This window comes from Mus musculus, chromosome 1 (assembly GCF_000001635.26).
Source record: "Mus musculus strain C57BL/6J chromosome 1, GRCm38.p6 C57BL/6J".
In the NCBI taxonomy this organism is placed as follows: domain Eukaryota; kingdom Metazoa; phylum Chordata; class Mammalia; order Rodentia; family Muridae; genus Mus; species Mus musculus.
In genome coordinates this window covers 52,785,004-53,073,361 of record NC_000067.6, presented here as the reverse complement: position 1 = coordinate 53,073,361, position 288,358 = coordinate 52,785,004, and the positions used below count along the sequence as shown (strand labels likewise).

The 288,358-nt window shown below is 40.8% G+C and overlaps 4 protein-coding genes and 1 pseudogene across 13 annotated transcripts; 3 read left to right on the top strand and 2 right to left on the bottom strand.

Annotated features, from left to right (window-relative positions):
* Positions 1-5,282: 5,282 nt before the first annotated feature.
* Positions 5,283-11,722, bottom strand: Mstn (myostatin). The gene is made up of 3 exons (NM_010834.3): positions 11,221-11,722; positions 9,106-9,479; positions 5,283-7,111 (listed from the first exon to the last, which is right to left on the bottom strand). The coding sequence occupies exons 1-3, from the start codon at positions 11,594-11,596 to the stop codon at positions 6,731-6,733; spliced, it is 1,131 nt and encodes a 376-aa protein (NP_034964.1). The 5' UTR covers positions 11,597-11,722; the 3' UTR covers positions 5,283-6,730.
* Positions 11,723-80,704: 68,982 nt separating this feature from the next.
* 1700019D03Rik (RIKEN cDNA 1700019D03 gene) lies at positions 80,705-151,038 on the top strand. Of its 8 annotated transcripts, NM_001368276.1 has the most exons (4): positions 80,705-80,736; positions 82,019-82,093; positions 83,198-83,256; positions 147,628-151,038. In NM_001368276.1, the coding sequence occupies exon 4, from the start codon at positions 147,795-147,797 to the stop codon at positions 148,113-148,115; it is 321 nt and encodes a 106-aa protein (NP_001355205.1). In that variant the 5' UTR covers positions 80,705-80,736; positions 82,019-82,093; positions 83,198-83,256; positions 147,628-147,794; the 3' UTR covers positions 148,116-151,038. The 8 variants fall into 8 exon arrangements, with proteins under 8 accessions (NP_001355205.1, NP_001355203.1, NP_001355206.1 ...); NM_001368274.1 differs by lacking the exon at positions 83,198-83,256; NM_001368277.1 differs by lacking the exons at positions 80,705-80,736; positions 82,019-82,093; positions 83,198-83,256 and adding an exon at positions 101,316-101,391.
* A 1,337-nt stretch (positions 151,039-152,375) lies between these two features.
* Hibch (3-hydroxyisobutyryl-Coenzyme A hydrolase) lies at positions 152,376-228,324 on the bottom strand. The gene is made up of 14 exons (NM_146108.2): positions 228,218-228,324; positions 219,652-219,694; positions 213,197-213,334; positions 211,010-211,094; positions 207,733-207,813; positions 204,404-204,456; positions 188,181-188,259; positions 172,029-172,174; positions 170,429-170,515; positions 168,662-168,720; positions 167,910-167,991; positions 159,512-159,631; positions 156,692-156,725; positions 152,376-153,099 (listed from the first exon to the last, which is right to left on the bottom strand). The coding sequence occupies exons 1-14, from the start codon at positions 228,250-228,252 to the stop codon at positions 152,984-152,986; spliced, it is 1,158 nt and encodes a 385-aa protein (NP_666220.1). The 5' UTR covers positions 228,253-228,324; the 3' UTR covers positions 152,376-152,983.
* On the top strand, positions 199,197-200,219 carry Gm16107 (predicted gene 16107; annotated as a pseudogene).
* A 27,349-nt stretch (positions 228,325-255,673) lies between the features above and the next one.
* On the top strand, positions 255,674-287,937 carry Inpp1 (inositol polyphosphate-1-phosphatase). Of its 3 annotated transcripts, none has more exons than NM_008384.2 (6): positions 255,674-255,960; positions 273,826-274,077; positions 276,261-276,321; positions 278,692-278,892; positions 281,500-281,674; positions 283,145-283,944. In NM_008384.2, the coding sequence occupies exons 2-6, from the start codon at positions 273,874-273,876 to the stop codon at positions 283,692-283,694; spliced, it is 1,191 nt and encodes a 396-aa protein (NP_032410.2). In that variant the 5' UTR covers positions 255,674-255,960; positions 273,826-273,873; the 3' UTR covers positions 283,695-283,944. The 3 variants fall into 3 exon arrangements, with proteins under 3 accessions (NP_032410.2, XP_011236744.1, XP_011236743.1); XM_011238442.3 differs by lacking the exon at positions 255,674-255,960 and adding an exon at positions 267,277-267,433 and having other exon boundaries at positions 283,145-287,937; XM_011238441.2 differs by lacking the exon at positions 255,674-255,960 and adding an exon at positions 267,448-267,522 and having other exon boundaries at positions 283,145-287,937.
* The last annotated feature ends 421 nt before the right edge of the window (positions 287,938-288,358 follow it).

The following is a 288,358-nucleotide window of genomic DNA, read 5'->3' as shown; positions in this document are numbered from 1 at the left end:
ATAAGATCTGGCTATGCTACTAAGGATGTATATTCCTTAAGAAACGTGAGTCAGCATGCTACAGAGACACCTGCACGCCCATGTTTATTACAGCATTATACCAAGAACAGCAAAGTAATGAGAATTAGCTTGGATATCTAAGATATGAATATATGCGAAATGGACTTTTATTTGCCATATATATAAAATAAAATTATGTCAGTTGTAGGAAAACTGCTGGAAAATTGTTAAGTAAAAATAAAAAGCCAGATTCGATAAATATTGTGGATTTTTCTCTCATGAGAAGAATCTGGATTTGTTTGTTTGTTTGTTTGTTTGTTTACTTTCCCTGAGACGGGGTATCTATGTGTGACAAACCCTGACTGTCATGGGCTGACTTTGTAGACTTGGCCAGCCTCAAACTCATAGAGATCTGCCTGGCTCTGCCTCCTAAGTGCTGGGATTAAGGGCATGTACCACCATACCCAGACCTAGATTTCTTTTTAAAAACATAGAAATAGAAGGGAAACTATTTGGGAGGAGGAAGAAGACAGTGTTGGTTAGTGGGTGGGCAGGAGGGAGAGGTCAGTGTGAGGAAGTGAGAGGCCCCTTACATTAATACTGAAAATATTCACTCATAAGTGGACGTCGTATTAACTGCCACAGTCATCTTGTAGCAACAGCCCAAGGGCCAAGCAAAGCACAATGAGTATGTCAGAAAGAAGAGGGGGAAAGAACCTTGGTCCTCATTCAAATTACTGAGCTAATGGTTACTGCCCAGAGCTATCTTCCTTCTGGACTGACAAGACATAATACATTTCTGCACTGTTGAAGACTGTCTTGAATTGGGAGTTATTGGCAACCAAAACTATTCTAAATAAATACATTATAATATACATACATATGTGCATGTATGCATGTATGTCTACACACATACAATATGTATAAATTTAAATTTGAATATTACTAAAATATTTTATAATATTTTCTCTATATTTGGAATATGTTACCTAGTTCCAATTTTAAAAATAACATGTAGTAGGTAGGTAAATGGCTCAGCAATTAAGAGCATTAGCTGTTCCTGCAGAAGACCCAAGGTTGACTTGAAGCGCTCAAATGGCAGCACATGATCTTCTCTGACTCCAGACCTTGGGATTCCAACTTCCTCTTCTGGCTTCCTTGTGCCAGGCATACACTTGTTGCATAGGTAGACATATGCAGGCAAAGCACTCATACACATAAAACAATGATTAAAATATAAAAATAATGTATAACTATGTTTGCAGATCTAAATGCTTTTATTTGCTTTCTTCATATAACATTGTAGGAGCAAAATCAAGAGGAAGAGCAACCTTGGACAAATTGAACAGACTTTAGCCCATCAGGCAGGCCCCAGCACCAGAAGAGTGTCATGTGGACCTGTGAATGTGGGTAGTGGGGTTTACAATAGGAAAGGGAAGTGACACACAGGGGCTTGATTGATCCCAGTTCTATCTTTACAGTATTTGTGCATGGTCTCATCAGTTAGCACCATTGGCTACAATATATACCTTGATTTAGCCTTATAGTTTCTTAACATACTTAGTTAATGTCCACTTTAATTACATAGACACACCGGAGGCAGCCTCAGACAAAACTTTGCTTAATTTAACATAACAAATTGGAAGCACTTGCCTGGTCAGGGCCCTTTTACAGGCAGTGCATAGAGTTGTCATTTCTAATCATCCTTACATATAGAACTAGATATTAACATTACATTTTAATGCATTTGTTGACAAAAAAAACCATCATTTGCTAAATTATTATTCGAGGAAGTCCTTGTCTAACTAGAATCACAAAGAAGGAAAATGTATCATGTTTATTTAGCTTTTAACTTCGAGCTGAGGCTTAGTTACCAAATCTAAAGGCATGCTAAGCAAACGGAGTCAAAGAGTAGCTAGCTCATGTCCATGTAAAGATCTCATGAGCTGATCAGAGCTGAGAATTTGCTAGAAAGAAAGATGCTTCAGACACTGGTAGGAGTTTGTTTTTTGTTTTTTGTTTTTGTTTTTGTTTTTGTTTTTGTTTGTTTGTTTTAATACTCAACACATAGGCTGAGCTGGATGTAAGAAAAAACAAGCGCACTATACCTCTTCTTTAGATTGGGGTAAAGATTTAGAAAAGAGTTAGTGTTTGACAAATTGTCCTGCTACAGTTGTATTTGCATTTAGCCCATCAAGTATACACATTCTGAGTTGGTCACTGTCTGTTACCTTTGAGCTATGAATCTTTTTGAGCATCAACCTGCTGATTTGGAAAACAGAAATAATACATATTTCTCCTATAAGCTCACATTCCAATGTTTTGCCCAATACACTGTCTATGGGCAGTTTATTTCTGCTAAGTTGAACAAGATACATGAGGTTCAAGCACACTAACAAGATAACATACCAGATAAGGCTGTGTCACTATATATGGCCAAATTCCAGTCTCTGTCACAGATCTTTCCCCTGAAGTGACCCTGGTTTGTTTTGTTTGGGCTAGGTCCAGAAGTTTGGGTCAAACTTCTGCTCAGGCTAGAAAGAGCTGACTGCTCAAGTATACACACCTCTGTAATTGAGGCAACTTTCCTGGCCCTTCAGCAGCAGGCCTCTTCCTCTCATTAGTCTCTAACTAGGTGTAGTTTGCTTTGATGATAGTGAAGCGTCATATTCTATGGGTGAGTGGAAAGGTAGCTGGCTACCTGTGCAACTTATCTTGAATTTTGACCCTGGAACTCAGTGTTTGTTCACTCCAAGTCACAGCTCCTGGTATATTCCAGACTTGGGAACAATTTCACTGGCTGCCAACACAGAACTGCAAGTAGGAGTTTGAGTGCGCCGGGCAGTGGTGGTGCATGCCTTTAATCCCAACATTTGGGAGGCAGAGGCAGGCAAATTTCTGCGTTCAAGGCCAGCCTGGTCTACAGAATGAGTTCCAGGACAGCCAGGGCTACACAGAGAAACCTTGTCTCGACAAAAAAAAAAAAAAAAAAAAAAAAAAAAAAAAAAAAAAAAAAAAAAGCCAGGAGTTTGGGTGCTCCCCTTCTTTGTTAGCATTTCTAGGCTACCACACCTGACCAGGATCAAGGTCCAGATAACCTGGGATTTCCCAGTATTATCTTTTGACTAAGGGGCAGGTAGCCACGTACTCCACTCCATCATTGAGATACTGAAGAAGTATGCAGCTTTTCAAAAAGATATTCTTGGGTCATGGAACTAGACAGTTGCCTCAGTAACCTTCTAAATGTTTCTACTAACAATGCAGATTTTTTTCTCTCAGGCCTTTATAGCCTACTCAGAAAACTACTGTTTTCCATTTGAGTCCCACCTTCTTAACTCAGTGACTGTATTGTCAGGGACTGATGACATCATGTAGCCACATTTTCCTGTGCTCATATGTTGTTTTGGCTAGTTGAAGGTAATGCCCAAATCCAGAGTTTCCTAGGAACAGAGCCAAGAGATATTTAGCTACTTAGCCAGACTTAATGTCCCTGGGAGCAGATCTGGAAAATGCTGTGCAGGATCTGAGGCCAAAACCGCATAAACAAATTGTGTTGTGAATAAGGCCTTTTCACAAGATACTAGGAAAAACAAAACACGCAGGGAAGTTTTGAACAGAGTGATTTGGAGTGGTTAGGAAAACAAAAGGGTAAATTAGTAAATTAACTTTTTAAATTTTTGTTTCAAAGTTACTTTTAAAATTAATCTAGTCAGATAATTGTTTTTCATAGTAGAACTTTCAGTAAATCTCTTTAGGATGCAAATCTGAGGCTACTATACATTCTAACAGGCACTATTATGTTTATGTTGTGGACATAAAATTAATACAAGGAAAGTATACTGAGGTGAGTTTTTAGGGCAAATGTGGATATGATGTGAGTACAATTAAAAACTCACCCTATTACAAATGATATTACACTTTAATTTAATAAGCCACAGAAATCTGAGAACAACAAAGCAAAGAGTGTTTGTCTGTTCCATTGCAAGTATGCATTTCTGTATCGAGAACACTGGGTATGATGTTAAGACTGGTGTGAACTTTGCATATCACTGATACACATACATTTTATGTCTGTCAGAATAAATGGACAGCCTCAAAGGGGAAAAATACTACAATCAAGAACACCCTGCATTTTTCAGAGAGTATCTTACTCACTGAAATATTTTTGATATGTAATGCAGTAGATTGTATTTCAATTTTCTACCCATTTAGATTTTTAAGTGGCAACAAAGATAAATTTGCTGCAAACCATCCATTCTAATGTACTTTTCCCCAAGACTTTACAAACCCTATCTAGACAGAAATCAACTAAATTCAGTACCAATTTCATTGCTTGGACTCCACTCAAGGATGAAGGAAAGGGGTGACATTTCCTGTGATGTTTTGCAGTGTGTGTCTTAGACCTCAATGGCCATGTAAATGATATTTCAACTTTTGTCACATTCCAGGCAAACCAAGACTTGTCTATCACCACTTAAAGTTTAATTTCCTACTTATCAAATTGGTAGTAATCATGTCATATTTTAAAACCGGACTTTTGATTATTTTGATGGATTTTTATCATGTCACAATTTTAATAATTCCTGTTAGGATGAACGATTGAACAAATATAATGTGTTGGGAACTAGATGTTAATTTCTTATGATTAATATACAAATAGAAATTGCTAAAATTCTATTTGGGCTAATTATGAATTATTCACTCAGAAATAGTAGCATAAAAGAATTTTAGTCACCTCCCCTTTAACCTTAAGTCACTGTAGGGCCACATCCCTGACCTGATGAAGGTAGAAGGAAGAAATTGCTCAGACATACTCCTACACAGTGGTACAGAAGGGCTTAGATATACTCCTGCTCAATGGTACACAAGGACTTCTTGGTAATTTAAGTCACTCTGCTATTCTGTTTGAAAACTGGTGGCCCCAGTGCTCAGGAAAGTGTGCCAGTCTCATTAAGTGTTAGAGAAGAACTGTGGTTTCCTGTGTCCCTGTCACTTCGGTGGAGTATGTAGCCCTAGGAGTATATACCACTGCCAATTGAAATGCATTTAAAATCGACCCTATGAAATTAAATAGATTTTAGCTCAAGTTAGAGAAAAATGGAGCAGGAGACACTAGTCTTTGCTTTTGTATATATAAAGCAAATTCATTGGGAATTTCACTCAGAACTAGAGTTCCTAAATCAAACTTCTGTACTAACCTTTTTGGTACAAACTTTTGTACAAACTTATAATAAAATAAAAATTTAAAAACCCACAATTAATCATTATGACATAAAACTGATGCCTTTCAAAAATGTGAAAACACTTTAATTTATAGTTTCTACACATTTTTATGTAAGAAATAATTTCATTTAGCTATGAGTACAATACATTTGATAAACAAAGTTCCAATTTATAAAACTGAAGTAAATAAAAGAAATGTATTCATTGTCAAATTATAAAATAAAAAAGTAGCTGTTATTGAGATACCATATTTGTATTTCTTTAGATACATGTTGGTATGTTTAGTAATGCTTGTAATTTTTAAAATGGTGGGGCATTGAAATTTGACTGGGAGCCACATTCATAGATACAGCCACCATGAAACCATAAGTGAATGTTGATAATGTAAAAAATACATAAATTGATTGTAATATAACCTTCTAATCTTAACATACAGAGTTTTAAGACCACTATTGAATCTGCTAATTCACTCTGAAATAGAAGCAGTCACCTTTTTTGTGATACATGACATGTCTTTGTACTTTAATGATTTGAAATTTCATTAGTGTAAAAATATACCAAAGTAAATATAAAAGGAGACACTTATTTACAAAACAATATTGTATACATATTATATAAATGTAATTGTTTCAGAGTCTTTTATACAATATTGATAGAACCAGTCATTTCCATTATTTTACCACAAAATTGCCATGTGATAAAGGCAGACAGTGATTTTGAAATTTAGATTAAAAAATGAATACTGTTTGGCTGCCTTTTAAGATGCAGCAGTCACTCCCGCTGTGCTAGAGTTGACTGAAAGTTGACCTCTAGAAAAAAAGATTCTTCTTTCCTTAAAGAAAATGCATTGAACACTTAGTGCTGTGTGTGTGGAGATGCACCTGGAAGGGAGAGAGAGACTCGTACTTTGTAGAGTGTTCTATCGAGAGGTCCAGTAGGAGCCATTCAGCACTGCATTAGCACCGTGGTGGATTGTCCAATTATAATAGGAATGGCAATGTGTATGTAAGGCCCCATTCCTACTTTGTGGAATTTTATCTTACCAAGTATACAATACAAATATAAGTGTACATGATGTTTTTAAATGATAACAATCCTACACTTTACAAAGGCTACATATAGATTCTTCCGTAAATATTAAGTGAAACTGTTAGGAAATAAGACTTTACCTTTTAATCATACCCTCCTAACTCAGCAGACCACAAGATGTGCTCTCACTTCCTTGCCTAGATTGTAGTTGTAATATACATATATGGACATAAATGTAATTTGATCTCCATCTATTTCAAAAACTCTGGAAATCATACAACATCCTATAGTATGGTTTATTTTGGTGGTTGAATGCCAACCATTGCATCTATTCTCTCTTTTAGTTCATACACTGTAGCTTGTGCTTACGTTACTAGAGCATACTCAAGGCCTACAGCCTGTGGTGCTTGAATTCACAGTTTCGAAATTGAGGGGAAGACCTTCCATGACTTGGGAAATTTCTAACCTAATGCAAAGCTCATGAGCACCCACAGCGGTCTACTACCATGGCTGGAATTTTCCCATATATTATTTGTTCTTTGCCATTAAAATATAGCATATTAATGGGAGACATTTTTGTCGGAGTGCAGCAAGGGCCTGCTGAGCCTCTGGGGTTTGCTTGGTGCACAAGATGAGTATGCGGATATTTTTGTAAAAACACAAATTCACACTCTCCTGAGCAGTAATTGGCCTTATATCTTTTGGGTGCGATAATCCAGTCCCATCCAAAGGCTTCAAAATCGACCGTGAGGGGGTAGCGGCAGCACCGGGATTCCGTGGAGTGCTCATCGCAGTCAAGCCCAAAGTCTCTCCGGGACCTCTTGGGTGTGTCTGTCACCTTGACTTCTAAAAAGGGATTCTGTGTGAAAAGGAAAGAACAATTATGTAAATAGAGCCTGAAATCCTTCCTACCTTAAAAATCATTATTAGAAAAACAAACAAACAAACAAACAAACCAACCACATAATTTTTACGCTTTTTTTTTAAAAGAACTGCAGAATTAAGGAATTTTTATATACACTAGACTTCATTTTTCCTTTCATGGCCCTAAAGACTCTAACAGCATCAGGCATTCCCTGTGGTCCTTCCTTTTGTGTCCTTTAAAGTTTTGTTTCTTTTCATACTATTATCAGACATAATAGCACGTAATAGCAGAACAGATGCCTGGGAAATATGTATAAGATGAAACAGAGGGAAGGTGGGCGGGTCGGTGAGAGGACTGAGCATCGCTTTTCATCATTGTTGATTGCAGGTGACTAATGGCTCTTGGATGGATAGGTACGCATCTGGTCTCCCCTAGGTCTTTTCTGAAAGAAATGTGCATATTAAAGTCAGAGCAAAGTAGCTCTTTCTGAGCACTATATGGATTACAGTGGGAAGAGAGAAATTAGCATGATGACAGTGGCTGTATGTATAGTGCGTGGAAAGAGAATCCTTAAAGGAGCAAAGAAGAGGTTTATAAGAAGTGATGAACTGGGAGTGAATGGAGCTTGGTGGAACAGGGTTTGCCCGTCATGTGCAAGGTTCTGGGTCAATCCTCAGGACCACAGCAGAAGGAACAGAAGGAAGAGAAGAATTTGCATGCAGCATGACCGCTTCCATCTCCCAGTGCATTTAGGACCATTTCCTTTTAGAGAGAAAACTCTAAGGAATATCACACTAACCACCTTGTAAATAATTAAAACCTGTTAGCAACCTTGGTAATTAAAATACTGTCTATGAGAAAGAATGTTCTTAAATAGTTGATAGCAATTTTATCTTTTACCATGAGACTATATTGTCAAAGAGAACATAATTTGTAGAGTGTAGTGTTTAAGTAGCATATATAAAGAAAATAGATCATTTAGGAAATCGTAGTACTTCAAATGACAGGTTTCACTCACAACAGATCTGATTCCCAGACTGTATATTCCCAAGTTCAATCAAAAGGTTAAAAGGTAACCAGGCTTATTATTTCTAAGTACAATATTTTGGTGTAAACTATGACAGTGGATGGAAATAACCATATGTTCACGTTAAGTTTTTGAAAGCCGATAAATAAATAAATAAAAGTAACAGAGAACAGTAACTCAGGTTTTGGAGGGCTAAATATTTTTTTATTATTTTTATAATATATGAGGTCTTGTCCTATCACTGACTCACTATTTAGTTAATTGGTAATGCCTAAGTTAATTCCTATGCAAGTATGCTAAAGGAGTCCAAAGATAAGCTAGGAGGCAAAGGTTAGCTTGGTTAGAAATTACAGTTTTATTGACAATATTTCACAAAGTAATCTATATACATATCATGGCTTCAACATTCTATAAGTACTGAACATATTTACTAGAAGTGTTGAGTATAATATATTTAATCAAGTATATCTATACATATAAGGGTATTTTAATTAGAATTTTAATATTTTTTTACTTTATGTGGAACCAACATTTTTCAATATAAAACATAGGAAAGAAACATAAAACGGGAAGGAAAGGTTTTAATTTGTTGGGTAGAAACCAGAATCTACAGTTACATAGAGACTTCATAGTTTATACATAATTATGTGACTTACAATGAAAAGGACATTACATCTAATTCCTAGTAAGGACCTCCTTGTGGAATTAGGAACATGATGTAATTGGTTTTTGGTCTTCATGCTAAGTAAGAACACCAAGGGGTTCATGTCCCTCATGGGACATGAGATTGACACACCAAAGGTAGGTGTGTACTGTTTTGGGTACACACCTACCTTTGGAGTAAGATACTTTGTCTGGCTTATGAGCATAGGAAATAGTATTTCTTTTTCACTATTATCATTCATGTCAGGAATAAAAATGTAACACGGTTGCTAGAATGTTATTTTCAGTTATCACTTACCAGCCCATCTTCTCCTGGTCCTGGGAAGGTTACAGCAAGATCATGGCCATTCTCATCCAAAGCTTTGATTTCAATGCCTAAGTTGGATTCAGGCTGTTTGAGCCAATTTTGCAACACTGTCTTCACATCAATACTCTGCCAAATACCAGTGCCTGGGCTCATGTCAAGTTTCAGAGATCGGATTCCAGTATACCTTGTACCGTCTTTCATGGGTTTGATGAGTCTCAGGATTTGCACAAACACTGTTGTAGGAGTCTTGACGGGTCTGAGATATATCCACAGTTGGGCTTTTACTACTTTGTTGTACTGTATTTTAGAGCTAAATTTAAAAAAGCAACATTTGGGCTTGCCATCCGCTTGCATTAGAAAGTCAGCTACAAAGGAATAAGAAGAAAATGACTGACATCAGGCCCCATCAAAACACAAATAAACTCACTCCTTAACATCAGCTGTTGGGGTAGTGTGTACGTATGTGGTCTTTTAAAATAAAATATTATGTGGAACTTCATTCATAGTTCAGAAGAAACATCAGAGAAAATAGTTGCTCTAGCTTTTCAGAATTTTTTTTTTTGACATCTGTATTTTCACCTGTTTATGTAGATTCTACTCCCCTTCCAGAGAACTCTGGGCTAAGGGATATTTTGTAAAAGAATGAACAGCACATGAAATTTTCAAGTGATGATGATTAGAGACTAAGAGACAGCGTGCCGGAACGTCCACTTAGAATTCTTTGGGAATCTGAGCAGTTACACTCACTGAGCAGCTGTACCAGTCAGTCTGGAGGAAGGAACCCTTCCCCCAGGCCTCAATTACCTGGAGACAAGACACAGGGAGCGATTTAACCAACCTCAGAAATGGCAAACAATATAATACATCTGTGACACTTGGGCTCTGGAAGAGCTATTCCAAGGAACAACAAAAACTTAATTAGCAAAAACCTCAGAGGTCATGCTCAAGCTATCTAAAAAATCAGAAAGCAGTGGCCTTGGGGCCAGCCTCTCACTGCAAGTTCAGCACTAACAATTGCTTTTCCAAACCCCATGTAAATAAGGGAGACTTTTTCCTGAACTGTTTGATCCAAGAGTCATAAATGAAAATTATCTGCTGTATCGTAACCTGACCGCTTAGGAAAGGGCTGGTTTGAAACTGTGTCATGTCTGGTTTTAAGTGTTTAAAGCATGGTATTAAAGCAAGATCTCAGACACATGGCACAGAAATCTTTCGTGTTCTGCCTGCTCTCTAAGGCTACCTGACTTGCTTTTCGGAGAACTCAAACAGGAACTGCCTGAAATGTATTATCTCCCAGAAGCAATGTGGCAGTTATAGGTAACGGTCCTCACCCTCCCTCTCATAAAGAATTAAATCTTTTAGAGGGTTACCGATCACTGTTCCTGCCTGGACGCTCACAGCCAGGACGCTCTCAGTGCGGTGCTATGAAGGGGCACAGGAGCATTTCACACCATGACCTCCCAGTTAATGCTCATTTCCTGAGTGTTTTCTGATACTCGGTCCTGAGTATTATTTTGCTATGCCTGCTTCATCGTGGCTCATGATAATGCATTTAATATTTAACTTCTTTAACTTTCCAGTGCAGTAGCTTTCACAATTAATATTCTAGCTTGTCAAGAGCATAGAAGCTCTGAGACTGACAGTTTTAAATAACAGAAAGCACTCTAACTGTGGAACAGTGTTCAAATAAACATCCAGCAGAGATCTCTCTTTAGTGTGAGTCAGGGGGAAACTAGTGCACATTTTAGACAAATGTAATTGTAAATTTCTCATGCTTTAACACTGCCTATAGAATCTCACAGTCCTTACATTATAGTGTGAGACTCTGAACACACAAGCATTCTACATTTTCCGCATAAAATTAAATACTATTAAAGCTGAGCCAGCATATTAACTTTGAGCTATTTGGCACTGCCAGGAAACAAGCAAGACAGATTTCATTGTCGGTATGTTTCTCAGGAAATCTTGGGGAAAAAAAAATCTCCTTTCTCTGCTACTTACATATAAGCCAACAGCTTGTTAAAAGCCTGAAAATAGATCTGTTTCTCATAAACACTAGGACAGCAGTCAGCAGAACTGTTGATATACTTTAACAGATATACTTACACTCTGTAGGCATGGTAATGATTGTTTCCGTGGTAGCGTGATAATCGTCATCTTCCAAAGAGCCATCACTGCTGTCATCCCTCTGGACGTCGTACTGATCGATCAGTTCCCGGAGTGGAGGCGCTCTTGGCAGAAGTTGTCTTATAGCATCTTTGCTGATGTTAGGAGCTGTTTCCAGGCGCAGCTTACTGAGGATTTGAATTTTTATGGCTTCTATTCTGGAGTACCTCGTGTTTTGTCTCCACGCACATGCATTACACAGCCCCTCTTTTTCCACATTTTCTTCTCTCTCACTGCCCTCATTTAGATCCACTGGGCCAGCAGCAATCAGCATGAACAGGTAAATATAAACATACATTTGCAGTTTTTGCATCATTTTAAAAATCAGCACAATCTTTTTTTTTCCCTTGTTCTTATTTCTTCTTTTTGCTTTTGAGTAATGCCAAGTGAAATATTAGTGCATGTACCGTCCGAGAGACAACCTGCCACGCCAGGGAGTCCTGTATACTGTATTCCAAGTGGCTTTTTATATTCCAACTTAGAGGAGACAAGTGTCGTCAGGATCTATGATTGGCTCCTGCTCCACAATGAATCTCGCTGTCAGAGGTTAAAACCCTGTCTGTCACAAGTCACCAAGCAGTATTTTGTTACAGTCGAGGGCAAGCTGATTCATTTGACTACTTCATAAATGAAATAAATCCCCAAATCATGAAAGATATATGTGACATTTGATAAATTGAAGTCTGTGTACTAATATAAACTGTACTTAAAGCTTATTAATCTCTGTAAAACTCTTGCTATCATTTAAGTTAGTAATTTTTAATTTAGATTTTGTGTTTAAAATAGAAAATGTTAATCCTTTAAGACTTGGAGTGCTGTTTTGTTACTAAAACAAATATTTGAGGGAAAAAATATGCGTTAAGTGCTGGGTAATTAGAGAAGTAAAAACTAGGAAGAGCTGACTTAATTTAAAGAAAGCTGAGTTTGTGACCCTGCTAAAAAGTTGCATCAGTAATTTGAGGAGCTTGTTTTCATGGCTTATTTGTCAGGACATATTACAAACCAGTCCTGGGACGTTTCTGTGTACATGGGTTTACTTTTGATAGCTTAATGGCTTTGACTAACATAAAACCTGTGCTTGATTTCAGCTTATAAGTATTGCTATTTTCTATTACAGAGATACAGACTAAAGACTGAGTGTTGCTTTTTTTTTTTTTTTTTTTTTTGATTGCCAACAGAATCCTGTCAGCGAGGAGGCCAGGCTCTGTACTTAGGCCGAGTAGATAATGGATTTTTGTAAGTAGCGCTGGAGCATTATTTCAGTTTGACTCAGACTTCCAGGGCTGACAGTAAAGTGCAATCTGTGTTCTCTGTGAATGATGTCAGGTCCCGTGAGCACACAAAGAGCAAGTCGCATGTAGAGGGGTGTCCTTTGTTGCGTTCCCATACTGTCACAGGCTAGCACCCCTTTGCCAGCGTCTCATTTTGACCAGAGGGCAGACACCTGGCAGGGATCTGGGCTAGAGTCTAGGGCAGAGAATGGTGCTTTTTGTTCTCTGAATTTAAGTGGCCTCTGCAAGGATCAAACTTTCACCCTTGGCTTTAGGAGCCACAAGATCGAATGGGGTGAACTCTTAAAGAGCTGAACAAACACAGCAGCAGGGACAGAGGACGCTTCCAGGCCACAGAGTTCCTCCTCCTGTTTGGGAAGCTGAGGAGTCTTTAGAATTTTAATTCATTACTCCCCTTACACACACCCCAAGAGACTATGGTGGCTTGTATCAAATATTTATTTTTAGGTCACCACCATTCCTGTACAGTATACACCCAATTTACTGCCTCAGTGAACTAAAATGCAGCTCAGTAGCTTGAAAAGTTAATGCATTTTCATCAAATTTTTAAGAGGCATCTATATCTCTTGAGGAAAAAAAAAGTGGGCTTCCATAATGTACTAGATTTGCCCACCATTAAAGATGAAGGAAAACCAGACACAAAGCAGACACCCTGAGGTGATCTGGCCCTCTTTATACAAGACAATATTAGAGCAGGCCTATAAAGTCAGATTTGTCTGGAAAATTCATTTTTCTGCATAGAATTCTTTTCGATGTCATAATTATCATTACACATGCTGCTATATACCTCAGAGGAAATTGATCCTGTGATTTTTTTTTTTTTTAGACTGTACTGCCATTGTGAGCTGAGACTGAAGAGTCAAATAAACCTGAGTTCAAATCTCAATTTTGCCTCTTCTAAGTCGATGACAAAGACGGCACAGTACTTAGCTTCTCTTATCTTTAGTTTCTCAACTAAAGGGGTTTGAGGCATATAATTTAGCAATATAAGTAGCTAAATGTAGTCCCTTTCATAGGTAATTAATACTTGAAGCAGAAGGGCTTGCTCTTTGTTTCAAGCCTTTTACTTCAAATTATCCTCAAGTGCTTCAGATGAAGGCAAGGGATTCGCAGCCTGCAGGACATCTCACTAGGCCTAGGAACTGAGCTCACCTACATGTTTCAGATTGCCAGCAAAATAATAATAACGACGACAGAGGCGTTTGCCAGCTACCCAGATTCCCCACTGAGCCTGGGCAGGGCAGGGCAAAGCCTGAGCCATTCACTCAGCTCTGACTTTATGAACAAATGCCCTTTATTTATTTCCTTGTTTGTTTATTTTCTTTTATTTTGCCTATTTATTACCATGTTATTTACTTTCTTGTGCTTTTAACTGCCCGTGCTGTCTGCTGCTTTCTGATAATAGCACTGAAACTCCAGGGCAGCTTCTTTTAAGCACAGGGGAGAATGGAGAATGGAGCCCGCTGGGGTCAGGGTGTGTGTGTACTTAATGCTTAATAGTTTACAGACTCTCAGTTTGAGAGAGAAAATCATCCAGGTAGACAGGGTAGAGGCTGAGCAACATTTTGAGGACATAGAACTCCGTGTGACTTAGGACTTAAAAAGGTTTAAAGCAGCAACAACTTTTGCGTTATAATTTACAACCATATTTTTAGAATGCTGTGATACGTCTCATGGAAGGAAGGAAACCATTCCTCAGGAGAAAACACACACATTAGACAAGCTCTCCAGGCCTGAGCTTGTAGCTTCTGTCTGGGACACCAATGGTAACGGATGAACACGATCTGTTGACTGTGGCACCTTTCCACAGAAACACACACACACCCAACACAAACACCCAACACACACACACACACACACACACACACACACACACACACACACACACACACACACAAACACACAAACACACACACACACACACACGTAGCTCACCTCACCCTGCATGTTCTCTCCCACCTTGTGTAGCCATCAGCATTCATGAATTCTGTGCTGTCGAGGCCTTTAGACCATTAGTGGCCATCACTGATTGTACCTAATCAAACTTTCTGATACTTCACTCACTCCTTAAGTGTATGGGTTAAGAAGTATTTAGTCAGTTTTAAGAACAACTGTTCCTTCTCTAATGGTGACAATTGCCAGCTTCCCAAGGCCGAGTGACACAGAGGACTCCTTACTGTGCCCTGAGAATGGAGGCAGCTTTCAAAATGGAGTCAGGCTGGGATAACTTTTGGATGAGTGAAGAGAGAATTTCTTCCACTTGCCCAGAAGAACTTGGTCTTCCAGCTTGTTGCCCTTGTGTTGGCCACCATCTTTGAAAAGAGTTTGGGTCAGAAGGTGGGATGCAAGCCATGGCCATCAAGGCTTATATTAGTCTTTGTATTGGTGGACTATTGTGGGCTGGCATTTTTGTACTCATTAGTGAGACAGCAAGCATACTTTCTAATCTCTATTCAAAATCCCATAGATTGATTGTCTCATGACACATTGGAGAGTATAAAAATATATTTATCAAAAGAATTTGTGATTTTATTCTTTCCAGATTCAGGGAACTACTACACTGCAAGAACTTTAATGATGTGGTTCAAAAACAGAGGGAGAGAAGGTTAGGAATTTGCATTAGAGTGCTTTGTGAAGAATTCAACTATTTTGGGGAAACGCCCAGCAGGTTATAGTTTGTCTTGTTGCTCACCCTTTCCTTTAGATACCGTTTAGTATACTCTAGACTGGTTATTCCTACTGCCCAAACAAAACCTGCAGATGCTCAGACTTGCCAGAGAAGAAGAAAGTAGGATCCCAATTCGGTAGGCAGCTGATTATCCATGCTTTTCATAGGCTCCGAGCCAAAAATTAACCAAAAATGTTGAGTTAGGGTATGAAAGGAATAGAAGACAGGAGCTTTGCATTTGTAACTGGTACTTAATGTAATCAAATAAATCAATTAGCAAAGCCTCTACTTATGAATATATCTTTTGATACATAAATTTATCATTTTATGAAATATTTGAATGTCTATGATGTCCGTGGCACTAATGTTTGATTATGAAAATAAAACACTGAACCAAATACAGTCACTTTTCATGAGCCCTGTGGTCTAGTTTTTTCATATAAAATTTGAGGAGGTATGAATGTCATTTCAACTAAGATTTATCCCCTAAGTTATAGATCCTTAAAACTTCTCATTTTCAGTGTATTTACACTCTTGACATTATTACAGTTCCCACAAATCTTTTGTACGAACAGATCATATTGATCACTATTTTTTATTTATTTTTATTTTTTGTGTTGGTGTTTTGCCTGTATGTACACCTGTGTGAGAGTGTCAGATCTCCTGGAACTGGAGTTGCAGACAGTTGTAAGCTGTCATGTATATGCTGAGAACTGAACCAGGTTCTTTGGAACAATGGCTCCTAACTGCTGAGTCATCTCTCCAGCCTCCATCAATATTTAATGTAAGTCAAGACTTGAAAATCTTAGTGTAGAGGCATAGGCACACACACACACATTGCATTTGCTCACAGGTTTTTAATATTTTTCTAATATTCATTTATAATTATTTTGTAGATATGTATTTGTATGTGAGAGAGATAGGGGAGGGGGAGGGAGAGGAGGAGGGAGAGGGAGGGGGAGGGGAGAGGAGAATGTGTTTATATACATTATGTGCAAGCAATACTGAATTCAGAGGGTGTTAGATCCCCTGAAACTGGAATTATGCGTGGTTATGAGCTGCCTGCTGTGGGTGCTGGGAACCGAACCTAGGTCCAGTAAGTGCTCTGAACCAGTGCTCCATCTCTTTAACCCCCTCTATTTTTTCAACTGCTGTGTATTAGTTGTACAAAGTAATAGGTTTCATGACAATTTCCCTTCTTCGGGCACTTTCATCACATATGACCCTCTATAGCCCTTCCCTATCTTATTTCCTGCTCTTCTCCCACCTCTGAAGTCCCCTTTCCACCATAAGAACAACATTATCTTGAGACATGGATCCTCTGGAGAACTCCATTATACAAAGAAGAAATAATAATGGGGAAAGAGAAAACGATGGTAGAGTTTCAGAGAGTGTGGTTTTTAATCACAGGCTCTCTGGGCATGCTTTCAGAACCACCTAAAGTTGCCTAGACTATCCTAGAGCACAGAGCCCTAAAGTTTATGCTAGTGTAATTGAATCCATTCCTATCAGCTATCCCTCCTCCCCAAATCCTTGGCTTTCAATTTCTTATCAAATGTGGCTCTCTTTAGAAGCTATAGCTATTTAATTGTACAGCTGGAACAGAAACACTATGGTGGTACAATTGCCAACAACAAAAGTGTAGGCAACCTAGTGGACACTGGCAGGAAGACTGAATAGTTCTAAAGGATTTCCTGTGGATGGTCTGTTAGTCACTCGAAAGTAAGATATTTATACTGTTGAAAGGGGCACTTGAGAGCTGTCCAGGAGGATTCAGGATTCAAATGAAGGTCAAGAAAGGGTGAGTATGGTGTGTGTGGGGTGGAAGGGTGAAATCATTGTAATAAGACCCATTATTTTGTACAGCCAGCATATACTAGTAAGACAAGGATCTTCCAGTGTAGTGCTTCATAAGAGATGACAAATCCATCCCTTTCACCACTAGAAGAAGAAAAAAGCCTAGGCTCAAAGACAGTGCTGCATTGTGACTGTGTCCCTTCGGGCAAGGTCTCGCGTGTCTGTTTCTTTCCTGACTTGTCTTTGTTTCCCAAGTACATTGGGGCTCAGTAAGAAAAGGGGTCTTGCTCTCTTTTAGTCTAGTACCTGACATATAATTAAATGGTACTGTTGCCTGATTAAGGAACTAGTGGGTGAGCAAATACCTTCTTAAATAGTAGGGGCTACTCCAAGTGATATCAGTTGTTCATGACTTTCCTTAACTGTAGTTCATACATCCAGCAGTTGCCCTGGTGACTGTGGCTGTGAGTTAGATTGTCCGTCCCCTAACCTGCACATATATATTTATTTCAAACTACAAATTGATCACCTGAGGTAGTTGTCTCTTTTCAATAAAGTATTGCATTTTTAAGTGATCTTTTCCTCCCTAATATCTCCTCATACCAGCAGGAAAGAGCACTCACATTCCAAACTTAGGGCTTAAGCCTAGGAGACTTAGGTTTCCAAGCAGAAATGAACCAGCCACCAATTTGTTTTCCCAAATCTGTTCTCCTCTCCCCTCGTATCCTCCAGTAAAGTCCCATAAGTAATTTCACCCAATTTAGATCTCTAAGTAGATTTTTGATTAACTATAAAACCACTCAGTGTCTGGCCCTTCACTGCCTGCTTTCCACTGTGTCTATAAAGTCAAGGCTCACAGTTGAGGTTTGGACTGTCCTCAAGCTGACATCCAGTGCCATCTGATGCCAGAGAAGGTGATTTTTGCACGCTATTCACAACTCCCTCCTCTTTTCACCTTAAAAAGAGCATTTGCGTTACTCAAGCCTAAATTGCTCAAGCAATATCTCTTTTAAAAAAAAAAAAGATAGGGTCTTATTATTCAAATTAAGTTGGGCTACAACTTATATTGCAACCCAGATGAGGCTCTAACTCTTTCTGTCTCCACTGCCCCATTGCTTGGATCACAAGCATGTGACACTTTAACCAGCTTTCAAAGAATGTTTTAATTCTGTCCAAAACCCTCTAACATCTTTGTCCTAAGGTCATGACTTGTGCATGACTAAAAACTATGGCTCATTTATTTAACTTTCTTAATTGGACTTAAAATGTTCGTTTATATTGACTCACAGGGGGTGAGATGGCATGCAAGAATATTTGAGATTGCCTTACGGAAACGAGAGCAGGCTTTATTTGACCTCAAACTTGCATGGCCCCCTTGTGCTGTAGTCTCTATATGACTGTTCCCTACTTCCCTGGGTCAAGAAAGCATGAATTTATACCCGGAGCTGTACATTTTCTGTCTGAAACTGAATAAAGATAAACTTCAAAAGTCTGGAAATGAAAACTGAGTATCTTAAGTTTGTTTTTATTGTATTTGATGACCAGTTTGCTCAGTGGTACCATAATCTGCTTTAGAACAAACACATGGTATAGAGAGCAGCTGACAAAGAGAATTGGTGACTACATCTTGCCCCCTTACTCTTATTAAGGATTAAGTCTTGATAATGCTTCTGACCTTAAAGTTTTATTCTTAGAAATGCTTGATCCCATTGACCTAATAACAGAATATGTTTCTACAAATACGTGTTTTTAAATAATATTTTATGTTTTAAATTAAAACATAATTACATGATTTTCCTCTTTCCCTTTTATTCCCTCCAACTCTTCCCATACACCCCTTCTTGTTCTACCCATTCCCTCAAATTCCTTCCAAGAACTTCTTTCTGTTAAGATTTTTAAATATTCTAGAATTAGTGAATGATGCCAATGCTCAATTTCCCAGGTTAATGACACAGCATGATATGTGTTCCTGGACCCAGATCAAGGCTCTAACTAAGACCCAATGGCTTGCCGAGGCAATTAGGAAAAGAAACATAGTATCTACTGACCAAAGATGCTTTGGAAGCCCACTTGCTCAGACACTGAGGTGAGGGAAAGTCAGCCTTTGTATTATAGAACATCATTATAAGCTCATTTTTCAACATTTAAAATTATAGTTATTATAGTTTTAAAACTTAAGATTAGTGCACCTGTCACTTCAATAATTTTAACCTGAAAGAACTCTCTTTGATTTTTCTCCCCAGCCCAGGGGACAGCCATTGTCTTTTCAAATTACTTTTTTATTTTATTTTTTTTTTTACAGTCCAGACTTCCCAGTTCAGCCTTCGACTGTTCCACATCTCACACCTCCTCCCCTGCCTCATCTCCAAGAGGATGCCCCCTCCCCATCAGGCCTCCCCACTCCCTGGGACCCCAAGTCTCTCGAGGGTTAAGTGCATCTTCTCTGTCTGAGTCCAGACCCGGCAGTCCTCTGCTGTATATGTGTTGGGACCTTCATATCAGCTGGTGTATGCTGTGGGGTTGGTGGCTCAGTGTCTGAGGGACCCGGAGGACCAGGTTAGTTGAGATTGCTGGTCTCCCTATAGGGTTGCTCTCCTCCTCAGCTTCTTCTAGCTTTTCCCTAATTCATCCACAGGAGTCATGAGCTTCTGTCCATTGGTTGGGTGTAAACATCTGCATCTGACTCTTTCAGCTCCTTGTCGGGCAGCCATGACAGGCCCCTGTTTGTAAGCACACCATAGCACTAGTGACAGTGTCAGGCCTTGGGGCCTCCCCCTGAGCTGGATCCCAAGTCGGACTTGTCACTGGACCTTTTCCTCAGGCTCTTATCCATTTTTGTTCCTGCATTTCTTCCAGATAGGAACAATTCTGGGTCAGAGTTTTTAACTATGGGATTGCAACCCCGTCCCTCCACTTGATGCCCTGTCTTTCTATTGGAGGTGGACTCTACAAGTTCCCTCTCCCCACTGTAGGGCGTTTCATCTAGCTTTAACATATGTAAAGAATTCTGAATTAAGGTTACAATTGTTACTAGCATATAGATTTCACATGGACATTCTCCCCTCTGCTGGGAACTTTGAGAACTGCAGCCAACTTAGCTGTGGTTGATAGGATTTGGGGGTGGGCAGTGATGAAAGAGAGATTGGAAACTGGATTATAAAGCCTCCCAATTCGAGCCCCATGGAAAATGACCTTTGTCCAGTCAGCCTCTTAAAATTCTCTGAGTTGGGAAAAAGTTGTTAATCATTAGTTTCACATCTGCAAAATGGAAATATTGACAAGGTTGTGAAGGCTAAATGAGATGATAATTCAGTACCTGGCATAGAGTAGGAGTTTCATAAATATTAAATATCAAAGTGTCACTATATAATAATGCTACCAGTTGTCATTACCACTCTGTTGTTAATATCTGCTTATATTATAAATGTTTGTAACAGTGAAGACTTTATAAGTTAAATTTTGGTAGCATGTGGGACTGGCACATGTGATATACAAAAAAAGGGGGGAATATACAAACAAGACGGTCAGGAAAGCAGAAGGAAAAGTGAAAAGGGCACATCAGGTAAGTTATAGCAGAAAGAAAACTGTGATCCTGGCACTAGTCACAGACGGAATTCAACTTGAGACAAATGATACAAAGAAGACAGAGGAAGACATATTGCTATAAGAGGAAACAATCCGCAGGGGGTATGCTCCTCTCTAATATTGTCAAGCATTTCATGTCAAAATATAAATAAGAAAAACCACAAAACCACAAGTAGAAAATATAATCAACAAAAGGCTAACAACAGAGGAGTTCTCTTCAGGAAAGTTAGCAAGGATGAAGTCTATTTGACCAGTGAAGTCAGAGCCATTGATGAGCAGGATAAACAGTGGCTCTATTCCCTTGTTATGGTAAATAAACCCTGTGAAAGTATTTACTAAAGTTGAATAAATATTGACCTATAAAACCCCTTGGTGGATCCATATGGCTGAGACCATAGTCTCTAAATTCAGCATGGTGAATCAAGGGTGAATGACCAAAATAGAACTAGTATTTCATCTACTGCTTGAAAATATAAGATCTTTGCTACAGAGAAAAAACAAAATGAATACTACAAAATGCTGAAAGAATAATTAAAATGTTACAAACTGAAACCCACAGAATAAAATGCCATTGTGTCAACAGATAGCTTAGCTTCAAATGTGTATCCAGAGAAGATAGTGTGAAAGGGATCTATGAGTTACCTAAAAATGTGGGGTAGATTACATACTAAACTTAGGGGAGATAAGATTATCAAGTAAGTCAGATATAGAGGAGTAATGGGTCTGATAAGGAAAAGCTGTGGTGTTTCACATAGAACTCCGTGCTTAATTAACTACTATAAGGAAGGAAAAAATATTCTAAATTAGGAAAGAAAAATTATATACTGACACTGTGAAAAAGAAAAGATTTAAAAGGCAAAAGTATTATGCAAATAAATTTGAAAGTCTGTTTGAAATTATGTACAGTGTAAACATAAATTTTTTTCCAACCTACTTTAATAAGGATTCAACTTCTCTTCTAGCCCACCACCCACCAGAGGTAGTGGGAAAGAAAAGTTATTAGGACATGGGCAAAGTAGACTTGTTTATACATAGCTCTTTTGGGGCAAGTCCTATCATTCTTGTCAGGATATCAGCAGTACCAAACACCAAATACAAATCAGCAGCAGTAGACCAGTCCTCTTGGCAGACATCACACATGAACCAGCAGGGGCAGTTCAATCCAGAAGAAACTGCAAGGCTTGACAACCAGCCTTAGACTGCTGAAGCAGAAAAAAAAAAAAAAAAAAAGGTGTCACCACAAGCGAAGTTCAGCAACACAAACACAATGTAAGGAGAATCAATACACGCATGCTGTTAATAAAGAATAGCAAGTTGTCCATTTATAATAGCCAGAAGCTGGAAAGAACCCAGATGTCTCTCAACAGAGGAATGGATACAGAAAATGTACATTTACACAATGGAGTACTACGTAGCTACTAAAAACAACGAATTTATGAAATTCTTAGACAAATGGATGGTTCTAGAGGATATCATCCTGAGTGAGGTAACCCAATCACAAAAGAACACACATAGTATGCACTCACTGATAAGTGGATATTAGCCCAGAAACTCAGAATATCTAAGACACAATTTGCAAAACACATGAAACTCAAGAATGAAGACCAAAGTGTGGATAATTCAATCCTTCTTAGAAGGGGGAACAAAATACCCATGGAAGGAGTTACAGAGTCAAAGTGTGGAGCAGAGACTGAAGGAATGACCATCCATAGACTGCCCCACCTAGGGATCTATCCCATATACAAACCACCAAACCCAGACACTATTGTTGATGCCAACAAGAGCTTGCTGACAGGAGCCTGATATAGCTGTCTCCTGAGAGGCTATGCCGGTGCCTAACAAACTCAAAGTGGATGCTCATAGCCATCCATTGGATGGAGCACAGGGTCCCCAATGAAGGACATAGAGAAAGAACCCAAGGAGCTGAAGGGGTTTGTAGCCCCATAGGAGAAACAACAATATGAACCAACCAGTACCCCCAGAGTTCCCTGGTACTAAACCACCAACCAAAGAAAACACATGGTGAGATTCATGGCTCTAGCTGCATATGTAGCAGAGGACGGCCTAGTCGGTCATCAATGGGAAGAGAGGCCCTTGGTCCTGTGAAGGCTCTATGCCTTAGTATAGGGGAATGCTTGGGCCAGGAAGCAGGAGTGGGTAGGTTGGTGAGCAGGGGGAGGGGGGAATTTATAGGGGGTTTTCAGAGGGGAAACTAGAAAAGGGAATAACATTTGAAATGTAAATAAATAAAAAAATTGTTAAAAAATTTTTAACAAAGAGAATAGCAAGGTGGAACAAAGCAAATTAATGCTCAGGCTCCCACTGTCTGTGGGGTTACATTTATAGTCATTCTGAACATCACACGTCGTTTCACAGGTTTGCTATAGCAAAACATCCTTTCACCTTTGTGTACCAGCAAAGCATTGTTTGCCATCACTAACTTTCCAAAGAAACTAGAAGTTTCCACTTCGGTAGAATGTCAAGAAAAGGCAAAGCAGAGGAAGCCGTGGGTTTCTGCAATCTGCATTCTCATACTGATTACTCCCACTCTGTCAAGGACAGACACCTTAGACAGAGTGTCGGGCCAGGTATGATGGTACACACTGTACTCCTAGCACTTAGAAGAAGGAGACAGGAGCATCAGGGGTCCAGGATCCTCCCCAGCTGCACAGAAAGTTGAGGTGAACCTGGGCTACATGAAACCGTCTTGAAATGCTGAGCAGGGTGAACCATGGAGGCACACAGCCAGTCTACGGACAAATACAGTGTGAGATTTCTACTCAGTGCACAGCAGAAGCTGTGCTTCTTCCTGTGGCCACCGTGGAAAGTACCTAGAAGCCAGTGCTTCAGAGTGAAAAGAAATTCAAACACATTCAGTTATCCCACATGGTAGTACAAAGGTCTGAATGTCAGTCCTTATGTGTTTTTAAAAGGGTTCCATTGATGCATGTTGATCTTTTGGGTCACTGCTCTTATTTTTCTTACCATTGGCCTGGCAACTTTTCCTCCCTAACTAAGAAGAGCAGTAACGTCCCCTCATGCGATCTGGCATTGATACTAACATTAATCTTTCAGGCTCCTTGCATTGCTACCTTCAGGCTTCTGTAGAGTTGCTTCTGTTACTGTCTTGGGGTCTGGATTGGGTTCCTTTTCTCTGCCAGCTAAGGAATTAAAAGAGAGGGAGAAATATCTCTAGAACTGCAGTTAATAACTGAGAAATTGTGAACACAGCAAACTAGCAGGCTGAATTGGCATCTGAAGAAAGGTTTTTTATCAGAGGTGAGAAAACACACACAGCAGGCACACAGAGAAAAGATGCTCCACCATGTAGAGGTGGTTTAGGAGAGCCAAAATCCAGCTTCTCCTTGAGGGCTAGGGATTTTTAAGCCTCTGAAGGCTTTTCCTCCCCTAAGTTAGAGTTAGTCAGATCTGAAGAAGACAGGATGGCTAATTGGCCCACAACTATTGTGTAACCCCCTACCTTGAATTTATTGAGCCACAGAGAAAAGCCCAGGAGGTCTTCATTTCAAGTCTCAAGTCAGGAGGGTGAGGAAGAACCCAGCCACCTTGGATGTTCATCATCTTTGTTTACCAGCCCAAGCCCCTCTTCCTATGTCCCTGCCTATCAGGAGTCTGTCAAAAGTCTAGTCCCTGTCTGCTACTACACATTTCAGACTCAGATCCGTTATCGAACTGCTCACTTCCAGTGTTCATGAAATTAGGAACAACTTAATAAGACCCCTAAGAAACTTTCATGTAGTAAAGCTCTGTGAAAATTAGAGAAGCAAAGATTTAAAACAGCATTGTTGTGGTATAAGGGAGGTTGGAAAAATACTGATTATTACTCAGAAGTGAGATTTCCCAAGAGTGAAGGATATTTTCTGCAAAAAGCATCTGCTTCATAAAGATGAAGGCCTCTGGGCATCATCGAAGGGAGGGGCTGATGCAATGCCCTCTGGGGCTGCTTCTGTGCAGCTCTTGACACCTTTGTTTCAGGGTCTTTCACACAGTAACAAAAGCCACTGAGACACTGTGCCAGGCAGGTGCAGGCCTCTTCCTCCTCTCCAACTTTAAGGATTCTCTGGGTCCTCCTGTGAGTTTTAATTATCTCATGAAAACTGTTGACCCTAGTGACTGAAAATCAGAGAAAGATTTCCTTTTATTTATTCATCTATTCACACATTCTCATCTACTTAGTTCATTGAGCTGCACCCTACCTCTCTGAAACATGGGAAGAGCTAGTGATTTATAAATTAAATGAAAGCCAAATTAAAGAATAAACATGAATATAGAAAATTTGTACCAAAGCAAAATGGAATGTTGATTTGGATTTTTAAATTTTGACAACTAGATCTCTGCAACATTTAAAGAACTACATAATTAACAAGATCAGTCACTCAAGTTATAGAAATATGATTAGGGATTCAAACCCTATTAATAGCTTATAACGTTACAAAGCTAAAGGGAAGGAGAAACCTTAATCATCCTAATGAATTTCTGTGGTATATTTGGCATAATTTACATAGGAGTCCTCTAATTATCACTGTTCATTATTTTTAAAAAAGCCTTTCATAAACACGACTAAATATGCTTTCTTGACGTGGCATACCACTCTCGAGCTTAGTGAGGCAGCATAGGCATTCTCATTAAAGTCAAAAGGATGCTAATAAATGTCCTCAGTCAAAAGCAGTGTTTATTTCTATGGAAGCATCAATAAGAGCCATAAATAATGAAGTAAAAGTTGGAAATACAGGAAAGGAAGAGGCAAGATATTTTGTGCAGATGTTGTAACCGTATGCCTGTAAGCATCAGAAGAGTGAGTGGGCACTGCGCACAAGGCAAAGCACAATGGGATGTGACAGATTAACTAGAAAATACAATAAAGAAAAAGATGCCATTTCAAAACATAATCAAAACTAAACAAAACCTAGCTGACCACTCAAGGAGCTCATCTAGGCAGTACTCAGGCTCTCTATGAGAAATTTTGAGACCTGCCTGGGGCTAAGCTCTTAATAAATGTGAAGTGCTTTTGCTCCACCTGAGAACAGCTGCATCCTTAGAGATGGACGGGATGCCTGTACCTTCCTAATCTAGGAGTCATGTGCTCAACCGGGTAAAGGAGTACTCCTCTATGTGAAGACAGGTTTGCTTTGTTTTATTTTTGGCTTTATTGGTTTTGTTTTGTGTTTTTGTTGTTGTTTTTTGAAGAACATAGGCTGGCCTTTAATTTATGATGTTCCTCATTTCTCCTCCTCCTGAACACTAAAATGAAAGGTGTGTATGTGCCTCTATGCCTGCATTTGAAGAAAATATGAAAATTCAAGCTCTGAATGAAAAGCCATACAATTTTCTTGATAAGAAAAGTCAACATTGGAGAAATGCCATTCTATTTGTTCTATAAATGCAAAGTAATCTTCAATTAAAGTATTAATATTTTTAAAAAATTTTTTACTTTTTATCAGTAGATTTCTTAAGATAACAGTTATTTCCATATACGTAAGTAAATACTGGTAAGTAAAATAGACTAGTATTAGTGAATGCAAAAACCTTTTAAGATGTTATGATTTAAAATAGCATAGTACTGACAGAAAAATGAAGAGGTAGAAGAAAATGATAGAGTGTTTCTTAAAGTCAGTTGGTAACAATAAGTGGAACCAGGACAGAGGTATAGCCTGGGGAGTTCTGGCCTAGACTATAAACTTTACATGGTTTCTCAAAAATCTAAGCAGAGCATAGTGCCACATACTTATAATTCATGCAAAAGCGGGGGGGGGGGGGGTAGAAGCAGGAGAATCCAGAGTTTAAGTCCTGTTGAGCTGTGTAGAATGTCAAAGGCCAGCTTAGGATACATAAGACATTTTCTCAAAAAAAAAAAAAAAGCAAAATTTTAATGTCAAAAATGAAACCACAATGGAAGAGAATGTGAATATTTATTGTGTTTAACCTTGTAAAATATTGTGTAAGTTTTGGGGTGTCAGACAGCATGCGCATGTATATATTTATAATTTGAGGTTTTCTTTGCCATGATTTCAATAACTGTGTAGCACGTGGTATAGCTTAACGAATGGCTCATGAGCACTTGAACATCTGTACTATTCTATTGTTGGTTTTACAGTATAGTTCCACAAGTGTCAACTAAGTCCAGTGAGTTAATGGTCTACAAACCATTACTGACTTTCTGTCTACTCAGCCTGCTCATTGTCGATGAGGAATGGTAAAGTTCCCAGTCATAATGAACTTAATTGCTTTCCTTTCGATTCGGACAGATTTAACTTCATTTATATCTATGCTGTGTATTTTGATGCCCCACAACTACAGGCACGCAGATCTTTAATGGTGATGTTTTCATGCCTCTGTGTTACTTTTGTATAACTTTCTCCAAAATATCTGAGTGGACAATTTACTGAGAGGAATTATTTATTGTGCCTTATAGTTTCATTGACATATCCCCCTAGACTCACTTCCTCCACCTAAGCCCATGTCCCGACTTTCACTGCCTTGAAATAATTCCAAAGTGTCATGAATCCATCAAAGCCCTTATGACCTAATCATCTCTGGGATCGCCATTATGGGCTTGAACCGTGAAGCTCATGTCTCAAACTAATCAAGCTGAAAAGAGTAATAATCCTCACAATGTGAATTCAATACACATTTCAGCATTATCAAATAGCCCTCTCTCTATAGCAATATCATATTATTAATATTATTAATTATTTCAGCATGAACAAATCTCTATTAGAAAGTATTCATAGTTAAGAATGTTTATAATTTTCCATGCTCTTTAGTGTACCCCCACCCCCAGTATCTCTCAATCTTGGAACTGAACACTGGAGAGATGGCTCAGTGGCTAAACACACATACTGCTCTTGTATACGATGCAAGGTTTGTTCCCAGCACACACTGGATAGTTCACAACCACTTGCAACTCCAGATCCACAGAATCCAATACTGGCTTCGGGCTCCATGGACACTGTACTCACATGTACAACCCTATGTATGGACACACACATATACAGTGGCTGGCCAAGAAAAACCTACCAAAAATGTTTTCAAAGATGGGAAATTGTTCTCCAGGAAGTAACTGTCCCTAGTTGAGAATCACGTCTCTTAGGCCTGAAAAGTATGCTTTAGCATTTCTTTTACTTTAAGTTTCTTCTTCCTTTTGTGCTAGGGATTGAGCCAAAGGCCTCACATATTAAGCAAGTACTTTTTAATATCCTTCAGAATTTTTGATATGATATAATCTAATGTCCATGTTTTTGTATTAAAGGATTCATTGAGCTTTCTAGATTTAGAGGTGTATAATTTATATCAAATTTGGAAAAAGATGTTATCCCTCCATCCTTTCCAAGGATGGCATCAGACAGTTTAAAAATCTCAAACCACAGGGTTGACCTTGTTACATTTCATCCGTTTCTTCCTGTGTCCTTTGATAGTGTCCAGTGCTATGCCTTTTGGTACACTAAAGTTTCTTTAATATTTCTCACTAATCTCATTATGGTTCAAATGTGAAATATTCTCCATTTCATGTTTGTTTGTATGCTTGCCTTGCACAGACACCACTGTTTGGGAAGCTCTCAAGAATTTTGGAGCAACTGATAGGATTGAAGTTGGGTGACTTGGGCAGGCTGTTGAGAATAATAGTTAAGCCCCAGTCCCAGCCCAGGCTCTCTCCTTACTGGTTTGTTACAGTCACCCTGATATCTGTTACACAAGGACACCAAGCAAAAAAGAGAATTTCAGACCAATCTCACCTATGAATATAGATGCAAAAATATTCAATAAAATTTTTGAAAACTGAATCCAAGAACACATCAAAACCATCATCCCAGGCATGCAAGGTTGGCTTAATTCATGAAAATCCATTAACATAATCCACTATATAAACAAACTCAAAAATCACATGATCATCTCCTTAGATGCAGAAAAAGCATTTGACAAAATGCAACATTCTTTTATCTTAAAAGTATTGGAGAGATCAGGAATTCAAGGCCCAGAGCTAAACATGATAAAAGCAATTTACTGCAAACCAACAGCCAATATCAACTTAAATGGAGACATAATTGAAGCATTCCCACTGAAATCAGAGACAAGACAAGGGTGCCCACTCTTCCCATATCTATTCAATATAGTACTCAAAGTGCTAGCTAGAACAATAAGACAACAAAAAGAGATCAAGGGGATACAAATTTGCAAAGAAGAAATAAAGGTATCACTATTTGCAGATGATATGATAGTATACATAAGCAACTGCAAAAACTCTACCAGAGAACTTCTTCAGCTGATAAGCAACTTCAACAAAGTGGCTGGATATAAAATTAACTCAAATAAATCAGTAGCCTTCCTTTATACAAAGGAAAAACAGGCTGAGAAAGAAATTGGGGAAACAACTCCCTTCATAATAGCCATGAACAATACAAAATATCTTGGGATAACTCTAACCAAACAAGTGAAAGACATGTATGACAATTACTTCAAGTCTCTCAAGAAAGAAATCAAAGATCTCAGAAAACAGAGAGATCTCCCATGCTCATGAATTGGCAGAATTAACATAGTAAGAATGGCCATCCTACCAAACACAATCTATAGATTCAATGCAATCCCCATCAAAATCACAACACAATTCTTCAAAGACATGGGCAGAGCAATTCTCTAATTCATCTGGAAAAGCAAAAAAACCAGAATAGCGAAAACAATTCTTAACAATAAAAGAACAGCTGGAGGAATCACCATCCCTGACCTCAAGTTTACTATAGAGCAATAGTGATAAAAACTACATGGTATTTGGTACAGAAACAGACATGTTGACCAATGGATTAGAACTGAAGACCCAGAAAGAAAACCACACACTTAAGGACACTTGATTTTTGACAAAGAAGCCAAAAATATATAATGGAAAAAGGGAAACATCTTCAATAAATGGTGCTGGTCTAACTAGCTGTCTGTATGTAGAAAAATGAAAATGGACCCATATTTGTCAACTTGCACAAAGCTCAAGTCTAAGTGGATCAAGGACCTCAACATAAAACCAGATAAAATGAATCTAATAGAAGAGAAAGTGGGAAAGAGCCTTGAACTCATTGGCACAGGGGGAAATTTCCTAAACAGAACTCCAGTGGCTCATTCTCTAAGATCAAGAATTGATATATGGGACCTCATGAAACTGGAAAGCTTCTGTAAGGCAAAGGACATAGTTAATGAGACAAATCGGCAACCTAAAAATTGGGGAAAAAAAAAAGACTTCACTAAACCCACATCCTATAGAGGGCTAATATCCAAAATATATAAAGAACTCAAAAAGCTAATCACTAAAAAACCAACCAAATAAAAAAATGGGATACAGAACTAAACTGAGATTTCACAGCTGAGGAATCTTGAATGACTGAGAAGCATCTAAAGACATGTTCAAAGCCCTTAGTGGTAAGAAAAATGCAAATCAAAATGACCCTGAGATTCCACCTTATACCAATCAGAATGGCTAAGATCAAAACCACAGGTTACATCACAGGTTGGAGAGGATGTGGAGAAATAGGAACACTTCTCCATTGCTCGTGGGATTGCAAACTGGTACAACCACTCTGAAAATCAATCTGTAGGTTCCTCAGAAAATTGGAAATAGATCTACCTGAAGACCCAGCTATACCACTCTTGGGAATGTAACCAAAAGATGGCCCACCATGCCACAGTGGCACGTATTCTACTATGTTCATAGTGGCCTTATTTGTTATAGCCAGAAGCTGGAAACAACTCAGATGCCCCATGACAGAAAAGTCGATATAGAAAATATGATTCATTTACACAATGGAATACTACTCAGCTATTAAGAATGAGGACATTCTGAGTTTTGCAGGCAAATGGATGGAACTAGAAAATACCATCCTGAGTGAGGTAACTCAGACCAAAAGTACATGCATGGTATGTACTCACTAATAAGTAGATGCTAGTCAAATAAATCAATAGTAAAGAATAAATAGAACTGAAAAAGATTAACAAGTTGAAGTGCCCAAGTGAGGATGCCTCAGTGGGGAGGGAAGGAGAGACTTGGGAGGGAAAGTGGATGGGGGGTGGGCAGTGAGGAGGAGAGGGGAACTTGATCTGATATTGAGAAAAGAACTGAAGCCCTGAGGGCCAGCAAAAAAAAAAAAAAAAAAAATGGAAACAGGCAACCTTGGGAGATAGGAGGTTGGGGGGACCCTCCAGAAATCACCAGAGACCTGGGAGGTGAGAGACTCTCAGGACTCACAAGGAAGGACCTTAGATGAAATGCCCAACAGTAGGGAGAGGGAATTTATAGAGCCCACCTCCATCAGGAAGACAGGGCATCAAATGAGGTAGAGGGGGGCCATCCCATAGCCACAACTCTGACCCATAATTGTTCCTGTTTGAAAGAATTACAGGGATCGAAGTAGAGAGAAACCTGAGGAAAAGAAGGTCTAGTGATATGCCTAAAGTGGGATCCAGCTCAAGGGGAGGTCCTAAAGCCTGTCACTATTACTGAGGCTAGGGAGTGCTCACAAAAAGGGACCAAGCATGACTGCACTCTGGAAGACACAACAAGCCTCTCCAAGAGTCACATGCAGATATTCACACCCAACCAATGAACAGAAGCAGCTGACCCCTGTTGTTGAATTAGGGAAGGCTGAAAGAAGCTGAGAAGGGCGATTCTGTAGGAGGACCAGCAGTCTCAATTAATTAATCTGGACCCTGATATCTCTCAAACACCAGACCACCAAACAGGCAGCATACACCAGCTGATATGAGGTCCCTAACATATATATAGCAGAGGACTTCCAGGTCTGTGTTCATTCAGAGATGATGCACTTAACCCCCAAGAGACTGCAGGCCCCAGGGAGTTTAGAGGTCAGGTGAGGTGGGGGTGGGGGGCAGGGACATCCACATGGAGACAGGGTGTTGGGGAGGAGATATGGGATGTGGAACAGTCAGAGCGTGGATGGGGGGAGATCAAATATGGAGTGTAAAAAAATTAATTAATTAATTAATTAATAAAAAAACAAAACAAAAAAAAACCTAAAAAGATGTGAACAAGCTTCCCACAAGCTCCTGCCACAGCCAAACTCTCCCAATTACCATCTCTTCTCATTCAATGTGGAATGCTGCCACTCATCCATAAATCCTGTCAGCTCTATTGTCATAGAAATAAGAAAGTAATACAAATCTTTTTATATATTTTTATTAGATATTTTATTCATTTACAATTTAAATGCTATCCCAAAAGTTCCCTACACATCCCCCCTGCCCTGCTCCCCAACCACTCTTGCATCCTGGCCTTGGCATTCCCCTGTACTGGGGCATATGATCTTCACAAGACCAAGGGCCTCTCCTCCCAATGATGGCTGACTAGGCCATCTTCTGCTACATATGCAGCTAGAGACACGAGCTCTGGGGGTACTGGTTAGCTCATATTGTTATTCTTCCTATAGGGTTGCAGACCCCTTCAGGTCCTTGGGTACTTTCTCTAGCTCCTCCATTGGGGTTCCATCCAATAGAAGACCGTGAGTATCCACTTCTGGGCACTGGCATAGCCTCAAAAGTGATAGCTATATCAGGATCCTGTCAGAAAAATCTTTCTGGCATATGCAATAGTGTCTGAGTTTGGTGGTTGTATATGGGATGGATTCATGGGTGGGGCAGTCTCTGGATGGTCCTTCTTTCCGTCTCAGCTCCAAACTTTGTCTCTGTAACTCCCTCCATGGGTATTTTGTTCCCCATTCTAAAGAGGAACGAAGTATCCACACTTTGGTCTTCCTTCTTCTTGAGTTTCATGTGTTTTGAAAATTGTATCTTGGGTAGTCTAAGTTTCTGGGCTAATATCCACTTATCAGTGAGTCCATATCATGTGAGTTCTTTTGTGACTAGGTTACCTCACTCATGATGATATTCTCCAGATCCATCCATTTGCCTAAGCAAATTTTCATAAATTTATTGTTTTTGATAGCTGAGTAGTACTCCATTGTGTAAATGTACCACATTTTCTATATCCATTTCCTCTGTTGAGGGACATCTGTGTTCTAAGAAAGTAATACAAATCTTACCAAGTGAGGTTTCTCATTTCAGCTGCTGTATTTCTATTGCTCTAAAATCCATTTTTTATGTTTTCTTTTTCATGTTCATGCTTTCTGGTAAAACAATAAGCATTTTTATAATTGTGTTGTTTTATTGCTGTGGTCCACATCTGAACATTGTATCACTTATGAATTGTTTTGTCAGTTATTATCAACTATTCTTCCCTGTTATACATCATATCGTCTTGCTTTGTTTGGTCACTCTGCACTTCTGTATAGCTTACTTTGGACACTAGCATACCCCACAGATGCCCAGTCATTGTGGACATAGCTCCCTTTCTCAGACTCTCTCCCCCACAGTGGGAGTTAGTGGATATCTCATTGGTTTTTAGTGCCTTGCTTTAGAAGCTCTATCTTACTAGTCTGCCTGGTTTTTTCCTCTTTGCCTCTGGAACAGCTCTTACACCACAGCCGTGTTTTTGTTAATTTTCTATCTTTCAGGTACCACAGTATGATGCTATAGTGGTTACTTTCTTAAAATGTTATTTCTTGTATATTACATTCTGTTCTAGTGGTTTACAACAACAAGGCTACTACAGTATCAGCTAATCACACACAGCCTCAAACAGAGGATCTGGAACATCCCAACACAGCAAGGGGTGGGGAAGAGAATGGGAGGAAAGGTGTATTTTTGTCTTGCTTTTAAACCAGCACGCTCAAAAATAATAGTCAATCTAGCTGTGAAAACATGTTCAGCCTCACAGTCAAATAAGAAGATGAAATTATCAGGGACACAAGTTTCTTGTTGAAGTGTTAGGGTTAGAGTAGAAACAGAGAGCTATCCCGTCCAGGTAGTGCTGTGGACTGACTTCACGTTTCTACATGGTGCTCTGTGATCTGAACACACTTTTTCACAAGGTGCTATGGCTTGGAGCATGCATTTCCACATGGTACTGTGGTTGAAACACATGTTTCCACATGGTGAGTTGTCTTATCAGGTGCCCAAAGCCGTGGGCCACCTGATCTTGCCTGGAAATGTGCTCTCTAGAAAATGTGGACTAAATATATCTTTTTCCTCATAAGTTAATCACCCCATATATTGATAAGAAAAAGTGAGTAAGATGATGGGAGTGTGCATTTTACAGTTTGTCTCTGTGTGCATGTGTGTACAAGGTATGTGGACATGCAAAGGTCAGAGGTCAACACCTTTGTGGTCAGTTGTTTTCCTTCATTGCTTTACATCTTTGTTTGTTTGTTTGTTTTGTTACTATAGGGTCTTCCTGGATCCTGGGACTTACCCTGTCAGTTAGACTGGCAGGTCACAGCAGCCTTGAAGTCTGTGTCCACTCTCTAGCATTAAGGCTCAGACAGCTTGCTGGCACACTTGGCCTTTACCTGGGTGCTGGGGATCTGAACTCAGACCCTCATGCTTTCAGAGCAAGAACCTAGCTTGCTTAGCCCTCTTTTCAGTTAGTTCTTGATGCTTTAAATTTTAAACTTGCCATGACCTTTAACCCAGAAAGATCTATTTTTCGGAGGGAAAAGGAGTTACCCTTTGATCAGATACTGAAAATCTCTCAACGATCTCCACAAAGCTTGTAATGGAGCATGCTGGAAATGATCTACATATTCCACAGTTAGGCTCGATGAAATAACACAATATCCCCAGGCAAATTTATCGGTACTAATATAAAATGATAAATGCAGTAAATGAAATTTGAAAAATGGAAAGGCAAAATTTAGGACAAAACTGTACAATTCTAAAAAGAAGTTACACCTCATGGTAGCCAAGAGGGTAGGGTAAGGACTGGGAGGGAAAGAGAAGAGAGGGGAACACAAAATGTCTGTAATAGCTGGCGAAGTGAGTTCCTAATGTCCCACCTCCTGATAGGCTGGTAAGCAAACCCTTAGAATATGAAGTTTTGAGTTCACATTTAAGATCAACTCTAGCACAGGCTAGCAATGTGCAGTGTGATGTTCTTGCTGTGCTAGGCAGCAACAGTGGCCACAAGTCACAGGTTAGTCACAGTGCCACAGGGTTTCTGTTGTTAAGGCAGACTGTTCAGTAGGCTGCACTTGTCACATATAATTTTGATGTATGCTACTTTTGATTCATGGTGGATTCCTTAAGATGGCACCTTGTTGTAAGGAGAGCAGCATCTGAATTATCTGAATTTAGTTGGATTTGGGGTGGTAGCACTCCCGTGGAAAGGAGCCCCATGCATGTGCATTACACAAAGCTGTTCATTGTTTGCTTTGTTACAGCCTTGTTGGGCCTGCCAGCACATGGTTGCCTGGTAAATAAGATATCCTGAGAACATGAGTTTGGTTGCACAATAGATACTAGTGTGTGCATCTTAGGCATCTCCTGGAAACTACTCGATGGTGAAGCTGACATGTGAGAATGCAGACAATTCATTCGTTCTCAGTCACATAAAAACCATCCTTCCTTGGTTATAGAAAAATATTACCTCACCTTATGTCTATAAGGATAAAGTTCCCTGAGTAAATGCATTAAATGTGAGTTGTCCTTTCAGCAAAATTACAAGAGTGCTTTAAAAATAGTTTCACTGGTTCCAAGTTAAGTCTCACTAACCAAAAAAAAAAAAAAATTAATAAATACATGATGACCTCACACTGCAGAGTGGGAGACAGACTGGTAAGCAGATACACTCAAGTTGAGTGTGGTAAGGCTTCTTCTGACGGTTGAGCAAAGAGCTGTCAGTGAGGAGACATGGGCACTTTGCTGGAGCCAGTCAAGAAGGTTTAACAGAACAGGTGACATTTGAGCTAGATCTTGAAGGATGAACAGAAGTTTGCCAAGTGGATGAGGTGATCGCTATATACAGGGCCAGGCTCTTGGTGAGACCCAATAAATGTCAACATGCAGTTCCAGTCAAGGAAGTGTTCCTGGAAGAGGACACCAGGCCGTTCAGCTCAAGGAACACTTATTGAGTACCTTGTGTATATCAGGCACAGCTCCAGGCTCTTCAGTCCTATGTGCCAGGCACATCTTGTGAAGACGGATAATTATACAAGGACCTGGTGTGAGCCATGTTCAGAGCTCCTATTTTTAGCATTAGCTCTCCAGATGGAGCAGGGATGCTTGTTTTAACACTGCTGACGCATTCCCTCCTGATTGCAACCCCCCACTACCGCCCTGATCGCCCTGAGAAGCAGGTAGCCAATGGCTCTTCCAGACTTGATGTTAAGAAGTCTAGCATGCCTACTCTCATCCCTGTGCTCCAGGCTACCCTGGTCTACACTTGGAGTCAGGTCCGGGCAGCAGCTCTCCCTCACCCCAGGGGTGGAAGATACCTGATGCTGTACCTACCTTCAGCTAACTGACCTAAGGAATACAACTGCACTCTGAACCTGCTCACCCATAACATTGTGACACTTAAATGTATTTTACTATAATACAGTAGAATATAGGCAAGTATAGACACTACTATAAACTGTATAATTATGAGTAGTATTTACACTACTATAAAATGTATTATTATGAGCACAGAGCCTATACATCCTATACCTACTATAGCATGCTTATACATTCAAGGAATACTCCATAGCTGTTTTCTTAGCATTTTTGCTGACACAAACAATAAAGAAATGAGCCAAGTCCAGTGGGGAAAAAAGTTGTTTTTTGTTTGTTTGTTTAATGCTCATAAGTTAGAGATGAGAATTACTCTAACCATTATACTAAGAAATGAAAGCACAGAACATTTAATTTAGGCTGAAAACATGATTAAGATTGAAAGTCAGATCTCATGAATCCCTAGGCCTCTCTCTACTAATGCAGTCTGTATCAATGCTACCATTATATTTATATCATATGCCAGATATAATAAAAGACATTTCTATATACTGTCTTGCCTGAATTTATTCTTTAATTAACAAGTTAAAATTGTACAAATAATTTATATTTACATATAAGCCCATGTTGTATCTTATAATTAAATTATATATATTTATGTATATTATATATAAATATATTAAAATATAAATGGTAGACAATATAAGGTTTGAAAATATACATTCTATTTTATTTTTTTAATTTTTTATTAGATATTTTCTTCATTTACATTTCAAATGCTATCCCAAAAGTCCCCTATACCCTCCCCCCTGCCCTGCTCCCCTACCCCACTCCCACTTCTTGGCCCTGGTGTTCCCCTGTACTGGGGCATATAAAGTTTGCAAGACCAAGAGGCCTCTCTTCCCAATGATGGCTGACTAGGCCATCTTTTGATAAATATGCAGCTGGAGACAAGAGCTCTGGAGTACTGATTAGTTCATAATGTTGTTCTACCTATAGGGTTGCAGACACCTTCAGCTCCTTGGGTACTTTCTCTAGCTCCTCCATTGGGGACCCCATGTTTCTTCCTATAGCTGACTGTGAGCATCTACTTCTGTATTTGCCAGGCACTGGCATAGCCTCACAAGAGACAGCTATGTCAGGGTCCTGTCAGCAAAATCTTGCTGGCATATGCAATAGAGTCTGTGAGACGGCTCAGTGGTTAAGAGCATTGGCTCCCCTTCCAGAGGGCCTGGGTTCAAGTCTCAGCACCCACTGGTCGTTCCTGACTAACTGAACTCAAGCTCCAGGGGTATCCTACATCCTCACACAGGAAAACAACAATGCACATGAAATAAAAATTAATACATCACTAAGAAGAATAGATTTATTTTGGGCTGGAGAGATGGCTCAGTGGTTAAGAGCACTGACTGCTCTTCTTGGAGGTCCTGAGTTCAAATCCATATGGCATCTGAAGGGTTGGCCATATGGAACAGCTCAATACCATATGTCTTGGAGGACCTGGGTTCAATTCTCAGCACCCATATGGTTACACACAGCCATCAGTAACTCCAGCTCCAGGGATCCAACACCCTCTTCTGACCTCTATAGGCACCAGACACTCAAGTTGTACACAGATAACATGCAGGCAAAACATCCACACATAAAATAATATAATTAATCAATGTAAAAAATTGTAAGTGGTTTTAACTCCTAACTAGGTTGGTAGTGTGCAGCTGTTTTCTAACACTCAGGAGGCAGAGACAGGAGGATTGTCATGAGTTGAAGGCTAATCTGTTATACACAGAGAGTCCTAACTCAGCCTAGGCTACACAGGAAAATCCTGCCTTAAAAAGAAAAGCGATGGTAATCTTCAAATATTGAAGCTGTAAAAAGCACTGAACATTGAGCTCTACCTTTGGCACTTTCTTGTTGAGTGTCCTTGATATTGCATAAAATATTGTGAAAGAAATAATCAGTGTTTCTGAAAAGACATTCGGCTTTTATACATATGGAATGATTGCAACTTGAACTCTTACTGGGGTCACACTATAAATAATGCCTTGAAAGGGCTTCGGGAGAACAATTTCTCATTTTCTTAATCAACTTGATGCAAAGTCCATCTTCTGCCTCTGACTTATGCTGCCAACATTCTCCTAAGTACTGACAGGCATTCTCCCTACAGCTGTCCCTGGCTCATGCTTTAGTTGGGCTGCACTGTGGACGTATCTCAACTCTCAGTCACCTCTACTCTGCTTGGCTGACTCCAATCTTCCAATAACTCTTACAGTCGATATGGGAATGCTGACAGTAGCCAAGGGAACCCCTTGGCTTCTAGACATAGCCTCCTTCTTCCTTCTGCAGGCCAGTACCAACCCTTTTCTTATTTTATAACCAGAATCAGCTAGTGACTGTTGGTTTTAGTTGCATAAAGAGTACATGGTGAAGGGACATCCTAGAATTTTTCTGGTGATTCTTAGAAGAATTATTCTTCACTTAGATATAAGAGCACTGCATCATGGAATTTGAAACATGAGCTTGTGAATAAAAAAATAAAACTAAAATAAAAGAACAACTCCTACCTTTTGGTTCTTAGCTTAGTATTCTGGCTTTGAAAAAAACATGATAAATTAGTGAATGGCATGCTTTTCCAAGACTCATATATGTTCATGAAACAGTTGTACAAGCAAGTCTACTATAATTGTGGGGCAGCTTCATGATCTCATTTGACAACATAAGTAAATGATAGATAATTCATTCCACCACTGTATTATCATTTCGTCTTTCTCTAGTAATGAGATGGGCCCTCTGAATCTTTCTTAAATGATGTCCCTTAGTCAAAAGCATTATTTAGGAGGTCCCACCATCCTTAGCGCTGTCACTGCATAGGTAGCAGGGCAAGAGGAAATTACAGGGAAAGAAGACACGTTCTTTCATCATTTTTCTTACATTGGTGATACAATTCTAATACAGTCTCTGTCACTGAGTACCAAGCAAGGCCTGAGAGTGATGTCACCATAGTGATGTCATACTGGCCTCTGTTGTTACTGAAGATGGGTACTCACCAGCAGTAGCAGCCACATCAGCCTTGGTGATATGCTTTCTAAAGTCATATATAACAAACATGCTTTCCCAAGACCCAAATATCTTCATGAACCAATTGTACAAGCACAGAGTAAGTAGTTAATGAGACTAGCTAACTGGCATCTGAAGGGTTGGCCATATGGAACAGCCTACTTGACTACTGACAGTCTCTTTCTCAGTTGATGCCTAGCAGTATTGTTCATCTGAGACAAAAATCAGCTGACTCTGCCTACTCTTAGATATCTATCTTAAAACTCATCTTCAGACCTCCTTTACTTGGTTTCCAAAAGTGCCTTTAAGTTCTTCACTTTTGCCAGTTAAATCCTTGCCATTGCATTAATGTAGACCTCTTCTTATGAGAATCTATCTGTCTGCCCGGTCAAATGAGCAGTCAGGCAAAGCCATGCACCCTGAGGCTTGCTGCCTTCCTCAGTGGCAGCCTTGGGTGTTGATCTTGACCGTACTGACCTTGATAATGAAAGCAGAGAAACCTCTGTTACCATTTGAGTCTAAACACGACAAACATCTATCATAACCCCTTTACTAAGCCTTTTCTGCTTTCTGAAGGACAAAAACATCACCTTTTCTATAAAACATAAGCAACATTCTTTTTTAAAAAAACAGTTTAACAATTAAAAAATTTTTCTCCGAACACCACACAGACACACACACAAAAAGAAAAAGAAGCTAGGCACATATTGACATACTTAGGGAAAATGGTACGGAAGTCCTCACTGCCATAAAACAAAGCAAAAACAATTGGTCCTGTAATCCCAATTGTAAAGATGTAAAAAGTGCAATGCAGAAGGAGTTTTGTGAAACTTTCACCTTGTGGCACTGCAACAGAATGGAGAAACACACAAACCCCTGCCCACGACATGTGTGAGGAACTCAGGTGTGTGGAGTAGAGCAGGAGAATGTTGCTTATCTGAAGGAAACTGGAGATCCCTCTGGTGGGTTGTGGGTGTGTGACCCCTGAACAATGGCTACAGAGCAGGAACCAGAGGCAAATGGGTTGGAGCCCTTCAAGATAGGGGCCGGCCGGTCATGTCATTTCCTCTTAAGCCTTTTTTTTTTTGTAGTGCATTATCACCAGTAGGGTGTAGGAGTACCTAACTGAGGATGGTGTAACACTGCTTGGGAAATTGAAATGTCATGCTAATAGTGGTCAGCCAGATCAGACGTGTGTTTTAAAACCACTGTATACTCCAGAGATTTTTCTTGGCCTCTACAGTCTTTGTGCTACAGATATTTTGTAGATAAAAAAAAAATTCTTCTTGGATTAAACACCCACAAGGATTGAACAGGAGTTTTTATTGTCCAGCATGTGATCTAAAGCAAGTTGTAGAGCCTGTTTATGAAAGAGTAATAGTAAATGTTGTCTGAACCTAATTCCAACTTCCAAATTCAAATGTTCTCTGAGGGTGTGTCTGGGAGCACTGACTATGATGGAAATGCACAGTATGACATTCTGAAGGAATTAATGAAATGTGAGGTTTTAAAAAGACTCAGTCATAATTTATACTAGCCTACATTTAACTTCTAGAGTTGAAAATAACATGGGTTCCAGCAGGGGTCACTATTCTCACAAATCTGGTGAGCTTCCATGTTTGGACTGTGAACAGATCTGCTCTTTCTTTAGCTTCACTGACTCTAATAACTCCCTGTTCCCATATTTTCTTCAATGGACATGGGAAAACCCATGAAAGCTGTTGTCTTCTCTTGCTCTCTGATTGTGTTTATTTACTCACTCTTTTTAACTTTGGAAAACTATGATGACTATATTTCTTCTACATTTAAGAAATGCCTTTTAAAAACACAAAGCCTAATTCTAACTTGACATTTTTTTCTTCTAAAATGTACCCTCAAATGTGTTCACACCCTCTGAGACACAGAAAACCTACTGTCCCTGAGAAATCTATAATTCTGCAGTCTTGTTGATGCCTTATAACTCCTTATAGAAAAAAGTCTACATATATGAAATGAAACCAGAAACAGAAATGGTCATTATGGTGGCTTGAATATGCTTGTCCCATGGGAAGTAGCACTATTAGAAGGTATGGCCTTGCCCCTTTCATCCATTCTGCCCCTTATGTCCAGCCCTTTCTGCTGGGGCAGACTCTTGGCTGGTCTGCTCCAGTGAAGTCACCATATCCTGATCCATCTTAAAGAACATGCTTCACTCAGAGCAGGTGGTAAGGAACCCCCCCCCCCTAGAGTCCCAGAACTGCTGCTGGGAGCCCAGTAGACTCAGGACCCATCACCCACCAAAACCCCCGCCATCCCAAATACCACTCCCCTTCAGTCTCTTCCACTCCTTCTGCTCCGTCCTTTCTGCTGGGGCAGACTCTTAGCTGATCTGCTTCACTAAAGACACAATATCTTGAGTCATCCTAGAGGACCCAGTGCACTCAGAGCATTTGAGGACCCACTAAACTCAGAGCACTTGAGAACCCACTAAACTCAGAGCAGTTGAGGATCCACTGCATGCAGAGTAATTGAGGATCAGCTGCACTCAGAGCAGTTGGACAACACCTTGACTGCTCCACTGAAGACCCAACAGTCTGAAGGCCTCCCAGGAGATCTACTGCAGCCAGGGCAACAGATCAGCAGCTTCTCTGCCCCTGAAAAGAGCCCCCAGTTCGAAGGCCCCACAGGTAGTCTGCTACAGCCAAGGCTGCAGGTCTACCAGGAGACCTGAAGCAACCCAGGAACAAAAGAGGCAGACTCCAGACAGTCACCCAAACTAACAAATACCAGGGATATCCAGAAGGTAAGGGGCAAGCACAAGATCATAAGCAACAGAAACCAATATATGTGAACATTATCAGAACCCAGTTCTTCCACCATTGCAAGCCCTGAATACAACAACACACCTGAAAATCAGGAAGCTGACATAAAATCCTATCTCATGAAGATAATAGAGTCCTTTAAGGAGGATACCAATAACTCACTGAAAGAAATACAGGAAAACAAAGGTAAACAGGGGAAGGAACTGAATAAAGCGACCCAAGACCTAAAAATGGAAGTAGAAACAAAAATAAAACACACACACACACACACACATACACACACACACACACACACAAATGGAGGCAAACCTGGAAATGGAAAACCTAGGGAGGAGGTCAGGAATTACAGATGTAAGTATCACTAACAGAATACAAGAGAGAAGAGAGAATTTCAAGTGTCGAAGATACAGGAGAAGAGATTGTCTCAACTGTCAAGAACAATTCAAAACATAAAAAAAAAAAAATCCTAGCCCATAGCATCCAGGACATTAAGGACACAATGAAGAGACCAAATCTAAGAATAATCAGAATAGAGGAGAAGCAAGATTCACAGCTCAAAGGACTTGAAAATATCTTCAACAAAATCATAGAAGAAAAATTCCCCAACCTAAAAAAAGAGATGGCCATAAAGGTACAAGAAGCCTATAGAATACCAAATAAATTAGACCAGAAAAGTAAATCATCTTGTCACATAATAATCAAAACACTAAACTCAGAGAACAAAGAAAGAATATTAAAGCTGCAGGGAAAAGGGCCAAGTAACATACAAAGGTAGACCTGTCAGAATTACACCAGACTTCTCAAACAGAGACTATGAAAGCCAGAAAAGCCTGGTCAGAGATCATGCAGACTCTAAGAGGACACAAATGCCAGCCCAGGCTACTGTACCCAACAAAACTCTCAATCAACATAAATGGGGAAACCAAAATATTCTAAGACAAAACCAAATTCAAGCCGTATCTATCTACCAATCCAGCCCTACAGAGGATCATAGAAGGAAAATGCCCACACAAGGAAGATACCTGCAACAAAGGACAACATATTAAGCATCTCACAACACAGCCAAAAGGAGAGAATTGCAAGCACATAAAGCCACCCACAAAAACAAACATATCAGGAACCAAAAGTCATCTGTTTTTAGCATCTCTGAATATTAGGGGACTCAACTCACCTATAAAAAGACATAAGCTAACAGACTGGATATGCAAACAAGATCCAGCATTTTGTTGTATACAAGAAACACACTCAATAATAAAGACAGGCACTATCTTAGAGTAAAAGGATGGAAAAACGTCTTCCAAGCAAATGGTCCTAGGAAACAAACAAACAAACAAACAAACAAGAAAAGAGTTGCCATCCTGATATCCAATAAAATAGACTTTCAACCAAAAGTTAACAAGTTTGATGAAGGGCACTTCATATTCATCAAAGTAAAATTCTATCAATAGAAAGTCTTAATTCTGAACATCTATGCCCCAAATGCAAGGACACCCACATTCATAAAAGAAACTTATTAAAGCTCAAAACACACATTGAACCTCACTCAATAATAGTGGGAGCCTTCAACACCTCAGTCTCACCAATGGACAGGTCATAGAAACAGAAACTAAACAGAGAAACAGTGAAACTAAGAGAGGTTATGAAACAAATGGATTTAACAGATATCTACAAAACATTTCATCCTAAAACAAAAGAATACAGCTTCTTCTCAGCACCTCATGGAACCTTCTCCAAAATCGACCATATAATTGGTCACAAAACAACCCTCAACCAATACAAGAAGATTGAAATAATACCATGCATCCTACCAGATCACCATGGCCTAAGGTCTTCAAGAACATCAAAAACTACAGAAAGCCCATATACATGTGGGAACTGAACAACTCTCTACTCAATAATAACTTGGTCAGGGAAGAAATAAAGAAATTAAGGACATCCTGGGATTTAATGAAAATCTTGACACATCATATCCAAACTTCTGGGAAACAATGAAACCAGTGCTAAGAGGAAAGTTCATAGCACTAAGTGCCGTGGTAAAGAAACTGGAGAGATCTTATACTAACAACTTAACAGAACACCTGAGAGCTCTAGAACAAAAAGAAGCAAACTCACCCAAGAGGAGTAGAAGGTAGGAAATAGTCAAACTCAGGGTCCAAATCAACCAAATATAAACAAAGAAAATAATACAAAGTATCAACAAAACCAGAAGCTGGCTCTTTGAGAGAATCAACACTATAGGTAAACCCCTAGCCAAACTAACTAAAGGGCCCAGAGGCAGTATCCAAATTAACAAAATCAGAAATGAAAAGGCAGTCATAACAACAGAAATGGAGGAAATTTTAAAAATTCATTAGATCCTACTATAAAAGCCTATAATCAACAAAACTGGAAAATCTAGACGAAATGGGTGGTTTTCTAGACAGATACCACATAACAAAGTTAAATCAAGAGCACATAAACTATCTAAACAGGCCCATATCTCACAAGGAAATAGAAAAAGGTCATTAAAAACCTCCCAAACAAAAAAAGCCCAGGGCCAGATGGATTTAGTGTAATGAGACCTTCAAAGAAGACCTGAAACCAATTTTCCTCAAACTATTCCATAAAATAGAAAGAAAAGGAACACTACCTAATTCATTCTATGAAGTCAGAATTACTCTGATACCTGAAACACAAGGACCAAAGCAAAAAAGAGAACTAAAGACCAATCTTGTTTATGAATATAGATGCAAAAATACTCAATAAAATTCTTGCAAATGAATCCAAGAACACGTCAAAACCATCATCCACTATGATCAAGTAGGCTTCATCCCAGGAGTGCAAGGATGGTTTAATTTATGAAAAGCCATTAACATAATCCACTATATAAACAAACTCAAAAAAAATCACATGATCATCTCCTTAGATACATAAAAGGCATTTGACAAAAATGCAACACTCTTTTATCTTAAAAGTATTGGAGAGATCAGGAATTCAAGGCCCAGACCTAAACATGATAAAAACAATTTACTGCAAAGCAACAGTCAATATCAACTGAAATGAAGACTTACTTAAAGCAATCCCACTGAAATTAGGGACAAGACAAGGATGCCCACTCTCTCCATATTTATTCAATATAGTACTCAAAATGCTAGCTAGAACAATAATACAACAAAAAGAGATCAAGGGGATACAAATTGGAAAGAAGAAATAAAGGTATCAATATTTGCAGATGATATGATAGCATACATAAGCAATCACAAAACCTCTACCAGAGAACTTTTCCAGCTGATAAACAACTTCAACAGTGACTGGATATAAAATTAACTCAAATAAATCAGTAGCCTTCCTTTATACAAAGGATAAACAGGCTGAGAAAGAAATTAGGGAAACAACTCCCTTCATAATAGCCACAAACAATGCAAAATACCTTGTGGTAACTCTAACCAAACAAGTGAAAGACCTATATGACAATAACTTCAAGTCTCTCAGGAAAGAAATCAAAGGAGATCTCAGAAAATGAAAAGATCTCCCATGCTCATGGATCGGCAGAATTAACATAGTAAAAAGGGCCATCCTACCAAAAGCAATCTATAGATTCAGTACAATTCCCACCAAAATCCTAACACAACTTTTCAAAGATAAGTAAAAAGCAATTCTCTAATTCATCTGGAAGAGCAAAAAACCCAGAATAGGGCCAGGTGTGGTGGCATACACTTTTAATCCCAGCACTTAGGAGGCAGAGGCAGGCGGATTTCTGAGTTCGAGGCCAGCCTGGTCTACAAAGTAAGTTCCAGGACAGCCAGGGCTATACAGAGAAACCCTGTCTCGAAAAACCAAACCCAAAGCAAAAACAAACAAACAAACAAAATCCAGAATAGCGAAAACAATTCTCAACAATAAAAGAACAGCTAGGGGAATCACCATCCCTGACTTCAACTTTACTACACAGCAATAGTGATTAAAAACTACATGGTATTGATACAGAGACAGACACATTGATCAAGGGAATAGAATTGAAGACCAAGAAACACACACACACACACACACACACACACACACACACACACACATTTATGGACACTTGATCTCTGACAAAGAAGCGGAAAATATACAATGGAAAAAGGAAAACATCTTCAATAAATGGTGCTGGTCTAACTGGTTGTCTGTATGTAGAAAAATGAAAATAGATGCATATTTGTCAACTTGCACAAAGCTCAAGTCCAAGTGAATCAAAGACCTAAACATAAAACCAGATAAAATGAATCTAATAGAAGAGAAAGTGGGAAAGAGCCTTGAACTCATTGGCACAGGGGGAAATTTCCTAAACAGAACTCCAATGGCTTGTGCTCTAAGATCAAGAAATGATAAATGTGACCTCAGGAAACTGGAAAGCTTCTGTAAGGCAAAGGACAAAGTCAATAAGACAAATCAGCAACCTACAGATTGGGAAAAAAACTTCACTAACCCCACATCTGATAGAGGGGATATAACATCCAAAATATATAAAGAATTCAAGAAGTTAATCACTAAAAGCAAACAAAGAAACAAACAAACAAACGAATCCAAAAAGGGGGTATAGAACTAAACCAAGGTTTCACAACTGAGGAATCTTGAATGGCTGAAAATTATCTAAAGAAATGTTCAAAGTCCTTAATGATCAGAGAAATGCAAATCAAAATGACCCTGAAATTCCACCTTACACCAATCAGAATGGCTAAGATCAAAACCACAGGTGACAACACATGTTGGAGAGGATATGGAGAAAGTGGAACACTTCTCCATTGCTGGTAGGATTGCAAACTGGCACATTCTGAGAACCAATCTGTAGGTTCCTCAGAAAATTGGAAATAGATCTACCTGAAGACCCAGCTATACCACTCTTGGGAATATACCCAAAAGATGGCCCACCATGTCACAGGGCATGTGTTCCACTGTGTTCATAGTGGCCTTATTTGTTATAGCCAGAAGCTGGAAACAACCCAGATGTCCCATTACAGAAGAATGGATACAGAAAATGTGGTTCATTTCCACAATGGAATACTACTTAGCTATTAAGAATGAGGACATCCTGAGTTTTGCAGGCAAATGGATGGAACTAGAAAATATCATCCTGAGTGAGGTAACTCAGACCCAAAAGAACATGCATGGTATGTACTCACTAATAAGTGGATGTTAGACACACACACACACACACACACACACACACACACACACACACACACACAAAGTACAGAATACCCAAGATACAGTCCATAGAACTGAAAAAGACCAACAAGCTGAAGTGCCCAAGTCAGGATGCCTCAGTCCCACTTGGGAGGAAGAAGAACGCAATAATAAATGGGGAGGGATGGAGGGACCTGGAGGGAAAATGAACAGGGGGACAACCAGATCTGCTATTCAGTGAGAGAAAAGGACTGAACTCTTGAAGGTCAGCAGAAAAATTGGAAACAGGCAACCTCGGGGGTTAAGAGGGAGCGGGGACCCTCCAGAATGTACCAGAGACCTGGGAGGTGAGATATTCTCAGGACTCAAAGGGAGGAACCTTAGATGAAATGCCAAACAGTAGGAAGAGAGAACTCATTTGATGCCCAGCAGGAACACAGGTCATCAAATGAGGGAGAAAGGGGCCATCCTAGGGTCATATCTCCAACCCATAATTGTTCATGTCTGAAAGAATTACAGGGATAGAAATGGAGAGGAACCTGGGGAAAAGAAGGTCCCCTGATAGGCCAGAAGTGGGATGTAGCTCAAGGAGAGGTCTGAAGGTCTGACACTATTACTGAGGCTATGGAGCACTCACAAAAAGGGACCTAGCATGACCACTCTCTGGAAAATACAACAAGCAGCTGAAAGAGTCAGATGCAGATATTTGCACTCAACCAATGGACAGAAGAAGCTGACCCCCATTGTTGAATTAGGGAAGGCTGAAAGAAGCCGAGGAAATAGGCGATTTTGTAGGAGAATCAGCAGTCTCAATTAATCTGGACCCCCAAGATCTCTCAAACACCAGACCACCAAATAGGCAGCATACACCAGTTGATATGAGGCCCCCAACACACATACAATAGTGGACTGCTGGGTCTGTGTTCATTCAGAGATGATGCACCTAACCCTCAAGAGACTGAAGGACCCAGGGAGTTTAGAGGTCAGGTGGGATAGGAGGTGGGGACATCCACGTGAAGACAGGGGAGTGAGGAGGAGGTATGGGATGTGGAACAGTAGGAGGGTGGGTGGTGGGGGGCCAGGGGATAAAATATGAAGTATATAATTAATTAATTAAAAATTTAAAAGAAGGTATGGCCTTGTTGAAGTAGTTGTGGCCTTGTTGGACAATATATGGTTTTGAGGTCCTATGCTCAAGTTCTGCCCAGTACAGAAAAAACCCTGCTTCTGGCTGCCTGTGGAAGAGATCTGCTACATGCAGATCAAGATGTAGAACTCTTGGTTCCTCCAGTACCAAGTCTGCCTTCACACTGCCATGCTTCCCACCATGATGATAATGGACTGAACCTCTGAAACTGTAAGGCAGCCCCACTTAAATGTTTGCCACTGTAAGAGTTAACTTGGTCATGGTGTCTTTTCCTAGCAATAAAACCCTAAGACAGTCATGTATGCAATAGAAGGATATGGATAATATGGCAGTTCTAATTTAAAACGTTCTGTTTTGGCTCTTTAAATACAGTGACCAAACATACAACATAACTTAGGAATGTCTTTGTCTGTAATGCTGAAAGAAGGGCATCCAGCAAGCTTAACAGTTCTAGGACCTCATAGGCCTCTTAAAATCTTGTATTAAGACAGAGGTTTATTTCCTAAGTCTTGGGGTCTTTAAAATGATGGTTCAGTTTAAGGCTACTCCAGAATGATTCATTTTACCCGCAAATCCTTTCCCAGAACTCCATCCATTCTTAAAATCTCACAATGGTTCTGTTTCATCAGGAGCCAAAGAAATTACTTTCTAAACTATAAAGGGCAGCTTCCAGCTCTTTGGTCTGATGCACATGGCCCCCTTTATGACACTACTTGGACCACAGTCGTTCTTTTTAAAGTATTTTTATTTTTATTATTTTATATGTATAGACATTTTCTATGCATATACGTCTGTGTACCATTTGTGTGCCCATGGCCTGTAAAGGCCAGAAGGGGTCCTTGGATCCCCTGAAATAGGAATTATAGATGGCTGAGAGCTGGGAACAGAAGTTGGGTCACCAAGAAGAGCAGCCAGTGTTTTAACAGCTGATCCATTTCTCTACCTGTCACAGTAGATCTTAGCAGGAGTGCATGCAGTGGTGTTTTTAATCTTGCCCTTCTAGTCTCTTTCTCATAAGCATATCGGCTTATACTTTCCAACTCTCACCAGAAGCATCAGCTGTGGCCGTTGCCATTTCCTATGTGACTATAAGCTAAAGCTTTGGCTCTGGTGGTAAAAGACTTTCTTTCAAGTTATTTAAAACAAAGTAGAAAACCTTCAAGTCAGCAGCCACAACTCATGAGTGCAGAGCAGAGGTCTCCTGTCTGCAGCCAGCACCACCATCATCAGGTCCCTTCATGAGCCACACTGTAACCAGAAGTTGCTGTCATGGGCTGTGTCCCAGGCATTGGTAGAATCCTACAGATCTGCCTTCTTTTCTCCCATTATATAGAGTGACTCAACCCTATCAGTGCTGACTTTACATAAGGACACTTGTTGTGTGTAGTTTTGCACTACCCAAAGTGATTGAGCTACCAGTCCCCACTGGCTTCCTTTGAATTCTCAGATAAAAGATACCACACAGTTGTTCATTTTCAACTTGCCTTCTTGGCACAATTGCTGGGTACAACTATCTCCTGCCTGGAAAACTGTGCCCTTATCAATTTCTTATCTCTGCCTCTCCCACCTGCCCTAAAGTTTAGGGGCTCAGTCCCATCTAGCCCCTGCTAAACACCCCTGACCACCCACCTATAGGAGCAGCTTGTATGGACACGTCATTATGAGATCTCACAAGGCCGGTCAACTTTTCTTCATCAGATGCCTCACCATACTCTGTCTCTCGTCCCTTACATCTCTCTGCTTACCTCCAGGAACGCAGAAGTCCCACCTATCCCTTCCACCCAGCAACTGGCCCTTGGCTTTCTTTACTGACAGATCAAGAACCAATTGGGGAACAGGACCTCAGCATCAAAACTGCTCCTACAGACACTCATTTAATCTGTACAGCTAAATCATGTTTCTCAGACCTCTAACCTGGGCTCAGAGTGGATCCCTTGTCCAGTCGTCTGTGGCTAGGCTTGGAGGTCACAGCACAGACATGGCTGTGATGTGGAGTGGAAGTGTGTGAGCTGAAGAGGTCTTCCATGTGAGTTCTCCAGTGTTCCTCCCTATTCTTCCCTCCCGTTAATGCTTCTCTTCTTGGAGTACTTACCATACTATAATCTAATTGTCTGCACTTTCTCTTTTATAAGCACATTCTATTCTATAAGCTCCTAAAGGGCTAGACTCTGACTCATTATAGATCTAATTCTAGCATCTAGCACAATGCCTGACACATAGGAGGTAGTGGCAACAGCAGCAACAATAAAGAATGATCCTGCATTAAAGTGAAACATTTATGGAAAGACAATGCTATTTTAGCATGGCTAATATAGTCATGAAAGGGACACCTACACAAGTAGTGAACCTCACTGTTAGTCAACATTCTGCTTAATAGTCACAAGCACAGGAAATGCCTATGAAAGGTCAAGAATATATTGACTTCAAACTCTTTCAAAGCCATCTACATGGGACAACATGGTGTCCTCAAAGACAGAAACAGAAATTCATTCCATGTTTATTTTTTAACATGTGAGAAAATCGCTACTACAATTTCAGTTTCACATTTTTTATATGATCGTGATTCAGAGAGTATACCAACTCACAAGAATCCCACCATTGTGATAGTGTGCTGATAATTCTAAGGAATTATCAATTTGTTCAATTTGTATTGAAGTGTATTATGAATGAGTTATTCTCCAAAGTATGAAAGTTTTCCCATTTTCTTTAAGACATCATTTTTTAGCAAAGTAGAATTTTCCTTTTTATTTGGGGAGGGGACAGAGAAAACCATATGTAATGCCCAAATCATTTTGAGAACAAAAGAAGCCATCATTTACATTAGTGTTTACAAAAACTTAATTGATTTTATAAATTACAATTCAAATTTCTAGAGAATCTAGATTTTCACCAAAATATTCCCGTGGTTGCTTTTAGCAATGAAGTCTCATGATTATTTTGTGTGTGTACATGTGTGCCTGTGTGTGAATATGTGTGCATGTATGTGCATATGATTTTATGTACATAGATATGATTAAACTCTGTGCTTCTAACCAGGAAAGGCAAGCCACCCTATAATTCCTATCACTTAAGCCAGTCCTAGGAGGCCTGGGCTGCAGAGTGAGCTCCAGGTTGGCCTGGGAAATAATGATACCCTCTCTCAAAATTCAAGCAACTCCCCAAAAATCTGTTAATAAAATAACTTTTAATATTAATAAATTATGATTACAAATTAATATATATTTTCCAGAAAATTAGTAATTGTAGAAATCCAAAGACAAAATAAAAAATAATGTCTAATACTTTCCTTCAGAAATAATTATTAACATTTAGTTTTATCTACTTGGCAAATAAGCTAAATTAATGAAAACACTTTCCTACCATTAAGTATTATTATTCAATGAGTTGGGAGATGTCTAGAAGAATAGGGTGGACAGGATCAAGACACACTGATTTTTGTATGTTGGAAGTTGTCAAGAATAAATAAAAAATGCTTTAAAGTATTTTATATTATTAATGACTATGTGATTGTGTCATTAATATTTGTAATATGTGTCAATAATATAAGTAATATTCTATTAATACTATAAAACATTTAGGTTTTTTAAAAATTTGTATTCTCTATGGTAAATATCTTTGTGACTATATTTTTTTGAAATACACACACACTTAGTCACTTTTTCAAATTAGCATTTAAAAAACTAATTTACAAGTCAAACAGAAATATTGCGAAGATCATATGTCCCAGTACAGGAGAATGCCAGGGCCAGGAAGCAGGAGTGGGTGGGTTGGTGAGCAGGGTTGGGGGAGGGTGTAGGAGCTTTGGGGATAGCATTTGAAATGTAAATGAAGAAAATATCTAATTAAAAAATGCCTTAATAAAAAAAGCAACAACTCAAAAAAAAAGAAGAAGAAGAAAGAAAATAATTTTATTCCCACCCAAATCCTTTTCAACCCAGAGTAAAAAGCCTTTAAGAAATGATTCTCCAAAGAGAAGAGAGAAAGGAAGAAAGAAAGGAAGAAAGAAAGAAAGAAAGAAAGAGGAAGAAAGAATGAAAGAAAATTGTGCAATCAAATGTGTTGGTACACATTTATAATTCTACCCCTTAGGAGTAGAGGGTAGAGGCAGGAGGATCAAGAGCTCAGGGTCCTCCTGAGTTACGTACAAAATTTGAATCCAGCCTGTGCTACAGAAGATCTCTGTCTGAATAAAACAATACAAAAATTATAATCTATCTATCTGTAACCAGTACCAGCTGTTTTTAAGCACAGACAGAAAACTACCTGCTAAAATCAGAGTTCTGTTGTTCAACTCAAACATCTAGGAACAGAGTTCTACTTGTGTTAGGCCCATTACTAAAAGCAGGATAAAAAGGAAAGTACTAGAAATATTTTGTCATAACTTTGCCATTTTTAGAGATACATAATTTATTAATAAAGGCAAGACTTCATTTCCAAAGAAACTCAATTCTATAAGTAAAATGCATATATGGTAGCATGTAAGGAACAGAGCAGTAGATGAATGTTTATAATAAAAAATTATTAGATATTACCAAAATCGTACCTATGACACAGACCAGAAGATGATCATTTAGATGCCTGAGATTAAAAGCAGGAAGCAAATGGTTCATGATTCCTGACAAAAACTTCATACACTGTAAGTATTTATGCTGTTTGAACTGTTTCCTCACATGGAAAAATATTATACTTCCATACCATCCTTGGATGTTCTTTATGGTCGAGTCTCTGTGACTGCCTCAGTCTTTGGTGGGCAAGAGTCTGGTAGTGTTAAGGTCAAACTTGGCAGGGTGTATGGTTGTTTATTGCTTACATATTCCAAAGCTGGTATACAACTGTTTGATGTTAACAAATTCCAAACACAGCTGCTGTTGTGTTTGCTCCTTGAGAGTTCCCTGGCTTGGCAGCCTGCCTGTGAGTGCCTAAAGCCCAGGTGAAAAACGAATTCAAGGCAGTCAGGGAAAAGCAATCTACTCAACCACTCAACTCGCACTTTGCTGAGTGCCCATGCCAAAGAGAGCCAGCTTTCTTTGCCTCCCTGTCCAGCAACCCCAAGCAATCCCACAATCATGCTCTCTCTTCAAGCAGTTGCTGGAGCAGCATCTTTCTGTCTAGACCCCATGCTGAGACCGTCTGTATTCTCCCCGCGATAAAGCAAACAAGGTATTATGTTTCTTCAGTTTGTCCTCCAAAATAGTTTAGTGTGTGTGAGACATAGGAATCCATAGGGATTTTACAAGTCATTATTACAGTGAGATGTATAAAACTATAAAAGTTATAAAACTATAACTATTATTATAGTTTTAAATGAACTAATGCTTGCTTCACTGCTGTGGTGTCCAAGCCCTGCAGGCGAGCCACTCAGAGGAGGCAGAACACATGGGGTGCCAGTCCATGTTTCTCCCGTGAGAAAACAGTGGAGTCTGACACAGGTCCTGTGGTTCTCAGTCTCCTGTGTACCCAGACTACACTACGTACCGCTGGGAGCTGGGAACAGAGGTCCCAGGTCTATGGTTTACCTCAGTGCATCCAGGAGACAGTGAGAGGATGGCTAAGCCAGAACTGAGGAGATACCTGGTTTGACCCTGAACGCCAAAAGTACAGAGGGGATGGAAGGAAGGCCTTCCCCGTGGCAACCCTTGATGAAGGAGACAGGCCCTTGTTTGTCCAAACTGTTTTTATTTGATGTCAAATGTGAATGAATACACCTTACTCAGGGTGAACCAGGGATTTTGTGGGAAGGAATGCCCAGGAAGGGAAGCTCATTGGCTGAACACTGGGGTCCTACCTAGATACCTCATTAGCATGGAGAACTCCAGGTTTTTATTGCTATGTGGTCGATTCTTATGGTCCTCTCAGTGGGGTATCCTAGTTACATATTCCAGATCACATAGTTTGTCAGGGATCTGGCTCCATGCCTGCCGTTCTCAATTCTGGGATCCCAGGGGATATGGCCTGCTCAACATGACCAGTTAGTCCACTTGCCCCTCAAACAAACAAAGGAGAAGTGTATGTGATTGAGTATCACATGCCTGGAGGAATAGTTTTGTATGCTATTTCTCATCTCTTCAGCAAAATTGTCAGGCTGATTACAACCATTTGAAAGACAAGTTAAATCCTTGGCCCCAGTCACACTAAGACTGTGATTCAAACCCAGGCCTGACCAACAAATCCTTGACTCTTTCCATTGGCTGGAATTCTGTTTAAAAGGTTCAGGGAGAGTGCAAGTCTAGGTTTCTTTCCCTGTGCTTCTGTCTGCATATGAAGCATCATTTTACTCTGAACTGTATTTCTCAGCAATCCAAGGGTTTATTATTGTAGCATGTTTCCTGCCAGTGAAATCTACTGAGCTGAATTACAATCATCGCCTTGCCTTCTGTCACTGCTCATAATTTATTCATGGCTGCCTGATTCCTTGTTAGTATTTTATCTAAGCAATGCATTTGAATTATTTCTTCAAGACCTTGTGAAGATATTGAGGAGAGGTATGTAAAGGCATTTTGTAGATGGCTTTAAGTGGGAAGCAAATGATTACTCTATCAGAAATATGAGTGTAGCTCCTGATGTTTTAAAAAATAGTAGACAAAAGTAAGCTGAGAAAATAGATGGCCAGGTAAATGAACCATGAAAAATATTAAAAATAGTTACTCCAAATCCCAGAAACTGGAAATAATATTGGATTAGTGCAATGAATACATATTTCTATCTCCACCTTCCCAAACACATGCTGAAGTCTTACTTCCCAGCGAGATGGGATGTGAGGTGGAACCATTGGCTTGAACAGCCTTCTTATGAAAGAGATCTGAGAGCTGCATGTCTCTTCCTAACACAGGAGAAACCAATGAAAAAAGGGCAATCTGTGGCCTGGAGGAAGTTACTCATTACAACAAAAACACACTGATACCAGAGTTTTCATTCCAGACCCCATAACTACAGAAATAAATTTCTGTTGTTGATAAGCTACCTGATCCAATATACTTTCCTATAGGAGCCCAGAGGGCTAGCAACTGAGTCATATGATGTAAAGTCAACTAAAAGTCAGCTGGAGAGGGTCAAGGAGTGCTCAGCAGTGTTTGCTCTTACAGAAGACCTGAGTTTAGTTCCCAGTACCAACTCCTGGTAGTTCACAGCCACTTACAACTGGAATTCCTCGGCACCCTGTCACCTCCACTTCTGATCTTGAAGTCCCCCAGCAGACAGTTGTGAGGGAAGCAAGGGAAGAAAGACAAATTAACTCTAAAACCCCATCTTCATCTTCCCCCTCCTTTCTTCCTTTGCTCACATTAGAGTGTCGTCTCCCCTAATCAAGGTTAGTTCTCCACACTCTACCTGGTATTTTCTGGAAATATCACTACTACATGCTACTCTCCATGTATTCCCTATCAATAATCTTTCCTCTCTACCATAATTTTGGGCTTTGTGTTTGGTGTCCTTCCCATCCATTGGCAGTAGACCCTCAGGGAGATCCCCACTTGGCAGGGAGGGGAGGGTCAACTTGATCCACTCCTGTCTCTATCTGTTCTTTCCTTGTAATTCCCTTGGCTCTGTTTTCCTTCTCCCCAGCCATTAATTGACAGAACTCTTCAAAGTGAGCTCCAGCTCTTCTCTTTTCTATTCTGACTTCATGGGAAGACTCTGTTTCCTTGTAGTTTACAGCTCTGATGCTCCAATCCATACAACATCCTGCCTGTCTTGACACGTGAGTGTCTCCCTGGAGCTCAAAGTGTTCCAAACTGAATGCAAGACATTTATTATTACATTTGCTCCCTCTGTCTTATTTTCCCTTGCTGAATTGTCTTAGCAACTGCTCAGACAAGCCTGCCAAATATGAGTACAAACGTTGGCTCATTGCTGTCCATTCCCGGAGTTAATTTGGAGGCAGGGATCATTAAATCTCTCTTAAATCCATTTTTACCCTCTTCCACTGTGTTTTGACCTAGTGGTATACCCTCCTTCACTGCTGCTCACTTCTTCCAGTGTCTACCCAGTGTGCTCTCCAGGATACATCTTAACACCCACAGCTCAGGCTCTAAGATCAACAATTGATAAATGGGACCACATAAAACTGAAAAGCTTCTGTAAAACAAAGGACACTGTCAAGAGGACAAAACAGCAGCTTAAAGATTGGTAAGGGATTTTCACCAATCCTACATCTGACAGAAGGCTAATCTCCAAAATTGATAAAGAACACGAGAGTTAAGCACCAACAACCCAAATAACCCAATTTAAAAATGGGGTACACAGCTAAACAGAATTCTCAAAAGAGGAATCTTGAATGGCAGAGAAGCACTTGAAGAAATGTTTACAGTCCTTAGTCATCAGGGAAATGCAAATCAGTATACAATTTTAAACTGGAATTTATCTTTAAAATGCTTCAATAGCTGTCTATTTCTCTGAAGACAAACCTAGATTCCTAAAACAGCACAACTCCTTGATGTAGCTTTGTCATACACCTTCTCCTCTCCTTTATGACCTCTTTTGGTCTCTCTTAGTGTTTAGAAATCATAAGTATACTATAAGTGATTTTTCATTAGTATTCTTTTAAAAATAAGATGTTCATATTCACCATAATAAATTATGAAATTATATCAACAAGCCCTAAACTATTTTGTTATAAACACAGAATAACATATGATTAAAATTTAAGTATATAGACTGATATGAAATCAAGAAAAAGTCCCTGTAGTGTCAGAATTAAGAAGAGAGATGAATTAAAGCAGAGTTTTTAAAGCCAGCAACCAGCTCATATTCTTGTTGCTTCCAGATTCGGGCCTTAAAACCTGAAGTGTTCTTTAAAATTCTCCCATGGAAGTGGAGGTCAAATCCTGAAAGGAAAAACTGGAGTGAGCTATGTAGGTAAATCTATGAGCAGAAAGGTTGTACTGACTTTGAAATGCAGACTTGGAATTCTGCCCATCAGAGAAACAGCAAGGAATCTAGTATTGTCATACCAGATCCTGAGTGAGAAAATGTGACCCACAGGAAATCAAAAGCCCACATCTGTACCATGCACAGATGACAAGTCTGAACTCACGTTGCCTGTGTGGAGCTGGGAAACCATTCTGGAAAAGGAGCCAATTCTTTTACTCAAGTTGAGGCAAGAGAAAAGCTCTGTGTGCTCCTTCTCCACACAGAACTCTTTTTCTGAGAAGATAATACTCAAAATCGAAACTCATTGCACAAAACAAGCAACCGCCTGTGAGAGTTGACAGATGAAGCCAAAACCTGATGAATAGAACCACAGGAGGCAAATACTTACAAGTTCTATTCAGAGTATTCGAAAGAATGGGGGGGGGGGGGGGAACCACAGGTGACAGATGAGAAAGGAACATGGCGTGGAGATGGGAATCATTTAGAAACCGAAGGCTATTGCAAATGTCTGTTCACCTACACCTTGATACTTCTGCTTACCAGCCTTCCAGTTTCATCCTGATGCCATTTCCTAGGGCATCTCTTGGCCAACCTCCGAGAGGATACCACCTGTTGTGAAAAATATTTAAATCTCGGTCTAGGGTTTCTACCCTGCCTTTGGTAATTGAATTCCTGAGTAAAACACACATTCACAGCCTTTATACTTACCACAAGCCTTAATTGGCACAAGAGCTGGGCTGTTAGAATCTACTTTCCTACCAATAGCCCTGAATTATTACTGTGTTTCATCTGGGCTGCTCTTTGATCCGATTGGGCAGCCCTCAGGACCACAGTCTCTTGACTCTTACAAACCATAGCCAGTTCTCTCTCCACTCCTCCTGCTCGTTCTTCTTTCTTAGCCCACAAAACCTAAACCCCACCTATGTCTCTTCTGCCCAGTTATTGGCTATCACATCTCTATTCATCAATCAAAATTAACTTGGGCTCTTAGACCACGGCAGCTTTTCTCCTTTTCCTTCTCCTCCCTCTTCCTCTTGGCCCCAAGCTGGGGAAATGTTTAAATCTTTCCTTTCACCTATTATCTGGATTCCCAGCCAATTCTGAATCTGGAAACCTGGTGCCTTTATCTCTTTGATGAGGATTAATTGTTGTCTGTGTAAACCTCACTCACAATCCAACTGAGGTATTGGACAGGAACAGTAATCAGGTAGGACCTTCCACAGCGTCAACCAAGTGCTCTAAACAGTTGTGTTATTTGTGTCTGACTCAAACATTTAAAAGGTACAAAAGCCCCAAGACTCATTTTCTCCTTATCATTTCGAGAGAATAGCTATCAGCAAATGAAGAGGTGCAGTTGCCGTGGTAAGTGGCGTCATCGCTGATGAACAGCTTAAATTCACCCAACTGAGGAGATTCTATTCCTAGATCCTTCAGTTATGCCAGCAAGAAACATAAGCTGGAGAGAGGAGTTGAAACTAGAGACTGCCAAGCAATTTTTGGCAACCATGTGGGTTCCATCTAGGTATACCAAAAGAAGAGCCGTATTTATATGCAATAGGGTTCCTCTTACTCAACAGTGTAGGCCACTCTGCTTCAGCCCTTCTCTAGTAAATGTTTATTACTCTAAAGTGTGAGGGTCAGGTGATGTAGTGAAAGACACATTCCGAGTGGCCAGACTTGTAATTGACTTTGACTTTTTACCAGGTGTGTGAACTCTGGCAACTCACCAAATTAATCTGCAGCTGCGTCTTATCTGTGACGTGAGAAGAGTGCATGCTTTGCCGAGTTAGGATAAAGGCTAACACACAGTTAAAGTACCTGACAGAACCTGTGACCCAAAATCAGTGCCACTGAAAATGAGTTTCATAAAAACTGTCATTTGTTATTTGCGTTTTTCCCCCCATTTTGTCTTCCTGTTTCTTCCTGCATACTGGGTGTCAGCACTTCTATATGGAAGGGAAGAAAAACAGATTTTAAATTTTAGTTTAAAACCTATGGAAATGGGCTGGTTTGCCAGTGGAAGTAGGCAATTTCCATGCATCTATTTGATTTGGGGATGATATCCAGCCTCATCCTTCAGCAGCTTGGGTATCACTTGTTCCCAAGGACACTGCTGAAAAGAGGGGACTCAGGTGAAGTCAGTGTGCTGCATCAGGACACCAACAACAGGACATAGTGCCGAACACATGGTCATCTGGTAACATCTATTGCTGACCTGGGCAAAGAAACACAGCTGGATATATGAGGTGTGGAAATCAGCAGATAAATTATAGAGCCTTAACTATGTCAGAAATATGAATGCCTGCACTATCAAGATTGCAGAGCATAGTTAAATAGTAGACGCTCCCACCCCCATGCCTCCATTCACAGATAAAGAAACTGGGCTCCAGGGAGCTGAGGAACTTGCTGAAATTAACACAGTTAGCTCTCTCTATTGATGCCCCTAGTGCATTTTCCCTGAACCGTTTCAGGTATACAAGTTTTGCTTCATGTAGAAATTCTAGGGAGCATCTGGTCAGGGCACACAAAAGCTGTAAGTCTAGGCAATCACTTTCAGTTTTATAAAGAATGTTGAATTTGTTATTATCAATCTTGTCTTATAAAACTATTTGAGAGAAAAACTATTTGAGAAGACCACAAGTGGTGAATAGGAACTACGTTTCTAGTCAAACAACCACCATCGTCAGGAGTTCCTCCTGGGAAAGGATTTTAGCTATGCAGATTATTCTCTGTGGTTTGCACTAGGATGGCAAACCCTTCTTATAGAATATATGCATTCCATGAGTGCATGTTGACCTGAATCTTGGTAGTTCATACATGAGACCTGCTGAGGTCTGTAAGAGTGTTCTACTAGAATCCTGAAAAGAATGAGAAGGTAGAACACAGAGCAGAGAGCAGTGGATATGTTCTCCAACTCCGTATGAAGGCATCTTTGAAGAAATAGGAGAGGCAACGTGTAGCCTTAGCATTTGGGAGGCTGAGGCAGGAGGAGCAAGGCTAGCCTGAGCTATGTAGTAAGAGCCTGCCTCAACAAACTAAACAAAAATAATATAGGACAGGAAAATATTTCCTCCTAAAATTTTAAACATGGTATTAAGGGTTGTAGAGGAGAGCCAGTGACACCTAATAGTTAAGACGAAAATTGTATTTTCTCAAAGTCTTCCTGGAAGTACTCAGCTGTATCTCTCAAAGTTCTTACATGGAATTTCTGATATCTTTACTTACAGGTTATCTCGTAGGTGCCGGTTTGTAATTTTATAGGAAAAATGAAGAAAGAATTTATACTAATAAAAAAATATTATTATATTTTTACCTGTGATATTATATTTTCTATCATTCAAGTTTCATGGATTTTAGATAATTTTTCATAGGGCAAGGTCTTTGTACCGTGAGATACAGGAAAGCTGGGCAATCAAGAGAATTATAGGTCAGTGAACCACAGGGAACACACTTGTGGAAGTAAGGCCCCGTGGCCGGTGCAGAGAAGCTATGTAGATTGTGGGAATAATGTGTATGAGATCATCCTAAGAACTGTCAGACTCCTCTTGCATCAGATCTCTCATGTCTCTGCTGATCATGACCACAAAAGATCCTCTACAGTCGCATGCTGTGCTCCAGCACCCGCCAGCCTCTAGGGAGGGGCCAACTTTACATGGCTTCTTTATCTGGCCTAGGTAGAGATGGGCTTTTCCTGCTATTTGCCAAGTTCTGAGTAGTTCTGAGGGTGGGGGCGGGGGATACTCACTTCCAGCATTTGTTTCAAGGAAATGTCCATTTACCCCTGAAGAACCCTGAAACTTCAAGATGTGAACTTGCTCTCAATTCCCAAAGGGAACAGGCACACAAAACAAAAGAAATCACCCCAGTAGCAGAATGCCTGGTTTACTTAGCCATCCACGATGGCAGCTAGTGAGGATGTGACTGACTTGGGGCAGTGGCTTTCTGGCTCAAGTGTCCATCACAATGACTTGAAATATTAAAAGGGAGCCCACTGGGCCCCAGCTTCAGAGCTTCTCTCACAGTAGCTTTTGGTTACTGGACTAAGAGCACACGTTTTAAACAGCTATCAGCTGATTCTGGTGCTACTGGACCAAGAGCCACATTTTTCATTAATTTACTTATTAATACATTAATTAATTTACATCCCAATACGATCCCCTGTCTCCTCCAAGCCCCCCATCGGTCCTCTCCATATTCCTCCCTCCCATTTTCCTCTGAGAAGGGGGGATCCCCTGGGTATCACCCCATCCTGGCACATCAAGTTACGGCAGAACTAGGAGCATCCTCTCCCATTGAGGTCAGACAAGGGGGCTCAGTTAGGGGACAAATAGGCAACAGATTCAGGGACATCCCCCCACTCTAGTTGTTGGGGGACTCACATGAAGACCAAGCTGTACATCTGCTACATATGTGCAACTTGTACCAGCCATGCTTGCTCTTTGGTTGATAGTTCAGTCTCTGGGAGTCCCCAAGGGTCCAGATTAGTTGATTCTGTTGATCTTCCTGTGGAGTCTCGATCCTCTTCAGGTTTCCCAGTCATTCCCTCAACTCTTCGACAAGGCTCCCCAAGCTCCCTCCAGTGTTTGCCTCTGGTTCTCTGCATCTGTTCTGGTTAGCTGCTGGATGGAGCCTCTCAAAAGACAGACTCCTGTCTACAAGCATAACAGAGTATCACTACTAGTGATAGGGATTGGTGCTTGCCCATGGGATGGGTATCAATTTGGGCCAGTCATTGGTTGGCCATTCTCTCTGTCCCTGCTTCATCCTTGTCCCTGAACATCTAAAGATCTTCACCAAGAACTACATGTTTTAAACCAGTGGATAGGGCTTGATGAGACCTGGAGAAAACATGATAAAAGCCCAAAGCCAGTCTGTCTGGTCCCACAGAGGTCACATAGGAAGGGCATATTAGCCCAGGAAGGTAGTGCTGCACTGGAGGAAATGGAAAATTACTCTTTAAAATCTTGCAGTGTTTCAGATAAAAATCTCACAGTATGAAATGGTGCTCAGAATTGCCAAAAATTTCCATGGCATCAACTGAATTCACATTTTCACAGAAAATAAAGATTATACTTTGCCCGTGTGTCCTGTTTTCATTCTACCTGCCCTGGGGACAACAGAAATGAATTGAGTTTTTTCCTTTGCCACCCTCTTCTGATGACTAGATCTGTATTTAGTTCAGGTTCTGCTAAAATGAAAGTAGGAATCAGAGCTATAGTAAAGATGATAGACAGGGACAGTACAGAAGAAGCTGAATGACCATAGTAGATAAAAGATCAGTAAGGAAAATTAGCAAAACAAAACAGCTGCCTCTCTCTGTAAGGGATTGTGTCATGTAAATTGCATCACTGTCATCAAAAACCTGTTCCCCAAAATTGTGAAGTTGTAAACCATGGTCCCTAGGAAGATGACATTGGGAGCATGAATGCTCCTGCCCATGCCCTTTATGCTACTAGATGTATCGTCCCTGACAGGTAAGTCTACCATAAGAAAGAGAGCACATCTTCCTCCAGAAGGCAAGGGATTGTTAGTGTGTCCCAGACACTAATTCTTAATGATCTTTAAAGTTCAGAGGCAGGTGAAAGCTCAGACAATTTCTTCATGATTGACATGTCTTTATTTTTATAATTTTTTGTCTGTTTACTTATTTACATGTGCATGTTTGTATGCTGGTAGTGTCTGTGTGTGTGTGTGTTTTCCTATAGAATTAGTGTTAACAGACATCAGTATGAAAAACACCACATAAGCCCCTAGAAAAGCAAAGATCTATCTAGGGAACAAAGGAAGATTTGATTCCATATAGGCTCCACAAATGGTTATCAAGGAGTTGATACAGAGACAAATGGTTGCTGAACTATGACCCCCCCCCCCATCTTACTTAAATGCCAACATTCAAAATAAAACTTGCATTTGAGTTTACCTACTGCTTTACTACCATCCACCTCAGAAATGAAGTCGGATTCCTTGTCATGGCTGAGTCCCAACACTCGTAATCAAATTACTGAGTAGTACATCATCTCAAACACAAGCCCGAGCCTTGGCGTGCCCAGTGTCCATTAGCCAGCAAGTGATACTGCATTAATAAACTCAAGTGGAGGTATGAAATTACACTGCAAATGCATCTGGAGGAGCCGTATTATCATCCTAACCTAGACAACTTGCCAACATCATCTCTTTTAACCCTAGGTAAACTAAGATATGTATTTACACATTAAGCCGTTCAAGATCAGCCTAAGTTACCATTTAAGGCACTTGTGAATTTAGTAATAAGCCCCCCTAGGTCTTTAATGTTATATTTTAAAATGAAATAGACAGATAAATAGGTAATAGAGAAGCAGTGTCCATGTATGTACACAAATACACGTATACCCTAAAAGCACTATTATTTTTCTGTTCTTTTTACAAGCTTTACATAAATTTACTTCTGTTTAATAAGTGTGTTTTAAAACTTCTTCCTGTATTTTCATTTATGATAATGTATTTCCTTTCCATTTCTGCATAAAACATGGCATGTCCCTCCAGGCCTTATTTAAAAATTTTAGTAGAATTTTACATTTCTTGTACATACTCATTTATGTAGGAGGTTATTAATATCTGTTACCATATGAGCCCATTTTTCTATTGCCTTTGCCGAGTACCCAGAGCTGAGGATAAAGGAAAGTGGTTTATCTAGTTCACAGTGGCAGGTACATGAGCATGGCACCAACATCTCATCAGCTCCGGTGAAGGCTATTTTGGCTACATCACAGGCAAATGATACCAAAGCATGTGCAAGAAAGAGAGATCACACTGTAAAAAGGAAGCCAGAGAGACTAGGAGGGAGCCAGTTTTGATCTTTAAAACAATCCTCTCTTGAAAACTAACCAAGGTCCCATAAAGCTACATTAATTCTTTTCTAAGCCTACACCCCCAATGATTTAACAGCTTCCCAGTAGACCCCACTCCTGAAAGCTTCCACAGCATCTCTCAGTAACACCATACTGGCCACCAGACTTCCAACACATGAACCCTCAGGGACACAATTATATTCAAGTCATAACCATTAGTAGTGGGAGCATCTTAGCTTCTACTTGTCACAAAGAAGAAACACTGTAGGCTTTTGCATTGCTCTCACAATTGCTTCTCATTGCTTTCTTTATTGAGCTTTGAATTTATCTTATTGGCCAGGACTTAATAGATTAGTATCAACAGTAACTATATCTCATTCTTAAAGACTGTTTTGCTAGAGGGTTGTTGTTGCATATTATGTTGTTGTTTTTCCTGGGCCTTCTCCTGCTAGGCAACAGTTCACCCCTCAGCTATCTTCCTCACCCACATTTATTTTTGAAAATAACCAGTTAAGGTCTCTGTTCAAGTTTCCACTCATTTTTTTTTTAAGATTTATTATATGTAAGTACACTGTAGCTGTCTTCAGACACACCAGAAGAGGGAGTCAGATCTTGTTACGGATGGTTGTGAGCCACCATGTGGTTGCTGGGATTTGAACTCTGGACCTTCGGAAGAGCAGTCGGGTGCCCTTACCCACTGAGCCATCTCACCAGCCCCACTCATTTTTAACAACTTCAGATTTCTATATTTTTCTAAAATGTATCTTGCATAAAGCTGTATAATGTGCTAACTTGTAGCAGTTCATGGTAATACTTCATAATAAAAATTAGTTATTTTCTTTCTGTCTCTATTTCTCTCTGTCTCTGTCTCTGTTTCTCTCTCTCTCTCTCTCTCTCTTTCTTTCTTTCGCTCTATCTTTCTCTCTCTCTAGCTTGGCCAGCTCATTGTGTTCTAAAAGTTTTATTTGCGCTTACCCTGGTGACGTTGTCATTAATTTGTTTGTATTTGTCACTGAGAGATAAACCGATAGATTAGGAAAGTCTTAAACGTCCTAAGTCCCTACACACACAAACACGTGGACACATGGGCATGTGTGCCTTGTGTATGATATGTTGTTTGAGGTTTCTATAATAGAACTCTTTATTTCTTTAACTCATGAGTTGAGCTATTTATGCTGATTATCATTACTGTTATTGCTGCCATCTTTTTGGCCATCTATTTGCTCCTCTCATTGTTTAAGCTACCTATCTACATGGGTGCACAATCTAACAACAGTCCTGATGACACTGTGCATATTTTGCTTTCTGTTGCAAGACCTCTATAACCACTACTTTGGCATACCTGCAAAGCCTCTCACCATAATGACATACCGCAAACAAACCAAGAAGTGATGAGAAATCAGACTCATGGGAAAGCCATTGTCCTATTTAGGGTTGCTATTGCTGTGATGAAACATCATGACCAAAAGTAATGTGGGGAACAAAGGGTTTCTTTGGCTTACATATCCTGAGTTCTAGTCCATTGAGGGAAAGTGGGAACTCAAACAGAACAAGAACCTAGTGGCAGGAGCTATGAGGGAGTAATACTTAGTGGCTTGCTCACCATGGCATGCTCAGTCTGCTTTCTTTTAGAACCCAGGACCACCAGACCAGGAGTAGCACTACCCACAGTTGTCTGGGCCCTCCCACATCAATCACTAGTTAAGAAACTGCCCTTCAGACTTGCCTACAGCCTGATCTTATGGATGCATTTTATTAATTAAGGTGCCTACCTCTCAGAAGACTCTAGCTTGCATCAAATGGATATGAAACTAGCCAGGACAACCATGAAGCACAAGATATGAGGTGATAAATATTCTGTCTCCTATCCATGAGGAGGCAGGTATGAAGTATATTCTACATGATTCCTCAATGGCCCATGGTGGACCAGGTCTCAGTTGTTCCCAGCAGTGACCATGCATCTTAAGCAGCTTTCCTTCCTTCCTTCACAGTCTCTTCCTCCTGATCCTTGGAACTTTTTTTTCCCCGATACCAACTGCCTGCTTGAAGGATCTTGTTCCAGGCTTTGGTCTTTGAAGGGAACAGCATAAGAAATGTCACCTTCCTCAGCTTGCTTGCTTTCTGTCCTTCTCAACCACCTCGGGTGAACGGTAAACATTAACCACCACAAATCCACACCTTGGCACCTAAGCACTTAAATCCATCACTTTTAAATGATAACCTTTTACCTTTGGTCCTCAAAGGCTCGTGGCTACTCCAAAATGCAAAGTGCATTTACTTTAACAGTAGAGTTCCATAAGCTTCTAAAAATCTAACATTGTTCAAAAGCCCAAGATCCAAGTTGATTCAACGGCTTCAGATAACCTCTTATAAGCCTCTGTAAAATGTTTTTAAATGACATACTTCCTATATTTATTAAAGGAATTAACAGAATAAAATATCCCCATCTCAAAAACAAAAACAAAAATGAGAATTGGAAGCATAGCAATAAAATGTATCAAAGCAAGATACAAACGCAGCAGGGCAAACACCCAGTCCTGTGCTTCCAGGACTGATGCCTAGGACTTTTCATAGCACAATTGTCTCTGAGGGCTTGGGAAGCCCTGCCCCTCCAATTCTGCCACCTGCCACATAGGTATCCTCTCTCTAGCTCCATGCTAGGCCTGAAGCATCCCTCAATGGATGGTCCACAGACTTGGCATCTCCAACATCCTGGTGTCACCATCACCACTCAACCTTCACCTCACAGCTCCACGCAGTGGCTTTTCATGGGAACCTACCTTTGACACACATTTAAAGCTCACTGGCCTCTCTGATCCCATACATCTTGCATCTCACACACCATGTAAGCAATGCTGCCACGTCCTGTCAGGGGCTTGAGGGTTACTTTGACTTCCACCTGCTGCACCAGATCTGGTGGTCCCTGTGCCCCTTGGTAGCCAAGTCTGGCAAGCTGCTTCTCTGGATCACTATTTTCAAGTAGGGAAGAGCTCTCAGTCAAACTCTTGCCTTTCAAATTAATTTGCCAGTTGGAGCCCTCAAAGAGTGGGGTGTTGTCCTCAGAGCTCCTTTGCTGTAACCCCATTAAAAGCTCTGGCTGGGGTTCCTTTCTCACACTCAAGTTTCTTTACCATTACAGCTTTCCTCAGACTCACCTTGTCTGCAATTTTTGACTTTCCCTCTTTCCTTTCCTTGACAAACTGTTCCGTTTGCATGTTTCTCTGCATTCTCCAACTGTAAGCCTAAGAAGGGCAAGCAGCAACTGCCACAATAGGATGCCATGCTGCCTTAAAATTTCCTCTGCCAGCACCTTAAAGCATTGCTTTTTAATTCTGCCTCTGCCCAATTTTCAGGACACATGGAGAACACTGCAAGACTCATTGCGAAAATGTAACACAACTGGCCTCTGCCCCCACTCCTGACCCCATTCCCTCTGTTTCAGTCTCACTGTCTACCTTGCTGTCTGCTGTGTGGTCTTCCATACTTCCACAAGAATGGCCAATTGGTCTCTAATGCTTACAGCATTCTAGAGTTTCTCTAACCCATGAATCCAAACATGTCCACATCCCCTTTTCAAGCCATTTCAACGGCTTACAAACCACGTGGCCAGTTTAATTGCAGCAGCGCCTTCCTCATACTAAATTTCTCTGGTACTCACTTTTCTCCCTCATTCAACAAAACTCTTGAAAAGGAGTCGCATATGAAAAGAAAGACTTGTTTGGAGCCATGGGTTGAGAGGACAGTTTCCACTCAATGGGGAAGGAACGCCAGAGGTCATGGTGGCAGGCTCAGCGGGCTCAAGTGGTTGGGAGCCTCACACCTTATGGATCAGGAAGCAAGCAGAAATAGAGTAACAGTGACATTGTTCTTACGTTCTCCTTTCACCTTTTCATTCAGTCCAGGACCCCAGCTTATAGGCAAGTGCCTCTCACACTCGGGGCCAGTCTTCTTCCTCTTAAAATTTCCCCAAAGACATAACCAGACAACAGATAATCAAACAAAAATCTTGCCTAAAGACTTCTCTTCAGGATGCAAGCTACTTTTCTCAAATTGACAGTGAAGATGAACGATGTACTATCTTGTTTTATGGATGGATACGAATAGGCTACCAACCCAAAGTAAATGTCTTATGTTTATCAGTACTGCAGCAATTTCCCAAAATAAACGAGTAAACCTGATGAGCTGCCACACCTTGAACATTTGGCACCTTCCTTCCAGGTTCCTGAGGGAGGATTGAGGTTACTTGCACCAAATTCTCATTTAGATACTAAGGAAATCCTCAACTCTTTACTCATTTATCTTAGCTCACTTCGTGCTTCCAAAGGCAGCTCGCTTTTGCCAAAAGCATATCTAATTTTCATGGTACATAAATAGTTTCAAAAAATACATGAGAAAATTTCTGAAATAGATTTCTCCTCACTTTTAAAAATCAATTTAGCTATAAAAATATCCTGAATATAAATGCATTTTCTTCCTAACTTTCAAAATCTGACTCCATTGTTTAACCCTAATTAGTATTTCTATTGAAAACTCTAATGTCTGATTTTTATTTTTACAGTATGTATTAATTTTTAAAAATATTTTACATCTATTCATCCATCTATCCATCTATCCATCCATCCATCCATCCATCCATTTTACCACATCAACCACCACTATCACTACCATCACCGTCACCACCATCTCTATCACCAGTGACACCACCATGGTGTGTGTGTGTGTGTGTGTGTGTGTGTGTGTGTGTGTGTGTACAGATGTATTCCCTCCTGCAGGTTTAAGTGGAAAGCATAAGATGATACTGTATGTCTTTTATCTGACTGAACCTGAAATTCACCATGTTAGCTAGTTAGACTGACATCAGCCAGAAAACCCCCAGGGTCCATTTGGATCCCCACCCCAGCACTGGGGTTTCAACTTGTACAGCTGTTCATGGCTTTCACATGGGTTCTGGGGATCTGAACTCAGGACCTAATGCTTGCATAGCAAGCACTTTACCTGCTAAGCCATCTCCTAAGACTAAAAATCATTAAAATAATTCTCTGTGCTGTTTTATATCCCAGTAGAGTAACTAATTTTATACGTGTTAAAATTCCTCTATTTGTCGTCAGAAAGAATTTAAGTTTTAACAAAACTTGTTTGCTTGTTTGTTTTCATCATGAACAATTGTCATTTCCCATTGTGTTTCCAAAGTTGTTACTGGTTGTTGCAAGTTGTTCTGCTGGTTGCAAGTTGTTCTGTTTGCATGACAGCGAATTTAGTGAGACTTCTAGGTACTGAAACAAGGAAAGTGACATCATTTGAGAAGCTATTGACAGGAAATGTGACAGACTATCATCTAAGATCTAGGGCTCTGTGAGTGGTTTTTAATGGAAAGGCTGTTCAAGAAAATAGGAATAAAACAATGCAAATAGAACCAGAAGATTATATTTTAATTTTATGCCTCAGGCACCATGAGGTCTGGCTATCTATCTTCAATCAATACTGTCTAGACTGTCTGGGTTACTGCATCTAGTTTCTGGTTACAATAGATGTGCATCCTGAACTATACAGTAGCAGAGCACCTATTTCCTTCCTACAAAAACTCATCTTGTTAAAAAAAATTGAGTTATAAAACTGTGTTCCCTGATATCCTTGGTGAGGTATGAAATCTCAGCAAACCTCTAGGGCTAAGGTTCCTTTGGAACATGGAGTCACTACTTCAAGAGCCCTTTGCTCTGGTTTATCTTACACAGTAGGCTTCAAAAACCACTATGCAAAAGACTGTCTAGGAAAGGAATAAACCTTTCGAGAACAGTTTGTTTCCTTCCTTCCTTCCTTCCTTCCTTCCTTCCTTCCTTCCTTCCTTCCTTCCTTTCTTCCTTCCTTCTTCCCTCCCTCCCTCCCTCCCCCTCCCCCTCCCCCTCCCCGATTCCGCCTCCTCCTCCTCCTCCTCCTCCTCCTCCTCCTCCTCCTCCTCCTCCTCCTCCTCCTCCTCCTCCTTCTTCTTCTTCTTCTTCTTCTTCTTCTTCTTCCTCTCTCTCCCTCTCTCTCTCTCTCTCTCTCTCTCTCTCATTCTCTCTCTCACTAGATATTTTCTTTATTTACATTTCAAATGTTATCCCATTTCCTGGTTTCCCCTCCAAAAACTCCCTATTCCCTCTCCCATACCCCTGATCCCCACATTCCCCTACCCTGGGGCATTGAGCCTTCACAGGATCAAGGGCCGCTCTTCCCTCTGATGACTGACAAGGCCATCTCTCTGCTACATATGCTGCTGGCACCAAGAGTCCTACTCTTTGGTTGGTGGTTTAGTCCCTGGGAACTCAGGGAGTACTGGCTAGTTCATATTGTTATTCCTCCTATGGGGCTGCAAACACCTTCAGCTCCTTGGGTTCTTTCTATCTCCTTGATTAGGGGCCCTGTTCTCAGTCCAATGGTTGGCTGAAAGGATAAACCTCTGTATTTGTAAGGCTTTGGCAGAGCCTGTCAGGAGACAGCTATATAAGTCTCCTGTCAGCAAGTACTTGTTGGCAACCAAAATAGTGTCTAGGTTTGATGACTTGTATATGGGATGGATCCCCAGGTGGGGCAGTCTCTGGCTGGCCTTTTCTTCAGTCTCTGCTCCACACTTGGCCTCTGTATTTACTCCTGTGGGTATTTTGTTCCCCCTTCTAAGAAGGACAGAAGTTGGTACAACTTTGATCTTCCTTCTTCTTGAGCTTCATGTGGTCAGTGAATTGTATATTGAGTATTCCAAGCTTTCAGGCTAATATCCACTTACCAGTGAGTGCATACCATATGTGTTCTTTTATGATTGTAGACCCATCTATTAGCCTAAAAATTTCATGAAGTCATTGTTTTTAATAGTTGAGTAGTGCTCCATCATGTAAATTTACCACATTTTCTGTATCCATTCCTCTGTTGAAGGATATCTGGGTTATATCCAGGTTCTGGCTATGATAAATATACCTGTTATAAACATAGTGGAACATGTGTCCTTATTACATGTTGGAGCATCTTCTGGGTATATGCTGGGTCTTGAGGTAGTACTATGTCCAGAGTTTTGAAGAACTGCCAGACTGATTTCCAGAGTGGTTGTACCAGCTTGCAATCTCACCAACAATGGAGGAGTGTTCACCTTTCTCCACATCCTCACCAGCATCTCCTGTCACCTGAGTTTTTCATTTTAGCCATTCTGACTGGTGTAAGGTGGAATCTCAGGATTGTTTTGATTTGCATTTCCCTGATGACAAAGGATATTGAACATTTCTTTCGGTGCTTCTCAGTCCTTCGAGCTTCCTCAGTTGAGAATTCTCTGTTTAGCAATGTTCCCCATTTTTAGTAGGGTTATTTGGTTCCCTGGAGTCGAACTTCTTGAGTTCTTTGTATATATTGGATCCTGCCATTGAATGTGAGACTCGTAAAGATCTTTTCTCAATTTGTTGGTTGCTGTTTTGTTCTATTGTCAGTGTCCTTTGCCTTACAAGAAGCTTTGCAATTTTATGAGGTCCCATTTGTAGATTGTTGATCTTAGAGTATAAGCCATTGGAGGTTCCAAAGTTTAGAAACTTTTCCCCTGTGCCCATGTGTTTGAGACTTTTCCCCACTTTCTCTTCTATTAGATTCAGTGTATCTGGTTTTTATGTGGAGGTCCTTTATCCACTTGGATTTGAGCTTTGTACAGAGAGATAAGAGTGGATCAATTTGCATTCTTCTATATGTTGACCTCCACTTGAGCCAGCACCATTTGTTGAAAATGCTTCTCTCTCTCTCTCTCTCTCTCTCTCTCTCTCTCTCTCTCTCTCTCTCTCTCTCTCTCTCTCCTTTGTCAAAGATCAAGTGACCAGAGGTATGTGGGTTCATTTCTGGGTCTTCAATTAAATTATGTTGATCTACCTGTTCTGTCATTGTACCAATACCATGCAGTTTTTATCACTATTGCTCTATAGTACAGCTTGAGGTCAAGGATGGTGATTCTCCCAGAAGTTCTTTTATTGTTGAGAATAGTTTTCACTATCCTGAGTTTTGTTATTCCAGATGAATTTGAGAATTGCTCTTTCTAACTCTATGAAGAATTGAGTTGGAATTTTGAAGGAGATTGCATTGAATCTGTAGATTGCTTTTTGGCAAGATAGCCAGTTTTACTATATTAATCCTGCCAATCCACAAGCATGGGAGATCTTTCCGTCTTCTGAGGTCTTCTTTGATTTCTTTCTTCAGAGACTTGAAGTTCTTATCATGCAGATCTTTCACTTCCACAGTTAGAGTCACACCAAGGTATTTTATATTGTTTGTGACTATTGTGAAGAGTGTTGTTTCTCTAATTTCTTTCTCAGCCTCTTCATCCTTTGAGTATAGAAAGGCTACTGATTTGTTTGAATTAATTTTGTATCCAGCCACTTTGCTGAAGTTGTTTAGGAGTTCCCTCATGGAGTTTATCATATCATCTGCAAATAGTGATATTTTGACTTCTTTCTTTCCAATTTATATTACTTTGACCTCCTATTGTTGTCTAATTGCTCTGGCTAGGACTTTTTATTTAATAGGTAGGGAGAGAGTGGGCAGCCTTGTCTAGTCCCTGATTTTAGTGGGATTGCTCAAGTTTCTCTTCATTTAGTTTGATGTTGGCTACTGGTTTGCTGTATATTGCTTTTACTATGTTTAGGTATGTGCCTTGAATTCCTGATCTTTCCAAGACTTTTATCGTGAAGGGTTGTTGGATTTTGTCACATGCTTTCTCAGCATCTAATGAAAGGATCCTTTGGTTTTTTTCTTTGAGTTTGTTTATGTAGTGGATGACGTTGATGGATTTCTGTATATTGACCCATCCCTGGGATGAAGCCTACTTGATTATAATGAGTGTTTGTTTTGATGTGTTCTTAGATTTGGGTTGCGAGAATTTTATTTAGTATTTTTTGCATTGATATTCAAAAGGGAAATTGGTCTGAAGTTCTCTTTCTTTGTTGGGTCTTTGTGTGGTTTAGGTGGCATCATAGAATGAATTGGGTAGTATTCCTTCTGTGTGGAATAGTTTGAAGAATATTGGTATTAGGTCTTCTTTGAAGGTCTGAATTCTGTACTAAACCCATCTGGTCCTGGTTTTTTTGTTTGTTTGTTTGTTTGTTTGTTGTTGTTTTTTTTTTTTTTTTGGTTGGGAGACTATTAATGACTGTTCCTATTTCTTTATGGGTTATGGGACTGCTAAGATGGTTTATCTGATCCTGATTTAACTTTGGTAACTGGTATCTGTCTAGAAAATTGTCCATTTCATCCAGATTTTCCAGTTATGTTGAGTATAGGCTTTTGTAGTAGGATGTGATGATTTTTTTGGATTTCCTTGATTTTGGTTGTTATGTCACCCTTTTAATTCCTGATTTTCTTAATATGGATACTGTCTCTGTGCCCTCTGATTAGTGTGGCTAAGGGTTTATCTATCTTGTTGAATTTCTCAAAGAACCAGCTCCTGATTTTGTTGATTCTTTGTATAGTTCTTCCCCCCCCCCCCCCACTTGGTTGATTTCAGCCCTGAGTTTGATTATCCTGCAGTCTACTCCTCTTGTGTGTATTTGCTTCTTTTTGATGTAGAGGTTTCAGGTGTGCTGTCAAGCTGCTAGTGTATGCTCTCTCTACTTTCTTTTTGGAGGCACTCAGAGCTATGAGTTTTCCTCCTAGCACTGCTTACATTGTGTCCCATAAGTTTGGGTATCTTGTGGCTTCATTTTCATTAAACTCTAAAAAGTCTTTAATTACTTTATTTCTTCCTTGACCAAGTTATCATTGAGTAGAGTATTGTTCAGCCTCCATGTGTATGTGGGCTTTCTATTGTTTATGCTGTTATGAAAGACCAGCCTTAATCCATGGTGATCTGATAGGATGCATGGAATTATTACCATCTTCTTGTATCTGTTGAGGCCTGTTTTGTGACCAATTATATGGTCAGTTTTGGAGAAGGTACTGTGAGGTACTGAGAAGAAGGTATATTCTTTTAGGATAAAATGTTCTGTAGATATCTGTTAAGTCCATTTGGTTCATAACTTCTGTTAGTTTCAAACTGTGTCTGTTTAGTTTCTATTTCCATGATCTGTCCATTGATGAGAGTGGGTGTTGAAGTCTTCCACTATTATTGTATGACGTACAATGTGTATTTTGAGCTTTAGTAAAGTTTCTTTTATGAATGTGGGTGCCCTTGCATTTGGAGCATAGGTCTTCAGAATTGAGAGTTGTTCTTGATAGATTTTTCCTTTGACGAGGATGAAGTGTCCTTCCTTATATTTTTTGATAACTTTAGGTTGACATTTTATTTTATTTGATATTAGAATAGCTACTCCTGCATGTTTCTTGGGACCATTTGCTTGGAGAATTGTTTTCCAGTCTTTTACTCTGAGGTAGTGTCTGTCTTTGTCACTGAGGTAGGTTTCCTATATGCAGCAATAGTCTGGGTCCTTTTTATAAATCCAGTGTGTTAGTCTATGTCTTTTTGTTAGGGAATTGAGTCCATTGATTTTAAGAGATATTAAGGATAGTGATTGTTGCTTCTTGTTATTTTTCTTGTTAGAGGTGAAATTATATTTATATGGCGATCTTATTTTTAGTTTGTTAAAAGAAGATTATTTTCTTGCTTTTTCTAGGGTATAGTTTCCTCCTTGTGTTGGAGTTCTCCATTTGTTATTCTTTGAAGGGCTGGATTTGTGGAAAGATATTGTGTAAATTTGGTTTTGTCATGGAATATCTCCATCTATGGTAATGAAGTGTTTTGTTGGGTATAGTAGTCTGGGCTGGCATTTGTGTTTTCTTAGGGTCTGTATAACATCTGCCCAGCATCTTCTGGCTTTCATAGTCTCTGGTGAGAAGTCTGGTGTAATTCTGATAGGTCTGCCTTTATATGTTACTTGACCTTTTTCCCTTACTGCTTTTAACATTCTTTCTTTGTTTTGTGCATTTGGTGTTTTGACTATTATGTAACAGGAGGAATTTCTTTTGTTGTCCAAGTTAATTGGAGTTCTATAGGCTTCTTGTATGTTCATGGGCATCTCTTTCTTTAGGTTAGGGAAGTTTTCTTCTATAATTTTGTTCATGATATATACTGACCCTTTAATTTGGGAATCTTTGCTCTCTTCTATACCTATTGCATTTAGGTTTTGTCTTCTCATTGTAGTCTGGATTTCCTGGATGTTTTGGGTTAGGAGCTTTTTGCTTTTTGCATTTCCTTTGACTGTTGTGTCAATCTAAGGTATTTTTGCACTTGAGAATATCTCTTTTATCTCTCGTATTCTGTTGGTGATGTTGGTGTCTATGACTCCTGATCTCTTTCCTAGGTTTTCTATTTCCAGAGTTGTCTCCCTTTGTCATTTCTTTATTGTTGCTACTTCCAATTTTAGATCCTGGATGGTTTTGTTCAATTCCTTCACCTTTTTGTATTTTCCTGTAATTCTTTAAAGGATTTTTGTATTTCCTCTTAAAGGTTTATCTTTGTTCTCCTGTATTTCTTTTTTTTTTTAATTAGGTATTTTCCTCGTTTACATTTTCAATGCTATCCCAAAGGTCCCCCATATCCACCCCCCCCAATCCCCTACCCACCCACTCCCCCTTTTTGGCCCTGGCGTTCCCCTGTACTGGGGCATATAAAGTTTGCAAGTCCAATGGGCCTCTCTTTGCAGTGATGGCCGACTAGGCCATCTTTTGATACATATGCAGCTAAAGACAAGAGCTCCTGGGTACTGGTTAGTTCATATTGTTGTTCCACCTATAGGGTTGCAGTTTCCTTTAGCTCCTTGGATAATTCCTCTAGCTCCTCCATTGGGGGCCGTGTGACCCATCCAATAGCTGACTGTGATCATCCACTTCTGTGTTTGCTAGGCCCCGACATAGTCTCACAAGAGAGAGCTATATCTGGGTCCTTTCAGCGAAATCTTGCTAGTGTATGCAATGGTATCAGCATTTGGAAGCTGATTATGGGATGGATCCCTGCATATGGCAATCACTAGATGGTCCATCCTTTCGTCACAGCTCCAAATTTTGTCTCTGTAACTCCTTCCATGGGTGTTTTGTTCCCATTTCTAAGAAAGGGTAAAGTGTCCACACTTTGGACTTCGTTCTTCTTGAATTTCATGCGTTTGGCAAGTTGTATTTTATATCTTGGGTATCCTAAGTTTCTGGGCTAATATCCACTTATCAGTGAGTACATATTGTGCGAGTTCTTTTGTTACTTCACTCAGGATGATACCCTCCAGGTCCATCCATTTGCCTAGGAATTCATAAATTCATTCTTTTTAATAACTGAGAAGTATTCCATTGTGTAAATGTACCACATTTTCTGTATCCATTCCTCTGTTGAGGGGCATCTGGATTCTTTCAAGCTTCTGGCTATTATAAATAAGGCTGCTATGAACATAGTGGAGCATGTGTTCTTCTTACCGGTTGGGACATCTTCTGGATATATGCCCAGGAGAGGTATTGCGGGATCCTCCGGTAGTACTATGTCCAATTTTCTGAGAAACCGCCAGACTGATTTCCAGAGTGGTTGTACAAGCTTGCAATCCCACCAACAATGGAGGAGTATTCCCCTTTCTCCACATCCTCGCCAGCATCTGCTGTCACCTGAGTTTTTGATCTTAGCCATTCTGACTGGAGTGAAGTGGAATCTCAGGGTTGTTTTGATTTGCATTTCCCTGATGATTAAGGATGTTGAACATTTTTTTCAGGTGCTTCTCTGCCATTCGGTATTCCTCAGGTGAGAATTCTTTGTTCAGCTCTGAGCCCCATTTTTTAATGGGGTTATTTGATTTTCTGGAGTCCACCTTCTTGAGTTCTTTATATATATTGGATATTAGTCCCCTATCCGATTTGGGATAGGTAAAGATCCTTTCCCAATCTGTTGGTGGCCTTTTTGTCTTATTGACGGTGTCTTTTGCTTTGCAGAAGCTTTGCAATTTTATGAGGTCCCATTTATCGATTCTTGATTTTACAGCACAAGCCATTGCTGTTCTATTCAGGAATTTTTCCCCTGTACCCATATCTTCGAGGCTTTTCCCTACTTTCTCCTCTATAAGTTTCAGTGTCTCTGGTTTTATGTGGAGTTCCTTAATTCACTTAGATTTGACCTTAGTACAAGGAGATAGTACTGGATCAATTCGCATTCTTCTACATGATAACCGCCAGTTGTGCCAGCACCATTTGTTGAAAATGCTGTCTTTTTTCCACTGGATAGTTTTAGCTCCCTTGTCAAAGATCAAGTGACCATAGGTGTGCGGATTCATCTCTGGGTCTTCAATTCTGTTCCATTGGTCTACTTGTCTGTCACTATACCAGTACCATGCAGTTTTGATCACAATTGCTCTGTAGTACAGTTTCAGGCCAGGCATGGTGATTTCACCAGAGGTTCTTTTATCCTTGAGAAGAATTTTTGCTATCCTCGGTTTTTTGTTATTCCAGATGAATCTGCCGATTGCCCTTTCTAATTCGTTGAAGAATTGAGTTGGAATTTTGATGGGGATTGCATTGAATCTGTAGATTGCTTTTGGCAAGATAGCCATTTTTACAATGTTGATCCTGCCAATCCATGAGGATGGGAGATTTTTCCATCTTCTGAGATCTTCTTTAATTTCTTTCTTTAGAAACTTGAAGTTCTTATCATACAGATCTTTCACTTCCTTAGTTAGAGTCACGCCAAGGTATTTTATATTATTTGTGACTATTGAGAAGGGTGTTGTTTCCCTAATTTCTTTCTCAGCCTGTTTATCCTTTGTGTACAGAAAGGCCATTGACTTGTGTGAGTTAATTTTATATCCAGCTACTTCATTGAAGCTGTTTATCAGGCTTAGGAGTTCTCTGGGGGAATTTTTAGGGTCACTTATATATACTATCATATCATCTGCAAAAAGTGATATTTTGACTTCTTCCTTTCCAATTTGTATCCCCTTGATCTCCTTTTGTTGTCTAATTGCTCTGGCTAGGATTTCAAGTACAATGTTGAATAGGTAGGGCGAGAGTGGACAGCCTTGTCTAGTCCCTGATTTTAATGGGATTGCTTCCAGCTTCTCACCATTTACTTTGATGTTGGCTATTGGTTTGCTGTAGATTGCTTTTATCATGTTTAGGTATGGGCCTTGAATTCCTGATCTTTCCAAGACTTTTATCATGAATGGATGTTGGATTTTGTCAAATGCTTTCTCAGCATCTAACGAGATGATCATGTGGTTTTTGTCTTTGAGTTTGTTTATATACTGGATTACATTGATGGATTTCCGTATATTGAACCATCCCTGCATCCCTGGGATGAAACCTACTTGGTCAGGATGGATGATTGTTTTGATGTGTTCTTGGATTCGGTTAGCAAGAACTTTATTGAGGATTTTTGCATCGATATTCATAAGGGAAATTGGTCTGAAGTTCTCTATCTTTGTTGGGTCTTTTTGTGGTTTAGGTATCAGAGTAATTGTGGCTTCATAGAATGAGTTGGGTAGAGTACCTTGCGTTTCTATTTTGTGGAATAGTTTGTGAAGAACTGGAATAAGGTCTTCTTTGAAGGTCTGATAGAACTCTGCACTAAACCCGTCTGGTCCTGAGCTTTTTTTGCCTAGGGGACTATTAATGACTGCTTCTATTTCTTTAGGGGATATAGGACTGTTGAGATCATTAACCTGATCTTGATTTAGCTTTGGTACCTGGTATCTGTCTAGAAACTTGTCCATTTCATCCAGGTTTTCCAGTTTTGTTGAGTATAGCCTTTTGTAGAAGGATCTGATGGTGTTTTGGATTTCTTCAGGATCTATTGTTATGTCTCCCTTTTCATTTCTGATTTTGTTAATTAGGATGCTTTCCCTGTGCCCTCTAGTGAGTCTGGCTAAGGGTTTATCTATCTTGTTGATTTTCTCAAAGAACCAGCTCCTTGATTGGTTGATTCTTTGAATAGTTCTTCTTGTTTCTACTTGGTTGATTTCACCCCTGAGTTTGATTATTTCCTGCCTTCTACTCCTCTTGGGTGAATTTGCTTCCTTTTGTTCTAGAGCTTTTAGGTGTGTTGTCAAGCTGCTAATGTGTGCTCTCTCTAGTTTCTTTTTGGAGGCACTCAGAGCTATGAGTTTTCCTCTTAGGAATGCTTTCATTGTGTCCCATAAGTTTGGGTATGTTGTGGCTTCATTTTCATTAAACTCCAAAAAGTCCTTAATTTCTTTCTTTATTCCTTCCTTGACCAAGGTATCATTGAGAAGAGTGTTGTTCAGTTTCCACGTGAATGTTGGCTTTCTATTATTTATTTTGTTATTGAAGATCAGCCTTAGTCCATGGTGATCTGATAGGATGCATGGGACAATTTCAATATTTTTATATATGTTGAGGCTTGTTTTGTGACCAATTATGTGGTCAATTTTAGAGAAGGTACCATGAGGTGCTGAGAAGAAGGTATATCCTTTTGTTTTAGGATAAAATGTTCTGTACATATCTGTTAAGTCCATTTGTTTCATCAGTTCTGTTAGTTTCACTGTGTCCCTGTTTAGTTTCTGTTTCCATGATCTGTCCATTGGTGAAAGTGGTGTGTTGAAGTCTCCCACTATTATTGTGTGAGGTGCAATGTGTGCTTTGAGCTTTACTAAAGTTTCTTTAATGAATGTGGCTGCCCTTGTATTTGGAGCATAGATATTCAGAATTGAGAGTTCCTCTTGGAGGATTTTACCTTTGATGAGTATGAAGTGCCCCTCCTTGTCTTTTTTGATGTCTTTGGGTTGGAAGTCGATTTTGTTAGATATTAGAATGGCTACTCCAGCTTGTTTTTTCATACCATTTGCTTGGAAAATTGTTTTCCAGCCTTTCATTCTGAGGTAGTGTCTATCTTTTTCTCTGAGATGAGTTTCCTGTAAGCAGCAAAATGTTGGGTCTTGTTTTTGTAGCCAGTTTGTTAGTCTATGCCTTTTTATTGGGGAGTTGAGTCCATTGATATTAAGAGATATTAAGGAAAAGTAATTGTTGCTTCCTGTTATTTTTGTTGTTAAAGTTGGCATTCTGTTCTTGTGGCTGTCTTCTTTTATTTTTGTTGAGGGATTATCTTCTTGTTTTTTCTAGGGCTTGGTTCCCGTCCTTGTATTGGTTTTTTTCTGTTATTATCCTTTGAAGGGCTGGATTGGTGGAGAGATAATGGGTAAATTTAGTTTTGTCGTGGAATACTTTGGTTTCTCCATCTATGGTAATTGAGAGTTTGGCTGGGTATAGTAGTCTGGGCTGGAATTTGTGTTCTCTCTCTTTTTTTTTTTTTTTTTTTTTTTTTTGGTTTTTCGAGACAGGGTTTCTCTTTGTAGCCCTGGCTGTCCTGGCACTTACTCTGTAGATCAGGCCGGCCTCGAACTCAGAAATCTGCCTGCCTCTGCCTCCCGAGTGCTGGGATTAAAGGCATGTGCCACCACTCCCGGCTTAATTTGTGTTCTCTTAGTGTCTGTATAACATCTGTCCAGGCTCTTCTGACTTTCATAGTCTCTGGTGAAAAATCTGGTGTAATTCTGATAGGCTTGCCTTTATATGTTACTTGACCATTTTCCCTTGCTGCTTTTAGTATTCTATCTTTATTTAGTGCATTTGATGTTCTGATTATTATGTGTCGGGAGGAATTTCTTTTCTGGTCCAGTCTATTTGGAGTTCTGTAGGCTTCTTGTATGTTCATGAGCATCTCTTTCTTTAGATTTGGGAAGTTTTCTTCAATAATTTTGTTGAAGATGTTTGCTGGTCCTTTGAGTTGAAAATCTTCATTCTCATCCACTCCTATTATCCGTAGGTTTGGTCTTCTCATTGTGTCCTGGATTTCCTGGATGTTTTGAGTTAGGATCTTTTTGCATTTTCCATTTTCTTTGATTGTTGTGCCGATGTTCTCTATGGAATCTTCTGCACCTGAGATTCTCTCTTCCATCTCTTGTATTCTGTTGCTGATGCCCTGGACTGGGCGAAGTGGGAGTGCTGGGTTCTGATGATGGTGAGTGGTCCTGGTTTCTGTTAGTAGGATTCTTACTTTTACCTTTTGCCATCTGGCAATCTCTGGAGTTAGTTGTTATAGTTGTCTTTGTTTAGAGATTGTTCCTCTGGTGATTTTGTTACCCTCTATCAGCAGACGTGGGAGACTAGCTCTCTCCTCTGAGTTTCAGTGGTCAGAGCAGTCTCTGCAGGCAAGCTCTCCTCTTTCAGGGAAGGTGCACAGTTATCTGGTGTTTGGACCTCCTCCTGGGTGAAGATGAAGGCCCAAAACAGGATCTTTCCCAGAAGCTGTGTTGCTTTGGCCAGGAAGGTGGCCGGTTGTCTGGAGCCGAAGATGGTGCCGCTTCAGAAACTCTGTGGCTCTCGCCTGTCCCAGAAACTGCTGACCTCTGTATTCCACACCCTCACCCGTGCAGCCTACCCTCCGCGGAGTCCCGGAACCAAGGTGGCTCCCGCTGGAGCCTGAGGCAGAAACCTCTCGGGCCGGGCAGACCCCTGTGCTCTCACCAGGAAGGTGACCGGTTGTCTGGAGCTGAAGATGGCACCGCCTCCTCCTGTATTTCTTTAAGGGAGTTATTTATGTCCTTCTTAAAGTCCTCTATAAGCATTACAAGATTTGATTTTAAATCCAAATCTTGCTTTTCCAGTGTGTTGAGATATCCAGGTCTTACTGTGGTAGGAGAACTGAGTTCTGATGATGCCAAGTAGCCTTTATTTCTCTTGGTAAGGTTCTTATGCTCGCCTTTCTCCATCTAGTGATCTCTTTGTTAGTTGGTCTTGCTGTTTCTGGCTGGAGCTTGTCCCTCTTGTGGGCCTGTAAGCCTGTTCCAGCACTCCTGAGAGACCAATTCTCACCTGGAGGGACCTGTGTACAGCAGGCTGTGGAACAGTCTTTGCTCTGGGTGCAGATGGTGACTGGAAGGATCCTGTCCCAGCTGCTCTACTGTTTGTGTGCCCTGTGCGCTTCTGACCAGGAGGGCTTTGGACAGTTATTGGGGAGAAAGTGGCTATCTCACCTCTGAGCTCAGGGTAAGAGCACTCCTGGGAGACCAGCTCACTCCTGGCAGGACCTGTGTACATATGGCTGTGGAACAGCTTTAATTCCCAAGTGCAGATGGTGACCTGAAGGATTCGAGAACAGTTTTCAAGAGGATATAAATGTTGTGCTTATTCTATGTGGTGTGAACCAGGAATACAGCCATTCCAGAGACTGCAGAGATAACTTTACAGTAGGAAATATCTGAAGAGTTTTTCTCTTTCCCTATCATTCCATGATGAACCAGTTGTTGAGAAACCAGTGAAACAAAGAAGATGCCTGGTGTAACATGGATGGACTATGGAAAATCCCTCCCCAACAGGTACATGTGTCAAAACCTAGGTCCCCAGATGGAAGTTCTATTTTCAGAGGTTCTGGAAAGTTTTAAGAAATGGGGCCTAATGGAAGAAGTGGATCACAAGGGCAGGTTTCGGGGTATAATGTCTAGGATAACTTCTTTTCTCTCTGTGCTTCTGGTGCACAACGCATAGAGGACCTTCTTCTACACATGCTCTTGATGCCATGATATTCTATATGAGACCATATTACCATAGACGAAACACACTGAGACTGTGAGGCAAAATAAACAATTCTTACTCTAACTTGTCTCAGAAAAGCTTCATGAAGGGAATTAATATAAGTAGTTTTTATTATAATCAAAGTTAATGGGAAATTCTCTTTTATATGTCCATTGGTGTAATGCTGTAAAAACTTAAATATATTTCTTCTGTCATACTCACATTCCTAATTAGATTTTGAAAGAGACAAGCTAATGAAATTACATAAGTCTCAGAGTTATAAAATTTCAACAGACAACCTACATAAAAATACATGATAATTTTGATTACCCAAAATCTTTTTAGAAAAGTAATGCCCTTAATAATTATATTAATTAATTACTCTACACATGATAAGGGTTTAATGGAATGTGTTGCATATATTTAAATTTTTTATTCACAGAAAAATTTTAAGTATAAAATAAAATCCAAGAACATGTTTTTAAATGACCTTTCAAAGAACAAGATTAATGTCTTAGTAATTCTGTAATTCTTACATGTAAGAAAATCCAGAGGATTTATTTCACAGCTCTCAAACAGTATTTTACTTAGTACTGCAAACACATGTGTTAAATGAGAGTGAGGAATACTACTTTGTATCCTCTGACAATGGACACTTCAGTTGGTAAAGTCACTATAGTCAATGCTCCTGCATATGTAAGTCTTTATAAATACATTGGTTTGAGTTAAAGAACCATAATGGAAAACAAAGGATATAAACTTGGGCCCAGTAACAGACTGAGGGAGACAAAGGTGATGGGAAAAGTTTGGTTTCAGTGCAGATAGTTTTAGTTGCTGACAGGTGAATAGAACACATCAAAGGAATTGCCACACTCTTTATTATAATAATAATAATTATTATTTTATAGGTTTAAATAAGTTACTGATGGTTGGAAAGGACACACACAGAGGAGGCAGGGAGAGAAAGGTACGCACATCTTCCTTTAACTAGAAATACACAGGTTAGTGGGAGCCAGTGGACCACATTTCAGGCAGCAATTTCTGTGGCAATCAGAGCCCTGAAGCAGGACTGTGCAGCTGCTCAGAGTAACTGCACTAAGTCTTTCCAAACTGGAAAAGCTTAATTTGTACTTTTTCAGATTGGAAATATATATGATTGTTCGCAACCAGTGCCCTTAGTGGTGTGGGGATTAAGCCATCTGAGACTCCATGGTTCTCAGGTCAAGCTTGGTCGCAAGTGACTTCACTGGTTTATGCAGAATGCCTATGTGTCCAGTCGTCCATGACAGAGGCCCCGAGTTCCAGGGAAATTTGTTGTTCTTAACCTCAGAACGCCTTCCTCTAGCTTCATCCTGTTTCACCCTTCAGCCCCATGTCCCCAGATTACTACCCAGAGCCTCAAGCCAGAGCGAAGAGCAGTGTGTTTGTGCCAATGAGTCTTGGACAAGATGAGTATTTGTACATACTGCAGAGATGTCAAACACCCTAGCACTATGCAGACTGCGCTCTCACACTAAAGTACATATGAAATGATACCAGGTCACTTCAGCCACTGGAGATCTGTAAGAAGAGATTACGTTCAAGTAGTAGAACATCTGTGTAAACCTAATCTGAATCCATTCCAGAGAAGTTGCTTGTAAATCCACTTGTATTTTTCTAAGATTGTACCGGAAATACTTTTGTTAACCTTTTTTTTTTTTTTTTTCTGAGATGGGGTTTCTCTGTGGAGCCCTGGCTGTCCTAGAACTAGTTCCTTAGTCCAGGAAGGCCTTGAACTCACAGAAATCAGTCTACCTTTGCTTCTTGAGTGCTGTGATTAAAGCCTCTACCACCCAGCCTTGTTTTAACTTTCCCTTCTCTGGACTCTCCCCCACAGGCCTGGGAGGCCACAGGTCTACACACTGCTGAGAGCAAGGGAGATTGTTGCATGTGATACATGAAGGCTTCATTTAACAGCCAATTACTTTATGAGAAATTTTTTAAAAGCAAATACCTAAGATATAGAGTTTGTGCACATATATTTATGTAAAACAGCAAGAAAACTTATCAAAACTTCGGAGAACAGTTCAAGTAACATTCACAGTGGAAAAATGAGGAGGCAGTGGTCAGTCTGAAGTGCAGAATACAGTTTTCTCTTTCGAAGAAGGAAGTTCTGCTTCTCAGTGTGGGTAAGCAGCTTCATCGTGCTCAGTTTAGATCTAAACTATGTATTAAGGACTTGGTTTCTAGGGAGGAGCTTTAACAGACCCAGCCCAGTGAGGTGTCGTTAGGTCACTGGGAGCATGCCCTGTGAGGAGGGTGGTGAGACCCTGGCATTTTCCCTGGCTTGTATTTTTTCCAAGCTTTACTTGAAAAGGAGTGCAGACATCCCGAATAATGTTCTCTAAGACTCCCATGCAATTGGGATTCTATTTCTCTTCTGAAGAAGACATACCCCCACTGGAACTTCAGTCACTGTAACAAATACCCTGGAATCATCAACTTATAATGAAAGAGAATTTACTAGACATACAGCGCTGGAGGTTTTAGACCATGATTGACTGGCCTCGGCAGGAGTGTGATCCACCCAGATGCCAAAAAATGAACCAAATCCACTGAGATGCCAAAAAGTACCAAATCTTCTGAGATCGCTCCCCACCCACAAATAGCCGATTGGTCTAAAAAACATAAAGTGCTTAAAATGTACAGAAAATATTTTACGTGAAATTAAGCCTGGTAATAGTCAAAGTGGTTATTTAGTTACAGATGAATTGATCATATATATATATATATATATATATATATATATATATATATATATATGATGTATATAAGTATATTCTGAAACTATAGAATCTGTGTGTAATCTGTTGTCCTTATCCAAGAAAGGAACTAAGGAGTTAAAATGTGGAGGGTGTCATGAGATGGCTCTGGAGTTCCCCCATGCTGCCTCTGCTGGGATTGGCCATGTGACCTAGAAACCTGTGGGAGTTAGGATATTTCAACTGTACAAATAATGCATAGTTATGATTCTCACATGGCTTTAGAGAGTGCCTCAGTTGTACTACAGTCACTAATACACACATTACCTGTCACAGATACCTAGTTTTTTTATATATTGCTAAATATATAAATATATTTACAGGATACATATATGCACTCACATACTCCATGCACACAGGTTTTGTGATACATGTGCTGCAAAACAAGCCAAATAAGCTAAGACCTCAGTATAAACTCACACAGCAAAGCAAGTGTTCTAATAACATAAGCACTGAAGCTTGGCAAGCCCATCCTAAGACTAGCTGTAGCTTTTCAATATTTCCATCCACATCTTGTGGGCATGCCACTCGGTGGATGCTGGTGTTTATGCATGACATCTCCTAGAGTTGTGCCGAAAAGAGCTGGCATATATGCAGTTCTGTTTCTGAACATGGGCATTCATCTTTTAACCTAAGGACACAAGGATATCTGCATCAGTCATCACAGTGGCAGTCCGGTTTCTCATAATGTTCTGCAGTTGGTATGTGCTACTTATGGAATCAATCTGCATCTATCTTAACTGGCATGGGTTTTGCTTTGGTATAAATCAGTATGTGCATTTGTCTTGTTCTGTAAGAGCTGTAGAGCACTGTTTTACATATCTTGTAATTTAATTAGTCTATTAATTTCAGAGTAACAGTTAACTCTTTGCTCGAGTGTGAGGCTGTATAGTGAAAAGCTATAGTTTCCCTTCTTTTATGCTGAAATTTTTCCATTGGAAATTGAATCCATAAATTATTTTTTATAATTAAAAAATATATAGACAAAATAAAAATGAATTTTAAATATCTTTATACACTGATATAGAAAATGGAAATTATTTTGAGTATCTTTATGACCTGTTTGACTGACACACTCATGTCCAGCCATCAACACGTTTTTAAAAGCCAGTAAATACTTGCTATATGCCAGCAACTAAATTGTCCTCTTTAAATATAAAAGCCCATTTCAGGTTTTTTAGACTTTTTTCTTTAAAACAATCCGTTTTCAATATGAACAACAAAAGGCTGTTCTAAGGTCATGAGAGGAGAGGTGATTCATATATATATATATAGGATATTCTAATTTTAGTACTCGGTAGGGTGCAGCATCTGTCAGAAAAGAGAACAGAGCCATCCTGTGAGCAAGAAACAGAAGCTGACAAGCAAATGAGGAGGCAGGGAGCTGTGTGCTGTGTAATCACCGATATTCTAAAGAGCCTGTGGGCTAACTAGGTCCGGAGAGCATCTCCATAAATAGTCTAGTAGACCAGACTCGCCCCTAGAGGAGACCTTGGAGCTGGAAACACTTGCTCTCTGGGCTTCCTCCTCCTCAGTGCCCTGCCTGCAGACAGTATGGCTTCCCATCTAGCTTGAGAGATGTTCTCTCTGACTGCTAATGTCCTTCCCAGGGCCCTGTTCTACATCCTCGTCCATGTTTGTCTTTTTAGAACCAGCTGGGTTTGGGGGCCTTGGGATATTGGGGGCGAAGCATGAGGCAGTTCCTTGGACCAAATTTTAGACCATCTAAAACCAAGCGAAGTTAAGTGACTTACCCCAAGACACAAAGATTTTACAAACCATTGTGCAGCTTGTAAGATCTTATTTTGTTTCTCACCGTTCCCCTTAACTGTTTTTTTGATTCGATGTTTTCTTTATTTAAATTTCAAATGCTTTCCACTTTTCAGGCAAGTCTTCCCTTTGGAACTCCCCCTTCCCACCCCTTTTCCCCTGCTTCTACAAGAGTGTTCACCCCCACACCCACCCACTCCAGTCCTCCTGCCCTGGCATTCCCCTACACTGGGGCATCGAACACTCTCAAGGCCCAAGGGCCTCTCCTCCCACTGATATCCAACAAGGCCATCCTCTGCCACATATGTGTCCAGTGCCATGGGTTGCTCCACGTGTATTCTTTGGTTGGTGGTCCAGTCTCCGGGAGCTCTAGGGGGTCTGCCCTATTGACACTGTTGCTCCCTCCATGGGGCTGCAAATCCCTGCAGCTCCGTCAGTCCCTTTTCCAACACCTCCATCAGGGACCCCAGAGCTCACTCCAATAGTTGGCTTCAAGCATCCACGTCTGTATTTGTCAGGCTCTGTCAGAACCTCTCAGGGGACAGAAATATCAGACTTCCATCAGCAAGCACTTCCTGGCATTCATAGTAGCGTCCCAGTTTGGTGGATTTATATGGGATGGATTCCCAGGTGGGGCAGTCTCTGGATGGCCTTTCCTTCAGTCTCCACACTTTGTTTCCATATTTCCTCCTGTGAGTATTTTGTTCACCCTTCTAAAAGGCAATGAAGCATCCACATTTTGGTCTTTGTTCTTCTTAGAATCTTTGGTATTCCCAGCTTTTGGGTTAATATCCACTAATCAGTGGATATTACATACCACATGTGTTCTTTTGTGACAGAGTTACTTCACTCAGGTTGATATTTTCAAGTTCTATCCATTTGCTTAAAATTTTTCATGAAGTCATTGTTTTTAATAGCTGAGTAGTAGTACTCCATTGTATAAATGTATCACATTTTCTGTGTCCATTGCTCTGTTGAAGGACATCTGGGTTCTTAACAGCTTCTGGGTATTATAAATATAGCTGTTATAAACATAGTAGAGCATGTGTCCTTATTACATGTTGGAGCATCTTCTGGGTATATGCCCAGGAGTGGTATAGCTAGATCCTCAGAAAATATTATGTCAAGTTTTCTGAGGAACTGCCAGACTGATTTCCAGAGTGGTTGTACCAGTTTGCAATCCCACCAGCACCACCTCTTTCTCCACATCCTTGCCAGTACCTGCTGTCACCTGAGTTTTTCATCTTAGCCATTCTGACTGGTGTGAGGTGGCATCTCAGGATTGTTTTGGTTTGCATTTCCCTGATGACAAAGGATGTTGAACATTTCTTTAGGTGCTTCTCAGTCCTTTGAGTTTCCTCAGTTGAGAATTCTCTGTTTAGCTCTGTTCCCCATTTTTAATAGGGTTATTTGGTTCCCTGGAGTCGAACTTCTTGAGTTCTTTGTATATATTGGATATTAGCCCCTCCATCGGATATGACACTGGTAAAGATCTTTTCCCAAACTGTTGGTTGCTGTTTTGTCCTATTGACAGTGTCCTTTGCCTTACAGAAGATTTGCAATTTTATGTGGTCCCATTTGTAGATTGTTGATGTCAATAAGAGCATAAGCCGTTGGAGATTCCAAAGTTCAGGAATGTTTTTTCCCCTGTGCCCATGTGTTTGAGACTTTTCCCCACTTTCTCTTCTATTAGATTCAGTGTATCTGGTTTTATGTGGAGGGCCTTCATCCACTTGGTTATGAGCTTTGTACAGAAAGATAAGAATGGATCAATTTGTATTCTTCTACATGTTGACTATCAGTTGAACCAGCACCATTTGTTGAAAATGCTGTCTTTTTTTCCACTTTTTTTTTTTTAGCTCCTTTGTCAAAGATCAATTGACCAGAGGTGTATGGGTTCATTTCTGGGACTTCTATTCAATTCAATCTACCTGACTGCCACTGTACTAATACCATGTAGTTTTTATCACTATTGCTCTGTAGTACAGCTTGAGGTCAGGGACGGTGAGTCCCTCAGAAGTTCTTTTATTGTTGAGAATAGTTTTTGCTATCCTAGGTTTTTTGTTATTCCAGATGAATTTGAGAATTGCTCTTTCTAACTCTATGAAGAATTGAGTTGGAATTTTGAAGGGGATTGCATTGAATCTGTAGATTGCTTTCTGTAAGATTGCCATTTTCACCATATTAATCCTGCCAATCCATGAGCATGGGAGATCTTTCCATCTTCTGAGATCTTCTTTGATTTCTTTCTTCAGAGACTTGAAGTTCTTGTCATACAGAATTTTTACTTGTTTGGTTAGAATCACACTAAGATACTTTATATTGTTTGTGACTATTGTGAAGAGTGTTGTTTCCCTAATTTCTTTCTCAGCCTATTTATCCTTTGATTATAGGAAGGCTACTGATTTGTTTGAGTTTATTTTATATCCGGCCACTTTGCTGAAGTTGTTTATCATCTAGTGAAGTTTTTAGGGTCACTTAAGTATACTATGATATCATCTGCAAATAGTGATCTTTTGACTTCTTCCTTTCCAATTTGTATCCCTTTGACCTCCTTTTGTTGTCTAAGTGCCTTAGCTAGAACTTTAAGTACTATATTGAATAGATAGGGAAAGAGAGAGCAGCCAGAGGGCACAGAGACAGTATCCAAATTAACAAAATCAGAAATTAAAAGGGAGATATAAAAACAGAAACAGAGGAAATTCAAAAAAATTCATCAGATCCTACTACAAAACCCTATACTCAACACAACTGGAAAATCTGGATGAAATGGACAATTTTCTAGACAAATATCAGTTACCAAAGTTAAATCAGGATCAGATAAACCATCTAAACAGTCCCATAACCCATAAAGAAATAGAAGCAATCATTAAAAGTCTCCCAACCAAAAAAAGCCCAGGACTGGATAGGTTTAGTGAAGAATTCTATCAGACCTTCAAAGAAGACCTAATACCAATACTCATCAAACTATTCCACAAAATAGAAACAGAAGGAATACTAATTCATTCTATGAAGCCAACACTAAGCTGATATCAAAACCTCACAAAGACCCAACAAAGAAATAAAATTTCAAATCAATTTCCCTTTTGAATATCAATGCAATAATACTCAATAAAATTCTCGTAAACCCAATCCAAGAACACATCAAAATGATCATTCGTCACAGTCAAGTATGGTTCATCCCAGGGATGCAGGGATGGTTCACTATACGGAAATCCATCAATGTAATACACTACATAAACAAACTCAAAGAAAAAAAAACAAAAGATTATTTCATTAGATGCTGAAAAATCTTTTGACGAAGTTCAACATCCCTTCATGTTAAAAGTCTTGAAAAGTTTAGGAATTCAAGGCCCATACCTAAATAGTAAAAGCAAACCAGTAGTCAACATTAAACCAAATGAAGAGAAACTTTAAGCAATCCCTTAATTGCTTCTTAATAATTTCCCAAACACACAGCAGTAACCTCTGGGGTTACTTACTGACTGATTCTCAGGCTGGTATCAGAATTCTGTGTATCAATCTTGGTTCCGGGACTCCACGGGACCTAGAAAATCAGTCTGAACAGGTTAGAGGGTGCGCCAGAGAACCGGACAGCTTCTGGGAAAGGCGGAAGCACAGAGCCTCTGAGGCAGCACCCTTGGCGGGCCGCAGACAGCCGGCCACCATCCGGACCAGAGGACAGGTGTCCGCCTGGCTCGGGAGGCAGCCTCAGCCTCAGGAGCAGCGGTCGCCATCTTGGTTCCAGGACTCCCTGGAGCTTAGGAATTTAGCCTGCACAGGTGAGAGTCTGCACCACAGAAGCTGACAGCTTCTGGGGACTGCCAAAACAACACAGCTTCTGAGAAAGGCCCTGTTTTGGGCCTTCTTCTTCGACCAGGAGGAGGTCCAAAAACAAGATATCTGCGCACCTTCCCTGTAAGAGAGCTTGCCAGCAGAGAGTGCTCTGAGCACTGAAACTCAGAGGAGAGAATCTGTCTCCCAGGTCTGCTGAGAGACGGTAACAGAATCACCAGAAGAACAATCTCTAAACAGAGTCAACTATAACTACTAACTCCAGAGATTACCAGATGGCGAAAGGTAAACGTAGGAATCCTACTAACAGGAACCAAGACCACTCACCATCATCAGAACCCAGCACTCCCACTTCGCCCAGTCCAGGGCACCACAACACACCCGAAAACCTAGACCTAGATTTAAAAGCATATCTCATGATGATGGTAGAGGACATCAAGAAGGACTTTAATAAATCACTTAAAGAAATACAGGAGAACACTGCTAAAGAGTTACAAGTCCTTAAAGAAAAACAGGAAAACACAATCAAACAGGTAGAAGTCCTTACAGAAAAAGAGGAAAAAACATACAAACAGGTGATGGAAATGAACAAAACCATACTAGACCTAAAAAGGGAAGTAGACACAATAAAGAAAACTCAAAGTGAGGCAACGCTGGAGATAGAAACCCTAGGAAAGAAATCTGGAACCATAGATTTGAGCATCAGCAACAGAATACAAGAGATGGAAGAGAGAATCTCAGGTGCAGAAGATTCCATAGAGAACATCGGCACAACAATCAAAGAAAATGGAAAATGCAAAAAGATCCTAACTCAAAACATCCAGGAAATCCAGGACACAATGAGAAGACCAAACCTACGGATAATAGGAGTGGATGAGAATGAAGATTTTCAACTCAAAGGACCAGCAAACATCTTCAACAAAATTATTGAAGAAAACTTCCCAAATCTAAAGAAAGAGATGCTCATGAACATACAAGAAGCCTACAGAACTCCAAATAGACTGGACCAGAAAAGAAATTCCTCCCGACACATAATAATCAGAACATCAAATGCACTAAATAAAGATAGAATACTAAAAGCAGCAAGGGAAAATGGTCAAGTAACATATAAAGGCAAGCCTATCAGAATTACACCAGATTTTTCACCAGAGACTATGAAAGTCAGAAGAGCCTGGACAGATGTTATACAGACACTAAGAGAACACAAATTAAGCCGGGAGTGGTGGCGCATGCCTTTAATCCCAGCACTCGGGAGGCAGAGGCAGGCGGATTTCTGAGTTCGAGGCCGGCCTGATCTACAGAGTGAGTGCCAGGACAGCCAGGGCTACAAAGAGAAACCCTGTCTCGAAAAACCAAAAAAAAAAAAAAAAAAAAAAAAAGAGAGAGAGAACACAAATTCCAGCCCAGACTACTATACCCAGCCAAACTCTCAATTACCATAGATGGAGAAACCAAAGTATTCCACGACAAAACCAAATTCACACATTATCTCTCCACGAATCCAGCCCTTCAAAGAATAATAACAGAAAAAAACCAATACAAGAACGGGAACAATGCCCTAGAAAAAACAAGAAGATAATCCCTCAACAAACCTAAAAGAAGACAGCCACAAGAACAGAATGCCAACTTTAACAACAAAAATAACAGGAAGCAACAATTACTTTTCCTTAATATCTCTTAACATCAATGGTCTCAACTCCCCAATAAAAAGACATAGACTAACAAACTGGCTACACAAACAAGACCCAACATTTTGCGGTTTACAGGAGACACATATCAGAGAAAAAGATAGACACTACCTCAGAATAAAAGGCTGGAAAACAATTTTCCAAGCAAATGGTATGAAGAAACAAGCTGGAGTAGCCATCCTAATATCTGATAAGATTGACTTCCAACCCAAAGTCATCAAAAAAGACAAGGAGGGGCACTTCGTTCTCATCAAAGGTAAAATCCTCCAAGAGGAACTCTCAATTCTGAATATCTATGCTCCAAATACAAGGGCAGCCACATTCATTAAAGAAACTTTAGTAAAGCTCAAAGCACACATTGCACCTCACACAATAATAGTGGGAGACTTCAACACACCACTTTCACCAATGGACAGATCATGGAAACAGAAACTAAACAGGGACACAGTGAAACTAACAGAACTGATGAAACAAATGGATCTGACAGATATCTACAGAACATTTTATCCTAAAACAAAAGGATATACCTTCTTCTCAGCACCTCATGGTACCTTCTCCAAAATTGACCACATAATAGGTCACAAAACAGGCCTCAACAGATTTAAAAATATTGAAATTGTCCCATGTATCCTATCAGATCACCATGCAATAAGGCTGATCTTCAATAACAAAAAAAATAACAGAAAGCCAACATTCACGTGGCAACTGAATAACACTCTTCTCAATGATACCTTGGTCAAGGAAGGAATAAAGAAAGAAATTAAAGACTTTTTAGAGTTTAATGAAAATGAAGCCACAACGTACCCAAACCTTTGGAACACAATGAAAGCATTTCTAAGAGGGAAACTCATAGCTCTGAGTGCCTCCAAGAAGAAACGGGAGAGAGCACATACTAGCAGCTTGACAACATTTCTAAAAGCTCTAGAAAAAAAGGAAGCAAATTCACCCAAGAGGAGTAGACGGCAGGAAATAATCAAACTCAGGGGTGAAATCAACCAAGTGGAAACAAGAAGAACTATTCAAAGAATTAACCAAACGAGGAGTTGGTTCTTTGAGAAAATCAACAAGATAGATAAACCCTTAGCCAGACTCACTAGAGGGCACAGGGAAAGCATCCTAATTAACAAAATCAGAAATGAAAAGGGAGACATAACAACAGATCCTGAAGAAATCCAAAACACCATCAGATCCTTCTACAAAAAGCTATACTCAACAAAACTGGAAAACCTGGACGAAATGGACAAGTTTCTAGACAGATACCAGGTACCAAAGTTGAATCAGGATCAAGTTGACCTTCTAAACAGTCCCATATCCCCTAAAGAAATAGAAGCAGTTATAAATAGTCTCCCAGCCAAAAAAAGCCCAGGACCAGACGGGTTTAGTGCAGAGTTCTATCAGACCTTCAAAGAAGATCTAATTCCAGTTCTGCACAAACTTTTTCACAAGATAGAAGTAGAAGGTACTCTACCCAACTCATTTTATGAAGCCACTATTACTCTGATACCTAAACCACAGAAAGATCCAACAAAGATAGAGAACTTCAGACCAATTTCTCTTATGAATATCGATGCACAAATCCTCAATAAAATTCTCGCTAACCGAATCCAAGAACACATTAAAGTAATCATCCATCCTGACCAAGTAGGTTTTATTCCAGGGATGCAGGGATGGTTTAATATACGAAAATCCATCAATGTAATCCATTATATAAACAAACTCAAAGACAAAAACCACATGATCATCTCGTTAGATGCAGAAAAAGCATTTGACAAGATCCAACACCCATTCATGATAAAAGTTCTGGAAAGATCAGGAATTCAAGGCCCATACCTAAACATGATAAAAGCAATCTACAGCACACCAGTAGCAAACATCAAAGTAAATGGAGAGAAGCTGGAAGCAATTCCACTAAAATCAGGGACTAGACAAGGCTGCCCACTTTCTCCCTACCTTTTCAACATAGTACTTGAAGTATTAGCCAGAGCAATTCAACAACAAAAGGAGATCAAGGGGATACAAATTGGAAAGGAGGAAGTCAAAATATCACTTTTTGCAGATGATATGATAGTATATATAAGTGACCCTAAAAATTCCACCAGAGAACTCCTAAACCTGATAAACAGCTTTGGTGAAGTAGCTGGATATAAAATAAACTCAAACAAGTCAATGGCCTTTCTCTACACAAAGAATAAACAGGCTGAGAAAGAAATTAGGGAAACAACACCCTTCTCAATAATCACAAATAATATAAAATATCTCGGCGTGACTCTAACTAAGGAAGTGAAAGATCTGTATGATAAAAACTTCAAGTCTCTGAAGAAAGAAATTAAAGAAGATCTCAGAAGATGGAAAGATCTCCCATGCTCATGGATTGGCAGGATCAACATTGTAAAAATGGCTATCTTGCCAAAAGCAATCTACAGATTCAATGCAATCCCCATCAAAATTCCAACTCAATTCTTCAACGAATTAGAAGGAGCAATTTGCAAATTCATCTGGAATAACAAAAAACCTAGGATAGCAAAAACTCTTCTCAAGGATAAAAGAACCTCTGGTGGAATCACCATGCCTGACCTAAAGCTTTACTACAGAGCAATTGTGGTAAAAACTGCATGGTACTGGTATAGAGACAGACAAGTAGACCAATGGAACAGAATTGAAGACCCAGAAATGAACCCACACACCTATGGTCACTTGATCTTCGACAAGGGAGCTAAAACCATCCAGTGGAAGAAAGACAGCATTTTCAACAATTGGTGCTGGCACAACTGGTTGTTATCATGTAGAAGAATGCGAATCGATCCATACTTATCTCCTTGTACTAAGGTCAAATCTAAATGGATCAAAGAACTTCACATAAAACCAGAGACACTCAAACTTATAGAGGAGAAAGTGGGGAAAAGCCTTGAAGATATGGGCACAGGGGAAAAATTCCTGAACAGAACAGCAATGGCTTGTGCTGTAAGATCGAGAATTGACAAATGGGACCTAATGAAACTCCAAAGTTTCTGTAAGGCAAAAGACACCGTCAGTAAGACAAAAAGACCACCAACAGATTGGGAAAGGATCTTTACCTATCCTAAATCAGATAGGGGACTAATATCCAACATATATAAAGAACTCAAGAAGGTGGACTTCAGAAAAGCAAATAACCCCATTAAAAAATGGGGCTCAGAACTGAACAAAGAATTCTCACCTGAGGAATACCGAATGGCAGAGAAGCACCTGAAAAAATGTTCAACATCCTTAATCATCAGGGAAATGCAAATCAAAACAACCCTGAGATTCCACCTCACACCAGTCAGAATGGCTAAGATCATAAATTCAGGTGACAGCAGATGCTGGCAAGGATGTGGAGAAAGAGGAACACTCCTCCATTGTTGGTGGGATTGCAGGCTTGTACAACCACTCTGGAAATCCGTCTGGCGGTTCCTCAGAAAATTGGACATAGTACTACCGGAGGATCCAGCAATACCTCTCCTGGGCATATATCCAGAAGATGCCCCAACTGGTAAGAAGGACACATGCTCCACTATGTTCATAGCAGCCTTATTTATAATAGCCAGAAACTGGAAAGAACCCAGATACCCCTCAACAGAGGAATGGATACAGAAAATGTGGTACATCTACACAATGGAGTACTACTCAGCTATTAAAAAGAATGAATTTATGAAATTCCTAGCCAAATGGATGGACCTGGAGGGCATCATCCTGAGTGAGGTAACACATTCACAAAGGAACTCACACAATATGTACTCACTGATAAGTGGATATTAGCCCAAAACCTAGGATACCCAAGATATAAGATACAATTTCCTAAACACATGAAACTCAAGAAAAATTAAGACTGAAGTGTGGACACTATGCCCCTCCTTAGAAGTGGGAACAAAACACCCTTGGAAGGAGTTACAGAGACAAAGTTTGGAGCTGAGATGAAAGGATGGACCATGTAGAGACTGCCATATCCAGGGATCCACCCCATAATCAGCATCCAAACGCTGACACCATTGCATACACTAGCAAGATTTTATCGAAAGGACCCAGATGTAGCTGTCTCATGCGAGACTATGCCGGGGCCTAGCAAACACAGAAGTGGATGCTCACAGTCAGCTAATGGATGGATCACAGGGCTCCCAATGGAGGAGCTAGAGAAAGTACCCAAGGAGCTAAAGGGATCTGCAACCCTATAGGTGGATCAACATTATGAACTAACCAGTACCCCGGAGCTCTTGACTCTAGCTGCATATGTATCAAAAGATGGCCTAGTCGGCCATCACTGGAAAGAGAGGCCCATTGGACACGCAAACTTTATATGCCCCAGAACAGGGGAACGACAGGGCCAAAAAGGGGGAGTGGGCGGGTAGGGGAGTGGGGGTGGGTGGGTATGGGGGACTTTTGGTATAGCATTGGAAATGTAAATGAGCTAAATACCTAATTAAAAAAAAAAGAATTCTGTGTATCTCCAATCATCCATTGGATGGAGCACAAGGTCCCCAATGAAGGAGCTAGAGAAAGTACCCAAGGAGCTGAAGGGGTTTAAAGCCCCATAGGAGGAACATCAAAATGAACTAACCAGTACCCCCACAGCTCCTTGGAACTAAACCACCAATCAAAAAAAAAAAAAAAAAAAAACACATGGTGGAACTTGTGGCTCTAGCTGTATATGTAGCAGAGAATGGCCTAGTCAGTCATAATTGGGAGAAGAGGCCCTATGTCCTGTGAAGGTTCTATGCTCCAGTATAGGGGAATGCCAGGATCAGGAATGGGAGTGGGTGGATTAGGGGAGCAGGGGGAGGGGATAGAGAATTTTTGGGAGGAAACTAGGAAAGGGAATAATATTTAAAATGTAAATAAAGAAAATATTTTAAAAATCAAGAAAAAATGAATTCTGTGTATCTCATTAGAAGCTCCAATTTCAAGTGCAGAAAAGACTTTGCTTGAATTTTTACAGTACTGAAATAATTTAGATGCTGGAGACAAGTGTATTGGGAATGAAGACCCCTTGATCCTTGGGTTTTGTTTTTACAGTCAGCCATTCTCAAATAATCTTAGTTGTGTCAAAGATTCTAATTTGTTCCTAGTATTTTACCTTATGATTGTTGGGGCCATGATGAAGAGATGAGAGACAGGTGTGTGGGTGGGGGGGGGGGGTTCCTTCCCCTCATACACCTTGGTTGAATATCTTTGAATCATGCCGACACTCAGTATGTGGTAGCCCATGTAGACTTTGAATTGACCTCTAACAGCAAGCCACTGGGTGTAATATTTGGCATTGTGGCTTAATCAGAGTATGTAAAGGGTGGGTGTGAAAAAGTGTTCATTAATTTTGATTTATCTGATATATCATATCACAGCCTCCTAGAAACCCTAGGATGGGAGCCCACTGGACAATTTATTCAAATTTGATTCAAGAGCTTATAGAGATAAGACCCAGATATGTAGCAGCACCGCACTAAAGAGAAGAATCTACCTTTTTGGAGAAAGCCAAGAGTGACCTGGGTCTGAGATCTACTTGTCTTTGTGCCCAATGTCTGCTAGATAACAAAGGCTGTGTTTGTTATTGAGCAGCGTTAAAGCATGATGGTACAGAAAAGGAATGAGGGGTCTTTTCCTACGAAAATATTCAGCAGAATTTACAAGGGAAGAAGTTACTTTATTGAACCCTACCTACCTAGAATTGCACTTAAAACTGCAAATGGATGTTATTAACCTATAGCTACACATTGCTTCCAACATTTATAGTGGATATTTATTTCAAGGTTGCTTTCAACTCACTGGCTGCTTTCAGTGAAATATGTTAGACTGAGTTATCACCCACCTCCCATACCCTGTTACATTATTCTAGGTCAGAGACATGGACAAGGAACATAATTTGATATTACAACTGTGCACTCATCTTAGCTTATAAAAGCTGATTCTGTGGAGAGTCCAAAGCGTTGTGACGTTGGTTATAGTTTTCTTAAAAAAACAGCTTAAATTTAAACATGTTGAATACACAATAGGGAAACAGACTAAGTCCAGAGTTTTAAATGGTTGCAAGGCATATGATTAACTTGTTGCAAGGTTGGGCAAAAGTTCACTTTCTGATGGTAAAAGTTTTTCCAGAGAAAGTTATTACCATAGGAATGCCTAATGCAGTCCCAGTATTTTCCCTGAAGGTTTTGGTGCCTTTAAATAGACTAATTCTACTTGCTATCTGACCTCCAAAACATTCTTCAAACCATTGCTTGTATTGAAGAGATAACATCAGTAAAAACATAGGACTGGTATATGTTATGCTACTACAGCACAGATTCTGTTTTACTTTGTTGGTTTAGTTGGGGTCTAATTGTGCCCCCCAGAAAGGTACACGTATTTAAAGCTTAATCCTTGAGGTGGTACTATTAGCAGGTAGTGGACCATAAAGATGTGGAGCATGGTAGCAGGTCTTTAGTTAGATCAGATAGCACCTACCCTTAAAGGTATTGTGAGAGCCCGGTCTTTTCTCTGTTCTATGTGATCACATGTGTGTCCACATTGCCACCCAATATTTGCTCAAGGTATGTGGGTAAATGCAAGGGAGTTGGACAGAAATCATGAGGTAACAACTCCAGATCCTAGTTGGTAAGAAGGAAAGCAAGAATGTGGTTTTGTTTATGTAAAGACATAGCTGAAGAAAGACAAGGGAGAGCTTATTCAATGATGAGCTATTTTCAAGCTTGAGGGAACTTTGAGGCTTCCAGTATCTAGAGTTTCCCCTGGGTGTTAAAAATTATCATTGTTCATATTATTTTAACCATACATATAACTAAACCGTGTACATGCATGCTTTTAAAAATGTTGTGATTCAGTAAAATTAAGAGAAGAAATTTTTATCTCAGTTCTCCAAAGCTTTAAGTTTTTAAAATGAATTATTCATCTGATATTTTTCTTAGGCATAGTTTTCTCTTAGTGATTTGTATCAAGTTATTTTAATTGAAAAGCTATAAATGAGGAAAAACAAAAACCATTGCTCTTTTTATCCTATTTTCATAAAAGTATTTTCTTACTCAGACAACAATGTAGCCTTACCGCAGAGGAAAAGAAGTTTGGAATTTGGTATACAGTTATTTCTAAATATAAAAGTGTGGACTTTAATTAAAGACAAATGTCCTTGGTAGAATAGTCTAGACTTCCCTCCAGGATAGCCATCTTCCAGATCCTGTCTTTCAAATTGCTGAAGTTGCCCGGGGCAATCAGTAATGTTCATATTTTTGTTGTTCTTCAAGCATTTCTACTAAATAGACCTTTAAAATTCTATATCAATATTTTACACTATCAGCTTCTATATATTTCCTCCTTGCTTTTGAGTTTTAACAGAATTCCTGAGCTAAAGGTTCACTTCTGTTCTTTTACAATATCTTAGGTCTTCTGCCTGCATATTGAGTTTCTTTTCTTTTCACCCCAGTTAATTTTAGACCTTAAATTCACGGGTTATTTCGGTTTTTATATAAATTTAGTATCCTCTCTTAGTGCTCTAGAATAATACTCTAAAATGAGGTCTTTTTTTGCCAGTGTCAAAGTGTATTTTCTTCTGCCTCTGTGATGCTCATTGCCTGGCAGTGATTTCTCTGTAATCATTCCTAAGATGACCTCATCTTGGTAACTGTCGGTTCTCGATACATTCACCACTGCCTGTGTGTCCACACCCATGGGTGGGAGAGAGGTCTAAGTTTTCATGTGACAGAGGAGATAAAATATGCCTCTCAAGCTTACATTACAATTTGGCTACCTTCTGTTCATCCAGAATATGGCCAGGTAACTATCTCATCTCTTCCAGTGCGGCTCACATCTGGAGGTGAACACTGTTATTACAGGCAGTTGATCATAAAGCATCCTTGATTTTATTGCTGCTATTGTCTTTTTGCTGGAAATTTCCTAAAGGCTTTTGCTTTGCCCAAGACAGCACTTGTTTTCACCCTTTACCCGAGGCCAGTTTCAGTCACTAATGATTCTCACCAAGGTGTCCTTCTTGGCTACAGAGTATATGTAATTTGCCTTGTTGTTGGGAATGCTTAATCCATCACAAACTTCATTTTAAAAGTTAAGTAGGGTATGAAACATTCCCTCAGCTATACCATATGTTACAGCACAAATTCTCTAAACAAATTAAAGGTTGAAAATACATCAACTATTTTTCCTAATCACAGAACTATGAGATTAGAAATCAGTTGTAGGGCACTGAAAATATATGTCAAGAGTAAGGCACTTGCCTATCATAAGGAATACCTGATGTTCAATCCCTAACAGGGAGAAAGAGAGATGAGGAACCCAAGAAAGGGGGCAGGGAGGGAGAAGGAACACAGGACATGTAAATAAGCATGTTTTGGGAAGTTAGTCATTCCTGAGCTACCAGTGAGACAGAGACTTAAAAGAGAAATGAAAAGGTATCTTGGGATAAATGACAATTGAAATAGAGCATGTCAAACCTGTGGTTGTTCCAAGAAGAGATAGGATGACCATAAACACTTCCATCAAAAGGAAACTCTCTTTCCCTTATATATTGCAAAAGTCAGACGGACTACTAGTGTTGCTCAAAGTTCATGTAAATGAAATGAAGGTTGTTTTCTTCTGTGAATCAAAAGACATCTTAAAAGAAAATTTGTCTCCATTCCATTATTCCATTCTAGTCCCTGGGCAACATTTATATTCATCCTGAGAACAGGGTAACGTAGAGCTTTCAGATTTTCATAAAGTACTCCAGGACCTAGATGGCAAAGATTTTCATCTTTTTGTCTAGGAGACAGCCTAACACAATCCAGCTTCCATGGCACTGTCATTCTTGTCAAGTTTTACCAGTGCCTTTTAATAAAATGGGAGCAGAAATAATAATTGGGAAATGGCCTGTGTGCTATCATGATACTGCTCACTGGGTGAAAAGTGCATTTGTGAGCAAATCTGAAACTGCCTAGCAACTGTCTCCAGGCAAAGGGGGCTGGGACCCAGCTGCCACTGCCTTTCAGGAGCCAGCAGCCTGTTTTCATACACTGACAGAATATCTGTTTGGATAGCTGTGATTCCAGTGTTAAGGTACAGTTCTCAGCAACAATTAATTCTAAATATTTTGTTTTTTATTGACACCTTTAACCTGTATGACTAAATTCTATCTATCTCTGTATAAATATACAGATTTTGAAATATAATGAATTATATTTCATTATAAGGTGAGGTTGTAATATTTTTAAAAACCCTGGTAATTCCTTTTTAACTTAAACTCTCACTTTCTAAGTGGTCCAGAACTCTACCCCCATTCCCACATACTTCTATGAGCATAGGGTGTGATATTAAACATGCCTCAGGAACTTTTTAGACACCTCCCAAAGAACCTGATTCCTCTCCTGGTGGTGGCCTGTACTTACTCTTCATCCTTGCTTCAGAACAGAGCTAAGTTGACAGCAGTGATACAGAAATTTCTAGAGAAAGAGAGGATCATGTAAGGAGCACGTTAATTTTTCTTTGGGGAGTAGAATACTTTAAACATATAGAGGGATGTAGTCAATACCTCAGCTTCCAACTGGTTGAGTTCTTGGTGATCTTGAGCAGTCAGCCTCTCTAGTACTTTAAAAATATGTTTTATTCTTTGAGAATTTCATACATCTCTTCAATGTGTTTTTATCATAGCAACACCTTGTCCCCTTTCAACTCTTCTGAGAATCTCCCCCACCATATCTTCTTCCAAACCTTTATCATTTCTCTCTCTCTCTCTCTCTCTCTCTCTCTCTCTCTCTCTCTCTCTCCAACCCAGTTGGAATAGTTCCAGCGTGTCTGGATGCACATGGGTATGGGGGCATGTAATAGAACACGGACTACCTACCAGGGGCCACATACCTGAATAGAATCCTGCATCCGCAGCTGTTATTAATCACCAAGAGCTACTCAGCTAGTGGTAAAGCATGGTGACCTCCACTCATTCTGGAGTTTTGACTGGTTCCATTTTGTGCAGTTCTTGAGCCACACTCATTTACTTAGTAAGTTAAGCTATAATCCATGTGATCTTGCTCTCCTACATTTGAGTATATGACACATAAGTCTTCTACTCCAAACTCTTGCTATAACCCTTCAATTATGTCTCCCACCACTCCTATTTCAGACTTCTGTTGTGATATCCATAACTCCAGAGTCCACTCTTTATAGCTCCTCCTGACTGGCTCCTAGATTTTCTCTCCGTTCATACTTTTTAAAATCTTTACTAAACTATATTATCTTAGCTTGTACACAGCAAACAATTAGGTTTGTTTTATGATGGGAGCATAAATTGTGTCATGTGCATAATTCTGAAAACCACATCTTCCTGTGCTCTACTGGATAAAACTGAGTTATATGGCTGAGTCCAGATACAAAGAGATGAGATGCATATTTCTTAGGGAGAAATTGCAAACTATTCTGTCCATTGGGTAGGACTTAGAATCTACTCTAGACATGAGGTTCCTTGCCTGTGTAAGTGCTAAAGCAACATGTCTGCAGGTAGATCCTCCACCTGCAGAGAAACGTATAAAAGGGAGACTTTCTTGCCATTTCCAAGGCTCACTTAAGATCCACGAATGAGGTGAAAGAGAAATTTTTCTTAAGATATATACTTCTTAGAACATGTATAGCCTCTCAGTTTTAACTCTAACAAAGTTAGCCAACAGAAAGGGATATAGCCTTCCCTAGTAAAGGAAGCAGGCATTTTTCTATCCCAATTTCTTGTAATTTGTTTCCAATAGAGAAGAACTAGAGAGAGATGCAGGAAATTTCTAGAAAGCACCCTTGCAGTTCTTTCTCACTCTACGCTATGGAGTTAGTCTTAAGAAAGAAAGGGAGAAGAACTAAGGGAAGATAGACTTCTGGTAGTTGAAATTACTGGATGGCTTTTAATTCTTTACAACACAAAGATTTAACAAAGCAGGGTGAAAGAAAAGAAATGTAGGTTGGAAGAACAAGAGGGAAGGGGACAAGGAATATCAACAGACTGGAATAAAACGTGACATTCTGAGATATCATTGAAAGGGCTGGGGAGGTCTGTAGAACCTGGATGCCATAGGGAAGGTTATTTAGAACAAGTGTGGAAAAGATGAAGTATAGACCAGAGCCTAGAAAGCTGATTTGGGGTGTGAAGGTAATTACTTTTCTGGTGCTGGGACAAGATATATGACAAACACAACTTACGGAAGGGTTTAACTTGGTTTACAGTTTGAATGTCCAGTCCATTGTGGCAGGAAGGGCACAGTGCTGGAGCACAAGGCAGCTGCCCACATTGCATCTGCACTCAAGAAGGAGAGAGCTATGAACTATGAACTATGAACTCTGGTAAACTGTCTAGTCAGTCCAGGACCCTGGTCACCAGGATAGTGGTGTCCATATTTCAGGTGAATCTTCCTGCTTGTATTAACTCAGTCTAGAAATTTCCTCATAGATAAGTCTAGAGCAGTGGATCTCAACCTGTGGGTCATGACCCCTTTTAGAAAACTCTAACTCCAAAATATTTACATTATGATTCATAACCATAGCAAAATTATAGTTATAACATGGCAACAAAAATAATTTGATGGTTGGGGGTCACTAAAGCATGAATCACTGTATTAAAAGTTGAGAACTATTGACCTAAAAGTTTGTCTTATAGAATATATAAGACTTCTACAAGAATCTACAATGTAGTTGATGTTTAGATCTTATCAAAATTGACAATATTAGTCATCACAAGTCCACCCCTTGTAAACCTAGATTCCACCTTGTGTTTCATAGACTCATGATGCAAAATCCATCTGATTCAACTTCAAAACTCTTCACTGTATTCAATACTTACAGTGTTTAAGAGCCCCAAATCTCTTCTGAGAGTCAAAAGGCCACTATGCATGCCTGTATGAGCATTAAAACTAAGTAAACACAAGTTACATAGATCCAACCTAAAATGACACAGAAAACGAACGCATCCACATTCCAAAAGGGAAGAATAGAGCTCAGCAGGGAAAGATTGGACCAAAGTAAGATCAGAACCCAACGGAGCAGATAGCACGTCCCATGCTTTCACATCTAGCACTTGGGCTTATTATGAGGATCATCATGGCTTCAACAGACTTGGGTTGTCCTACCCAAAGGTAAATAGAGGAAAACAAATTTTTTTCTGTACAATAATAGGAAATAAGGATCATCAGAAAAAAAATACTAAAATGTTACAAAAGGAAATCAAGCAGTAGGTTCTCAGATAAATGAAATAAAATATGAATTATTTCTAAAGTAAGTAAATATAAAATGATTGTAATTTTAATTTGAAGGCAGTTTGAGAGGGATTGGATACAGTTTTTTTGTTGTTGTTGTTGTTGTTTAAGTTTATGCAGAATAGTTCACTTGAGAGGAGACAGAATCCACGGCACTTCATCACACTGAAGCATGCCATGACCTCCTTATTGGCTTTGATTTGGGCTTAGAAAAAAAAAATCAAAGAAAAGAATGAAGAACTCAGAAATAGATTCCAGTACATGTGGGTATTTGATATATAACAAAAGTGGTATTTTAGTAAAAAGGACATTGTAGGGTATTTTTAAAATGTTACTGATCTAGTAGTTTAATAATTTGGAGAGAATATATATTACAATTATTCCAGGCTGATTAAAGAAAAGGAAAAAAGTCTGTCTGAGTATACACAAAGATTCTTCAACTTGAATAAGCAAGATAGCACATGGAAGCTATTAAGGGGAAGGAATACAGAAATAATTTTAAACTCTCTATTGCCAAGGGTGAAGTGTGAAATCAAAAGAAAAATGAATGTGTTAAAAAGAAAAAGCCTTGACTTTAAAGGGGAAATTACAGACAAGGAAACTGTCTGGAACACAGGATAGTCTACAAAGGTCTTACAGTGAATGAACCAGACATAACCAAACACAAAGAAAGGGCAGGTAGGGTTTGAAGAAAAAGCATATAACTGTGAGTGTGCATGCAACTTTGCTAGAAAGGAAGAACAGGCGAGAATCCAACAGCAGTCTTTCCATTCCACTCCCTTTCCATTAGGAAGAGAGAAAAGGGAAGTGCTGTGCTGAAGAGACTTGGGGAGAAGGGTCCTTTCAAGCATGCAGAAATGTTTCAGCCTTTTAAACCTGTAATCGAGGCTGAAGTAACAGATTGTTGATTAGGCCGAGACTGGTGAGAGTCTCAGGGGGCCAGTGCCGCTCGGTGTGTGAGGGCACACATCTATCATGCATCAGACAGCCACTAAAAGGATCTTGCAACGATCTCCACTGCGTTTATGACCAGGGAGGAAAAGCAACCAGGCTTTAGAATTTCTGCTTTACCCATGAGTGAAACTGGGCTGATGCTATTCTCATCTTTCCTTAACCAGAGCAGTATCCTGCTTCCCACTTAGGAGCTGTACGTTAAGTTACACTAGGTTAAAGATCATCGGTACTGAACACAGGTCAAACTGAGTCCTCACGGGCATCTCAGAAGAGCTTTTTGGAGGTTTTCTTGGTTAAGTTGCTGGACACATGGAAACTATTTTTCTAGAGACATTTTAACAAAAGTGTTTCTTCGGAAAAGGAAGTCCATTTACAACAATAAATATATATTTGTCAGATAGTTAGACTTTATTTTTTTATATCCCACTTACCCTGAAAATTAAGAAAGAAAGAAAGAAAGAGAGAAAGAACAAAAGAAAGAGAAATTGAAGTCACTTATGTTCTCATGCTTTCACCCAATTTGTACCCCTAGGTGATGTGTTTATAAAAAGATATGGAGAAGAAGGGGATATGATCTATGGGGGTATGTGGTGAGGTATCAGGGAAGGGGATGTCTCAGTAGGCCTGTGCCGAGGCATCCCTTCCCCTGAGAGACCACACAATGGTATAGTATAGAATAAAGTTTATTCAGGACATGGGGAGAGGAGTTAAGAGGGTAGTAGAGGCAGAAAAAGGCAGGGGGTGGGGGGAGAGAGAAGTAGAGGTCAGCTATGCACACCTGAAAGGGGGGGGGGGGACTAGGAAGTTAAGAGGAAAGGGAAGAGCAAGGGAGCAAGAAAGGAACAAGAGAGAGAGGAGGGGGTATGAGCCCCTTTTATAGTGGGTCAGGCCTACCTGGCTATTGCCAGGTAACTGTGGGGTGGAGCATACCTGGCTGCTGCCAGATAACTGTGGGGTGGAGTTTAGAGAGAACGCTAACATTGCCCCATTTTGGTTTAATTAAAAAAGAAAAAAACTTAGAAAAGGTGATGGTAGAACAGGAATAGAGTTGTCGTGATATCTGACTGCTTCATGCTGACATTGGGGCGACTTGTCTCTAGGGAACCTAGAAGAATGGGTATGGGAGGTGTTTGTCCAGGCTTAGAAGAGTTGGCTGTTTCCTTTCTGTCTAGAGTCTATGGGGCCATCTGAGGATAGGTCGGAAGTCACAGGTCCATTAGAAGCATCTGTGTCTGAGAGAAGATTGGAGCATCTGAAGTTTGTTTTTCTGGAGCTGTCCTAGATATAGTACGCACCTGAACTTGACAAGATGTTATCTGGGTGGAGTCTGTTGGGTCCATGAGAGGCAGATCTGAGTGGGTTTCCTGGAACTTGTAAGTTTACAAAAGCAATAGCAACATGCGTTAACAACATGAACCGTCTTTAAGATGAGCCTTTTGTGGAGCAGAAGGAACAAGAACTTCTGATTAAAAAGTTGGATTGTATAGTGGAATGTCTTATTAGAATTAAGCAAATTTATAAGAACTCAAATAATGCTAGGACAGTGGCATAGCAAGAAGAGGAAATATGAAGCATTTAATTAAAGGAAACCAAGTTTAGGTAAGGATTTTATCTGTGAAAGCTTTTTCTAGCTGTCAAGCTACAGTACCTTAGCTGTCAATGTAGTCAGAAGTCTGAGAAGAATAAACAATAATCTACCAGTTATATACCAGTTATATATTATTTAAAAAATGACAGAGTCCACTAGCCAATAGATCCCTGTGATCTCCATGGGAACTTGGGCAGAGTCAGTCTGGCCTTCAAGCACAGAAGACACGGGGCTTTTTCTCTGTGGAATGGATACACGTGACATGAGAAATGGCTTTCCTTGATTTAGCTAAGTCATTTGACTCAAGGTATCTGGTTTTGTCCACTGCATATTTCAGTGATTATCATATCACAATCCAGGCAGTATCTTGTAGCTGTGGCCACATCTTCTGAGACTTCATGGGGTCTGTAAAAGGCTTTGGGAATTCTGACTGTCAAAAACTTAATATTTAGCAGACTTCTGACCGGACTGAGAGCCATATCGATTGGTTATAACTGAATAGAATTTAATGGCAGTCGTAAAAATCATCATCAATCAAGACAGGATAGGAATGAAAATTGTAAGTAACTCTGACGTGCTGTGTAGGTAGAGAAAAGCACATTTTTGCATTAGCAAAGAAACATTTGGCTAGGACTAGAATAAGAAAGCTGGCAGCAGTGGCATAAGATCATGGTGACAGAAAATGAGTTTGTCCAGGCAGGTTCAGGCCTGTGACACAAACTAAGCATGCAGGCTGTGAGAATAGGCCAAGGGTGTGGGACCATGAACAGGTAAATGGTTGGGCATAGGGAATCTCTTTCCATTTACCAGACCACTGGCAGTACATAGGAAGATCTCTTAAAATAATTGGATCTAGTGTGCCATTAAGTAGCCATTTAGAGCCATTGTCTAACGGACACTGAGTCCAGACCTTATTGCAGAAGTGTACTAGTTTTGATGCCCTCCAGTCTGGTGTTACTTCAGAGATTTGAGATTTCCCAGGAGACATCCCAGTGGGTGCCTGGGGATAAGTTCGAAGACAGTTTGGTACCCATTGGGTGATAGGGATATTACTGAACTATTCGTACCAGCATCCCGAGAAGAGTTTAGTAACAGGCTATGAGTGTACGGCGAAGCTAAATGTTCAGGTTATCATGTGAAAATCTAGACGCTATGGTGATGTCTCAGAACCGCCCAAAAGCAGTCTAACCTAGATCTAGGAATTCTGGAACGACTGCAAGAGCAAGAGGGATTATGAAACACTTTCGAGAAAGGAAGTCACCCAGGGGTCTGGACGGGGCATTGAAATGTGTTTGTTTGAGGTTGTTTTGTTTTGTTTTGTTTGCGGTCTACGTGAAACGTGGAACTGAGTGGTTGGTGTGGACTTGACTTTGTAACCCACATGGTAGAGGCTAGCTCAATGTGGTCCACGCTGGAGGCAGCAGCTCCCATGGTAGAGGTCTATCAGTTCCACCAGGCCAGTAGGTGGCAGTGGTTCTGCACAGTGGGGCCTCGGTGTGGGCAGCGCCATGCTGCAGGCCCTGAGGCAGAGGTCCCGCAGGTCAGGCACTCAAGGGTTGAGTCCTCACTAGTGTGGGGAAGTGACTGCCACAATGGTGTGTTTCCTTTGATTGGGCAAGGAGTGGGACCTCCTACTAGCATCCGGAACTGGAGGCCCAGTCTGTTGGAGTCCACAGTGGGCCCAGAATAGGCAGCACCCAAAGTAGCGCCTTGTACCTCAGCAATTTGAACGTTATTCACTGCTAGCGCTCGCTTCATATGTGAGAGAAACGATTTGACTATCTTAATAGATTGGGGAAATCATTTTAAAGATGAGTTACTCATGTATAGGTATAAACACACACACACATATATATGTGTGTGTGATATATATATACACATATATGTGTGTGTGTGTGTGTGTGTGTGTGTGTGTGTGTATTCCTTGAAATGACAAATAAGAAGCTTCCTTAATTTAATTTAAAAATGAAACAAACAAACCAGGCTGGAGAGATGGTTCAGTAAGTAGGAGTGCAATTGTGAGGACCTGGGTTCAAATCTTGAGATGGCTCAGCATGGTTGCATGAATGCCTGAAATCCCAGTGCTGTGGAGAGCAGAGACAGGAGGGCTGCTGTAGCTCACTGACCTCCAACCTAGCTTCAGGTTTCCTGATTGACCTTGTTTCAAGGGACTAAGGAAGAGTGTGATAGAACACCTGATGTCCTTCTGTCCTGTACACACACCTGTACACTTACAACACACACATGTGCACACACACACACACACAAACGCACACACACACGCACACAAAGAGTCTGGGGGATGGCTCAGCTGGTGCTTACTGAGCATGCACAAGGCCCTGGGCTCCAGTTCCCTGATGTGCATAGTGTCCAAAGTAGTGACCGTCTGTTATCCAAGCACTTTGGAGGTAGAGGAAAGAGGATCCAAAGTTCAAGGCCAGCCTCAGTTGTGTAACTGAGAGTCTGAGTCCAGCCTGGGATATGTGAGACTCTGCTTAAAAAAAAAAAAAAAAGATTATACTAAAACAGAAACAATCTCTTTAGACTCAGGAAGAAGAATGTCCCTATTGCTACTTTTGTTCAGTTTCAGCCAACAAGAAGACAACAGATGCCATGTCAGATCAACTGTACAATATCTTAAGGCCTTACAGAGTAGCTGAGGTGGACTGTATGCGGAGGACTGTCTCTCTAAGAACCAGAAACTTTCTAGTCATGGAGCTGAAGATCAGAACCTGACTGGCTCACTCTCAGTGAGGACAGAGCAGCTAATAAATGCTTGCCATGATCTATATAGCTCAGGGGAAAGTATGGGGTTTGAACATTGGGGGACAGAAAGCTAGCTTCTGAGAAGTTAGTAGAAAAGCTAAGTTGGATATTTTCCTTTCTGTCCTTCCCCTTTGAGAGTGTGTAGGCATATGGAATGTGGTTGGCTACTTCCTCTGTGAGGTAATACCCATTGCCTCTAGGGGCCACAGTTAACATGACTCCACCTAGCAACACTAGTGAGACCCAGCTTGTCCGAGCCAAGATACAACATACTTGCTGGATGCCCTAAGAAGAGGACAATTTTCTTCTTCTGTTGCAGGGCTGTTATCACACAAGGCTCTGAGGAAAAATATTAATAATGTTAAATTTTTGCAGTCCATTTTGAAACGAACAAGGCTTTCATGATACATCTTGTCTTTGAAGATGAGAATACAAGAAGACAGGTAATCACAAAAGCAAGTCTTTGTTTTAGTTAAGGTTACTATAATAACAAAACAAGGTAGCACAGACTAATGTTATAATAAAAAGATTTCTCTCTGCTCTGGAGGAGTCGGATACAGGTGGTAGCATGATCAGGCTCTAGTGGGAACACTTTTTGATCCATAGATTGCTATTTTCTTGGTGTTTCCTGCAAAAGTGGGTAAAGAAAGGGGTGAACAAACTTCCTAGTGTCTTTTATAAGGATACTGTCTTAGCTCTGTTCCCTATGCTATGATAAAATAACCATGACAAAACTCAATGGTGGAAGGGTTTATTTAGCTCACAGATATAGGTCCATGCTATGATAAAATAACCATGACAAAACTCAATGGTGGAAGGGTTTATTTAGCTCACAGATACAGGTTACAGCCCATCATGGTGTGGAAACATGCCACGGTAGTAGAGATTGTAGCAGCTGGCCACATTCCATTTACAGTTGGAAGAGAGTGATGAATGCATACATATATACTTAGCTTGTGTCGTCCTCCCCGCCCCCAATAATATAGTCCAGGATCTCTAAAGAACGACCCTGCCCACAGTGGACAGGTCTTCCCACCTCAATTAATGTAGTTAAGACAGCCCCTAACAGATATTCTCAGAGGCTAATTTTAATCTAAATAATCCCTCTCAGGTCCTGCCTCTTAGATCTAGTTAACAATACCCACCATCACAATCTAGCCCTATCACTTCAAACACAGCACTTTTTTTTTTTTTCCAAGACAGGGCTTCTCTGTGTAGTACTGGCTGTACTGGAACAGGCTCTGTAGACCAGGCTGACCTTGACCCAGAGATCCATATGCCTCTGTCTCCTAAGTGCTGAGATTAAAGGCATATGACACCATTACCCAGCTAAACACATCACTTTTTTTTTATTGGATATTTTCTTCATTTACATTTCAAATGCTATTCCCTTTCCAGGTCTCCCCTCTGGAAATCCCATATCTAATCCCCCCTCCCCCTGCCTCTCCACCACCCACCCACTCCCTGCCCTGGCCTTCCCCTACATCAGGACATTGAACCACCTCAGGACCAAGGCCTCCACTCCCATTGATGCTAGATAAGGCCATCCTTTGCTACACATGAGGCTGGTCCCTCCATATGTACTCTTTGGTTGGTGGTTTAGTCCCTGGGAACACTGGGGTGTCTGGTTGGTTGATATTGTTCCTTCTATGGGGTTGCAGACCCCTTCAGCTCCTTAAGTCCATTCTCTAACTCATCCATTGGGGACCCTGTGCTCAATCCAGTGGTTACCTGTGAGCATCCGCCTCTATATTTGTCAGGCTCTGGCAAAGCCTCTCAGGAGACAGTCATATCAGGCTCCTGTCAGCAAGCACTTCCTGGCATCCACAATAGCGTCTGGATTTGGCAACTGTATATGGGATGGATCCCCAGGTGGGGCAGTCTCTGGATGGACTTTCCTTCAGTCTCTGCTCCACACTTTGTCATCATATTTCCTCCTGTGAGTATTTTGTTCCCCATTCTAAGAAGCACTTGATGCATTCACACTTTGATATTCCTTCTTCTTGAGCTTCATATGGTCTATGAATTGTATCTTGGGTATTCCAAACTTTTGACTAATATCCACTTATCAGTGAGTAAACACATCACTTTTAACCCACAACCTTCTACCTCTTGTCCCCATGGGCTTATGACCATTTTATACTATAAAAATATACTCATTACAACTTAAAAGTTCCCATATCCCAGTGTGGTGGTTTGAATAACTTCATGTATTTTAATCCTTGGCCATATGGAGTGGCACTATTAGGAGGTGTGGCTATGTTGGAGTACTTCAATATGTAGATGGGGTTTTAGGTCTTCTATGCTCAAGTTCTGTCCAGTGTGGAATGAGAGTCTCCTCCTGGATGCCTTCAGATCAAGATATAGAACTCTCAGCTCCTTCTCCAGCACTAGGTCTGCCTGCATGACGGTAATGGGCTAAACCTCTGAAGCTATAAGCCAGCCCCAATTAAATGTTTTCCTTTGTAAAAGTTGCTTGGTTGTGGTGTCCCTTCACAGCAATAAAGCTCAAACTAAGATACCCAACTTTATTCTCATAGTCATTAAGAATTCCAAAACTTTAAAAATCCAAAGTTTCTTAACTGTAAACTCCTATAAACAACTAAAACAAAAACAAGTTACAAGCTTCCAACATATAATGGCATAGAATAAACATTCTTATTCCAAAAGGGAAGACTCAGAGCATAAGAAGAATAAAAATACCAAAGCAGAACTGAATTCCAACAGGGCAAGCATAAAAGCCTAGAGCTCTTTCTTTATACAGCATATTATAGCTCTGGAGCTTGTGATGGTATCAGTGTGATTCCAAAAGGATTTGGAAGCCCTATTCCTCCTCCCTTGCTACTTACAGCACACACAGCTTTTCTCTTAGGTCCACTCTACTCCACACTTGCAGCTCTCCTTGGCAGACCTTCCATGGACCTGGCATCTCTGACACTTAGGTGTCCTCATCAATAGCATATCAGGGCCTCTCTTCACGGTTTGCAACTCTGTCACACGGTGCCTGGCCTTAGTGGATCCCCAGGATCTCCTCAATCTTGCATCTTCCATGCCTTCAAAACCAGCATCATGTGACAACCTTGCCAATTCCTGCTGCCAGCTTCAAGTCAGCCCAGCTCCTTAGTCGGCAGCTGTATATACGCTTCTGTGTTCTCACCAAGAACACACTTCCTGTTGGCCCAGTGTCAAGCACTGGGTTTCTCTAAAATCTCCTTAGCAGTTATAGACGTTTGCAGATTTTTCTGTTTCTGCACCTTCCCTCTCGGAAATTTTACTTTTCCCATACACCTTTCCTCCACCAAACAAATTAGCTCATCATCTTTAAATTTCACTTCACTTAAGTTCTTAGGACATGAACAGAATAAAGACAGGTTCCTTAACAAAATGTCACACGGACGGCCCCAGCCAAGTTCATGACATGACAGTCCTTGGTTCTCTCTTTGAAACCTTATGAGCCAGACCTTCACTGTCCTTCACTTCATTCCTCTATACACTGTTGTCTTCCAGGATGCCACTAGAACATCCTATTAAGCCCTGTTTACAGTACTCAGTGGTTTGGTTTTTTATCCCAAAGTTCAAAATTCTTATACATTACACTCACAAAACAGTTGCAAAGGCCTAAAACTCACAGGGTCAGTTTTATCGCAACAGCAAACCCACTTCTCACTACCGACTTCCTTCTGTCTCAGCTTTTTTTCCTGTTTCTTGGATAAAAGACCCAATCGAAACCAACTCATGGGAGAAAGGGTTTATTTAGCGCATGATTGGAGGTTATATTTCACCATAGCATGTAAGTCATGTATGGTAGGAGCTCTAAGTACCTAGTCACATTACATATGCAGCCAGGAAAGAGTAATGAATGCACATATGCATGCTCAGCTTACTTTCTCTATTCATACAATCCAGAATGCCATGCCTAGGGAATGGTCCCGTCCGTGGTAGATAGGTCTTCCCACCTCAAGATAATACAGACAGTCTTTTGCAGACATTCTCAGAGATTAACCTTAATCTAGACAATCCTTCATAGATATTCCCATAGCTCTGTTAACAATACTAACCATCATAACTGTTAATTCTGTTATGGAGGGTTTTTTGTGACCTAATTTACCCTACAGATTCCTCATCTCCAAGTGTCCTACAGTGTAGGCTAATTTCAATGTATGAGCTTTAGGGTGGATACAACTGTGTTATATTCAGTCCTACAAAGCTGAATCCTAGCAAATTTGATTACTTTTTCTCCACCAATTATGCACTGCCAAGAGCTTTGGAGCTGGATTGTTTTCCACAGTTTGGTTGGTTGGTTTGATTGATTGATTGATTGATTGATTGATTGATACCTAGTGCTGTTTCCACTAGTTTCTGCTCCTTTGCTCTCCCTTCCCTGTCTGCTATCAGCTAGAATGTATAAATGTGAAGACTGTTTCACTTAATTTTTCTCTTAAAGAGAAAGCATAATTAGTATTGACTATAGAACAGATGCATGTGTATTTTATGAAAGAGAAAACTGGTTACTCTGACCTATGTGGCTGTAGGGTGATACAATTGGGATGGAGATGATGGAGATGTCTAGTGAACCTTATCATTAGAGTCAGGGCTTTCTGATTGCTTTACTTAAATTAGACTTCTTGTAGCCAATCTCAATTCAGAGATCAGGCTGGTTGGGAATCTAATAGGTTGATAAGAAACTAAATTGAATTTCTTGTTCATAAAAACTGGGTGGCCCCACATCAGATGGAGGTGAAATTTGGCCGTAACTAGATTCTCTTTAGAATTGAGTCAGCGAATCCCTAGAGAAAGGATTTTAATCAAAATATCCATCCTTATCAATAACTGTCCTTAATTTGGAGGCTAGTCCCTAGATTGAGGAGGTGATTTATTTCAAGCCTGAAAAGGTTTTAGGGGGTTCTTAGAACTTTAAGGAGCTTTCAGGGAACAAGCCAAGAGGAGGGGCGAAGCACTGTGTTCTCTTGTTTAGCACACAAATCACACATGTGTCACCTAATACAGCTACTGTTCCAATGAGAATGCTGCAAAACTTCAAATAAAATGCAAAAGGATAAAACAGTGAGGGATTTATACTGCCTAAGAGATTTTACAGAATGTCGGGAAACCCAGATAATGAGACCACAAGGTAAGTGCAGCAGCAGTGGGTAGCTACCTACCTCTTAAGAAGGACCATTGGGTCCCTTCTTAACATGACCCTGGGCTCTCAGAGAACTTCAAAACTTGCTTATTTAGTTGCTTTGCAAAGGAAAATATCTTTATTTTATTCTGATTAAATATAATTAATGTTTATTGTAACAAGCTTTTAAAATTTTTGATTAGTGTGTGGTATATGTATATGTGTTCACTATGCACATGGGAGGCTAGAGTTCACAACTGGGTGTCTTTCTTTGGCATTCTCTACCTTACTTTTTGAGACAGAGTCTTTCACTTGAATTTGGATCTTATATTCTTGCAAGACTAGCTGGCCAGGAAGCCCCCAGAGATCCTGGGGGTCTGGGTCTGGGATTACAGGTACGAATGACCACCTTAGGCTTTTTAAATGGGTACTTAGGATCAAAACTCAGATCCTCACATCCATACAGTGAGTCCTTCCCTGACTGAGTCCCTGACCCCAGCCCTAGTGTAAAAAAGTGTTTACAGTTCTGAAAATGTACAGCTTTCTATTAAATTTTCACTTCCTTTTGCCTTGGTTACCTTGGTTTACTCAAGGAACAGGCATAGAGGATTCCTTCATCTTTTGTGTGTGCGTGTGCCTGCTTCTTTTTTCTTGAAGTATGGGAACTCAAACCCAACAAGAAGTAGTCCTATTAAGCATAGGAATCTTAGAAGACTGAGGCAAAACTAGCCTCAGACTGGTGAGTTATGAAGGGAATTAACTTGTGATGGCAAGCATAGCATGCCCATATACTTTCTGCCAGGCCAATGCGCTTCAGTTAGGATTTCTGCAGCGTGACTGGTTTGTGCCACTAACTCCACACTCATGCATAGCACTGTCCTAACAATTGCAAATCCATCCATCCAAGAACGCTTTATCACATTGTTTTGTAATTTAAGATCTTTCTTGGAGTCTGTTATCAGTCATAACAAATCACCTAGCCTGGTGCTTATGGGCCCCGTGCTTTGTAACTTAGACTCATTTTCTTCCCACTTAAATGTTCATGCTCCTGGCCATTCCCTGCTTTTAGCATAGGCTTTATACACTTAATCCCTTTTTCAACAACTGAGGCATCTGTTTCTTGGTCTGATGAGAGCTTGTCCACTTCTCAGCGGAAACACTTATGATTGTGTCTTCTCCCTTAGGCATTTGATGAGTTTCCTTATAGCTATTTGCTACTCACCTCATAAGAGGCTGCACATCAGTGCTGCTGATGGAATTCACATAGAAGGCCATGAGCTAGAGCCTTGCTCAGAAATACAGACGCAAGAGAAGAAAAAAACGACTGAGTACTTTCTGTTCTGTTCTGCTTTGTTTTGTTGAGACAGGGCTTCAATATGTAGCCAAGATTGGACTCACTCCTAATCCTCCTCCCTCCTCCTCCCAAGTCCTGGGTTTGTAGGACTGTGCCACTGCACCAGGCTTAGAAGGCTTTATTGAATTGTTCAAACCGCGTGGTCTGCCACTAGGGATTCAAAAGCTCTGATAGCAGCCCATCTTCTTTTCAAGTCCTGGTAAACCAACTCAGCAGCAGGGGACATTGCCCACATGGGCTGAAGGACTAGGAGCTAGATGGGAAAGATTGTTACTTAGAACCAAGGCCAGATTTAGCAGGCCAGTGAGCCTTTGGAAAGCAATGTGAACTGCATTGGCTTTGGAGTCAGGCCTGGATTCAAATATAAGTCCAAGCGTACATCAGTAGTTGCCTTGTATTTCCCATTGCCTTCTATTTAAAACAGGAACCATCGCCGCATGGACTATTTATTGTAGAAGGCTTTGTGGGTCTCAACTCACAGCTGCTCAATGACTAGTTACAGCAGCTTGTTTTCCATCAGAGGTTAACAGCTAAATGATAAATCCTAAGCCATAAAATGTTTCTAGGTAGGCAGTTTCTTATGCTGAATTTCCTGAAATTCTTCAAGTACCAACTTATCAGATCTTTGAGAGTTGATTTGATTTCTGAGGAGAATCTTTAATAAAATTAAACTGTTTTCTTAACTGATGGCCACAGAGAGAGTCACCGATCCTTGCATGGTACACAGAATCCCAAGGAAAGACTCAAGTATTTTGATAACATCACACAAACTGATTTAAACACTGTAGGCAGTGAGGTAATGGAAATTGAATCACACTTAAAAGCACATATAACCTCAAGAAAAATATAAAACGTGTAATACAGTGTGACATATAAATAATAAATGTGGCAACAATGATCACTTCAAGATTTACCATTGTCTCATATCCACATTTCACGAATACACAGGGGTGTGTGTGTGAGAGTGCACACACACGTGCAAACACACATACGCACACACACACCTGGGCCCTTGTGAGGTGTTGTTTTGGCCTTTGATTTGGTGAACTATTAGAAAAGAACTTTCTCACAGCAGTATGATTGAGGTTGGCACTGAGCTTCAAAGCCTTCTTAGGCACAGGGTCAGCTGGGAGGAGTGGGAAGGCTGTGTAAGTTTGCAGGAAGAAAGTTGGATGCTATTTTCATACTCAAAGAGCTCTTCACAAAGAAGCATTCTTAGGTGTCTTGCTTGCTTGGACTACAGAACATGTTCAAGAATCAACATGTGTGGCTGGTGAGAAGTCTCAGCAGTTAAGAGCACAGACTGTTCTCGCAGAGACTCCAGTTCTACGGCAGCTCACAACTGTCTGTAACTCTAATCTCAGGGGATCTGACTCTCTTCTAGGTACCAGACTTATGTCTAGATGCACAGAAATACATACAGGCAAAACATCTATACACATAAAACAAGTATTTTTAAAGGATCAACATGTATTACAATTTCCTGTATTGTAAATCTTTCCATTTCAAAACCCAGGTCTGGGTCTGAAAAACGTGTGTCTTTCACCTACTCACAGACAGGTATCTGGAGCTCTCTGTCAAATCTGAATAAAATCCTGGCACATGTAAGAAAAGTCCATGACTGCAGAGACCATTTTAGCCTGAATATCCTCAAGCCCCATCGGCAGAGGGCGCCAGATTCTCTGCAGTAGCCTTCTATCCAACTCCTTTCCATTCATATCGATCAAAACCAACCTCCAATCTCCAGAGAAAAGTCACCACTGGCTTGGAATCCGGCTTCTGGATGTGAGGAGGGAGGGGAGAGGGGTATACCAAGAAGACTGGCTGTGTGCAATGCTGGGGAACCTGAGGATTGTCTCCCATCCTCAGCCCATTGTGCATCCATCAGGGTAGCCCGACACTGGTGCAGTCTCTAAGACAAACTCTTGACCATCCATGGAGAGGAGAGGAGGGTCAGGCCTGGATCTGACAATCACAGTATGGTGCCAGACCTTTCTCCTCTGGTGTCAGCTTCTTTCTTAGACCAAAGGTTAAGAGTAGATGACTCCTCATAAAGATGATCCAGTGTGACCTCGAATAGAGCAGAATTAGCTTACACTTGGGGCTAGGGAGATAGTCCAGTGGCTAAAGTGCTTGCTGTGCAAATAGGACACTAGAATTGAGATCCTGAGCACCCATGTAAAACCCCAGGTGTCACAGTGTGCCTGTACCTCAGTGCTGGGAAGAGGAAGTCAGAAGCCCAGGGGCTTGCTGGCAAGTCAGTCTAGCCACATTCACCAGCCCCAGGTTCAGTGAAAGACCCTTTGTCACAATAGGAGGAGAGTAATAGAATAAAACATCTGACATGGACTTTTGGCCTCCACCTGCAGTCACGGGCACACACCCACACACACAGGCATGTACACACACATACTCTCCAACACACACTCACATAAAGAAAGTAATATGCTTGTGTCTGGAGTTCCATTATGACGGAAGCCAGAGACTAACATTTTCTTCTCTGCCCTGCTAACTAGGATGGATAGCTACAAATTTCTTCTCTCCCAGAGCCCATCAAGGCCTAACACTTGTCACTCAGGATTGGGCTAGAGATCACTTAAAATAATAGCAACATCGGTTGACTGAACTGAGAAAGATAAAAGCAAGCAAATAACATTGCATTTAATCATAATTATTTAGCACAGTGTGCTTGAAATGTATGTGAATGCATGCTCCATTTAGATATAATCAACTTTGTACACTGCAATAGTTGCTTATCAAACAAATCAATTTAATATTCATATTCTGTTTGTCTGGTGCCATTAATCACACTAAATGAAAAAATTGATATGTTTGAGGCACAATATTTTCAGGTCAAAGTTACCTTAGCTGATTTGCACAGAACTAAACTAAAATGCTGGATTCACTTAAAGCTGAGCTAGGTCTGGAGGGACTTCTTAGATCCTTTGCTCTCTGAGTTAATTTTTTACTGAAATGGACCTCCAAAAGGCCCTGTTTATGTTAGCCTATAGGCTTCAGGCTTTTCTTTAGGAGTGGGGAGAGAGGAAAGTGCTGAAGTGTGTGTGTGTGTGTGTGTGTGTGTGTGTGTGCCCTTGGGTAGCATCTTCAACTGCTCTGGACCTAATTTACTTGAGTCAGGGTCCTTCATGAAACCTGAAGGTTGCCCCTTTGGCTGTGGGTTCTCAGGAATCCACTCATCTCTGCATCCCCGCCCCCCCCTCCCCCCAATCCTAAGGCTGGGCTCAGCCTAAGCATCTGCATCTGTAAAGCAAGGAACTGAGAGAGTTCTGCTGAGGTCCCTTGGGGCATGAATTTTGCATTGACAATCCATTGTAGGACAGGATGGAATAATGGTTCTTTTGTCATTCTCTTGGGGCGGTTACTGACGATGGGAATCACACAGACAGATGCAGGCATCTCATGGAATGAGGTCTAACTGAATAATGGCTATGTTTTGAGGCGCTTGTTTCCTTAAAGGGTAAGAATATGATCTTTCTTGATGTTTTGTTTTGAGAAACAAGCGTTTCGATATTTGGGTACTCGGGGATAGAAAAGTGCAATACTGGACGCATTTTTAAATTTAGAAGTGCTTGGTGCACTTCCGAGTGCACTGGGGCAAAGTACTTAGGTCTGGTGGTGTCTTAGGGTAGAGCTGCGAGGCGTGGCGTTGGGATCAAAACAGGTTTGACTGCTAAACTGGCACTGGAGCAGCGCAGCCTTCAGGGGAGGGCCCCGGGGCAGGTGACAGGAGATCACCTGCGGGGCTGGCGCCACGCTGCAGCACCGGACGAGCCGCGCCTGCTCCCACGTGGACAGAGATCAGGTGATGTCTCAGTCCAGGTGGCTCTGGGGATGTGGGGCAGGAGAGGGAGATACAAGCTCACTTAGCTTTCATACTTGGTGGTCTGGATCTTGCTGGGGAGGTGGAGCCGTGTGTGAATAGGTTGCCGGGTGGGAGTGCGAGCTGTGGCCCAGCACTTCGGATCCCTTTGGTTGTGCTTGGAACCCAATGCTGTTGGGCAGGGGTAGCCCCTGGCGGTGCCAACACTGAGGGTTGTGCTCCGTAGCCGCGGGTCCCTTGGCTCCACTTTCAGGGAGCGAGCCGCGAACTCGTGAGCAGTTCTGGGAGGAGGGGGGTGGATTAGGAGGGGTGCAGGGGGAGGAGCCGGGACCACTGCCGAAGGACGTCCGCCCTACTCCAGGGGAGACGTTGTCTCTGCTGCCCGGCCATGCCGCACCTTTTCAGGCTTCGGCTCCCTTCCTGAGGCCCCGCCCTGGGGGGCAGCACCCACCCTGGGAGCCCGGGCTGCGGCCAGGGGCATGAGAACAGCCAAGCGCCCGCGCCTCCTCGGCCGAGGCCGCGCAGACTTGCGATGGCGGTGCAGCTGGCCCGCTGCAGTGTAGGGTAAGTGAACATCTGGAAGGTGGGTGTCCTGCTCCGATGCTGTGACCTTTTGACTTTCCAACCCAGGAAAGCCGGAGTTGCAGTAGTTAATTTTATCTAACATTTCACAGCCAGCTGTCCTGGACACAACCTCACATCCTAGGTTCCTTAATTGAGCCTTTAGCTCCATCTTCTGATCTTGTTCCGAGCCCACAAACTAAAGTATTTCATTGCTCATTGCAAGATGCAGGTTCATCCTCCTCCCCACCTGAAGAATGAATGGAGGTTTTCCGGTAAGGACACTACATGCACAAGTCAAGCTGTCAGGCTTGTGCTGAGTGGCACATGATTAGCAGAGTGTCTGTACTCTTGGAAGCTGTGGGAGGCTGAATCCTGAGGGGAAATGATGCAAATGAAAGAGAAATGAAAGAATAGACAGTGGGAGCCCAGCTACCAGAGAAAGCTCCAGACGCAGTCCAGTCGTTTCTCTTCTATTGCTGTTTTGACCCCTCCCCCATCTTTTACTGAAGGTAACAAAACAACATAAACTAGTGGGTAAACTGTCCACCTCTTTTTAAAGATCCGTCACTGCCCGTATATATGAGATGGAGATTTTTGGCAAAATTTCAGGGGGATAATATAGCTAAGCACGAGTCAAGAAAATCCGTTTTTCCTTTGAAAGGGGTTTTATTTCCTGACACAGCTATCTTGTATGTATGGATGGGAAATGGTATTAAGTATAGCAGAAAGGTTCTGGGAAAAATAGTAACTTCATATTTACTCTTTTCTTTCTTTTTTTCTTTTTGCTGTGTAAGAAAAATAACTGTAGGTACATTATGAGATAATAAGGGTACTTTAAACTGTGGTCTGCCCTCAGGCAATTTCAGTATGCTGTCCACACAGCACTGCTGCCAGAAGCCAGGTTCTGATTGGCCACTTCAGTGTGAGGAACTCAGTGTTTGGAGTTATATCCTGCTCCTGTCAGAAAAGCCGTGTTTACACTGAGCTGACTTCTGCTTGTGTCTCCTCAGTCCTGCCCCAGCCAACAACCTTTCAACTTCCAAGATTACATTCAGGATGTCTACTTCTCTTTGAAAAGAAAGTCTAAAACTTTAAATTTGGAGCTCACTCCCTAAAAAAAAGTAAAGAAAAGAAAAAGAAAGAAAGCAGAGAAGACAGTAGAGAAAGGAAAGATGTGTGGTGATAGAGTTTCTGTCTGCTTTAGCTGGCTGCTGTAAGGATGAAACTGTTAACCCACACAGTGCATACAGGTGCTCGGGAGACAGAATGTTTTACTTTTCTTTAATGAGTAACCAAACTCGAGTTAAACACATCAGCTTATCCTGAAACCATCAAGCAAATACTCTGAGCTTGACTAAAAACTCATACGTCCCTGTTGTTGTCAAGCTGACTTTCTTCCTCTTTAATCTGTGCAGCTTGGTGGTTTTGAGGGGGAACGCTTTCTCTCTTGGTTTATATTACTTTAAACCTCTAACTTCCACTTTAATGCATCCATCCCAGCTTTGATTCTGACATTCATTGTGTCAATTCTACACATCTGAGGAATTTGCTTGAAGTTCAAGTCAATGCAATGCACAGGGCAGGCTTTTATGTTGAAGGTTGCACAGTTAGAAGCCGGTGGCACAGCAGAGATGGTTCCAGGATTTTGAAGTCTGGTACTTATTATTCCTTTTCCAAAAATGAGGTTAATGCCATCCACTTTCAGGGTGAGTGCTGAAATTCAAAGTACTGAAAAAGCCAATCACAAGAGTGGCCGGAGATCTAGTTGGTCTCTAGCAGATATTGCTCGAATTAGTGAGCCGGATAAATTCTACACTTACACTGTTCTAGTTCATAGACTGGACTTTTTGAAAAGGTTTCATGAAAGGGAAGTTTAATCAAGTGCCTTGCTAAAAACAAACAGACTCTTAAGTTTTACCTGTGATTGACCAGAGTAACCAATCACTTCCAATTCTAGAAATACAGACCACTACCCCTGCCCAAGTGTTGCCTGCTCAAGTCTTTAATTTTACCAGAGATTGATATCAAACTGGTCTATAAAGCTTAGGAATTCTAATTCACTTTCTCCTGTTGGTTTTTTTTTTGGGGGGGGGGGTTGGGGTTGGGGTTTTTTTTTTTTTTTTTTTTGATTTTTCGAGACAGGGTTTCTCTGTGTAGCCCTGGCTGTCCTGGAACTCACTTTGTAGACCAGGCTGGCCTCGAACTCAGAAATCCGCCTGCCTCTGCCTCCCAAGTGCTGGGATTAAAGGCATGCGCCACCACGGCTTCCTCCAGGATTTTGTATTAGAGACTAACATTGGGCAAAGTTATGTGAGCAACTGCAGCTTCTTGAAACCTTCTTCTCATAGGATTTCGGGAGATTCTCTGGATATTCTTGTGCACACAACCCCAGGTTTTCTTGGAATGCTGGAGTCTGAGTGACTGGAATGGGGAGGCACAAGCAGTCTGTCTTCAGCTGGTTCCTCAGTTCTCTCTCCTCTTCCATCCTTTCCAGCTGAAGCTTACAAGGCTGGCACACAGCTGCTTGCTTTCTCTAACACTAAAAGACGCGGGTGGACATGGATGCTGGAACAGGCCAGCTCCAAGGAGGAGTGGGGAAGCCAGTGCTTTTAAACATGTTTCAGGGAACCTTCCCTCCCCTGAAATACTGAACCATTAGCCACAGGCAGCAACAGATATGCTAACTTCTTAAAAGAAATATCAAGTATTTCTAGTCAAGGTTTAAGATTTTTTTCTGAGTTCTTGGTCTCTGACCTGGAGTCCAAGTACATTTGAATCCTGAGTTCTCTTGTGTCTCCAAAGAAGAATAATGTTCGCTTTTCAGTGTTCAGAATTAGGAAGACTGCTGCCTGGAAGTTAATCTAATGCTCAGCACTTAATTCCCTCTAATTATTTGTACCTCCTACTTGTTCTAAAGTATCTGAATTGGTTTCACTTTGTAACATAATGTCTAAAATTGAATTTAGAGAGGGAGAAAAAAGAGTTCTTTGCTGTCTTGTGAGTGAGTGGTGCTTGAGAAACCCGTGGCTAAAAGGCATTGTGACATAAAACGATCTTATCACATGTGTATGCAACATATGCGACACGAGGGGCCTTCATTGGGTCTGAGATTCTAGATTGTTCTTTCTTAATCAGTGCAAAGCTGCATCTCACTTTGTTCCAGGGCTGTCGTAGTTAGGGTTTCCTTTGCTGCAATTAAACACCATGGCCAAAAAGCAAGTTGGGGGCAAAGGGTTTATTCAGCTTATACTTTACACTGCTGTTCATCACCAAAATAAAGTCAGGTCAGGGACTCAAGCAGGGAAGAAACCTGGAGGCAGGAGTTGATGCAGAGGACATGAAGGAGTGCTTGCTTCCCATGACTTGCTCAGCCTGTTTTCTTGTAGAACCAACCATAAGGCCTGGGCCCACCAATCACTAATTGAGAAAAATGCCTTACAGCTGGGTCTCATGGAGGCATTTCCTCAACAGATGTTCCTTCCTCTCTGATGACTAGCTTGTGTCAAGTTGACACAAAACCAGGCAGTCCAAGGACATATTTTATTCCCATCACAGACTCAGGGTGAGTGATAAGGTAAAGTCCCATGTCACCCAGAGTAAAGCCTGCAGCTAAGGGTGACAGGGCCTGCTTAAATGACATGACAAGTAAGAGAGGTTTTGAGCTGATAAAGGACACATCACAATTCTAACTTCCAGTTCCAGAACTGCTACTGACAATCCTGGATTACATGTCTTTTCATAATTATAATCTTAAGATATCCATCACTTAAAATAATGAGTAATTTGATGTTCCCAGGTTTAGGAGAAACTCCAGAGGAGAAGGGGAGGAGAGTGACTGGGAACAGCTGTGTTCCAAAGCAGGTCTAGATCCTTGGCACAGAGAGCCTCTCCTGATGTTCATTGTGTCAGAGGTTCAGACTCGTTTGTTTAACAGTGCCATTTTCTCTACCTTACACTGAGAAACTGAGTGCATGGGAGCTGCGTCACTGAGAGTGCTCTGGTGGTGAGCAGCCATAGGCTGTTTATGAGGAAACTCCACCGTGTTCTATGGGTTACTTTCAGATAGATCAAGACTCTATTTACGTACTTCCCAGCTTTTAATGTTTGGTGGAGTCTGTTGGTTTGTCATTTACTCCTGTTGTAAATTTGTAGTCCAAGTAAGTGATTCTCAATATTCCCAGAACGAAGACCCCCATTTAATACTGAAATTACATGGATCATACAAAAAAAGAAAAGAAACGTTTTGCATATAGTATTGGAGGACAAATAATGACAAACATGTTACAAACTCAGTGACATAGTTTTTAAACAGAATTTAGGTATTTTGTGTGTGTTTCTCTTTGTGTGTGTGTGTTTGTGTTTGTGTGTGTGTGTGTACATGTCTCAGAGGTAGACACTGGGTCTCTTCTTCAGTCACTTCCTACCTTATTTTCTGAGACAGTTTCTCGCTGAGCCTGGAGCTCACAGGTTTAACTAGACTGGCTGGCCTGCAAGCCCCAGGACTCCGGTCTCTGCCTCCCCAGTGCCAGGAGACCAGGTGCATCTTTGTTCCGCCCTCCTTTGTTACATATGAGGTACTGGCATTGAACCTGGATCCTCACAGTTGGGTGGCAAGAACTTTTACCCCCTGAGCCCTCTCCATCGGTCCTTCAAGTATGTTTTTTTTTAAATGAATTAGCACTTAATTAACTATATTTACATCGAAACTGATACTGTAGACATCTATATGTACAGGGTGTGTGTGTGTGTGTGTGTGTGTGTGTGTGTGTGTAGATTTGCATTAGTTCAAGGCAGAGCCCATTTTAAAGCTATAACTTGAAGTAGATGGTCTGTGAAAGGTTTAGAGAATGATATAAAATGGGACATCAATAAGCCAATGTTGGGCCTTTGGAGCCCTTCTGCCTGTTCACCTACCTGACAGATTTTAGCTGTGTTTTCTTAATTATTATTTTTTAGATAATGTTTCCTTGTGTGTAGTTCATGATAGTTTCAAACTCTGGATCCCATTGCTTTGTCTCCTGAGCTGTCTCAGGCACCTGTCACCATGACCACTTTTACTAGGTCATTTTGAGCAACCAGTACTAGTAGCCTTGGTTTACTGACCTCTGCCCTTTTCTGTATCATTTATGACCTTCTTACTTGGGATTTACTTTTTCTGTTTTAGCTTAGGGTGAAAGTTATGGAACTAATTTAAACTTTGTTTTTTACAAGGATTCAAATATATATAATGTAGTTTACATTTAAAGGCTCATTTCAGAATTTTAATATATTGTAACTTTTATTACATGGAAAAATATATGTAACTTCTTTTACAATCTCATCTTCACCTCATGGGCAACTTAAAAATGATTAGTTCCCAAATATCTGGGACTTTTCTGGATACTTTATTATTTTTAAAATTTTAATACTAGGGCAAGTGGGAACTGTATGCTGTAGAATTTCAAGCCTTGGAATCTGTTAGAGTCTCCCATATTCCATCCACCCTGATGAATGACCCTTAAGCACATGGCAGGGATGCCTTAGTTGTGTTCATTCTGCTCCATCAGTGGCAGTTGACCCAGGCTGGACATGATGTTTAAAGTGCACATTCTTTATTTTGTCCCTGGATATTCTGCTCATTTCTGCTTATGCAATATAAATCTCCAAACTCTGCTTGTGGCTTATTTTTCCTTTTAGTACTACCAAGTCGTGCTTCTTCATGTATTTCCAAGGTATCAGTCACACACATATTCATGCACCACTTATAAACAGAAAAGACATTTCAAGATGAGTTTTATGTTTACAGAATAATCCAGGAGGAGGTAAGGAGTCGTCACACATCCCTGACTATATCCATTTACCCAGTTTCTCAGACTGTCAGCATCCATGCAGTAACCCATGTTACAGGATGGAACTTTGTTGCTACATCATGACCACCCAAAGTTCACACTTTATATCAGGGTTTGCTCTTGATTTTATATAATTCATAGTTTTGACACATGTATAATCCTGTATACCTGTCACTATAGCAACATCCAGAATGTGTGCACTGTCTCCATTATTATCTGTGTTCAACCTATCCATCCTACCTGCCTCCATAATGCCTATATCTCTGTCTTCTTACTAGCTATATAACTCTGCCTTTTTTTTTTTTTTTTTTTTTTTCTAAAAATTCCATACAGTTGGAGTGATATAATACCCTCTCAGGGTAGCTTGATAACACATTTTTTTTTTTTTGATATATTTTTTTTTCCATTTTTTATTAGGTATTTAGCTCATTTACATTTCCAATGCTATACCAAAAGTCCCCCTTACCCACCCACCCCCACTCCCCTACCCACCCACTCCCCCCCTTTGGCCCTGGCGTTCCCCTGTACCGGGGCACACAAAGTCTGCGTGTCCAATGGGCCTCTCTTTCCAGTGATGGCCGACTAGGCCATCTTTTGATACATATGCAGCTAGAGTCAAGAGCTCAGGGGTACTGGTTAGTTCATAATGTTGTTCCACCTATAGGGTTGAAGATCCCTTTAGCTCCTTGGGTACTTTCTCTAGCTCCTCCATTGGGAGCCCTGTGATCCATCCATTAGCTGACTGTGAGCATCCACTTCTGTGTTTGCTAGGCCCCGGCATAGTCTCACAAGAGACAGCTACATCTGGGTCCTTTCGATAAAATCTTGCTAGTATATGCAATGGTGTCAGCGTTTGGATGCTGATTATGGGGTGGATCCCTGGATATGGCAGTCTCTACATGGTCCATCCTTTCATCTCAGCTCCAAACTTTGTTTCTGTAACTCCTTCCATGGGTGTTTTGTTCCCACTTCTAAGGAGGGGCATAGTGTCCACACTTCAGTCTTCATTTTTCTTGAGTTTCATGTGTTTAGGAAATTGTATCTTATATCGTGGGTATCCTAGGTTTTGGGCTAGTATCCACTTATCAGTGAGTACATATTGTGTGAGTTCCTTTGTGATTGTGTTACCTCACTCAGGATGATGCTCTCCAGGTCCATCCATTTGGCTAGGAATTTCATAAATTCATTCTTTTTAATAGCTGAGTAGTACTCCATTGTGTAGATGTACCACATTTTCTGTATCCATTCCTCTGTTGAGGGGCATCTGGGTTCTTTCCAGTTTCTGGCTATTATAAATAAGGCTGCTATGAACATAGTGGAGCATGTGTCCTTCTTACCAGTTGGGGCTTCTTCTGGATATATGCCCAGGAGAGGTATTGCTGGATCCTCCGGTAGTACTATGTCCAATTTTCTGAGGAACCGCCAGACTGATTTCCAGAGTGGTTGTACAAGCCTGCAATCCCACCAACAATGGAGGAGTGTTCCTCTTTCTCCACATCCTCGCCAGCATCTGCTGTCACCTGAATTTTTGATCTTAGCCATTCTCACTGGTGTGAGGTGGAATCTCAGGGTTGTTTTGATTTGCATTTCCCTGATGATTAAGGATGTTGAACATTTTTTCAGGTGCTTCTCTGCCATTCGGTATTCCTCAGGTGAGAATTCTTTGTTCAGTTCTGAGCCCCATTTTTTAAGGGGGTTATTTGATTTTCTGAGGTCCACCTTCTTGAGTTCTTTATATATGTTGGATATTAGTCCCCTATCTGATTTAGGATAGGTAAAGATCCTTTCCCAGTCTGTTGGTGGTCTTTTTGTCTTATAGACAGTGTCTTTTGCCTTGCAGAAACTTTGGAGTTTCATTAGGTCCCATTTGTCAATTCTCGATCTTACAGCACAAGCCATTGCTGTTCTGTTCAGGAATTTTTCCCCTGTGCCCATATCTTCAAGGCTTTTCCCCACTTTCTCCTCTATAAGTTTCAGTGTCTCTGGTTTTATGTGAAGTTCCTTGATCCACTTAGATTTGACCTTAGTACAAGGAGATAAGTATGGATCGATTCGCATTCTTCTACATGATAACAACCAGTTGTGCCAGCACCAATTGTTGAAAATGCTGTCTTTCTTCCACTGGATGGTTTTGGCTCCCTTGTCGAAGATCAAGTGACCATAGGTGTGTGGGTTCATTTCTGGGTCTTCAATTCTATTCCATTGGTCCACTTGTCTGTCTCTATACCAGTACCATGCAGTTTTTATCACAATTGCTCTGTAGTAAAGCTTTAGGTCAGGCATGGTGATTCCACCAGAGGTTCTTTTATCCTTGAGAAGAGTTTTAGCTATCCTCGGTTTTTTGTTATTCCAGATGAATTTGCAAATTGCTCCTTCTAATTCGTTGAAGAATTGAGTTGGAATTTTAATGGGGATTGCATTGAATCTGTAGATTGCTTTTGGCAAGATAGCCATTTTTACAATGTTGGTCCTGCCAATCCATGAGCATGGGAGATGTTTCCATCTTCTGAGATCTTCTTTAATTTCTTTCTTCAGGGACTTGAAGTTTTTATCATACAGATCTTTCACTTCCTTCGTTAGAGTCACGCCGAGATATTTTATATTATTTGTGGCTATTGAGAAGGGTGTTGTTTCCCTAATTTCTTTCTCAGCCTGTTTATTCTTTGTGTAGAGAAAGGCCATTGACTTGTTTGAGTTAATTTTATATCCAGCTACTTCACCGAAGCTGTTTATCAGGTTTAGGAGTTCTCTGTTGGAATTTTTAGGGTCACTTATATATACTATCATATCATCTGCAAAAAGTGATATTTTGACTTCCTCTTTTCCAATTTGTATCCCCTTGATCTCCTTTTGTTGTCGAATTGCTCTGGCTAATACTTCAAGTACTATGTTGAAAAGGTAGGGAGAAAGTGGGCAGCCTTGTCTAGTCCCTGATTTTAGTGGGATTGCTTCCAGCTTCTCTCCATTTACTTTGATGTTGGCTACTGGTTTGCTGTAGATTGCTTTTATCATGTTTAGGTATTGGCCTTGAATTCCTGATCTTTCCAGAACTTTTATCATGAATGGGTGTTGGATCTTGTCAAATGCTTTTTCTGCATCTAACGAGATGATCATGTGGTTTTTGTCTTTGAGTTTGTTTATATAATGGATTACATTGATGGATTTTCGTATATTAAACCATCCCTGCATCCCTGGAATAAAACCTACTTGGTCAGGATGGATGATTGCTTTAATGTGTTCTTGGATTCGGTTAGCGAGAATTTTATTAAGGATTTTTGCATCGATGTTCATAAGAGAAATTGGTCTGAAGTTCTCTATCTTTGTTGGATCTTTCTGTGGTTTAGGTATCAGAGTAATAGTGGCTTCATAAAATGAGTTGGGTAGAATACCTTCTACTTCTATCTTGTGAAAAAGTTTGTGCAGAACTGGAGTTAGATCTTCTTTGAAGGTCTGATAGAACTCTGCACTAAACCCGTCTGGTCCTGGGCTTTTTTTGGCTGGGAGACTATTAATAACTGCTTCTATTTCGTTAGGGGATATGGGACTGTTTAGAAGGTCAACTTGATCCTGATTCAACTTTGGTACCTGGTATCTGTCCAGAAATTTGTCCATTTCGTCCAGGTTTTCCAGTTTTGTTGAGTATAGCCTTTTGTAGAAGGATCTGATGGTGTTTTGGATTTCTTCAGGATCTGTTGTTATGTCTCCCTTTTCAGTTCTGATTTTGTTAATTAGGATTTTGTCTCTGTGCCCTCTAGTGAGTCTAGCTAAGGGTTTATCTATCTTGTTGATTTTCTCAAAGAACCAACTCCTCGTTTGGTTAATTCTTTGAATAGTTCTTCTTGTTTCCACTTGGTTGATTTCACCCCTGAGTTTGATTATTTCCTGCCGTCTACTCCTCTTGGGTGAATTTGCTTCCTTTTTTTCTAGAGCTTTTAGATGTGTTGTCAAGCTGCTAGTATGTGCTCTCTCCCGTTTTTTCTTGAAGGCACTCATAGCTATGAGTTTCCCTCTTAGAAATGCTTTCATTGTGTCCCAAAGGTTTGGGTACGTTGTGGCTTCATTTTCATTAAACTCTAAAAAGTCTTTAATTTCTTTCTTTATTCCTTCCTTGACCAAGGTATCATTGAGAAGAGTGTTGTTCAGTTTCCATGTGAATGTTGGCTTTCTGTTATTTATTTTGTTATTGAAGATCAGCCTTAGTGCATGGTGATCTGATAGGATACATGGGACAATTTCAATATTTTTGAATCTGTTGAGGCCTGATTTGTGACCTATTATGTGGTCAATTTTGGAGAAGGTACCATGAGGTGCTGAGAAGAAGGTATATCCTTTTGTTTTAGGGTAAAATGTTCTGTAGATATCTGTCAGATCCATTTGTTTCATCACTTCTGTTAGTTTCAGTGTGTCCCTGTTTAGTTTCTGTTTCCATGATCTGTCCATTGGTGAAAGTGGTGTGTTGAAGTCTCCCACTATTATTGTGTGAGGCGCAATGTGTGCTTTGAGCTTTACTAAAGTTTCTTTAGTAAATGTGGCTGCTCTTGTATTTGGAGCATAGATATTCAGAATTGAGAGTTCCTCTTGGAGGATTTTACCTTTGATGAGAATGAAGTGTCCCTCCTTGTCTTTTTTGATGACTTTGGGTTGGAAGTCAATCTTATCAGATATTAGGATGGCTACTCCTGCTTGTTTCTTCATACCATTTGCTTGGAAAATTGTTTTCCAGCCTTTCATTCTGAGGTAGTGTCTATCTTTTTCTCTGAGATGAGTTTCCTGTAAGCAGCAAAATGTTGGGTCTTGTTTGTGTAGCCAGTTTGTTAGTCTATGTCTTTTTATTGGCGAGTTGAGACCATTGATGTTAAGAGATATTAAGGAAAAGTAATTGTTGCTTCCTGTTATTTTAGTTGTTAAAGGTGGCATTCTGTTCTTGTGGCTGTCTTCTTTTAGGTTTGTTGAGGGATTACCTTCTTGTTTTTTCTAGGGCGTTGTTCCCGTTCTTGTATTGGTTTTTTTCTGTTATTATCCTTTGAAGGGCTGGATTCGTGGAGAGATAATGCGTGAATTTGGTTTTGTCGTGGAATACTTTGGTTTCTCCCTCTATGATAATTGAGAGTTTGGCTGGGTATAGTAGCCTGGGCTGCAGTTTGTGTTCTCTTAGTGTCTGTATAACATCTGTCCAGGCTCTTCTGGCTTTCATAGTCTCTGGTGAAAAATCTGGTGTAATTCTGATAGGCTTGCCTTTATATGTTACTTGACCTTTTTCCCTTACTGCTTTTAGTATTCTATCTTTATTTAGTGCATTTGATGTTCTGATTATTATGTGTCGGGAGGAATTTCTTTTCTGGTCCAGTCTATTTGGAGTTCTGTAGGCTTCTTGTATGTTCATATGCATCTCATTCTTTAGATTTGGGAAGTTTTCTTCAATAATTTTGTTGAAGATGTTTGCTGGACCTTTGAGTTGAAAATCTTCATTCTCATCCACTCCTATTATCCGTACGTTTGGTCTTCTTATTGTGTCCTGGATTTCCTGGATATTTTGAGTTAGGATCTTTTTGCATTTTCCATTTTCTTTGATTGTTGTGCCGATGTTCTCTATGGAATCTTCTGCACCTGAGATTCTCTCTTCCATCTCTTGTATTCTGTTGCTGATGCTCAAATCTATGGTTCCAGATTTCTTTCCTAGGGTTTCTATCTCTAGTGTTGCCTCGCTTTGAGTTTTCTTTATTGTGTCTACTTCTCTTTTTAGGTCTAGTATGGTTTTGTTCATTTCCATCACCTGTTTGTATGTTTTTTCCTCTTTTTCTGTAAGGACTTCTACCTGTTTGATTGTGTTTTCCTGTTTTTCTTTAAGGACTTGTAACTCTTTAGCAGTGTTCTCCTGTATTTCTTTAAGTGATTTATTAAAGTCCTTCTTGATGTCCTCTACCATCATCATGAGATATGCTTTTAAATCTAGGTCTAGGTTCTCAGGTGTGTTGGGGTTCCCTGGACTGGGCGAAGTGGGTGTGCTGGGTTCTGGTGATGGTGAGTGGTCTTGGTTCCTGTTAGTAAGATTCCTCCGTTTACCTTTCGCCATCTGGTAATCTCTGGAGTTAGTAGTTATAGTTGACTCTGTTTAGAGATTGTTCTTCTGGTGATTCTGTTACCGTCTATCAGCAGACCTGGGAGACAGATTCTCTCCTCTGAGTTTCAGTGCTCAGAGCACTCTCTGCTGGCAAGCTCTCTTACAGGGAAGGTGCGCAGATATCTTGTATTTGGACCTCCTCCTGGCCGAAGAAGAAGGCCCAAAACAGGACCTTTCTCAGACACTGTGTTGCTTTGGCAGTTCCCAGGTGGTACAGACTCTCACCTAAGCAGACTAAATTCCTAAGTTCCTTGGAGTCCCGGGACCAAGATGGCGACCGCTGCTGCTGTGGCTTAGGCCGCCTCCCCTGCCGGGTGGGCACCTGTCCTCCGGTCCGGAAGGTGGCCGGCTGTCCCCGGCCCACACAGGGTGCTGCCTCAGCGCCTCTGTGCTTCTGCCTGTTCCAGAAGCTGTCAGGTTCTCTGGCGCACCCTCTCACCTGTTCAGACTAATTTCCTAAGTTCGGCGGGTCTCGGACCAAGATGGCGACCGCTGCTGCTGTGGCTTAGGCCGCCTCCCCAGCCGGACGGGCACCTGTCCTCTGGTCCGGACGGTGGCTGGCTGTCCCCGGCCCACAAAGGGTGCTGCCTCAGCGCCTCTGTGCTTCCGCCTGTTCCAGAAGCTGTCAGGTTCTCTGGCGCACCCTCTCACCTGTTCAGACTAATTCCCTAAGTTCGGCGGTCCCGGACCAAGATGGCGACCACTGCTGCTGTGGCTTAGGTCGCCTCCCCAGCCGGGCGGGCACCTGTCCTCTGGTCCGGAAGGTGGCCGGCTGTCCCCGGCCCACACAGGGTGCTGCCTCAGCGCCTCTGTGCTTCTGCCTGTTCCAGAAGCTGTCAGGTTCTCTGGCGCACCCTCTCACCTGTTCAGACTAATTTCCTAAGTTCGGCGGGTCCCGGACCAAGATGGCGACCGCTGCTGCTGTGGCTTAGGCCGCCTCCCCAGCCGGGTGGGCACCTGTCCTCTGGTCCGGAAGGTGGCCGGCTGTCCCCGGCCCACACAGGGTGCTGCCTCAGCGCCTCTGTGCTTCCGCCTGTTCCAGAAGCTGTCAGGTTCTCTGGCGCACCCTCTCACCTGTTCAGACTAATTTCCTAAGTTCGGCGGGTCCCGGACCAAGATGGCGACCGCTGCTGCTGTGGCTTAGGTCGCCTCCCCACATTTTTTTTTTTTTAATTGCTGAATACTATACTGTAGTTGTCCAGTGGCCATGGAGAACTGGGTATACCTGGAAGAAGAGCTGGGGATGGAATAGAATGGGTGGACAGGAGAAATAACAAGCTAAGACAAAGTTTCTCTGATCATGGCTCAATGTTTAATTTTTTAACCCTGAATTTATAGGGGGAAAACCCAAAAGCCCATCCTTTGTTCTGGCTGGATTCTGTTGCTTTGTCTCAGCTGGATTCTGTTGCAAAACTAGTTCTTTAGCAGTTCTTCAGATGGGCGGTTCCTTAGGTCTCAGGCAGGAAGATGTAAATGTAGGTAGGCTGGCTCCAGCATTGGAGACTTGTTTAGCCAACTCAAGACTGGGGGAAGGGCACAGTTCCCTTTTTTTTTATTTTTTAAACTGGACAGGAAGCACAAGATTTACTTATGCTCTGATCCTGTCTGGGAAATATGGTGGCTGGCAACTGGAGCCTGGCTTAGGTCTGAATCTATATCACTCCTTTTTACCCATCTTTAAGAACATGCACAGCTTGTTTGTGTTTATTTAAACAAACACAGCCTTTTGGCGCCAACTCTGTCCTAAGTTGATAGGAGCTCAAGAACCACAGTTGCTAGTAGTCTCTGGCTACTAGCCTTCATTAGCACACCTTCTTCCCATTCAGCCCAAAGCCCCAAAGGACATATGAATATGCATCCAATGTATTTCTTCATAGTGATGAATAACTGCCATGGTGGATAACTACATTTTTAGTTGCTTCTCTACTTGCAAAAATTGATTAAGTATAAGCCCTAAGAAATTAACACCATTCATGGTACAGGTAGAAACTGAGGACACTGAGAACAAGTCTTTACAATTTGATATGCACATTCTCTAAAAATATCAGATTATTGTCTCAAGCCATTACTATTTTGATGATGTAAAGAATTAGATTATATGGCCAATTGTTCTTGTGTAAGGCCTTCAATCTGCCTTGGGTACTGTTACGCTCTCTGGTCGAGTCAGCTGGACAAGCCGAAAGGCTTAAAAGTCACTCATGAGGCAAAAGAGTTTCAAGGAAACTCTCCTCCTGGAGTCTAGCATTCCCTACCCATACATTAATTTTCCATTCCCGCGTTAGTCTAGTGTATGGATCCACGTGCTCTCTTTGAGTATTTTCCTATTATAAGTGCTTTTTAAAATTGAATTCTGACATGGCTAAAGCCTTCCGCCAGTGTTCCAACAGTCCTAGAAATGTCCTTGAGCAAGATCATGGTCTTGGAATTCAGTAAGATTGTAAAAGCTAAGTCACTCCTTACACAGGAATTTACCATCACTAAGGAAGAAGGAAGTTTCAGACCAAAGGAGAAACCAAAATAGATGCTTAGAACTGTAGCAGAGTTACACCCATACACTCGTATTTACAATGGCCTAAGGGGAAGGTGGACTATACAAGAGACTAAAATAGAAACTATGGCAAGGGCGCGAAGCCCTTGACCCTGGCTTCTAAGATTAGTGAATCTTAGGTGGAACCCTTGTTGATCCCAGCTGTTATCAATGAATTCTATCCCAGGTGGTTCCTGTTAGACCTTTTGTGTTTGCATTCCTCTGTTTTATGTAAGATTCCGGTTACCTCAATTGTACCTTGCGAATATGTCACCCAACTTCCTTATTGTCCTCTGCATAAAAAGTCTGATGCTCGAGTTGTAAAATTACACTCAGATTCTACACGAACTCTCCTGTGTGTGTCTGTTTGTCGCTCATCCACGCTTTGCCCACCCGCGTGGAGAGACCCTGTTCCACGCAGACACAGGGACCCAGAGGGTCTGCGGCAGGGTACAAATCTGCTGTGGCATTGCCACAAGGGATCTGGTCCAGGCAGTTCAGGATGAACTCTTAAATGTCCAAAGACAGTCCTTTAAAGGAACAGTACTTTCTCTTAACTTGAGTTGTTTATGCATAAACAATTGTAAAATTTGAGAATTAGCAGTGTCTAAAAAAGGAATAATTTTAAGCAATTGTAAGCAATATATATATTGGCTATCAATATACAAATTAAAGCTTGATTTTTCAACACTTTAAAAACAGTGGTTACAGCATGTAGCTTGATTATTTGTGCTATAGTAGACGGAAACTCGTGAGAATAAACATGTGATCCAATCACATATACTTCTCTCCCATAGAAGGGCTGTTTATAAATACAGTAGATGCATTCTTTATGGGATGCATGCATAAATTTACAGGAAATACAAAAGCATACTTAGAATGTTTAGTCAGGTTCTTAAGACATTCTTTCCAAAATACTTTCATGATTCTATCCTATAATTCTTTATTCATCCCACAACAGCTTCATAATAAGATGTTAAAGCTTTATTTGGAAATGAAGAAAGAATAATCTACATTAATGCTCTTTTTTTGCCAAAGAATTGCTGTGGGCACATTGAGTAACAATAACATAAATAGCCAACAATTGATTATAGCAGCTTCTTCTACATTCTTTAAAGCTATTCATCCCTCACCAGTTAATTCACATCCCCCTTGATAACATCCAACAAATGCTGAAGTCCTCCTGTGGGGAGCTAAAGGTGAGCTCTTAGCCAATTAACATCTCCTGGAAGCTTTTGAAAACAATTTGAAGTAAGCAAATCATCTTTTCTTTCTTGAATTTTCTGTGCCATGATTTTTCTAGGATATAACTAAGGCCCCAAATATTGAAAAGGATATTGCTCTGAATCTTTTCTGGAGCAACAACTACTCCAAAAATTTTAAAGCTCATTGTATAAGAACAAATGTTTGTAGTAAGATTCCCCTTCAGAGGGATTAGCTAATAAAATATCCATATAATGAATATTATACTCTGAAGGATTCAAACTTATTGTATTGAAGCAGAAACAATCTTTTTTTTTTTAACATAATGTAAGGCTATTGGCTATTCCCAGAGGCAAAACTTTCCAATGATTATAAGCTCACTAGAAGCAAACCCTTTACAACTATCAGGATAGGCCAATACTCTATGACCAGGACATGCAGAACATATTTATACCTTTAAGACCAGTCAGAAACAAAATGAAGGGGCTATATGTTTAGACCAAACAAAATTTTTACGTTTTCTAGATATAATTTCAAGAGAAAAAGCACTTTGTCATTTGCTGAACCCAATAATCACAATTGCAGAGATTTTTCTAGGAAAAAAAACAAAAAACAAACCTATCAGCTTATTTGCCTTAGAACTTGAGGCCCTCTTTAAAAGCAGCTTTTCATCAGAGCTTCTGCCATGCTTCCTCCTGGCTAAGAGTGGAGGGCAACTTAAATCAGCCTCTGCTGTGCAGACTGAGACTGAATCAAGAGATGGAAAGCCAGCTGATAAAGTTTTAACCATTTTTTCTTTTCAACATGAAACTTACAACAACAGTCATTCAGACAATACAACAAAAACAGATACAAACTGACACATGGACAGATTGGTGTACCAAAGACAGATAATACAAAGAGGGAAGAGAACTTGATGTAAACAGAACTAAGGATGTCTCCTGTAGGGGCCAGAGAAGAAGCAGGGCATCTCCCAATTTCCTCCTGTCCCTAGGAGAGTTCTGAAATTCCTTTTCCTTCTCTCTTACATCAGCCAACCTAACCCAGGCTGGTCTTTTTTTAAATTCATTTTTATTTATTTATTTTTTTAGAATTATTTATTTCATGTATGTGGGTACACTGTTGCTGTCTCCAGACACACCAGAAGAGGGCATCAGATCCCCATTACAGATGGTTGTGAGCTACCATGTGATTGCCGGGAATTGAACTCAGGACCTTTGGAAGAGCAGTCAGTGCTCTTAATCACTGACCATTTCTCCAGCCTCTCTCTCTCTCTCTCTCTCTCTCTCTCTCTCTCTCTCTCTCTCATGTCATTTGTATATCTAGCATCTCCTTTTTTGTTGTTGTTTTTTACTTATTTTATTTTATTTTATGCCCTACTCCTCTCACCTGATGCAGTTCTTGACTGCAGACAATTGCCTGTATAGAACCCCTCATACCAATGTGCTGTCACTGCTAGCTGATATCAGTGTTGGGCCGACTCTGACTCAGACTAGCCTGTATCCTTTTTGCACCCTTGCAATAAACAGCCTTCAAAAAATTAAATTTATAGTGCTAACATTAATGCTGTATGTTGCTTACCACCGTGCGGGATACAGAACTTCTACTGTTTTCTGTGGAACTCCACTGAAGACAGCGTCCCTCAGTTGGTCTCTCTGTGTCCAACCCCATGTTGGGCACCAACTGTAGCCATCCAGTGACCATGGAGAACCAGATATACATGGAAAAAGAGCTGGGAATGGAGTAGAATGGGCGGACAAGAAAAATAACCAGCCAAAACAAAGTTTCTGATCAGGACTCAAATATTAATTTTTCAACTCTGCTTTTATATAGGCAAACCCCAAAAGCCCATCTTTATTTTGGCTGGATTCTGTTGCAAAACAGGCTCTTCAGCAGTAGCTCATCAGGTGGACAGTCCCTTAGGTCTCAGGCAGGAAGACGTAAATTTAGGGAAGCTGGCTCCAGCATTGGAGACTTGTTTAGCCAACTCAAGGCTGGGGGAAGGGCACACTACCGTGACCTAGATGGACCACAGTGTATCCATTCATCAACTGAAGGGCGTCCTAATTGTTTCTAATCAGTTATGAAAAAAACATTGGAGAATTTTATTCTCCGAAGAATTTTATGTGGACCTACAGTTTCAGCTTCTTTGGATGAATGCCAAGGAGTGAAATTATTGGGTCCTGTAGTAGGAGTGTGTTTACTATGTGAGAAAGTGCTAAACTGTCATGTAAAGTGATGACATCGTTTTATAGTTGCACCTGCACTGCACAGGATTCTGTTGCATATCTCTGCTCCCATCTGGTGCTGTTTGGACTGATCACTCTTCTACTGCATCTCAGTGCTCTTCTGACTTGCAGTTCCCTAGTGATGACATCCTTACATGTTGACCTGCCTTCTGTACGTCTTACTCTGCGTCTAACTTGGAATGGTGATATTTTGCACATTTTGATCAGACTGTTCAGTTTTTTTTTTTAAATTGAGTTTTAAAAGTTCTTTGCATATTTGGATTGCAGTTCTTAATCAAAGCCTTTACACTGTTTTCTCCAAGTCTATAGCTAGTCTTCTAATTTTATTAAAGTGTCTTTAAAGAGCAGAGCTTTTGATTCCAATGAGGTCAAAGATATTTAATGGGTCATGCCTTTCATGTTAGACCTTAGAAACCTAAAGCTATATATAGGTTTGTTTGCTTGTTTGTTTGTTTGTTTGTTTTTATGCTGTGATAGGCATGTTACGTTTTAAGTCAGCAAAAATTTTTATTTTTATTTTATTTTTTGTATGTGTATATTTGTTTCTTAGATCATTTGTTTCAGACTGCTTTCTCCATTTTTCTGCCTTGGCCCCAAATTAGTTAGCTATATTTGCTCAATTTGTATTTTATTTATCTACTTATTTTTATTTATCTATCTGGAGAAAACTATTTTTTCATCTCTGAGTGGTTATCAGTGGAGATAGCTTCTCTGCTAGCATGGGGTCTTGTATCTACTTCTCTCAGCATTGACACCCTGTCTGGCACAGACCTGTTGCAGGCCAGGTGCATGTTTTCATAGTCTCTGTGAGTTCATATGTACACCAGTCAGTCATGCTGTGTTTAGAAGGCCTTGTTTCTTGGGATTTCAGTTTTTGACTAATGATAATTTGTTTGAAACTAGGAATTTTAGTCTGTTTCTTCTGAGTGATTTTTTTATGTGGAAGGTGTCCAGCTATCTTTGCTTTAGGTGTCCTTTTGAATTTATGGTGCTGGAGGTTGAACTGAATAGTGGAGACTCTAACATGAAGCTGTTCCTCTGGCTCTTTCTTTATATACAACCTTTATAAGACATGGTGTAAGTTTCCTAAGGAGGCTGCAAACTCAGCATCTTTTCATCTGCCTCCTGAGTAACAGAGTACAAGAATCGCCAGGCTCATTTTTGGTAATCTCTCTCTCTCTCCTCTCTCTCCTCTCTCTCCTCTCTCTTCTCTCCTCTCTCTCTCTCTCTCTCTCTCTCTCTCTCTCTCTCTCTCTCTCTCTCTTCTTTCCATGCTCCCATTTCCCATCTTCACAGCTTGGATACTGGATGATATTATGTTCTTAGTGGTTCCCTCTCATTTCTCAGATTTTAGTAAGTCCCTGGATTACTCACTTCAGATGCTGTACCTCTTTGTTCCTGCGTTTCTCTTTTGCTTTAATTGTACAGTGTTAATTTTGCTGGTGAGATTCTGTTTAATCTTTGTGATCACTTTTTCCTTTATGTCCTTGACTATATTTAATTAGCTATTTGAAAGTTTGGATAAACTGTTTTAAATTCCGTTAATTACTAAATGCTGTGGCATTTTGGGATCTAGCATTGTGCTGGGTAGTTTTATGTCACCCTTACACAAACTAAGGTCATCTGAGAGGCATGGTCCTCAATTAGGAAAATGACTCCTTAAGTTTGGGCTGTAAGCAAGCCTGTAGTAATTTTTTTTAATTAGTAATTGATGGGGTAGGTCCATCCCATTGTGGGTGGTGCCATTTTGGGCTGGTGGCCCTTGGTTTTATAAGAACAAGGATTGAACAAGCCATGAGGAGCAAACCAGTAAGCAGCACCCCTCTGCAGCAGCTTCTGCCTTCAGATTTCCTTCCTTTTTCAGTTACTATCCTAACTTCAGTGAACGACTACAGTGTGGAAGTATCAGCCAAATAATCATGTTCCTCCCCAACTTGCTTTGGATCATAAGGTTTCATCATCATCATAACTTTAACAAGGACAAACAGCTACGTTTTTCTTGACCATAGGCCGCTTTCTCACATCTCTGCATGACTTGTAATCTTTTGTTCCTGGATGTTGCTTATTGTGAATATGTTGAATCGCCATTCAACATATTATGTCATCATTGTTTAAATGGTAATTTTATTCTTAATGTGAGCCTGCTTCTGTTTTCCCACACACAGATGCCTGGCTGCCTCTTTTTATAACTGAAATGTTACCGGAATGTGACTTTCTCACTTATTTATGTGTTGTCTGTGGATTCTTCTGTAGTATAATCATAGACATGAGTACTTGACACATATGCTATATATGTGCCTCGGTCTGTTCAGACTGCTTCAACCAAATACCATAGACTGGTTACAAACAACAGGAACACAATTCTCACGATGTCTGCTGGAAAGACCATTTCAGCCCAGGCACCAGCAGATCAGAGTCTACAATCACAGGGCTCTGATTCACAGATGGCACCTCTATGCTTCATTCTCTCATGGCAGTGAAGGGCCAGGAATTTGAGGTTTCTTTATGAGGACAGTATTACCCCAGTACTATTTCCCAGAATCTCCATTTTAAATACTCTAATGTGAGGGATTACATGTCAATATGACATGTGGGGAAAGGGACATAAGCACTGCCTAAAGTCATGGCTCAGAAATCTAAGCCATGTATAGTCCAGTTCTTTAAGACCCTTGCCAAACCTTGTTCTTGGTATTTATTCTCTTGAGAATTGTCTTTTCAAGTCCCAGACCCATTTTTGAATGGGTCATTTTTCTTTGATTGTTTGGTATTTTTGCCTTTTTTTATGTTATGCTTATTAACCTCTGTCTGATGTATATCTGGAAGACCTCCCCACTCCATGGGCTTCTTCTTCACTCAACTGTTTCTTTAGCTGTGCAGACATCCTTTAGTTTTATGAGGTCCCACTTGTCAATTGTTAGCTTTAATTCGTGGGTAAACGAAGCCCTACTCAGAAAGTCCCTTCCTACCCTTATACCTTGTGTGGTAATGTCTATGTTTTCTTCTAACAGTTTTAGAATTCAATTTTTAAATTCAGGTCTTTGATTCAATTGAAGCCAACTTTTATGTAGCATGATAGATACTAGTCTGATTTCATTCTTCTATATGTGAATATCAGTTTTCTCAGCATAACTTATTGATGCTGCTGCCTTTTCTTCAGTGTTTGTTTTTGGCCTCTCTGTCTTTGTCAACTATTAGATGACTAATGTATGATAAAGAGGCCAAAAAGACCATGTTTGGATCTTTTGTTTTGTCTATATTTGTCTATATGTATGGTTTTGTGCTGGTACCAGAGTGCTTTATTACTATTGCTATTTATTACGATTCAAAATATTTATAATATTCTGAAATGTAGAAGGATAAATCCTCCTGATAATTTTGGTTAGGATTGCTTTGGCTATCTGGAGTCTTCTCTGGTTATGTATGAAGTTTTGAATGCCCTTTTTCCCCTCTTGAATACTGTTTTATGTGTTTTGATTGGGGTTACATTGAATCCACAGATGGCTTTGGGTAATTTGGACATTTTTATTGTGTTGAGGTATATTTCCTTCAGTCCAAGTCTCTTTAGGATTTATCACGAAAGTATGTTGGATTTTCTCAATTTTTTCCCAGTATCTTCTGAGATTATATGATTTTAAACCAACACACACACACACACACACACACACACATATATAATGTTGTGTATATATATATATATCAGTAAATATATATATATGTTATATATATCTATCAGTAAATATATATATATATATATATTTATTAAGTATATATATTTACTGACTTATGTATGTTGAGTCATTCCAGCATTTCTAGGATAAAGTCAACTTGATCCTTCTTGGTTGATGATCTTTTTGATATGTGTCTGTATTCTAGTCACAATTATTTTATTGTGTTTCTCAAAGAAATTGATCTGTAACCACAACAGATTTTGGTTTGTTTGTGGTTTTGTTTCATGTGTGTGTGTGTGTGCGTGTGCGCGTGCGCGTGCGCGTGCGTGTGTGTGTGTGTGTGTGTGTGTGTGTTTTCATCATGAGATGTGATTTTAAATCAGAGTCTTGCTTTTCTGGTGTGTTGAGGTATCCAGGGCTTGCTGTGGTGGGAGAATTGGGTTCTGATGATGCCAAATGGCCTTATTTTCTGTTGTTCTTGTATTTGCCTTTCACCATCTGGTTATTTGTGGTATTAGCTGGTCTAGCTTTCTCTCCTGGAAAACCAGTTCTTTCCAAGTGGAATTTGGGTATGGAAAGCTGTGTGACACAGGATCAGATCCTGGGCGCAGATGGAAACTGGAACGATCCTGTCCTGGCTATTATTCCTTGATTCCTGTGTCCTGATGGCTCTGGACGGGTCCCTCTTGGGCCAGGAATTTGAGCGTAAGTGGTGGTCTTACCTGTGCTCACAGGTGTGTCAGCACTCCTGGAAGACCAGCTCTCTCCTGGTGGGATTTGAGTATGGAGAGCTGTGGCACAGAGTCAGCTCAGGGGCACAAATGGAAACCAGAAGCTTGTGGGTCTTTCTTTCTTTCTTTCTTTCTTTCTTTCTTTCTTTCTTTCTTTCTTTCTTTCTTTCTTTCTTTCTTTCTTTCTTTCTTTCATGTAGGCACATAATTAAAATGTTCCTTGAAGAGTTGTTTTTAATGTATCCCAAAGATTTTGTTGTGTTTTTATTTTCATTTAATTCCATAAATTTAAAGAAATTGTCTTGATTTCTCTTTTGGCCTGTTCATCATCCACTGGATTATTTAAATTCCATGAGTTTTGCATTTACTAGAAATTTGTTTGCTCTCAGTTTTAAGTTTTATTGTATAGTGGTCAATAGGACACATGGAAATTATTTAATTTTTTTCTGAATTTAAGATTTGCTTTTGCATCCTACGACATAGTGTATTTTAGAGAAGCTTCCATGGGCTGCTGAATAGAATACATATTCTTTAGTGTTTACGTGGAATAGCCTATACGCATGTTAGGTCCATTTGATATAAAAAAAAAAGTCTGAAATTTCTCTATTTTTTTTGTTCAGATCACATAACTATTTTAGAAAATGAGTTATTGAAATTACCTATTTCTATTGGGTTGGTATTAATCTGTATTTAATTTCAGTATGCTTTTTGTGAAATTTGGTGCATCAGAGTTTGGAGCATGCATGTTTAGTATTGTAGTGTTTTCTTGGTTAATTGTTGCCTGGATTAGGAATGAAATACCCTTCTTTGTCTCTTCTAATTAGCTTTAGTTTGAAGTCTAATTTTGTCAGATATTTAAATAGCAACTCCTGTTTCCTTTTGGTCTCAGTGCTTGGATTACTTTTTCCATCCTTTCAACTCAAAGTGGTTCCTAAAACTGAGTTTCCTATAACAGAACCATGGATTTTGTTTCTTAAACTACTCTGTTAGCCTATATATTTTGATTGTACAACTGAGTCCATTGTTTTTTTCAAGCTATTATTCAAATGTGTGTATACAGCAGTAATTTTGTTGGCTTTTTCTGTTTCTTAGTCATGTTTTGTATTTCATTAATTATACCTTCATTTGTTTTCTTTTTAGTCTTTTTGTCATGTGTAACCCTCTCTTAAGTCTTAAGTACTGCTTCTAGTATTTTTTTAGGATTGTTTTGGTAGACATGAAGTGTTTAGGCTGTTTGTATCATAAAAAGCATTTTCTCCCTCATGTAACCATCACGTTACACAGTTTTACTCGGTGCAGTAGATGAGGCTAGCCCTCGTGGTCTTTTAGATTTTTGCTATGCATTCCTTCAGGTTCTCCAGGCTTACAAAGCTTCCATAAAAAAATAAGCTGTTATTCTGGTGGGTTTTTATTTCTATATGACTTTTTTCCCTCTTGTACATTCGTTTGTATATTTAGTGTTTTAAATGTGATATCCCATGAGTAGTTTCTTTTCTGGTCTTCTCTCTTTGGTGTTCTGTATGCTTCTTATAGCTGTAAAGATGTGTCCTTCCTTAAAGTTTACTTTTATATTCTTAAGATCTGGTCTATGCCATTGACCTAAGATTATTCTTTTTCATCTATCTCTTTAATTAAATGTGGTCTTATCATAATATCCTACAGTCCCTGAATGTTCTTTTTATGTTTAATCTTCTTCATGATCTTTGCTTGTGTAGTCAGTTCTTCAAGAACTGATATTTTATCTTCTACTAAAACCATTCTATTTGTAAGTCTTGCCTCTGAGTTTTCTAATTGGGATACTGAGTTTTCCAATTCTGTCTTCAATGCTTCTGTCTCTTTACTAAATTTTGTTTCCAAACCCTAGATTGCTGTCATCATCTCATTCAGCCTTATTTTTGTTTTCTTGAGCAATACTCACAATTCTTTTGTTTATGCTCATTCTAAGTTCATTGTGCTGTTTTTGTCTTTTTTAAACTCCTCGGATTCTTCAACAAAGTCTATGGTTGTTCTGTGAAGATCTGTTTCCTGGGGTTCTTCTTAGAGAAAATTTCTAAATGACTGGTAGATTTTGGAGGGTACAAACTGTTTTGTCCTTTCATATCTTGTTTTTCCAATGATTCTTGTGTATGTGGACTTCATTCTTGTTGGTTTTATGTTTGTTATGGACACAGCAGACTGGGATGCACACAGGATGTGTGTTCTATCCCAGGCCTGGAAGTTGGAAGGCTGTGAGAAGGGTTCCCAGGATTGAGCTGGAGCACTGCATGTGGGACTGGGCTCCATCTGAGGACTGACGTGAATTCAGGTGGTTTGTGAACTCACCCAGGCTAGACCTTGAAGGTAGCTTTAGAGTGGGCTGTATGGGATAAAGTCGTAAGGTAGAGGTTACTGGGCAGGTGTACCTGATGTGCATCCTGGCCCAAACCTGTAGCTTGGGAAAGTATGGACAGGACTCCTTAGAAAGGGCCAAAGCGCTGTATATGGGACCAGGGCTCCATCTGAGGATTGGTGTTGAGTATGGAGGCCTGGGGGTAAGAGAGAAGACTCATCAGGTAAGGTTAGGGCACAGAGTGTTTTGGCACAGTTGGAAATGAAAGGTGGCTAGAGTGTGGGACCACTGGATAAATCTACTTCCCCTTTTTATGACAGAGTTCTCTATACATTTCATGTTAATTATGGCCAATGCCCCTATCACTTCTCAGTCCAAAATAGAGTCTATGATAAGTAATTACATGCTCTGTGTTAGAGATGTATAACTAAGGTAGACCCGTTTTTCAAGGAGCTCAGTAGACCAAAACAGACACTCAACACATTTTATATTCCCTTTGAAATATGTCTCTGGAATCTGGAACATGAAGCAGAGCATACAAAACTTAAGATAAAAAACATAAAGACAGAAGCCTGGAGTTCCTCCCCTCCCCCCCCCCCCCCTTATCATCCTTACTTGGTGGCAGGAATTGGGAATAGAATTAAGAGAAAAACTGAAAACTTTGTATTTATAGAAAATAAATGTATTACAGTTAAGTCCAGGAAAGGTTAACTTTTTCCTAGACTTCTTTGATTACAAACTATTAAAAGTGTCTACATAGTAGTTTTTACTTTCTAGGTATCAGTGGTACCAGAAACAATAACCTTCATTTTAAGACTTTTAGGGTTCCTTCTGAGGTGTGTGTATAGGAACAGTTGACTTCATTCAGGGACTTTACTTGTAAGAGTGCATATGGCTCCTTAAAGTAGTCACTTATATAAACCCTAAAGTCCCCTCTTAAGAACATTCAATAACAAAACCAACTTAGGATGTAAACAAGGCAACACAAGAGTACAGCCTGTTTTCTGTTTAAACACCAAATAAGATTAGGATGAAGATTATATGGTAAAATAAACCTTAATAGTAAGGATCAAGAATTGGCCAACACTTCCTGCCAAGTAAGCATTTTAGACTTTGCAGGTACAAAGTATCCTAACTATACAGGCTCACCACTGTTAGCAAAACTCAGCCACACACAACTCAGGAGTTATGTTCTGATCAACTTTCTTTATAGAAACATGGTTTTTGTTTGTTTGCTTGTTTGTTTGTTTTAACCTTCCTGAGGCAGTAGTGGCTGCCACAGCCTGCACAGTGTTGGGCATTTGGCAGTAGGGAATGAAGAAATGACAGACACACATACAGAAAAGCTGGGGTCAGGTGAGATTCCTTCTACACATACGGCCAACATCCCTGTTCCAAGTCAGGGACGGCCTTGCCATTTCCATGCGTCTGAAGCACTGGATTCTTTGACAGCAATGCTCCCAACATGTTTGCTCATTGAGACTGGGGTGCCTTGTCCACAGATGGCATCAGTAAAGAAAATGGGGAATAAAAAGGCCCAATTTTCAAATGGTTCTTTTAAGCACTGGTTGTCAACCTGGAGGTTGCAACCCTTTGGGGGATTGTATAACTACCTTTCACAGAGGTTGCATATCAGATATTTACATTATGACTAATAATACTAGCAAAATTATAGCTATGAAGTAGCAGCAAAAATAATTTTGTCACCACAACATGAGGAATTGTATTAAATTATGAAAGCTGAGAAGCACTATTTTAAAGAATTGAGTTTAAAATAGCTTAATTAAATGCAGTGACATTCCTATCCACACAAGAGGGAGCAGCAGAGAGGGGAGGGGAACAAGAAAAATAGCAACAGAAAACCTGATAAGCAGGAACTTCTCGGGAGGGATTTGGTGGTTTGATGGGATAAAGGAGTAAGAGGAATAGAAGAATATAAACAAAGTATGTTATATATGTATAAACTGTAAAAGAATTTAAAAAAAAAAGCAGTTATGGGAATTCAGCCCAAGAATGACCCCTTGCTAATGTAAAATTTTATTCCATTTGGTTTTATAAAATTTTCAAGAGCTTGCACAAAATGTTTGAATGCCCTGACCTTCCTGAGTGATTTCTCCAGCTTTGGCTGGTAAGGTTGTTTGTTGAGAACTCCACTTTCTTTCAAGGGATTAAGAGCTTCTACATGGCACAGAACCTTACAGTGAAAACTCCCTTTTCTTAACAGGTAAACACAAGACGTGAAGAGTAGTGAAAGGGACTAGTGCTTGCCAAAGGGGCCTGAGAGGGAAGCCTGGTCAGCACCGTGTGGACAGCCCTGCACTGTTTTCCAAAGATGCTCTTGAAGTAGTCCTCATTAACACAGCTTGCCTTCACCTGCCAAAGCTCTTCATCATGGGCTGCATGAAGTCAAAGGAAACGTTCCCATTTCCTACCACATTGGACATTGACAAGCTGCATGAGAGTGAGGAGGCCTTTATTCCAGATGACAGCAGTCAATATAGGACACCTTCTCCAGGTGAACAACAGCAAGTCCAGGAAGTAAAGAAACTCCCAGAGCCCGGTGCTGTGATCGGTGCCCTGATCCTTGAATTCGCAGACCGTCTGGCCAGTGAAATTGTGGAGGATGCCTTGCAGCAGTGGGCATGTGAAAACATCCAGTACTACAACATCCCATACATCGAGAGTGAGGGCTCAGACACCACCATTAATTGATGATACTCAACTGTGCTCTGGATGTAGTCGGTGCTAGTTAAATACATAAGTTTTCAAATTCCCATGTCTATGATATTAATGTAAGGATGCTTATGAGGAAATATAATTTTAAGCAATTCTACTATTTTATCACCAATGTATATCTGCTTGACTCAAGTTTTGGTCACAGAAGGTCTGGAAAGAGGTCTTGTGCCACCCAGCCATTAGCTGTCTGTCATACCATGCTCTTCCTGGGGCAGGAATGACATCGCCAAAGAAAATATTAAATAAAAAGTGCCCAAGTTCCAAATGGTTATTTTAAAGGGTTGACTTTAAAATGACTATTTTGTTGATTTATGCCAAAAAAAAAAAAAAAAAAACAACATAAAACAAAACAAAAGGCCCAGAACATGAAAGGGAATTTCCTTAGAATGTAAAAAAATTGAGGAGTAGAACTCCAGCCATAGTGATCCATAGCATGTCTGTTGTCAAAACCTACTGTGTCAGGGATTGCCCACTTCCTGACACCTATAACCTACCATTGGAGAGGTAAACCACCAGTGGAGAGGGCTGCCTTGAATGTCGTTCTCAGTAGGAAGTCTATTTTTGTAGATGTAAAGGGTAGCAACCACCCTCAGCCTCAGGGTCATGCCACAGCTGTTTCTGGATGATTTAAACTTTGCATGTTACAGCCATCTTTACAGAATCTTTATAGAAGTCATGATAGTTTATCACATTGAAATAAGAATCTCTTTGGTACCTTTTATTCAGTAAATCTTAACAATGACAGAAATTTAGTCTGCAAGGTGAAACTTTGAGCCTGGTTTTCATGGCTAACAATGTATAAGGCCTCACTGCAGTGCTGGTACAGGGGTAGATGTGTACATGGTATGAGGACTTGCAATTCTCCTCCCAAAGGGACCACCTGTGTGCGAATTAGCAGTCACTCATGCCCCCAGAACACTCTTAGCCACATACTCTACTCCTGAATGGAGAACTTGTGTGGGTTTTAGCAGTCATGAATGCCCACAGAATACTTTTAGTCATATTGTAGAAGTGTTATAAATTAGGCATTTAAAAAACTATCATATGCTTTATTTTTTTTTTTTTTAAATCTTAACTGTTTAAAACTCAACAGTAACAGAAGACCTTGAACAAAGTCAATAGAAGAGGACTGACTGAGTGTCAAGAATTATCGCCAAGCTGTGCTAAACACCGAGTAAGAGGAAATGGGGCCCATCTATACCAGTCCTTCAAGGACACGATTTATCAGCATTCTTGAAATCCAAAGCCATTAAAGAAAGGCTTTTGATATCATTGTGATCTAAATAGGTACTTGACTTTTACTCAAGAAATGCTGAATAGAGAAATGCTGCCTCTAGTTTTATAGTAATACATTGAAACATAAGTCAAACTGTGTGAATTCTCCAAGTTTTAGGAGCAGAGAGGTTGTTAATATTAGTGACAGCCATCATTCAGATACCCATTCATTCTGTTAGTTTCACACACAGTGCTCCATTACACTGGTGATTGGACAGCTCACAGAACTGCAAGCAACCACTCCTGCTCCTATGCCTTCCATTTAGTTCATGGAGCAGTGTAGTTTCCAATGTCTATACTGATGATTCAGGCAAAAGCCCCTAGGTCATGATGTTTCTCATTCAATTGGTTTCTCATATGAAGATGCCTGTTGCAAAGTTTCTTGTTATTTGACAAATATAATTAAGTATATAAAATAATATATATGTTGGTCAGAACATAAAGACAAAATCTACACAGAGATATTGGCAAGTGGGTACGGGTTGAGCATTTCAACTTCAGGTTTCTTCTTTGTCTGAGGGTTGAGCCTGCCCAGTCCACATCTACCCAGATGTCTGCTCTCTGTTGCCCCTATGTTTCACAACTATAGTTTAAGCAACTATGATCAACAGTTTCATCTCATATATATATATATTAAAAATGTTATCATACTCTAAGAGACCTACTTTAAAATGTATAAGAACTGTACACACACAGTAAGTAGTGGATAAACTGTGTGATAAAATAATTGAACAAACTTTATACCACATTGGACAGTATCAGGATATAGTATAGTTTGGCCTTGATGAGAATTAGGAACCTTTCATGAGGAATCAGCCCTTTTTAATGGCTTTATCTTCAAACAACTGAGTCTCGTTTGCGGTCTTTCATTAAGGAGTAGAGGAGTGAGGAGGGTCCCATAAAACAGATCACTGAACAACTCGTTACCTGCTGGACAGAGACACGTGGAACATGTCTAAGGGCACGAGACCTCCCAGTGGCAACTGCAGAAGTAGAAGTAGAACATGTCCTGTTCCTTACTTAGACTCTCAAAATGCCAGTGTGTTTCACCGCCCTTCCCTGCTGTCTCTTTGGTGTTGTTGCCTTTTGATTACAAGCCTTGGATGCTGGTGGAATCTTAGTTGCCTTATCAGTTCTTTACAATCTACCTATGGTTATTATCACTTAAAGCACAATTTTGAAGGAGACAAATATGATTATCTTAAGCCCAAAGGAATTTGTATCAAGCTGTCTCAAACATTAAAAGTAAATGTACAAAAATCCCATGATATGCAGATCCTAGTTAATCATCAGCATTGGCATTTGGGACCGAGTACACTTCTGAATTACATTATTTTGGAAACCAGGGGTTAGATATGATAAATAATGTAAAAAAAAAAAAAGTAATGTACCATAGAGCGTCTATGGTACATTAAACGACCCAGGTATTTCTTCCTTGGAGCCATAAACACTAGCTCTAAAGAATTAGCTACCACTTTAGTCCCCAAACTCAAGTTTTGTTGGCAAACTTCCTTCACTGTAGGAGTTAACATTGAAGAGGTATTTTTTTCCCAGATATTTTTGTGAAAATGGTTTTGTTGTTTGTTTTGGGTTTTTTGTAACTATAATAAAAGTCTAATTGCAATTTTCTCTCAGTCCTCATTTAATTGAAACAAATAACTTTTGGTGTGGTCCACTGATGTTTCACATAAAGATTCTATTCTGTATTGCTAAAATGTACTAAATGAATGAGTGTGTATCTGTACAGATAAACTCTTGGGTTATTTTTTCATCATTTTTATTAGATATTTCCTTTATTTATATTTCAAATATCCTCATTTCCCTCCAACCCCCCCACCACCATCCCAACCCCCCTACCTCTGCTCACTAACCTACCCACTCCTGCTTCCCTGTCCTGGCATTCCCCTACACTGGAGCATTGAGCCTTCACAATGCCAAGGCCCCTTTCCTCTCACTGATGACCGACTAGGCCATCCTCTGCTACATATGCGACTGAAGCCTTGAGTCCCTCCTTGTGTACTCTTTGGTTGATGGTTTAGTCTCTGGGAGCTCTGGGGTTGCTGGTTGGTTCATATTGTTGTTCCTCCTATGGGGCTACAAACCCCTTTAGCTCCTTGGGTCCTTTCTCTAGCTCTTCCACTGGGGACTCTGGGTCTAATCTAGGAATGTTAGAACTAAATGTAAAACATGGTCAATACCATGATATTATTTCAGACATGTTCTTAATGTTTGAAGGAAACATCCTTTATGACAAGTACATTAGGAGCTGAGAACATGTAAAAGCAATACCCTCTGGGATGGAGCCGCCTCTGGGAGTACAAGATTAGGGGTGCAGGCACAAGCCCTGCTCCTATCTGTTCTGTTCTTACCTCTCTTAGTTTCTAGGAGCCTGGGATAAAAAAGAAATTATAACAAGTTAAATTATTCTGACTTAGAAATATAAGGTCTTCGGTCTGGAATTCTCTGATGTTTCTTGCATACCTTAAAAAATGTTCTGTCAGGGGCTGGAGAGATGGCTCAGTAGTTTAGAGCTCTGGCTACTCTTCCAGAGGACCTGAGTTCAGTTCCCTGCATAAACAAGGCAACTCATAATCATCTTTAACTCCAACTTCAGGGTATCCAGTGTTCTCTTATGACTCTGCAGGCAGATGGTGCAAATGTACACATATAGGCAAAATATGCATGTACATAAAAATACTTGGGAAATTCTGTCAAATTCCAATTACTAAAGATATTTATATTTTAAACTGCTTTACTTATCATAAATGTTTGATAAAATTTATAAAAAAGCAGAATATGTCTGTCTTAGTGACTGGGGTTTCTTAATTCCTCATTTTTTCCCACTTTAGCAAATATTGCAAATAACAAGAATAGTATTTTCATTTCTCCCAGGGAGCAAGTTCTGGTAACTTGGGAAAGGCTGAGCATCAGTTACTTAGCATTCTGGAGACAGAACTTTTACAACCTTTTTCCTTTTTACATGAGATTTTTCATGTTTACAAAGTAGTTCTTCTGCTACAGTATTGTTTTAAAATACATTCATATGTTTAAAAAAGGAACATTTATAAGGCATCAACACACCCCCTCCAAATTTCAGGGTCTTTATTTTTGCTAACTTGTACATAATTTGGTTAATTAGTATATAAACAAAGTCAAAGTTACCATTTTAATGAGAAATAAACTTGAGATTCTCTGGAGCTCTTGAGAATTTCTTATAAACCAGGAACCAACAAACCATTTCTGATGAAGACTGGAGTAGAAACTTAGACCCTTGAGGTGCTGTGGGTCAAAGTCTGTGCCATGGCCACTCCAAGCAGCCATAGAGAAGCTCTGCTACGCTGCAGGAAGGTTCCATAAAACATTGGTGTATGGATCTCAGCTGTCATATCATGAAAAGTTACAAACATTGGTGCTTAAACTTTGGGCAACCACTGTATCATGAAATATTAGTCTTTTCATTTCCTTCCCAATCATTTAAAAATGAGAAAACCATTTCCAGCTTGTAGGCTGCATGAAAATGGGCCTAGCCTCTGTGCTATGATGTGTTGACCTTTGCTCCAAAATAAACTTTAGAATTTCAAATCACTGCTTCCCAGAGATTTAAAGTAACTATTCAAGTCTTCATCCGTAACATCTTTTAGATTGGCTGGTTTCCATTTTGGAGTCTGGTCTTTGTCAATGAGAACTGTCAAAAGAAGGTAGAGACATTAGCACACCTTTTTCTGCTATTACCAGATTTAATTACTGAACTAACAACTGTGTGTTACTAGACATATTTTCCTATAGTACATTTTTTTCCTGCAAAGTTTATGCTTTTAATAAAACCGAATGAATTAATCTGGCAGCTCAAGCATTCCTCTTCTATCTTCAGACAAAACTATAAATAAAATCTCCATGTTACAGACAACTAAACACAGTATTGGTGCAGGTGAGAAGGGAGGCAAAGGCCAGGCTTTTAACCAGGTTTTGAGAGAAAAATTAATTACTTGAGACAGAAGAAAGTAGATTTTATACATAATTCAATGTAGACTTGCCCTTCTACCAAATACTATACTCTAGAGAGTATAGATAGCTCTGAATTAAAACAACAACTACCAGTAGACCACATCAGGTAATCACCAAATCTTCTACTCAGTATAGACATCACTCAGGATAGCCACAATCTATCCCCCAAAGGATTCTAAGTGTGAGTCAATCTATAAGCACTGAAAAAAATAAAGAGAATGCCTATTTTCTGGTGTTAGTGCACTACAGTTACACACATGCTATTCCAGAGCCTGGATAAAGGGTATGCAGGAGTTCCATACTGTCCCTCACAAGTACATGGGATCTATAAGTACATGGGAAGCTACACTTCAAAACAGTTAGAAAAGCATTGTTATGGCCGCACATCTCAGCCGTGCCTAGCATATGTAACTTTAATGATGTGTGTGTGTGTGTGTGAGAGAGAGAGAGAGAGAGAGAGAGACAGAGAGAGAGAGAGGGAGAGAGAGAGAGAGAGAGAGAGAGAGAGAGAGAGAGAGAGAGAGAGAGAGAGAGACTGAGTTTGCTCTGTTGTTTGGTGGTGTGGCAATATAGGAATTAAATCTTGGGCCTCATGTACCCTGGACAAGCATTCTGTCACTAAGCTGGATTCCTGTCCTTAAATATACACATTCTATAGACACTTAGAAAAACCCAAATTCAGTCTGGAGCATTAAGCATTTGGAGCAGTGATCTGGGAACCAAGGAGAAAGATGTCTTGTTGGTGAGAGAAGGCTTTATGCACAGTTAAATGTGGCTATTGGAGAAGTGTTTTGTTTACTTTTGTTTTGAGGCTGCTGGGGACTTACAGATATGCAGCCAGCTTTCTATGGGAGGCTGTGATGGTTTGCATATTCTTGGGCCAAGGAATGGCACCATTTGGAGGTGTGGCCTTGTTGGAATAGGTGTGACCTGGTTGGAGTAGGTGTGTCACTGTGGGTGTGGGCTTAAGATCCTCACCCTAGTTGCCTGGAAGTCAGTCTTCCACTAGCAGCCTTTGGATGAAGACATAGAACTCTCAGCTCTGCCTGTGCCATGCCTGCCTGGATACTGCCATGCTCCCACCTTGATGATAATGGACTGAACCTCTGAGCCTGTAAGCTAGCCCCAGTTAAATATTGTTTTTTATAAGACTTGCCTTGGTCATGGTGTCTGTTCACAGCAGTAAGACCCTAACTAAGACAGAGGCTGTACGTTTGTCTGCTGTACATTTGTCTGCTGTGGGATTCTGAAGCACATCAGGAAATGGCAGATTTCCAACCTAAAGCTTGTATTTCTTAGCCAGTGTCAACAAAGGACAAGTCCTGGGACATCTTTCCACGGAATCTCTTTCCCTTCGAGTGTCTGGCTGGTACTGTCTACCTCCTTGAGATTCCATCGAAGGACACAGGAGAGAGCCCCAAGCAAATCTGCGTTGCGATCCTGCGAGACGGGAAGTGCTGCCCATGCAGGAAGCTCACTGCAGTAGGGCCAGAGCTTCAAACCCTTGGCTCTGCTGACATAGTTCATTTTTATCTTCTGTAGCCAGAGAGGACTTCATCTTAGATGTTAAAAGTAAGAATGTTTAACAACCATCTCCCTAATTTGCTAAATTATTTTACCTAATTTGCTGACATATTTTTTTATAGTTATCAAATTGCAGCAAGAATACTAAACAGTTTTACCCAGAACAGATGTTGCTTTCTGAATAAGTCTATGCTGAAACAAGAAGCAACATTTTTGTCTCACGAAAAAAAAAAAAAGTAGTTTGAGCCAGGTCTGGTGGGGCATGGCAGTATCCCCAGCACTCAGAAAGCTGACCAGCCTGGCCTATGCAGTAAAACCTTGTCTTATGATAAAAGTTGTTTTTTAATTTTAGAAACAAAAGTAGCTTGAGAAGCAATTCCTCTGGGTTTTTGTTGTTGTTATTGTTGGTACTTTTTCTTTTTGTTTGGAAACAGGGTATCTTCATTATGTGGCTCTGGCTGCCCTAGAACATGCTAAGTGGACCAGGCTAGCCTGGAGCTCAGAGAGATCCATATGGCTCTTTCTCCTGAGTGCTAGGATTAAAGGTGTGCACCACCACACCTCACAGGTACTTGCTTTTCAATTCAACATTCTAATGTTGACTGATTTCAACTTCTTTTTCCTTAAGTAACTGAGGATATATTTATCTAAAATATCTAAAAATATTTTGTATCTGCAAAAGGACCATAACATAGTTAACAAATACTTTAGTAACAACTCTTAGGTAGTACAAGTCTCCTGAGAGCAGGGAACACAATTTTGACCTGCATGCATCAAAAACCCATAGGGAATTAGTAGAAAAGATGCATACTGTTTTAATCATACAGCCACCTGCTTGGACTCAACCCCATGAGTCTTCCAAAATGACTGCACCCTATGGTCACTGATGTATCATGCTACAAATTATGAGAATTCTACAATAGGAATTTACCAAATATCAAGGTGTGGAAAACATAATCTTTTACTCAGAGAAAAATTTCTGGGGTTAGAGTATCCAGGTCAGTGGTAGAGCAGGAGCCTACACACACACACACACACACACACACACACACACATGCACAAGCACACATGCCTTCTACTCCATTAAAATGATTAATAAAAACAAGAAAACTGGTCAAGTTGGAGGCAGAGGCAGGAAGAGACATGAAAAATTTATGCAGAAGAAATAACTCGCTTTAAATAAGGAACAATAGCTCTTTATAAACATAAAAACTATTTATAAAAAGAATGTTTATAAATTTGCTAAAGAAAAGCAACATATGCTTTTTTCTAAAGTGCTGCCTTGAGATGAGCAAAAATGTAAAGTATAATGTCTCTTGTACTCTGCCAGGGATTCTAACTGTCTACACATCCAGGAGGTGGGTGGTGGGTTCAGACACTGCCCAGTCATACCAGAATAGTACAAAGGAAGGAGGAACAGCTGAGAGCTTTCTGGTTCAGAACTGATACACCTTTTCAAAACAGCAGGGCATGTTTACAAGTCACAAGATCCCATGAGCAGAAGGGCAGGGTCTGACACATGCATCAGAGAGCATCGTCAGAGTGCATGGTACAGGGTGTGACACACACACATATCAGAGAATAGTGCTGAGTCATGAATGTTGAGACATAGAGAGAGACAGAGACAGAGACAGAGAGAATATAAGCTTGCTGAAAGTGTAATTTGCACTAAAACATCCATTGAAGTTAACTCAATGCTCACAAATCTGCCTCCCGACAGTCAAGAAGTGCAGACACCTGTCACTTACCAGCTCTAACACCTTCATGAAAGTCATGCCCTTCCTGAAAGAAAGTCAGAGTAGATGGAGTAAGTGTGGGCCCCTTGTTCCTGTGCTCTCTCCTCTGCCCACCTTGGCCTTTCACCCCTATGACAACACTGACCACAACACTCAGGGTCTGGACCCCTCCAGATTGCTCCCTTCAGACCACCTCCAACTTCACTGGCTCCAGCAAGCCCACCGAGCTCATCTTTGCTCCTCCTCAGGTCGTGCATCCTGTGAATCTCCCCACCCGTGTGGCCTTTATGTTGTTCTCTTTCCAGCCATGCTCTTGACGTCACTGAGATGGCCACTTGCTCTGTAAAATGTCCTCAACCTTCAAACCTTTATACTATTCCAGAAAATTCCCTACACTACTTGCATCCTTGGTTTCCTATTGGAAAATCTAGGAGTGTGAATATTTCTCATTTAAAATTTATGATTTATAATCATAAGTGTCAATCGGGCAAAGAAACCTGCCCATGGTCCATGATGTCTTCCTCATTCTCAAGGTGATGATTAACTATTTCAACTTTCTCAACTTCTATTTTCACTCACTGTCTGCTTCTATTACTTTCAGGTAAGGGCTTAGCCTCCATTAGCAAAGGAGAATCTTTCTGACATGCTGTTTTTGCATCAAGATCCCTGCAGCTGTTGTGGCCTCTAGTCTCGTCTCCTTTCAAAGATTAGAGGGAGGGACACCTTTTTTTGAGGTCCAGTCATGCCTACATCTCAGTCTGCACCTCCTTTGCCCTTCCAAGAGCTTTTCTTAAAAAGGGGTTCCCAGCTCTCTTCTGGTACCATCTCTGGAAGCTGCAGGACGAAGTGGCTGAGTACATGCAGTTCAAATGCCTGGAACTACTCACTGCACAGGACCATGTTACCTTGACATGTATTTTCCTTTATGAAGTGGCCACATCAGTTCATAATGGGATGATCTTAACCTGTGTCCGAAGGGTGCAGCAGTGCACTAAGTGCTCAGTGAATGCTGTTGTCAGTTCACCTACAATCTTGTTTCTCTTTGGAGAATTCCATCCTTCATGCCCTGGTCTAATATCTCCTATCTTACAAATGAATCTCACAGTCTCCGCTTCTGTTTCTTTCTTGAAATTAAAAGCTGTTTACGTGTAATATCGTCATTTCTTCACAGCCCATTTGCTTCATCATTTATAGCTCTAATGGCCACCTCTGCCACTCTGGAAGGGCTTGCCAAAACTCACTAATTGATTATAAACTATCCTCTCGGTGTTACCTTGTTTCTCATAGACTTGAGCAGGTTATATTTTCATTTTCATACAATTTTCATAATTTATTTCCTTTGTGATCCAAACATCACTCAGTAGTGTGCAGCTTAGTTTCCAAGATTCCGTATATTTTCTATCACAGTTGATTATTAGTTTTATTCCACTGTGGTTAGAAAAAGCTTAAGGAATTACTTCAATTTTATTTGTTGAGACTTGTATTGGATCACAAAATGTGGCCTACTTGGGGGAAAAATTCCATAGGCTACTGAAAAGAATGTGTTCTCTATAGTGTGTGGGTTCAATATTCTGCAGATAGCAGGCCCACTTGATGTTTTTAGACACAATACTTTTTGGCTTTTTTTTTAGGTAATATGTCCTTTGCTGAAAGTGGGGTAATAAGGCAAATTGCTACTAATGTGTTAGAGGGTGGTTGGCTTTAAGTCTAGTAGCATTTGTTTTGTGAAGTTAGGTGCAGCAAGCTTGTTGAATGCATGTTTAGAGCTATAATGTCTTTTCAATGGATTGTTCCCTCAGGAGTATGATGCGACCTTCTTTGTAGCTTCTGATTAGTTTTAATTTGAAGTCTCAAATGAAAAGTCTGTTCTTTCCCGTTTGTGTGGAATGACTGGCTGCAGGCGTTCTTTCACTCTCACATCTCCACCTCTACTGGCAATGCTTGTTTCTTGGAAGCAGCAAAAATGCTGGGTCCTGTTTTAAGAAGCGTCTGCTGTGTCTGTGACTGGGGAGCTGAAATCACTGACATTCACCTATTGCTGACATGTGGGTACTGATTCCTGTGTACTGCTGATTTTGTGGTGTTTGTTTTCTTCAACCCTCTTTGAATAACCACTGATTTAACATTAACGATTTTCCTGTTGCCTCCTGGCTATGCTTATCTTTCTCTTCAGTCTGAAGTAGTCCTTCCTATGAAGGGCTGACTTGGTGGTCATAAATTACTTTCACCTGCTTTTATTGTATAGCTTTTTTTTTTGTCCTCAATTATGCAAGATTGTTTTGCTGGGTAAAACAATCTGGATTGACGCCTGTGGTCTATCATTAGTCCAAGCCTGTCTGATTTTTAAAGTCTACACTGCAAATTGAGCTGTTATTCTGAGAACCCACCTTTCATGAGACTTTGTCCTCTCTTGCAGCTCTCACTAGCATTTCTACTGTTTCATTCCTTTAGTGTTTTGACTGGAATGTGATGTGGAAAACTTCTTTTTTGGTCATATTTGTGGTCTGGATGCCTCTCTCACCTAGATGGCATCTTCCTAGGCTTGGAAATGTTTATTTTGTGATTTTATTGATCATACTTTCTATACTTTTGATCTGCTTTCTTCTTTTTTGATGCCTATAATTTATAAATTTGGCCCATAGGTCCTGCATGTTCTTCATGATTTTTTTTTTAAAGACTGATCATTTTTTACATGTAAGTGACCCAATTCTACCTTTTCTTCAAACCTTGATAATCTGTCTTCCATTTACTTATTATTCTATTCTGAATTTTACATGTTCTACAATGAATTTCCTAACTAGAAAATAACAATAATGTATATAAAATTCTTACCATACATGCTTGAGTTATCCGATATTCCATGATCAGTACCTCTTGCAAAGTCTTTGAAGAGCCCTCCATGAGTTGCCTTAGTGTGATCTTTAGTGATGTCGGAGACATTTTATTAATTACCTTTGAAGAAAAAAAATTCCTTGTTACCCTACTGCTTCTTTGCTGTACATATCAAGCTATCTTAAGTTTTTATGTAGGGCATAGAAAAACCCACACGATAGAACTTATTCTTTTCTTTTTATTGGATAGTTTCTTTATTTACATTTCAAATGTTTTCCCCTTTCCAGGTCTCCCCTTCAGAACTCTCCTATCCCATCCCACCTCCCCTGCCTCTATGAGGGTAGCCCCCCACTCACCTACCCACTCCCACCTTCCCGTCCTGGCATTCTCCTACACTGGGGCATTGAACACCCTTAGGCCCAACGGCTGCTCTTCCCAACAAGTCCATCCTATGCTACATATGTAGCCAGATTCATGAGTTCCTCCATGTGCGTTCTTTGGTTGGTGGTCCATTCCCTGGGAGGCCTGTTGACACTGTTGCTCCCCCCCACCCCACCCCCATGGGGTTGCAAACTCCCTCAGCTCCTTAAGTCCCTTCTCTTACTCCTCCATCAGGGACCCTGCACTTAGTCCAATGGTTGGCTGTGAGCGTCTACTTCTGTATTTGTCAGACTCTGTCAGAGCCTCTAAGAAGACAGCCATACAGGCTTCCATCAGCAAGCACTTCCCAGCATCTGGGTTTGGCAAATATATATGGGATGGATCCTCAGGTGGGACGGTCTCTGGATGGCCTTTCCTTCAGTCTCTACTCCACACTTTGTCTCCATATTTCCTCGTGTGGGTATTTTGTTCCCCCTTCTAAGAAACACTGAAGCAAGCATCCATACTTTGGTTTTCCTTCTTCTTGGGCTTCATATAGTCTGTGAATTGTATCTTGGGTTTTCTGAACTTTTGGGCTAATATCCACTTATCATGAGTGCATACCATGTGTGCTCTTTTGTGACTTCACTCAGGAAGATATTTTCAAGTTCCATCCATTTGCCTAAGAATTTCATGAAGTCATTGTTTTTAATAGCTGAGGAGTAGTATTCCATTGTGAAAATATACATTCCTGTAGAGGGACATCAGGGTTCTTTCCAGCTTCTGGCTACTATAAATATGGCCGCTATGAACATAGTGGTGCATGTATCCTTATTACATGTTGGAGCATCTTCTGAGTGTATGCCAAGGACTGGTATAGCTGAGTCCTCAGGTAGTACTATGTCCAGTTTTCTGAGGAAGGGCCAGACTGATTTCCAGAGTGGTTGTACCAGCTTGCAATCCCACCAGCAATGGAGGAGTGTTCCTCTTTCTCCACATTCTTGCCAGCATCTGCTGTCACATGAGTTTTTCATCTTAGCCATTCTGACTGATGTGAGGTGGAATGTCAGGGTTGTTTTGATTTGCATTTCCCTGATGACTAAGGATGTTGAACATTTCTTTAGGTGCTTCTCGGCCATTTGAACTTCCTAAGTTGAGAATTCTCTGTTCAGCTCTATTCACCATTTTTTAATAGGGTTATTTGATTCTCTGGAGTCTAACATCCTGAGTAGAACTTCGTTTATGGACCAAAGACTAATAGAAAATAATGCCTCAGTTTAGCCCTGCCAAGGCAGGAACTAAGTGTTCTAGCGCACTTCTGTACTGGCAGTTTCAGTTGGGGAAGTGCTTCCATGAGATCCAGCGTTTCTCACTTAGTGATCAAGGGGGAAAGGCCCCTTGTGGGTGGAGCCATCTCTGGCGTGGTATTCTTGGTTCTATAAGAGAGCAGGCTGAGCAAGCCCGGGGAAGCAAGCCAGTAAAGAACATCCCTCCATGGCTTCTGCATCAGCTCCTGCTCCCTGACCTGCTTGAGTTCCAGTCCTGACTTCTTTCAGTGATGAACAGCAATGTGGAAATGTAAGCTGAATAAACCCTTTCCTCCCCAACTTCTTTCATGATCATGATGTTTGTGCATGAATAGAATCCCTGATTAAGACAACTACAAAAGTAATTCAGGTCATCCCACAAATGGAATAAACTTATAATAATCAAATAAACATACATTCTTGTTTGCCTAGCATAAACTAAGTAGAGGTTACACTTAAGCAAAATACACATAAATAAGGCTGCCATATTGACCCTTCAACTACAGTGCCAAGAGACTTGTTTTGAATTTAAAGGTCCTATCACACTATGACTGTAATCACCCGGCTCATACACGAGGCTATCACACAACTGCAATCTCCTTTATAACTGCACATACAGTTTTCAGCTTGATTGTTGACTGAATGGCTAAAAGGTTTAAGCTGAGTTCAAAGAATTTCCAATTCCATGTTTTTCTTTTTAGAATATTATTTGTTTTTTTTTCAGTTTTGCATGCGTATTACTTCATTATAATCTACCAGCTATTTTCTTAACCCCCTCCCCCACTGAATATCCCTCTTTCCAACAAGCAACAAGCCTCCTTGTTAAGTTCATTATTTTCTATTAGTCTTTTATGTGTGTGGTCCACTGCATTCATTTAGGACTGCCTGCATGCAGAACATTGTAGGGATTAGGGCAGCTATTACTTGGGGAAGGCATTTTCCCAGTGGCTACAGCACTGTGGAATATGGCTCCCCTTTCTCCAGCAACTATTAACTACCAATAGCTCTCCAAGGAGTTGTGGGGCCTCAGGAACTCCTCCGAAACCCAATGGTGATGGGCTCAATCTCGTGTAAGTTTTTTTCAGGTAAAGTTCTGTGTTCTCTGTAACACCCTCCCGTCTATCCATGTAAGCTTGAGTAATGTGTAGGAGAAAGTTTGGAAGGTAACAGTGGTCTACCTACAGCCACAGTGCTGGTGGAGAAAGGACAACGATGAAGGCCATTGTGAAGCTGCATCTTTGAGGGATGCATTCTTCTGACCTAAGCCTTCAGGATAGTAGCTCATGTTCTGGTCCTGACTGCAGTCTGTTCCAGGTTCTTCATTGATGGTTGCAGGCAGTGAGGCTGATGATACCATCACAGCAATCTGTACCATGTGCCACTTTAGTGGGCATACAAAAGGATCATTGTGCTGACATACCCTGTCTTTTCTTTAATAGGAACACACCCACGTTATCTCAGGTAAACATTATGCTAAAGTCACCTTTCCAGCAGCCTGAGGTATGCAACCCAGCACACATTCCTCAGCACCCCATTATAGTTTGCTGCTCACATGGTCCATTTTCAGTTTCATAAAACAGAAAAACAAAACAAAACAAAAAAAACCACAAAAATACAAAACAAAAAGAACCTTTCTCTTTTTGTATGTCCTCTGTTGGCTACCAGGTAATAAAAAAAAAAAGGCCATTTAAAGTCCCAATTATTCATACTTGTAACATTCCTGTAAATAATGGAAAAAAGTGTCATTTAAGAAGCTTGCTAACCTGATGTTTGATGACCTGTTAAAACTCTTTTTTTTTTTTTTTTTTTTAAAGATTTATTTATTTATTATATGTAAGTACACTGTAGCTGTCTTCAGACACTCCAGAAGAGGGAGTCAGATCTTGTTACGGATGGTTGTGAGCCACCATGTGGTTGCTGGGATTTGAACTCCGGACCTTCGGAAGGGCAGTCGGGTGCTCTTACCCACTGAGCCATCTCACCAGCCCCCTGTTAAAACTCTTGACTGGTACTCACATACAACAGACCACCACACTTAGGGGAGAATGAGTGTGGGGTATTGAACCTGGATCCCTTAAAAGAGCAAAGAATGCTCTTAATTGCTGAGCCATATCCGCAGCCTGTCAATGGGTAATGTACTAAGCACAGTTTCTGCAGATTAGGGAAGTGCTTTAACATGCTTAATCCCACTTCCTTCGAGGGGAGGGGTGGTCAGATCATTTCTTGGATAAGGAAGCTGGGCCCTGGTGAGAATGGGTCCAAGTGGAAGCTGAAATCCAAACTCATGGTTTCCAGCTCCAAAGCCCACTTCCTTCTTCTGTACAAAGGAACAGCAGCAATACCACAGAGAAGTCCAAAGAAGACAACAGGAGGGGACATCATTCTCGGTATTAAATTGAGGTAACTAAAATTTGTCTGTAATTTTGCCAGTAAGGAGGAACACAACGAATTGTAGCTTAAGAAGACTGTGACCTTAATTAAGAAGGGTCAAGGGGAAGGCTTTTAAGTTTCCTCCATGCATTTAAGCTACTCTCCTGACTATCTTTCCCCTTGCCTTGTAATGAAGTCACTGGACTAGAATGCACTGAATCCGTGGACTGAGTAAAACGATGACTTCTTACTGTGGGGGAAGATTCCATTCCATCAAGGGCATGAATAAGAGAAACAGTGAACGACAGCTCAATTGGGACTCTTTACCTGAGTCCATGGGCTCAGATACCAATATCCCCAGCCTTTCAAACTGGTCTTTGAATCTCCTGACTCTCCATCTTTCAGGTCTTCAAACTATACCAAAGTTTGTTTTAGTTCTCAGCTTATAGACATTAGAGTTATTAGCTTCCGTAATTATCGAACCCAGTGCCTTGGAATAAATCTCTTTCTAGGAACTAAATAGTTACATTATTCATACACATGTCTATCTAATGTTCTGTTTTGAACATCTCATGCATCAGCTTCCTGAATAGGTTTGACTGCAGGCCTGTGCATGCAGGCCAGGCCACCAAAGGAATGGTAGAGGATAAATGTCCTTAGATAATTCTGCTCTCCTCTGAAGAAAGCCCATGATATATTTCAAAGCTACCTATATAAGGTAAACTTTCTAATCTTCTCCCAAGAAAACTGATGTCACTATTTTTAAATAATTTCTTTGAACTGATAAAATACACTATTCAGGAAAAAGTATAAATCAGAAAGACAGTAATGACCCTTGTAGATTTTACATTGTATAGTTTGGAGGGGGAGGATAAGTCATTTAATCATATGAAACTGCAGAAATACTTTGATTTGAATAGTCAATGCTTTTAAAATATCTGCAAGAAAAAGTACATGGGAATTTCAAGATAAATTATGCATCAATCTCACAGATAATGTAAAAACCCTAAGCAAATACCAGCAAATCAGACTCAGTAGTACACAGCACATATATTACATTATAACCAGCAGGCAGATAGGCATTGTGCTGGGGCTATGGCTAAAAGCTTATACTTGATCCATAAGTATGAGGCAGAGAGAGTTAGCTGGGAATGCTATGGACTTTTGAAACCTCAAAGGCCACACCAAGTGACACACTTTCTCCAACAAGAGCACACCTCTTAATCCTTCTCAAACAACTTCACCTACTCGAGACCAAGCATTCAAATATATGAGCCTACAGGAGCCATTCTCATTCAACCCAACATAGGCAACAACGAACGTTTTCAGAAGAAAGAACAGATAAATACTTTTGCATCTTGGGAGTAATGTCTATTCATTCCTTGGAACACAGAGAAAAAAAAGTTACTACAGGCTTTAGGTTAAAGCTCACTGATACAAGAACCCTTGCCTAGTACACACACAGTCTTGAATTTAACCCAAACACTGGAGTGAACAGAACTCTTATAGTAAACCATACTAACAGAGAAAAGGCTAAAATCATATGATCATCTCAACAGATGCAGAAAAAATGATAAATAATATTCAGAGCAATAAAAATTCCTTGTAGATAACAAGGAAATATTGATAAAGAATGTCCACAAGATACGTGCGGCAATAGCAACTTCAGGGTTCTTAAAAGCTTTCCCCAGGATAGGAAGATGATGACATGGATAGATCTCACCATTTTTACCATTTAAGTGCAGGTAGTATAAGCCAATGTAAGAAGATGGGTGTGTGTGTGTTTGGGGGGAATGGAAAGAATGGCAGGGGAGAGGATAGAAGTGAAGATGAAATTAAATACACAAAAATTCAAAGTCATCTGCAAAAATATACATACTTCCTTAATGAGTTTAGACACATTCTAGATACAAGGTACAAAGTCTATATATAAATTATCTCAACAAACAAAAGATTGACTTTTAAATGATACCACTTTAAAGGTATCAAAACCATCACTATCTAGTGGTAAACTCAATGAAAAATATACAGATGCAATTCTCTATAAAGAAAATTGCAATATCACTGAAATTAATATAGACCTAAATAAATGAAAGACCATTGCGTGTACAGAAGACTCCACAGAAGCTTTCCTAATAGGAGACTGGAAAGGAGGTATGGGCCAGGTGCAGCGTGACGGTATGCCTAGGCCACAGTGACAGTGCTGTCCTGAATCTGTACTGTGTTTCACTGACGTGTGCTGAGGGAATAGAAAGATACTGAGTGCCTCCAGCTGAGTTTGGGTTTCCCCATCCCTCCCTCCACATGCATCCATCCCTTTGTTTTCACTACATGTGAGTCTTGTGAGTCCTGCTACTGCTCACCAAACTGACAGGAGTTCTTGAGGACTAAACATAAACATGACATGGACTTTTCTCTTTGGAAGGTATCAAGGGTCCTGATGCCTTGGTTTATACAACATATTTTAATATCTGAAAGTTTTCAAGTATAGCCAATAATTTAAAAGGGCCTAAAAGAACAAACAATAGGGGAGGGCAAAAACAACCTGGATTACTATTAAACTGTTTTGTTCTTCATGTGGTGCCAGGAAGAAAAAGTCCCAGAAGATGATAAAGGAGAAAGATGTATGCAATGCACATCTTTTACTCAGACTTTTACTCAGTCTGTTTAAACATCAATTATATGTTAAACATTAACAGGTACTTCACATGAAAAAATACCCATGTGGTCAATAAACATATGAAACGCCATTTGACTTCATTAATTATCATGGAAACACAAATCAAAATCACAATGCAATATTATTTTATGTACTCCCAAATGACCAAAATGAAAAAGAAATGGTATCATATATTGCTAAGAGTGGAGCCAGCCAGTGCTCACATGTAATCAGAAACAACTATGCTGGAAGACTGTTTAGAATAATAAATATATGTGTATACACAAGGTAGCTGTTTTTTGTAATGCTTCTTATGGGTATACACCCAACAAATATATGAACCTGTGTTATCATAAAGTGTATATAGAAACATTCACGGCCACACTAATTCTTACAGCAAAAACCTGCTAATAACCCCAGCTGTGGACAGAAAGTGTAAGGCAGAATGATATATAGTGGGATGTCTTCTGTATCAGAAATCAACATCCGACTGACTGCTGTGCAGCACAATGTGGATAGCTAACACACCTTTGAGTATAAAGAAACATACCTTGTTTTTCCTCTGCCTAGAATTCTGACATACTTCATTTCATAATCAATCCTATGATAGGTCCAAGGATATCAAGCCTCAGTGCATTTAACACTTATCCCCAAATGGTTGCTTTCCAATGTTATCAGTTATGTGTAGAAAGTTCAAAGTGTTGACGACTCTGAGAAACTCTACTCAAAATTCAGCAATGACAGAAAATGGAGACTTCTTAGCTTAAACAGGGTCGTTTCTTTATTAAACCATTTGGTTTAAAAAAAACAAACCCATCTTACATATTAAACATTATTTATAGGTTAGATCACCACTGTGATATATCATCACTAGGTGACTTTGTTTCAGTGGTCTAGCCCTTCTAAGTGTTTCTACATGCTTTTTCCATGATACAAAGGGGTATTTGGAAGTGCAATACTGCTACCAATGTCCTTCTCTGTTACATTCAAAGACATAAAACCAGCTTTAAGTGGTTCTCAAAATTCAGCAGGCAGACATGATGTTTGGGTATTGTAGTGTGTTGGTCTAATGTTGCTTGTATTCTAATGCTAGTTTAGGGGCCCCCAAGACTGGTTGTCCCAAACATGAGCGAGTCGCAGGGAAGACAAAGTAACCATGCCCACAGTTAATTGTAATTGGTAAAGGTGCCAAAAGCCAGTAGCTGGGCAGAAGAGACATAGGTGGGGTTGAGGTTTCCCAGGCTTGGAGAGAGAGGACCACAGAAGATAAGAAGAAGGAAGAAGCCACCATGGAATGAAGGAAGAACTTGCAGGAGAGGAGAAAGGACAAGCCACCATGGGTAAGCTAACGCCCTCACATAAACTGTGAGGACTGCCCAATCGGAGTTAAGAGCAGCCCAGATGAAACACAGTAAGTAATAATTTGGGTTATCAATGGGAAGTAGATTCTAACAGCATGGAAGGTGGGAAGCTGCTGTACTGCTTACGGCATACTAAAAATATAAAGGCTGTATGTTCTTTATTCAGGATCTCAATAACCAAAGGCTTGGTAGAAACCCTGGGCTGGAATTTTAATATTTATAACTACAGGGTATATAATCAAGGTTTAGGACACCACCGTGGACTACTGACAACCCCCAGACAGGCTTCCCTGCCCCAAGGTGTCCATAGTCAGTCGGGACAGAAAAGATCCATACGTTACCTTCATCTGTTCTATGGCAAAAGGTGACCCATCTTGCCGTAAGTTTTCAATTATCTGTTCCACGGTATTGGCTGAAAAACAACTGTAAAGAAACATGATTTTGCCACTGACGTGATTTCCAGTGAGCCTGAGCACTCTTTCCCCAAGCCCCACGGCAATGAGAAGACTTTTCAAGGTGCTTTGCAAGGAAGGAAAAGCATGCCCTTCCTGGGAGAGGGCTTTTGTCATCTATCACTACTAGTGCAAACCAACTTTATTCTTGGCTTCTGGCTCGCCTCCATGCATTGCTGATACTTATATTTAAATACATGTCCAAACTACAAAAACCTGATACTTCAAAACAGAGGTGACAGCATTGTCTCTCAGTCATTTCCATTTCCTCCTGCTCTTCCCTTAGGCCAGTAGGTAGGTTCCCAGATCACAGCACAAAGCCTTTTGCTAACTGGCTTAATAATACCTTCTGGGAAGATGAGTGAAGATAAAAGGAAGTTAACTCAATTATTATCCTCTGGCCTTTTTTCCTGACTTTAAAAAGAGCTATTTTGTATTAAAGTGAGTATGGATGCAATGTTTATTTCCTCCTGGAAGAGTAGGCAGAAAGTAACTTTCAAAGGTAAATGAAAATGCAAGCGTGATTACCACCATCTCAAACTGAGCAGCACTGTCAAACACTGTATAATCATAGCAGGAACAGATAGGGCTAATAAAGCCTTCCCAAAGGGGCAGCCCAGCCAAGATCTTTTGTTACATACCTGTTTATTTTGTCCATGTGTTCCTCAAATATGATAGATTTGTCTTGATCCATCTTGGACTGTTTGAAAAGAAGTAGTTTGAAGTGACTCAGAAAATTTAAAAACCCTTTAAAAACTCTGTACGTTTAATGATACACTTTGTGACAGATTATCACTTTTAGTCAAATTATATTTAACACTCTCTTAAATAACTGCCACCATATGTTCAAAATTCAGAAAATATGTACAACTACAGACAAGCTCTTAAAAGTGCCAAAGGCAAAATTCTTTTATTTATTTTTTTATCACCCAACTCTTTCTGTGAATCTAAGGGTATAGGTCTAGAACCTGAGACCTGAGAACACCTTGTCAAATCTTTACTCGTGCTAGAAATCCCCACGGCATGGCAGGCATCCCTGCAGCTCTGCCTTCAGGGAGAGAAAAGGACCCGAGGTAGTCATCCACACGGAATGGTGAATTCCATGATCAGGCAAGAAGTTTCATGTGTTGGGAGGGCTCACTGAGTGCCAGTTCGGGGGAAGAGGATAGCAGACACTGGTTCTGTAGGCCTGTAGCTCACAGGCACTACAGGTCTTCCACCTAGCATGCTGTCTCTCTTCTGAATAGCACCCCACTTATCCCTGCCCCTTGGCTAGACTTTATAGACATTTAGAGGTTTAACTGCACTTATTAGAAGTTTCAGGAAATTTCTGATTTTTCCCCTGCTCCACAGCAGTGTCCCTGCCTCTGTCCTACCTCCATGTCTCTCCATCACCCCTTCCTTTTCTTGGCTCTTCCTTTCTCCTACTATTTCCCTCATTCTTGTGGTGCTGAGCGAGCACTCCACCTCTGCGCTGTGCCCGCCACTGTGAAGGACTTCAGAGATTCACGGTTCCTTAAAAGGCTCTCTGCAGGCTTCTGGACCAGAGCAAGCTCCGGCTTGCTCCAGCCGGCTTCCCACACTGAAGGATGATGCTGTTACAATCTTACATCTAAGAGCTTCCTTTGAAGCTGCCAGAATATTGATATCTCACTTGGACCTTTGTTTCCTTTCATTTTATGTCACTTCATGAATCTATACCTTCTTTCTTCCTTTACTACAATTTCAGTGAAATTTTAAGGAAAAACCATGCATCTGATTGATTTTTAAGGATTCTTGGCCTCTCTCTCTCTCTCTCTCTCTCTCTCTCTCTCTCTCTCTGTGTGTGTGTGTGTGTGTGTGTGTGTGTGTGTGTGTGTGTGTGTGTGTGTGTGCGCGCGCGCGCACCTGTCTCCACCTTCTCAGAGTTGAGGTTACACGTGTACCATATCTAGCTTTACAAAAAGGACCCATAAGTGGGTACTGGGGATCAAATCAAGGCCCTGCTATGCTTGTGCAGCAAGCACTTTACTGACTCAGTTGCTACCTCCCCAGCCCTTACTTTGGCCTTTTAAAGAAAACTTAGGAAACATAAGTAAGAAATTAAACATTGCAGCAGATTTTATTATTAGCGTTTTATTTTAGCAGCTCCACAAATAGTCTGAACGTTGAACCAGTCACAGAAATGCCACAGAGCACTGCAAAAGCCTTTGCAAAAGCTCCTTCTAAGGCCAAACACTGAAGTTCCAAAGGGAAGCTTTTGCGGAAGAGGGCCGGAATCAGATGGCTATCTCAACGCTGACGCTCTGGTACTCTCACCAAGCCTTAAACTAAGTGATCCTCAATATGCCTTCTCTATCCACACACCAGTACTTACCACGGCTCACTGTTCAAACACTTTATGTTCTCAGGGATTTGAAACTGCTTACCTTGGCATGATAGCTTTCTAAGACACCTGCAACATCCTCAGCTGAAGGTGACTTTAAGGCTAACAGCTCCTCCTCCAACACACGCAACTAAATGGAAAGAAAACAAGGCATGGAGCTCCACAGAAGCACAGAAAGCTTTAACCTCTCGGGATCCTTATCTTAGAATCCATGCTCTGTCCACATAACCCCTAGAAGAAACTTGGACTGCAGCTATGTACACATATTGCCACACAACAAATGCTACCTCTGAAGGGTGGACAAGATGGAAAATGAAGGAGCCCTTGTGATGTGGGACCAGCTTAGCATCCCTCCTTCAAAATTGAGACATTGCAGGTGCCAAGCCTTTGAAAGATCTTATGTATACATTTCATTGTAAATGAACTTTAAGTAGCACTGTCAGGTGACTTGTGTGGGGCTGGGGTGGTTTGAATAGGAAGGGTCCCCATAGACTCATAGATTTGAATGCTCAGTAATCATGGAGTGGCAGTATTAGAAGGTGTGGCCTTGCTGGAGGAAGTCTGTCACACTAGGTGGACTTTGAGGTTTCAAATGTTCAAACCAGGCCCAGTGTCTCTTTTTTCTTCATGCTGTCTGCCGATCCAGGTGTAGAGCTCTTGGCTCCTTCTTTAGCACCTTGTCTACCTGCATGACACCACGCTTCCTGTCATGACAATAACTGACTAAACCTCTGAACCTACAAGCCAGCCCTAGCTAAATGTTTTCTTTATAACAATTGCTGTGGTTATGGTGTCTCCTCACATCAATGGAAACCCTAAGAAAGGGCACAAAGTCCACAGACATCTCTGTCTAATGTGTACAAATGATCCTACAGCCACAGAGGACTTTCTACTGCTTCCAAAACAAAGCCAATATTTTCCTATCCAAGTGTGCAATTGACTCTTGTGCCAGTATTTCAACTGAAATGCTCCTTCTGGCAACACTCACCCTAAGGCCACACTGCAACCTATAGGAAAAACAATCTATGGCTCTTCCTAACAGGTCATTTTCTGTTTCAGTCAAGCCTTTGTTTTGTACACACCCGATTATCTTCTGTTTTTTGTTGGCCTTGAGAATGGATACACACCTGCTGCAGGTAATATCCCCAGGCAAGCTGACAGAGCAAGGCACAGGCTGTGAACCAGCTTCCTCCTTCTTTTATTCTAGAACATTCTTTCCTCAAGATTAAAGAGCTCATCATTTTACTGTATAATTTTGGCTTTACATACCAGATTTATTTTTAAGTTGGCCACTATTCTGTTGTTAAACCAACACTACATGTTTGGAAATATCCACTGAAGGTACCAGCTCAGGTACCATTAGTTCTGTTTTGCTTATGGAAGCTGAGAGACAGAAAGCTTAGTCACCTTGCCCAGCATGGTGACAGGAACATACACTAATGTTCTCAGCCCTGGAAAGGTGAGGGCAGCTTGGACAGTGTGGCAGAGGAAAGGGAATGTGGGGAGTGTGGGTGGGGTGGGGGAGGGGTTAAGTACTTTCTCTAAGGTTACACAGCTAAAGCAATAAATTTAGCATTCACACCCATACTTACCAAAAACCTGTGATCATCTCAACCATTCCTAGCAAACATCTAAACAAATACCTTTTCCGAATCTACAAAGTGTGTGGCAATTCCCGCTCTGTGCACATCTCTTCCCTTTAGTCTGTATCCTGTCAGTGCAAGGAAGTAACCGAGTTTTCCTTGAAGTCTTGGCAAGAAATAACCTCCACCCACATCAGGAAATAGTCCTGTAATTAATAGCAAAAAGAATAATTCAAATAGTCCTGCAATTAAGAATAGCAAAAAGAATAATTCAAACAGGAAGTAGAGATAGCATCTTTTACTCAGCCATTTCTGTACAGACTGTGAATCTGTACAATGAATATTAAGTTATGTGTTATACAATGAGCCCAAATCACAAAAAAGTATTATGAATTATTAACTTAGTTTGGAAATTTTCAAAATCCTTTCATCTTATTACACTAGATGTTGGTGAGGTAGGTGGCTGTAGACTGTCTGTACAATAGGAGTATGCAATACTGGCATTGCAGGACTGGATGGCTCACTGAGGACCTTGAGTTTGACCCCTAGAATTCATATTTAAAAACCCAGATGTGGTAGCATCTGATTGCAACCCCAGAGCTGGACAAGAGAACACCAGAGAGGTGCCAGGGCTAGCTAGACTAGCTTGATAGTGAGTTCCAGGCCAGTGAAGAGACCTTGTCTCAAAACAAAAGGTGGATGGTCCCTAAAGGACAACTCCTGACAAAATATTTGCTTTCCAATGAGTATGTATAGAACAAATTAACAGCATATTGTTAATCTGAGAGAGCCTTATGATAGAACCCAGAGTGGCCTTGAACTTGTGATCTCTTTTCTCAGCAATGTAACTGCATTATTTAAAGACCGAGCTTTGGGTATATCATATTGTAAGGGGATGCCCTAACCCCACAGGACCATCTTTACAGGAAGAAACATATACACAGAGGCATGTGAAGACATGGCAAGAAAGCTGCCATCTAAAAGCCAAGGAAAGAGACTCAGGAGAAAGCAAGCTTGCCAACACCTTGATTTTGGCTTTCAGCTTTCAGAAATGTGAGAATTAGTATGTTGTTTTAAACCAACCAGTCTATGCTTTTGTCAAAGAGGTTCAAGTTGACAAACAGTCTCAAATCTAGCTGTGCCTTTTCCCAATACCAAACTCTAGATCTGCCTTTTACAAGGTCACATGGCTATTAAGTATTTCTACATGGCAAAACCTCAATTCCGGACTTGTATCCCTTCAACTATGTTTCTTCCCTGATCAGCCTCTAATCCAAAGCACAAACTGAACTGTTTGGTGCTATCCCTAGTTATGCCAGGTCTCCCCATCTGGGGCTCACTTTAGAACTCCTCATACCATCATACTGTATGAGGAGAGGCTCTGAGCCTAGAGAAGGGAAAAAAGCGCTAAGTGGAATACCAGAGAGACCAGACAACACCAGATCCACCAACTAGATGAAGAGCAAGGGTCTGGGCCGCAGCAGGCACAGAGATAGGTCTTGCCTCTGTACTCAGAAATATTCAAGAGTAGCTTAACTCATTGTCCTCATCCTACATGGAAATAAAACCAACCAAACCTAAAACATCTAACTAGAACACAGGGGTTCCAAACAACTTACATTCATCCTAGAAGGAAGTGCATGAACATTTGGAAGAACTGAAAAACTCAAAAACCAGGCATGACAGTGCATCCTTTTAATCCCGGGCATCAAGTACAGTCAGGCAGGTCTCTAAATTTAAGGTTAGCCAGGACCAGTCAGGGATACATAATGTCAACAAAAAGAATGGGTCAGGTAGGTGCAGAACAAGCTGGGGGGGGGGTGATGGGGGAGGTGGGAGGAAGAAAAATGAAATAAAACAACAGAAAGTCTTCAAAAGTGTCCAGCACACTACAAAAGAAGAGTTGTACTTAAGATCTAATAAAAAATTACTAGCTGTCTTCGTCAGGATCTCTACTACTATGATGAAATGCCATGACCAAAAGCAAGTTATGGAGGAAAGGGATTATTTGGCTTACACTTCCACAGCACTGTTCATCACTGAAGGAAGTCAGATCAGGAACTCAAACACGGTGGGAACCTAAAGGCAGGAGCTGATGCAGAGGCCATCGTGGGGTGCTGCTTACTGGTTTTCTCTTTATGACTTATTCAGCTTGCTTTCTCATAGGACTCAGGACCACCAGTCCAGGGATGGTACCACCTACAACAGGCCAGGCCCTCCCACATCAATCACTAAATAAGAAAATATCCTATATGCTCGCCTATAGCCCCATCTAATAGAAACATTTTCTTAATTGAGGCTCCCTCCTCTCAAATGACTTCAGCTTGTATCACGTTGATATAAAACTACCCAAAACACTAGCCATCTAGTAGTGCAAATCTTTAGTCCCAGCACTTAGGAGGCAGAGATAGGTAGATCTCTGAGTTCAGCACCTGTGTAGTCCATCTAGACCCTATCTCAAAGACACAAAACAAACAAAACCTAGACATCTAACATGGCAGAAAAATACAATGCACAGTGAGACTAAATCAACTGAAACTGACATAAATGCAAGAATTCACTCATATGTTCAAAAAACAGACAGAGAAGTTATATTTTTAGCAACTCAAATCCTATTTCCATAGATGAAAGTGAGATGAATGCATACACTGAATAACATTAGAAATACTAAGAGCAGGTTAGAATTTTCAGAGAGAAAAAAGTTTAAAATGTAGAAATAGAAACTGGACAAAATTAATTTAAAATGAACATAGAGTAGGGCTTGGTGCCTAGGTCTATAGTTCTAGCTGCTGGGAAGGCACAGAGTGACCACTGGCTCAAAGGCTACAGAATTGGCACCAGGCTGGCCTGAGTCACTCACAACACCATCTCAACATTTATATACCTGGGGATTCATCCCATAATCAGCCACCAAACCCAGACACTCTTGCATATGCCAGAAAGATTTTGCTGACAGGTCCCTGATAATAGCTGTCTATTGTGAGGCTATACCAGTGCCTGGCAAATACAGAAGTGGATGCTCACAGTCATCCATTGGATGGAACACACGGCCCCCAATGGAGGATCTAGAGAAAGTACCCAAGGAGCTAAAGGGGTCTGCAACCCTATAGGTGGAACAACAATATGAACTCACCAGTACCCCCAGAGCTCTTGTCTCTAGCCGCATATGTAGCAGAAGATGGCCTAGTCGGCCATCACTGGGAAGAGAGGCCCCTTGGTCTTACAAACTTTATATGCACCAGTACAGGGGAATCCCAGGGCCAAGAAGAGGGAGTGGGTGGGTAGGGGAGCAGGGCGGGGGGATAGCATTTGAAATGTAAATGAAGAAAATATCTAATAAAAATTGTTAAAAATATAAAATTGAAAAAAAAGAGTACCACAAACTTCTCCATAGAAATGGATCCAATCACCAGCTAACCAACAAAGACTGAAAAATTAGCTGCGTGATGCATGTGAATGCTTTTGCGCCTCGAAAGAGCTTTAACAATATGATTTATTTTAGTAATGTGTGAGTTTGTCAGAAAAGACACTGAAAAAATATGAATACAGAAAAATCTATTTTTAAAGCCTCCTGTGACAGTTTGTACATTCTACAGAATTCATCTTGGCATGTAGATTTTTTTTTATACCTGTGCCAAGTTTGTGATTTAAATATAATTCAGGAAGAGGCAGTTTTATCATACAGCCTCCTACATTGTACCTGAATCAATTTGTATCAATAGTTTTGAATGACTTTCACACTGTATTATACTTCCAATAGATCCTTTTAAGTATCAGTTGTTTCATCATCATATTATTGGATCACAGTTTTGAACCACTGACACTTTATATTTATATTTGAACTGTATTTTCTCTGGTTTCCAATGATGGTAATCAGTGAGTAGAATAAACCAACATGTTTAACCAAAGAGAAGAAGAAGAAGAAGAAGAAGAAGAAGAAGAAGAAGAAGAAGAAGAAGAAGAAGAAGAAGAAGAAGAAGAAGAAGAAGAAGAAGAAGAAAAAATAAAAGGTGAGGGCCTATTCCTCAGTGGTAGAGCACTTGCCTAGGACTGTGAGGCCTTGAGTTCAATCTGTTGTAACACACACACACACACAGATGGACGTGCATGTGTGCATACACAGGAAGAGTGCATTTAACATAATAAGGTGTAAAAGATGTATCTGAAAAGAGAAAAATATTTGAAGAGATAATTGAAAAAAATTCCAATTTTGAGAGAATGAATCCAAGTAGCCAAATGAACACATACACAAGAAAGATGAAGAGAACCACACCAAGAAATATTATTATCAAATAGCCTGAAGCCATTGGTTAAGAGAAAGCCTTAAGAACATCCTGAGACATGCAGACATATATTAACATAAAAACAAAAAATAGGGATGAAAATGAATTTTTCCATAGGAGACAATGTAAACTACAAGATGGTATCATAATATCTTCACAGTGGAGGAGTTTATTGGCTCAAAACATAGCTACATACCAAGTCTGATAGAACACATTCAAATCAGCTCCACCATGTAATGGCAAGCATTTTTCTCAAATTAAAAACAAAAAAACAACAACAAAAAACCCCCACTAAGTTGAAATGCACTTAGCAAACGTATAACCCATTGGGCACCCTCACTTAGCCACACAGCACTCTGCACTGCAGCTGTGCATCCTCATGAGCATGGGGCCCACCAGGAGCTGAGCCAGAGCACAGGAATGGCTCATCACATAGCATTTGCCAGGGAATAAAGCAGACTTCAAAATTTGGAGTGCAGTTTCTAACAAATGTGTAGGTAAAAAGCGATTTTTTTAAAATGCCAATTAACCTGCTCTTACTTGAAAAGACAAGGGAAAAAGAGCTGCAAATGAAAACTAAAGTAGATGAAAAAAAGTGATAAACATCACACAAAACCAAACTCTAATATTTAAGATCAACACAGATGACAAACTTCAAATTAGAATGATTGGGGGGGGATAGACTAATGATTAATCAAGAATAAGAGAGACAGAAAATACTATGGAATCAACACATAAGACTATCCCAGGTAGCTTTACACTAATGTATTGTACAAATTCCTTCAAAGACTCAACCTGCCAATGCTTGTTCAGGGTCACTTGACTGGCCCAGTGTGTTCCAGAGGCTTCAAATCTATGATTATAAACTTTTTCAAAAAGAGAACTACCAGCCTCCATAGCTTTACTGATACATTCTACAAAACATTTAGAACATAGAGAAAATGATAATAATTTACACAAGCTATTCCATAAAAGGGAAACAGTGTTACCAATACACATGCAAAGAAAGATCATTATAAATTAGACTGCAAACCCCTCATAATCATAGCTGCAAAATTACAAATAAAGTTTCAGCAGATCAAATTAAACAACATACTAAAAGGACTACTAATATGAGATGAAGATGTAACATATGGTAAATTTACACTTAAAAGCCAAATAATTTACCATTAACAAATTTTGTAAAAGCCAATGTTCATCACAATAGATACAGAAAGAAAATATCTGACAAAATCCAAAGTCTATTTTTCAGCCGCATGGAAAGAATGTTTTTCGCACTTACATAAGAGTAGAGAGTTCTCTTATTAGTAAATTAGCAACACATCTGAAAGCTCTGGAACAAGAAGGAATGATACCCCCCAAAAAGTAGATGGAAAGAAATAAACACAGGGCTAAAGTCAATGAAATAGAAACAAATAACAAAATCATACAAAGAATCAATTAAACACTTAGTTCTTTGTGAAAAATCAACAAGTATGACAAGCCCAACCCAAATCAACTAGAAGACAAAGAAAGAGGATCCAATGGAATAAAATTCGAGATAAAAATGAGACACCAACAGACACTAAGGAAATCAGACAATCATAAGGACAACTTTAAAAATCTGTATTCTACCCAACTGGAAAATCTAAAAGAAATGAATGACTTTCTTGATCTAAATGAACTACACTAACTGAATGCAGGAGATGGAAGAGAGCATCTCAGACATAGAAGATAAAATAGAAGAAACTGACACATCAGGCAAAGAAACTGTTCTATCTAAAAAAATTCCTGACCCAAAATATTCAGGAAATCTGGGATACCAGGAAAAAATATAACCTAAGAAAAATAGGGGAAGGTGAAGATTCCCAGCTCCAAGGCCCAGATAATATTCTCAACAAAATCATAGAAGAAAACTTTCCCAACCTAAAGAAAGAGATGCCTATAAACATACAAGAAGCTTAGAGAACACCAATCAGACTAGACAAGAAAAGAAAATCCTCCAACCCAAGGAAGACAACCACATCCAAGAAAACACAGGAAACAAATAACTCCATATGAGCAAAAACAAGGGAAGGACACACACACACACACACACACACACACACACACACACACACACACACATCCTAACACCATCAACTTCAAAATAACAGGAAATAACAATCACTGGTCATTAATATCTGTCAATATCAACGTACTCAATTCCCCAATAAAAAGACACAGGCTAATGGAATGGATGCAAAAACAGGATCCATTATTCTGCTACATACAAGAAGCAATCCTCAGCAATAAAGATAGATATTACCTTGGAGAAAAGGGCTGAAAAAAAAAGTTTTCCAAGCAAATGGTTCCAAGAAGCAAGTTGGAGTAGCCATTCTAACATCTAATAAAATAGCCTTTCAACCAAAATTAATCAAAAGAGACAGAGAAGTACACTTCATACTCATCAAAGAAAAATATCTACCAAGATGATATCTCGATTCTGAACATCTATGCCTCAAACAGAAGGGGAAGGGTACCCACATTTGTTAAAGAAACATTGCTAAAGCTTCATTAATAGTGGGATACTTCAACATACCACTCTCACCAACTGATAGATCCCCATCACTCTGCAGAGGGCTCAAATCCAAATATATCAAGGACATCAGCATAAAACCAGATACCCTGAATCTGTTACAACAGAAAAGTGGGAAGTAGCCTTGACTTCATTCACACCAGAAAGGACTTTCTGACCAGGACACCAATAGCATAGACACTAAGATGAGCAATTAATACATGAGACACCGTGAAACTGAAAAGGTTTTATAATGCAAAGAACATCATTATTCAGGCAACGTATCAGCCTACAAAATGGGAAGAAATCATTATCAATTAAGTATCTAATAGAGGGTTAGTATCTAGAATGTATAAAGATCTACAAAAAGCAAACAAGCAAACAAACAAAAGATCTTAACATCAACAAAACAAATAAGTCAATTTTAAAAGTATTCTACAAAACTAAGCATATAGACTCGAGCCCCGGGCTACCTTGCCAGCAGAGTCTTGCCCAACACCCGCAAGGGCCCACACGGGACTCCCCACGGGACCCTAAGACCTCTGGTGAGTGGAACACAGCGCCTGTCCCAATCCAATCGCGGGGAACTTGAGACTGTGGTACATAGGGAAGCAGGCTACCCGGGCCTGATCTGGGGCACAAGTCCCTTCCGCTCGACTCGAGCCCCGGGCTTCCTTGCCAGCAGAGTCTTGCCCAACACCCGCAAGGGCCCACACGGGACTCCCCACGGGATCCTAAGACCTCTGGTGAGTGGAACACAGCGCCTGCCCCAATCCAATCGCGCGGAACTTGAGACTGCGGTACATAGGGAAGCAGGCTACCCGGGCCTGATCTGGGGCACAAGTCCCTTCCGCTCGACTCGAGCCCCGGGCTACCTTGCCAGCAGAGTCTTGCCCAACACCCGCAAGGGCCCACACGGGACTCCCCACGGGACCCTAGGACCTCTAGTGAGTGGAACACAACTTCTGCCAGGAGTCTGGTTCGAACACCAGATATCTGGGTACCTGCCTTGCAAGAAGAGAGATTGCCTGCAGAGAATACTCTGCCCACTGAAACTAAGGAGAGTGCTACCCTCCAGGTCTGCTCATAGAGGCTAACAGAGTCACCTGAAGAACAAGCTCTTAACAGTGACAACTAAAACAGCTAGCTTCAGAGATTACCAGATGGCGAAAGGCAAACGTAAGAATCCTACTAACAGAAATCAAGACCACTCACCATCATCAGAACGCAGCACTCCCACCCCACCTAGTCCTGGGCACCCCAACACAACCGAAAATCTAGACCCAGATTTAAAAACATTTCTCATGATGATGATAGAGGACATCAAGAAGGACTTTCATAAGTCACTTAAAGAATTACAGGAGAGCACTGCTAAAGAGTTACAGGCCCTTAAAGAAAAGCAGGAAAACACAGCCAAACAGGTAGAAATCATTAAAGAAAAACAGGAAAACACATCCAAACAGGTGATGGAAATGAACAAAACCATACTAGAACTAAAAGGGGAAGTAGACACAATAAAGAAAACCCAAAGCGAGGCAACGCTGGAGATAGAAACCCTAGGAAAGAGATCTGGAACCATAGATGCGAGCATCAGCAAGAGAATACAAGAAATGGAAGAGAGAATCTCAGGTGCAGAAGATTCCATAGAGAACATCGACACAACAGTCAAAGAAAATACAAAATGCAAAAGGATCCTAACTCAAAACATCCAGGTAATCCAGGACTCAATGAGAAGACCAAACCTACGGATAATAGGAATTGATGAGAATGAAGATTTTCAACTTAAAGGGCCAGCTAATATCTTCAACAAAATAATAGAAGAAAACTTCCCAAACATAAAAAAAGAGATGCCCATGATCATACAAGAAGCCTACAGAACTCCAAATAGACTGGACCAGAAAAGAAATTCCTCCCGACACATAATAATCAGAACAACAAATGCACTAAATAAAGATAGAATATTAAAAGCAGTAAGGGAGAAAGGTCAAGTAACATATAAAGGAAGGCCTATCAGAATTACACCAGACTTTTCACCAGAGACTATGAAAGCCAGAAGAGCCTGGACAGATGTTATACAGACACTAAGAGAACACAAATGCCAGCCCAGGCTACTATACCCGGCCAAACTCTCAATTACCATAGATGGAGAAACCAAAGTATTCCACGACAAAACCAAATTCACACAATATCTTTCCACGAATCCAGCCCTTCAAAGGATAATAACAGAAAAGAAGCAATACAAGGACGGAAATCACGCCCTAGAACAACCAAGAAAGTAATCATTCAACAAACCAAAAAGAAGACAGCCACAAGAACAGAATGCCAACTCTAACAACAAAAATAAAAGGGAGCAACAATTACTTTTCCTTAATATCTCTTAATATCAATGGACTCAATTCCCCAATAAAAAGACATAGACTAACAGACTGGCTACACAAACAGGACCCAACATTCTGCTGCTTACAGGAAACCCATCTCAGGGAAAAAGACAGACACTACCTCAGAGTGAAAGGCTGGAAAACAATTTTCCAAGCAAATGGACTGAAGAAACAAGCTGGAGTAGCCATTTTAATATCGGATAAAATCGACTTCCAACCCAAAGTTATCAAAAAAGACAAGGAGGGACACTTCATACTCATCAAAGGTAAAATCCTCCAAGAGGAACTCTCAATTCTGAATATCTACGCACCAAATGCAAGGGCAGCCACATTCATTAGAGACACTTTAGTAAAGCTCAAAGCATACATTGCACCTCACACAATAATAGTGGGAGACTTCAACACACCACTTTCTTCAAAGGACAGATCGTGGAAACAGAAACTAAACAGGGACACAGTGAAACTAACAGAAGTTATGAAACAAATGGACCTGACAGATATCTACAGAACATTTTATCCTAAAACAAAAGGATATACCTTCTTCTCAGCACCTCACGGGACCTTCTCCAAAACTGACCATATAATTGGTCACAAAACAGGCCTCAATAGATACAAAAATATTGAAATTGTCCCATGTATCCTATCAGACCACCATGGCCTAAGACTGATCTTCAATAACAACATAAATAATGGAAAGCCAACATTCACGTGGAAACAGAATAACACTCTTCTCAATGATACCTTGGTCAAGGAAGGAATAAAGAAAGAAATTAAAGACTTTTTAGAGTTTAATGAAAATGAAGCCACAACGTACCCAAACCTATGGGACACAATGAAAGCATTTCTAAGAGGGAAACTCATAGCTCTGAGTGCCTCCAAGAAGAAACGGGAGACAGCACATACTAGCAGCTTGACAACACATCTAAAAGCCCTAGAAAAAAAGGAAGCAAATTCACCCAAGAGGAGTAGACGGCAGGAAATAATCAAACTCAGGGGTGAAATCAACCAAGTGGAAACAAGAAGAACTATTCAAAGAATTAACCAAACGAGGAGTTGGTTCTTTGAGAAAATCAACAAGATAGATAAACCCTTAGCTAGACTCACTAAAGGGCACAGGGACAAAATCCTAATTAACAAAATCAGAAATGAAAAGGGAGACATAACAACAGATCCTGAAGAAATCCAAAACACCATCAGATCCTTCTACAAAAGGCTATACTCAACAAAACTGGAAAACCTGGATGAAATGGACAAATTTCTGGACAGATACCAGGTACCAAAGTTGAATCAGGATCAAGTTGACCATCTAAACAGTCCCATATCACCTAAAGAAATAGAAGCAGTTATTAATAGTCTCCCAACCAAAAAAAGCCCAGGACCAGATGGGTTTAGTGCAGAGTTCTATCAGACCTTCAAAGAAGATCTAATTCCAATTCTGCACAAACTATTTCACAAAATAGAAGTAGAAGGTACTCTACCCAACTCATTTTATGAAGCCACTATTACTCTGATACCTAAACCACAGAAAGATCCAACAAAGATAGAGAACTTCAGACCAATTTCTCTTATGAATATCGATGCAAAAATCCTCAATAAAATTCTCGCTAACCGAATCCAAGAACACATTAAAGCAATCATCCATCCTGACCAAGTAGGTTTTATTCCAGGGATGCAGGGATGGTTTAATATACGAAAATCCATCAATGTAATCCATTATATAAACAAACTCAAAGACAAAAACCACATGATCATCTCGTTAGATGCAGAAAAAGCATTTGACAAGATCCAACACCCATTTATGATCAAAGTTTTGGAAAGATCAGGAATTCAAGGCCCATACCTAAACATGATAAAAGCAATCTACAGCAAACCAGTAGCCAACATCAAAGTAAATGGAGAGAAGCTGGAAGCAATCCCACTAAAATCAGGGACTAGACAAGGCTGCCCACTTTCTCCCTACCTTTTCAACATAGTACTTGAAGTATTAGCCAGAGCAATTCGACAACAAAAGGAGATCAAGGGGATACAAATTGGAAAAGAGGAAGTCAAAATATCACTTTTTGCAGATGATATGATAGTATATATAAGTGACCCTAAAAATTCTACCAGAGAACTCCTAAACCTGATAAACAGCTTCGGTGAAGTAGCTGGATATAAAATTAACTCAAACAAGTCAATGGCCTTTCTCTATACAAAGAATAAACAGGCTGAGAAAGAAATTAGGGAAACAACACCCTTCTCAATAGTCACAAATAATATAAAATATCTTGGCGTGACTCTAACTAAGGAAGTGAAAGATCTGTATGATAAAAACTTCAAATCTCTGAAGAAAGAAATTAAGGAAGATCTCAGAAGATGGAAAGATCTCCCATGCTCATGGATTGGCAGGATCAACATTGTAAAAATGGCTATCTTGCCAAAAGCAATCTACAGATTCAATGCAATCCCCATCAAAATTCCAACTCAATTCTTCAACGAATTGGAAGGAGCAATTTGCAAATTTGTCTGGAATAACAAAAAACCTAGGACAGCAAAAAGTCTTCTCAAGAATAAAAGAACTTCTGGCGGAATCACCATGCCAGACCTAAAGCTTTACTACAGAGCAATTGTGATAAAAACTGCATGGTACTGGTATAGAGACAGACAAGTAGACCAATGGAATAGAATTGAAGACCCAGAAATGAACCCACACACCTATGGTCACTTGATCTTCGACAAGGGAGCTAAAACCATCCAGTGGAAGAAAGACAGCATTTTCAACAATTGGTGCTGGCACAACTGGTTGTTATCGTGTAGAAGAATGCGAATCGATCCATACTTATCTCCTTGTACTAAGGTCAAATCTAAGTGGATCAAGGAACTTCACATAAAACCAGAGACACTGAAACTTATAGAGGAGAAAGTGGGGAAAAGCCTTGAAGATATGGGCACAGGGGAAAAATTCCTGAACAGAACAGCAATGGCTTGTGCTGTAAGATCGAGAATTGACAAATGGGACCTAATGAAACTCCAAAGTTTCTGCAAGGCAAAAGACACCGTCAATAAGACAAAAAGACCACCAACAGATTGGGAAAGGATCTTTACCTATCCTAAATCAGATAGGGGACTAATATCCAACATATATAAAGAACTCAAGAAGGTGGACTTCAGAAAATCAAATAACCCCATTAAAAAATGGGGCTCAGAACTGAACAAAGAATTCTCACCTGAGGAATACCGAATGGCAGAGAAGCACTTGAAAAAATGTTCAACATCTTTAATCATCAGGGAAATGCAAATCAAAACAACCCTGAGATTCCACCTCACACCAGTGAGAATGGCTAAGATCAAAAATTCAGGTGACAGCAGATGCTGGCGTGGATGTGGAGAAAGAGGAACACTCCTCCATTGTTGGTGGGAGTGCAGGCTTGTACAACCACTCTGGAAATCAGTCTGGCGGTTCCTCAGAAAACTGGACATAGTACTACCGGAGGATCCAGCAATACCTCTCCTGGGCATATATCCAGAAGATGCCCCAACAGGTAAGAAGGACACATGCTCCACTATGTTCATAGCAGCCTTATTTATAATAGCCAGAAGCTGGAAAGAACCTAGATGCCCCTCAACAGAGGAATGGATACATAAAATGTGGTACATTTACACAATGGAGTACTACTCAGCTATTAAAAAGAATGAATTTATGAAATTCCTAGCCAAATGGATGGACCTGGAGGGCATCATCCTGAGTGAGGTAACACATTCACAAAGAAACTCACACAATATGTATTCACTGATAAGTGGATATTAGCCCCAAACCTAGGATACCCAAGATATAAGATATAATTTGCTAAACACATGAAACTCAAGAAGAATGAAGACTGAAGTGTGGACACTATGCCCCTCCTTAGATTTGGGAACAAAACACCCATGGAAGGAGTTACAGAGACAAAGTTTGGAGCTGAGATGAAAGGATGGACCATGTAGAGACTGCCATATCCAGGGATCCACCCCATAATCAGCATCCAAACGCTGACACCATTGCATACACTAGCAAGATTTTATTGAAAGGACCCAGATGTAGCTGTCTCTTGTGAGACTATGCCGGGGCCTAGCAAACACAGAAGTGGATGCTCACAGTCAGCTAATGGATGGATCATAGGGCTCCCAATGGAGGAGCTAGAGAAAGTAGCCAAGGAGCTAAAGGGATCTGCAACCCTATAGGTGGAACAACATTATGAACTAACCAGTACCCCGGAGCTCTTGACTCTAGCTGCATATATATCAAAAGATGGCCTAGTCGGCCATCACTGGAAAGAGAGGCCCATTGGACTTGCAAACTTTATATGCCCCAGTACAGGGGAACACCAGGGCCAAAAAGGGGGAGTGGGTGGGCAGGGGAGTGGGGGTGGGTGGATATGGGGGACTTTTGGTATAGCATTGGAAATGTAAATGAGTTAAATACCTAATAAAAAATGGAAAAAAAAAAACTAAGCATATAGCTCTTAAAAGGTGAAACACAAATGGCTGAGAATCACTTAAGAAATGTTCAATATCCTTTGCCATCAGGAAATGCAAATTAAAACTACTTCAAGTTTCCACCTGTCAGAATGACCAAGATCAATAAAACAAATGACAGTTCCTGCTGGCAAGGACATAGGGAAGAGGCAAAGTACAAACTTGGAACAGCCACTATGTAAATCAGTGTGGCAGTTCCTGAAGAAGATAGGACTCAATCTACCTCAAGATCTAGGCATACTACTCTTTTTTTTTTTTTTGAGACAAGGTTTCTCTGTGTAGCTCTGGCTGTCCTGGAACCCACTCTGTAGACCAGGCTGGCCTCGAACTCAGAATCCGCCTGCCTCTGCCTCCCGAGTGCTGGGATTAAAGGCGTACGCCACCACGCCCGGCTCTAGGTATACTACTCTTGAGCATGCTCAACCATGTTCATTTCTGCTCTATTCATGATAGTCAGAAACTGTAAATATAGATAGATAGATAGACAGATAGATAGATAGATAGATAGATAGATAGATAGATAGATAGATAGATAGACAGACAGACAGACAGACAGACAGATAGATAGATAGATAGATGAATACATAATTAAAATGTGATACATTTACATAATGAAGCTAGAAAATAATCATCTTGAGTGAGGCAACCCAGAGCCAAGACAACTTCTATGTTTTCTCCTATACGTGTATGTTAGCTTTTAAGCTTTCAATGTTTGGATTATAAGCTGAATAACTACAAAGGTTGGGTACCTAGTAAAAGTCAAGAGAGGAGGAGAGGATCTCCCAAGGAAGAAGACAATGTGCAGAGGGAGAGAGACTTTGGAACCCCTCTCCATCAAGGCTCAGAGATCTGTAAGGAAGAGAAGGCAGAAAGAGCAAAAGAGGTAGATGACTCCAAGAAAGCATGTCTTCCAGACACTACAGAACTAATGCACATATGAACTCAGAGAGACTATAGCACCATGCAGGTTCAAGCTATATGGGGGTTTCAGCACTGAGATGGTCAAGTGGACTCAACCCTCACCAAAAGCTATCTGCAACTGAAACCTGCTGGGAAAGAGAAAGTCAGCTTGCTTCAATGGAGTGTCACTGGGTATATCAATCACACTCCACAGTAGGCCCTGGGCTTAGGAGTAGTTGGTCATCACACAATGAACTCAATGTTATTTTTGTAGATTTCTGTTTCATTTTCCTTTGTTTTAGTCTTTTTCCCCCCTTACTGGTCTTTTACTTGTGTGTTTTGATTATTGGCTTTGTGTCTCTTGTGTGGAGAGATTATTTGCCTTTTTTGATTTTTCATTTTGAAGAAAAGAGAACATAAAGTTAGGTGGTAAGTATTCTAAGATCTGGAAGGAGTTGGAGGAAGGAAAAACATTATCAAAATATAATGCATGAAAAACTGTTTTCAATTACAAATGAAAAACATTATCTATAATATAAAGCAATAGGAGATAGACACAATTCTGGTAAAATACATATGAGACATACATACTGAAAACTGTATTTAAAACCTAAAAATTTACTTACTCATGGGTCTAAAGACACCATCTTATTAAGATGCCAACTCTTGGGCTGAGCTGCTGATTCACTCCATAAAGTATTTGCCATGTAAGTGTGAGTACCAGAGTTTAGATATGCAGCACCCATGTACAGTTAGGTATGGTGTGACACATGCCTAATATCTTAATTCTTGGAGGCTGGATACAAGAGAAATCATGAGGCTTGTTTGTCAAACAGTATAGTTGCATGGACCAGCTTCAGATTCAATGAAAGACTCTGTCTCAAAAATTAAGGTAGAGAGCAACAGAGAAAGACACCTAAGTTAGACCTCTGGCCTCCACAAACACAGGCACACAGTATGCATGTGTACACACACCCTCACTCACACAAACACATACACATAGAGCACACACATCAAAGAAGTCAATTCTACCTGAATTGATAGATTATAAACTTCACAAATACATAATAGAAGGAATTTTTTGTTGAAACTTACAAACTAAATTTTATATCGAAATACCAATGATCTATATAACTGAAGCAACTTAGGGAGAAGGGATAAAGATGGAACGTTATCACTACCTGATTTCAATAGTTACTGTAAGGCAATAGCAATCAAGATGGCAGGATGCTGACAGGATATTAACAGAGGCAGCATAGACATCTGACAGAGACAGAGGCAATTCAGTGAGCAAACAAGAGGTCTTTAACAAACCCTGATGGAATAACTCTCTTTTTAACACAAAATGGAAATGTTGATCTAGGAAACTCTCAATGTGTCACAGATGGAAATGTGAAGAAATTTTCCCTTATTAAGATTAACTACATGGTGCTAATATTCTTATATGTGACATACATCCCGAGCTAACACAAAGTGTCTTGTTTTTTTTATTTTAAGTTCTTTCATCATGGTATCTCACGTGGAGTCCTTTGTCTTCATGTGTAAAAATGTATAAAATATCTGAAATGTAGTAAAAGAATGTAATTCAAAAGTAATTACAAAAACTTTCTGGTATTTTTACCTATTCCCGTTTCTGGCATAGCAAAGAGAGACCTTTCTGTAGCCACTCGGAATTGACCATGGACTGAAAGACCAACTCCCTAGGGAAATAAGGAAAAAAATGCTTTAAAATATGGTAAAAAAAAATGAAAGCATTAACACACATATTATATTACACACATCTAATATTACAAAGCAAGTAGGTTTTACGTTATCTTTATATTCTACAGTAATTTGTTTCAGCATGTGGACTGCAAGGAGCCTCAAGTCTCAGAGTTTCAGATGAATTTGCATCTCTGATGTGAGGCTGGCCTGCCGTAAGTGGGTAGTTCCTGTCAGCAATGTGTACTGTGCTTTGGTCCTTCTCAGCATTACAGGACACTGGCTCTCAGGGAAGCTGAGTACTGCTTATTACTGGCAGTAATAACTAAGAGCGCATGATCAAGTTATTACAGAGAATTTAGTAATTTTGAAAAGAATATCTAACATATTTCTTTACTTACCTACTTCATCAAATAAAATTAGCAACACCATGATTTTCACATGCAGCATTTAATGAGACCAATTTTAAAACTCCTCCAAATTGGCTATACTATGAGATTTGATTAAAAGTCTACCTCAGACTTGACAAATGACACTGAAAAGGACAGCAGACACTGCATACAGCAATGCTAGAAACAGAAGTATACGTGAAGACCAGCTGTCCCTGTGCATGCTGACTGTTGTCACTGTCCTTCCCTTTGCTCTGCTCTGTCCATGCTGTTCCCAACCTCCCCCGTTCCCATTCTCATCTTAAGCAGTGACCTATGCCAAGCATTCACAACAATGCCAGGCTCTCTGTGGTCAGCTGACAACATTGCCCAAATCAGACCAAGCATGCACTTCAAACAACCATGAACTCTTACAATTCTCATGAAAATAAAACATGTTATACTGGTAATTTCCTCCATTGTTTTAAGAGTCTTTCCCTTATTCTGTACTTCTAGTTTGTCTTATTATAACCAAGAACTCAGAATTGTTCTGGAACATATTACTATGAATTTAAAAAGAAAATATCAGGTAGAATTAGTAGCTTTAAGTCAGGCTTCTGTTGAGTCCTGGACACAGATAACTCCAGTTCTCAACTCATAGACCCTGTCTCAGTTCTCCTCGATCGAATTAGTGCCCCTTGTCCTTTAACTAGCATAATTCCATAAACAGTACATAATTATATCCTTTATTATTTACATTGCAAGCTAAAATCTGACTATAATTCTCAATTTAAGTCCTATCATTTTCTTCCAAAAGAAAATCAGTGATTATCAAAACTCTTCAAGTTTCTCTGTGCATCATGATATACACACACACACACACACACACACACACACACACGCACGCACGCACGCACGCACATGCACACGCACACCTATATGGCATATATTTTATATGTTCTAACAATGTATGCAGCATATATTTTTAAAACTCCATTCCATGGCCTGCACAGGGTCAGGCGTTCCAGCCTAACCTACCCAGGGGACTTCACCTTCTTCTTTCTGTGCTCATCCCATCAGCCACTGCTTCAGAAATTTGAGTTGAAGATTACATTGCAGCTAAGAAAGGGCTGATATTAGGGGTAGAGACCATAATCTGAGAAGGCCACAGGCAGCATGTTTCAGAGAACAAAGCAAATAGTTGGAAAAGAGCAGGTCGTGAAAGGTGAAGGGGCAAATGTAGGTGGGAGTCAGAGAATCAGAGAGTTTGCTCTGAGATTGTATACCAGAATATCCTTAGGAGTCATTTTATCTCTACATTAGACCAGAAGTATTTGGTTTTACCCTAAGTTCCTGAGCTATCCGGTCTCAGGTTTATGGTCATTCAAGCAGTGTTAGGCATGGGTTTCATCTCATAGAAAGGACCTTAAGAAAAATCAGTTATTGGTTGATTACTCCCACAAGCTTTGTGCTACCATTGTCCCAGCATATCTTGCAGGCAGAACATCATTGTGATAGAGGACTTGTGGATGGCTTGGTGTGGGACTGTGATAGGCAGCCTATTTTGGTTGAATGGGACTCGCTCTGGTGACCCAATAGAGAAATCTACAAGGGAAGGAAAGGCAAGCCACATTCCCAGAATCAGGTGCCTTTCCATAATTCTGTGACTATCAGTCACTCAGACAATGTCCCAAGCTTCTGGCATTCTGGCTAGACTCCATCCCTACAGTTACCTGACTATAGCCAGGTATGCTCTTCCCCACAGTTACCTGGCAACAGCAAGATAGCCCAGCCCACTATAAGTGGGGCTGTTTGGCCCCTCCTCACTCTCTTTAAGCCCTCACCTTTCTTACTCTCTAGCCCTCCCTCTCTCTCTCCCTTCACCCTCTCTCCATGTGGCCATGGCCGGCCTCTCTCTTTCTACCTTCACTCTTTCTCTCTGCCTTTCTACAATAAAGCTCTAAAACCATAGACTGAGCCGGGCGTGGTGGCGCACGCCTTTAATCCCAGCACTCCGGAGGCAGAGGCAGGCGGATTTCTGAGTTCGAGGCCAGCCTGGTCTACAGAGTGAGTTTCAGGACAGCCAGGGCTACACAGAGAAACCCTGTCTCAAAAAACCAAAAAAAAAAAAAAAAACCATAGACTGTCTCTGCTCATCAAGGCTCACAGTGCTTGACCAATGGGATGGGCTTTCTCATAACAAGCCGCATCTAACCTCCTGCCAGAAGGCCATCCTGTGCTCTAGCCATGGACCTGACCAAGGACTCTCGCCTGCATGGGAACCATCCACCACCCACCGTGTGAGGTCAGTGGCTTAACACAGCCAGATGCCCACCCGTGGCCGCTTGGAAAGCATGCACATTCCTCCCACATCTGCCTGCCCACCCAAAGCACTGGAATTCGGGCAGGTTCTCTTCCACTCCCCTCTTTCCCCTACACCCACGGCCCGCAGCTTGATGTTTATATTTCTCTTGTGAGAACATGCAGAGTTTATTCCTGTACCAAAGATGCTGAACACGGGGCAAAGGCTCTTTAAGGTTCTATGTAGGCACTGGCTCAACATCTCCATCTTTAATGAGTTATGTAGGTGCTGTCTTGAGCAATGGAAACTTGCTGTCAGCATGTAGAGAGCAACCTATAGTCTGGGCAACAGCCTGGATTGGTAGGGGATTCTCATGAGTCCCCCTTTGGTCAACAATTCATTAGATATACCACAATCCCAGTACTAGAAGCTTCATTTGGTGACAAGAGATGGTCAGTTGGCCACAGACCATATGAAGCATTGAAGGAAGGAAGACCAGGGTATGGATGCTTCAGACCTGCATTGAGGGGGATCATGGGAGGTGGAGGGAGAGGGAGACCTGGGAGCAAGAGAGGAGGGGGAGGAAATAAGGGGTTGCATTTTTCCCCCCTTGCAGCTTTTAAATTCTTTCTTCTATGTTTGATTATGTGCTGAGGAAACTTTCTTTTCTGGTCCAGTCTATTTGTTTTTCTGTATGCTTGTACTTTGATAAGCATCTCCTTCTTTAGGTTAGGGATAGCTGGAAGTCAGTCTGGAGGTCCTCAGAAAATTGGACATAATACTACCAGAAGATCCAGCAATACCTCTCCTGGGCATATACCCAGAAGATGTTCCGACTTGTAATAAGAACACATGCTCCACTATGTTCATAGCAGCCTTATTTATAATAGCCAGAAGCTGGAAAGAACCCAGATGTCCCTCAACAGAAGAATGGATACAGAAAATGTGGTACATTTACACAATAGAGTACTACTCAGCTATTAAAAACAATGGATTTATGAAATTCCTAGCCAAATGGATGGACCTGGAGGGTATCATCCTTAGTGAGGTAACCCAATCACAAAAGAAGTCTTTAGATATGCACTCACTGATAAGTGGATATTAACCCAGAAACATAGAACACCCAAGATACAATTTGCAAAACACAAGAAAATCAAGAAGAGGGAAGACCAATGGGTGGATACTTCATTCCTCCTTAGAATAGGGAACAAAATACCCATGAAAGGAGTTACAGAGACAAAGTTTGGAGCTAAGACTAAATGATGGACTATCCAGAGAATACTCCACCCAGGGATACATCCCATAATCAGCCACCAAACCCAGACACTATTGCATATGCCAGAAAGATTTTGCTGAAGGGACCTTGTTATAGCTGTCTTGTATGAGGCTATGCCAGTGCCTGGCAAATAAAGAAGTGGATGCTCACATTCATCTATAAAATGGAACACAGGGCCCCTAATGGAGAAGCTAGAGAAAGCACCCAAGGAGCTGAAGGGGTCTGCAACCCTATAGGTGGAACAACAATATGAACTAACCAGCACTCCCAGAGCTCATATCTCTAGCTGCATATGTAGCAGAAGATGGCCTAGTCGGCCATCACTGGGAAGAGAGGCCCCTTGGTACTGCAAACTTTATATGCCCCAGTACAGAGGAATGCCAGGGCCAAGAAGCAGGAGTGGGTGGGTAGGGGAGCAGGGCGGAGGGAGAGTATAGGGAACTTTCGTGATAGCATTTGAAATGTAAATAAAGAAAATATCTAATAAAAAAAAAAGAAAATATTTTCTGTGCCTTTGGTTTGTGCCTTTCTCCTTCCTCTCTTCCTATTAATTTTAGATTTGATCTAAACATAGAAACATAGAAACATAGAACACCCAAGATACAATTTGCAAAACACAAGAAAATCAAGAAGAGGGAAGACCAATGGGTGGATACTTCATTCCTCCTTAGAATAGGGAACAAAATACCCATGAAAGGAGTTATCATGGTGTCCCAGATTTCCTGAATGTTTTGGGCCAGATTACCATTTCTTTGATGGAAGTATCAATGTCTTCAATTCTCTCTTCTGTCTCTGGTATTCTGTTGGTTAGGCTTGCCTCTGAGGTTCCTTTTCCAGTTTCTAAATTTTTCATTTCCAGATTTCCCATAGTTTGGGTTTTCTTTATTAATTCTATTTCTACTTTCAGGTTTTCAATGAACAGTTGTATTCATTTCTTTCCACTGTTTGTTTGTGTTTTATTTCTTTGAAGGTTTTACTCATTTCCTCTTTAAAGACCTCTATTATATACATAAAGGGCATTTTAAGGTCTTCTGTATTTCAACTACATTAGATCACTAAAAGCCTGCTGTGGTAGGACTGCCGGGCTCTCATGAGATATTCTGTCCTGGCTGTTATTAATTGTGGTTTCACACTAACATAGAAGCATCTGTGTTTGCAAAGATTGTAATTCTAGGTGCTGATATGTGGCTTCATCTGTTTTGGTTGGGTTTTTTGTTCCTTGGTTTCTGTTTCTTCTCTGATTCTGAGGAGTGTTTTGCCTGTAGGAAAATCTTCAGGGGTCCTGATGGATGTGGACAGTGAGTATTCCAAGTGAAGTGTGTTTCTGTGTATTGGGACATGAGGCTTAGGAATAAGGAAGGGCTATGGAGGACCTTCACAAGAGGGAGAAAGGCAGGGTGTTCCACCAGGATCTGTTTGCTTAGTTCCCTGAGAATGAAAGCAGAGTGAAGAGAGGCCACATCAGGTTTGATATAGAGCTGGGAATGAGACTGGGGACTGGACTTAAAGGAATGAAGCAAGGTGAACATCTGCAATTAGCTTACTTGCTTCCCTGGTTAGAGGCCTGTGGGTTCCCAGGGAGTACCTGCTAAGGTTGGAGGCTGGGTCAAAGCAATGAATGGGTATAATGAAGTTTGGAGAAGATCTGTGTGACCCAGTGTAAACGTGGGAAGAAAGGGAGGGGAAGTGCCATTAGATATTATACTTCAGAGCTAGGGATGAGACTGGGGATTGAATTTCAAAGAACAGGAGGAGAGGTGAAGGTTTGTCATTAGCCTACCAGTTTCCATAGCCAGAGTGGCCTGTGTGTTCCCAGCGAGGGCCTACAGAAATTGGGGGCTGGGATAAAACAATGAAGGGGAGGAGACAGAAGGAGAAGATCTGTAGGATCCACTACAAATTAAGTGGGGTAAGGCTGTTGCAGGTGCTCTGCTGCCGAGATGCGGATGAGACTGTGGGATTGGACTTGGAGGAATAGAGGGAGAGGTGAAGATCTGCATTGGCCTACCTGATTTCCTGGCAGGAGTGAAATCTTCCAACATAAAAAAGATTTTAAACATTAAATAAGCCTAAAACTTCAATTTTGATAGGAATTATTGAGTCGGTGGCCTATTCATTTTATCTTAAACAAAATATATTCATAATTTTACTGAAAAGCCTAGAAACAACCAGCAAGCTTCTGGTGCCCAGTGTATGTAATTACTCACCACCATTTTCTAATCAAATAGCCAGAACTGCCCTAGAGAACAAGGGGATTTGAACAAAGTGCATAGGATGAGCTGAAAAACATTGCTTATGGCAATGTAAAGAATTGCCAAAGATCTCTGGAGCACAGAAGCCAACAAGAAGGTTTCAGACAGCTCCACTCTCCTGGCTTGCTGTTGTCTTCCAGTCCTCCACCCACTCTCCTTCCTCAGTGTCTTCTTTAGCTTTCATCTTCTGCCCCTGGTTAAGAATACTGTGTGCTGCCGGGCGTGGTGGCGCACGCCTTTAATCCCAGAACTTGGGAGGCAGAGGCAGGCGGATTTCTGAGTTCGAGGCCAGCCTGGTCTACAGAGTGAGTTCGAGGCCAGCCAAGGCTACACAGAGAAACCCTGTCTCCTGTCTCAGGGAAAAAAAAAAAAAAAGAATACTGTATGCTTAAGAATTTCATCCTAGACTTAGCTCTGTGTATACCACACCCCTCACTCCCATATATTCCTATACACAACCTTTTCTATTGAGTCTTTCTATGCAAGGCTTCTCAACAGTAAAACAATGAATTCCTAAAACAAACCAATAAAACCCCTCATACTCTATTAAGTTGTATAGAGTGAATAGGAAAAGGGGTTGAATAATAGTGCTGATGAAAACTATAAATGACCCGGGAGTCACAATTTAAAGCTTCTAGTCAGGCTAGTCCACACCAATAGAGTCAGTCACAGTAGGTAGTTAATGTGCATAAAAGTAATGCAGAAAGGACACCGCTTTAATATTGGTACAAGCATAACCCAAGGTGCCAAAATAGCGCAGGGGGACCTGGCTATGAGCCAGTGAGGACACCATAAGAACACCCCAGTTGTGAGGACTAGGGGTTGGTCAGCAGAAGAACATGCCCCTGAAAAAGACATTTGTTTTTAATTTCCTTTTTTAAAAAATCATTTGTTTAGTTATTTTATGTATATGACACTGTAGCTGTCTTCAGACACACCAGAAAAGGGTATCCAATCCCATTACAGATGGTTGTGAGGCACCATGTGGTTGCTGGGAATTGAATTCAGGACCTCTGAAAGAGCAGTCAGTGCTCTTAACTGCTGAGCCATCTCTTCAGCCCCTGTTTTTAATTTTCTTAAACAGACAAAGCAACTTCTGTTCATAGTACATTTTTTCTGTTAGCTGACAATCTCAACTCTATCTGCCCCTTGTCTAGCAAAACCAGTACCAACAAAACCCTGCCTATGAACCAGATGAATTTTTCTGCATTATCCTAACACTATCTCCCTCATTTACTAGCCACTTATGAGATAGTTCACATACCAGGAGCATGCACACTATATGTGCATTCAAAGTTATACTACCTGCTTGTGCAACAACCCAAATTTCAGACACACATATTCAGTAAGACATTTGATTAAGATTAAGTAGCCCCACTGGATAGTCCATAGGCATCTCTCAATGAAGCTTCAAATTCAAATTAGCTCCTCTTCCCCTCCCCTCCCCTCCCCACCACTCCATACCCACTCTTCCTCCCACCTCTGAAAGAACAGTGCCTTTGCCCCACCATGGCCCTGACTAGAAACCTGGATGCCACCCTTCCCCCTTCTTGATCTCTTCTTGATCTTATGTCAAGTTTCATCATAGCTCTCCTAACCCACTCTCTTAAATTTACTCCACTGCCTGTTCTTCATTAATTACCTGGACCCTCATATCATTTCACCTGAACCCCTAAAATGGTCTCCTAAATAATCTCTTTTCTTTTAACCCTACTCCCCTCCAATCTGTTCTTTTCACAAGAGAGCTCTCTCTAAAATGTAAAGATGCTCTAGTCAAGCCCCTGCTGAGCACTTAAGTGGCTCTCCAGACTGACAGCAGGATAAATTATTCAGCTTGTCTTTATGCAAGAGGATGCTATGACTTCAGAACCTAACCCCTACCTGCTTCACATTCCAAATGTGGGCACACTGCAGTTTCCTGCAGCACCCTCCCTCTCTTGCACATACTAATTTCTTAGAAATCCAAGAGTTTCCCTCTCCCGCTGTTATACCAGTTATACATCTATAAATATGAACATATACGTGCGTATATTTCCACATATATTCTAAGAAGAAATTAACATGTACAAAGGAAAAGAACTCATGTCTCAAAGAGTGAACTGTCCAAAACTGAAGAACTACTTCTGGTCTTTCTTGCTGTGTCATCACAGGGCAGAGGCCATCAAAGTGAGCCAGTACACACAAGACTAAAATTAGTCTTAAGAGGGGCTTGATTCTTTTCCTAAATTTTTAAAATGATTGGAAAAAGAACAAGATCACTGGGGACTTAAAATTCAGAGAGTGGGAAGAACTGTAGCAAAGGAGGCAGAATTCAAAAGTTTCTCAAAAAAAAAAAATCTTCAATGTACTTAATAAAATTATTTCATTTTTCAAGTTCCATTAAGCCTCCTGCTTCTACTAAATGATGTTAAGAAAATTTCTGTTCTTTATTATAATAAGAAAGGGGTTCTTAACGTGTCATCTTCTCAGTTGTCAGTAACAGTAGCAAAACCGGAATACCTTTTAAAACTGAAAAAGGAAAGGGTTTACCTCTGTGAGCAGACACCATGACCAAGGCAAGTCTTATAAAGGACCACATTTAATTGGAGCTGACTCACAGGTTCAGAGCTTCAGTCCATTATCATCAAGGTGGGAACATGGCAGCATGTGCCAGAAGAACTAAGAGCCCTACATCTTCATCTGAAGGCTGCTAGTGGAAAACCGGCTTCCAGGAAGCTTCCGGAAATGCCCACACCCACAGTACCCAACAAGGGCACACCTACTCCACCCTCTAATAGTGCCACTCCCTGGGCTGGGCATATACAAACTATCACAACAGCCAATAGACCTGTATAAGGCATTAATGTGACTTTAGGGCTGTTCATTTATTTTCTTCTTATATCAAGACCAAGTCTCACTTGATATCAGTTGCAACTAACTCATTTACACTTAACTGAGCAGAGTCATAATTCCCTGTGGATGGTCTGTGCCCTAAGGCCACCTAGGCACTCTATTACCTGCCTTTCACACACACACAGGTGAAGGGGGTGGTGGTTCTAATGCTATGGTCTTGTTCCCCAATTGGTTCTTGATTTGGTAGTAAAGAAAGCCAGGGGGGCAGTTGCTGAGTGGAAGATACAGGTGAAACTTCTGTGTCTCAGAAGGAAAAAGGCAGCCTCAAGGAGAGAAGTTTTCTGCCATGCTTTGGAGGGAGAAGAACACAACAACCTTGTGAGATCTCGGGGGCTGGGGGGGGAGCTGGGGCCTGTGGCCACTAATACAGGTGGGCGGCCAAGGATGTTTGAAGGGAATAGGTAGGACTTGCCACTAAATTTAAGACTGGTGGAGAGACAGAAATAATAAATTGGGCACACTTTTCCAGGTGGGAGATATCTACACCCAACAATTGTGCCAAGAAGGCAAACTGTAAAGGAACAAACTGTGTGTGTCTTTTACCTGTGGATGCAGGGAAGCTGGAAGAGTGGTAGTGCAGTCACCTCCCAGAGCTAAAGGCGGGCAGAGTAAAAGGAATGCCAGGTGGGGGCTGGTAGCACAGCCAATCCCAGACCAAAGGTGGTAGTTTAAAACTATACGCAACGCACAGGACCCATACATTTGCCATAAGCTCTGTAACAAAGCCTTCCTATCACAGGCTTAAAAACTTTTAATCCATTTCGATCATATAATAACCCTTCTAAATTCCAAGTTGGGATCTAACAACAACAACAAAAAAAGACAGACAAGAGAAAAATGTGTACATATGGAAGCTACCCCAGGAAAAGTCAGAAATCTCCAAGATGTGGCTCATGTAGCCTTTTTGACTAAAAGATGTGGTGAAAGCAAGCCATGAGCAGCTGACCAGAACATTGCTACAATAGTTTGCTTCATAGGTTAAAAAATGGTGCCTTCCCATTGGTTAGAAATTCTGGTGACTGCCTCATCCTTAGCTTCCTGGTATACAACAGACATCTTGCTTTTCTTAGAATAAACTGTTCAGGTTTCTGCTGTTTCTAACAACAATCTGTACGGCAGAGAGGCCCTCATGAGCAAACACATCTGGTCGTCCACAACCACAAAATCTTCTGGTAGCCCGTCTTAAAGACACCTCAAGAAATAAAAAAGCAATGCCATACTACTCGAGTAATTTAAGCTGGCTTGAAGGAACCAATTCTCCTATTGTAATGTTCAGGGCTGGCAAAGTCCACAGCTCAGCTGACAAGAATAGGAGTGCACACACAGATCTCAGACATGGATTCCCCCTGTGCATACTTGTGTGAGCTTTAACTCTTAAGCAACTTCTCTGTTACATACTCTTTGAGAAAAATGAGGTGTCAGAAGTTGAAAGGGCAAAACAGATTTTAAATGTTGTTTCTCAGTGAAAGTATGAACTTTTATCTCAGGAATGTACTCATAAATGTTTCTTCTCATGAATACCAGAAAAAAAAAAACAGTACTTTTATATGATGTGGTCAACTGAATGAAGAACCTCTTAGTAATACTGATTTTTATTTTATTGCATATGAAAATATGAAATTATAGAAGTTCAGAAATCTGAAACATGACAAAATTTAGCCATTTCCTCTTCAAAAGGCTGTTATTCTTCATGGCGGGTAACACCAGAGTTAAACAGTCATTTTTTCATACTAGGAAAAAATACTTCCTACAGCAATGTGTGTGTGTGTGTGTGTGTCTGTCTGTCTGTTTGTTTGTATAGAAGGAGGAAAGATCATGCTCATGGCACCACCCCGTGGATGCTTAAATTCCTAACAAACTGAAGTTATTAGAGGCATGCTGATTCTAACAATTTCCTTCTAAATATTCCTGTGAGACATTGCAGCAAAGCAAATATGTGAAAGTTGTAAGAAAGAATTTGGTCGAGAAATTCCTAGAAGTATTCACTGAACTGACAGAAAATAAAGAGAACTACAAAAGTTCTATAAGCAGTTCTCAAAATATATATATATAAAGCTTAGAACTCATAAAGACTCTGACAGTCAGAAGCAGCTTTCAGAGCTGTTGTGACACGACACATCTCCCTGGGGCTGTGATGGTTCTCTCAAGAATGACTGCACCAGAACAAAGGAAAACTGGAAGTACTGCAATTTTATCACAGCTGAGACCATGAACATGTAGGAGTAGGTCACTAACTTAGCCTTTATGGAACATCTCTGAAAGCATGGCTGAGAAATGATCTACATGTGTGAGAGCGTTGTTGAGTACTGTGAGCAACAGCTAGCTGAAGGATTTTGAGGGCAGGCCTTAGGGTCAGTTACAAAAGAGACTGGAACTTACAGAAAATGAAGAGGAGAAAAAGGAACAGGAAGAGAGAAGGACAATGTTTGCAAAGCTCAACCAAATTATGAAAGATACCTTGGGAAAAAAGGTTGAAAAAGTGAAGTGTCAAACTGATTGGGGACATCCCCACGCTGTGTCATCACAGCACATGTGGGTAGACAGCAAACATGGGAAGCATCAAGAAAGCTCGCACCCTCAGAGGCAATGCAAGGACAAGCTCCATGGCAGCAAGGAAAAACCTGGAGATAAGTTCTGACCACTCCATTATTGAAACCTTAAGGCAAGAGGCAGAGGCTGACAATCATGGCATCTGCTAAGGATCAGGTTTTCTTGCAGCACTCCTGCCTTCTGGCTTCAGCCTGGAAGATCCACAGACACCTGATAACAGCTTGGTCTAGGTATTGATGAAGATGCTCCCACTGTCGACAATACTGTAACGGAAGAAATGCCAGCCCTGGAAGGAGATGCTGGCAAGGCACGAATGGAAGTGGACCAAGCTTTCACCAGAAAACTCACATGTTCACCCTCGTTCATCTTGATAACACATGTTCCAGGATTTTTTTGTTGATTTTTGTGCCATGAATACTAAGAGGAAGATAAAATTTCTTTCTATGTGTGATACTGTGGTACTGCAGGCTTATTTCAGCAGTTTGGAATACCATGTGCTGTAAGATGTAACATAACCTATTGTTAACCTTGCAGTCTGAAGTACTGAGCTGTCAGGCTGGATTCCTTAGTCACAGAACTCTTCTAAGATATATCTTCATTTTTTAAAGGAATTTTAAAAAATGTTAAGATGGCTTCAGTTTCATCTTCTAGAATCCACTTTTTAAAACTCTCATCCCTTGCAGATAATCCTGCATGTACTAGTGTAAGAAGTAAGAACAAAAGCCAACACAACTTGACAGGAATTCCCTACATGGCTTGTGTTCCAAGGACTAAGCTTCCCTAGGTCTTAGGTCTAGGTCTTGAAACACAGCAAGACTTGTGAGTGGAGATACAGTACCAGGTCACATTCTCCTTTAAACTGAGGTTAAATTAAAAAAAAAAAAAAAATGCACCACTACCAAAAAAAAAAAAAAACCCAAAAAATAAACAAAAAACCAAAAGCTAATGACCAAAATCAAAACAAAGAATCTCTACCCCTCTACCCATACACTCTTCTTAAGTCCTAATTGCCTCAAGTCATTCTCAGTTTTTGAATGGACTGGTAAGATTAAATAAGCAAAAAGGCCACTGACCTAGACTGTCACTATCCTCTGAGATCTCATATAACTGACTAACAAAACGCAATCTCAGCACTGAAACTCAATCTAATTTAGGAAAATACTTCTGTGACTGACAGCTGAGCTTCAGCCACTGCGTGTATTCAACTGAGAAGACCAACCTGGAGTTATGCAGTTTTCTTTGCTCCTTCTTCAGCCTAGGAATGCTGGCTGCTTAAGCTGCCTGTCAGACCTCTCAGCCTCTTCTGACTGAGTACTGGCCCGCCCACAGACTGGCTGCTTATGATACCCTGAATCTGATACCCTCCTTCTGTCTTCCATAGGCACAAGGCATGCATGTGACTCACACCTATATATGTAACATTTTTAAGCAGTGTAGCCAATGCTGGCTTATTCATGAACAAGAGATCGCAAGTTTACAGTGTATGCATGTTTGTGTGCACAACCGTGGACTCATGCATGCCATGGCCCATATGTGGAGGTCAGTCAAAGAGTACAAGCTTAGGCATTGGTCCTACCTTGTTTGAGATAGTCTCTTTACTGTCCACCACTGCAGACTCCAGGTTACCTGGCTTTCCTTGGAACTTCTGGGGCTTCTCATCCCACTCAGAGCACTTGGACTACAGATGGAAACTACCTTGTTGGGTTTACATGGGTTTTGAACTCAGGTACACATGCTGGTACAGCAAGCACCATTACCCAGTGAGTCACCTCCTCATCCCCACACTCAGTTGGTATTGCTCTCAGAATGGAAGTCAGCTCTACTGCATTATCATCCTTCCTTACAGTTCTCAGCTCTTCCCACCCTTTCATCTCAGCCTGCTGCCTATCTGCCTGCCTGCCCGTCTACTGATGGGTTTCCTTCCTGAGGCCCCATTTTCCTGAATGCTTTGGGCATGTCTGCTGCTTTGGTTCTCTGGTTTCTCCAAGTTCTCTTTACATCTCAGAGCATTTCTTGGCACCTCAGACAACTATTACAGGTGTTTCCCCCCTTTCCTTTTTGTTTTATAACAGGACCACACCATATAGCCCAGTCCAGTCTGTCTTTCTTTTCATGATCCCCCTACCTCAGTTTCCTGGGTGCTAGAGTTACAAGCCTGTGCCACCAGCACTAACAAGGCCTTTAAGTTCCCAAGTTAGTGCTGTCTCGACAAGTATAACCAAACATGCTAAGATACTAATATCTGCCCTCAAGGATGAAGGAATGGACTGTCTTCGAAAAAAATGCTTTTTTGGTTTTTTTTTTTAGATTTTGTGTGTGTGTGTGTGTGTGTGTGTGTGTGTGTGTGTGTGTGTGTGTATTGCCTACATGTATGTATGTGTACTACATGTGTGCCTGATGCCTATAGAAATCAGAAGGGGTCAGATCCACTGGGACTGGAGTTATTGATGCCTATGGGCTACCATGTGGGATTGTCAGCCATTATTCCAAAGAGTCATAAAAAGTAGTTGCTGAGCGGGTAAAGACCCTGCTACCAAAGTCTGAGGGCCTGACCTCAGTGCCAGGATCACATGGTGGAGGAAAGAACCACGCTCATCCCACGTGGTGTCCTCTGGCCTCCCATGCTCACCATGGTACCTGCGCCCCTCTCCCCAAACATAAATAAATGTTCTTATAGGTGTCCTTCTTGTACCCACAATACCTTTCCAGGGTTAGTTCAATCCACTGTCTTTTCCACTCAGCCCCTTCTCTGCCCTGCAGCTCCATTCTGATCCCTCTTTCAGCAAAGACTCAATTGTTACAGTCAGCAGCAAACAACCACTTGTTCTGTGACTATTTCATGTTTTCTCCAATTTCATAGCAAGTTACTCAAAGTATATCTTAGTCTTCATAATAGCACAAACACCAAATAGCACATCTGTCAATTGACAGGAGCCTCCCCCCACCCCCGTTTTTTAAGGAACCACCAAACTGGGTCTGGAGGCATAGAGCTGCAATCCCAACTCTTCAAAGTTAAAAACAAGTGAACTGGGAGACCAAAAAGTGCAGAGCAAGACTCTGTCTCAAAAAAGAAAATAACATTCCAGCACTTCCACGAATGCAAAATGTTATAGAGCAGAAACAAGTCAGTAATCCACCTCCACACCATTGAAGGCTGAACGTATTTTTTTCCCAACACTACTGGAAGCCCTGCTGATGTATAAGTAGGAAAGGGGGCAATACACCTGCAATGTATATGTATAAGGGGGCAATACACCTGCAATGTATATGTATAAGGGGGCAATACACCTGCAATGTATATGTATAAGGGGCCAATACACCTGCAATGTATATGTATAAGGGGCCAATACACCTGCAATGTATATGTATAAGGGGGCAATACACCTGCAATGTATATGTATAAGGGGGCAGTACACCTGCAATGTATATGTATAAGGGGGCAGTACACCTGCAATGTATATGTATAAGGGGGCAGTACACCTGCAATGTATATGTATAAGGGGGCAGTACACCTGCAATGTATATGTATAAGGGGGCAGTACACCTGCAATGTATATGTATAAGGGGGCAGTACACCTGCAATGTATATGTATAAGGGGGCAATACACCTGCAATGTATATGTATAAGGGGGCAATACACCTGCAATTCCAGCCAGCACTGGGGATGCAGGCAGGAACAACTTGAGCTCAAGGCTGTCCTAGAGCACACGACAAGTTCATGGCTTGCCTGAGCTACACATCAAAGCCCTGCCTCAAAAAGCAAGGGACAGGGATGAAGCTAAGTGGTGGAACGTTTGCTCAGGGTGTATATGGTCCTGAGTGCAATGCCCAATATTCCAAAAGAGGGGAAATTTCACATGTAAACAAAACAGTGCAAGCAGAACTTGGGAGAGAGCTCAGTGGGCAAAGCCTTCACATGCAAGCATGACAATACATAAGAATCCCTAAAACTAACAGAAAGCAACCTAAAAGGAGACAGGAGCAAAACCAGGAGAATCTCTAAAGTTTGCAGGCCAAGTGGCCTGACATACACAGGAGAAAAACAACAAGAAGCTTGGCTCAAAGAAGGCAGAGGTGAAGGCTGACAAACAAGGCTGACCTCTACCCATGCACCATGGCAGATGCATGCTCATATACTCTCTTATATGTTACCCCCTTATCACGCGCGCGTGCGCGCGCGCACACACACACACACACACACACACACACACACACACACACACACACAAAGAAATAAGTTTCTGTTGCTTAAAACAGTTTGCTAACTACAAGGATTAAAATAGGTTATAGCATAATTAAGAACATAAAAAATGATCTTTTGGGTTAAAGAATCTAAAGTGCTCCAATACAATTTATATCCCAAATCTCCCAAAATCTGAAACTGAAATGAACATTTGTTCCAGTAAGCTGTATTATATTACACTCACTGTCTAATTTTTATGAAATAATCATTATTTTAATACAACTTATTTATACAATGAAAATAACAAAAGGTCCACTTACCCCACCCATTGTGATTCCATCAATAAGGGCAACATATGGTTTCTGACAAGATGCTAGAACAAAGAGAGCTTTGGTTAGAATATCTAAAACATCTTCTTTCCAAAAGTCATACTATGCATACTCTAGTTTCCTTAGATAATGTTTAAAGAAAATCAAGACTATTACATGGGCTGTAATGTAAATGATATTTAAACATCAAGTCATATACAATCATGGTAAAAATACTCATCATTTAACAACTCAGCCTTATGTCAGAAACATGCAAGTTTTGAATTACTTGGCAGCTAAGAAAAATAACTAACATCTACCTTATAGGCCACATACCCAGCTGTGCGTTAAAGAGCATGTCTACTATCTATACAATGATAGCATCTGGAGACACACAGAGAAGTACACAGAAGAACAAACACAGATGGAAGGGGTCAGACCCAGACTCCAGTCTTACTTTACTATTAAGTGAAGAGGCAACTCAGAAGGCACTGAGTGATAGCCATGTGAGTTATATATGACATGCACATATTAGATAAGTGTTTCATATATGTCATACACAAGTGTGTCCTCATCTATAACATACATCCTCAGATATCCCTGTTTGAAAAAAATTCTATGAATCACATAAACATTTACTGTCTCTATTTCCTTTTATAGGATTTCTTCTCAGAGAGGAAGCAGAACATAATAAAAACACAAAGTACAAGGTTTTTGTCACAGTTTACTAACAATACTACGCCTGATGTATGTAGAGAGAATATCTTGTGTCTGTATGAATATGGCACCTGTTAATAATAAATCTGATGGCCTATGGCTTAAGCAAGAAATGAGAGGTGGGACATCTGAGAGGCAGAAAGAATTCTGGGAGAGTGCCCAGCACAAGAGATTTGCCTGGAATTACATCATGAGATGAGCATATGGTACCTGGGCACTGGTAACCAGCCACATGACAAAATGTAGAGTAGAATATATGAGTTATTTTAAGTTATGATCTAATCAGAGAAGAGTCTAGCTATATGGCAAGGTATTTGTAACTGTATTTTGAGTCTGAGTCTTATTTCTGGGAGTATGGGACTAAGAGGAAGAACCTGACCTAACTTCTACTGGTGAAGACCGAGACAGAGCTGTATTCTGACCCATCTGGAAATTCCCAAAGTATTCACAGACAAAGCACAGCTCAGACTTCACACAAACAAGGTCTATATGCGAAGTTCTTTAAAAGCTACAAAAGAAATTATTGATTGTGGTAGAGATATAGACACTCACCCCACATCAACATCTACAGACATGCATATTTCATATATAAAACATTAAGCAATAACTAATGCAGGACATTAAGCCAGAGTCTGCTAAATTCCTTGTTGACTATAATGCCACAATGTATAGAATTTTTACCTTTTGATTTTCTCTATATATACCTTTCCTCTACATATACTTTTAATATTTTACCAAATACTATCTTTATATTACCTAAATGTTTTCTATTTCTTTTTATTTCATGAAAATATGAGTACTTATTGGCCACATGGAACCATTTCTATTAAATTATAATTTATCAGTGTTGGATATTGGTTCTAATGCTTTGATTCAATCATGAATCTGCGTGTCCAAACGCTGAAGGTACTTGTCCCTAATTGCTTTTTGATTGATCAATAAAGAATCCAGTGGCCAATGGCTGGGCAGAGAGACGGTGCTGGACCCTTAAGAGTTATGGGGACTAGCACAGCAGAAAGGAGGAGATGAGATCTCCTTAACTGTGTGTAGGGCGGGGAAGACGGGATCAGATTTAGAGCTGCAGAGGGAAGATCATCTAAAATGTAGGTAAGAAGGAATGCAGCCCCTGGAAGGGCTGCTCAGAAGTGTCTTAGGCAGCAAAGATAGATCATAAGGAGGTGAGTCATGAGTACCAGAGGGAAATCTATAATAGCTGGGCAGATAATTAAAACTGCCCAGCCTTGAGCCAGTCTCAGCATATTAAGATTAACTGAGGGGTGTGTGTGTGCGTGTGTGTCTGTGTGTCTTTCATTCACGGAACCAAAGAGTTGCTGGGCAGGTGGCTGGAAACATATCCAGTAAGAAGCATAAAGTGGAGTAGCTAAAACTTCACACAACATATCCACATTTAAAATTTAGTTTCTTGGTTACATTAGCCACATTTCAAAAGTTCAGTGGCTCTTGAAATGGACAACACACATGCAGCTGTACAACTTGTTAATCTTCTAAAAACAATTGAGCATGTATGGTATTATACTATAAATTATAACTCCACAAAGATTCATGCAAAGACTACTATGAAAGCTGCCAGTTCTCCTTGATAGTGTGGAACAAGTTGCTGTCTTTCCAGTCTGCACTTGCACAGCTGCTAACCAGCTATTCTTACTTTCTTTCTCATAGTCACTCATTCTTGTATATTCAGTCCTCTTCTGAACATCTGTCTGTCTGTCTGTCTGCCTGCCTGCCTGCCTACCTGTCATCCCAAGCCTAGGGATTAAACTTGAGGCCTCTGGATTACATATTCCCAGGTTTCTATAGAAATTTTTGTATAATTAGGCAAAACAATTCTTAAGTTAAAAGAGAAAAATCCAAGGGTAGTCAAGACAAAAGATGTGTACAAAAAAAAAAAGTCTCTGGGAAATTTTGGAAACAAAGTTATATAACATATCCATTCCATATTTATTTCTAAGTAAACCAACAATTGGTCTCTAGAGTACAAAATACAAGGGCTCAGCCATCTCTATCAGTAAAAACCAGAAAGTTCCTCTTATGTATAACCGTAGACTAGATAACATGGGAATATTGACAATAACGGACAGTACAGAAGTACAGGAGTCAACACCAATTCTGAACAGTGAACTGTGACCCTAAGCTAGAAAACCACAAAGGAGACCGAACCATAACTTACAACTTGATGCAAAATCAGAATATTGCTACTATGTCTAGACTTATGGATACAAATGTTGTATTAATTTAACTTTTCAAAACATGTTTGGCTAAAGTAAATGTCACTTGACTTGCATAGAAACCTAGAACTCTGACTCTAGAAATTTCCACTCCAGAGTTCCCAGAGAAATAGAAAATGGTACTTTATTTTGTTTAGAAACCTGGGACCCAAGTTTTCTTGTCTTCTGAAAAAGCTAACTAAATGATCAAGAATCCATATTTTCAATTGATTTTAACAAAGACAATATAATTATTCTATAACAAAGAAAATAATTTTATCAGTATGATCAGTAGGAATGTTTCCATAAAGAGTGCCTATTGGTTGCATTTTAACAGACTACAGTGCCGTTCCATCTCTGGATTCCATGTTCAAAGCTCAGAGCAGATCACACACATACCAATTGCATTGTTCAAGATGTATTCTTCTCTGAATAAATCTTGAGTTAAATTCTGTCTTGCTTTTTTAGCTTCTGAGAGTGCTAAGGAAGGAGGAAAAGAGAAGAAAATGAAGGCAAGAGCAACTACAAATCATAAAGACGGCTTCTGGTCAATACAGTCTCAGATATCATTAAGTGCTGAAAGCAGGGGAACTGTCAGATGGCTTTAATGTTTGAAGTTACCCATGTTGGTGACACATTACCCTTTGGCAGAGACCCATGATCCAATGTCAAATTTTCAAAGAAAAATTCTTTTGTAAGTACATCACACACACACACACACACACACACACACACAATCTGATCTTTCACCCACAGTTTCTGGCTCCTTAAGTCCCTTTTCAAAGTAGGTCACAAACACTAGAACCTCTCTGCTCAAAGCAGGTCACAGTCTCTGTTCTTTCCCTCCCACTACTTAGAGCTGGTTATAGAGACATTCTGACCTGTATCACAAGACCCTCATTTGAAGAGTCCTCTTCCAGACTTCAGAGGAAAAAAATGAGCAGAGGAAGCAGTGTCCCACTTGGTTACTTGCATTAGCTTAGACCTATTCACCAATCACATTTCTGCATGTCATTCTAAGTTAAACTCATGCTTACATAATGAAGTCTTCAGAAAATCCAAAGGCTCCAGAATAATTACAGATAATTTATCAAGAGAATATATCCTGAACAATGCCATTGGTTTATGTTTGTGCTTTGCTCTGAGCTCTGAAATTCGAGATTTAATAGATCCCCATGAGGAAGTTTCACACAGCCAAGAGAGCATGGAAGTTTCACAGCCACTTCCCTGTACCTGATCCAATGTTTGTGTCATTTAAGAGGACAGTACATGTAAGTATCACTCCAAATTCTGTGGCCACTGTGGCATACTAACTGACCCAGGCACCAAAATCCACAGATGCCCAAGTTTCTTGGAGGGGATGGTATCATACTATGCACTGTGAGTCTCCTTTAGGTGATCTATAACACCTAGCGTAAACTGTTGCCACATGGCATCTAGAGGAGAAAGAGAAGACAAAAAGGTTGTACCTATTTGGTACAAAATTTTTCCCAAATATTTCCCATCTATAGTAAGTTGAATCCATAAGGCAGAATGTCAGACACCAAGGGCCAACTAGAGTCTCCTAAGAAAGATCTGTTGAGACTGCTATTATGATGCAAATGAGGGATAGTTCCTGAAGGGGAAAACCCTTATCTGTTGCCCTTTGCTGAGCTAAAGGCTTCCCTACCAACTCTCAGACTCTAACTTCACCCCCAAACTTCCTCAGGGTTCCTTCTAATTTTATTTTAAGCTAATTTTATATAAATCACCTAGTTACATATAAATTAAAATTAAATTACATTCACCTTTAAAGTATCTACTTATTGTAGAATTTTCTAGAAATCACATGCATTGTTTTGTACATATACGCTAGAACAATTATGGAACTTCTACTGTGTCTAAAGAAGACTATAAAGTCAGTTGTGGGTGGTATTTATGTTAGAAATGTCCCCAGTAGGCTCAGCTATCTGAACACTTGGCCATGGGTTGTGGTGCTGTTTGGAGAGGGCCTGAGAGTTATAATCACTGGGACAGCCTCACCCCACTTAAAGATGGAGATAACCCCAGCTCTCTCAGTGCCCTGCTCTGGCTGCCTACTACCATTCCTCCCTGTCTCAGACTCTCCCCCAGAACCATAGGCTAAAATAAGCCCTTCCTCCTGTAAGTTGTTTTGGTAACAGCGTTTCATCACAGAACAGTGACTCAAACTAGAACAACTCATTTTCAAAAACTGCTCACAACTCAAAGCAGCTAACCTCAATCAAAGCATTTGGTGTTCCAATAAGGAGCCTGACAAGATTGTAGCCCTACTCTAAAGAAAAGGCCCCCTGGGGGAAATGAACAATAATTTTACAATATTCATGGTACACTCATTAAGAGATTGAGCACAGGCATGTATGAGACTCAGGTTTGACTCTTAGTGTACATGCAGTTGTACATATGTATACACACACACCACAAACACAAGTATAACACACACAGGCACAGGCATTTGGTGCACACACACATAGGCAAAGGCATACAGGTACGCACACAGACAAACATGTGCCACACATACAGGTACATAGTCACACATTCACACAAAGTCTCTCTCACACACACAGTATCTCATGCACACACATACAGGTACACAGGAACATGCACACACACAGTCTCACACACATACAGTTATAGATATACACGTGCACACACACACATTTTATATCACATGTGTATGCAGTCACAGGTATTCCAGCATTCATATACACAGTCATAAGTACACAGGCACACACACATACACACAGTCACACACATGCACACACAGGCACAGATGTATGTATAATGCATACACACCTAAAGAATTCATGTTGTAGGCAAAACCACAATTCGGTTAACACATCGCTTTAAGCAATTAAGTTTTCCATCATGAAGCAATTTTAACTTGCAGTTACTTTAATCTGAGTGATCATGTGACTCCGATCCTGACGCTACATGGGTTTCCTTCCTACTCATAATGCAGTGGTTTACATAAACTTGTAAATTTGGTGAACAAAGGTTGTCTTTTAATAATCAAGCAAATTCATACATAATTTTAAAATTACATAAAATTAGAACAAAAACGAAGAAAATCCCCTAGCCGTAGCAACTCCGTAAGAAGGAACATACTGCAAAAATTCCTTTCAGCGGGACAACCACAGTGACAGCAGTGAGTTCATAAACTCTCTCTCGAGAACAAATACTTATCATTTTAGTTAAATACGTAAACTGAATTGAGCAATAATTAAAAAAAAGCAAATCTTCATTTATGTGTGTTTAATCATATTATAGTATTAACACAATAGACTCTAACTCTAACTCTGTTCACGCAAGATTCCTGCTCTGAATTGTGAGAGGTAGGAAAGTAACAGAGTCTGCACACAGCGGGTTTGGAAAACAGTAAGTCCTTCACATGGCGGTGATGTTGGTGATACTAGGGGCGGGACACATGTCACAAGAGAAGAACAAAATATCTAAACTTCAGCACTGGACATTTGTAATAAAATAAAATCCCCATTCGAATGGTAACAAATTCTCCATATTTTAAACTTTAACTTGTAAAAAATTGTTAACATACAACAAACAATTCTAAAAAGCAAACTAAACAAAAACTATCTCAAGCACTTCCATATGTATTAGTTGTAGTGAGGTAAGAGTTTACAGTGGGCAGGCGTTTTACCTTTGATGTCCCCTCCAGCACAGAAGGCCTTTCCTCCGGCTCCCTTTATGATGATCAGGAATGTGTCAGGGTCTTGTTCCCATGTCTACCCAAACATAAGAGACGATAATGGCTTTTGAGAGCATAGTAAATATAAGCTCACTTAAAATACATTCATATACATCTGTGTGCACATATGTGACCTTCATAAAACACTCGCAGAGGAATGGGTCCCACCAATTTCATTTCATTTCATTTCATTTTCTAAGTACAGACTGGAATATATCCCAGAAATTTCTATCAGAGCTTTTTTTTAATATTTTTTATTACATATTTTCCTCAATTACATTTCCAATGCTATCCCAAAAGTCCCCCATACCCTCCCCCCCACTTCCCTACCCACCCATTCCCATTTTTTTGGCCCTGGCGTTCCCCTGTACTGGGGCATATACAGTTTGCGTGTCCAATGGGCCTCTCTTTCCAGTGATGGCTGACTAGGCCATCTTTTGATACATATGCAGCTAGAGTCAAGAGCTCCAGGGTACTGGTTAGTTCATAATGTTGTTCCACCTATAGGGTTGCAGATCCCTTTAGCTCCTTGGGTACTTTCTCTAGCTCTTCCATTGGGAGCCCTGTGATCCATCCAAGAGCTGACTGTGAGCATCCACTTCTGTGTTTGCTAGGCCCCGGCATAGTCTCACAAGAGACAGCTACATCTGGGTCCTTTCGATAAAGTCTTGCTAGTGTATGCAATGGTGTCAGCGTTTGGAAGCTGATTATGGGGTGGATCCCTGGATATGGCAGTCTCTAGATGGTCCATCCTTTCGTCTCAGCTCCAAACTTTGTCAGAGTTTTAAGAAAAGATAAATAAATAAGTGCCTAATGGCACTGTGTCATATACATTTATGAGTCTAGAGAACAAATCAACCCAAAGAATGCTGGTATGTTGTGCACCAATAGTCTTTCTCCCATGCAAGACAGGACTCTGTTATACCAAAAAAAGTTCTTACACAGACAAGTTCTTACAAAGTTTTTTAAATTTGAGGGTGATGGGAGTTTCATGAGGTCAAGTAATAAAGTCAGCACAATAAGAGTGTGGGGTGCAGATCAGTGGCAGAGAGATAGACCATCATTCTCATTTCTCCCAGCTGAGGAATGCTGGGGTACAGAGATTATCATGCCCAGCCTACAGAGTTAATATGCAGAAATCCAAGTTTTTAATACATGCCTGACTTTTAGCCCTATACTTTTCTAATGTCCCAAGCATTTCACTTTAAAAGCCTACCTAAGGATTTAAGGATGGCTAAGAAATATAAAGGACGAGGGGCTAGGAGGAATAAGGGGTGCCAAGCAGCAAAGAAAGAGGGAGTTGGCCAAGCAATGTAAGACGGCTGAGTCCTGGGGCATGGAAGTACAAACGCCAGTCCCAGCAAGGAGGAGGCACAGGCAAGAAGATTTTGAGTCCAGCCTGGGCTGCCTAGCTAGACTCTGTTTAAAAAAAAAATGGAAAGACAAAGTTGTCTTCAATCCAAAAGGCTGTCATGAAGAAGCAGATCAGACTCATGATGTATGAGGTCTCAAACCTAGGTATGTTAGGTCTCAAACCTAGGACAAATGGCTAACTGAGGTGCCTCTTTAAATTATGAATGAGGACATAGCTGCCAGGTTCTCCCAGCATCCTTCAGTCCTGTTACAGGGTGTGGCTGGCATACTCTGTCCTCTAACCTAAATTTCTCTAGGCTAGGTAGGCCCTGGACTGTCCTTCCTCCAGCTGACCTTTCCCATTTAATGCAGCCATTTTAGTTACCCTGCCCATTTTTGTCTCCCCTTTACTCTGTTAGTCTCCTGGATTCTCCCAAATATCCTGCCTCTGGCTCTGATAGCCCATTTATCTACAGTAAACCTTCTTGTACACCATACCTAGGGACAGTCATGTCCTTCCTTTTTCTTTCTTCTTTTCATTCAGTACACTGATCTCTAGGAACTCTGTCTAAAAGATCAGTGAGATGAAGATGTGGCAGAACACAAAGAGAAACATGTAAGAGCTAAGTGAAGGAAAAGGTGTCTCCTAAGACAGTAAGTGGAATAGATTCCACGGGAAAGCATCATTGGTGCTGATGTAGCAGGGTCCTACAGTGAAATACCAGGAATGTTCTCCTACAATGGACTTCAGAAGGCTTGACCTGATGCATTCAGACTATTGCAGACCTTTAGCTGTGGATAGATCTGCCGGATCATATTCAGACTCAGTGCGTTGAGGAACTTGGGTCTGTTGAGCGTTATGACGCCTCCACAGCCTCTCCTCTCCAGCAGCACTTCTGCAGCTTCTGTGTGCATGGACATTCTCTAAGTGAACAAGGAATAACTTCATTAAGGTTCATCATACACCCACAGCAAAACACACACCAAGTGCACATCTTTCAAGCATAACTAGAGGAGTGTCTACCTAGAGATGCCCAACAAAGGCTTCTCAGATTAAACACATGGAGGAGTCTCCAAGCAAACCATGCACACCTCCAAAATTTTTAATATCTTTTTTTTTCATTTTTTATTAGATATTTTCTTCATTTACATTTCAAATGCTATCCCAAAAGTCCCTTATACCCTCCCCCCACCGTGCTCTCCAACCCACCCACTCCCACTTCCTGGCCCTGGTATTCCCCTGTATTGAGGCATATGATCTTCGCAAGACCAAGGGCCTCTCCTACCAATGATGGCCGACTAGGCCATCTTCTGCTACATATGAAACTAGAGACACAAGCTCTGGTGGTACTGGTTAGTTCATATTGCTGTTCCTCCTATAGGGTTGCAGACACCTTCAGCTCCTTGGGTACTTTCTCTAGCTCCTCCATTGGGAGCCATGTGTTCCATCCAAATAGATGACTCTAAGCATCCACTTCTGTATTTGCCAGGCATTGGCATGGCCTCACAAGAGTCAGCTATATCAGGGTCCTGTGGGCAAAATCTTGCTGGCATATGCAATTGTGTCTGCGTTTGGTGGTTGTTTATGGTATGGATCCCCGGATGGGGCAGTCTAGGGACACTCCTCCATTGTTGGTGGGATTACAAGCTGGTACAACCACTCTGGAAATCAGTCTGGTGGTTCCTCACAAAATTGGACATAGTACTACCAGAAGATCCAGCAATTCCTCTCCTGGGCATATACCCAGAAGATGTTCCAATTTGTAATAAGGACACATGCTCCACTATGTTCACAGCAGCCTTATTTATAATAGCCAGAAGCTGGAAAGAACCCAGATGTCCCTCAACAGAGGAACGTATACAGAAAATGTGGTACATTTACACAATAGAGTACTACTTAGCTATTAAAAACAATGAATTTATGAAATTCTTAGGCAAATGGATGCATCTGGAGAATATCATCCTTAGTGAGGTAACCCAATCACAAAAGAACTCACATGATATGCACTCACTGATAAGTGGATATTAGCCCAGAAACTTAGAATACCCAAGATACATTTGCAAAACACATGAAACTCAAGAAGAAGGAATACCAAAGGGTGAATACTTCGTCCCTCCTTAGAATGGGGAACAAAATACCCATGTAAGTGCCACAGACTATCCCCTTTTTGGGTCTCTTATCTGCGTGGAATGGGTCTCTGGTTGCAGGTGGTCAAGGAGTGACAAACAGAAGCGACACACAAGATTGTGTAGAATCTGAATGTAATTTGTCAAATCGAGCATCAAACTTTTTATATAGAAGAAAATAGGGAAGTTGGGTGACACACCAGCAAGGTACAAAGAGGTTACTGGATTCTTACACAAAACAGAGGAATGCAAACACGGAAGCACTAGCAGGAACCAACTGGGATAAAATTCAATGTTAACAACTGGAATCAAAAACAGCTCCACCTAAGGTCCACTTAATGTTAGAAGCCAGGGGCAAGGGCTTCATGCCTAGTTCCTATTCTAGTCTATTGTAAAGTCCACCTTCCCCTTAGGCCATTGTAAATACTTGTGTATGGGTGTAGCGCAACTATCTACGGTTCTAAGTATCTACTCTGGTTCCTCTTTAGGTCACAAACTTCCTTCTTCCTAGATAATGGTAAATTTCTGTGTAGGGCAGTGACTTAGCTATCCATGCCCAAGGTCTGATCAAGGACTGCCTAGAATCTAACTTAGCTATAAGTCAAAATATCAATCCTTAGGAGCACTTGTAATAAAGCAATATTAAGGGAAAGCACACAGATCTGTTTACCAACTAAAGCAAGGACATTGGAGCATTCTTTATACAGGATGCTAGGAGACTAAGTTTCTGTGAACTTTTCGCCTCAGGACAGCACCCAGGTTTTAGGGCCTGTCGCACTTGTCACTACTGGAGTGGATATAGCATGCAAGGAGTTAATATCTTATTTCTAAGTGGATTGAATCAACTAATCTACAACATAGCCTTTCCTAGAGCTCCTTGGACTATGAAATACTCTTAAATCTTGTAGTTTGTTACAAATTTCAAATTCTACATTAAGTGCTTAGAAAATGGAGAGAGCAAATAATCTTACTATATAGTAGCTATTGATATCTTGACTAAAATAGCATCTGGCCTGAGCTTTGACCGAAATGAGGGAGGTGAGAATTCTGGGTAGGACAATGTTAAGTACTAACCATAAACATAAGTATCTGGAAATACTAAGATGGTAAACATGAGTGAAACAAAGGCTGGACAAGAAAATGTACAATAGGAGTACAGACAGACAAGCAGCAAGGCCAGGTCACAAAGCTTCAGGTTTGCACGTTCTTTTTTTTTTTTTTCCTATTAAAGGTGTATTGATTTTATTACTATTGGTGCACTGTCACTGTGTTCAGACAGCCACAATAGAGCAGCGAAAACCACCTCAGAGCATTGAGAGCCACCATGCAGTTGCTGGGATTTAAACCCGGGACCTTTAGAACTGCAGTCAGGGATGTTAACTGCTGAGCCATCACTCCAGCACAGGTTTGCATGTTCTGAATTGGAAAGATGCTGTCTACACACTGGCTTAGGGTCTCACACAGGACTACTTCATCAGCATTCCCGTAACTACAGAACTGACAGCTGTCTTCAATGTATAGACTGTCATTTAGAAGCAGATTAGATACACTGATATATATCTGTATGAATGGTACCCTAATGCTCTAAGAGCTTCAGCATCACTGTTTAAAAAGGTCACTGAGGGGCTGGAGAGTTGGCTCAGTGGTTAAGAGCATGGACTACTCTTCCAGAGGTCCTGAGTTCAATTCCCAGCAACCACATGGTGGCTCACAACCATCTGTAATGAGATCTGATGCCCTCTTCTGGTGTGTCTGAAGACAGCAACAGTGTACTCATATGCATAAAATAAATAAATCTAAAGATGTGTGCCACTACCCCTGGCCATGTCAAATATTTTAAAAACAAAAAAGTGAAATAAAAAGGTCATTGAAACTAAAACTGGGAGGCTACAAAAGAGCTATGCTATGTGAAGTAAGCACTGTGCCTGTAAGGACATGACTCTTAACTACCCAGCAGCTTTGTATGATTCAGACACACATACACAACTGCCAGCGCTCATAACACCACCATCTTAGCACCTTCCTTTATCTACAGACAATATTTTAAACCTCACACAGTCCAAGAGTTGTAATCTCCGTTCCTCCATGACTTGAATTGTTCTTAGGATGTGCTTCCGTGCCTATTTCATATAATAACAGAAATGGGTTTTACTGGGTGTCGTGCCAGAGGAGCAGCAAAACAGCTTTAGAACTCACGGAATGCTGCCCACTGGCTAGCACAGTCATGATGTGTGCGCCTTGGAGAGGCAGAGCCCTGAGGACTATGTGCCCTGAGGAGGACTTCCTGCTCTTGTGGAGTTTTTCTCTCCTTGTTGCCTTCCTGGTCATCAGAATCTTTATCATCTATGAGCTGTATGAAGACTATAAGGGGTTTCCATCTCCTCACTGGGTAGTGTTATTGGCACTTACAATAATAGTGATTGCTATTTTCCGAGTATTGCTAGTGGAGCCGATTAGTCATTCAACCACCACCCTTAGAAAAAAATGCAGAGATGTAGATTGCTAGTAAAGGTAGGTTAATAGGCTCCTTTAATGGTTTTGATATAGAAAACTTGGGGAACAATTTAAAAATTCAGAAAAGCACACTTTTGATAATCGAGCAAGGGATTTTTTTTTTTTTTTTTTTTTTTTTTTTTTTTTGAGGACAGGGAATAAGGACAATGGCAGCCCGGCCAGTACTAGCAGACGGGCTGATGATGAAGGTGATGATTCATTTCTTGAACCCATTTTTGCCCTTGGCTTCCTGATTTTTTTTTTTATGTTGAATGTGCACACTCTGGGGATTTAAAGTAGAAATGACTGTTTTTTCATATAAAAGTTTAGATTTATGATCTTTGAAGAATTTTTTTATAAGATTACTTTTTAAGATAAATACTAAGATGAATTACCCTTTCTTTATAACCTCGAATTGCTGCCTGCCAGTAAAAGAAACTGGCTGAGAAAAATAATGTTGCTTGCTTACACTTTGTGAATCTGTAACAAGTTGCTTAGACATGAATGGATGTGGGTTTTTTGAAATATTAGTTTTTCACTTGTAATATGGAAAATGTTTAATCATGTAAGGGCATTGAGGAATGTGATATGTGTGTGTTTATATACATACATATATATTCATTATACTCATTCACTTAAAAGAAAAATAGAAGGTAACCACATTGTATATTTTATATTGCTTGAAAGATTTTGCTAGTATATATAAGTTGTGGGAGAAAAAATAAAGTTGTTGGAGCTTGTTGAAACCTTGCTTCATCCACTGTGTGCGTGTGTGTGTGTGTGTGTGTGTGTGTGTGTGTGTGTGTGTGTGTTTGCCTCCCTTTTCATCAGCCCCAGAGAATTAAATTTTGCTCCCTTGCTCTGCACTGGCCCCAGAGAGTTTGTCACCAGTCCCAGAGAATTAAGTTTTACTCCCTTAGAGAAAAATTTGCTAAATGGTTGACCTCTGACTCCAAACCCCTCCTCAATAAACCTGACCAATCAAAGCTTCAGCCGGTTATTAATTTAGACATCCATCATCTCACCCTTTATTATTCAGAATGATGTCTCCAACCATGAGTTGTCTTCTTGTCTACAACTTAAACCCAAGTGAACTTTATTCATATGACCTTGCTTCCCACTTACAATTGCCCTCAGAACATAAACTGTCTGATGCTCTGAATACAATTGGCTATTTTTAGGCTCCACTCTCCCAGGTTCACCCTACAAAATATAGTGGCAACACATAAGAACAGGGTATAGTATAAAATTAGAAGTCATAGAGGCTGGAGAGATGGCTCAGTTGTTAAGAATGTATACTGTTCTTATACAATTCCTCATAAGTGCCTACACCTCCAACTCTAGGGGAATCTGCCACTGTGCACACCTGCATTCACATACACAGACACACATAGACATAATTAAAAATGGTAAGATGGATCCTAAACATAAACTAAAATTGGAAGTCAGTTTAAATGTTAAAACTGCAGCACAGTGATGAAGTGCTTGCCTAGCATATGAGAACTCCTCGATTCAATCCTCACGACTGCAAATATTTAAAAACAAGTGAATTTAAATTTTTACTTGGAATATGCCAATTAAAATCATACAGCACACATATACTTAATACCTAATAAAATATAGAGAACTATACTTTGACAGCATTAAACCTGTTTACATTTTCCTTTGTAAATCATGTGTATATAATTCTTATGACGATTCATTACCAGATAAAAGTGATAGGCACTTAGGAGAGCTTTAAGAAAGTCTATTGATAGCAAACACATAAGTGGATGCTCACAGTCAGCTATTGGATGGATCACGGGGCCCCCAATGGAGGAGCTAGAGAAAGTACCCAAGGAGCTAAAGAGATCTGCAACCCTGGAAGTGGAACAACAATATGGACTAACCAGTACCCCGGAGCTCTTGACTCTAGCTGCATATGTATCAAAAGATGGCCTAGTCGGCCATCACTGGAAAGAGAGGCCCATTGGACACACAAACTGTATATGCCCCAGTACAGGGGAATGCCAGGGCCAAAAAAAATGGGAATGGGTGGGTTGGGTGCTTTGTCTACATGTATGTCTTTGCACCAAATTCTTACAGTACCCACAGAGACCATAAGAGGGCATCAGATACACTGGAACTGAACTTACATATGGTTGTGACCCATCAGTCCTAGGAAATGAACCCCAGTCTTCTACAAGAGCAGCCAGTATCTTAACCACTGTTAAGCTATTTCTCCAGGCCACATGCTAAATATTTAGAATTAACATTTAGGAGCTCTATATGGTAAATACTATCCTCATCATATATACAGATATATACATAGATACAGTAGAGATATAAATAGATGATAGATATGATATGATATATATCAAAAGGCAAGCTACTAAAAACTAAGAATTTATTCAAGATTAAGTTGCACACTCAATATTTAAAACCGAGACAGTACGATTTACCTGCATTCATTATAGAAGCCTTACAACACAGTGTAGGAAGTGGCAAATGGTTAGGAGATTGACAACAGTGTTAGGGGACCAGGGAAACCTGCCAACCCAGTGTTGACTATTCCCCTAATGGTGACACTCTTAAGCTGTACCATAGACTATCGATCCCAACAAAAGAAACTGCAAACGTACCAGATGTTGCAGAATAACGCTGGCTCTTCTGAAGGAGCTGACCCTGAAACAGATGTAGAGAAGCACAGTAACAGGTTACTATATCTCAATGTACAAACTCTACACAGCCTCAAAGCCTCTTCTAAAGGTTACTGGAACAAATCCTTGAAAATCAGATTTAAAACTCATTCACTGTTGACAGGCACAGCAATGAAATGATGCATCCATTTTTAAATGACTTTGATTTCTTCCAAAATTTCACCCTCCTCCCATGTGTTTTGGGAACTTTCTTGGGGATGGAAACAAATGCCAACCACCTACTTAAAGGACATCAAAAATAAACCAAAATAATTCCATTAATGCAACCTGGAGAACCAAAACTCATGTCGGGGTTACATTACAGAGCATGTATGAGGGTTACTTACAGAGCATGTATGAGGGTTACTTACAGAGCATGTATGAGGGTTACTAACAGAGCATGTATGAGGGTTACTTACAGAGCATGTATGAGGGTTACTAACAGAGCATGTATGAGGGTTACTTACAGAGCATGTATGAGGGTTACTTACAGAGCATGTATGAGGGTTACTTACAGAGCATGTATGAGGGTTACTTACAGAGCATGTATGAGGGTTACTTACAGAGCATGTATGAGGGTTACTTACAAAGCATGTATGAGGGTTACTTACAGAGCATGTATGAGGGTTACTAACAGAGCATGTATGAGGGTTACTTACAGAGCATGTATGAGGGTTACTTACAGAGTATGTATGAGGGTTACATTACAGAGCATGTATGAGGGTTACTAACAGAGCATGTATGAGGGTTACTAACAGAGCATGTATGAGGGTCACTTACAGAGCATGTATGAGGGTTACTTACAGAGCATGTATGAGGGTTACAATTACAGAGCATGTATGAGGGTTACTTACAGAGCATGTATGAGGGTTACTTACAGAGCATGTATGAGGGTTACTTACAGAGCATGTATGAGGGTTACTTACAGAGCATGTATGAGGGTTACTAACAGAGCATGTATGAGGGTTACAATTACAGAGCATGTATGAGGGTTACTAACAGAGCATGTATGAGGGTTACTAACAGAGCATGTATGAGGGTCACTTACAGAGCATGTATGAGGGTTACTTACAGAGCATGTATGAGGGTTACAATTACAGAGCATGTATGAGGGTCACTAACAGAGCATGTATGAGGGTTACTTACAGAGCATGTATGAGGGTTACAATTACAGAGCATGTATGAGGGTCACTAACAGAGCATGTATGAGGGTTACTTACAGAGCATGTATGAGGGTCACTTACAGAGCATGTATGAGGGTCACTTACAGAGCATGTATGAGGGTCACTTACAGAGCATGTATGAGGGTTACTAACAGAGCATGTATGAGGGTTACTAACAGAGCATGTATGAGGGTTACAATTACAGAGCATGTATGAGGGTTACTTACAGAGCATGTATGAGGGTTACTAACAGAGCATGTATGAGGGTTACTTACAGAGCATGTATGAGGGTTACTAACAGAGCATGTATGAGGGTTACTAACAGAGCATGTATGAGGGTTACTTACAGAGCATGTATGAGGGTCACTAACAGAGCATGTATGAGGGTTACTTACAGAGCATGTATGAGGGTTACTTACAGAGCATGTATGAGGGTTACAATTACAGAGCATGTATGAGGGTTACTAACAGAGCATGTATGAGGGTTACTTACAGAGCATGTATGAGGGTTACTTACAGAGCATGTATGAGGGTTACTTACAGAGCATGTATGAGGGTTACTTACAGAGCATGTATGAGGGTTACTTACAGTGCTTACGTGTAACTTTAAGCAGCCACGCCACCAGAATGTTTTGTCCCAGCAAATTTGTCAACTTTCCCACAGTTGCATGGATGATGTTCCTGCTTCTGTTAGCCTTCCATGATCTAAACACTCTGGCACCTTCCAAGACCATAACATAAGGTCATGTGCAATTAGCACAAAATTACAGACAAAAGACTGGGAGGTGTAGGAGGGAGAGGCTGGAATCTCAGGTGAGGGTCCACTAAGTCTCTCTGTCAAGAGTCTACAACCCTGGGTTTGGAATGCACCGTGTGTGTGTGTGTGTGTGTGTGTGTGTGTGTGTGTGTTGCCATGTGCGTGCGCGTGCGTGTGCGTCTGTGAAGATGATGGTTGTTATATTTGAGGATAGTTCTCTACAATACCATATAATCCAATCATCCTACTCCGAGTTTGAGTTAAAGGAGCCAGACACTTACAAGAAAACTTGCAAACTTACACATGCATTTTATTAGCTTCATGTATAAATCCAAAACATAGGTATAACCATGGTGTTCTTAAATAAATCCATACAAGAATATAAGTCACAAAAAGAAATGAGCTACCAACACGAACATCCCACAAATGTTAGAATGAAAATTAAATAATGTTTTCTTCTAGAAAGTTAAACTGAAAAGACTAACACTGTGAGATTTCAACTGTAGGATATTTTGAAAATGGCAGAATTCTGAAATTCACACAAAGATAAACATCGGTCAGAGATTTAGGAGAGAGAAATGAATAGTGGAGATGTGTTCAAACTAATCTGTATAACACTGTACATGCCATTAGATATTTATTAAAATTTTTGCACAAACTTTCCATTTAATTTTCTGTAATCAAAATGTATTTTACAAATCAAAGTCCATGAAATTTTAATTTATATTTTGATTATTTATTTTGCGTATGAGAATGTGGAATCTATAATTTTTCCTAATTTGGTAAGGATGCAATACAATACACTCTGCTGAAGAGCCCAGTGTTTCCCATTCGTCTATAAGCTAGAACCTGCTGAAGACAAGTGTCCCCTGTGTGTGTGCACTGGAATCTGCTAAAGATCCCAGTGTTCCTGTGTGTGTGTACACCAGAATCTGCTAAAGACTCAAGTGTCCCCCCATGAGAGTACACTAGAATCTGCTGAAGAATCTAGCAAATACACCAAAACTCTGATCATAACAACCCCAGTGAAGTTTAAATTATGGAGGTGAGGCACAGGCATGGGAATTTTGTTTAAAGTGTCACAAAATGACAGAGTACAAGCAAGTGGCCCAAAAGATTCTGGAGTCCTTAATAAGGCGAGTGCCTATATGCCAGCTCAAACTTAACCACTCCCCAAGACATATGCGGGCATGAAAAACATGGGCCTAACTTCAAATCCCAGTTTAATTTGAGATACAGTTCTGCTGGCATCAAAATAAGGTAGCCCACACCTACCACACCCAAGTGCAAAGCACTAGGCAAGGCACTTGCAGGCACAAACATACCAGACAGACGGATGACAAGGGAAGAAAGGTTAAGTGTAACTAAATCCTCTGCCATTGCCTATACTAATCATATTGTCTCCATTTAGTGCTATGCATAGTAAACTATTATTTAACAACTGAACTTGGGGCTTGGGATATAGCTCAATGATACAGCACTTGGTTCAATCCCTATTACATACAACAAAAACAAAGCATGATATTTGAGAGTTCAAGCTACAAGTAATTCCAAGCTTAATCATCTCTCACTTTTCTGCTACCTCCAAAGCTGCCCTTGGGAGACAGGGGAAGGTTCCACACATCTGTGGAAGTTCGGAAGTCTTTGTCCAGTTATCAGCAAGCCTATGTAATCCCTGGAGACAATGTGAAATTAGTTTTTCAACTGTAGCCTAGACAAGGACCATGTGTACACTGGAACCTGGCTCAAAATGCAGAATATTTTTACTCCACCAGAGTCCTACTATAGAAGAGACTGAAGGCAGGACATGGAACTTTGTACAATACACACTAAGGTGCATGGCTTCAGTTCCAGCACTGGGGAGGCAGAGGCAGGTTCAAGGCCAGCCCAGTCTACAGAGTTACAGAGAGACTCTGTCTCAAACAAACAAACAATAACAAAAACAAAACACCACAATCTTAGAATAAAAATGTCAAAAACTTCTTTACAAATTATCCAATAAAGCAAATATAAGTTTACAAAATCACACAGCTGTATTTGAAAGTGTTCAAGCAATGTAGGGTGATAGGAGATTGCCCCAGCAGCCCTCAGGGTGAACAGGTCAAAAGGCAGATAAGCAACCCGGGTGAAATGAACACAGCCACTTGTTTACTGGGTGGTGAAGTGAAAACTCTGGAAACAAAGAGGACTTTACGCAAGAATAGGAAAGAGAGTGCAGTGTCCTTAAAAGGTCACTGGCTGCTTTATAGGATGAATAAGAATTTGATTTTTAGGTTGCGTATGCGGTGACATAAAGCAGAAACACTCAATAACAAATGAAGAAAAGACCCTGAAGCTTAACAGAGAGGTGAGGACTTGAGGACACATCAGGAGGTAACAGGCACAGATCACCAGAGGCACCAGAACCTGTACCTATCTGTAAGAGATAAATACAAACACTGTAGCTCACAATGAATGCTAAGAACTTATGCCTGGTTTGTGAGTGTCTTTTGATATTACTTTGTTCCTATTTAGTCAACGTTTATTTTAAAACAACAAACATTTTGTTTAAATCAAGAGACTTTGTCTAAGCTGCCATTTTCCAACTGAGAGGGTACAAAAGTTTTAAAAGACACTCTGACAGTTGCAGGGACAGTAGGTGTACATTTTACCAACAGCATCGATGCCAGAGCTGAGAAGCTGTCTCTGAGGCAAAGAGCCTTCTCCTTCACCCAGCAGTCCCCGCCCGGCCCCCACTGCTATCATGTAGTGACCATCACTACATGTTTCTGCTTGGTCTGTTTGGGTTTGTGTCTCCTGGCACAGATTTCTAAGAATGCATAGTAAGCCTCAAAAATTGCACTGATGTCCAACCAGACATGAAGGACAAAGGCAGCAAGCAGCATCCTGCTTGAACAATGTAGGCAGGCAGAGTGCAACAGGTATATTGCTTAACAGCAGTCTTGGTTTTGCTTTTTTGTTTTGTTTTGTTTTGTTTTGGGTTTTTTGTTTTGGTTTTTTTGTTTGTTTGTTTCGTTTTGTTTTTTTTTATTTTTGTTTTGTTTTGGTTTGGTTTGGTTTTGGTTTTTCGAGACAGGGTTTCTCTGTGTAGCCCTGGCTGTCCTGGAACTCACTTTGTAGACCAGGCTGGTCTCAAACTCAGAAATCCGCCTGCCTCTGCCTCCCCAGTGCTGGGATTAAAGGCATACGCCACCACGCCCGGCTAACAGCAATCTTTTTACAGAGTTAGCTAGCCTTCTTTATCTAAAGCTGGCTTTACAATCTGTAATTTTTTTTTCTTTAAAGTACTTATCAAGGTCAGTAACTAAATATCACCTGGTCTTAAGTATTTACTTAAGGATTGGTAAGAATATCTGGCCCACACTGCCTACAGCATAACCAGTGCCCAGAACAGTGCTTCCCCGTAGCTACAACAGATTATTTTACCCATAAAGGAAACGTAGATTCAAATCCTTGAGATCCAGGCTAGTAAGCTTGTATTTCACTCCATTACCAGGAAGGCACTTAGGAGAGCTTCTAAGCCAGTGAGAGCAGGCACTGAAGTAAAACTCAGTAACATTTATGTATCATTCACATCCAGGACTCACTCAAGCTGGGAGAAGAAAGTGAGCCCATTCAGTTTCTGCAAAGTGTACAAGTGTTAAGTTGAGGGTGATATATACATCTACAAGAAGAGGCAAGGGTTGGGAGGGTGGGAGAAATAGCTAACAGTAGGAGGCTACAGGCCCTACCAAAATGATGCTGGGTGCTTGTTTCCTGCTGCATCATTCACAACAGCAAACAAATGGAAGCAGCCTAGACAGCCATCAATAACTCAGATAAAGGAGACTGTGGCACATGGGCACAACAGAAATTGAGAGCAGGAAAGCCATGACATTGGCAGGAAAGCAGGAACTGGAAGTTACCATGTGTCTTAGTTAGGGTTTCTATTGCTGTGATGAAACATCAAGACCAAAAGCAACTTGGGGAACAAAGGCTTTATTTGGCTTACACTTTCCTATCACTGAAGGAAGACAAAGACAGAGTAGGAACTCAAACTGGACAGGAACCTGGAGGCAAGAGCTGATGAACAGGCCAGGTAGGAGTGCTGCTTATGGGCTTGTCATGGCATATTCATGACAAGCATGCTTTCTTCTAACACCCCAGACCACCTGGACAGGGATGTCACCATCCATAAAGAGCCAGGCCCTCCCACGTAAATCACTAGTTAAGAAAATGCCCTACAGGATTACCTAAAGCCCCCTCAGATGGAGGCATTTTCTGAACTGAAATTCCCTCCTCTAAGATGATTCCAGCTAGTATCAAGTTGGCATGAAAGCTAGTCAGCACACTATGTTAAGCAATGTATCCCAGGCTCAGACAAATACAGCATGTCTGTGGATGCTAGAGAGAGAGAGAGAGAGAGAGAGAGAGAGAGAGAGAGAGAGAGAGAGAGAGAGAGAGATTGATGGTAAGTGTAGGTCATTAAACTAAAACAGGACCATGAGAGCAGAAAAGGATCTCTTAAGGGAAGGCTACAGGATGGTAGGGAGGGAATGAGAGTAAAAGACCAAAGTGCCATGAAGCAGAAGAGCTAGGGAGTAGAGGAGGAGGGCTGACCAGCACACTGACAGCCAGGGGAGGAGAGTGGGGATAGAACCAACAACAGAAACACAGAAACAGTGTGTACAGAACTGCCACAATGAAACTCATAGCTTAGTATCCAACAAAAGACAAAAATGAGTGATAGAGATCATTTAGAGATCTAGCTGACATATAATTGAATTCAATTGCATTTGAAGTACAATTGAAGCATTCGGCATAGGACTCAGAATAATCAACTATACAATACATTTGAAAGTTCTCTTCTTAAAGAAATGCTGTTGAGACAGAGAAAACCACCCAACTGCTAAACTGGCACTGCAATGTTAGGAACACAGGACAGCACCAGAGGAGCAAAGGAAGGCTAAGTTCAATGGCATTAGCCAATCACATCAACCAAGGCACACCCGCCCCTTTCCTTCCAGAAACTCTCCGGATCTCCCTCCAGGTTTGTGGAATCCGCTCCTCTTGACTGCATGACCTTGTCTCCAATCCCTTTTGCTATCCCAGGACTGGATCTAGGAAAGGGAGACCTCAGATCAGTACTGTCCAATTTGGTCCTGGCACTTTACATGTTGAAATGTGGAGTGAAATAGGGACAAGCTGAACCACAGTAATGACAGAATCTTTCTAGATGAAGTTAACTTTGTTAATATACATGCCTCTAAATTATTGTTCCCAAATAATTTAGAATTTGCCATCATCAAGAAGCAACAACAATGATTATGTGAGCAGATGCTATTATTCACCACAAAAGAAAAAAGAGAAGCAAGGCAACTTCTACATGTAACAAAAATACCTGAGTATCGTTGGTGCTTTCTGCTAAAAAGGCACTATTCTTTTTAAGATGTTTTGTTTTGTTCTGTTTTTTGAGACAGGACTTCTCTGTGTAGCCTTGGCTATCCTGGAACTCACTCTATAGACCAGGCTGGCCTTGAACTTAGAAATCCCTGCCTCTATCTCCCAAGTACTGGGATTCAAGGCGTGCGCCACCATGCGCGGCTTAAGATGTGTTTTTAACTATGTATATATGTATGCCCATGTAAGTACAAGTGTCCAATGGATCCAGAAGAAACTATCAGATTCCTTGGAGACGGAGTTAAAGGTAGTTATGAGCCACACGGGAAGCAGAACTTTGTCCTCTTAGCCAGTCCTTTAAGAGCAGTATAGGCTCTTAAAACCGCGGAACCATCTCCCTAACTCCACTGGTAACTACTCATTTAGAACTAAGAAACATTCTATGCCTTTGCAGGAACCTTCCACAACAGACTGTAAGGCATAAGAAACGTGCAGACGGAACAAGGGTGCGTTCCACGTCTGAGATGCTCCTAGACTGCACAGATGTCTAACAGCACACATTTCATCGCCCAAAAGTACTTCAGTGAAGAGTTCCACAGGGGGGAAATTGAAGTTTTTGCGTATGGTACTGGGGAAAAGGAATTACACTAGCCAAAGCTCCTAAAATGGGTGCTACCACATTTCCTTCTGCCAAGGTCCGATTGCAGTGAGAGACACTCTTAGAAAGTTAATATCTGCACTGCTCCGGTCAAGCCACGCTAAATGGTCACAACATTATTCTGTGAGTTCCAATTGCCTGCGCTGCTACTACTGCTAGCTGAAATAATCAAGTTCCTTACCCGGAGCCCAGGTACACAACCTGTCATTTCTGTGTGACTTAAGAAAATACCCTACACAGTAAATCAGGTGGCACGTCCCCACACAGCGCCCAGTTCCAAGAAAGAAAATAAATAGGAGACAAACGGAGGGGGGAGAAAGTTGTGGGACGTCAAGGCCTAACAGATGCTAGAGGACGGAAAATGAAGGTGCTGTTGCAAGAAAAAGAGCAAAGTCAGAGGACGCATGTCGTTGCGATCGCCGCTGAGGTCGCCGCGGGGCAGCAAAGCAGAGGCTGCCATACAAAGGCGACTAGATCTGCGAGACCTGCGGGGACACTTGTGAGCCTTTTCCCCCAAGCCGGCCCTTAGCTCTGCCTTGCTCACCAACTCACCTCGACAGGAGCCGCCACGCATATGGCTGCCCCATGGCCTAAAAACCCAAGAGCAGAAGAAGCAGAGTGTAGTGGTTCCACCGGCTCTGGTAGTTAGACCCGCCCACAGCCCCGCCCACAGCCGATGAGAGCAGAGGAGAGCCGGGGTCACTGATGACAAGTCCTCCGGTGGGCCAGAGCGGCCCAACGCCTACACTTCCGCTGCGCTACGCTCACGGGCCCGGCCGGGCGGGGCGGGGCGGGGCAAAACAGGAGCAGTTAGGAAACCAGCAAGAGCAGTGGGCAGGGCCACACTAGACAGGGCCAGGCCGGGTAAAGGTGGGGCGGGTCCTGGCTAGGGGCGTTAACTAGTGAGGGGAGGAGGAAGAGGAGGAGCCAAGACGAAAGCTGAGAGGTGAGTAACCAAAGCAAAGAGAAAAGTAGAAAAACTTATTTATAATAGCCAGAAGCTGGAAAGAAGCCAGATGTCCTTCAACAGAGGAATGGAGATAGAAAATGTAGTACATTTACACAATGGAGTACTACTCCGCCATTAAAAACAATGACTTCATGAAATTCTTAGGCAAATGGATGGAACTAGAAAGTATCAATCCTGAGTAAGGTGACCCAATCACAAAAGAACACACAGTATGGATATGAGCCCAAAGGCTCGGCAAGATACAATTCACCGACCACAAGAAGCTCAAGAAGAAGGAAGACCAAAGTGTGGGTGCTTTGGTCCTTCTTAGAAGAGGAAATAAAATACCCACAGGAGGAAATACAGAGGCAAGTGTGGAGCAGAGACTGAAGGCAAGGCCATCCAGAGAATGCCCCACCTGGGGATCCATTCCATATATAGTCACCAAACCCAGAGACTTTTTATTGTAGGTGCCAACAAGTGCTTGCTGACAGGCGCCTGATACAGCTATCTCCAGAGAGGCTCTGTCAGAGCCTGACAAAGAGGTGGATGCTCACAGTCAACTATTGGACTGAGCACAGGGTCTCCAATGGAGGAGTTAAAGAAAGGAATGAAGGAGCTGAATTGGTTTGCAACTCCATAGGACAAACAACAATATCAACCAACCAGAACCCCCAGAGCTCCCAGGGACTAAACCACCAACCAAAGAGTACACATGGAGGGACCCATGGCTCCAGGTGCATATGTAGCAGATGATGGCCTTGTCAGGCATCAATGGGAGGAGAGGCCCTTGGTCCTGTGAAGGCTGGATGCCCCAGTGTAGGGGAATGCCAGGATGGGGAAGCCAGAGAGGGGGGTTGGTTGGTTGGGGGAGCATTGTCACAGAAGCAGGGGGAAGGGGGAGGGGATAGGAGGTTTCCATAGGAGAAGGAAAGGAAGAGAGGGGATAACATTTGAAATGTAAATAAAGAAAATATCTAATAAGAAATTTCAAAAACCTTTAAATATAATTTTTTTACTACCACATTTAATGTAAAAAGATTGCATTGCCTTTTCTTTGTAATATTGAGAAACAATAAATACGGTAGTGGTTTTTACTTTAAAAAATGGAAAGGAAAGGAGTTTGCTCCCTAGACTAGGCTGTCTTGAAATGCCCAGTTGATTATCTATGTTTGGCTTTTAAGTTTAATCAGCAGGTATTAATTGATCTGAAGGAGTTTGTGTAATTTTTTTTTTTTTTTTGGTTTTTTGAGACAGGGTTTCTCTGTATAGACCTGGCTGTCCTGGAGCTCACTTTGTAGACCAGGCTGGTCTCGAACTCAGAAATCCACCTGCCTCTGCCTCCCGAGTGCTGGGATGAAAGGCATGTGCCACCATGCCTGGCTGTGTAATTTTAATAATTTTTTAATGAAAAGGTAAATTTAAACCAGACCCGATGACACACACCTATAATTCCAGCACTCAGAAACCTGAAACAGAATGGTCACCTGGGCTACACAGCAAGACCCTGTCTAGGAAAACTAAGTAAATTAAATGTTCTTTGAGTCAGAAACATATGAGATGCATTTGACATTGAGGAAAGACCAGAGTTTAGTACTCTACATAGCTGAACTTGCTTCGAAACATTGCTAATTATCTTCAGAAAAGTTACAGATCCCTCAGTCTTCCTCTGAGACAAAATATCTGATTAAGAGAATGCTCACAAACTAGAAATATCAGTGAAAACATACCTGTTCTGGAAAGCAGCTTATTAAATAAACCCCATATTTAACTGTCCACTGTGGTGATTTGAACATACTTGGCCCAAAGGAGTGGCACTATTTGGACGTGTGGCCTTGTTGGAGTAGGTGTAGCCTTGTTAGAGGAACTGTGTCATTGTGGGCTGGGCTTTAAGACCCTTGTCCTAGCTGCTTGGAAGCCAGTCTTCCAAACAAGGTATTGAACTTTCAGCTTCTCCTGCACCATGCCTGCCTGGACGTTGACATACTCCCACCTTGATGATAGTGGCCTGAACCTCTGAACCTGTAAGTCATCCCCAATTGAATGCTGTCTTTATAAGAGTTGCCTTGGTCATAGTGTCTAATCACAGCAGTAAAACCCTAACCAAGACACCCACTACTCTTGAGTTTCTTCTAGATTCATACAGATGTCTAGCTGTAAGCACATCAACAAAAACGTGTTGGCATATTAATAGTAAATGAGGGAATCTGAGAAGAGTTTCAGAGTGAAAAATTAAAGGGGTGTTTGTCATCCACTGAAGTATACCCTGACCTTAAAGAAGTTATTCTTAGTCTTTGGCATATTGTAAGATACTTGATCAGAAATGATCTTTCTGTCCTGGACCAAATATAATAGTGGCTAGAGAACAGAGGAAGCCAACAGACACCATACAAGTGGAAGACACAAAGAATTCCTGACCTGCAGTTAGTCCTCGAATAGGTACAAGTGGTTGCCATTTGGCTTCACAGTCAAAAGGCATCGTGTCCTATTCACTCAGGGAAGGAATGAATCTGTTAGCCTATGCAGCAGCATATGTTACTGGAAAGATGAACTTTTATATTGTAGCTAGAGCCAAACCATCTTTTTCCTGACTTCATGTGAAAGGGGTCTGTGCTTCGCAGTCTTCATGCTTAGAGGGGCCCTATTTTGACTTAATTCTCTGCCATTGAAACTTTTCCTTATTTATTTATTTCTTTACTTATTTTATTGTGTGTATCTATACACATTCAAGTCCAATGGTTTATATGGAGAGGTCAGAGAACAACTTGCAGGAATTGACTCTCTCCTCCCACCATTTGAGTCTCAGGGATGAACTCAAGTTGTCGGGCTTTACTCAGTTGTGTGCCTTTACCCAGTGAACTATCTTGAAAGCCTCTAATAATTTCCTAGGAAAGGATCATGTCGTTTCACTTTGTACATTAAGAAATCAGTCCAACACTCAGCATTACTACTGATTGTATAATATTCTCATTATTAGACAAGGACACCATATCTAACCTAGCTTACTTTCTATTGCTGTGATAGACTGTGACCAAAAGCAACTTGGGGAGGAAAGGGTTTACTTCAGCTTACAGTTTATGAATAATTCCTGCCGTGACTTCAAAGGAAGCAGAGACCACCGAGGAATTCTGCTTGATGGCCCATATGACTGCCATGGGCACATAGTGTATAATCGATATGTGGGCCTTTGCAATTAGCTTTTTTTTTTACTCCACATAGCATTTTTCAAGATTCATTCACATTGCTGCATATATTAGCACTTCACTTCTTTTCTGATTAATACTTTTACTTAAGTGGGATTGTATGGGAGAGGGAGGAAGGAGAAGGGAGGAGGACAGGAAAGGTATCGTGTTTTTAATTGGTTTGGCCCCCATAGACTCTTGTGTTTGAATGCTTGGCCCAAAAGGGTGGGACTATTAGGAGGTGTGGCCTCATTGGAGTAGGTGTGGCCTTGTTCAAGGAAGTGGATCACTGTGTAAGGTGTAAGGTGTAAGGTGGACTCCACCAGTGTGGAATCCAGTCTTCTCCTAGCTGCCTATAGAAAACAACAGTCCCCTTTTGCTGCCTTCAGCTGAAGATGTAGAACTCTTAATGTACAAAGTGGAACTACATGCTCTTAAATAGTTTCTTTCCTGTGCTGTTCTCAAGAGAGTTGGGTGTATCCTATCTCTGACTCACTCAGTCAAATATTTCTCCGATTCTTCAATTTATCTGCCCCTCAATTAGATGTCACTTTCAAACATGCCTTTCCTTTGTTTCATAAGTTCAAATTCCTCTGCATCTCAATAACAAATCTCCCACCTCACACTCTCTCCCAGAATTCCTATCTCTCTGCCCAGAAGTCCCACCTATTGTCTCCTGCCTTGCTATAGGCCATTCAGCTCTTTATTAAACCAATCAAAAGGTTTGGACGGGGTGTTTACAAAACACTAAGACAGGTGATGTTTAACAATGTTGAAGTCCAGTCTGCCTTAACATCTCGGCCACACGTATCAGCATTTGAACAATACAAAGTCTTTACACGGTGCACAAAAAAGATACCCAATAGCACAGACCTGATTGTGTGGGAAAAAATAAGAGTATAAAATTTGTCAAGATTTAAATTAAGTCCCTAGAGCATGTCAAAACAATCCAGAAACCAATATCAGGGTTGAAGTGTTATGGTGTTGATATCCACTGAGACTCTGCATGGCAATATATATATATATATCAACCAGAACAGACTTTACACTCTTATCAGGAGTAAGAAAATGAAAGCAAACCAGACTAGAGACAGAAAGGCCTTTTTTGACAAATTACAAGTGATTAAGAAAAGCAGAATTTTGAAGTGTGTGTGTATGTGTTTATGATCATGGGAAAGGTATGTGTTATGAATAGACAGTTAACATACCATGAAATATTTTATGGTCAGTCAGTTCTTGGAACAATGGAAACAATTTACAATGTGTAATTCACAAAATTATTGAGGAAGAACAAAAAATAAGTAAAAACAAAACAAAACAAAAATCAAGGTGACTTGCACCCAAGGACAGGCTTGAAATCTAACATGGTTAAACTAAAAAGAAAAACGGAGTCAGCTGTTTCAGAACATATATCCTGCAATGGTGTAATTTATCCAGTGAATGTGGCAGTCTCATGTACCCTTGCATGCAGGCCAAATATTGAAGTTCACAAGCACCCACCCCCCTTTACAAATAGCAATAGAGAAACAAGAACTGTTTTTAACACAGACACTTTTCTCTTCTGCGGAAGGAATGTGCATACCTGATTTTTTTTTCCACCCTCAAGGCTGGGAATGGTTGTGCTAATAACCTGGTAATCTTTGCTGTTCTGTAGAGCCCAGCTTCACCCTAATCCCCTTATCCTGAGCATTGCTTTCACTCAATAGAAGCCATTCCAGTGGAAGAGGTCATAGGTACTTTGCAAAAGATGCATACTTTGCAAATGTGCTTCAATTTAGCCATACCATTTTGTTGTGATAATTGTTGAGAGAAAACTTTATTCTAAAGTAAAATATGTGCTTAAATATGTTTTTTAAGAAAGAAAGGAAGGAAGAAAGGAAGGAAGGAAGGAAGGAAGACAGACAGACAGACAGACAGACAGACAGACAGAAAGAGAAGGAAGGAAGGGAGGGAGGGAGAGAGAGAAAGAGAAAGAAAAGAAAAGAAAAGAAAAGAAAAGAAAAGAAAAGAAAAGAAAAGAAAAGAAAAGAAAAGAAAAGAAAAGAGAGAGAGAAGGAAGGAAGGAAGGAAGGAAGGAAGGAAGGAAGGAAGGAAGGAAAGAAGGAAGGAAGGAAGGAAAGAAAACCTACTTGGGGTAAGATTACAGAAGTTTGCCCAGCCCAGCTAACTAAGTCATGGTGAAGTGGCTTTCCTTGTTGCCTCTCACAGTTCTCTTCTCTGCTGACTGTAGGGACCTGGTACACAGAGTGCACACACAGATGATAGGCCACCTGTACAAAGTTCAATGTGCACTCACATAAGGGACTGAGGCAACACAGCTGAAGGCCTCTCACTCTCTTAACACACACACACACACACACACACACAGAGGTGGATCACAGGTGTGTTTAGAAAACAGGCCTTAGCCGGGCAGTGGTGGCGCACATCTTTAATCCCAGCACTCAGGAGGCAGAGGCAGGCGGATTTCTGAGTTCGAGGCCAGCCTGGTCTACAAAGTGAGTTCCAGGACAGCCAGGGCTATACAGAGAAACCTTGACTTGAAAACCCAAAAAAAAAAAAAAAAAAAAAAAAAAAGAAAGAAAGAAAGAAAGAAAGAAAGAGAAAACAGGCCTTGTCAGTGGCCACCAACAATGCGGAGCTGTGTATACATTCACAAAAGATACTGCATACCCTCCACTCATGTCACAAGGCTCAACAGCTCTAACTGAGCTGCCATTCACTTAATCTCCATGTGCAGCGAAGCAGCCTGCTGGAGCCTGAGGTTTTAGAGGTGTGTTAGGCTTAACTAATGAAATCTGGCTCTATCTCCTTGTTCTGCACCTACAGTAAAATGAGCCCCTCTGCAACCAAAATTGTTAATCTGTGAAAGTACTTTTCCTATTTTTTTTTTTTTTTTTTTGGTTTTGGTTTTTCGAGACAGGGTTTCTCTGTGTAGCCCTGGCTGTCCTGGAACTCACTCTGTAGACCTTGAACTCAGAAATCTGCCTGCCTCTGCCTCCCAAGTGCTAGGATTAAAGGCGTGCATCACCACTGCCCGGCCTTTCCTTTTTTTTTTTTTAATTGAAAACATTTCTTTCTTACAATATATTATGATCATGATTTCTTCTCTCCTAATTCCCCCCAGATCCTCTCCACCTCCCCACCCACCTAACTCCATGCCTTTTTTTTCCCTTTAACTTTAGAAAATAGATCAACAACTCAGAATAAAGAAAGAAAAGGCAAAACAAACACACACACACAAAACCCAAACCCATAGAAACACAAATCAAAATCCCTAATACATAAAAAACCAGTAGGACACAAATTGCCCAAACACAGCAGTATGAGACAAAAAGTCTACAAAGGCACCATTGAGTTTGTGTTGCTATTTACTGTTGGGGATGAGGCCTACCCTTAAGTGTGGTTTATATATTCAGTGAGACTATACTGAAGAAAACTAAGTTTTCGTTTGCAAGTGGATGTAGCTTGAAGATAGCTTCTTGGTTAGGGATGGAAACTCATGTTCATTTTTCCCTGCTCAGGACTGGGACTCCATCTTCTTTGAACCTGTGCAGGCCCCGTGCTCACTGCCACAGTCTCTGTGAGTTCGTGTGTGTGTGTGTGTGTGTGTGTGTCAGTCCTGTTTGCCTCTTGCCCTTACCATCTTTCTATCTCCTCTTCTGCATAGCTCCCTGAGCAGTGAGGGAAGGGTGTTAGTAATCAGGCATTCCCACTAGCCAGCCCTCAGCAACCATAGTCACTTACTGCTGCCAGATGTGCCAGGTGTGCTAGATGCATAAGTGGGGCCCCAGCCACTCCTGATCTGTCTGCCTTCCCTCACCTCTCTCCTCTCCTCCCCTCCCCTCCTCTCCCCTCCCCTCTATCCCTCCCTCCGACTCCCTCTCTCTCTCTCCCTCCCCTCTCTTTCTGTCTCTGAGTCTCCCATTGTTCCCTCTCTTTGTGACCCTGCCTGCCTGCCTGCCTGCCTCTACCTCTCCCACATGTTCCCACTCCAAGATGACTTTTTGCTCTCCCCCTCCCCAAGGAAACCTCCTATACTAGATCTGTTGCAGGCATAGTTTTGAAGAGGTCCACCAAAGGTACCCACCCTCTCCACATTTATCCTATCAAGGGTTTGATGAAGACCTCCTATTTAGGATTGAGTTGTCCAAAGTGTTGCATTTTCTGCCCATTGTCCAGATGTGGGTCTCTTGTTAGTTCTCATCTACTTCAAGAGGAAGCTTCTCTGATAATGACTGAGTCAGGCACTGGTATCTATGGGCACAGCAAACTGCCATTAGGACTCATTTATTGCTGTGTTCCTTTAGTATTTAGTTTTCCCTTAAGCCAGTGGTCTATCCGATCTCAGATTCTTGGCCATCTAGTATCAGACATAGGTTGTATTGTGACAATAACTTTTATTCTACAGAGATAATTGTTGTCTCAGGCTTACTGCCTTAAGCTGCCAACTTAGGCCTAGTTCTGGAAGTTTCTAGCCTCCATACAATCTCATCTAGGCCTAGAATGTTTTCAGCACTGATACTGCATGCCGAGTAAGCTTGTCCCTTCTAGTTTTCTGATCTCTGGCTGGCTAATTCAACTCAGCTGTTCTGGCTCAAAACTCCTCTCCATGCCAACTTATTCAAACTGGCTTCTATGGGTGTCTTACAATTTGCTCTGCCTGGCCTCAAACTATCTTTGTCAGTCTGTTCTAATCTTCTGGCTCCTTCTCATTCTCTGGCTTGTTCTGTCTTTACCTGGGTCTAGCTCTCTCTACAGTCTATCTATTGCTATCCCAGTAAAACTGCCCCCTTTTTCTTTTTTCTCTCTGCACTGCTGTCTTTAGTAGCCGCTCTTTCCTCTCTCTTCTTGAGAGTTGGGCATATCCTGTTCTATCGAATCTTCCTCTGCTTTGCCATTTTGTCTTCTACTCAAGTCGACATCACTTTCCAACATGGATGCTTCCTTCTACAAACCAATTTTACCTTCATTGTTTGTGATTAAAGATGTGCACTAAGAGCTTGTCTGTATTCCAGTCAGAGGGATTAAAGGTGTGTGTTAAGGCTGAGCCACTTCACAACTAGAAAAAGCCTTTTTCCATTATAGAATGCTGAGGTTCACAGTGTGCTCATGTACCCTGCAACACTGCATCTCTTGGAGTGTGCTTTAAGTCCAGGCAGAGAGGGGTTGTTTATTTCCACATTTGTGTCACTATTGCACTAGCATATCTGCAGGCATGTTATCATTGTAGATCTCAGGGTGTGTAGCTGGGTTGGCAGTGTCCTTTCTCCTCAGGTAATGTGCATAGTACCTTCCTTCTGGTACTATGAAAACTGATCAGTAGGGACAGAGGCTGTAGTCAGGCACCAGCTTGACTTTTCTGTGCTCAGATGATATAGGAAAGTGGTTTGTCTGGGTTCTTTTATATTTCTTCCCATAAGCAGGGCTTTATCATCGTGTTAAGAGCAGGCAGTAGTAACCTTGAGAATACCCTAAGCTACCTGAGGGTTTCCAAGGAGCCCCTTTGTCCAATGACTCAGTAAGATTTGACCCATTTCTGGCAGTGGATGTTTCACTTGGAGGCAAGAGAAGCCTGGTTGAAGCATTATTTCCCCCATTATTTGGTAACTCTTTAAACTTCTTCGACAGTAGTCTGTTTCCTTATGGCCCTGGTGTTGCTTGTTCCTTCCTATACTCCCTCCCTTGTCCCTCTTCTCTACTCATCTCCATTTAACCCACCCTCCTCCTATCACTCCATAACTATATATTCTACTTCCCCTTCCTTGGGAGATTACCAGAGGCCTGAGAAACCACCTTAGCGGTACCTATGTGAAATTATGACACAATTAGACTTGAATCCAAAATTTGAAGCATATCCAGTATGCCAGAGGAAACACATCTGGCTTCCCAAACTCCTCCCTGTATCTTTTTGGTACCTTCATTCCAACTTGACTTGTAAGAGAGTTTTTATTTCATTGACTGGTCTACTATCAACTATATTTAATGACATCATCCCACGAAAGCATTTTAACAGTTATTCTTTTTTGGTTTTTTTTGTTTTTGTTTTGTTTTGTTTTGTTTTTAAAGATTTATTTAGTTAGTTATATGTGTGCTCTCTTTGCATTCAGAAGAGGGCATCAGAACTCATTACAGATGATTGTGAGCTACCATGTGGTTGCTTGGAATTGAACTCAGGACCTCTGGAAGAGCCGTCAGTGTGCTCTTAACCACTGAGCCATCTCCCCAGCCCAACATAGTTATTCTTGATTTGTTGTAGTTGTTGTTGTACTCACTAGCTGGTCAATTTATTTCTCGTTTTCTAAACTCACTAGGGCATTCTTATTAGTTTTGTTCTGTATACTGTTTTTTTTTTTAAGATTTAGTTTTTATGTGTATGAGGGTTTGCCTGTATGTATGTATGTATGTATGGATGGATGTATGGATGGATGGATGGATGTATACATGTGTGTGTGTGTGTACCACATGACTGCCTGGTTCCTGTAGAGCACATAAGATCCCTTTGAAGTGAAATTACAGACAGTTGTGGGCTTTTTTGTGGGTTTCAGGGACTGAATAAGCATCCCCTGTAAGAGCAGCAAGTTTGCATAGCTGTAGAGCCACTTCTTCAGTCCCATAACTTTTTTTGGACTATGAATGGGCTGCTTCAACATTCCATGAGGTCTAACCATATGTTTGGCTACTGCAGTTGTTCATAGGTTCCAAAATTATAACCTCTGTCAGACAAGGATGGCTTGTTTTCAGGTCATCAACCAATCCCAGGCTCACAGAATTGCTTTAGTAACAGCCAACACTAAGGGAGCATTAGTAAAATAGGGGACATTTTAAAATGGTTTCTGTTAAATAAAAGAAATGTGTATATGTCCAGAAGCATTCAAGAGAAATGCAGACCCAGAATATCAACAGGGAACAGCTGTGGAAATGAGTGGCCCAGTTCTTATGCACACTTACAAGCTGTATTGTTATATTTAAGGATGTGTAGATGTAGCAAAAATAAACATGGATTTAAATTGTATTTATTTACTTACTTATTTTTGTGAGTTTGGGTGTTTTGTCTGCATATATGTTTGTATAACATATATGTCCAGTTCCCACAGAAGGCATCAAAAAACTGGACTTATAGACTGTTGTAAGCTGCCATGTGGGTCCTGGCTATCAAACCGTGGTCCTCTTGGAGAACAGCCAATGATTTTAATAGCTGAATACTTTCTGCAACTCTCAAGCATAGATTTTAAAGAAAATAAGGGATATTATATGCTAACAACCACATTGCTTTCTTTTAGTTAGATAATTCCACAAATCCCTTGTGAACAAGTTTTTATCCTCCTAGTTAATTGCCAGGTGGTGAGTATACTTCATCCAGGAAAATTGAAAGATGAGGGGTTTTGTTTTTTTGTTTTTTGTTTTTTGTTTTTTGTTTTTGTAGGGTAGTTCCTCTGAAACAGATTCATTAGGGAAAAAAAAACTTCAATGTGTTTCTCAGTTTGGTGTATGATATGTTATATTCTCCAGTAGTTAAAATAAAATATACCACACATTTACAACATAATTTATGACATGGACATTTTAAAGACGACACAGCTCTTAATACTAGCCTTGGTATATAGTACAATATAGTGTCTACAAGTCACAGAAGGTCAAGTTCGTACATTATTAAAAGTATTTATATTATGTAGACACATTTTCCTAAGTTTATGAAGCTTGTGATGTTATCAAGTCCCCCAGGGAGCTGGGTAAGCAAAGACATCTGCCAATTATCACAGTAAATTCTCCAGGCTTTCTCCAGGCCTGCTTGTAGAAACACGTGTATAGCAAGTATATGTAAACATATGCATAGCAATATTATATGTAAAGCATATAATAAACATCCATGGGTATATAATATAAGTTTTAGAGTGCATAAATGTTTCTTTCTGGTGACACTCGGTTTCTAAATGTGTATATTTATTTTGGGGAGGAATAATAAAATTAAATGTGTTGAGATGATATGAGAAGAAGTTTGAGGATTTTCTAAATCTTTTCATTGTTAAAGTTCTTAATATTCAGAAGCTTTCTGCTAGTCATTCACTACTCATTCTCTTCCCTTATGGAAGAAATAGAGGTAAAAAAAAGATAGAGAAAATAGTAAACATTGATATGAATGGTATTGTTACTATGATCAGAAATCATCCCCTTGACACCCTTCCCTCTAAAAGAAAGAGTGATGCATTCCATAATAAATTGTCCAATATTTTTCCCTACTCACAGGAGTTAGTTTGGTGACAAAGCTGATTTAAATATGTATAATCTCTCCTGATATTTAGGGGCAAAAAGATAGTGGAAGGCAAGGCAGCAATTGGATTGTTAAAGTTCCAAGTAGATGAGGGAGGAGATAATCTGCAGTGGGCGAAAGACTTGTGGGAAATGATGTCCTCAAGGATCTGTTTCCCAAGTGACTTTGATATCACGAATGACGACAGATTGGAGACGGATGCCATGGTGCAGGGACCTTCTAGACTGGATCATTTCTTATCTCGTTGGTCTAATCTCCACACTCTTCGTCTAAAAGAATGTCGAACAGAAGATCAGAGATACAGGATGCAATCAGGGGCTGAGTGCTCACTTCCTTCTCATCTTGATGTCAGTCAGTGGCCCACAAGCCTCCTTTAACTTGTTAGACCTGTAGATGCATCCAATGGCTGCATTTGTTATTTTCAAGATAAAATTTAACTGTATAGGTCAGTTAGATGATTAACTATGCTTCACAATCTTTGGAAGAGTAGGGAAAGGCCAAAAAAATTAATAAAACATAAAATACATGACAGTTAAAAAAGAAAATATGTGAGGTGAGTTAAAAAAAAAAAAACATGACCAGAGTCTATTGAATGCTCTTTCTTATTGTCCAATATTTTTCCCTACTCACAGGAGTTAGAAGAAACACTATGTTAATCACACTATGCAAACATTTCACTGCTAGTACATTCTACAAAAAGTCTGTGAAAAGCATACAAGAGCAAATATTTTCTACTTATAGTTATTCTGAAAAGTAATATTATTTTAGGCTCTGGAATATCAGGGGTAAAGGGGAATGCCCAAATATACTTACCATGGACTCCGCAGCACTACCTAAATAATGAGGTACCTTAAAGCCAAACTTTGTGTAATATTCTCTGTCACAACCCCTATGAAATGACATAATTTAATATGGGGGTCAGAAAAGGAATTGGAACAATAAAAATTTTCCAAATGCACAGATCAAAAATTAATTCAAAATAAAATCCATGATGATGCTCACCTGAATGAAAGCTCATGATTTCACAGTGCCTCAGCTCAGACTTGAGAATATTGGGGTATAAATTATAGTGTTCTTGCTGTGCATACAAATGTTTCTGTTCTTACAAAAATATAATAGTTTAATTATGGAAAAATATTTCAACTATTTTCTACCATTATTTCTCAGCATGAAAGTAACAACTTAGTACATCTGTGTATTGCTAGGAATGCTTGATTTTTCTAAATCACTGTTTGAATTGCCACCTTGAGTTTCATAAAACAGCCTTTAAACAGATTTTTTAATTCGTTTCAATGACCTGCAATGAGAAGAGGATTTTCAGTAATTCTGAAACATGCTTCTGTCATCTTATTTTCTACTTATGTAAAACAGCATTCTCAGTTTTGCTGATTAGAGAATCAGAATATTGGTGAATTCTGAAAAATCATCAAATATGCTGTGTCTTACGCGATCAAAAATTTAGCTAAGATTTAATTTTTCTATAGAAATAAACAACCACATTCATCTTATTAGTATGCAAATTTGCATTCATCTGTCAAAATTGTAACATCTTATTTATTCAAAAGCCTTTTTTGTTATTTATGTTTTGTTTTGTTAAAGTGTTATTTTAAAATATTTTTGACTTATTGTCAGTAAATGTGTGATTTATAGGCTTAATATAAACTATGCTTTCATATAGACTTTCATATTCCCAAAGTCACATTTTTTTCCTCAGGAAAAGCATAAGAAACAGCTTTAGATCACAAAGGAAAGGGTTTTGATAATTTTAAAAGTCAGAAGAATCATTGCAGGAGGGGCCACTCGTTTGCCATTGCCCATCCACTCTCATCCTTGATTTAAGTTTTTTCTAGAGTGATCCCTTGGCAGGCGGTCTGGAAGAGACACCATTGGTGTCGTTTAGGAAAAGAATTTGAGTCAGCATATAGACATTTTAAGGAAGCGTTTAAATGTTTTATTTTTAATCCTTAAGAAATAAATACATTATTTTCTATTAAATTAGTTTTATGTTGAAACCACAAAATAGCAAAACAAGTTGTATACATTTCTGAAACAAAACTAAAGATAACTCATTTCAAAGCACAATATATAAAAAAGAATTCCCAATTAGATCACAAAGATTCCAGATAACAAAGTGTACATTAAAGTATTAGAAGCTAGGGTGCAGAATCTATAATGAGTTCCTTCTAGAGTCCTCTGTGGAGAAGGATGGTAACAAGATAATATCCACAAAAGTTTAAGAATGGAAGGAAGGATGGGGCAGGAAAGTTGTGTGCCTGAGGGAGCCAGTCCAGATCAAGAGTGAGGTTGAGACTTGTCCAAACCCCCAAAAATCTCATCCCAAGACTAGGAACTGTCTTCCTCCTTGCTCTGGGCAGGCATGTTCCAGCACTTACAGACCTTAAGACCCCCACCTCTGCCACCCTTGAGATAGTCACATAGCCTGGTGGCCAAATTACAGGTTTAACTTCCTCTTTGCCTGTAAGGACATGACCAGCAAGCACCTGGAATTCCTCTTCATGCAAAGGCGGCATTTCCAGCACCTTTATAATGTACACTGACCCTGAAAATCCCTACCCACTTTCCAAGGTTTGTATTGCTCTTGTTGCCTCCAATAAAGGAGAGCTGTTTCACTGAAAACCAACTTGGAGAAGGTTATTTCATCTGCCACTCACACAGCAGAGATCCTGTGGAACCTATCAGCCAAAATAAGCTTTGTTCCTTCCATTTTGGCCCAGTGCACAACAGTGCCTGGATACCCGAAGACCAGAAGCAGAACTTGCCAGCAGAAGGAAGACTCAATGACAATATTCCTGTGACAGAGGAGGACCTCTGTGCTGGACAGCAGGGAAGATGGCACCTTGTCAGAAGCTGATGCAGGAACGTGTAAGGGGGCATTCAGATGGCACACAGGCAAAGGCACCTCAACAACGTTTCCTGCTATCAATTCAAACTCAGTCCATGCTCTGAGTAAAATGCAATTAGTCATCACCAAGCCACCTATTGTGGGTGGAGTTACTTTCACATCTGCCTAACAGAAGACATACAGGTCTCAAATGCTGAAGCATTCACCTGGTGAACCATAGCCAAAGTCACTTCAAGCTTTCTAAGTGTTGAGCTTGAATTACTAGGTACAGACAGTGACAAGGACACAGTACTTGGGGTAATTGGTCAGTTTGCAACTAGTTTGAAGTGACATAATTTTTTTCAAATTATGCACATATATTGGGGTGGAAGTTGATGAGTGCCAATATTTGAGAGGTCAGGGGCTTCAGATAGACCACTTGGAACTGGAGTTCCAGCAGTTGTGAGCCACCATATGAGTCTGGTGAGCCAAACTCAAGGGCTTTGCAAGGGCAGCATTAGCTTCTAAGTGCAGTGCCAAGCATGAGACCATTAGATACAATTCTATATAAAGAATATGACTGCGTCGAGAAAGGCCTAGAGCTGTACTGGAACTGCGGCTATTGACCTTAGGACACATTGGCTAATATGCCATTGAAAATTCTTTCAGAAGAGTATTTGGTGGCTTGGAGAAAATGCTCTTTTATGATGATTAAAGGGCACTTTTCAAAACAATATATAGTGATCTTTTTTTTAAATCCATATATGCACACAGAAGACTAAAAAACCCAAAGACTAAAATACCCAAAACACCAACAGTTATAGTTTATATGGTAGGTTGTTTTCTTTTTAATATTTTCCCCACATTTTTCAAAGTCTCCATAAACTTTTCTTCACAATGCAGTGATTATGTAATCAGGAAAAAAAAAACTGAAAATGCCAAACTAATTTCATCCGAAAGCATTAAATAAATATTAAGAATATTTCCAAAAAAGGTGAATTTTTAGCACTGAGTTATCCTTGGAGTGTTGCCATCTATGGCACTGCATCCCTGAATGGGACAATGGAAACAGATAAAGGAACTGTAAGTATGGCCCGGCCAGTCTGGGCTAGCCCGTCTCAAAGAACTGTTACATAAAATTGGAAGGCAAACCAAGAAAATGTCTGTGACATGTGAGGGTGGGTTGCTCTGTTGCTATATTGCTAGTGGAATTTCACAAATGAGTGTTCCTTCTTGCTGCTGTACATTCCATGAATGCAGAAGCATCACAAGCTCCTTGACTAAATAGTATATCTATATTTCCTTGACATATAGAAAAATAAGGCCAGAACATTATATGAGGAATTCATACATTGAATGAACAGAGAAATGATCATGTGAAAAGGCAACTAAAAGAGGAAGAAGGAAACACAGAATACCCATGATACAACTTACAGACCATACAAAGCTCAAGGAGAAGGAAGACCAAAGTATGGATGCTTCAGTCCTATTTAAAAGGGGGAACAAAATAATCATGGGAGCTAGAGGGTGGAAGGGACTTGAGAGGAAGAGAGGAGGGGGAGAAGAAAATAGGGGGCAGGATCAGGTGTAGGAAGAGACAGGGGAGATATACAGAGGATCAAAAAATTGAACAGAGGTGTGTAACAATGGGGGTGGGAAACTAGGGGTAGCCACTAGAAAGTTCCAGATGCCAGGAAAGCAAGAGCCTCCCAGTATCCAATGGGGATGACATTAGCTGAAATACCCAACAAAGGAGAGAGAGAACTTGTAGAGACCGTATCCAGAGGTTAAGCATGGTTCCTGGTTGAGGGATAGGGGTTACCCATCCTTCTCAAAATTTTAACCCAGAATTGATCCTGTCTAAAGAAAATACAGGGACAAAGAGTGGAGCAGAAACTGAAGGAAAGGACATCCAGAGACTACCCCACCTGGGGATCCATTCCATATGCAGCCACCAAACCCTGTCACTATTGCCAATGCCAAGAAGTGCTTGCTGACAGGAACCTGCTATGGATGTCTCCTGAAAGACTCTGCCAGAGCATTACAGATACAGATGTAGATGCTTACAGCCAACCATCGAACTGAGCACAGGGACCCCAGTGGAGGAGTTAGGGAAGGACTGAAAGAGCTGAAGGGGTTTGCAACCCCATAGGAAGAACAACAATATCAACCAGCCAGACTCCCCCTCTCCCCAGAGTTCCCAGGGATCAAACCACATAGAGGAACCCATGGCTCCAGCTGCATATGTAGCAGAGGATGGCCTTATCTGGCATCAATGGGAAGGGAGGCCCTTGGTCCTGTGAAGGCATGATGCCCCAGAGTAGGGGAATGCTAGGGCAGTGAGGCAGGAGTGGGTGGGTGGGTGGGGGAGCGTCCTCATAAAAGCAGGGGGTAGGGGGGTTCCGGAGGGGAAATCGGGAAGTGGGTAACATTTGAAATGTAAATAAAATAACCAATAATTAAAAAAAAAGAGGAAGAGGGAAAATAGAGATGACAAAATTATAGAAATTTGAACACCCCTAACTACGCTGTAGTACATAATTCTTCAATAAAAGGCAGGAGTGTTTTACAAACACTGATGGAAAAGTTAGGAACAATGTCAAGAGTATTATATCCCCAAATACTGACCACACAGTAGAAATTCAAATTTTTACCCATAATGCATGTAAATCATTACCTCACATGAAAAATATCTATGGCCTGTGGCAAGGATGAATAAAAGTCTATGTTATATACTGACTAAAATGTCCCTTAATATATACCAGTCTGTTATAAAGGAACCAACTCTACTCAGATGATGAAGCTGGAGAACTGATATTAAAGAGACTAAAATGTAAGGATTTAATGCAGTTAGGCTAGGAAAGGAACTGGCAAGGACATGAACCATCTGACACTCAGTAAGAACATTAGTTGGGCTAGGCTAGAGGAAATAATGGCTGGAATCATGTGACCATGCCCAGAGGAAGCTAAAGTGGCTGAAGGGACAGATAGCCCTTTAGGGCCCTTACAAGTTTGAAGCCACAGTCAGAACTCTGTCAGAAGTTTGAAACGATTTTGAAAAAAATTACCCTACCCTTCTTCTTTTCTATCCTTCAATGTACTGTTTGGTCACCCACAATTGTCACACAAGAGAAGCATATTAATGATTCGTTTATTGAGACGGAGTTGAACAACAAGAGAATAACTGGCAGATATATAACAGCAAATCTATGGAGCCAATATCCAAGGATAGAAGAAGGTTTAAATAATTATGCTGTTAATCGTTCTCAGAAAGAAAGAATGCTGTGGAATCAGGAAGCTCAAAAGAGAAAGTGACCAACTCCACCCGGAGGAGAACAGGATATTCCTTTGTTGTCCTGCAAGTAAAGTCCCTCTCTCTCAAACTCACTCTGGATTATTATAAATAGTTAGTCTGTGGTCGGTGGTGTATTCTATAATCCTAGCAAATACAAGGCACAAGAGGCCAGCCTGAGCCACACAGGGAGTCTGTCTCAAACAAACGAAATATAACATTCCAACTAGAAGAGTCACATGCACAACAAAAGTCAGTATGCATAGTCTCATCCTTCGACCACCCCAGACCACCCTAGTCATTTTAGCCTTTCTATATCTCCAGATCTTTTTCCAAGTGTGTATGTGCATGTGTGTGTATGTTGTGTGTATATATATATTCAGAAAAAAACACTGAAAATGCCAAAGAATTCATATATATATATATATATATATATATATACATACATACATATATTTATAAAACAGTATCTATATGTTCAAAAATACAATATTCAAACATTTATATGTAAATATATACAATATAAATGTTATATTTGGAACATATATAAACTCTCTTGTAAATTGTATTTTTTGGCGAATAACTCATAAATACTAATTTTTGAAAGAGATGCCATTGTTCAGCATTTCACAATTTAAAAACTCTTTAAAACTTTGTTTAATTGTATCCAGTTGTGATGGCTAATCATGTCAACTTGACTCCATTTGAAATCAACTAAAACTCAAATTGCTGGGCACTCCTGTGAGGCATTTTCATAACTAGATTATTTGAAGCAAGAAGCTCCACTCCCATCTGGGCCACACCTTCTGGAGGCAGCCCACATAAAAGGGCATGGAAGAAGGAAACATTGCCTTTTGCCTGCCTGTCCTTACTCTCACCAGCAAGCTCACCTCACCTGCTGCTGGAGTATTAAACCCAACATCATCAGGGCTCCAACACAGACCCAAGACCAACAGCTCTCCTCTAGCATTCCAGTGCCAGATAGGGAGTGCTGAGACGTCCAACCTTGTGGGCTGCACAACTACAGTATTGTCAGCCTTTTTGTGAGACAGCCGTTGTTGAACTACTCTGACCACATCCTATAAGCCAGTGTAATACATCCCACATCTACATCCATTGTATCAGTTCTGTTCCTTTGAGAACCTCAACTGATATACTGCTTATAACTACTCTGCAGTCTCCATTTCTCAGACATTTCATCTGGTGTCTTGTCTTGTCTTAGCAAGCACACATGATATACTGCTTGTTAGATTTGTTCACTCTGTCTTTTTGGCCCTGCAGCCAATTTCAGGCCATTGACCTGTTTGTACAGCCTGTAAACCATTTTTACAACTGTAGGTTGGTTTTTGTTTGTTTTTGGTTTTGTTCTTTACAGCACACATAGAAAAGACAAGGGATAAAGACAAAAGTGGACTTTAAAATGTAAAATATTTATCATACAGCTTTTCACACACACACACACACACACACACACACACACACACACACACACACACACACACAAAATGTTTGTTAACCCCTGGCATGGAGAATTTCTCTATTATAAATCCCCAGAAGTGTAACTTTTAGTCAATAGGTGTGAATATTTGTTATTACATTCTACCAAATTCTCCTCAGAATCCTTGAGCCAATTCATGCCCTTTTCAGTAATACATAAACTTTGTCAGTTGCTACAATGTGTTCCCCATGAGTGGCTGACTCAAATCACACCTTCTGAATATTATTTTCTCTTGGCCAACTTGATAGTGAATCATTCAAGGTTTCATGTCCCTTAACAATGTTTGGTCATTGTAGTTTTTTTTCTTCATGATTTAACTAACTCACATCTGCCCCTTGGCGAAAGAACATTTTCATTGTAGTCATAAGACCTCTTTCAAATGAGAATGTTACTCGCTAACCTTTTATAAATTACAAATGTTAAATATTTTTTTCTTTATTTTTACTCCGTGTAGTTTTTAGATAAAATAAGTTTAAAAGCCCACTGGTCAAATTGCTGCATTCCTTAGTAATTTTTTTCTTTGCTCTACATTTAAAGAATTAAAGATTCTTTGTGAGTCTTTAACCATCTAAGGGAGTGGATCTCAATCTTCCTATGCTTCAATTCTTTAGAACAATTCCTCATGTTTTGTTTGTTTCCCTCCCTCCAACTCTCTCTCCTCCTACCCCAGCATCCCCATAGACTCAAGTGTTTGAATGCTTGGCACATAGGGAGTGGCACTATTAGGTGTGGCCTTGTTTGAGGAAGAATATCACTGTGGGGGTGGGCTTTGAAATTTCCTATGTTCAGGCTCTGCCCAGTGTGGAGGAGACTCTGCTGCTGGGTACCTGTGGAAGAGAGTCAGTTCCTGGATGCCTTCAATGTTCAAGATACAGAACTCTTGGCTCCTCTGGTACTATGTCTTGCCTGCATGATTCCATGCTTCCCGCCATGATGATAATGGACTGAACCTCTAAAACTATAAACCATCCCCAATTAAATGTTTTTCTTTATAAGAGTTGCCTTGCTCATGGTGTTTCTTCACAATAACAGAAATCCTAACACAGAAGTTGCTACCAGGAATGGGGTATTGCTGTAATAGGCCTGCCCGTGCTTTTGTTTGGAGGAAGTTGGAATTTGAGACTTTGGAAAGCAGCGGAATGCTTTAAATGAGGCTTAATGGCCATACCAGTAGGAATATGGAAGTCATTTGTGCTGAGGTTGATTTGAACTCTGGTGTCCTGTCTCAAGAGGTTTCAGAGAAGAGGAATTTTATTATGTTGCCCAGAGAGCTTTTTTATGATGTTTTGGTGAAGAATGTGGCTACTTTTTGTCGTTTTTTTTGGGGAGTCTGCCTGAGGCTAAGGTGACGAGATTCACACTGGTAGCATTAAAGAAAGAGGTCTCAAAAAAGTTTAGCATAGACTCTGCCTTGTGGTTTACCCTTCTGAAGAGCATTTTGATCAAGCAAGCTGAAAAAGGAAAAAAAAATGTATGATTGAAGTATTAAAAGGACACCAGGAAGTAGAATGGAGCTGAATTCTGTGTTCAAGGAGATAAACAGATTAAGAGAGTGGTGACTTTGGGGCTAAATCTCACCCAGCTAAGATTGTTTATTTGTTTGCAGTTTAACAAAGGATAGTTATCTCATGTTAGGAGTTACTTTAACATGGTTAATGTTTTCATTTGGAGGTTTAGTCTGGAATGAACTACAATCCAGAAATGGAGGGCACACCTGTGACTCAGATCTTGAGGCTCAACAACACATGCTTTTGATTCAGATCTTGAGACATAGTGGCCATGAAACAATTAGGTCCAGGCACAGTGGTACACACCTTTAATCTCAGCACTCCAGAAAGAGGCATGAAGATCTCTGATTTCAAGGTCAGTTTACAGAGCAAGTTCTAGGACATCCAAGCCTAGGCAGTGAAGGATGTAGTAGAATGATGGGGGAATGTTCCAGTCCCAGAAAGCAGCAGAACTCAGCAGCTTTGGCCACATGGCTCTAGGACTAGATTCAAGAATAGAAGAGATTACAGGGCCAATTGATGTTGGAGCTAAATTAGAGGTTGTTGTGTCCGGCCAGCAGACCACAACCTGGGTTCTAGCCTGGAAAGGCATTTTGGAAACCTGGAAGAGAAGAGGGGCTAGGTGGCGAGAGAAAAGAATGTAGCCAAGACAGTTACTCTGATCAAGGCTCAAATTTTATTGTTGCGACACTAGTTATGAAGGAAAGGGGAGGGGACCCGATTCCCGCCGAATAATCTCTGGTCCAGTAGAAAGGTGCAACTGTGTGGCTCCTCAGGTTCCAGCAGTGGGCGTGGCAGAACGAATGAGCAGGAAGCTCCACCCCTGAGCAAGCAGGTTTCAGGCTGGGGGAGGGGAGACTACAAGAAGTGATTAAGAAGAGACCAGCATCACTGCAGTGAAATCTTCTAAGTGTTTTCTGAGAGCACAAAGAAGCTGTGTTCCAGATACATGCAAGGTTATACCTTGTGGTATAGCTGGGGTTGGTAATGTGTAAGAATCACCCAGGTGGTACTATTTTTGAAGGCATGAAAAGGTCAAAGCGAACAGCTCAGGCTTGGCACTGTGAGAGGCTAGGTAAGGACATTGGTGAAGTTTAGCCTCAGTTGCAGTTGACAGCCCAGGACTGAAGGAGTCATGCAAAGTAGCTGATGCTAAACACCATGAAGAGAGCCTATTAGAGGCTATTGGTGAAGTCTAGTTGCAGCAATAGACCCCAGCATATTGGAGATACCAGTACCATGGGTTGACCACCAAGAATAGTGGCAACAGTGGAATGGACTCAACCAGAACCTAGACTGCTACAGAGGGCAGAGCTGGAGAAGTGGGAGTCCCAGACTTTGGATCAAGAAGCTGTGAAGTTAAAGTTGGGATACCCCAAGATGTTAGAGATGCCAAAGCCATGGGATACCTGCCAAGGAAAGTTGCTAACAGGGAGTGGAACTACCTCAAGAGAAAGAATTGTGTTGCAGTCAACTGGAGTTGGACATGGAGATAAAAACCAGCACCAACTAAATGTTTTCCCTTATAAGAGTTGCCTTGGTCCTGGTATCTCTTCACAGCAATGGAAACCCTAGATACAGTGATCCTCCCCAACATTAAAATTATTTTTGTTGCTATTTCTTAATTGTAATTTGTTGGTTATGAATAGTAATGTAAATATCTGTGTTTTCTGGTGTTCTTATGTGACCCCTGTGAAAGGGTCTCTCAATTCCTATGGGGGTTGTGACAGTGGTTGAGAACCACTGTCTACAACTTTAAAAATTCAAACCTTTTATTTTTCTCAAGAGTGATGAATTACTTCTATTAGATACTTTTCTCATCCTTGTGATCAAATGCCTGATAGAAACTACTCTAGGCAGAAGAATCTCTTTTTGGCTTACTTTCATTAAATGAAGGTATGGTAGAGTCCTGGTAGCAGTGTGTGGTAGGTACCTGAGAAAAGCCAAGAAAGAGAAGGGGGAAAGGAAGAAAGAAGGAAGGGGCAGGGAGAGAGTTCTCACCAGAAGCAGAGCTGTGTTATACCATAAAGTCCCACCACTATGACTTTTCCTCCATAAGGGAGGCCCCATGTTCAGAAAGTTTCAGAACCCCCCCCCCCAAAGTAGTGCTTCTAGCTGGGGACTGAATATTCAAACACAGAAGGGACAGCTTATCTTTGAACCATAGTATTTCATTCCTGTCCTATAGGCTTATCATCAGTTCATAGTGAAAAACAGATTCTATCTATCTGCAAAGGTCTACATTGTCTTATAGCTTCAACACTTTTCAAAGCCAAAGTCCACAGTCTAAGTAAGACTGCCAGCAATTTCTTAATTATAAGTAAAGGGGGGGGGGGAGCAAGTCACCTATTCTTAACATAAAATGGCATAGGGCAAAAACATCCTGTCCTGAAAGGGGTATCTGAGACCATAGCAAGGAAGGACTGATCCAAAGCAAAATGAAACCCCTGTATGCCAAACCCTGCAGTCTTATATGGTACAACCTGGGATCCTGTGGAATTTGATAACCCTTCCCTACAGCACATGTGGTCTTTCTTGGGCCAAGTCCAGTCTCTGGCTGCAGCTTCCAATGGCAGATATTTCATGTTTTTAGTATCTCTAGCATCCTTAAATCCACTGTTACTTAAGCTTCACCTTCTAAGCTTCCTGAACTACCCACAAAGATGTTGTTTCATTCACGGGTCCAATCCTGATCCATATTATCTGTCCCCAGCAACTGTCTAGAACCTTGGTGTGAACTTCTAAAATAGTATAACTCTGGAATCTTGCATGCTTGTAAAATCAGTACTAAATGCTGCTGTGGGCCCAAATACATAGGCTGGCTCTCTCTCAACTCAGCTGTGGCAGCCTCTGATTATCAATATGGCAGAACCCAGGAAGATAGCTTCCATGCTGGGTGAGATGAGTAGGTGGCCTGGAGCTTTCAATGAAGTGCTGTCTTGTACTGGAGGAGCGACTCCTCTTGCAGCAGGGAGCAAGGAAGTTCTCTCTTAGCTGTGTCACTCATTGTTAACAGGCAGCAGCATTTCCAGCAGTGACTTTGTTCATGATTGTAAATTTACTCTCCCTCCTTTCCTGGCCCAAATGCATATCTTTACATGGTTCTGCTTCACTTTCTGCTAAGAGCTCTCAGTGCAAATCTAGACAAATGCAACAAGAACAAATCCCGTGCTGCACTGAAATTTCCTCCACAAAATAAATTCATCCTTTGAATTTGAATTACTCATTTGAATTCAGTGTCACTTGTATTTGCTGGAAATGTGCCTAGAGTCTTTGTGAAACTGTAACACAAATGGCCTCCAGGCCAGTTCCCTCCCCTTCCCCACCAAAACCTCCTGAGACCTGTCTGTCTGTCTGTCCTTCTATTGGCATTCTGCTCCCCTACATTCCCACCAGAAGGCCTGCTAAGCTCTGCATGGACCGTTCTGAGGCTCGTCTGGTCTACAGCTCCAACTTCTTCCACATTCGGAAGGAACCCCATCGCTCACTCCTCTGCTCTCCCAGTGAGACTGCACCCCCACTCCCTCCTAACAGTTCTGAAACTCATGAAAATAGTGCCAGAAACTGAGGCTGAAAGCTCCAATGGGTGAGCTGGCGGGTAACATTTTTACAGTTAAACCATGCAGTCTGAGAAAGGTTTTTAAATGATGACTGGGTAATACCACGTGAGTACGAGAGCCAAATTTCTAGGTTCAAACTTAGCCTCACCAAACACTACTACAAGTTTGAGTAAACTAACCCCTTTACAACTTAATTTTTTTATAACTATTTCTTTACAATATACTATAAAGATTTATTATAATGACTATTTATAATAATGATGCAGTTGTTTTTTTAAATATAAAATGAAGATAACCACAACTCTCGTATGTTCATAGCAGCCTTATTTATAATAGCCAGAAGCTGGAAAGAACCCAGATACCCCTCAACAGAGGAATGGGTACAGAAAATGTGGTACATTTACACAATGGTGTACTATTCAGCTATTAAAAAGAATGAATTTATGAAATTCCTAGGCAAATGGATGGACCTGGAGGGCATCATCCTGAGTGAGGTAACCCAATAACAAAAGAACTCACACAATATGTACTCACTGATAAGTGGATATTAGCCCAGAAACCTAGGATACCCAAGATATAAGATACAATTTGCTAAACACATGAAACTCAAGAAGAACGAAGACCAAAGTGTGGACACTTTGCCCCTTCTTAGAACTGGGAACAAAACACCCATGGAAGAAGTTACAGAGACACAGTTTGGAGCTGAGACGAAAGGATGAACCATCTAGAGACTGCCATATCCAGGGATCCATCCCATAATCAGCCTCCAAACGCTGACACCATTGCATACACTAGCAAGATTTTGCTGAAAGGACCCTGATATAGCTGTCTCTTGTGAGACTAGGCCGGAGCCTAGCAAACACAGAAGTGGATGCTCACAGTCAGCTATTGGATGGATCACAGGGCCCCCAATGGAGGAGCTAGAGAAAGTACCCAAGGAGCTAAAAGGATCTGCAACCCTATAGGGGGAACAACAATATGAACTACCCAGTACCCCCCAGAGCTCGTGTCTCTAGCTGCATATGTATCAGAAGATGGCCTTAGTCGGCCATCAGTGGAAAAAGAGGCCCATTGGTCGTACAAACTTTATCTGCCTCAGTACAGGGGAACGCCAGGGCCAAGAAGTGGGAATGGGTGGGGGATCGTGTGGGGGACTTTTGGGATAGCATTGGAAATGTAACTGAAATAAATACCTAATTAAAAATTATTTTTTATGATTATAACTGTGTGTATGTGAGCACACAGGTGTGCTGTGGCGCATAAATGGAGGCCAGAGCACAATTTTGGGGAGTCAGTCCTCTCTATTCACCATGTGGGTACCAGAAATCCAAGTGAGTTCATCAGGCTTGGTGGCATGCACTTTTACCTGCTGTGCCATCTCATCAGTTATGAGGTAAGACTTACCAGTTATCCAGCTCTTATAGCTGTGTGTTAGAGCTGCAAGAGACTGCTGCAATAGCAATGGCAGCCATAAACATGGAATTCTAAAAGTTTGTGGATTGACATCTAGATCCGGTTTGGTAAAAGGGTCACTAAGTGTGAGTGGCAAAGTTGACAGTGAGGAGGAGGAAATGTGCCTTGATCACCAGCAGTTTGCTCCAAGTGTTAATAGAGATCAGAGCAAGCAAGTGATCCAGTGAGATACGTATTGTAGGGTGGTCTCTGCACCTGCAGAGAAATGGGCTAGAGTCATAGCTCCTACTCTAGCCCCTCCCCAGTTCTGCTCCTAGATACAAATCTACTCCCATTTCCTTATGGTAAATGTCACATTTATATTATTCCTTGATTTTGCTGTCATGGATATGATTTCATAATTAATATCAGCTGTAACACCAAGAATGGACTTAAGAGAATGGAACTAAAGGACAATATGAGGATCTAGGCATGGTAGCACCCATCTGTACTCCCAGCACCCAGAAGGCAGAAGCAGGAGGATAGCGAATTTGAGGCCAGCAAGGGTTATAAAGTGAGACTCTTACCAAAAACAAAACAAAACAAAGTAAAAGTGAGAAAGAAGGCTGAATCCACTGAACCTGTGAGTGAATGGAAGGCGGATGGGGAATGGAAGTGGGTGAGGTGCCATCGCAGTACTGCGCATAAATAAATGGGAGCTTGGGGAGAGGTTGATGAGAAAGCCTGCAGGCTAGAATTGTTGAAGTGCTTCCCAGTTCCAGCCACAGAATAAATCACAGGGAAGCCGGATAAATCTTACCAGGACAGAAGGGCCCAGAGCACTCACAGAGACTCTGAGCCCCTTCTATCCCAAAGTTGAATGTTGCCCTTTTTAAAATTCTTACCCTTGCTGCCCTTTGTCCATCACCACCCATTTCTATTTCCACCTACCACTCCCAACTATATCTTTAAGTCACACTGAGCATTAGTTTAAAAGGGTTGCAGCAAGAGATGAGTTTCCCACCCAACATGTGCTTCTTGCCTGGCTGGGCCTTGACCCACAACTAATAAGGTCCAGAAGACACTGCTTTGACTAAACAAACATGTAGGAACCTAGACGCTTCTATTAGAACAGGGGGACTCATTCTAGCAGGAAGTCCAACTTCACAGCTTCAAACCATCTGTCAAACCCATAACACCAAGGGTTCAAATGAATGGAGGAGGAATATTCTCAAAGACTTTTTGGGTGCTTCTGAAGAAACAATGCACACCAAGAACTGTGGTTGAGGCAACCCTGACCTTTCTGGCCCTCTCAAGCAAATTGACAAAGCTTCACTTGTGACGTCGCGGAGGCCAGACTCAGGCTGGCTGGCGTGGGATGCCCTCGCCCGCCCCAGAAGCAAGAGGCCACCCGCCCCGGGGGAAAGAGGCGGGGCCGGGACCTGGCAGAAACTGGGCTGCACTGCTGGAGCCAAGAGAGGCAGGGCGCCTCCCCGCCTTCGCTGCGGTGACCTCCGGTGTTTTCCTGGCGGCTTGCCCTCCGGCTGTGCCCGCCACAGGAGGATTGCGCCAGGTCCCAGCGCGACCACCTCCAGGCGTTGGCACTCCCTTCCTCCTCTCTCGCCCCTCCTCCGCCTCTTCCGTTTCTCTGGGAAAGGCTGTATCCTCCTTGGGGCTCTGCATCCTCGCTTAGGTAATCCGCTTTCCTGCTTTCGCCACCCCTCCCCGGTGTCCAGCGTCTCCACCTCCGCGCATTTGGGTCCCCGCGAGCCTCGCGCGCTCCATCGCCTCTGCAGAGGGCAGGTGAGTCGGTCTCCGGCCGAAGGCTACTGGCCTCGGCGCCTGGGCCTGCGAGGTACCGGGTCGCTGCATCGAGGCCTCTCCGGCCTGCCCGTGCCCACCCACACAGAGCCCGAACCCCGAACCGAGAGGCTAAGCTCGCGGATCACGCCGCCCCCTTAGCTCTGCAGAAGCCACCGAAAGAAATCCAATCGCCCGCAGAGTAGCTTCTTCTGCTCGGTTCTTTCCATTCCTACCACTAGCCTCTAGGTTGAATGAGGTGATCTGAGAATGGTCAGAAGCAGAGGCCCAGGTTCCACGGGTAGGTGGCGTAGCTGTCAAGAAGTAGGGGAGCAGTTTGCCTGAGAGATGCTTCTAACGTGGATCCACGTTGACTGTCTCTAGAGACCCATTGGATGGGTGTAGACTAAACAGTCCGGGGGTATATTTTTTCTACATTTTGAAGTATGGTTTTGTGAGACATGTCTAGGCAGTGGGTGTGGACAGCATAGAAGGGTGTCATCTAAATTATCTAACCTGGCTTTGGTAAAAATCATATGGACTGTCAGACATGAGGTGTGAAAGAAAAATCTAGGGAATACACGTTAACAAGCGCGGTGTGTACTTTGGAGATTTCTGTCCTTAAAACTAGGACCGGAACACGTGGAAGTTTGCCCACTGTGTGAGGGTGTTCGCGTCAAAAGGACTGCGGCTTGAGGCCGTGCGGACAGGACTCTTAATATATATGTATCCCATGCAGAATGAATCTTTCTGTTTTGTTTTGTTTTGCTTTGCTTTTTTGGCTCCTTGCCCTTAATTCCCAGTTTTAATCAGATGGTAAGACTTAGGTCCACCCACCTGGTAACAATCTAAGGAAGAAAACAACCCCAGGGACTACTTTTGGCTGATGGACTAGCAAGATGACCTCAGTCAGGCATCTGAAAGTACAGAATGAAAGGGAAAATACAGGCAACGGGAAAGCCGATTTTAACCCCTGCACGTGCCTGTTTGCTGTTTTCTTAAGAACTTACATTTAAAGGACTTTTATAATACTTTTGCAGTTAATTCTTAGCAATGAAGAAGACTGTGTAAGACACATAAAGTTACACTTCAGTTTTTGAATAGACTAAGAACTCTTCTTTGCAAGTTTTTGAACTAAGCCACCACTTGCACCTTAGACTCTCACTCTGTAGTGTGAAGTTCATTATTGCACATTTAGATTATACTTGTACTTGGAGTAATTGGAGAAAAAATTCTAATTTATTTTTAGACACAGAAGGCCAATAAAAATACAAGCAATAAAGGTAAATCGTTATATAGGTATTTCCTCTTTTACTTCGATCTTGAATAATAATTAGAAAAATGATGCTTTATTCTATTTCATGTTACACCAAAACTGCCTAAAAGATAAATAAGTAATCAATTAAAAACAAACATCTTCCATTTTAAAGAGTGGCACAGATGTGGACTTTCCCCAGGTGGGAGTCTTGTATAAATGTCTTCCTTAAAATACTTAGGGTGTCCTAAGAAGCTCAGAATGACTCAATGTTGGGCTTTTGTCTGGGTTAGTTTGGAAATAAAAGTGTTGCTTCCTGTTTCTCACAATTAGTATGGAGTTGTGTTTCCTAAACGTAGCTGTTTACTAACAATGGAAGATAATAGTAGAAGGCTAGACAGAGGTGGGGAGGGGCATGGCTCACTGAAGAAGTAGTCCCTGTCTCAAGAACCCATACAAAAGGTGGGTAGGCCTAGCCTTCATCTAGCACTACCAGCATTCGGGAGGCAGAGGTGGATTCTTAGGACAGGCTGACTAGCTAGGGTAGCTGTAGTGAGCTCCAGCTTCAGTGAGAGACCCTGCTACAATAAATAAATGGAGACACCAAACTTCAGCTTTGGGCTTCCAAATGCATGCACACAGGCATCTACAAACACTGGACCATGCATGCATGCACTCGCACATATACCACAACCACCTACACAAAAAGATACTTGGTTGCAACTTGGTCGCAGTGTTTAGCTACAAAGTTAGGGTCTCAGGTGTCCCAGACTGGACTCAAACCCTGGGAGGCAGAGGGTGGCCTTGAGCTTGAGTTTCCTGTTTCCCCCTCTCCAGTGCTGGCATTACAGGCGAGTGCCACCACACTAGGTGATTGTGCAAGGTTGGGGACGGATCCCAGGGCCCCAGGCATGTTTGGAATCCACCTTACTGACTGAGCTCCCTCCATACCCCACAACTTAGTACTTTACAAGTCATAATTTCAAAAATACAATTAAAATAGACAGCGATGGTAACTTTTTAAAAGCATAAGCAATGACAAATACCTAGGCAGTCCTGAAATCTGCAGGTGAGAGTGCACTGTTGCCAAACTGTGAATAGCTGTGAATCATTCAGGATTCATCTATATAAAAGGTTCTTTAATAAAACTGAGGTTTTATTTATATAATATTTATTTATGTAATATTGCCCATTTAAGAAATCTACATATCTTATTATTCTGGTGATTGTTGTAAGTGTATGCTTGTAAACATATTTTGGTGATTTCATTTCCATCATGATATGCACAATGTTAATCGAGTCTTTTCATATTATTAAGTTTTTCCATGAGTGGATTTTAAAAAAGATAGTCTTATGTAGTCCAGGCTGCCTCAAATAGGCAGCTGGGGTTGGTCTTGAACTGATTCTCCTTCTTTTGTCTTCTTTCCTCCCCAGAGTCCTAGGGTCATAGGAATGTCCTGATTACTGAATCTTTTATTGTTGCTGTTGTGTATGTGTGGTATATTTGTATGTAAATGTTCCAGTGTGTGTGCACACATGTATGCTCATTCATGGAAACCAGAGGTTGACTTCAGGTCATCTTCAACTATTCTCCAACTTCATTTTTGAGACAGGGCCTCACTGAACCTGAGTTCCCCAATTCAGTGACGCTTGCTACAGATCCCAGGAGCTCTCTGCTCCCGTCCCCGGGTTGGAATTACAGGCGTGCCCAGCTTTTTATGTGTGTGCCAGGAATTGGAATCCAGCTCCTCATGCTTGCACAACAGACATGTTACTGAAGGAGCCATCTTCCTGACCTCCTTATTAATGCATAATTAATAAATGCATCTTTAATTTACAATGACCAGTAGTCCATAGGAAACCATTGCCCCGATATTATCACATAGTAGATGTATGTTACCTCTTTCTGATGAAAGAAGAAAGTCAGCAAATCAGCATGCAGTTTCAAATAATTTATCTATAGCTTTTGCTGAAATGACTTACAAACCTGTCCAAAAACAACCTATATTTGACCATAAAAATAGCCATTTATATAAAAACAAATAACATAGAATTAAAAATATTCATTAAGGTTGATTATCACAATGGGGAATGTATTCGAATTTATTTTCCTTTCCATTTCTCCTTCCTTCCCTCCTTCCTTCCTTCCTTCCTTCCTTCCTTCCTTCCTTCCTTCCTTCCTCCATTGTTAGAAAGGGAGGTTAATTGCATGATGGTTTTAACCTTAAGCGACTAAATTCTTTTTTCTGTTTTTTGGATTTAGGGCTTTTCTATGTAGCTCTGGTTGTCCTGGAACTCGCTGTGTAGACCATGCTAGCCTCCAACTCAGAGATCCACTTGCCTCTGCTCCCAAGTGCTGGGGTTAAAGGTGAGCGCCACTATGCCAGGCTTACAGCTGAATACTTTAAATCTCTTAAATTAATTATCTAAGTTTAAACTAATTTAGCTAACTTTACCAGTGCTATTTAAATGTATGTGACAATGCTAAGCTTCCCATTGGTATAAATAACCAGTGGAGAAAACTAAAATGACCAAATCTTAATTTTGCTTCAGGAAAACATAATTTGGTAAATGGTGATGCCCTGGCTTTTCTTATTAGCAGCTTACCTTTTTTTATGTGTTTGGTGTTGCATTTGATCACACTGGGCATCCCAAGATTGTATTATTTACCGGAAAAACCTGTTTTTAGTTGTAGTGTCGCTCAGCCTTAGCACACACCTTTAATCCAAGAGTTTTCAGCTTGAATATTGTAAACAGGATTAAATAAAAGCATCTAAAGTTGGTGAAGAGGCAGAGCAGGCAACTAGATGACAGGGTGTGAGCACAGGATTACTAAGAAAAATCCATAGTGAGTAAGAAGGGGTCAGGAGGATGGATAGAGAGACACACAGGAATTAGAAGGCAGGGGCATGCAGTTTGAAAAAGGTTTTTGTGGTGGTGTGAGAAAAGGCATTCCTTCTGGGACATCTGCTGAGGAAGGTCAGCTGGGTGCTTCCTCTTCCTCTCTAAGCTAGCAGACTTTCCACCCCAGCATCTGGCTCCCAAGTCTTCATTGGTAAAATCGAATGATTGAGATTTTTATTAGAAAATGACCTACGAATATTTACACCCCCTCCTCTCTCTGTCTGTCTGTCTGTCTCTCTCTCTCTGTGTATGTGTTTGAGAGAGAGAGAGAGAGAGAGAGAGAATGTGTGTGTGTGTGTGTGTGTGTGTGTGTGTGTGTGTGTTCATCAATTCATGTCTGGTGCTCAGGGAGGCTACAGAGTGTCAGAGCCCCTGCAAATGGAGTTACAAACAGTTGTGAGTCACATGGATGCCTCAAATCAACCTCTAGAAGACCATCCCGTGCTCTTAGCTGATGCTCTGTCTCTCCAGGCTAGCTCCTAGAGCCCTGTAGCAGTCTTTTCAATGAGGAGTTGAACTACCAAACTTCAGAACTTACCTCTACTCAACTCCTTAGAATTTACAGGACTTGTGTACAACCTCAGTTTGTATTAGGAATGAGTAGAAGTCTGTTTTAGAGATATGAGTGATAGCTAAGAGGTGGTGGTGGTGTACACCTTTAATCCCAGCACTTGGGAGGCAGAGACAGGCAGATCCAGCCTGGTCTACAGAGTGAGGTTCAGGACAGACAGTGTTACATAGAGGAAACCCTGTCTTGAAAAAAAAAAAAACAAATGAAAAAAGGAGATATGAGTGATTATAAGCCTCATTAATAGAAAATGGGGGAAATAAAAATAAGAATAAGATCAGGGAGATAAATATTAAGCAGTTTATGGTTAAAATTAGCAGGAATGCAAGAGTACTCTGTGGTTTTAATAAGCCAGGCATATTGTTTAGTGCTCTGATCTTTTTAAACTAATGATGTTATAAATACTCTTTTATCAGTTCCTTTACTGATAATTCAATGGAATTTCATGTTGCTCTCTTCCATATCTTGAAACAGCTGTTTAAGTGAGCACCTGGTTCTGGGTAGTGGGAACAAAGATGGTGGGTTCTGTCCTGCTAGGCCTGGCAACAGCACTTTGGAGCCTATGATCTGTAACTACCTGCAGCTTTTGGGATGGGTGTTTTAGGTCAAGTTATTTATTTCTACAGAAAGAAATCATCACCATCACCATCATCTAGGGAACTCTTTGAAGCATTCCTTCAGCTTATGGCTTCTAATAGTTCTAAGGTTCGAATAATGAATACTCCTTTCCAGGTTCAGTTTTGGTGTAAGAAAATCCCTTCAAACATGTCTAACAGAGTGAAAATCAGCCACTGCTGACAACTCCTTCAGTGTATCTTGGGGAGATGAGAGTGTGTATCCTGTTTAGAAGGCATTTGAAAGCTTCGGAGTGAGGAGTATGTGCCCAGAAGGTGCCCTAGTAAAGCCCTTTCTGCCCTCTTTTTATCTTTTTATCTTTTTAGTAACCTGTTCACTCATAATTAAATCCGGGAGTATAACACAGGGCCTATTAAAAATCAGTGTAATTGCTGTGCAAAATCAACACTGAGACCTACAACAAAGTTCTTTGTTTAACACACACATACACATACAACACACACACACATACAACACACACACAAAGAACATTGTTAAACAAAGAATACACACACATACACACACACACACACACACACACACACACACATATATATATATATATATATATATATGTATATATGGGCAAGGTCTTACTGTGTTAACATGGCTGGACTCAAACTCACAAAGATCTGCCTGCCTCTGCATCTTTAGTGCTGAGATTAAATGTGTGTACTACTATGCCCAGCCTCCCTACATATTTAAACTCTTATCCCAACTACTTTTTAAAAAAATTCAACCAACAAATATTCCTTATACCTTCATAGGTAGGTAACAAATGTCAAACACATTTGAGACAGGCATGTCTGTGGCCAAGTAGTTTTGTTTTAGAGGGGGTATCATTTCAGCCATTTTCTCAGATACATTTTTGGCGCCATGAACATCCACAACATTGTGTAGCCATCAGCACTGCCCATCTGCAGAACCAGAACTCATTAAACACTAGTCCTCCATCATTCTTTCCTCCTAGCCTTTGTTGCTATGAGCATGACTAGTATAGGTACTTCATTTAGATGGAATACTTGTACATTAGGGTGGGCTTATCTAACAGCATAGAACCTTCAAGGCTCATTGCATCAAGCTTTGGATTTCATTCCCTCTTAAGGCTGAGTGATAACTCTCCTACCTCTTTTACACAAAAAGTAACTGTAAAGATCAAGGAAGTTTTGAATTGGAACAGACTATGGCCATCATCCTTTCCAATCAGCTTCTTTGATATTTTCCTTTTTTATATTTACAAAATAAAGCCAACAAATCCTCTATAGTGTAAGTCATATGATCATGTGCTTCGGACTAGACTCAGTGAGTCCCTCAACCCTCAGGGAACCAGGATTTTGGTAATCAGGTGGACAAGGAGTTGGTGGGATGACAAGCAGATATGGACACCAGAGACAGTGCTGTATCTGAATGTAATTTCTCAAAGCGAGCATCAGATTATAATACAGAAGAGAATAAGGAAGTTAGGTGACACATCAGCCAAGGTACATTGAGGTTACCGGATGCTTAATGACTCTTTACACAAAACAGAGGAATGCAAACACAAAGACTGGCAGGAATGAGGCAATATAACAACTGAGACAAAGTCAGCTTTATCTAAGGTCAGCTATATTCTTAGAAGCCAGGTGTGAGGTCTTTACACTCCTGGGGCAAGGGCTTTCACGCTCAAGCCATAGTTTTAATTAGGGAGTTCCGCTCTAGCCACACTTCTCATGAATAATGCAATACTGTAGTTCCTCCTTAAACCACAGCCCAAACTTCTTCCTAAACCATTGTAAATTCCTGTTTATGGGAGTGACTTGGCTGTTATTCTAAGTGATTTTGTGGGGGGCTTTCTTCTATTAAGTAATGTAGTCTTCCATACATAACTATAATAAGAATTCTAAACTTACGTTGCTAAGCTTGCCCTGAGATTTCTAACTCTATGTAGTAGATAGTAATGCCTGATTTCTTTCACTGTCTCTCTTACAATACTAGAGGCAATTATGAATGTTACTGAATAAGCAACATTCTTACTGAATTCCAAGCCCAGGGTTGGCTCAAGGACTGCCTAGGACATTGGTGAAGGCCAGGAAGCAAAGTTCAATTTTGCTTAGGTATTTGACAAATCATTGCTTGGAGGCACCTATAATAAAGCAATACTGAAAGAAAGCACACAGATCCATTCACCGACTAATGCAAGGACAGGTTTGGAGCATTCGTGCTATGGGATGCCAAGGCTCCAGGAGACCAAGTTTCCGAGAAGCTTTTTGCCTCAGGACTGTGGCCAAGCTTTTGGGCTTGCCACGAAGGCTTCAATGCAGTGGGTGTGGCAGTCATGGGCATACAGTCATCAAGAGGTAAAGCAGAGCAGGGTAATGTAGTAGAATATCTCCCTAGGGAACCATGGTCCTCACTCCAGAGCTGTAAATGCCTTCTAAACAGGATGTACATTCTATCTTCCCAAGACGCATGCTAGGATTTGATGTGTTGACTAGAAGCCTCTTCCTGTGGGCTACACTGGGTCTTTTTCTACAACACACTTGATGATCTATGTTGACAGTAAGAACAATTGTTAAATGAGTTGGTTCTTCCAGTCAGTGTTGGGAGAGTTCAGAAGGACTTGGGTAGCTTCAACTTGACACTCCTGAGAAGAGGGAAGCTCAGCTGTGGAATTGCCACCATCAGATTATCTAGTAGGCAAGTTCGTGGGACATTTTTACTAATTGCTAGTAGATGTAGGAAGACCCCACCCCAGTGAGTGGTACTATACCTGGGCAGGTGGTTTATGGCTGTAGAAGGAAGGTAGCTGAGCAAGCCAGAAACAGCAAGTCAGTGAGCAGCTTTTCTCCATGGTCTCTGCTTTAGTTTCTGCCTCCTAGTTCTGCCTTAAGTTCTTACTCTGGTTTGCCTGCATGATGGTAGATTGTAATCTGGAATAAGCCCTTTCTTCCTCGAGTTGCTTTTGGTCGACATTTCAAGGCATTCATAGAGAAGCAAACTAGGGCAAACATCTAAATGTGGCCAACAACAATCAAAACTATAAGTCAGGCTTATGCTTCTAGCACTTGGGAGGTTGTTGAGGCAGAGGGATCTCATGAGACCAGACTGAGCTGTATAGTGAAGCCCTGTTGGTGGCAAAGGTGAGAGGAGAGAGGAACAGAGGCTAACATAGACCTTTAGCTTCTTCAGAACTACAGTGAGTTAGACTAACCTGTTTTTATAAGTGCCAGGTGTGCTATCACCATTCGAGAGTTAGGAGAAAAGGGAAATACTAGTGTGAAACACATTCACATCTATAATCCCTTTTGTTTGCTTTTGATGCAGGCCATCGCTACATAGCCCAGGCTGGCCTTGACCTACAGATCTCCTGCTCCAGTCTCCAAGTGCCTAACAGCTCCTGGCTAATGCTGATAAAATCCAAGTATGCTAAACACCAAGGCAAGGGCGAAGTCTGTACTGATAAAACCAAGGGAAATTCATCAGTCAGCACTTATTGAACACCTCGGAGTATGCCCTGAGAGTTGTTAGAAATCACGTGTGTTTTCAGTATCTTGCCAAACAGAACACGGATAGTTAACAAATGTATCATGTATTTGGAATCTAGGTTAGAGATATAGCACACTCCTGTTCTGCTCATTCCAGGACCAGAGCTGAAGGATTCAGAAATTGCTCTGCTGGAGGCTCTTTTCTTTCCACACATGTAGTAAACACACACACATACACACACAATGACACACAAACACACATGCATGGCTGCCTTCTTTAATGGCAGAATGCTTTGTGAGCAGCCTCTGTGTCGTTGCCTGTTGTAGGCATTGATCGCCACTGCTGTGTGAATGCTATGTTCTTGGCTTCATTTTATTATTGGTGGATATTTGAGTTATTGCCAGTGTTAGCTCACTGGAAGAAGAGTGCTCGTGAATACTCTTGAACACATATTTTAATGTATGTGTGCATATATTATTTGTTATATGCGAACAAAGGAAATTGCTGGATTAAGGATTATGTTTACATTCAACAAAGCAGAGTGAGTTTCCAGGAAGTAGCACTAGCACCATTCATGCTACCACCTCTTAAGAGTTCATTGCTCCATTCCTTCAGGGAGATGCAGACTTTTCCATCTTTTTAATGCCAGTCTCCCTGGACATGTGTTAATGCTGAGATTTACTGGAAAAAAACCAATTACACCATATTAGACCAAAATTAAAGCAAGAGTTATTAAATATTAAATACTGACTAAGACATGGATTTTGGTAAGGACATTCCCTAGAATTTCCCAGCTGAATGGCCCTGAGACATGTGTCCCAGGGGTTTATAAAGATTATCCTATAGGCAACCATACTCCCCTGCATAGCTTGTTTTTTTCCCAAGAACCTACAACTTCCAGAATTCCAGGAAGTTACCTGGTCCTCGGGCAGGTGGGACTTACAGGTTGATTTTGGGAATTCCACATGTAATGATAGCCTGGTGAGGTTGTAGGTGCATGTCTACCTTCCTTCCAGGTAGTTTCTCACCTGGTTATTGAGCATGTGTTGTCAGAAATGCGCTATCTTTTATGAGGTGCTTATTTAAGTTTCTTGCCCTTGAACAAATTCCAAGAGTAGTAGACACATAAAGGGGTAGAGAAAGAGAGAGGAGAGCCTGTGAACCAGGGAGAATGGCATATGAAAGTGTGCAGTGTGCCCAGAGCACAGAGACAGTGTCATAGAGAGACCATCCAGGTCACAGAACAGGCAGTGCTCCTGGCTCTTGATAAAGTCCAACCAGGAAAAGACATTTTAGCTTCCAGAAGCTTTAAAGGATTGTAAGTCTCTGGTGATGCTTGTGGTTGCATTTCTTCTGGCCCAGGTGGCCAGGTGAGCACTTGAGCATCTCCACGAGCACCAGCCCAGTTACTGTTAACAACCTGGACACAAGATTGTACCCTGGTTGCCTGGCTTCTGTTCCCCTGACCCCTTTTTAATTTTTTCTTAAATATTTATTTTTGTGTAGCAATGTTTTGCTTGCATATATATGTGTGGGCACTAAATGCATGCCTGTGGAGGTCAGAGGAGAGTATCTGATTGCTTGGAACTGGATGTATGGATGTTTGGTTGTAAGACACCCATGTGAGTGCTGGGAATTGAACCCAGGCCCTCTTAATCCTTAAGCCATCACTGGCCCTGTCCCTTTCCCTTTTTTTCAAGACAGCCTCTAATCATTAAGCCTCAGAGATAGCAAAAGTGCAGAGTCTATCCCCCTCTCCCCCAAATAGCAGAGTGGAGCTGAGCAGAGCCTTAGCCACACCTTGGCATTCTCTATGCTAGAGGGACTCCTGGATAGCTGCATTCCCTTGAGAGAGATGATAACAAGCACTCTTTTATAAAACACCCAGGTACTCTATGGGCCCCAAACCGTTCCTCCTTCTGCCATAGCTGTCTATTGAGCTGGGCATCTGTATAGCCAGTTGAGATCACCATTGCTTGGGAGGTAGTTAAAAGAGTGACTAGGATGTCGAGTTGTGTGGGGTTGGGATGCAGTCGGTGTATAAGGGGCATAGACACGGCCTCTGTAGACTCAGATTATGTCAGAAGGAGGGGATGACAACAGAGACACCGTGAACTATTCAGCCGTTTGTGAGGGCCCTCATAGAGATGAAGTCTTGTGCTTCTCTCACTGTGGACAACAAAGACGCATGGCCAGCTTCTGGCAGAGCCAGGGTCTTCTCATGAGAACAGATGCCTGGGCCCTAGAATCCTCAAAGAGTCTCCTAACAAAACATGCCCTTCATAGAAAAGTATCTCTCCCAGGCCACCCTCAGATGATTTGAGATGAGGCCAGAGTCTCCACATGGCATCCAGGAGCTAGAGTTTCTACCCATAACTCAGAAACTGAAGTGAGCAGATCTGGCCTTCATAAAGGACTTTATTCTAGGTTTTTCAAAGCATTATAAATAGTTCCCAGGCTCTGGGATTTAATGAACTAGTAAATTCTAAGTGAATGTTTCAGTGACCCACATAACTCGCCTGCCTCGTACTTTCTCAAGGAAGAACATAGGACTGTGGTGTCTGGGAGCTTGGACTTAATAGAGCTGCCATTTAGTACCTACTGTGTGCAGGTAGTCTGAGCTAGGGCCTTTCCAGCTACCTCATTTCATCTTCAGACATCACTGCGAGGTAAGCTTTATCCTTCAATTGCAGGTGAGGAGAGGCTCAGAGAGGCTGAGGAAACTATCAGATGCAGCTGAACCGTGTTTAGAATTCAGGTCAGTTTGATTGCAAAGCTTGTTGTGCCTTTCACATTATATTGCTCATTGCCTCTTAAGTTTGTGTAAAGTATTCTGATAATTTTATTTTTCTTTTCACACGGGGGATCAAACTCAGAGTTCATACCTTCTAGGCAAGTACTCTAATGCTATGCTACATCCCTAGGCCCAGATCTGATTTTAAACTTCTGAATTTGTTATCTTTTGAGATAGGGTTTTATGTAGCATAGGTTGGCCTTGAATTCACCTTAAGCTTTCCCATAATCATTCTATTACTACCTCCTGAATGCCGGGACCACAGGCAAGCCTACAGCCAGGTCTGACTTGCCTGCAAAGTTTTAATGAGACAAGAGAATAGGTAGAAATTGAACATGAGTCTTGTCTTTGTAAGTAAGGCTTTTTGTTTTGGTTTTTTTTAGGGGGTGGGTTGTATTTGTGTGTGTGTGTGTGTGTGTGTGTGTGTGTGTGTGTGTGTGTGTGTGTGTACAGCTGCAGGAGCATGGGAAATCAAAGGACAACTTTGGGTGTTTTCAGTTACTCTCTGCCTTACCCTTTGAGACAGGGTCTTTCAGTGAACCTTGACCTCTCTGTTTCCACTTATCTGCCTGACCAGTGAGTTCCAGGAATTCACCTGTCTCTCCTGCCTCTCTCCTACAAGCTAGGGTTACAGGCATGCACCATCATGATCGGCTCTCTGAATGCTGAGGATCAAAATTCAGCTCTTTCTGGTTATGTGGCAAGCACTTTACAGACTGAGCCAGCCCAGTCCCCACTCTGGTTTGTTTGCTTGTTTTTTTTTTTTGTTGTTTTTTTTTGTTTTTTGTTTTTTTTTTTTGAGTTTTGTTTTTGACTGACCTACTTCATTATTTTTTTCAGGTTTTTTTTTCCAACTAGACTTGAAAATTTCCCCAAAGCCAGAGATTCTAATTCTGACATTGTGACATAATTTTATGTCTGTATATGCTTTTATGTATTGGCATTTGTGTGTTGTATGTGAAGAATGAAGCTTCTCCAAGCCTTTTTCGCTGAGCCATGACTTGGTAGATCATTATAGAACAAGGCTTGTAATAAAGATGTTCTCACTGTGTCCCTAGTGGACTGGCCTCTAGGGGCTGGCTGCTAGAATAGAATAGCAGCCAACTGGAAATTTTAGCTCATAGAAATAAACTTCTTGACCACACAAATGAAGAAGAAAAGGTATCCCATTTTTACTACTATCTGGCCAGAAAGCAAAGGACAGAGGGGTGGGTTGTGTTGGCCTCTCCCAGGAGAGGTGCTAAGAATGGGCCTGGGCTCCTCTAAAACTGGAATATTGAAGTCCTGATGCCAATACCTCAGACTGTGACTGTGTAGTCTAGCGCTTTTACCCACCCTTCTGCCCCTGGCTTCAATCAACCCTGAGTGGGAAACATTTGACGAATGTATGTATGGGTTGAACACACACAACTGCTTCCCTGTCATTATTTCCTAAATACGGTTGGACACCTATTTATTTACAGTGAGCTAGATTTTGTTAGTAATCCAGAGATTGCCACAGACTAACCTCTATTGGGTCTCCGATCTGTAGAGAATGGGTTTCTGGTTGCAGGTGAGCAAGGGTCGGTGAGAATTGACAGACACGGACTCAAGAGAGAGCTGAATCTGAATGTAAACTGTCAAATTAAGTATCAAAACTTTTTATACAAAAGAAAATAGGGAAGTTAGGTGACACATCGGCAAGGTACAATGAGGATACCGGATGCTTAATGACTCTAACACAAAACAGAGGAATGCATACACAGACTGGCAGGAACTGGGCAATAAAACAACTGAGACAAAGTCAGCTCTATCTAAGGTCAGCTATAGTCTTAGAAGCCAGGTGTGAGGCCTTTACACTCCCGGGGGCAAGGACTTTCTCAAGTCGTGGTTCTAATTAGGGAGCTCCACTCTAGCTAACCTTCTCATGAAGAATGCAATGCTGTAAAACCATAGCCCAATCTACTTCCTAAACCATTGTAAATTCCTGTATATGGGAGTGACTTGGCTTTTATTCTAAGTGATAGTGTGTGTGTGGGGGGGGGGCTATTTTACTAATAAGTAATGTAGTCTGCCATACATAACTATAATAAGAATTCTAAACTTACTTTGCTAAGCTTGCCCTGAGATTTCTAACGCTATATAGTAGATAGTAATGCCTGATTTCTTTCACTATCTCTCTTACAATACTAGAGGCAATTATGAATGTTACTGAATAGGCAACATTCTTACTGAATTCCAAGCCCATGGTCAGCTCAAGGACTACTAGGGCACTGGTGAAGGCCAGGAAGCAAAGTTCAATTTTGCTTAGGTATTTGACAAGTCATTGCTTGGAGATTCCTATAATAAAACAATACTGAAAGAAAGCAGACAGACCCATACTCTGACTGATGCAAGGACAAAATTGGAGCATACATGCTATGGGATGCCACAGTTCCAGGAGACTAAGTTTCTGTGAACTTTTCGCCTCAGGACTGCATCCAGGCTTTTGACCTGTCATGCATGTCACTACTGGAGTGGATGTAGCAAGAGATGATTTAAAGTGTCAGGGGATGTGCCTAAGTTCTATGCAAATATTGAGCCATCTTACACGAAGACCTGAGCACACATGTATTTTGGTGTCTGTGGAAAGTCAAGTCTCTAAGAACACTGAGAAATGACTGTTTGGAGGAAGGAGCTCTCTAGAGGTGGCATGAGGTCACATGGGTGGGTCCTAGTTCAGTCTGACTAAGTCATTATAAGAAGAGGGAGACATGTCAGAGTCGAATGCCCACAAAGGAGAGGCCAGCTGAGGACACAGAGGATGGTGAGGAAACACATTTCTGACCTGGAGGCCACCCAGTCTTTAACAGCAAATTGAATACAAGAAGAATTAGGGATTTGTCACGATGGAAGCCTCTGTCTATGCGCACCACCATTACCATGCAGTTGGTTTAGAGGGACATCACTGTACAGTAAACAGGTCCCTAGTAAGGCACTTGACAGTGAGAACAATCAGCTGAGGAAAGGGCTTTCCTGAGAGTAAGAGGGAAACCAACTGCCATTAGTGACAAACTGAGCTCAAGGCTAGCTTGAGCTACAAGGTGAGTCACTCACAAAAATCCAAAAGCCAGGAGTGTAGCTTGGTATAGAGTATTTATCAGGCATGCTTATGCCTTTACTCTAATAACACAAGTGCATACACGTGCATATGTACACGTGTACACACACACACCTACACACCTACCTAAAAATAAAAGCAACCACTACCAACAACAAACTTGCCTAACCCTGAATGTGAGTCATCTTCCCTGTAAGGTTTCACTAAGGCTCCTACCAACAGAGGCTGTATAGAGTGAGTAAGGCAAATAAATTACATTTGCGTTTTAAAGTTATTTGAAAGATAATTTCCATAGAAACCTGAAGAAATTTGTGCCAGTGTTGCCCCCAATTCTTTTCATATACAACTCGTCGCAAGAATTCCAGGTATGGGTTAAATGCCCAAGGCTATTTTCTTACTTGCTTGAATGAACTTAAGATAAATGGGCAGAGATAAAAATGGAGTTTACAGAAACCCTTAAGGGTGAGTTTGGGAGAAGAAATGAGCTTTCCTCCCAGCAAGTAGTAGGTCAACCATCTAATTAGAAAGTTGTACACGGAGACAAAGAACTTGCTATGTTATCCCAGCTGGCCGAAAACTACCCACCTGCTTTCATCTTTCCCAAGCAAGGACTACAGACTTGGAGCACTACAGACATGGAGCACTACAGACGTGGAGCACTACAGACTTGGAGCACTGCTGGAAATTCAGAAAGTTCTGTATGTAGGTTGTTTTCTGGAGACCTGGGGCCCCAGAGAAAGGAAGTGAGCTGGAGAAGTGCCGTGTTGGTTATGCTGGCTGGAGAAAGTCTCAACTGAAACTGGACAAGGAACTTGGAGTCTGACAAAATGTGACAGTGGTATCCTGGGCCAGAAGAAAAAGAGGGTACAGTTGACACAGCAGGGTGACTCAGGACCTGAAAACTCAGAAGTGGAACTATGAACGTCTAGAGCCCAGACCTCTGGAGCATCAGTGTGCAGCTCACAGCTGAGCATTCTCGCCTCGTGGCCCAGGTTCCTATACCTGCTACATCCTGTACTTGTAATATCCGCTCAGGCAGGGAAATGACCATTACTAGGAGAAGTCAGGACCAAAGTGGGGGAACTCTGGGTTCCCTGGGGTGGCTGGGTGGAAACTTACCCAGTATTTTCTTACCCGAAGCTTACAGTATTTTTTCAGATTAAAAAAAAAAAAAGATGGGGGGAGGGATAAAGATTAGATTTAATGCTGTTGAATGTGATAACTTGCTCAAGTCCGGAGTGTATTCCTTTGTGTCACCATGCTTCTTCCAAATGAGAAGGAACTTACATTATATACCCTTGGTTCATTGGCTCTTTGCTCTTACAATAATGCAGAATGTTTGCTAATAAATCAAGTTATGGTCACCACCTTTCTACTCTTGTGGCTCATGTGCTACAGTGAGACTATGCATGCATCTCTGTGTTGTTCTATGACATCATTTGTGGCTAGTATTTATATAATGGATGCAGTAAATTATTTCTGAGTTCAAGTGGCTTGGCTCTATGAATGCCACTTTTCTTAATGTATAGGTCCAGAACAAAGTACATGAATCTTCTAACAGGTTTGAATCTGAAATAAAGAATAAAGGGCTTTTAAGGAGCCCTGTTTGCTTGAATTCTTCTATATTATCTAGTAGATCTGACAACGTGAGAGCGAACCTGCCCCAAAAGCAAAACAAAACATGTTTATTTAACATCTTTGCTACTTTAAATAATTTTAATCTACCTTGTATGAAGATATTTTAACTCTTATTTTCTTACCAGAGATTAGGGAAAGACTTAAGGTTACTGACTGAGGAAAGAGGGCCCTGGGTGGGATTTGGTACAGTTATGACAGCAGCTCCCTGGAAGCCTGTGTGTTTCCAGTGTCAGGGAGTTAGCACCTGTCTACTACTGCCTTCCAGAGACGACCACTGGCAGTAAAGCAACTGCAGTTGTGACAAGGGACATCTCTCCGTGTTGGTCATCTTTCCTTTATTTCTGTTGAGGAACATATTTCCTCAGGAAGAAAAAAAAATTGTTTTTTGAACAGACTTAAGACAAGCAGGCTCTAACAGTTTGCCACACCCCCACATCAGTGTTTTCACAGCTGAGTGGTTCCCAGCCTCAAGCTTCTTTTCATAGAGGAAACTGTTGTGATAATAAAGAAACCTGATGTGGGGTGTGTGGGGGCAGTTCTGAGCCCCATGTTTTAGTCTTGTGTAACCTTTTTTAGAAGTTGCTCAACCCTCTAAGCTTCCGTTTCCAAACTGTATGTCACACAGGGCAGGGTAATCTCACGACAGAGGAAGCAGAACGACTCAGGCTTTGAACAGGAAGAGGACCACAGAAGCATTTTGAGGCAGCACCAGTAGATAGGAGCCAGGTGTGGTGCACACACCTTTAGCCCTAGCATTTGGGAGGCAGACGCAGACGAATCTTTTGAGTTCCAGGCTACCCTGGTCTACAGAATGAGTTCCAGGACAGCCAGGTCTAGAAAGAAAGAAAGAAAGAGAGAGAGAGAGAGAGAGGGAGAGAGAGAGAGAGAGAAGAAATAAAGAATAGAAATAATGATGTAGGCATACTACATGGTTCTTAGAAGACAGAACTTCTCAAGTCCAACAAGGTGTAAGTCCCCTTGCTTTGGTGTGTAGGCTGCTACTTGGTGGCAGATGGAATATGTCCCTGGAATGTTTGAGTGGAGTTGGCTGTGAGCTGCTTTATAGTGCTTGCCCAAGACCGGCCTCAGAGTCTGGAAGACACAATGCCTGCTGCTCATCCACTTAGCACATGGATCTGGCAGCATGATTGTCATCCCTCACCATTCTCACAGAGAAGAGAATTACGTCAATGTAATTGAGATAAAGCTGTGTCATGATTAAGGACCTTGTAGCAATCTGCCTTTCCTCGGACGTCGTGACACTCTGTCTTGCTATGGCCCTGTAACATAAATTCTAATTCAAGGCTTTTTCTTTTTCTTTCACTGAACATTCAGTTTCTTTAAGAGTGTAATTGGTTTACAAGACTTTTGAGAAATACGTTTGTTTCAATCTTTAGATTGTAACTGCAGTCTTGCACGCTGAAAATGTGCGGTGACTCACTAGCAGGTCAGCTTCCCTGACAGGTTGCTGCCAGCTATGTGTTAGTGGGAGAGACGCCCTGACATCATCCCTGAACTGCTTTCTCTTTCATATTCTTGTGTTCTTGCAGCTGTGAGCCAGAGGGTGGGTGAGGCTGAGAAAGAAGCAGGCTTTAGAAATGTCAGACATCCTCCTGGAGCTGCTCTGTGTCTCCGAGAAGGCTGCTAACATCGCCAGGGCGTGCAGGCAGCAGGAGACCCTCTTCCAGCTGCTCATTGAGGAGAAGAAAGGTGCAGAGAAGAACAAGAAGTTTGCTGCAGATTTCAAGACCCTGGCGGATGTGCTGGTGCAGGAAGTTATAAAACAGAACATGGAAAACAAGGTAAGAGGTCAGGCCACGGTGGCTGCAGGACACCTGCCTCCGTGCTTCCTCTGGTTCCCTCAGAATAAACAGCAGGCCTTTTACTGACTCTTATGTTCTCTTAGGTCCAAACAAACACCTTGCAGCCTTGCCTTATTTTTATTACAGTATTAAAATGGTCTTTGCAGGAAATCATTGAAGTATAGAAAAGCAAACAGGATGAGAGTGCTCAGATTCCTAACCTGAGTATATGGTATTGACCCTCTTACTTATTGATGGGTTTCTTGTTAATAAATAATATATGCTCTCTGCACCAGAGCACACTGAGCTACATGCTCCCGAGGGCCACTGACGCTTCCTTCTGTGTGTCCACGCTCTGACCCACTTATTTCAGAGCAGTGTTTGGCTTCTCAGCTAAACCATTTATCTAATGTTTTGCTTTGGTTATGGGCTTGGAATTAGGCGAACTCTCCCTTTATTCTACTATAAAAATATGGTCATGACAAACACTGATTGTGATTCTATGTGTGGAAATGGCTAGAAAAAGCCAGGCTTCTTGAGTCGTAGCAGTAACACCAGCAAGCAGTGCTCACTGAGGCTGCATGGACTTGACTTTGTTACCCCTATAAGAATTCTGTAAGGTTAGAGCCATTGTTCTACTGGGATGAAGCTGTCACAGAGAGCTGGAGTAAGTTGCCTGAATTGACGCTGCCCAGCATGACAGCTTGAGTTCTTCAACATAGGAAATGGTTTCTAAGTCTGTGTCACTGGGCATTCTGTCGTCTTTTATATAACTCGCCCCACCTTCTTTTTTTTTTTTTTAAATTTGGGAGGATGGAACTTTATGATAGAAAATAATATAAAACACTTCAATATCTTTATTGAACTTTTTAAACCTGAGGACTACTGTAGAATTCAGTAAAATCTTGACCACCAGTGTGAGAAGAGAATACATGAATTATACAAAATCTCCATAGACTATATATTTTTTCATGCCCTTTACTACCTGGCTTTGGTGAGCTAAATGAAGGAAGCTTGTTTTCTGTTGTTACCAGTGGAGACCCTTGGATACAAAGGCGGGTTGGGCAACTGGACTGGATATATGTCAACATTTTATGGGTTGATATGTGCCTCTAAACAATAGAACAAGCCCAGGCAATTGTTCATGAAGTAATGCCAGAATTTATTAAACAAATACTTTCCATTTGAGCTGCTTTAGATACTTCTATTTCAGGCCCCCTCTGTCTGCATTCCTCTGAATAGCTCTGTAAGCAGGTGTGGGGGCTGGGGAACTGACAGATTGCCAGCTCTTGTAGGCCTGTTCTCTTCTGCAAAAGAGAAAAAAGAGTAGCAGGCGGTGTGGCCATTGGTGGTTTGACCCTCTGGGATGGGCAAGTTTAAGGCTGTCAAGCAACTCCTTCCCCAAACCAGCAACATCTCAGTCAGCAGTATTTGGGGGCGGGGGTGGGGTGGGGGGAGTCTTCTCAGGGTCAGGAATGAACTGTGTTTATCTGAGCATGACACAGAGATGAGACAAAAGCCTCATTTGGTCCCCTGTTCACTCTGTGTTGATGCTTAGGTCACAGGTTACTACAGTATTTCTCTTCTTTTTTCTTCTTGTTCTCTTTTCTGTCATCTTCTAGCCTGAAAGGTAATGACATTCCTGACAGGTGCAGAGATGCAACTGAAAATGGAAATAAAACCTAAGACCTAATAATTCCAATAATAATAATTCTAATTAATATTAATATAATTCTAAAACCTAATAATTCCAGCCTCTTCTCTCCATCTTTAGATTATTTTAGGAACTGGAGAGATGGCTTAGTGGTTAAGAGCACTGGCTGCTCTTCCAGAGAACCCGAGTTAGATTCTAAGCACCCACGTGACATTATTATAATCATCTAATGGGATCCAATGCCCTCTTCTGGTGTGACATACATGCAGACAAAGTACCCAAAGGACATCAGGAAGCCAGGACTCAGCCGCTTTCCTGGCAAAGGAGCAGAAAAATATTAGAAAACTAAACACAGAATCAAGCTGACTTAGTTCCATGTTCAAGTTGACTTCTGCAATGGGTGTTTTTGAGTTTCAGATCTAACTCTGCTTATGGAACTAACTCTCTTAGGACCTGATTGTGGAGGGGTGGGGGGCTTTGATGTTATTTATTTTTTGTTTTTGTTTTTGTCAAACTCTGACTCATTCAGTTTCCAGGCTTGGGGAAAAAAGTTTTTGGAGAAGAATCCAATGAGTTTACAAATGATTTGGGTAAGTATAAGAATCTTACTGTGTTATGTAGTAATTATCATATTATTCCAATCTCTAACTCAGACCATAACATAAGTTAATGCTAGGAAGCTTTTGGGACAAAGAGCATAACATGCTTAAGTACGGAGCTTTATTTAGACTCTACCTCAGAATACCATGACATTTAAGTTAGAGAGAAGCAAGGTGGTTTCTTGGAATAATTCAGCAACCCATGAATCATTCTAAATTTAAATGTGTAGCATCTTAGTAAGTGTGACTTAGCCTTTAGGAAAATTCTATAGCCTTTTGACAATCTAATGTGTCCATTGGTGCCCCAGAAAGATGTTCATCTACATGATTGAGAAGATATTGTCTGGGTGGAATTTAAGTCCATTTGGGGTCCCCTGGACTCTACAGCTCTTGACTGAGTGTAGCAGATACCTCAGTCCTGGATTAATGCATGGTGTTGCTCCAGTCGCCCCTGCACTTCATCTCAGAACCTTGGTAAATGTACTTGGCTTTACCAGAAGGTTCCTTTCATACAAGTTTTTAATTTTATTTTTCTGTTGTTCTGTTTGATGTGACCCCCCTGCTGTGTTTTCCAGGCTTGTAGCAGAGACTGCAGGCATGAACTGCCCACTTGGCTTCTAGCAAGTTTTTAGTATACATTTCTATGACTCTCAGAAGACAGAAATCTTATTTAAACTTCTAAAAGTTACAAATAAGTATTGTGATTAATTCAAAATACATTTAATTTGCAATCCTACATCTGACTATAAACAGTTAAATGCTTCATTTGTCTAGAACTAAAGAGGCAAAAAACATTCCATTTTCATTTTCCTGTTTGTAAAAGGACAGAGAAACTGGGAGAGAGGGCTGAGTCTGTGGTGCCTGCTGGCACTACAGTGGGGCTTCCCGCTAAGTGTGATGGAGACAGCTGGCCAAGCTCAAGCATATGATATACTCATTTGACTGGCCCATGATTTTCAGTAAGCTGGAAGCACCACTAAGTGTGTGGCAGTTAGCTCCCCATTTTAACAGCCTAACAAAACACAAATGTAAGTATATTTCAGTGACTGATAGCTCAGTCACTGCTGTGGGCTGGAGAGGCAGCTTTGTGGTTGATCCCTGCTCGGCATTCCTGAAGAGCCTGCTCTCAAACCCCAGCACCCCCAAAACAGGCAAAACATGAGGAGTTATTACTGTGATCAATTGATTCCCACTGAGCCCTAAGCTGTGCTGAGCCTATCAGATCTTAGACTTTCCTGAAAGTTCAGTACATCCAGGTGGTGCCTGGAGCATTTCCAAAGAGCTCGCAGGTGCTGCTGGTTGGAGCTGTTGGGGTAGGTGGGAGTGTGGATCTGTAACCCCTTTCCCACCTTTTCTTTAAGAGGTCTCACTAGGTAGCACAGCCTGCCTTGAACACAAGCAAGCCTTCCTCTGAGTACTGGGATTACAGGAGTGTCCAACCATATTCAACTCAGCTGTCACTTTTCACTATTAAATCTGGTATACCTTTTACTTCTGTGGAGACAGGGTCTTGTGTGGCCCAAACTGACTTTCTAATTTCTGTGTCACCAAGGCTGGATCTAAAATCCTAATCTTCTGACATCCACCTACAACGTGCTGGGGTTTTAGGTATTGCTACCATGTCCAGCTAACTTTACCTATTTTCCCAGCCTCCTCTTTCTTTTCTCCCAGGAGGTTGGCAACCAGACTCATCAGGGGCCCAAAGTGCATATTTTAAGAGCTGCCAATGCAGGGCCTCTTTTCTCTGTTTCCATTGGAGAGGTGGCCAGCTAACACCTGGCTTCCAGCTGCCGTCACAGAGGGGAGTTTTTGTGTCATTTTGATCCACTAAGTTTTATTGCATTCAAAATTACTATGTTTCATCTGATATTACGGAACATAAGCAATATTTTTGTTACAAGCAGTATTACAGAAGGAAGTAGAAGCATTTCTGTATGTGGATACAATCTACCTGTTCTTTTCAGTAGCATTCTGAAATGGGCAAAGCAACCTACACGCTTGAAAAGTCACATCAAAGCTAAGTAACAGAGCAATCATCAAAGGCTGAAGAAAGCCACGTGGTCTGTGCTGCCCCTTAAATAGAATGCAGAACTTTGTCCATGTAGACATTTCTCTGGGCAGCAGGCTTAGTCCTGGAACCTAGCCTCTCTGCGGAGTTGAAGAGTGTGGTGCCACTAGCACCCACAGCTTTGTAAAGTATGGCTGGTGATCTGGCAGTTGGCAAGGTTTCAGAACCATTGCTGTGGCACCTAACTGATGAGTTCAGCTCAGCTGCCCAACCCTCTCCGTGCTCGATGCCGCCTGCTGTTCCTTCTCCCAGACTGCCTGGGAAGCAGTGGCTCCAGTTTGTCTTTATTCCAGGGGAAAAGATCACAGTGGAGCTGCAGTCCACGGAGGAGGAGACGGCAGAGCTTCTCAGCAAGGTCCTTAACGGCAACATGCCGGCATCGGAAGCGCTGGCTCAGGTGGTTCATGAGGACGTGGACTTAACTGATCCCACGCTGGAGTCCCTGGACATCAGCATCCCTCACGAGAGTCTTGGGATTTGGGTGGATCCCATTGGTAAGTGTAGAGCCGCTCCATGTGCGTTTCCTCATTCGTTCTAGCCCATAGTGTTCTTCTTAGGGGGTCAAGGCAGCTCTAAGAAATAGAGACTGTCAGAACACCAGATCTCCTGGAAGAATTTTAGTTTTGGTTTTGTTTTTTATTATTTCATACATGTATACAGTGAAATGTCTTCATACCCCCAACACTTCCTAGACCTCCCCAACATGTTCCCCTCCTAATATCATGTCTTTATTTTTATTTTAGAAACTCACTAAGTCTAATTACTGCTGCCCAACTAGGTACCTAAGTGTGGGGATATCCACTGTCATGTGGGAGCAACCCTTCCCCAAAAAAATACTTTTCCCCCATCTAGTAGCCAGCTGCCAACAGCTCCTCATGAGCCCCTCCCATGTGCTGGAAATTTGGCTAGCTTCATCCCATGAGCACTTACATCAGTGGTCACTGCTGCCGTGAGGTTATGGGTGCCTTAGTCATGCCATGGCTAAGAGAAGTTGCTTTATTTCTTTTCTTTATTTTTATTTTACGTGTATGAAAAATGGCCAAAAATACTCATATACTATGTGTGTGCAATGACTGTGGAGGCCAGAAGAGGGCATCAGATACCCTGGGACTGGAGTTACACATAGTTGTGAGCCATACACACACACACACACACACACACACACACACACACACACACGCACACACACACACACACATACACAGTGTGAACTGACTAATCTGTAAATGACTTCAGACTGGCCAATCAGTGAGACTGTGAATGGCAGCAGTGTGATTCAGCTTTCTGCCATACGTGAGTACAGGGTAGATCTTCAGATTTCAAAACACTAAACCCAAACCTGACTTTAAATCATTGGCCACTCATTCAGTTAGGCAACAGTCAAAACTCAAGGACAAGCCAAACAGCTAAACGTGTCTTGGACGACTTGTAAGCCAATATAAACCTTATTAAATTCTTGTCCTTTTATGGTAGAATTGTAATTATAATGTGTTGCTTTTTAAATGTAGCCCCTTTCCTCAATGGCACTATCAAGGTCCTAGGAGCAAAGTCTCCTCACTTTGCTATCTCTCTGGTAAATTCTGCTTCACACATTGGAAGTCCTCATTATACTGAGCCAGACAACTGTGTTAGCACCTATCCTGCATGCGAATTGACACAACACAGTATAACAACAGATAGCTGCATAACCTTCAGCCAGCATATTCTATATGAACACTAAGAATTTTCCCCCAAATCTCTGGTCATGAAAGGGTAAATTGCTATCTATTATAATTCTGAGGGACGGTGATTTTCTGTATCCTACTTCTACCCTGGAGAGATGTTTGTTGGTTTGCTGGGTCATTGGCCAGACACATCTTTCACTGTGTGCTAGTTCATGGGATGGCAAAGTACCAATAGAATGAATAAATACTACAAAGCAGATTTATTTGATTGGTAGGGACTGAGTAGTCCAGCAATGGCTGTCATACTCTGGAGAGGCTGGTAGCTGCTCAGTCTACAATGCTGGATACCTCAATAGTCCAACTCTGACACTAAGAGTCTGGAGAATTCCCAGAAACCACTGGACTTTAGACCCTGATGGCAGCCCAGAGAAGCTTAGATTCTGACCTTAGTGAAGGATGCCACCACCACCACCAGCAGCAGCAGCAGCAGCAGCAGCAGCAAGGAGGAAGGCAGACAGGCAAAACCAGCCCTGTTTTTCCTTAGACCTCTTTACAGCTAGGCTACTGGCAGGTGCCACTCCCTCTGTGGGAAGATTGTACCCACCTTCAAATAATGATTCCAGCTAATATCTCCACAGACACATGCCTCTTAGTTGATCCCAGATCTAGTCAACTTGACAACCAAGATCAGCCCTCACAAGCACTGTTAACTTCTTCTCTGCTATGCTGACTTCATTATCCCCTTTCTTGCATCTTGGGGAGGCAAATGATAACAACAATAATAGGCCATCTCAGGTCTGATGAACTCCTAGAAGGCTCCTGTTCACAGGGCACATCTGGGTCAGACTTGTAGACTCATTCCTTTCCCACCTCACTGGAAGCTCACTGATTCCGTCAGACTGGCTGTCCAGCAAACCCCGGGGGTCCTTTTGCCTCTGCATCCTCCACACTGGGATTTTTAAGAGTGATGTACTTTGCCCCGCATCTTACACAGGTGCTGCAAATCCAAACTTAAGTCCTCACACTGCTAAAGCAAGCACTTTATCCACTGAGTCACCTCCCCAGCCCTGACTGCCCTTGAGGAATTGTGATGTGCAAGGTGCTATGCTAGGTCCCATAGGATTGTAACCGTGTCCTCAGCTTCAAGAGGCAGAGGGATAAAGATCTCCAGTTAAAGACTAGCCTGTGCTCCCTAGAAATCCTACTTCAACCCAATTAAGACAATTTTTAAAGTCCTCATACACTCAGAGTGAAGCATACTGCAGCACAAGCAACTTAAGCATGAGTGTTCAAATGTTTCAGTGCAGGCAGTGCCCAGAGGTGAGATCTGATTGGTTACTAAATTAGAAGGGAACTTACACAGGGCAAAGCTCCTAGAGAGTCGCCACTACTTCTAAACAAACTGTCCATTTGCTTCTTCTTTTTTTTTTTTTCCAGATTCAACCTATCAGTATATTAAAGGTTCTGCCAATGTTAAATCCAACCAAGGAATTTTCCCCAGCGGACTTCAGTGTGTAACCATTTTAATTGGCGTGTATGACCTACAGACAGGCCTGCCCCTAATGGGAGTCATCAATCAGCCTTTTGCGTCCCAAAACCTAACTACTTTAAGGTAAAAATAAAAAAATGGACGTTTTCAGTCTTGATCATCTAGCCTTTGCTTTGCTTTCAGTCTTGATCATCAAGCTTTGCTTGTTAGGGTTGTCGCTGTACATGGCATTCCCATGCGTGGATTCTGTGGGGTGTGCCCACTGTGAGTCCACAGGGCTGGATTAAAAAATGCCTTCTATCTTCAGTCCCAGAGTTGGCATAGTTTTATTAGGGTTTAAGTACACACTGATACTCTAAGAGAAATTAATACTGCCTTGGAGAAATCATAGCTTTGCATCTGAGATACAGCAATTCTATTCCTGTTTCTAGAATTCACTCAAAACCACACAAACAGATTAATGCTACACAGTGTCTTCAGATACACAGAGACAGGGTAGATACCACCGCTGTGTTGCCAGATGAATTTCTGTGTTAGGATAGAAGAATTACAGAACAACCTGTGCAGAATGTTCAGTGGGATGATTGGCAGACATGGCCAGGATCAACTCCATCTCCTTCTAAATACTGCCAGGGTCAGCTTTCTTCCTCCTGATAGCTCCCTGCCTTACCATTGATTCCATCACAGCCTGGAGAATGGCCAGGAGGCTCTGTGCCGAAGCACCGACTCCAGAGCACAGCGAGTTTGAACAGAGGCGGTATCTTTTGCTCTCCATTAGAAAAAACTTGCAGTCTCTGTCACATAGGACTGTCTGCTCTAATGAATCTTCAGCTTACTTCAGAGAAAGATGGAGCTAAAGTTTAAGCCTCTGGAGTTTATTCTGGTTTTCTTCAGACCAAGTATGTTTTGGTAGTTTTTTAAAAGGTCATTAAAACTGGGCATGGAGATACACACCTGTAAGCCCAGCACTCCAGAGACTGATACTCCAGAGTCAGGACTTCAGTGGGTCACAGATTCAGGGAAGAGACCCTGGCTTTGAATGCAGCTTCCACCACTTAAGGATCCTGGTGGCCTTAGCAAGTGATTTCCTTTCCCCGCCCCTAGCCTCTCATCTGTAGATTGAGTACCTGACTCAGAGGAGAAATAGATTAAACAAAGTTGCTATCTATTGTTGCCAAAAATAACAACGTGAGTCCATTCTTCGAGTCAAAAGCCAAAGTGATTCAGAATAAAAACGAATAAGCCAATGACGGGAGGCCTGCAAGGGAAACTGAGGGACTTATAAGACTCAGATGTTCATCTCTTTCTCTCGGAGACTTTAAATGACAGAAGCAGTACTGAGCTTTGCCATTGTTGTTAGAGGCCAGAAACCGCATCCGTACTTTACTGCTATCCCAGCTAGATATGAGAGTGCTCTAAAATGTTAGTGCCCCTCTCTCACTATCACAGGCCGCTCTGTGCTTACACGGCACTCTTAGAGTTAATTAGTAGCTCGAAGTTCGTTTATAGGCTCAGGAGCATTAAAACTCATTTTGCTTTGAGGCATTTGAGTAAAACAAACATGCTAATCAGCACCTAACCTGTTTCCTGCAGGTGGAAGGGACAGTGCTACTGGGGCCTTTCGTACATGGGGACCAACATCCATTCCCTGCAGCTCGCCATCTCTAAAAGCGACAGTGAAACCCAGACTGAAAACTCGGACAGAGAGTTCTCCAGCCCCTTTTCTGCAGTCATCAGTACCAGCGAAAAAGACACCATCAAAGCTGCTCTTTCGCGCGTGTGCGGAGGTAGCGTCTTCCCCGCGGCAGGGGCTGGCTACAAGAGCCTCTGTGTAATCCAGGGCTTGGCTGACATTTACATCTTCTCAGAGGACACCACGTACAAGTGGGACTCCTGTGCCGCCCACGCCATTCTGAGGGCCATGGGTGGGGGCATTGTAGACATGAAAGAGTGCTTAGAGAGAAGTCCAGACACGGGGTTGGATTTGCCACAGCTGCTGTATCATGTGGAAAATAAAGGTGCTTCTGGGGTGGAACTCTGGGCCAACAAGGGAGGGCTGATAGCTTACAGGTCCAGGAATCGGCTGGACACCTTCCTGAGCCGCCTCATCCAAAACCTCGGGCCTGTAAAGACACAAGCATAAGACTCATCTCAGGGCCCTTCAGCCGAACTGCATCTTTTCCTGTTATCTCTTGAAGATAGTTTTGTCCCACTGGTTAAAATTCACCTTCCTGTTTTGAGGAACATTTTCTCATTATGTGTTCATGATGTGAATTTTAGTAAATTAGTGGCATTTGTGTCACAGTTAAGTTGGTATATGACATCGTTATATGAACATTGTGCTGTTATTGTTGCTTGGAACCCTTCAATAAAATACCAAGGGAGGAGCAAAACTGTACAGTTCAAGTGGAATGACTAAATGACCCAGCTGTTTGGATCCAGGCAGCTTGGGTATCCATGGGGTTAGCCTGAGGCAGAAGATTTAGAATATTATAGCTAAGTTTATGTACTTTCTTTCTCTTCTTTTCTTTTTCTTTTTTTGATTTTTCGAGACAGGGTTTCTCTGTATAGTCCTGGCTGTCCTGGAACTCACTCTGTAGATCAAGCTGGCCTCGAACTCAGAATTCCTCCTGCCTCTGCCTCCCGAGTGCTGGGATTAAAGGTGTGTGCCACTACGCCCGGCTAGTTTATGTACTTCCAATACTTGTGTTTCTTATTTTAAAAAAAGAAGGCTGATAACTGAGGGTTTCTACTCACTGAAGCAGGGTGGGAATTAGAAATCAGGAAACAAAACGGCAAAGACATACAGAGACTGGAGAAAGAGAAGACAGAGCATGTAATAATAGGTGGTAGGTAGGTAGGTAGGTAGGTAGGTAGGTAGAAAGAAAGAAAGAAGGAAAGAAAAGGAAGGAAGGAAGGAAGGAAGGAAGGAAGAAAGGAAAGAAAGAAAGAAAGAAAGAAAGAAAGAAAGAAAGAAAGAAAGAAAGAAAGAAAGAAAGAAAGAAAGAAAGAAAGAGAAAGACATAGACCGGTGATAGTTGGTAGAACATACATACATACATACATACATACATACATACATACATACATATACAGGCAGGTGATAGTAGATAGATCTCGTATATACATACTACATGCATACATACATACATACATACATACATAGGCAGGTGACAGATGGAAAAGCATAGGTAAAGCAGAAGGGGGTGTAACAAAGAGCTCCCTGTATGTTTTGCATGTTTACTACTCTCCACTACAATAGCAATACAACCTTCTGTTTGCCATACTAACTTCTCTTAGAGCTGTGCATAGACCACATGTGCTGTGCTCTTTAGAAGCTCAGGTAACCCAGGGAGTGTCAACTGGAGGGATTGTTTGATCCCTCTGTGCTCTGGGTACTAATGGCTGTTTCTGTAGCATCCTCACGGTCACCGATTACTGGTAATAAGTCAACCATATTTATTTCATCTCTTATTCTTCAACTCAAGAAATGAATTGACAAGTAATTTATGCATATTATGTTGTACATGTATGATGCTTTGAAGTATGCATGCTACATTGAGCTAAAAAGGGTGAGCTATTATCTCACCTTCTGTGGTGAGGACATTTACAAGCCATTGCTAGGATTCATGCAGTACATGCCCCACTGTTAGCTATAGTCACCACATTGGACAGTAGACCTCTTGAAGTTTTTTTCTAACTGAAATCCTGTTTTCTTTTATCAATATCTTGCTAACTCCCTCCTATATGGGGACTTTTCTCAGACGTGCCAGTGATTTAAATAATGACATAGGCACTTTTTAATATTCTAAAGCTTAGGCCTTTCAGTTACTCTAACCCTCCTAATCCTGGCACTATGTCCTATCACGTGACCATCTCTACCTGTCTGTTCTGCTCTCTGATCCAATGTTCAGCTCATCTGGCTGAATCTCCTGCCTCTGAATCTTCTCCCAGCATCCCTCTCTCTGCCCAAAAGATCTCCCCTCCACTTCCTGCCCAGCTATTGGCCATCAGATCTTTATTACAACCAGTCAGATACAACTCACCTTAGGCAGGTGAGGAAGAGTGAATATTTACAAACTATGGGACCCATGATGGGCCATAGAAATAACAATGCTAAGATCCTGCCAGGCTTTAGCTCTCTGCCCCTACAGAATTAACAATTGACACTGCAGAGACACTCCTTCACACAGTGTTACCCTTTCTCCCTCCTGAGTTCTCTAGAGCAGTGAGAATCTAGCTCTATAATGGCAAAGCCATCCTTACTCAGTCATCCTTGTAGGACCAGTAACATACACCAATGGGCACTTAGGTGATGCCATAGTCCTGGCTGCTGTACTCACTCCTGTGATAAGCATGGAACAGCTGCTTCTTTCACATGAGTCAGCCATCATTGTTAGAACTTAGTGTCATGCAGCAGATCCATTAGTGATGCAGGCAGAGCTTTAAAAGTCTACGCTGGGCTCTGGGACTGAAGTCTTGCAAGTTGTGTATTTCTGTTACTATTCTTTTTTATTTGAAACAGGGTTTCACTGTGTAGCTTTGACTGTCCTGGAACCTGCTCTGCACACCAGGCTGGCCTCGATCTCAGAGATCCTGAGTACTGGGATTAAATGTGTGTGCCAACATGGCCCAGCTCTGTTACTAATTTTAAAGGTTGATTTGAAGATAAGTTCATTCTTCACGAAACACATAAGAAATTAGAACTTAAGAACTTGCTCCCATATGCACTGGCATGAAGAAATTGCATGTTATTTTTTTAAGAGCAAGTAATGTTAGTATGAACATCTTAAGAGTATATAGTCAATAACATACAGTAAAAGCAGACACTTTCCAAGGGATTTGAATGGGCAGTTCCCTAGTTAAAAAGAGAGGAAAAAACCCAAAGAGAAGCGAGAGACGATACATTTTAGATATAACCAGCCCTTTATCTGTACCTTTCATAACCACAAACTTAAGTAATGTTAGATGGAAAATGCTTTTTAGTTTAAATTGTACTGAATATGTAAGAAGTTTTCATGTCGATGTTTTCCAGATACTGTGGTTGAACATCTATTATACATACGTGTACACACATACACACACACATGCACATACATGCACACTTACATGCATACAATTTACATTGAATTTAGGTTTTATAGGTGATCTGAATTCTGGTGCATACAGGAGAAAGTTAAGTAGGTTATATGCAAACATTCTGTCATTTTATACAAGGAACTTGAGCTTGTGAGAACTTGAGTCTCTGGGGTGGTTGCTTTCTAAAGTCGTTTGCAGGAAGTCTGGGGCAAGATTATTTGACATTCTTGTCATTTTCTTCTATTTCTACAACTGTTTTATATTCAATATTTTTATAAGAATCCCATTATCATTACCTACAGAAGCCTTCAATTCTTTGTTTTCAAACTCAAGTTTCATTATTTTCTGTTATGTTTAATCTATGAACTCTCTGTGTGTGTGTGTGTGTGTGTGTGTGTGTGTGTGTGTGTGTGTATTACCTGACTTTGCAGGAAGTACAGGAATACAACTTCCAAAAATTATAGAAATGACAGATGGCTGATTGCCTGGACAGTCCCCAGTATTCTCTATAGTGTTGGAGCATCTCTCTTCAGCCTTCTGACCCAGAATGTTTTACAGACCTTTTATGAAGCAAGAATTTTGAAGGACTTGCTTACTCTGTCTTGGTAGAGCTTGGCAGTTGACTTCCTGCATTCGTTGTCCTTTCTGGACAGCATTCTGTCTGCAGATAAAGTTAGAGCATTTTCTTTGTCCAGCAGCTAATTTGCCACATTAAATTTAATGCTTATCATCTTTTTGAAGTGGAATGGGGATAACTGTCAGGAACAGACCTGTCTCATAGTCAAAAAAATCATAAATTAATAAAATTATATTTAAATGCTATATTCTGTAAGTCTCTGAGATTTTTGAAGAACAATTATTTATTTATACTATATGTGAATTGTCAAACATAGTTTATCCTTAGCTATCTACTTTTTGAATAACCTTGAATACATCTTATTATAATTATCTAAACTAGTATCTAATATAACCATGAGTTTGACTATCTGACTATTGATTTTATTTAACTATCCCTAATAGTTCATAATTTGTATTATTATCATCTAATATATTGTAATAACAATTTTCAAAAGGACTAGAACTTTATATTGTAACTTTAAAAATTATATGAGTATGATACCTCAAATAAATGTTAAACACATATATTATATGTATAAAAATAATTTAAATTTGTATAAATATACAATAACCTATACCAATGTATCAAAAATAACTTTATTTCTGTATCAATACACAAAAATTCTGTACCAGTGTAACAAAATATGACCTTGATTTTACATCAATATATAAAGATTTTACCAATGTAAGATTATGGGTATAAAATATTTTTTGGTTTAAGAGTAGATTCAATAATCCACCTCTACTTGTATAATGCCTTATAATATTTCTATATCCTTTTTCTTTTCAAACTCCTACTCTTTAAGAAAGAAAGAAGGATAGAGAAGAGGAAAGGAAAGATAGAAATCCCTGAGTCCAAGCTTCTTACTTAGTTTCCTCCCTGTCTAGGACTGTCATTACTTCTAAATAATTCCTTAAAATGACAATATATGTATAATTTATAAAATGACCAACACCATCCACCCCAATTTAAGGGATTTCGATGATGGTCTCTTTATAGTTGCTTCCCAATGAACTGGAAAGAAGAATTCCTGTTTGGGGGCCCAAAAGGAAATTGGAAAAATGGTTCAGTCAAAAGAAAGCTATTTGCTGTCCAGTCTCTATGTGCTG

Bases quoted from the DNA above. Each gene is read 5' to 3' on its own strand.
- Mstn (NM_010834.3), bottom strand. From the start codon at position 11,596: ATGATGCAAAAACTGCAAATGTATGTTTATATTTACCTGTTCATGCTG. The intron at 9,480-11,220 runs GTAAGTATATCT...ATTCCTTTGTAG, and splicing joins CATTACCATGCCTACAGAGT to CTGACTTTCTAATGCAAGCG. The intron at 7,112-9,105 runs GTAAGTGATAAC...CTTTTCACACAG, and splicing joins GACCAGGAGAAGATGGGCTG to AATCCCTTTTTAGAAGTCAA.
- Hibch (NM_146108.2), bottom strand. From the start codon at position 228,252: ATGGGGCAGCCATATGCGTGGCGGCTCCTGTCGAG. The intron at 204,457-207,732 runs GTATGTGTGTGA...TCTTTGTTCTAG, and splicing joins CATCTTGAACAATGCAATTG to CATCTTGTCAGAAACCATAT. The intron at 159,632-167,909 runs GTAACGTATGGA...TTTTCTTCAAAG, and splicing joins TTGCCATAGAACAGATGAAG to GTAATTAATAAAATGTCTCC.
- Inpp1 (XM_011238442.3), top strand. From the start codon at position 273,874: ATGTCAGACATCCTCCTGGAGCTGCTCTGTGTCTCCGAGAAGGCTGCT. The intron at 276,322-278,691 runs GTAAGTATAAGA...TCTTTATTCCAG, and splicing joins TGAGTTTACAAATGATTTGG to GGGAAAAGATCACAGTGGAG. The intron at 278,893-281,499 runs GTAAGTGTAGAG...TTTTTTTTCCAG, and splicing joins GATTTGGGTGGATCCCATTG to ATTCAACCTATCAGTATATT.
- 1700019D03Rik (NM_001368274.1), top strand. From the start codon at position 147,795: ATGGGCTGCATGAAGTCAAAGGAAACGTTCCCATTTCCTACCACATTG.